This window comes from Carassius carassius, chromosome 39, assembly GCF_963082965.1.
Source record: "Carassius carassius chromosome 39, fCarCar2.1, whole genome shotgun sequence".
Lineage (NCBI taxonomy): Eukaryota > Metazoa > Chordata > Actinopteri > Cypriniformes > Cyprinidae > Carassius > Carassius carassius.
Genome location: NC_081793.1, coordinates 19,541,546 through 19,778,397, shown reverse-complemented (window position 1 = coordinate 19,778,397; position 236,852 = coordinate 19,541,546). Strand labels below are relative to the sequence as shown.

The following is a 236,852-nucleotide window of genomic DNA, read 5'->3' as shown; positions in this document are numbered from 1 at the left end:
ATTTGCTGCTCAAGAATAATTTCTTATTATTATCAATGTTGAAAACAGTTGTGCTACCTAATATTTTTGTGGAAACTGTGATACACTGCCATTCAAATGTTTGCAATAAGTAAGATAAAAAAATAATAATAATAATACTTTTTCTTTAAGCAAGGGTGCAATAAACTATATATTCTATGTTTTCTTTTTTGTATGTTCCATGTTAACTTCCAAGGCCAGTTTAAATAGCTTTGTAGCTTATGGTTTCTTCATTAAAAATAAAAATCATGTGGATGAAGGATGAACTAGAGAGAGAAAATGGTCAACTAAAATCTTCAACTTTTTCAAAAGCCCTGACAGTGTCGTGTCAGTGTGCATCATTCAGGCAGGCCTGATCATTCTCTGAGCTGGAGGGGGCTTTAAAATAACACATCCAGACACTGCGAGCAAGCTAAAATGCCTCGACAAATGCTCCACATGTCTTAAATTTGACTTTGAGAGATTCCCCTGAGCATCAGTTGTGGTATCAAAAGGTCAGTTTCAATATCCCGTGGGTTAATAGAAAGCTGGGTAAACATGAGAGCCCAACAAAGTGTTAGAAACACACAGGGCACTGGTCTGGGGACAAATTGATGCTACTCTTTCAGTAATGTCTGATACTACATCTGGTGCTTCTGAGCCATAGTCTGGAGAGCTATTATTAATGCAACTGTGCCCTGCTAAGATGTAATTAATGCGATTGCTTCTGCTCTTACTGCAGGTGGTCTTTTTGGATGCAGCAATTAAGCCCGTATACTGCTGTGTCCTTGTACATGACCCACAAACCCTGCAAGGAAAACTGCAAATATTTCTCCCACAATATTGCTCAAAGGTTGCCAAATCTTTCCATTCTAATCGGATTCTGTCTTCAGTTTATGTTAAGTGGATGTCCATGCATCAGTATTCATAAGAAGGTCAATTAGGACGACATAATTATTACTGGGATGTACTGAAACAACATTAAGTCAGAGTATATTTGATAGCGGTCTCTCTTAGACAAATACATTTTTTTTAAGGAAAGCATAACTAATGGTTATGCATAAGCATAATGGTTGCACACTTGCATACACACAGTTTTTTTTATGGAAAATATTGCTCAAGTTATCAGTTATTATTGCATTCACCACAATAAACAATGGATGTCATCATTGTCTTGTAGACACATTTTTATGGACTATTGTTTAATATCAGATATTATTCCTTTAAATTAGTATTTTTCTCCTTTCAGTTGTGTAGTGTTTGCCTTGATTATGGTTTTTAGACATGTTACTGCATAATTTAGCCATTTCTTGTTAAAATGAAAGAAAACCCACAGATAGAATGCTTTGCAATGTCAAAATTCACCACCCTTGTAAGAATAATATACAAAGTATTTATGATTTATTTTATAGAAAAAAAAACCACTCGTTCACCCAAATCTCTAGTTACTAAATCTAAAGCAACAGTAAGGGTGGCAAAGCTTAGCGAAGGGCCAGTTATTTTTTCCTAAAAAAATTAAACAAAAAAAGAGCGGAAAAAACTCTCCTATGAAAAAAGAAGGAAAGGAGAGAGAGCTGCTTTCTGATGTAATAAAGTATGTAAAAACAGATGGTCTGAAAATGCAATAAATTGGATGATTGCGCAATTTAAACCATGGCCAAAGGGGACGCTTCGCACACTCACATTGATTTTCCCTTGACTTCTTTTCCTGCTTGATGCTGAGCTAATAACATTTTCAATAACCTAACTATATTCCTGCTACTAAACATAACCCTGAAACCTCAATAAATAAATAAATAATAATAAAAAATAATTTCTGATTTCCTAAAGAAACATTATTTTGTATGTTTCTTTAGCCATTTCTTCACTGAGATTGTTGGATTAGGTTATTTCAGGTGTATGTCTTTTATTGTAGAGCATAATGATCCTTTGTTTTGAGAGTGCTCTCAAGTTCTACTTTTAGCCACATCTTCTACAATAACACAGAAACTAATTGGGACAAAAGTCGTCTGGTAGCCAGTAATATCAGCAGCCCTTTCCCTACTGGTCTTAACTAGACTACTGTCTACAAAGTGAAATAAACTAAGGAAAGCAAACTGGCTTTGACATAAACCAGGCATCAGGAGAATGTGGCCTAAAACATTTTAGCAAATGCACAGTAAGATAAATTCCCAGTTGAAGCTGAGCATTTATTCTGTAGGCTCTCGAGTGGCTCTGGAGCTGAGCGCAGATGAAGCATTCATCAGGATGGCGATTTTTTAGCGCAGAAGCACAGAATCAGCAGCCCACAGGGAATAGAAAGCTCAGGAGTATGTGGTCAGCTGGAATCAAAATGATGGGCTCCAGCTGGTGCTCACACACCTGCAAGTTATACAGTATATATATATATATATATATATATATAGCATATATGTGTGTGTGTGTGTGTGTGTGTGTTTACACTGTACATACATAGTAGGTGTAACAAGGAGTCAGAGGCGTTCGGATCCATATGCAGCATTTATTAAACAGAATGGTCATACAGGCAGAGATCAGGAATGGCGTCAGGTGTGTCAGGGATAACCAGAATCGTAATCAGAAACAAGCAGGGATCGGGACAGGCAGCAGAGAATCAGAGTCGGAATAAACAGTCCAAAGGTCAAAACACAGGAATAATAAACACAGGGAAAATGCTCGGAAATGTCAGACTGGCTAAACAAGACTTTGCAGTGAGTGAGAGTGAGTGTGCTGCTTTTATGTGTGTGTGTAAATGAGGTGAAGGTGTGGCAAGGAAATTGGCTGATGAATGAGGTGCAGGTGTGGCAGGGTGATTGTGATGCAGTGACTCATGGGTAATGTAGTTCGGGTGTGGTGCAACAGTTTGAGAGGTGCTAGTGTCCAAGTGACAACTGGTGGTGAATGGGTGGAATGGTCCTGACTGGAGTGCCCTCTACTGAAGCTCATGGGCACTCCATCTAATGATCGTGACAGTAGGGGATCTCCACGATACTTCGGAAAAAAAAATGCCCCTCAGAAGTAGAATGGGGGACATAGAAAGAAACAGGAAGAAATGCAGAGCGCTAAAGTACAAGTCATAGATGGGTTCAAAGAGTTTAAATTGGTGACATAACCCAGCACTGCGAGTTTAATTCCTGCTACTGGTTCCTCCATCATCCCTTCCCCCTCTCCACTTGACCAGCTCATCCAAAGAGAGGTGACATCCTAGTTATAGGAATGTAGTGGGTCCGGGTTTGGACAGCTGAGGGCAGTTTGGGAACAGAGAGAGGCAGAGGGACAGCTTCCTGGTGGGATCAAGCTTAATTAAGTCTGGAACAACAACTAAAGCCCTGTGGCTTTCATGAAGCTGAAACCCCAGCAATCAGCAAGCATGCTCCACTCCCGTCATCCTAACAGTGGCAGGTCTGTAACGCAGAGCACCACCAAGTCCACACAAAGAAACAGAGCTAACAGGCTTAAGATCAACATCTTGCAGTTCAAAAACTACACCTAAAATTAAGGCTTCTTAAAAAAAAATTTAAAACTTACTTTTGGCCTGTATTGCACGTTTTAGACAGAATGTGAGTCTGGGCCATTAGTGAGATACTTTCTGCAGGTTACATCATTAAGCCAGTAGGTTTTGAGAAATGAGTGTCTTGAATCAAGTGAGTCATTGAATCATTTACTTAACTGCTTCTTAAAAGACCTTTTCCATAAGAGCTTCACAGAACAGTGCCATTACCTTACATCACAAATTCAGTTTATTCTAAGATCTAATTGACTGTGTCGAAGCTATGTGCAGGAATGATTCATACTATTTATCCAGCAAATGCAACTCTGACTAAATCTGAGTGACTGAGCAGGACACAAAGAAAGCCTAGCAGTGAGCAGGACAGCAATTATGATGTGTCATTCTGCTGAAGTAAAGTGATTGTGTTTCCGTGTCTCTGAAGTAAAGTCATGACAAACAGAGTAGGTTCTATTGCAGCAGATCTCTGAGTGATCTGTCCTCCATCCTGCTCACCCGATCAAAATGGAAGAATCAGAATCTGACAGCCACTTAAAGCAATGATAAGAGACATATCTTACAGGGACTTGGATGACCTGAATTTGGACAGCGAAAATTAGAGCAAACCTCATTTGCAATCCTCAGTCTAATCAGTCTTGAAATATCTCACTAGAAGTTATAATTTAGTATCATAATTAAAAATTATTTTTCTTGCATTTTTAACACATTAAAGGAACAGTTAGGGTGAATAAATGATGACAGAATTCGAATTTTTGGATGACCTATACTTTTAAGATACACACTGAACCATCATCAGTTTGTTTTTCCATCTCTGTTGGGAAAGAAAACAGTGGTATCATATCACTGCTCTGATTGAAGCCCAAAGAAAAGCACGCCTTGAGAGTTTCCTACTCGCTGGATGTTGTTAGAAGCAGTTTACTTTTCAGATTCTCACTTGATTTCAGCTGACAGCTTTAACTGGGCTTCCCTAGGGGCCGACAATGATCTTGGGTCAGAGAGATGGAGATACAGAGAGAAAGAGGGAATGCACCTCAAATATATAATTAAACAATGGGGAGGATAATGAGAATCACATCAAAAAGATGTGCCAGTTAGTGTTTAATCGTTTTTTTCTTTTGAATAGTGGAGAATGGAGCTAGTTGTCACACTTTTTACTTCTGTGATTATTTCTCAGGGTTTGTTTTTCAAATTACATATTTTAAAGTCCTGGCTGAAAAAATAATGCAATATTTCCACAATTAAAAATACAGTCAATTTAACACAGATCAACCTTTTGAGACAACATGCCATAATAGCAGAGCATGTTGTCACAGTATATATGTTGTAAGCTGGTAAAATATAACCTGCTATTAAATAGCTTATCAGAGGCAATTTTTTTTCTTTTTTGCTTGTGCATGCTGTTTCATGAATTGTTTCATTTACATTTATGCATTTAGCAGACACTTTTATCCAAAGTAACTTACAGTGCATTCAGGCTATACTTTTTTATCTTTTTACCATTACCTTATTCCATAGTTTTACAGATGTCTGATGTTGTAATTGAACTCCAGTGACCTCAGTGATTAAAATGAAATGACTGGACACCTGGGAAAAGGATTGCTGGTCTTAAAAGTTTAAAGTGAACTCTATTACTTCAGGCTATAGGGGTCGTATAGGGACATGGCAAGAAAAACATGGACTTGCACTTGAAAGTACTATAGACAGCAATGTGAAGGGCACTTCACCAAAATGTAACCGTCTGAAATCAACCTCAAAAGTTAAACACACTTCAAGCCAAAAAGTCAGTTACAGAAATCTTATGACCAAAACCCACCAAACCTATAAACAGAACTATTCTGCATCTACTTCAGTTTAAGTTGCAGTTTTTGACATTTAGATTTAATTCAAAGAGAAGACTGCACCATTTGAGGAAAAGCACCATTCTTGAGAACAACTATAACTATAAAACACTATGTAATTAATAAGTAATTGTAAGTAATACTGGCACTCATCCACTCAAACCTCTCTAGCAGAGATAGAAAAGCAAGTCTCAGACTCAGACTGAAGTCCGCCTTAAATCACAAAAGCTACACTTTTCAAGAACAATTTCTTAGATCCACAATTTTTTGAACACATGCTGTAATTGTAGCACAGTGGAGGCTATGACTGTGGCTCATTGTAGCAATAGTCCGATTCTTTAAATAGACTCAGCACAACAAATCATCTGCAGTGGTTGCGGGGAATCTGTAATTGAAGTCCAGAAACCATTCGAACTGTCAAAGCAAGAATAATAATAAGAAACATGCAGTGGGCGTATACATCTCGCATGATGATAATATGAAAGGAAGAGCATCCAACAGCAAGAGGACAAAATGCAAATAAAACACCAGTCTAATAGGCTTTGTTTCTTCTCTGTGTCCTTTCTTGAACTCAGAAAAGAAGGTAATTGCTTTAAACCCTTCGGTTGTCTTCAAGTCATTTTATAAGTCCACAAAAAATGCACAATAAATACCACATTGCTTTTTCAATTTGAAACAGACCTTGGAGGAATATCTGAAAAAATTGCGAGAAATTATGCAATGTCGAAAGCAAAATTATCCAGACAAAGGGAGACCTTTCACCAAGACTGTCTCCCAAACAAACATATTGAAATTCTATTTTAATACACTTCAGAACCAGAAAAAAAGCAAATCGTCCTCATTTTCATTCTAATCAGCTGTAGTTTAGAACAAAGGGGAGTAATAATTACAATAATTCATTACCAAACATTATGTTGAATGCTGACGCAATATAATAATGTGAATATGAATCAAAGTTTGATGACAAGTGTAGGCCTAATGTTTATCAACACACGGTCTTAATCTTTATTGTATAGCTTAATTTGTAATAACATATTTTTATATTAAGTCCTATGATGCTGCACGTAACATTACTAGTTTAACTCACATGTAGTTGTCAGATTTGATATAGGCTAGGCTGTGCAACAAAAAAAAAAACTGTTTCAGGACAGGTGTGGATGACATCTCATCAAGTTTAAAGGTAGGTTCATTCTCAGCAGAATGAAACACGTGTCAAATAGACTAACCTCTTTTGAGTACGAATGAATAAGAAATTTGTCCTCGCAAATAGCTAATGCCTTTGAAAAAACTACATAAAAACTGGTTACCTCTTGTTGACATGATGCAGAATGATAAGTTGTATTTTCCTCCTGAAATGATGGTGGTGGTCGTGTCAAAAAAAGTTCCCCGACTTCAGATGAGCAGAAAGTGTGCGAGTTCTGTGTCCACGAGCAGCGGAGCAGCTCTGACGCTCAGCATCAGTGATCGCTACAAAGCGAGAGAATAACGGGAAGCAGTGCTTACACGATGGGCGTGTCCTGCACGATAGACTGACTGCTACGGTATGTGGTTACAGTTACCGCTGAAGCACTTATATTTTGATTCCTGCTTTAATAGTTACTACTGTTTTTCTGACTTTAACAGATTGTGATGTTGCTTTTTAAGTTTTTAGCCTATATATTATCTTTCAGACCCTTTCTTTTCGAAGATTCAAGACGCACTTGATCGGTTAATATTAAATTTAAATTAAAAAAATATATATATTTAATTTAATTTAAAATTAATTAATTAATATGTAGCCTACCATTTAAAATGACCCATCCAAAAATGTATTAATAAACATAATTAGCTATAATATATAAGTATAAATATATAAGTATAAATAAGCCTTCCGTTAGTAGCCTACGACGAAAGCAAAGGCGTGTAATTGTTTATTCTAATATGCTACTTTAGTAGTACTTATTAATAATACTTATTCTCACTGTCTTTGTCACAAACAAACATCCGACACATTGATTGTTTTGGTTTAGCCTATCCTATGTCTAAATACTTCTTCAGTAATATGTCGCCATCATGTGGTTTAATATTTTACTGTGAACTTGTAGCCTCGACGTCTTGCACTTGGATAAGCTTCATCGATGAATGAATATTTAATATTATTTAATTGATAAACTTTTATGCCGGCATATTTGCTTATACGAATATTTAAAATGTTTAGATAACGAGGAAGCAGCAAATTATTATATAAACATGGCCCAGCTGATCTAGATTCAGCTTTCGCATTTCAGTTACAGTTAAGTTTTGCAGGCGGCTATGGGAAACTGATCACAGACCTGCATTTGTGAGCTGAGCATGTAATCGTTAGGCAGAGTAAATTAAGTGAGATATATAATTCCTATCTGAGATCATAAATAAAATACTTGTGTAAGTTGGAGGCATGACAGCAGAATATTCATCGCAACTGCTTATCAGAACTCACATTTGACTCAAACAAACGTGCTGATAGCTGTCACTCTTGAAAGAACTACAAGTACCGACCTACACGCCAATGAGCTTTAAAATATATATATATATATATATACATTGCTTTAATAAGATCTAAATTAGACTATGGGAGTATTGCGTATGGGTCAGCAGCAAAGACAACATTAGCTGAATTGGATATTGTGCAAGCGTGTGCCTTAAGAATATGTTTAGGGGCAATTAAAACTTCTCCAGTATGTGCACTTCAGGTGGAGGGAGGTGAAATGCCATTGTGGCTTCGACGGAAACAACTGACTGCAAACTATTGGATAAATCTTCGAGGGCATGAGGATAGTCATCCAACAAAAAAGGTATTACAAAAGTGTTGGGAAAAGGAGAGAAGAAAGAAAGAAAGTTTTGGCTGGACAGCTGATTTAATTGCAAAAGAAATGGAAGTGTATAATAAAAGATTTGCTAATACTGTGTTATGGCCTGTTAAGCCATTTTGGACATTGGAAATTCCGAAGGTTGATCTAGAGCTTTTAGTAATTAAAGGTTGTAACAGAAATATAGATATAATCAATGAATATTTTAAATATAAGAACAAGTATAAGGACAATACGGAGATTTATACAGATGGGTCAAAGGACCTACAAACAGATGCGACAGGGTCTGCGGTATACATCCCTAAATATGAGATAGGAATTAGCAAAAGAACATCTGACAGCATAAATGTTTATGCAGTTGAATTATGTGCTATACTTGTTGCATTAGAATGGATTGAACAATGCAGGGATATTAACATTCTAGTATGCAGTGACTCAGTATCAGCTCTTATGAGTATGAAGACTGGAAAAGCTAGTAGTCATCAAGAAATATTATATGAAATCTTGTTTTTAAATTCAAGGGTATGTAGACAAGGGAAAAATATAACATATATGTGGATACCAGCACATGTGGGCATACAGGGAAATGAGAAAGTTGATAAATTGGCAAAAAAGGCAACAAAAAAAGAACATGTTGACATGGAAATTAAATTGTCAAAATCAGAAGGGAAGAGTCTAGTGTGGAAAAAGATAATGGAAATATGGCAACATCAATGGGATCATGAAAGTAAAGGAAGACAACTATACATGATTCAAAATAAAGTAGGCAGTATAAGAGAGATGTCAAATAGAAGGACAGAACAAGTGGTAATAACAAGACTTAGGATTGGGCATTGTAAGTTAAGTGGAACTCTTCATATGTTAGGAAAACATCCCACAGGCCAATGCGATGAATGCCAAGAGGAAGAAACAGTTAGTCACATTTTTATGTCATGCAGGAAATTTATAAAAGAAAGACAAGAGTTGAAATATAGTTTACAAGAAATTGGTATAGGACAGTACAATTTAAAAAGTATATTAGGATGTGGAAAGAGTGAGCAAGGAAAGAAATATTTGTTTTATTTTTTAAAGAGGACTGGACTGGAAAAAAGAATATAATAAAAAAGTGACATGATAATAGACAACAGATGGCAGTAATGTAACATATTGGATACCAACTGCCTTAAAAACCCAAGGAAGAAGAAGAAGAAGAAATGAGGTCATCATCTCGCGCCGCGATAGCAATAAGCATGGCTATTCAGAACAGTTCACTATCCAAATTGCAGTCTTGTAATGGTATATTTGCCATTTATAAGAAACAGGGACCCACCTCCGCAGATGTGTTAAACACTCTGAAGAGAGCGCTTTTAAAGGGTAGGCGCGTATTTAATTTTTGTTTTGTTATCTTGTGATTCATTCTTTGCAGTTGATTTCAGTCCTCTGCATTGGGGGGTTGAGATAATAACTAATAAAATAATTATCAGAGTACGTTTTATTGTGTAACTAGTTTATCCTTACACAGAGGCAGGTGTTGCAAATCCTAATCCTCGCAAAAGGAACAAGCAACCTTTAAAAATTGGCCATGGTGGCACCCTGGACAGCAATGCTTCTGGTGTGCTTGGTAATTATAATCAAGTATCTTCTTCTACTGTGAAAAATTATGTAAACAAAAATATTAGAGTTAGATACATTACACTCGTTTTGAATAATAAAATGTTCTATTCATGCAAATGGTGCAAACAGACCCCTCTCTAAAGACATCCAGAACTGAAAAGAAAAAAAAAACTCATTTTGAGCAAACAGCTTTTTAATTATAATCTTGTAACTGAAATCTACAAATGCAAATAAGTATGAAAGAAAACATGTCAATTATGGGATTTTGCTTCCATAACAAAGCATGAAAAAATTATGGTTTTGCCTGTAAAATTAAAAATATGATATAATATAAATTATTGAAAGAATATGACTAATGTTTTGCAGTAGTTGGAATTGGTGAAGGAACGAAGATGCTCACCACAATGCTTGCAGGATCAAAGGTAAGTATTTTCTGGGTCACATCATGTTTGTGTCTTTCTACATTTGTCATTCTCAAATTTGAGTACTGTAACATTAAATTCTATGGTCTTTTCATAGAAATACAGAGCTATTGGAGAGTTAGGCAAAGCAACTGATACTCTTGACGTCACAGGAAATGTTGTTGAAGAAAAAAGTTATGGTGAGATTCATGGTTTTGTGGCTGTGCTTGTGATGGGGGCATAGATATCTTACAGAAATAAGTCTATAAAGATTGATGCTTGTTTTTCCCAGATCACATCACAAAAGAGGTTTTTGAGGAGAAGCTGAAGCAGTTTACGGGTGAAATTATGCAGGTTCCACCTCTGTAAGTCAGTTTGTTCTGTTTGATACACAATACATTCTTCATAAACGTCTAAATGAATTAGGTTTCTTGATGTCATAGACGTTCTGATATTTGCATTTATAGATATTCAGCACTGAAGAAGGATGGCAAGCGCATGTCTGTCCTGCTCAAGCAAGGTCAAGAGGTTGAGGCTAAACCTGCACGTCCAGTTACAGTGTACAGTCTCTCTTTACAAGACTTCAGCCCGCCGTATTTCACCATAGGTTTGTCATTTTTATGCCATATTTGGAAAGAAATAAGATATGATAAATATGAATAAATGTTAAATGTGATTTCTTGTACAACTACTACATGAAGAGAGTTAAAGAAATAGTCAACAATTTTAATTTGCTGAAAATGTACTCACCCTCAGGTAATTCAAGATGTAGATGAGTTTGTTTCTTCGTCAGAACACATTTGGAGAAATTTGCTCACCAATGGTTCCTCTGGAGTGAATGGGTGCTTTTATCAGCTGATGGCAGCCATTCACTGCGGATGATTCATCGGTGAGCAAGCGATGAAATGCATACTCTAGTCTACATCTTGGATGTAAATTCAACAGATTTTGGGTGCACTAGCTTAGAAAAAAACATATTTTATAAAAACATTATGTCAGGCTGAACAGCATTTCAATGTACTTTTGTATTCACAGATGTTGAGTGTGGAGGTGGGTTTTATGTGAGAAGCTTGGTTGATGATCTTGCAAAAGGTAGCAGTCTATAGAGATATTTATTTCTTTTAATATTACCCTCAAACATTAACATTTTATTTACTTGACATAATAATCTGATTTTCCCTGCTGTACCCTCACAGCTCTATCATCCTGTGCTCACATCAAGGAACTCAGTCGGACCAAGCAGGGTCAGTTCACACTGGAAGAGCATGCATTGAAGGAGGATCGCTGGACTTTGACAGATATCTCACAGGCTCTGCAGCCTTGCCCAAAGCCATCAGGGCAACAGAAGAATGCCAAGAAAGCAAAATCAAAGCATATGCCCACCCCATCTGAATCTAAGGGTGACAATGGAAATACAAACAATTAAAGGCCTGTCTGATGAACAAATTACATTCTCACTGAAAGAACTGTAGGAAACTGCAGTGTTATTGTGACAAAACATGACTTGGCACTGTTATTATTTGTGTAAGCCCAAACGTGCTGTAGGTAGTGGGCTTTTGTGTTCTTTGTTTTTTTTGTTTTTTTTTAATTAAACATTGACAGGCTATTAAAGTTGATTATAAATTATTAATGCATTTTGATTTCACTTAATGATAAAGAAAAAATATGCTTGAAAATATAATTATTTTGGTTTGTTAATAAATACAGTACCTATTTCATTTAATTTCTATGCTCCAGATCCAGTAAATCTTCTAGTCTTTTACGTGTTATTTGATGTTAGTTACAAACCTTAAAAACTGAAAATAGAAGCAATACGTGACATGGGCATTTTGTGCTTCTGAAAAAATTATCCTTAATGCCTAACAAGACTGCATTTATTTGTTTAAAAAAATACATTGTAATATTATTCCTGTGGTGGCCATGCTGAATTTTCTGCAGCCATTACTCCAGTCTTCAGTGTGTCTCGTGATCCTTCAGAAATCATCCTAATATGCTGATTTGTGTTACATTTTGTTCTCTCCTCATTTAAATTTTTCAAGATTCTTAGATGAATAAATGTTTAAAGGAATAGCATTTTTAAAAATAAAGTATTTTTATAACAATGTAAAAATCTTTTGATCAATTTAATGTATTCTTGGTGAAGAAAAATTTTAATTAGTATTCCCCCAAATTTGGAATGGTAGTGCAGTTTTTAAAATATTAATGTATTTCTATGCATTTTAAGGGTTAAGGTTTTAAAACAAATGTCTCAAAAGATAAACCAAATATAAACCCATTAAAAATATGCAATTACAATATGGTTTCAGATGGCACAGAAAAACCTAATTATACAATGAGATTTATATAAAGTAGTATTAGCATTCTCTTACTGAATTGAAGATTCATTGTTTTTAAGTGCTTTGTACTAATCCCTCTTAGTCAGAGATTAAGATCACATTCAGCTTCTCTGCTCTCAGACTCTGCGTTCACCCATACTTTAATGGCATTAAAAGCAAAGAAAGAAATCACGTGAAATATAAAGCCCACCTCCTTACTTGGCTACTTTTATTTAGAGGGAAGAGGCAGTGCAGATATCTGCACTGGCGTCGATAAATTGATCATATCTTTTTTCACTTTCAGCTCACAATATAATTTTTTACAGTATAGCAAGAGTAGATGTCATGCATACCACTTCAAGTGCTCTAACTGTACAGTTATAATATATTGTTAAATGTTTACCATCTGGGGGCACTATAGGTGCTTTGGCGTCATGAAGGATTTATGGCATGCCTGAAGTTCAGAGGAATGAATCGTAAATCACCTGTGATTTACACATAACAATATATGTTTATCCTGCAGGTCACTGCTGTTGCATCACTGGGCAGTTATGCTGCATGTACTTTCTGACAGGCTGGGGCATGCATGTGCAGTTACTGTGGTGCTCAGTTAGAGTTGCAGTTGCCTGAGGCTTTGATTCTTTCGTTCCTGAAGGTCTGAGGAGAAAGTGTCATGTTCCCTAGAGGGCTAGGAAAGAATGTAGCTCTAAGTGAGACAGGAATGTTCATTGACTGAAATATTGTGTAAATGCGAAAGTTGAAAACCTCTGCCAGTGCTGAATACTGCATGAATTAAATTAACAATACATTTGTGATACAAGAGTTAATTGACATTATTTTAACTTTAAATATGCTCTTTAGCATGGACACATTTGAGCCAAACAGCTCTGTTCCTAAGGTCAGCGCTATAATGCGGTGCTGTTATTCATCTTTATTGCCTGACTGAATGGGGCTGTTGTGATGGAAATGATTTAAAAAGGGAAGTCTGTGAGGTGTGAGAATCATCACAAAGTCCAGTAATTGTCCATGTGGAATATCAAATTCCCAAATGAATTGAGTGTTTTATTACCTCCTGTAAAACAACTGGCAGATTTATTATTATCTATTTAAAATAAATGCTGTTCTCTTGTGAACTTTCTATGCATCTGTGCAAGAGAACTGCAGTACACTGTTTTCAACTGTGATAATAATATGACATATAACCTGAGCACCAAATCAGCATATTAGAATGATTTCTGAATGATCATGTGACACTGAAAACTAGAGTAATGGCAGCTGAAAATGTAACTTTGCAATCACAAAAATAAATGACAATTTTAAATATATTAAAGTAGAAAAACTGTTATTTTATATAATAATAATATTTCACAAAATCACTATTTTTACTCCATTTTGATTCAAACAGATACATCCTTGGTGAGAATGAGAGGCTTATTTGAAACCCATTAAAAAATCTTAACAACCCCAAATTATGTTTGCTTATATTAACAGAACGACACACGTGGTGCATAAATGTTTGACACTAATAAAAGAACCCAAACAGCAGGGCATCATAAAGAACATTAGTTTTAATTAAGTTGGCAGCACATAGTGTATTATTTACTGAGATGCACCTCTACGTTTAGAAGAGAGACACAGAGTTCATTTTTGAAATGGAGGCTGAATGTGTGATGGGAATCTGGGCCATTAAACCTTGAAAGTCAGTGAAACTATATACATACATTACTACACTCAATATAATGTATGGAGCATGCTGGACTGTATTTTGAAATTGTTACATTGGAGGTAAAGTGAATATCCTTTAATGAGAATATACTGTTCATGTACATTCTGTACTGAGTGTAATGTAGGTAGCATGCTGGAATGTGAATCGTTACATTGTAAGTAAAATGAATAATCTTATATAGACTAATCTTAAATTCTAGAAAAGCGATTTGGCTGCAACATAATTGTTAAATATGGCTCACACTATACAAAACGATTCCCTAGTTGGGAAATAAAAAATGTGCTAAAAAAAACTAATAGCGATAGGAAGTAGCCTACTGTGTGCAATGGATATTCCAGCAACGCGCATGCTGGTCTCTGTCTCTTTAAAGATGTCCTGTTCCCATTGCGCATGCGCGGCATCTCTGTTGAGTTTGCTCCAACCTGAGGAGCAAGCTTCCCGTACTATGGGAGCTTAAACGGTGGTCGAGGGGGCCGAAATTCACACACTGAGAGGGTTTCAGCGCACCGGGACGAAGAGGATATATACCAACACCGAGGGTCGACGCATTCGTTAAGGAGTTTATTACGTTGAGCCTGAAAAACAGCGAGAAAATATGCGGATAACGGATAGTTGCTCAGGTTTTCCAAATCCCTCAGCGCAGCGGACAACAGCAGAAACAACAACCGTGTTACTGACCGCTGCTGTTAAAAAGGATGCTTTTTACTCCGAAACCTTCTCCGTGTAGCGTTTTTTCCCCCCGTGGCATATGAACATTTAGCAACGAAAAGCTCAAGGTTTAAAAGCTTTAAATCACACCAGCAGTGTATTTGGACAGTCAGCTGAATGTTTACACTTTAAAATGGCTGCGGACGGGATCAGAATAAGACCGTTGAATAATGTGATGCTTTAAAGCTGGAAATATCTCGTCACATGATTTATGGTAATGCTCTGGAAGGAGAGATTTTTTTCAGTGTTATGGGGAATTATTTTCCAGCTTTGTAACTGCAGGAGGTAACGTAGGAAATTCCTGCCCTTGTTCAGAAACAATGAGGCGAGAAAGATGATTTAATATGTCTGTGTTTATGCTCCTTTTATCATATCACACTCGGATCTGGAGTTTTTCCGTCAAACGACTGCCTGAATTTCCATGATCTGTAAGTGAACGGATCCCCCTGCTGTTTTAATTGAAATAATCTGGGCTCCAGTAAGCAGGAAAGAAAGGCCCTGAGTTACTGATACCCAATCACCAACAGCAGCAGCACCCATAAACCATGAATGCTGGGAAGAGGATGCTCAGACCTGAACTGTTTCTGGTCAGACACGACAGACAGAGACTGCAGGGCATGCAGAGATATTTCTGGCTGTGTGTGATGTTCTCCCTGGTGCTGATTTCAGACGGCTCTCCATCTAAACCCTGCGAGAAGAGCTGTCTGTCAGGCAGGTGTGTGAACGGATCTTGTGTCTGTGATCGTGGATGGGTTGGGGACCAGTGTCAACACTGCCAGGGAAGATTCAAGTGAGTATTTAAAAAGCAACTAAACCCCAAACCAAATTTTTTTAGTTAATGATCTGTAAGAATGGGTCTTTATTAGTGCTGTTCATTGATTTGAGTAACTTTTTTGACATTTGAGTATAAAGTGTTTTATTTCTACAATATATGGTGTAAAAACGTCTGAGTGCTGCCCTCTTCAGGTTGAACGGTGGCTACTGCAGTTGATTTTTCCTATTGGATGTTGCGGTGGCAAGTGACGTAAGCGGTGGCAGGTGACGTAAGCAGTTTCCAGCTCACCACGCCCCTTGGTACGAGCTACCACGCCCCTGGCAGTATAAAACCATCTTGTTCCGTCAAAATTACTGTAGTGAGTCAGGAGTTGGAATTGCGAGTATTGAAAACGACCTGGATGGAGTATTATAGCATCTATTTTGCATACCATTTAAATAGTTATTTATATTATTTCGTGTAGCCTATGTAGTTCATTAGCATAGTTGTTAGGTGTAATGTTAGTATTGTTAGAAGCATAGTTAGTTAGTAGCATAGTATTGCAACAGTTAGGAAAGCTTCAAATTAGCATATATTTATTTACAGTGGTCAGGATGGTACGTGCTGGTTGCAACAGCAAGGATGTATAGTTTTCCAGCAGAATTGAAAATTAGGCGCTGGAAGACCGCGAGTTCCCGCCTAGAGCGTGCAAATTGCATTTTACACGAGATTGCTTCTCCAACGCAATGGAGGTGGAAATGGGCTTCTCCACACAGCTCGCACTGAAAAGCGATGCGGTGCGGGAGTTAAGACCGCAGTTTGAGCCAACGGCTCGAATTAATATGGCTCAGGCCACAGACACCTCGACATCCTCCGCTTCAGGTGAAGGTGGGCGAGAAAAGTCCTCTACTTCAAATGAACGCTCTGTTGCAAAGCTACTTGCATCACTAGTCACTCTCCATTTTAGCGACTCTGGCAGCAGCTGTCAATTAATCCGTCACCGCGGGTCTCAGGTTCACGCCCCACCCTCGGTTCATCCCCTCTATCTTCGTCTTATCAGTTTAACTTATCAGTTAAACTGATAAGACGGACATTTATTCTTGAACGCTCCCTCCTCTCAGACTATTTTTGTGTGGCTAAAAATCTAGATTTCATTTCCACATTGAAATCTTTCTTGGTATACTCCTGGCAAATCCCATGAGTCCTGGCACAGTTTGGTTGAATTAAAGTTTTGTACTTTTAGCACAAAGACATTAAGGCCTTAAAAGATCTTCAATTAGAACAGAAAGTCTTAAATTCATAAAGTCATTGATACAATGTATATATTCCTCAGTATTTTGTCTTGTTTTCACATAAAAATGTTAACATACTTAAATCAGCAAATATTTCCTTGAGATGCATATTCTGAGAAATCAAGTGAGTTTGTTAAAATTAAGAAACTATGTCAGTGGGGCATTAAAACTTGTTTTAATTTAGAATCACGTTGATTTTCTGAACCCTTTGGCAGATATTTGATATTTAAAAAAAAAAAAACTCATTGTGTTACTTTCAATATATCTTAAAAGAGTTTATATTAGTGTTATTTAAATAATGTACAGACATGATCTTATGAGAGTGTTTTGACACATCTACTGTACTGATTGATTCTGTGGCTTTGTCTTCACAAAGGATGTCAAAGATACTGTGGGTAGGCATGATTTAGTTTTAAACTGTCTTAGTTTGACAGCTGTATGATAAATGAATGTCTTGAACAAAGCTCCTGCACTGTTTCTTAAAATAGCATCCCGCTCTCATCTGGTGTAGCAAAGATCTCACTCTCCATCTTAGAAGTAGCCAAAAGGATGCTATCGGCATTTATAAGTGCTGCCACTCAAAATAAACTTCAGCTTGACACCTCGACCTGTATAAAAATGCTGAAAGCCACAATAGCTGACTGAAAGGAAATGAACTCAGTTGATGTTTTGTTGCTCTCGCCCATTGTTGGGCCTTTCATGCTGGTCTAGGTGACCAGGAAGTCCTGAGTTATTATCGGAGCATTTCATACTGTGTGGTCACCCATTAGATACTCCACAAGATGCATGATCAAACAACAAAGGCTGTCACCCTCACTATAAATTGTGTCTGGTGGGCCACTTCATTGTTTTGGCCAGGGCTTGCTTGTGCAGATGCGTTTTTTTAAAAATGCAGAATTATTAATGACCTGTGTTAGGTTTCACACTCATAAGCAACAATCACAGTGCAAAAGGGTGCTTTAATAATGTAGATGGAGTCCAGTCTGTGTCTGCTAAAAGATAAAAATATAAGAAGGAAAGGGGCTGAAGTAGGCTTGGGCGGTAATACGGTAATATGGTATACCGCGGGATCTAAAAATAGCAACGGTATCAGTTTCAATACCGTCATACCGTCAATAAAAAAACAAAAAAACACTGCACTTATATAGGAGACAAGGATTAAATATTAAATATAATTTATTTAATGCCTAAAAATGCATATGCGTGGTTGTCATCGCGTGACAACGAGACGAGGAGAAAGAGAGAGAGGGGGAAAGATGGCGAGTTGCGCACCGAGTGACCTGGTCTCGAAAAAGAACACAACTTCTGCAGTTTGCCAGTATTTCGGGTTTCGACCGAACGAGAAGGGAGAGGCGGTAAATACGGATGAGGCTATTTGCAAATTATGCCCTCACGAAAAAAGATGACTCTGGGAATATGCTGCAAAAAAAAAAAAAGCCGATGCAATGGCAGGTCCTGTCGGCATCGGCAACGTATAGGACCGAGTCGGAGCTAACAGCCTACTGTTTGGAGCCAAGGAGACGAGGACCCACTTCATTCATGGAAAAATGCTGCCTGGTGTTTTCCCCAGATGTCGCGAGTGGCACGAAAGTACCTGTGCTTCAGGTTTTCAGCACCGCAGGTAAAGTTGTCGGTCCACAATGTGCCCTAGCGAAAAATCTTGACTAGATTGTATGCCACTTGCCATTCGTTCCTATTGACACTGTGTTTATTTTTTATTTATTTAATGGATTCAGGTATTTTTATTTGGATTTAATTAAAAACTTTTTTGTTAAGAAGACTGGAAAGAATAAGTTTTTATTTAGACCTATTGCTTTTCAATAATTTTTTATAATATATATATATATATATATATATATATATATATATATATATATATATATATATATATATATATATATATATATATATATATATATATATATGGATGTTTATTTTAATTCAACTCTGGTTGACTGTTGTGGGTCTATTTGCTCTTTTTTTTATAAGCTGCTCTTTGTTATAAAAAGTTGTTCGTGCAGTGTGATTTTTAAGGATGGGCGTTTTCCGCAAATATCACATTCAAATAATTTTGAGCTCACAAAAAACGAATATTAGAATATTCGTTTATTTAAATTAACTTTGAGACAGACGTTATTTTTCAGCAACATTTATTGTTTCTGTCATTTTTGAACAAGCTTACACACAATAAGCTTGAACATTAGCTACACATCGTGTTTTGTAGCTGAAAATCTTTAACAATGCGTGCAAACAAACAAAAGTACAGATTAAAAGCAAAAAAAATAAAAAATGAACAAAGAAAAAACGTAGGCTAAAGCATCCTGCAGCAATTAGGCCATTGACATTGTACAGAATTTAGCTTACACTTAACTTTGAAACTGTCAGCAAATCTTTTTTTTCTATTGTTTTACATGTTCTTGTTAAGAAATACGGGCATGTAAACATGATCGGGGGAAAGTCGGCTCCTTAGTCCGTTAACAATAAGGCCGGCCGCGAAGAAAACGCGCTCTGACGGCACAGACGTTGGCGGGACTCACAAATAATGGTGTGCTAAGCGAATAAGTTTTGTGAAGCACTTCGTGTTTTCGTTTCAACACTGAATGGGATCCTCATCTGGTGGAATACATGGCTCCAGCAAGAACTGTTCCCACTCGTCTCGGCTGGACTCTCTGTAATCATTGCTGAAGAACTGGCTCAGCCTTTTCCGACGAGTGGGCATTGCATCCTCCTCATCGTCGGTGGCAGCGGCTGCATCCGCACCACTCGCATCAAGGAAAATGTTCTGATAATGTTCAAAAAAGGGTTTTTTTCTTACTTCTCTCATGTTTTCATCGAGAAACCTGAGATGTTTTATGCCGAGGGTCTAGGGCAGACGCGAGAAGAGGAGTTTTCACTGCATTCTCCAAGTTAGCGGTGTTTATTCGTTGCTTGAGAGATGGCGCAACAATGTTCTTGAATTCGGTCACTTTCTGTGATTCTCCACGGCATATTTGAAGTACTGTAGAAGACCGCAGTTCTTATTCATTCGTTAATTATTTTTGCTTGCATACATATTCAAATATGCCGTGGAGAATCACAGAAAGTGACCGAATTAGGTTTTATTGTGGACTTTTTTCTTTCTTTTTTTATAGCAAGCAAAAATGTCAATTTGAATATCATTTTTATTTATGGAATAATTAGAGCAGAACGAATATTCAGATGTTCGACTATCCGTGCACAGTGATTTTATTGATTTGTGTGCGCGTCTCTGCACAAAAACTGTTCTGTATGTTTATGTTAATTTAATTCTGTTTGACTATTGCTATTTGTTGCTAATAAAAGTTGTTAATATTGTTGTGCATGCAATTTTGTTATTGTTTCAGTATTAGTGTTTGGTATTCAGTTTCTGAATGGTTTAGGCACAAGCCAACAGTTTGGTGATCCTGTCTCAGCCTTACGTCATCATTTTTTAATTATTCACGGTAATACCGTATACCGAGGTAAAATAGGGAGGAGGTTTGACGGTATCAAAATTTGGATACCGCCCAAGCCTAGGCTGAAGGTACTTTTTAATTTTCTAGTCACAGTTTAGGTGACCTGTCTTGTCAATATGAATCAGTCTTCTTTAAATTAAGTGAAATATTAGCCATGTTTTTGCATTACCAATTAGCAATGTCCAACCAATGGCAAGTTAATCTTCAAGCAGAGTCAGCCTTGGTGCTAAAAGTGAGTGCTTTGGAAATTTCTTAAGCAGTTACTTCATGATGTAGCCTAAACCTTGTTGCTCAGAGATGGGTTGGCTTTCTGTTGCTTTGTGTGGTTGTCACCTCCTGATGTAACTTCCTTTCTGTATACTGAAGTTCACACTTAAGATGAAGCTAGAGTAGATTACTTAGCAATTTAATTAAGATTTTGTCCATAAATTGTGTCCTATATATTGTCTGTGTAGTGTGTAATATATATATATATATATATATATATATATATATTTTTTTTTTTGTACTTTATAGCGGCATATTTATTAAAGGGGAATTTCTGTGAACATGAATTTTAGAATGTCAACCATACAAAATGCTTTCTTGAAATCAGTTGAGGAAAGTTGTTGTTTTTTGATTATTTATTGTAAAATGAAGCCAGCATACATGGCATGTGATAACTATAATCAGACCAGCGTTTACATAAAAAAAAGGGTGACATACAATATCTATGCACACCTAGAATACCAACTGCTCCCATTTATCTTTTGCTGTATTTTGTCTATTGAGTTATTATATAAGAAAGTTAGTAGCTTTTACCTACTCTTTGTTAGTTTGCATTGCATTAAGTATAACATGTTAACATATACAACTTTTGATTTAAAAAATGTCAGTGTAATTAAATTTCTCTATTAAATTTTTTTTATTAGATTATTAAACAGTAGAAAAACAGTAGAAAAATTGATAATTGCTAGTTTAAATTATCTAATGTAGTTATAACTAATGTTAACAAATGAAACCTTTTACCTTTATGCTAATTTTTATTAATGTTTTTCTTTTCTTTTTTTGCATTTTAGCCTTATAGTTCAATTATAATTTTCCTGCTGTGTGACAAATGCGTTTTTAAAAGTACAACTATTCCATTTAGTATCTTCATTAATCTAAAAACATAAAAGATGCATGCATAGTAATTATAAAAGAATTAGCTAAATCTTTTCCAATGGTTTTAGAATGAGTATAACATTTCACACCACAGGACTTGTCAGCTTCTCAAATGTGTGTCAACTGCCTTTGTGCAAATATCTATTTGAAATATGTCTGTGGTGTGTTCAGAAATATTGTGTGTTCTAGACTGCTGGGTAGTTGTTGTTTAACTGATTTGGTATTTGGGGTAAGCCAAGTCAGTCTACATGATCTGTGCTCTATTTTTAGGCTGATCTTTATGGATTACTATCTGAAGTGCAATGTAAGCTACATCATCTTCATCAAACAAACCTGACAGATGCTTGGCTTAGACCAGCTGCAAGGTACATTTACGTTTTGTGATCAGATGCTGGAAGGATTTCTTCAAGTGTTTGGAATTTTTTAAAGTCATTTGAATTAGTATGAATGCTGCCATCTGAACCTTGGAGCGCAGCATCTAACAAGAGGCTCCAGGGCTCCAGACAAAAATATTAGCTAGTTAAAGGGATAGTTCACCTAAAAATCAAAATTATGTCATTAATAACTCACCCTCATGTCGTTCCAAACCAATAAGCCCTTTCACACATACAGACTTTTCCGGAAAATAACCGGTAAATTGCCGTAAAGAGATCATGTGTGAACAGGATCTTTTCAAAAATACCGGTAAATTCGTTCCGGCAATTTACCGGTATGAGAAGTTGTAACATTACCAGTAAATTGCCAGAATTCTGCAGTGTGTGAATGCAGAAGGAAAATTACCGGTATGAGCACGTACGAGTTTAATAAAATAAAATAAAAATGTCATCCAACTGAAGCAACAGTGAAATTAAAGCGCTTCTCCTTATCCGGGCAGATGAAGAAATATGTCATCATCTGAGACAAAAACTGTTAGTGATGCAGTAACGTATGATAAAATAACTGTTAACTGTCTCCGAGAGGAATGCATTCACAGGACAAAGTCAGGTCATCAATAAACTGAAAAGATTGCGTCTTAATATAAAAATAAATAAAAATAAACGACCATCACAAACGAAGTAGTAGTGGAAGTATTTCTTGTTCCTATTATGACTTTTGTCAATCTATTTGGGCGTTCGGCTAATCCTGTAGCTCTAAACCAGTGGATCTCAACCCGCGGCACGTCATGAAATCACATGCGGCCCACCATGCCGAACACAATAAAAAAATTACAATAATAACTTTGTTTTACAACTTATTTTAGTTTTTACATAGGTAAAAACACATAGGGAACAAACGAGAAGTCGGAGCAGTGGAGAAGAGAAGAGTGCTGGACATTCGGCATCAACTTTCGGTTTGCCCCGCAACTCACTTCAGCCAGTCTTTTTTCCCAATTCTCCCAAAACAGCTTATACTACTTTTTCAGCTATTAAAATAGTTCAGTTTTGTATGTTTGGAGCAGTTTTTGATCGTTAAACAGGCCTATAAGTTTTGTTTTTAAAGCGGCCAGCACAGAGAGAGAGTTTACATAGCCTATGCTTAATGAGTTTAGCCTTCTGAAATCATCACGAATTGTCTAAAATAAAATCTAAAGATATAAAACAGATCAAGCATGTAACGATGTTTTAACGTTAAACCCAGATACATGTGCGCTATATCGAATATTTTGTGCGGAGAGTGCAAGATAAAGCACGCTTTTTTGGGACATATAGGTGCCAGCGCGATCATAATATAAAATAAAAAAATATAAAATAAAGAAAACAAACATGCTTTCTGCCGTCTCGTCTTGAACAGGAGAGCTTACAAAAATAAGCCGAAACTCAGCGAATACATGCCTCACAGAAATGATAAATATATATATAGAAAGCTTTAAATTACTACTTAACGAAATAATAATAATAATAAAAAAAAATCTCAATACAATTATAATCCGTATAGAAGGCGCGTCTAATGAGGAGATGATGAGCAACTTCATCCTTGGCACACAGACTCAGAAAACACTAGTTTATTAGTAAATAATTCAAATATATTTTTACTATTTCCCTCTGTCACATTCATGGTAATTACTTTTTCCGGTGCTTTGCGACATCTTTTGAACTCAATTTGAACGCAGAACTGTTCATCTGCGCTGACAGACTATTTGATATGAATTTGCATCAGCATAGATTTGTGAACGCAAGTTTTCTGCAGTGTCGTGCATCTTACAGACTGCAATTTACAATCGCAACTTCATTGTGCTATTAATCCTTACAAGCCGATTTCAATAGATTGGTCAGCTCCCGACAGCGTCGGGTGTTTTATTAATGGTGATTATTTAAACCAGTCATCTATTACGATGTCTCTCCATAACAAAAGCAGTTGCATGAATACTAAAGTTTGAAACAAAAATGAAACCATCAACAGAAATAACGAACACATATTACCCTCCATGTTTAAAAATACAAGCACAGCTGTTTAGAGGTTAATGACGTCACATAATTTACTGGTATTTTGGAATGGATGTGTGAATGGTGCTTTTCCGGAAAAAAGACGGAATGTTGTTGACTGTGTGAACAGCGCATTTTTGAATTTACCGGTAAAGTCGTTCTGGTAATTTTACGGCAATTTACTGGTATTACTGTGCGAAAGAGGCTAGTAAGACCTTCATTTATCTTCGGAACACAGTTTAAGATATTTTAGATTTAGTCCGAGAGCTCTCAGTCCGAGAGCTCTCTCCTCCATTGAAACTGTGTGTATGGTATACTGTCCATGTCCAGAAAGGTAAGAAAAACATCATCAAATTAGTCCATGTGACATCAGAGGGTCAGTTAGAATAGTTTGAAGCATCGAAAATACATTTTGGTCCAAAAATAGCAAAAACTACGACTGTATTCAGAATGGTTTTCTCTTCCGTGTCTGTTGTGAGAGAGAGTTCAAAACAAAGCAGTTTGTCATATACGGTTCGCGAACCAAGCATTCGATGTAACCGGATCTTCTTGAACCAGTTCACCAAATCGAACTGAATCGTTTTAAATTGTTTGCGTCCCCAATACACATTAATCCGCAAATGACTTAAGCTGTTAACTTTTTTAATGTGGCTGACACTTACTCTGAGTTCAAACAAACCAATATCCCAGAGTAATTCATTTACTCAAACAGTACACTGACTGAACTGCTGTGAAGAGAGAACTGAAGATGAACACCGAGCCGAGCCAGATAATGACTCGTTCACGAGTCAAGAACCGGTTGCATCGGTTTTCGGATCACCAGTAAGTTCTTTCGGACAATTTGATTTAATAAACCGGTTGAAGAAAACGGTTCATTGGTTCTTTTGCGCTCGACGTAATGGTGTCATTTGCGATGATTGCCCTTGATTCAAGCCTTAGGTTTACCTGGGCTCATAACATTAGCACAGAATCAGTTCAGAATCAATCACCAAAAGAATCAGTTCAGTTCAGACGCTCTGTGTGTCGGTCTGCTTCACGCTGAATCACACATGCGCAGTATCATCAGCTCCTCGATTCTCGAATCGGACACGTCTGACAGAAACGGTTCTTGACTCGTGAACGAGTCAGTCTTTTGTTTGTTATCTGGCTCGGCTCAGTGTTCATCAGATATCTTGTGATTGGCTATTAATTTCTAACTGCATCTGGCAGTGGTGGATCCTGTCATGGGAAATATAGGCGGCTACCTAGGGCGGAATTCCTCTCTTCAAAATACTTTATTTTTGATGGGTTCAATAGAGTTAGAGTTATCAATGACAAATGTTGAGAGCGCAGTAATGCAACACACAAATCTCACCACTCGCAAGCAGATTTCTCTCACACAAAACTGGACATGCGCTTTAAAAAAAAAAGTGTTCTCTTATTAATTGGTTCTGCTGTTGCTCGGATATTGCGTATGCATGCTCAGTCTTTGTCTTTGCATCACTGAAGACCAGAGGGCTTTTTTTTTTTTTTTAGCTGAAGTGTAGGCTTATCCCACTAAATGGAAGCTGATTATAGTCAGCCTTCTCTAGTCATTTATTTTATTATTTAATAGACCTACTTATTTGAGTTAAGTGCTTATTGTAAATATGCATTTATTAGATTAGCATATTTTATTTAGTTCATTTGCATTTTTTTGTGTTTGTATATAGTAATACAATAAAAGCGTATCAACTAGGCCTAGATCCAGAAATAAATCACTGTGGGTTCTTCTGAAATTAGTGTGGGTGCTCTTTTCTTAATCCACATTTTCAGATGTTTTGTCCAATTCATTGCTATAGTTATTACTTTGTCAATCAATGCTATGTCGAGAGTGAATCCCACATAAATATGTGGATGTCATTCCTGAAACTTTGCAACGTGTGTGTGGCCAAAAAAAAAAGGTCTTGCATTTTGAATGAATTAGAAAATTTGCAAAGAGCGTTTCCTTTGAAATCGCTAAAAACCTGTCACTTTTTGTTCATTGCGATCTCACAAAGTTCTTTTATGACCAATGAATCTCTCTACACTGCACAATCAATTTATTATTTACAGTGTGTTTATACACTCTGTATTTTATAATGAGAAGATTCGATTGTATAACTCAGCATGGAACAAAAACTGGTGTGTGGTGTAGCCTTTAGATATGAGACAAAACCAGCTTGTACTGTCATAAAGGATGATGAATGTGTTTTCATTTGAGTCCCTTTAAGTGTTTTTCTTCATGGAATATGTCCAATTTCTCACGTGGTAACATCTAATTTATTTAATTTTTATCAACCCAAAAATATTAACCTAAATAACCTTCATTAAGTGACAGTGATAAAATTAAATTTAAAGGTGCTGTATGTAAGATTTAGATTCTATTAAAGCATAAAAAATAGCATAATATGTTTTTAGATATTTAAGAAACATGCTAAGTTAAAATACTTGTTTATCTGAAAAACAATGCTACAGTCAGTTAATCTCCATTGTAAAATGCAAACTCATTGCCATAGTTCTGTATTTTAGATTTTTCGATGGAAAATATAAACATCTATTATTTATCATACTTAGAGGTTTTGATTCAGTGGAGTCAGCTGGTCCAAATAAAGTAGGATTCAAATTACTGATGACTAGTTTAAGCTGTTTAGAGTCTATTCTTTCTTTTGGGAGACTAACTTTATTTATCGTGCACTTTCGGGTTCACAACTTTGCAGATAAATTCAAATTTACATACAGCTACATTAAACACTATAGGGACACTTTAAGTCAAATGTGGTGGAATAATCACATATTTGTATGAGGCTGAGTAAATTTTCATTTCTGGCTGTACTATCCCTTTAAAAGGTAATACAGTGGATAGATGACACCACAACTTTTGAAATAAATGAACAAACCTGAATTGTTCAGCAGTCCTAACCTAGTGTCCTTGCCTCCACATCAGTCTGGCATTAAAAAACGGTTTTCCTGTTACACAACAGCTTAACAAACAAGCAGTGGGAGGTAACACGGCAGGTCCAGGAAGTGATCGAAAGATATCAGTGGACTCCTGTTCACGTGGCAGGAAGCGGGGCTTGAGTTAGCTGACGAGAAGGCCCCCTATTATTGGACTTTGCAAAGTGTCAACATTTGGGCTTGGCTGACTGCAGTGCTGAGTTTCACCTTTCAGACCCCCTTTACCTTCAGCACACAAGACTTTGTTTTTGTAGTATTGCAATGGCTGTTCTGCAGATCTTTATGTAACTCCCTTCCCATCTCTTTCTGAATGCCTGAGGCCAGCCTTTGAGCGAGGCTGAGTGAACCTTGTCCGGTGGCAGCTTCAAAGCCTCTGGGATAGGTATTAATCCTGGAGTTGGTGGATATTTTCTGTGGTACTGGGCTATAAAAGATTCATGAAAACCTGGTGAATATTTTAACTGTTGACTCACCTGCAGTTCCCTCTTCCCTCTTGCCAACATTCAGCCTGCGGGATGTCCTCCCCGGCACAGGAAGTGGTGCACCGTGATTACTGTTTTTAACTGCTCTTAAAATCTCAGTGTCTTATTATAGACATACAGAACACAGAGTGGAGAAATAGCATGGCTATTAAGGCTACGATTTAACTTACAGCAAAAATGTAAGTGCCAGGTTTTCAGCATTTGGTTTGTTGTCAGTCAGAAATGTTGTTTTGAAGAGATTCTTTACTTCAAGTGAGGAATGATTCACAGACTGATAGAAATGATTATAAAAGAAATACAGCCACAAAGATGACTTGTTTGCAGGCTGTTTTCATGCTGTGTGGTGCACAGATGAATCATTTATGAATTTAGGTTTTATTGAATTTACAGAATTTGGATATTATCAACAAGGTCATTGCTGTAAAAGTTTTTGAAATACCATAGAAATTTTGCGATGATGTTGCATTGATAATGGATCACACAAATAATAAAAAAAATTAAGTAATAACAGAAAAGTAAAAGATAAATTTATAGTGTCTAAAGCTAATTAGCTAAAGTAACGCTAAATATGTTCCGATTCAATTATCAGTCAAACAATTTTTTTTTTAAAGAAAACAAATGTCTGATTGTGATGTTCTCAGAACTGTTCAAAAGTTGTACCCTTTTTTAAATATTATTATTATTATTATTATTATTTAAATCGATTTCTGAAGGATCATGTGACACTCAGTATTTAAGTTAAATAAATTAGATTTCAAAATATATTAAAATAGAAAACATTTATTTTAAATTATAATAATATTTTACTGTATCTTTGATCAAAATAATGCAACCTTGGTGAGCATAAGGGACATCTTTCAAAATCATTAAACCTTTAAAATGGTAGTGTATATATTTTTATCATTAAGACTATTAATTATTAAGAAATGGTTATTGCTTCAAATGATAACTGCTTCAATAAGTTATTTTGATATTGACCCATGCCCCACTTTGCCTAGGATGTTTCCAAACTTTTGGAGGACACTGTGCTGACCTTATTTACATAACCAAATTAAGCCAAAAATCTGGATTCTAGAAACCTGCTTGTATTAATCATAATTTTGATGTGATTTAAAACCTTGTTTGGAATATCCACTCTAATGGAAAATTAGCTTGCAAGGCAAAAATGAGATTTTTAGGCTACCAGCCAAGATAGATGAGAAAATGTACCAGTCAGCTGGATTGTTGATGTGACACAGGAAGTTGAGAAAAGTCTAGCAAGAAACACATTTGTAGAGTGAGGAAGAGACAGATTTAAATATACACGTTAAAAGACATGAAGAGATAAATAAACAGGCAAAAGAACAGTAAGACTCAAGGACATTCTCTTGTGCGCTGTTGTCAGGGACATGAATGAGAATTAATGAGCTGATTCAATTACTGTGCAGAATTACAAAAAAAGCAACATGATAACTGGCAAAAAAGCGTGCATCTCTAATAGTTGCCATTGCCATTTTGTATTGCGCAAAAAAATTACAAACTTTACCTTTTAAAGGAATAGTTTACTCAAAAATGAAAATTTGCTGAAAATGTACTTGCCGATAATAACATTTCAGTAAACCACAATCCTCACGACGCCAGCCCAGAGAGGGTAATGTGCGGGTTGTCTCCAAAAATTTGATTGATGAGGGTCATAAAAGCCATCTGTTCTGGACACCTGTTTGTACACCCCCCTCCCCTCCCTGTACAGCCAGTGACCTTAATATGAACTTATGAACCCAAGGAGGAATTTCGGAGGGAGGGAGAGGTGTTGGGGAGCTATGTGCTTTTTTTAAACTCTGAAAAGGGGCGAAATCATGAAAATGGTGTAAGGGAAGATTTTATTAAGGTTTAAGTACACAATGCATTTCAAGAAAAAGGTTATAAACACATAGCAGCAATGGAAACAATGTAATGATAGTTTTCGTAGTTGGAAAAGTGCAAAAACGTTGTTAAAGTTGTTACAAATGAAATAAAACTAGGTTACTGGTTATTTATCTGAAACAACCAACCAAACGAGTCAAAACTATCAGATATGTTTTTGTTAAGCAATACGTGAAAAAGATGTGAGAGCTTGTAGCATTACAATTTAAAAATGGTGTTTTGTTACCAGTTAGAAAATAAAGAAAGAAAACTAGGTAATAGAGTTTTAGCATTTGTACCTTACCTCAAACTGAAAAAAAGAAACGAATGTAAAGCAGCGATACAAACCAGAAAAGTAGGAGTTTTGTCACGAGGTTAGAGAAAAGTTAAAACAAAAGAAAAAAGAGGTAGGCATTTACGCTGATCTCAAAGAAAATACATCGGACCCCGTCTTTAAAACACCAGCACAAGATACTTGTCAAAACTATGTTGTACTTTACCACTAACTAAAATTTTACTGACAAGAGTTAAACAAAAGAAAAAAAAAAAGATCTCACAGCAAAGTGTTACGATGTCTCCGGTAACGTTAGCTCGACTCAAACTAAAAAAAAAAAAAAAAAGAAGCTAACGTAAAGCAATGTTATAAACCAAGAAAGTAGGCGTTCGTCATGTCGGGTGAAAAGTTAAAACAAAAGAAAAAAAAAGGTAACTTAGGCATTTATGCTGATCTCAAAGAAAATACATCGGACCCGTCTTTAAAACACCAGCACAAGATACTTGTCAAAACTATGCTGTACTTTACCACTAACTACAATTTTTAAAATCTAGACTGTTAAACGAAAGAAAATAAAAAGATCCTCCGGCAGAGTTGCGAAGCCTTCCGCAAAACAACCTCCCGGCACCGATGAACAGTTAGAATGCGGCTTGGGAATGCTCCGGAAATAAACCACGCCTCCAGCGCTAGAGAAGGCCGGGCAGGAGGCGTGATAGCAGCATTAAATAGATTTAAATGTTACAATAATTAAACTAAGTAGTTTTTAATAAATAGACATCAGTCCTTAATTAGTGAAAACTTTATATCCGTTTAAACATATGGTCAATTTTTACTTTTTAAATGATGTAGGCCTATACGATTTTTATTTACTTTTAAGCTAGTCTTAAAAAATAAAAAAATAAAAAAAACATAGTTGAAAAAGCGTTATTTGTTTTTAATGTGTTAAGTTAATTACTTTAATCTATGACTAGTCTAAATCTAGACTATCTCCGTCGATATATCTTTTATTTTTGTCAAGCTTAATTTCTCAAGCTATGTCAATTAACACACACACACACACACACACACACACACACACACTTTCCTTCTGTCAAGCTTGTGTCGCGTTATCTAGTAAATAAACCAGACGTCATCTCAACCACCGAAACCCGAATGTGTCTGTGTGACTACAGGCGCCTACATATCAGTTAGACATCAAGCGGTTGTAAAAACATCTAACAGGTTTTGAAATGCTTGTAACTGGCTTGTGAAACTAACTAATTTCAAAGGGTGTTATATATATATATATATACAACCCGAATTCCGGAAAAGTTGGGACGTTTTTTAAATTTTAATAAAATGAAAACTAAAGGAATTTCAAATCACATGAGCCAATATTTTATTCACAATAGAACATAGATAACGCAGCAAATGTTTAAACTGAGAAATTCTACACTTTTATCCACTTAATTAGCTCATTTAAAATTTAATGCCTGCTACAGGTCTCAAAAAAGTTGGCACGGGGGCAACAAATGGCTAAAAAAGCAAGCAATTTTGAAAAGATTCAGCTGGGAGAACATCTAGTGATTAATTAAGTTAATTGATATCAGGTCTGTAACATGATTAGCTATAAAAGCTTTGTCTTAGAGAAGCAGAGTCTCTCAGAAGTAAAGATGGGCAGAGGCTCTCCAATCTGTGAAAGACTGCGTAAAAAAATTGTGGAAAACTTTAAAAACAATGTTCCTCAACGTCAAATTGCAAAGGCTTTGCAAATCTCATCATCTACAGTGCATAACATCATCAAAAGATTCAGAGAAACTGGAGAAATCTCTGTGCGTAAGGGACAAGGCCGGAGACCTTTATTGGATGCCCGTGGTCTTCGGGCTCTCAGACGACACTGCATCACTCATCGGCATGATTGTGTCAATGACATTACTAAATGGGCCCAGGAATACTTTCAGAAACCACTGTCGGTAAACAAAATCCGCCGTGCCATCAGCAGATGCCAACTAAAGCTCTATCATGCAAAAAGGAAGCCATATGTGAACATGGTCCAGAAGCGCCGTCGTGTCCTGTGGGCCAAGGCTCATTTAAAATGGACTATTTCAAAGTGGAATAGTGTTTTATGGTCAGACGAGTCCAAATTTGACATTCTTGTTTGAAATCACGGACGCCGTGTCCTCCGGGCTAAAGAGGAGGGAGACCTTCCAGCATGTTATCAGCGTTCAGTTCAAAAGCCAGCATCTCTGATGGTATAGGGGTGCATAAGTGCATACGGTATGGGCAGCTTGCATGTTTTGGAAGGCTCTGTGAATGCTGAAAGGTATATAAAGGTTTTAGAGCAACATTTGCTTCCTTCCAAACAACGTCTATTTCAGGGAAGGCCTTGTTTATTTCAGCAGGACAATGCATAACCACATACTGCAGCTATAACAACAGCATGGCTTCGTCGTAGAAGAGTCCGGGTGCTAACCTGGCCTGCCTGCAGTCCAGATCTTTCACCTATAGAGAACATTTGGCGCATCATTAAACGAAAAATACGTCAAAGACGACCACGAACTCTTCAGCAGCTGGAAATCTATATAAGGCAAGAATGGGACCAAATTCCAACAGCAAAACTCCAGCAACTCATAGCCTCAATGCCCAGACGTCTTCAAACTGTTTTGAAAAGAAAAGGAGATGCTACACCATGGTAAACATGCCCCGTCCCAACTATTTTGAGACCTGTAGCAGAAATCAAAATTGAAATGAGCTCATTTTGTGCATAAAATTGTAAACTTTCTCAGTTTAAACATTTGCTATGTTATCTATGTTCTATTGTGAATAAAATATTGGCTCATGTGATTTGAAAGTCTTTTAGTTTTCATTTTATTAAAATTTAAAAAACGTCCCAACTTTTCCGGAATTCGGGTTGTGTATATATATATATATATATATATATATATATATATATATATATATATATATATATATATAGGATTTTTATTTTAATTACATTTATTATTTTTATTCACAAGGTGATTTTTTAAACACTGATGCAAACATTAATGCACACAGGTCATACAAACAAGCGTAGTCTACCTTGCTTTTTTCAAGCCTCAATACACACACACACACTTTCCTTCTCCCATGCTTATTCTGTGAAACATTTCTATAGCCACATCTTTATTTAACAAAATCTAAAATGAGATCTGATTTATTGCTATATTAAATGCTTCTGTAAGTTGGAATCTTTCGTTGTCATATCTTTTACATTTTATTAAAATAGGTTCAACTGTTTCACAATATCACATGTAACACAAAGTCCAGACACATGTATTTCATCTTATAAATAATGACTGATTAAGTGCAATGTGTCCAACTTTATGGCGAGATCTTCCCTTCTATTCCCAAAAATTCTCCTTTCATTTCCAACTGTTCTTTGAATATTATATAAATGCCGTCCTTTATTCTAACCAACCCATTTAATTTGACACGTATCTTTTTATTTTTTATTTATTTTTTAATTAGACCTTTTATTTCTAATTTACTCATTGGAGTATTAAATACGATGTCTGACATTTTAATGCTTTTATCTGGTCCACTACTTTCATTACCTATATGTGTGGGTATCCATACAAAATAAATCTTTGTTTTTGCTTGTATTCTGAACAAACTCTGTAAAATACCTGATAAGATGACTTGTCTAGTAGAAGCTTCACCACTCTTTAAACTTGATAGTACTGAAAATGAGTCTGAGCATATGACTACTTTAGGTATATTCATGTGTTCAACCCCACTGAAGAGCCAAAAATATGACATTCATTTCTGTAGTATAAACAGACGGATGATTAGATGTTCTTTCTGGTATTCTATATATATGCTCTTTATTTTTAATCTAAACAAAAGACCTTGATGTTTTATTTTATTTTAATAAGCCACTCACAATTACTTTAGTAGCCTTAATCATTGAATATGTCTTTTATTTTGTTAATATTAACTTCTGGCACAAAATTCTAGATTCATAAATGTATGTTTTTCAAAATTCCCCCACGTTTAGAGGCGTTTAAAGAGGAATTTGTGCTGTATTTGGAGAAGTTAAAAGGAATGAAAAGTCCCAAAGCAAGACTTTTGTATTCTTCATTAGAGGACTTTGGTTTCTTAATGTGAAAATCTGTTACTCCCCACTACATTTTCTTTATCATTATATATATTTTTTTCTTAAGTGTTGTTTTATTTATTTTACATTTATTTTGTTTTTCATATTTTTGGCTCTTCAGTGGGGTTGAACACATTAATATACCTAAAGTAGTCATATGCTCAGACTTTTTGGAGACAACCCGCACATTACCCTCTCTCAGCCCATCAATGAATCTCTTGTGAAATGAAATGCTGCATATTTCTAATAAACAGTAACAGCTAAAAAGCTTTTTTTTGTGTCGTTGTGAATTACTGTTTTACTTTGTCTAGTTTTAACTCATCCTGACGGCACCCAGTCACTGCAGAGCATCTATTGGTTGGCATGTGATGTAATTTCAAAATTCTCCAAATCTGTTCTAATGAAGAAACAAACCAATCTACATCTTGTATAGCATTAGATGAGTTAAATTTTCTAAACTGTTATGTTTAGTATTATTGAATTCTAAGTATTGATGTATTTGTTTCCTCTGGTTCACTCTTAGATGCTTGTGCAACACCAGCTCAGTTCTTCTTTTTGTTCTCATCAAGAACTGCAAGACAGAAGGTCTTCGCAATGTCACTTAGATTGATTTCCTTGAAGAATTCGCCCTGAGGAGTGTTTGGCTATGCAAGCAGCAATAGTGTTTTCAATTAAAAGTGTGTCTGTGGAATATTGAGGTCATTGTTTAGAAGGATGCATTCCTTCAAGTCGCCATCTACAAACAATAGGGCTTGTCTGGTCAAACAATGCAGCCAGCTTGGTGTGGTTAAAGTGGCCCGCGACACAGACAGGCCTTGAGTGTTCCGTGATTATGCAATGCACTGTCACTCCATGGGCCCGATGGCTCCTTTGCAGTCTGGAGGGAGAGGACATTTGATTGGTTAGGCCTGTCTCATGAGCACATTTGCAGCAGTGAATCATTGTGGATCTGCTCCCACACAAGCCTGGGTCCATATGGCCACAAGTAACCACAGAATCCAGCTCCATCATTGTGCCTACTTGTACTGCAACTGCACTTCTCTGCAACACCTTCTGCATCTTTTTTTTATGTATGGCATTGTTCTGTTTGTCCCTCGGGCTTGGTTTGACGTGGTCCTCTGAAAGACGACTGTGATCTTATTTTACAGGTTGACTGAGCCGTCTGGGTACCTAACGGATGGCCCCATTAACTACAAGTACAAAACCAAGTGCACCTGGCTGATTGAGGGCTAGTAAGTGTTATTTCGTTTTTTTTTTCTCTTTCTCATCAAAGTTTTATTGTGCCCACACATCCCTCTTGCATAAGCCCTTTTTAATACACTTCAGCAGCCCTTTCAAGGGTGTTTTCTTCTGTTTTGGGTTACCAGAAAAGGCTTGGAGGAGCACATTCCACCTTGCACTCTTCAGACTTGGCAGAAATGCGTCTGCTGTAATATGTTCTCATAATGGATTATGCAGCCAGCATCACATTCTTAAGAATTATGTCATCACCTTTTTTTTGCAGCCCAAACGCAGTCCTGAGGTTACGATTTAACCATTTTGCGACCGAATGTAGCTGGGACCACATGTACGTCTATGACGGAGACTCGATTTATGCTCCCTTAGTAGCCGTCTTCAGGTGAGTGTGGTTTATAAAATAAAAATGTGGGTTTTGAACTTTCCGATGCCAAGCACCCCCACCAGTAAGATGATTCCCTTTGAGGGACTATTTCCTAAAAATGTATTTAATTCCAGGCATAAAGACCCATTTATACCGTGTGATAGAAATATTAAATGTAATATAAAATTATGTTTTTAAAAATACTGTAAATAATGTCTGTTTTTTATTGACTCTGAACTAATGCAAAAAAAACGATATTTAAAATGTTATCTTGAAATGTTTATTTTGTATTCATTTGACAGCGTATCTGGTTTTCTGTACGCAGTCAATCTTATATACACCGTTATTCAGCAAAGATGCATTAAATTAATCAAAAGTGATAGTAAAGACATTTATAATGTTGCAAAAATATTTCTGTTTCCAATAAACACAATTCTATTTATCATCAAAACTGAAAAACAAAAACAAAAATAATAAACAGCACAACTGTCATTACCAAATCAGTCTATTAGAATGATTTCTGAAGAATTATGTGAGTAATGGCTGCTGAAATTCAGCTTCGACATTGAAGGAATAAATTACATTATAAAATATATTCAAATAGAAATACATCAAACTTTTGAACGGTAGTAAATAAACCTGAAGATAAATGTGTTTTTAGATTTTATATGTAATGCATTTTTATGATAAATATCAAATAAATTATTGCATTAAATATATTCAATAAATGTTTTGAGTCAACATGTGAACCTAAAAATAGATTTTGTAAAATTGTTTACTTTTTAATTTTTTATCTGTGGACCCTTAACTCTCCCTTGTGGCCCTCTGAGCCCAGTTTGAAAAACCTTAGTCCTGGAGTCACACAGGAAAATTTCAGTTTGCTGCAGGACAAGTGGAAAAACAAGATATAATTTTCTAAGCAGCATTTTTTCCCCTGTAATTGTCCCACAGTGGTCTTATTGTCCCTGAAGTGAAAGGGAATGAGACTGTCCCTGAAGTGGAGACCAACTCAGGCTACGCACTTCTGCACTTTTTTAGCGACGCTGCCTACAACCTGACAGGATTTGAAATCTTCTACTCGTGAGTTAATGACTCTTAACATTAGCACTATTTTCAATGAAAAAAGCCTGCTGGTTCAGCCAGGTGTTAATACGATATGTCCATTTTTTTTTTTTTTTAGAATTTTATCTCCTGTGTGCATATTTTATTATCAGTGTTATCACAGGAATAGTCCTGTTCACTATATCATCCCCAATTTCAGGCTTCTCTGTAGAAAGTTCTTCTGGTTTGCTTTTTCTTGATCTCTCCCTTGACAGAATCAACTCATGCCCAAATAACTGCTCTGGCCACGGGAAGTGCACCTCGGGTAACTCGATAGCGAGCCGTGTATATTGTGAATGTGATAAGTACTGGAAGGGTGAGGCCTGTGACATCCCGTACTGCAGGAACAACTGTGGCAGCCCTGATCACGGCTACTGCGACCTCACCGGGGAAAAGCTCTGCGTGTGCAATGACAGCTGGCAAGGTACTACTCACTTCCGCTCTCATTTCATCCCCTTTCCTGTATTTTACAGGATGCTGTGAAAATCAGAGACCTTTTGTGTCTCGTGTTCTCAGCAGAGCATTGTGTCTCAGGTGGATTTGTTGTCAAGTGGGTTGTGTCCCCCTGGTGTTGATTCTCTAATAGTGCATCTGTCTCCTCTGCATCACTGCGGCATCCTCATCAGACACTGCCACAGTGTCACAAAGCGTGTTACACAGTTAAGCACAGTTAAGCCTGATGGAGGATTGACATCAGGGTGTTTTGATGTTAATTTAATGAGTGTTCCTGGCCAGCTTCTCACTAACCCTCACGTGAGGAGACACAGGAAATGACAGGTCAGAGAAAGTGTGATTGGTCATAGTAATGACCGAAGCTGTCAGAACCACTCTGTTTAAGTGATTTGTTCATAAATGGTAAACTTTAATGAGACGGATGTTACCTTAGATCAGGGTTTTACACAGTCAGACAAAAGTTTGGAATAAATAATAATTTGAAATATTTTTGAAAGAAGTCTCTCATGTTAAACGAGGCGGCATTTATTTGATCAAAAATACAGTTAACCCTCTGGAGTCTAAGGGTATTTTTGGGGCCTGGAGAAGTTTTGTCATGCCCTGACATTTGTGCTTTTTTCAGTTTCTTATAAATATCTAAATGGGTAAAGACTAATCTCACTGTAATCAGCACAAACTGGGCTGTAATAATATGTGAAATGCATGTATGTACATGATTGTGTTTTTGAGAAAAAAAATATTATGCGTGGTTAGTGAAAAACAAAAAATGTTAAAACGCTTGAATAAGGCAAAAAAACACATAAAGAACAATGGTTCCCGGGATTTTTGAGAACTGGAGCTTGTAGCCTAGAATTTTTCTTTCTAAATGATGTGAAAATCATCTTGTTTACTCACTCACAGAAAACAATATATTGATTTAAATTTTCTAAGACACTTTTTGTTGGTAAAAGTCATATGCGAGTAGGCGTCAACTACCATGAATATCATTGTGATTTACACCTGAGAAGACAAAGGCCTGCATAATGAGCTGCATAATGAGCCTTTCAGTCATCTGTGCCACTGTGAGTGAGGAGTTACGAGAGAGAATGTGAGAACAAAATAAATCTATATAATTTTATGTTTGTAGTTTATTAAGAATATATTTAATTATCCCACAACATAATTTAATATCCACTTGGGGGAGCAGTTGAACAGTTTATTAGAAACAATCAAAGCTGACTTTCAAACAAATTGTTTGGCATGTTTACTCCAGTCACACAATCCTTCAGAAATCCTTTTAACAATCTTATTTTCTACAAAAAAAACAAAAAAACATTTGTTGTTATTATTATCATCATTATTATTAATGTTGAAAAGAGCTGAGAATATTTTTCAATACAGTAATATTGTAAACATATTAGTATGATTTCTATAGGATTATGTGAAACTGATAACTGAAAATTCTGTAAAGCCATCAGAGGAACATCTGAAAATATATTCCAGTAGAAAACTTAAGTTATTTTAGTAAAAAAAAAAAATTTTTTAAGTCAAAATAAAACACATTTTATCTGCTTGTATGTCATGTGACCATTAATCAATACTAGAGAACCATAATAAACAGAAGAATATATTGTTAAATTATAGAAATATTAACTCAGAAATCTCAGGGGGTACTTCAAGTAAATATTTTATGTCAAACAAAAATGGTTGAGAGCTCCTGCCTTCTCCCTCTACAAGAGATTTACCTACCTACCTCTCTCTCTCTCTGTCTCTCTCTCTCTCTCTCTCTCTCTCTCTCTCTCTCTCTCTCTCTCTCTCTCTCTCCCAGGTCCAGACTGCTCACTAACCATGCCCTCCACCGAGTCTTACTGGATCATGCCCACAATGAAGCCTTTTGGAGCATCGCTGGGTAGAGCATCCCATAAGGCGGTGGTGCAGGAAAAGGTCATGTGGGTTGTTGGTGGCTACACCTTTAACTACAGCAACTTTCAGATGGTTCTAAAGTAAGTGATTATTCAGAGAGCTGTGTACAGTGTTACCTAAAAGGCTTATTTGCATATGTGCAAATGTGACAGTAGAACAGCAGGAATAATACTAATAATAAATCAATGTGAGCTGTGGTAGTAAAATAATTTGATTAATTTGACAGTTTGAGGGTAGAATCTGTCTTCCGACATTGTGGATTTGACATTTCAGTCAAAACTCGAAATGTGACTTGAAGAAAGTGCTAATTACAGGAACATTGGATAATTTGTGTAATTCTGAAGCCATCTCAGTCTGAACAATGTTTTTTTTCCACTTAAGCCATGTTAATGAACATTGAATTGTGTTAGGATATCAATTTTTTTTCTTTGCAGTTATAATTTGGAAAGTGGCATCTGGAACACTGTGCCCATCAGCAGCGGACCCCTGCCGAGACACGGACACTCCTTGGCACTAGATCGGGTAACATCACAGTTGAAATGTTACAAAAACATTTAGCAAGAATATTTTTTATTTATCTTTAAACTAAATAGCTGTAATCAGTGTCAGAATGAGCGAACAAGGCTATTTAGCTGATTACATGTTCTAGCTTTTGGTCTGTGTAAGAGTATCCTGCAATAGCACTTATTCTACTGTCTTCTCTACAATAAAGTAAAAACAACTTTCTCCACAGTGTATGTATGCAATCATCTGTAGAGATGTTTTAGTGGGTGTGCGCTTCAGGTGTAAAAAAACCTCTCTTGATTGTTTATTTGGATTTGTGCCTTTATTTAATGGCCAAAAAAGCATATCTTAAGCCTTCGACACACTGCATGATTTCAATCCTATAAGATAATTGCAAATCACACTGTGCGACATGGATCTGATAAACTTGGCTACGACATGCATGCAGACTGTATGATGATGACACCTAATCACTTGTAGGCTACGATGCACATTACTATATAGAAGAATAAAACGTCATCAGCATGTGCTAGTGGTAAACAAAAAGAACAAGATGACTCAGACTTTGAACGTTTAGTTTTTATATGTGCTAAGTGGAAGTGGCGAACGAGGAAGGGATAAGAGCTTGAAGTAAGCAGTTTTATGTTTTAGCGCTGTGTCTCGTTGATTTCATGTCACATTTTTATTGTCTGGTCAGTAAACGAGGGTTGTAGCAGCAAACCAACTGTGCGATGATCATGCTGAATTTCTGACACTGTCAGAAAATGATTATAGGCTATCTTTGGACCTCTTTCACTGTACGACATAGGACCACTGTTTAGGGGGCCATGATTGTTGTACGATGCCAATCGTTTGTCTGGGACAGTCGAAAATCATACAGTGTAAAATGTTTAACCACTGATCTGTAAAAGAGAACATATATGTATAATCAGTGGTCTTAACCCATTTTGCAGCTGTGTTTTTAGTAGATTGCACGTACCTGATTATCATGGGCTCTGTTTGTTTGCAACCCTATACTCATTCGCGCTGCTTCTGGTAGATTGCATTGCATCATTTTGGAAATGATCTAGCTTTGTCTGTGTTCTTTAATGTGTGCATAGTCAGTAGATCAACTGCAGAACTTTCCACTCCCATCTGTGCTTTTATGGTATAGCGCTCTCACGCTATTTGCCTTGTTTAGTAAATATGGCACATATTCACATGCATTAGCACGTTGATTTAAGCAAACATCAGTCTAGTATGTTGACCAGTACTTTTTTGAAACAGGCTATTAAATTAATTATAAATTATATAAAAAAAAAAAAAAGGGTTATTAAATTGTTTTTGTTTTTATCAGAATGAGATCTACATGTTTGGAGGCAAGTTGGAGATGGGTGCCAGTAACATAACAGATGAACTGTGGGTGTTTAACATACCCAAAATGACATGGTCACAGAAGTCCCCCAGTGTGCCAGCCCACGGCCAGATCTACGCTGTGGAAGGCCACTCCGCACATATAGTAGAGCTGGATAACGGTGATGTGGTGATGGTTGTCATCTTCGGCTACTCCTCCATCTACAGCTACATCAGCAATGTTCAGGAGTACAACATCCGTGAGTGACTGAGTAGTGTATTTGATTGGGATCGAAAAGAGCTGCAAGTACCCAAAAAAGTTGTAGAATGTATTTTAGTATTATTTATGTACTATCATAGTATTTAATCATATACTTTGTTTTCATTTTAATTTGTTTTTGTTATTTGTATTAGTTTCACATTTTTTGCTTTCATTTTTTAAAATGTATTTTGGTTTTAGGAATGTTAATACTTCAGATGAAACTTATTTCAGTTTTCAAGGAAATTCTTTTTTTTTTTTCATTGAATATTTATATTTAATTTCTGCTTTATTTCAATGAAAACTTATTTAAAAAATAGTTAATACAAATTAAAACGTTTTAATAATTTGTGTTTTGTTTTGTTTTGTTTTGTTGTTAATTAAAGACAGTATAGACAGATTTTAAGAGCAACTGTAAAACAAGTAGATCTGAATTTTTGGTCCAGTATATGGAGCTGTGGTTCTTTGCAAAGAGCTGTTACCAAATAATGCATCCAGAGGCTCTTTATCTCTGAGGCTTTTGGATAATCTGTACCTTTTTTAATCCCGTTAAACTCTTGGATCAGGGCATAATCTTTGTTCTCAAGTGATCTTACAAGTGTTGTGATCTCATTGGGATGAGGTAACTCATTGTTATTTCACTCATTATACTGAAGGATGCTTAATCATGTCAAATTCTCACAGACTGGTTATGGAGAGGCAAAGCAGGTTTTATATTTAAAGAAAATCTTAAACTTAAATGTGCACTTTTTAATTTTAAAGTAAATGATTTTATTTGTGTGTACAGGAACAAACACATGGCTGGTGCCAGAGACCAGAGGAGCGATCGCTCAGGGTGGGTACGGACACAGTAGCGTGTATGACAGCAGCAGCAAGAGTGTGTATGTGCACGGGGGCTACAAATCACTTCCAGCAAACAAATACGGCCTGGTGGATGATCTTTACCGCTATGAGGTTCTGACCCGCACATGGTAAGAGTGCACAGACTTATTCAAAAACATAAATTTGTCAGTTTTAGAGGAACAGTTAGTTTCATTTTTGGTGCAACAGTTTGATGTTTTTCTTGTGTGTTGCAGGACGATTCTTAGGGAAAGTGGTTACCCTCGTTACCTGCATTCGTCTGTGCTGCTGGGAGGAATGTTGCTCATCTTTGGAGGAAATACCCATAATGACACCTCTCTTAGCAATGGAGCCAAGTGCTTCTCTGCTGACTTCCTCGCCTATGACATTGGTTTGTGGTGGTACTTTACTGCACGTTTAATATACACTGCCATTAAAATGGTTTTAGGTCAGTAGGATTTTATGTTTTTTGTGAAAGACATTTCTAATGCTCTCCAAGGCTGCATTTATTTGATCAAAAATACAGTAAAAATAATATTGTGAAACATGACTACAATTACTTTTTTTTTCTATTTATATATTTGAAGATGCAATTCATTCATGTGATGGAAAAGCTAAATTTTCAGCAGCCATTACTGCTGTCTTCAATTATTAGTATTATTAATGCTGAAACTGTGCTGCTTAATATTGTTCTGGATTTTTGTCAGGATTCCTTGATGAATAGAAAGCTCAAAAGAACAGCATTTATTTTAAATCCACTTTTTTGTAACCATGTAAAAATCTTTACTGGCACTCCAACACGTACTCGTCCTTTGAATTACAGATGTCTAAGGTTGGTCGATCAAATTCTTTTTATTGTATTCTTGTTTATCAGCCTCCTGGGATTTTGGGTCCTTTTCTGAGCGACTTTACTGACTTTTTATCCTCTATCATTAAGTTGAATAGAGTTATTATTGTCGGTGATTTTAATATTCATGTGGATAATGCTGCATGTAATACTGTTTTAAATTTTTTAAATTTAATGGATACTTTTAATTTTGTTCAACATGTCTCTGATCCTACACATGATAAAGGACACTTACTTGATTTAGTGTTTTCTCATGGTTTAAATATTGACGATGTGTGTACAGAGGATGTCTATGTTAGTGATCATAAATGTGTTTTATTTAATCTTGCGTGTAACGAAAATCCACTGCCGATCAAGCGGGTGTCTTGTTCTCGCATGATTACCCAAGTTGCTGTTGAGAATTTCTCGACCGCTTTAAATTCCAACATTGACAGTTCTGTACAGTCGTTTAATGATCACTGCACTTTGTTACTGGATAAAGTGGCTCCATTTAGGAATCGGCATATTCCCGTGGTTAATACTTCTCCATGGATAAATGATGCCATTCGCAGTCTCAGACGTGTGTGTAGGAAGACTGAACGTTTGTGGAAATCTACGAGGCTCCAGGTTCATCGTCTGTATTTTAAAGAGTTACTGTCTGATTTACATGAGATGATCAAGGTGGCCAGAGCCCTGTATTTTAAAAATTAGATTTTAACTTGTAAAAGGAATCCTAAGACTTTGTTTGACACGATTAATTGTCTTGTGTCTCCTGTTACATCATCTGTACCTGTTTTTTCTAATGATGATTGTAATAATTTTTTGTCTCATTTTGTGGGTAAGGTTATGGCTGTTAGGGCTAGCATTTTACCATCAGCTATCCCCTCTGTAATTATCACAGAGCGGCCCTCAATTTTAAGCTCTTTTCAGTCAATATCCTTTAATGATCAAATAAAGATAGTTTGTATGATGAAACCTTCTCAAAGTCCGGCGGATATTTTGCCTGCTTCTGTGGTCATGGAAACTATTACATCCATTGGTCCATGTTTGGTCTCAATTGTCAACCTTTCGTTAAAGTTCGGCCAGGTCCCTAGGGGTTTTAAACACGCTGTTTGTTGTTCAACCGCTCTTGAAAAAGTGTAATCTTGATGTTACATCGTTGAACAACTATAGGCCTATCTCTAAGTTGCCCTTCATTTCTAAAATCCTGGAAAAGGTTGTGGCAATGCAGTTGAATGATATTTTGGATACTCATAATATTTATGACAAATTTCAATCAGGCTTTCGCAAAAATCATTCTACTGAAACCGCCTTACTCAGGGTATCAAATGACATTTTGATGGCCACAGATGCGGGGGAATGTTCCGTGTTGGTTATGTTAGATCTTAGCGCAGCGTTTGACACGGTGGATCACTGCACTCTGATTAATAGATTACGCTGTTTAGTAGGTATTTCGGGTTCGGCTCTGGATTGGTTTTCAACTTATCTGTCCGATAGGTCTTTTTCGGTATCTGTTGGATCCTTTATGTCCGATTCTGTACTTTTGTGCTGTGGTGTGCCACAAGGTTCTGTGCTGCGCCCTTTGTTGTGTAACTTGTATATGCTTCCTCTTGGACAGATTATTAATAGTTTTAAAATAATATCTTATCATTTATATGCAAATGACATTCAGTTATTTATTTCGTTTAGACCTGATAGTCTAGATAAACTGTCAGTTCTACAGGATTGTTTAGTCTCCATTAATAAATGGATGGCAAACATTTTTTTGCAACTGAATAAGGATAAAACTGAAATGATGATCTTTGCTCCTGACAATATTATACCTAGGATTAAGCAGGTTTTGGGGGTTTCAGCCACTTCAGATTGTAGTGAAATAAGAAATCTAGGTGTCTTTCTGGATAGAGCCATATGTTTTAACAGTCATATAAAATCTGTTGTTCGCTCATGTTTTTTCCATCTTAGGAACATTGCTCAGATTAGATCGGTGGTCTCAAGAAAAGAGATGGAGATGCTTGTTCATGCCTTCATCTCGTCACGTTTGGACTATTGCAATGTTCTGTATACTTATATCTTCTATGGAGCGACTACAAGACTGCAAGGCTGTTGACTGGTACCAGTAAGTGGTCTCATATAAGACCAGTTCTCAAGGACCTTCATTGGCTCCCAGTTGAAATAAGAGTGCAGTTTAAAATTTTAGTTATCACTTATAGAGCCTTGCATGGTCAGGCACCTCTCTATATTCAGGATCTTTTACATAAACATTCACCGGGTCGGCTCTTACGGTCTTCTGGTCTGGACCTTTTAATTGTCCCTAGAACACGTCTTAAGACTAAAGGTGATAGTGCTTTTTGTACTGTGGCACCGAGGCTTTGGAACTCACTTCCATTAGCACTGAGAACTATGGGTTCTGTCAATTCTTTTAAAAAACACCTGAAGATGCATCTTTTTGTACTCGCTTTTATTTAACAGCAGTGGTTACTTGTCATTTCATGTTTGTGAAGAGTGTTTCTGTGTGTTGTGTTATGGTAGATTTATTGTATGCATGTTTGATCCTTTTTATTAACAGATTGTAAAGCACTTTGTGACTTCTTGTCTGTGAAAGGTGCTATATAAATACATTTTACTTACTTTTTTTTTTACTTTTGATCAATTTAATGAATCCTTGCAGAAAAAACAACAACAACAAAAAAACAACTTACTGACCCCAAACTTTGGAAATGGTAGTGTGCAGTTGTCAGCATTTCCACATGGAAAACCTAAATAAATTTCAGAAGAATAGACACAGAAATTAATACAATCCAAAAAGTTTTTTTTTTTTTCAATTAAATGGTTGAAACAGTACACAAGATAAAAAAAATTTAAAAAATTTGGTCAGAATTGTTTATTTTCTGCTTAATTTTTATCTTTTAGCGTGTGATGAGTGGAAGGTCCTTCCCAAACCAAACTTGCACAGAGACGTGAATCGCTTTGGACATACAGCAGTAACCAGTAATGGGTGAGAAATCTGAATAAACACACTCACAAAATATTGTTGTACTGTATATTCAAATGTCTTCATCTTCTTCTCCTTCTAGGTCCATGTATGTGTTTGGCGGTTTCTCCGGTGTCCTTCTGAATGATGTACTAATCTACAGGCCACCCAGCTGTGAGGCTTTCCTGGGGCAGGAGCGCTGTGAAGCCGCAGGCCCTGGTGTGCGTTGCGTTTGGAAAGGGGGCCGCTGCATGTCCTGGGAGCCCAGCTTCACTAACAGAGCTACACCTGCTCCATTCTGCCCTGCCAAAGCTGGTAGGTATCTGGAAGAGGCTTAAAGACTCCCCTGCCACCCTCCACTGAAACATTTCCCCCATGCCAAAGCCAAGAAATCAGTTGTTCTTGTGTGTACTGATCTGAGCCCTCAGGTTTGTCTGCTACATTGTGCAGTGGCTGTGTTAATGAGAGAGCAATGAAGGGGGCACAAGCTGTCTGAAGCAGACACAGAGGAGAGTTTCCCACAGCCCTTCTTTGCTCTGTTTGATCTTTTGCCACCTGTCAGAACACAACCAATCACACAAAACCAGCCAAAATGTAGTCTTTGAGAGTGAGTGTGGACCTCTAGCCAATGGAATATTTGGCTTCATTTAGTTTGATTTGAAATCCAAACCTGAGGTCTCTCATGCCTGAGAGGTGCATGCTGGGATAATCGCTGGCAGCGATGGCCTTGTCTATGGTGCATAAGTGTTTCAGTGTATTCTTCACTGCTGTTTGCCACTGTTGAATCTCAAGTGTCACAGAAAAAAAAACTGCAGTCTGAATGAAATGGAATGAAATAAAAAAGACTATGTACTATTAATGAACATATTACTCTTATGATCCAGTTAATCAATCAGTCAAAATGTCTTGATATGAATCATTCACTGATTAAAGTCAAAATGAGGCAAGGACTGTTTTATCTTCAGGTTGGTGAAATGTTTTAGTAAAGCTTTTAGTTTGGTATATTTTTATTAATTTTATTTGTAAATAAGTATTCAAATAAATGTTAATTTAAAACAAACTATAAATTTAATATCATTATCATTCAAGTCTAGAGAGATGGTGTGTGTGTTTGTATTTGTTTTTCTTGTGAACACTTATTTAACTACAGTACATCTTTTCATATAATGATCCTTTTACTAAGTGAGTGTTTAATGACTGCTTCTGATGCCATAATTCATTAGAAGGATTCAAACTCGTAGATTTGCTGTAGATTCAGCAGCTGTGCAAAAAATGTTGCTGTGGTGTGTGTGAAAGAGTAGAGAGGGGAAACAAATGTTTCTGTAGTGAAGTAAGGACATGGAGACGCTCGTTATTATTGAATAAAGGATTGTCAAAAGAAAGAGACGAAAAACAGAGGCCTCTTTGATTCTTTACGCAAGTCACACTGTTTGAAGTCTTGCGATTAGAAGTAAATAGGGAATGGAAGATGTTTGAAGTGTTAAATGTTTGTCTTCTACTTTGGTTAAAGGTCTGTGAGAGTTGGTTGTGGAAGAGCTTAGATCTCTCACTAGATTACCGTAATGTTTGTCTCACAACTGTTGGATATTAATACTTAGAGTGCCATTTATCTTTGGACTAGACTTTTTTGCTCTTCATCTCTGCCTTGCGTTTCTACTTGTCTCTTTTTTGATCTGTCTCTGCTCTAGCCACGGTGGATGAGAGATGTTACCGTTTCTCAGACTGCACCAGCTGTACTGCCAACACTAATGGATGTCAGTGGTGCGACAGCAAGAAATGCATCTCCGCTCTCAGTAACTGCAGTGCTGTAAGTTGGCGTGCAGAGGGCAACATTGTCACACTACACAATTCTATGCACTAGTATTCCTGCGCTTGTTGATATCTCTTTTGACAATTTTTTTTTTTAACTAGACTGTAAAGAATTTCACCAAATGTCCAATCAGAAATGAGCAGATTTGCAGTAAGATGGCCAACTGCAAGAGCTGCTCCCTCAACCTCAGCTGCCAATGGGATCCTCAACAGCAGGAATGCCACACCCTTCCTGGTAAGAACGACGGAGGATGATAGAAGAGATATTTACATAGCACAGATGTATTGGGTACACTTTAGATTGATTTTATTCAGTGAGCTTGCCGTAGTGCATTCTGCATTTATATATTAGCCAAAAGAAGCTATCTCACCTTTTGGAACAGCATTTGTGAAGGGAGTGTGCCTATGTTACCTTAAAATGCTGTCTAGACAGGAAAATGTTGTCTAGACAGCCTGTGTTCACCAGAAGCTCTTTCTTCCACTATCTCTGTTTTGTAATTTAACTTTAGAGCTTATTTAATTAGTTTTGTACATGAATTTGTAGGTGTCTGTGGTCTTTTTAAACCTGAGATTCACAACACCTTTTGTCTTCTTTGTAAATTGTACATTTTTGAAATGATTTAGTCTGATTGTGCTTGGCATTTTCCACTGTGGACATCTGGCCACTTTGCTTGAATTAGCTATCGGCACTTTTAGAGCTTCACTTGGTTCTAAAGAGTCATTTTCATTATGTTAAGAGCTCTCCTGCTGTCTCTGAAGTACAGAGAAATGGAAAAAAAATATATGAGGCTTGAGAAAAAGCTACTAATTCCTGTACATCACATTTACTATGTAGCCCAGCTGTGTGGAGATGGCTGGAGCAATGTCGGGGAGGCCTGTCTGCAGATCAACTCCAGCAGGGAGAGCTATGACAATGCTCAGCACTACTGCAAGAACCTGGAGGGAAACATCGCCTCGCTTACCACAGTAAAGCAGGTGGACTTTGTGCTGGAAGAACTGCAGAAGTACCAGCAGATAGGGAAGGTTTGTGTCTGCTCATATTTACACTTCCAGTCAGAAGGTTGGATCCACACTCTCATTCTCACTCATTTTAGAATAGTAGTTAAGTTATCAAAAGTATGAAATTACACAAATGAGAGCTTGATAATTATGCAGTGGCCTAAAAAAACCAAGAAAAATGAAAGTGATCTTATATTTTAGCTTCTTCATAGTAGCCACACTTTGACTAGACTACAGCTCTGAAAAACTTGTTCATCATTCTCTCAACCGTTTCCATCTGGAATGACTTTTAAACTCTATTTAAGGATTTCCAATGTATGTTGACCAACTCAACCAATTTTTTTTTAAATGTTAGTTTAGTAAAGAAATTTGTACATACATACAATCCTAGTAAAAAAAAAAGAAGAGGTTTTATGAGATCAAGTTTTATGAGGTTAAGTGCGTCCAAACTTTTCACTATCATAAAATAATATTGTTAAATATTATTATTGTGTTAAACAACTCTGTCTATTTCAATATTTTAATTTCAATTCTAATTTAGTTTTGTGATGACAAAGCATTTTCACTTTCAGCAGCCTTTACTCAAGTTTCAGTGTCACATGATGATAACTTCAGAAATCATTTTAATATTCGGATTTGGTGCTTAAGAAACTTTTCTTATTATTTTTGAAAACTAATGTGCTGCTTATTTTTTTGCAGAAACCATGATGTTTGTTTCTCATAATTCATTAAATAGAAAGTTCAAAAGCAGGATTTAATTACGGTAGAAATTTTTGACATTACAAATGTCTTACTGTCACTTTTGATCCATTTTTAAAGTATCCTTGCAGAATAAAAATATTAATTCAGGGTTTCCGCGGGGCATTAAAAAGCATTAAAAGTCCTTAAATGGATTTTGCAAAAATTAAGGCCTTAAAAGGCATTAAAAAGCATTAAATTTGATTCCTACAGGCATTACATTTTTTTATAGTTTTGAAGAGAATTTTATATCAATTTCTTTGAATATAGCCTTCATAATTAATAATTTTATTTGCTTTCGGTTTGGTAATTGGTTTCGGCCGGAGCAAAACTGCCGTGATACGGAGGTGACGCGGGCGGCGGGCAGAGGTGGAAAGAGTACAAAAATATTATACTCAAGTAAAAGTACCATTACATTAATGAAATTTTACTTAAGTACAAGTAAAAGTACCAGTCTAAAAATCAACTCAAGTAAAAGTAAAAAGTAGCTCATTTAAAATTTACTCAGAGTAAAAATTACTTAGTTACATTTTAACAGTGGGAGGGAGTCAAAAATGGGACAGGCCAAGGGTGTCAAACTCAGTTCCTGGAGGGCCACAGTCCTGCACAGTTTAGATCTAACCCTAATTAAACACACCTGATCCAGCTAATCTAATCATTTAGGTTTATTTGAAAACTACAGGATATGTGTGCTGGAGCAGGGTTAGAACTAAACTCTGCAGGGCTACGACCCTCCAGGAACTGAGTTTGACACCCCTGGGATAGGTCTTTTAATCTCAAACTAGTTGTTTTTAATTAAAGGAATCAGTTATTTAGAATAATAAAACATTTGGGCTGTTACCAGGCAAATCATTATCAACAAACTCATCTTTTAATGCAGAGGAAATGCAGAAGATTCATTGGAAGTGGCATTTAGATGTATTACACTGTTTAGTGCAGGACAAGAATGCATTTAACCTGCAGTTACAAATGCATGAATAATGTTTTGATATACAAGACATAAAATGTTGAATACTTATTTGAAATGATAAGAAATTAATTATTAAAAAAAAATCAAAAGATACTTTAAATGTCAAATTAAAATGGCCAGTATGTGTCAGCAAGTCACTATTAATAAGTAAGTCATTGCGATTGAACCGAATCATTTAAACGGTTGATTCATTCAGGAATGAAACACTGTCACGTTGCTCAGAGACGCAAAACTGTGCTTTGGTGGCTGTGTTTGGAATTATCTTCTGTTGTAGAAATAGAGCTAAAAAAGGCAATATGGTGTCTGAACGCAAGTCTCTTATTTAACTTGTTTACTGAACTGTTATATATATATATATGTATGTATATATTCATGATGATTTTTGGTGGAAAAGACGGCATTCTTTGTGTGATTTTGATTTGATATATGAAATTATATAAATATGTGAATTTTCTGCCCCTATATCTTAAATTTTGTGATCATTCTAAATGCATTTTAGGAGACTGAATCACACAGTGAAAGAACGCACTATAAATGCGCGCGCACATCATTAAAACAAAAAACATGATATTATCGCAGATGATATATATATCACACTCCTCACCACTGTCTTTTTGGCTAATTTGTGCAAAACCTCTTGCTAAAATGTCAAAGCTTCATTTTAACCACCAATGCAACGATGCAATTATTTAGCTTACCTCTACATTCTTGCGAAGGGTTGATGTCTTGTCGAGATTTTATAAGCTGCTAGTTTGGTCTTCCTAGGCAAGTACAGCTTACACTGCATAATATAGCATACATATGGCCAGGGGTTCACTTCATTTCCTTCGAGTTCAACTTCAGAATATGACGGGGTTTCGTTTTCAGCGGTGTCTGCACCACTAACGCCTGTTTTGTCCGTCTGCATCTTTCTTGTGATTTTAGCGCCAGTTTGCCCTCCTGCCCATTATTTACTGCCGTAGTTTCCAGGGAGCGATTTATTTATTTATTTATTTATTTATTTACTCAGTAATTAATGTGTTTTAAAATGTAGCGAAGTACAATACTTTAAACAAAATATACTTAAGTAAAAGTAAAATTACAGATTTTAAAAATTACTTTAAAAAGTATTAGTACACAAAAAAGCTACTCAATTACAGTAACGCGAGTAAATGTAATTCGTTACTTTCCACCTCTGGCGGCGGGCATTTTGTACAGTGGTGGACGAGGTCTGAGGAAAAATGGGAAAGTGCAAATTCCAACTGAAGTGGCTGGAAAACGAAAATTTCAAGACATGGTTGCAGCCTGTTAGTGGTAAAAATGATGAAGGATTTTGCGGTGTTTGCAGAAAAGCATTTAAGTTGGGGACAATGGGAATTGGCGCCGTAAAATCCCATATGCAGTGTGACGGCAACAAATCCGCGGTAAGAGCAAAACAGCAAACTACTATGTCTAGTTACTTTGGCATGACCGACAAATCTAAAAGTAATAACGTTACGACGACAACTGATGCGGTCACCACCGTTTGTGGAGCAGCTAACATTACCACAGCAAAATCGAGCGATATTCGATCAACGTTTGGCTCGAATGCGACTTTGCAGGCAGAGGTGCTCTGGTGTCTGAACACAGCTGTCCATCTTCTCCGAGAGGCTTCTCCGTAAACAAGGAAGTAGAGAAATGCAACATAAAAGAAGAAACTGTTGAGGCCCAGAGACTTGTCTGTGACCAAGTGCATGCTTTAGGGGGGGTTCTCAAAGTGTCCCTCACAAAGGAACTACTGCATTCTGTAGCCTCAGCCAGGACCAGATACAGGATCTACCTTGATGAGGAGAGGAGGAAGAGAGAGGGTGCCATGCGTGGACTAAAGAGAAAAGCTTTGGAAGATGAGTTGGAAGAACTGAAAAAGAAAAAGGGGGTGTTGACGGTCATGTGCGCCAGCCTTCAGAAGGACGCCGATCAACTAGCTGAGCAGGCCGAAAACAAATCGAAAACGCTCCTGGCTGAAATGATAACAAAATCTAATACTCTAAGGAGGAGATTCAAGGAAAAGTGCTGTGAATTGAAAAATGTTGAGTCAGAGTTGGAACTAAAATCGACTGAATTAAGGCACATTCCTTAATAAACTTATTTACACAGTAAATGAATGTGCAATTTCTATAGCTCTTGCTTACATGTATGTACTTTGAATACATAAAGTTCCAGCATTTAAAAAGTTGAGCTTATTGAAGAGCTGTTTTTGTGATGATAAAATTATAAATACAATAATTCTCTTTTTGCTAATTTTGAAATATCTCCAAATAATTTGACAATTAATTAAGCTGCCTCCTGAGCCATTTCTAATTCAGTTCTGAGTTATATAATTTCATGATTGCATCCTCATCAAACTGGATGGTTGCAATTAATAATTTGCGACATGTCTATTTAAAATAAAACGATTATATCCGTATATAAAATATCGGTGTTAAGTCATGGGTCGTGTATGGCATTAAAAATTTTAAAAATGGCATTAAAAAGGCATTAAAAAGGCATTAAATTTAATTTGAAGATACCTGCAGAAACCCTGTAATTCCTTAAAACAAATTGAGTGGCCGTGAACACTTGGATTCTAATAATCATGATCGACTCACCCGCTGTTCAAAATGTAATCATTGCGTTTGTCCTGCAGAAACTGTCCCCCTGGGTTGGCCTGAGGAAGATCAACGTGTCATACTGGGGCTGGGAGGACATGTCTTCATTTACTAACACCTCTCTGCAGTGGCTACCCGGTGAGCCCAATGATTCAGGCTTCTGTGCTTACCTCGAGAAAGCTCAGATCTCTGGCCTCAGGGCGAATCCCTGCACTGCCAACACAGACGGCCTCATCTGTGAGAAACCAGTTGGTGAGTCTCTGATTCATTCTTCTATTCCCTTTTATTCTTAGTGAACGCTTGGAAATAAGCCAATGAGATACATAACCATTCCATTTTCAGTAACTTCATACATATTTACTCCCTTACAGTGAGCCCGAACCAGAACGCCCGCCCATGTAAGACGCCCTGCTCCCTGCGCACCTCTTGTGAGAACTGCACCAGCCAGGCCATGGAGTGCATGTGGTGTGGAAGCACCAAACGCTGCGTGGACTCTAATGCCTACGTCATCTCCTTTCCCTACGGCCAGTGTCTGGAGTGGCAGACGGGAGACTGCGTGTGTGAGTGTCCTCATTTACATATTGTGGCCATCACTGCTTATAAGCTGCCCCAGAGAGAATCTGTGGTGTTTTTTTACATTTTCAGCACTGAAATTAACTTATTGCAGTGATGGAGAATGTGTAGAACTTGGTAACTTTATACTGTTCAGAAGCTTGAGGTCTGAAGTTTTTTTTTCCATTTTTTTTTTTTTTTGAAAGAAATAATACATTTACCCAGCAAGGATGCAAGAAATTGAGCAAGGGTGACTAAAGACATTTATAATATTACAAAAGATTTATTTTTCAAATAAAAGCCATTCTTTTGACCTTTTCTAATCGTTAAAGGATATAATGAACGTATAAGGCACCACAACTGTTTTCAACAATAAAACATGTTTCTTGAGCACCAAATCACTTGAGTATTGGCTGCTGAAAAATTAGGTGGGTCATCACATGAATAAATGTAATTTAAAATATATTAAATTAGAAAACTTATTAAATTTAGCTGATTTACATTTTTAAGCAAATTTATGCAGCCTCGATGATCACAAGAGACTTCTTTCAAAAACATTTAAAAAAAGTCTTACAGACCTCAAACAATTTTCAGTAGTGTTTATTTATGAATATTTATATGTAGAATGTTTAATAAGGATTCCTTGTTGTTTTTCTTAATAGGAATACTTTTGAACTTGGAAATTATTGTAGGGGTATGACATTTTGTTCATTGAAATGAAACCTTGAATTACAAGAGCTGTTCGCTCAAGAAACCCCTTAGCCTCGTTTCTTGGAAGGGTTTCAACGTGAGGATACCGTTTTCAGTGATGAGAAAGTTGCTCTGTGGAGCCTTTCAGAGAAAGATTCAACCAATCAGTGGCTGTCAGCGGCCTGGGTGGCGTGGGTTCTCCATCTCTATCAGATCTGTTGTTTTATTCCATTAGCTGAACTGCTTGGCCTCTGATCCGCCTGTAATGTGCAATTAGTGTTCCAATTTGTCTGCCTAAGCATTCCCTCTTCCCTCTTGGCTGCTCAAGAATGGGTTCTCTCTTAAGGCACACGTCGGAATGCTAAGTGATAAAAACATTGAGAAAACTACATCATTTGGCATGAACTTTCCTCAGGGAATATTACAAAAGAGGCCTTGACATCCCTCAAATACCTTAATGTTCCTGATTTATCACTTTGCTTGATGTGTAGTTCACCTTTACATTCGGTGTGTTTGAAATGCAGCTTGTTTGCTGACAATGTATTTGTTACACAGCTGTGGGCATATCCTGTGTTACGCCATCTTTGTCCTCCAGACTAAAGGCTTCAAGTGCTCATAATGTTTTAATATAGTCAGTGAGGTAAGTGTACAGGGGACACACCGACACTCTCCAACTGTAGTCTGTTTTTATGACAGGTCTAGACTTATTGATAGAACTTCCATTATGCTCAGTCTGATGGTAAATGAATTAAAAGCTCTCTGCCAGAAGGAGGTGGTACTGCACATCTGTATGGCTCAGGAATCCTTTTTGTCACCAAAATGTATCTCTCTGTCCGAGATGGTTACTTAACGTTTCAACGTTTCACCATAAGCCTCGGCCTGTGTCAGTACCATTTTTAAAGATCTGTTTCTGCTTCTGCTAGGTTTTTTCCCCTCTATGTTTTTTTTTCTTTTTCTTCGTTCAGGGTGCCTTGTTTCTGTCTGAGCTTGGTTGGATGAGTTTGATTCACACTTGTGAAGGTGTGCGTTTTTTTAAGGTGGCAATGATTTGTACTGGCATGTGGGTAGTTTGTGTGTGTCGACCCCCATATTGTAACGGTCTGATAAATTCGATCTTAAATCTGGCAGCTGCTGCCACTGCTTGGGTGGACTAAAGGTCATTTGTTTACAGTCGGTTTGTACCATGTCCTTGTCGATTGGTAACCAAATCTGTTTATAGAAGAAAGTCACACAGGTTTGGAATGACTTGAGTGTGAGTATATAATAACAGAATTTTAATTTATGGTGAACTGTTCCTTTAAAAACTGCTTTGATTGTGAAACGCTGTTGTTTTTTTGACAAGTGGCTGTAGGGGAGGGGTTAAAATCTAAGAAAGCTTTATGTTGTCACCTGAAAAGTAAAATTGTTTCAGAGGCAGGGCCAGATATAAATTTTAATGAATGATTATGAAGGCAGATTTTTTCTTCTTCTTCATAATAGTATTGATCACTGAATTGTACACTGTAAGACCAGTAAGGGGGCTACAGTTTTGATTTCATGTGATTTCAAAACCAGTGATATTTGCTAGCTGAAGTGGCAATGACGTCTATTGATTTTCAGGGTGCCAATCAATTTATGTTTGTAAACACTTGGGCCTTCACTATTTTCAATCGGAAGCAATGTATTTTTATTCCCAGAGTTGTCTCATCTGTTTTCCATGGCTAATCCGTCTAGACATCTCCTCACCCCTAAACAAAATATTTTAATTGCATGCCGAATCAAATAATATGGTGCTGAGAATCTGTCAGCTCCGGCAGCTGAGAATCGATGAACTCCTGCCAGCATAATGACTAACATTGTGCTTTTTCACTGTTCTTGCTGCCATCATGTTGACCCTGAACACACTCCGTCTGTAAAGCTTATTGTTGTGAGGACTGAGATCCTAAGAGATGTGATTTGGTTGCCGGGGAGGTGGATCAAACCGAAAGAGGATGATGCATATGACTCTGATGTGCTTTTTGGGGAGAGTGGACTTTCTGGTAGTATTTGAGAGCATATTACTCAGACAGTGGAGTGATATATGCCCCATGAGAGCTTGAAAGTATCATTTTAAGCATGCCTTTGTTGTTTCTCAATGTTTATTTCTCAAAATCTGCTGGCTTTTTCCTCTTTGGCCTCTCATCTCTTTCTTTTGTCATTGCAGCTCAGAACTGCTCTGGTTTGCGTACATGTGGTCTGTGTCTGGAGCAGCCTGACTGTGGCTGGTGTGGGGACCCCAGTAACACCGGCCGAGGGCAGTGCATAGAGGGTTCATATCGTGGACCCATGAAGAGCAACTCCAGACACAGTCAAGACATGGTGCTGGAGACGGGGCTCTGCCCAAAAGAACGGGGCTTTGAATGGGCCTTCATTCAGTGCCCTGGTGAGAACCACCCACGTTCAGACAATCACATGCACACTAAATTTGTTACACCAGGGGGATTTTAAACTGTGAGCCGGGGACCCCCTGGGGTGATCTGAAAAAAATATATATAAAAACGATGGGGGAAAGAAATACTATATGGGCTTTCTTAGTATTTACATATATATTTACATATGTACATTTAAGAAATTAAAGAACTATGTTTAAGGTGATAGTAAATTATAAGTGATAAATTTACTGTTTTAAGCCTGATCAGAAGTAGTGAGAATAACTGTCATAATTTTATCCCAGCAGTAGTTTTTAACAGTAATAAAAAAGCTAACTTTATATTATACCGTATATAAAGAAATTATTACTTTTATACAGTAAGGATGATTCAAATTGATCCAAAGTATCCGTTTCATTTAGTTTTCTTTACTGTATCACTCTTAATATTTTTCCACAATATAGATGGGATTTTAAATATGAAAATGTATAGCTGCTTTCATGTTTTAGGAGAGGGATCCCTCACTAGGGGATCATTGTATTTGAGGGTTTTTGGCATCAGAAGTTTGAATATCCTTAAGTTTTCAATTCTTTAGTTTATATAATAATAATATATAAACATATATAATATATAATATAATAACATTGTGAGTCATCTCTGACCATCAAAATTTATAAAAAAAATTCAAAACTAAAAACCAACTTTTATTTCCCAGCATGCCAGTGCAATGGCCACAGCACGTGTGTGAATGGCAGCGTGTGCGAGCAGTGTCGTAACCTCACCACTGGCCTCCACTGCGAAACATGCTTGGCCGGGTACCATGGAGACCCAACCAATGGCGGAAAGTGCCAAGGTGAGAATATTTGCACCTGATACTAACGGGGCATTTTGATAAACCATTTGGCTTAGTAATGGAGATAAGAGCAAACTGGGAAATGAATAGTGAGGTCATAGAGGTGGTTGCACTGCCAGAGGCGAGGGGTAAGATCACACATTGACATGCACTCACATGTTTTCTCTTTTACCGTGGAGATGTCGGTTTACAGCACTGGCCTATGATTCCAGGTGAAACAGAATATATTGTCATAGACTGTTATGTTCACAAATATGGTACTTCTACCCCACCAAGAGTTTAATACTAAGAGCTAGTGATCACAAAACATGTGTTAGTTTAAAGATTATAAAAGTGCAGTCCTTAGAGGTCTTATGTTTATTTACAGCATATTTTTGTATGTAAATGGCTTTGTTGTTTTCCTCAATGTTTTTGTGAAATCTTGCCCAAGGCCACTTTTGCTTTAATACTTGATGGAACATCAGTTCTAAAACTAGACACTATCATATGTCCCATGTTCTTTAGAAATATGATATTCATATTCTTTCTTGAAAGCAGACCAGCTCACAAAAGATGTTCATATGCACATCAGCAATAGATCTTTGAAATACGACCTACAGGATGCTGGGATTTAGAGACATAGAATTGGTCCCTATACATGCTGTCATGCTTGTTTAGCACAGCGGACAAAAGCCTGTCAGAACCCAGTGATCTGCAGCCGTGTTAGTGCAGCGTAAAGAGCGTGTGTAGAATTAAAGCTTATTTTAGAAATAATTATAGTCAACTGCTCAAAAAAAGGAAAATGGATTTCAGTACAGATAAAAGACTGTGGCGCTTAAAGCTAATGTTTTTGCCCATAGCAAAAATCTTCTGAACGCCATTTAACCTGTTTTGAGTTTCAGAACTGATGATCTTGAAGTGAGTCATATAATAAGAAATTACATTTTCCTCATGCTTTGAAATAGAAGTTAATTGAAACTCATAATTCAAAACTTTCTCACTAGTCTAAAAAGACCAATTTCATCCAGAATTTCATTCAGATTCTTCAAATACATTAACACAACAACTCCCACATAAATGCCAGTAATGCCAATGTGGACATTAGACAGTATTATTCACAAGTGCAGGGTAAGTATGAGAAATGTTCATAAAAGTCTTTTAAATGTTTTGTAAGATGTTTTTGAAAGAAGTGATTTAAATTCAAAAACATTAAAACATCTCACTGACCCCAAACTTTTGAACGGTAGTCTGTGAGATAAAACAAATCCAAAAATATATATTTCATATAATATAAACAATATATTTGCATGTAAATTTATAAAAATTACATTTAAATGTGTAAATCTGTTATTTAATAAATCCTTTTCAAACTATTGTTATTTTGTTTTTACATTTTGTAATATGTAGTACTAAATTCAGAGGTTTTAGTTTTTGCTTTGCCAGGATTATTTACTAGTTTTATTTTTAAGTGCACATAGAATGAAGAGAATTTACCATTATGTTTGTTCATTTGCCGCTCTATGGTTAAGCTCTGTAATTTATTATTTTGATTTCCATCATTGATGTTGCCTAGGGACAGTAACGTGATTTTCTTATTTTATCTAATGCAGCAAAGCTCCCTTCTCTGTGAGCAAAACCTGAGAATAGAAAGGGACCACCTTATAAGCCTATCTCACTGTTTTTGTCAGCCTGTTTGACCTGAAGTATAGATCCAACAGATGTACTGAAAACTGAAGATACTGAATTGAATTTGAATGTTTGAGTCAATAAAGTCGTTTGTATTTTTATTTATTTTTAGATAAAAAGAGCTCATTCCTTATTGAAATCAACCTTTTTTCTTTAAATTGCAGTTTTCATTAATTAAATTATAAATAATTTAAGCCTTTGTGTTCGTAGATCAGTTTTGTACTTCTATGTGTTTCTGTTCCCACACAATGTTTTTTCTGCCTTTCCTTCCCCCTTCTGTTAATTCTAATCTCTCTCTATATATATATCCCCCAACCCCACCCCCCCCTCCGATTTTTGTCCGCTTCCCCCAAACTTTTTATTTTTCAGCCTGTAAATGTAATGGCCATGCCAGCGTGTGCCAGGTGCTGACGGGCAAGTGCTTTTGCACCACCAAGGGTATCAAAGGTGACCAATGCCAGCTGTAAGTACCTCTACTGCATACAAACATTTACTTATTTTTATAACTATACTTTTATTTGAAAACATTTTATATATGAATATATATATATATATATATATATATAGAATAAATACTAATTTACGAAATACATTAATATACTTATTCAGTAAATAATATATATTTTTATTGCAATTTATTTATTTTAACCCCAATTGACATTGTCCCTGAATATTTCCAAAGTATAGTTAATAGCTACACACCACTTAAATCATTAAAGAGTTAGTTCACCCAAAAATGAAAATTAGCCTGCGTTTTATTCACCCTCAAAGCATCCTAGGTGTATGTGACTTTCTTCTTTCAGACGAATTGAACCGGAGTTATATTAAAAATTGTCCTTGCGCCTCCAAGCCGTTCAGTGGGGATACGCAAGTGATGTTGTCAACAGTTCAGAAGATTTATTAAGTGTGTGCATCCATAATAATACGTACCTCACACAGCTCCTGGGAGAGAATAAAGAAGTGACATGACATACAGCCAAGTATGGTGACCCAAACTCGGAATTCTTGCTCTGCTTTTAAGTGCACACACACACACACACTGTGAACACACACCCAGAGCAGTGGGCAGCCATTTATGCTGCGGCGCCCGGGGAGCAGTTGGGGGTTCGGTGCTTGCTCAAGGGCACCTAAGTCATGGTATTGAAGGTGGAGAGAGAACTGTACATGCACTCCCCCAACCTACAATCCCTGCCGACCCGAGACTCGAACTCGAATCAATGCATTTTTGTAAGATAAATATCCATATCTTTCGAGAGACAATAACTTTATACACTGTGCACTCTCAATTTTAAAACTTTGCAGGGTGTTTTCATTCACTTAGAGCCGTGTTACACTCTGCATGAAAGGTAATTTTCAGAAATCCATAATAGGGGCACTTTAACTCTCCTGCATTCCATTTAGCTTGACTCTGTGTCCTCACAATTTTGGCTAAAGCTGACCTGCAGATGCAGCATATTTTGTCTGCGTGTGTGCACTAATGGAGGTGGAAGCGAGGTGTGGGAGTGTGCTGGCGTGTGTTTGCGATTATTAGAGAGACCATTCCTCTTTGAGAATAATGAAACTCAAGCATTTCACTCACTGCATTGTTATATGTGCATGCAGAAATTCTAAAGAGTGGGTTGACCAGTCATGCTTATTTAGGAGACGTGGGTGCGAACTGAATTTCCCACTCAGATACTTCAGTCACAGAAACAGAAGCTGGTGAGCAGCTTGAAATCTGGGCTGCTATGTTGCATTCAGAGCTACAGCAGAGGATGGTAGCTCTTTTATTGTGCTCTCAAAAGAGCAAATGTGTTGTTATAGGCTGACATGTAACTCTGGGATATGAAGAGCTTATACTTGATCATTTAACAGTGTTTTATGGCAGGGAACAGGAAACTGTGTCCATTGTCGCTGTAGATCTCTTTTCACTTTATATTTTTTGGCACCACAGTGAATTTTCATTATAAACAAAGCAACAGCTGTACACCATAGTCAGGAGAAGGTATCGTAGAAAGCATTGTTTACATATTTTTTTACTTCACTGGTTCCATTGTTAATACCATAACTGATTGATGTTCGGTTCCATTCGGTTTCCATTAATGTTTCTTGCACAATGTTTCTTCTGTGTGAAAATGCTCTGGCAGTATACTGTGCACTGCAACATCAAATGCAGTATTCCCAGTATTGTTCAATTCCCAAACGACTGAATCTTAAGAACTGTTTAAGTGAACTAAAAGCATAGTGTGACAAGTGTAGTCCCAATTCCTGTACTAGGGACTTTAATGAATTGGATCTTTTCAGTAAATCAAAAACATAGAAAGTGACTAGTGATGTTTTGAATCCTGAACAAATGACTCATGCGTTTGCTCATTTTTGAAAATCATAAATATAGAGTGTGACTGGTGTATCCAGATTCCTGAACGAGTGACTCTTATTAGGTAATAGTTCCTTTTAGTGGATCAAAAAACATAGTGTGTGACCAGTGTAGTTTAATTCCTTAACAAGTGACAAGTCATGACTTCACTCCCTCACACACACTTTTGCTATTAGTTATAGTGTGAGTGTGCGTGCGGGTAGATGCTTTTTTAATTTTGTGTAACCCAATCAGGCCAAGCCCGGTCCATTGATAATGTATGCAAGCGTGTCTTCATCACAAGAACAAATGAGTGCTCAGGAACAGTTGAGATGGCTGTTACCGCTTCCTGTTTATTCCTCTCCTTCACACTCTGTCTCTCTCTCATTACTCAAGAGCGTTCATAACGAGGTCCGTAATGAAGCACCGGGACCTTTTTTTTCACGCACAAATACTATCACACTCAAAATGATTGATAAAGGTGCTGTATGTAGGACCGAGTGGTTGAACTAGGTATTGCAGTCCAAATTTTAAATATTGGGGAGGTTTATTTTTCACTCGGCCCTCCTCCTCAGTCTTGAAACAGGAATGAGCGCACTTGATGATGAATACAATTAAATACACTGTGTTTTCCGCCAACTGGCAACCTGGAGTGCCAAAATACAACTGGGTAAACTGGAAGTGGGCGGGTGTTTCACAAACCAAAACAAAGATTGACATTCCTGCCCGGAACACACATTTTCAAAGGAGAATAACTGACTGTAGCATTGTTTTTAAGATAAACAAGTATGTTAACTTAGCATGTTTCTTAAATATCTGCAAACATATTATGGTATTTGTATGCTTTAGTAGAGTCAAAGACTTACATACAGCACCTTTAAAGACCTAATGTGGTGCAGTGATTGCTCGCTGACCCCCTTTTAGTGCGCTGACATTGTGAAAGAGTAATTCAAAGTTTCCTTTCACAGTCCTGAGCGGGACTTCAGAGCATAGAGAACACGTCACTCTCCTTTGCGATCAGACGGCAGCTCAGCAAGAGATATTTGAAAAGATACACATGACTAAAGAAAGAAAATTGATACAGTTTGAAGCAAAAACATGCTTGATTACTGTAGAGTCAATCATCATCATGATAGAGTGAAATGGAGTGTGTTGTGTGTGTTGCGGCACTCCAGGTGTGACCCAAATGGGGATCAAATGATGGCACTAGAGAGAGAGAGAGTGCATTAAAGCATGCACAGCATGTCTGTGCGCTCTCACTGGAGATTAAATTAAGATACTGAGAGTAAGAGTGCATTATGTTTCACCGCCCTCAAGGTGTTCATTGTGTGTATGTTGGCATGAAGGTTGGAAACCTCTCCTTCTGATTTGCAGTGTATGGGTGAGAGAGAATAGTCATTTTTGAAATGCCATCCAGATTAAAGGCTAGGGTACTGATACGTAAAGGTTTTAAAATGCCTGTGGTGCAGTTTCTCCTGTGTCCTCTGTACCGTGGTAAAAGTGTACTCGAAAAATGTATGTATGCTTCGGCTCCTTGTGATAAAGGTGGATCCCTGCAAGCTAAGGGCAAATAGTTTTACAGTATGAGATGGAGGTCTGAGTATATGTGACTGTGAGAATGATGTACTTTAGAAGGTGTACTTAAAAGGTAAACGTGTTTTTTTTTTTTTATCACATGACTGGGTGTCGATCCAGATTACCAGATTTAATTTGTTTCACAAATCAGAATTGCTCCCAAATAAATAAACTGATAAATAAGTGGGTCATAGGTACGGAAGCCCATTTCAGCCATGTAAGAAAAAAAAAATGATGCTTTGATAAATCATAATTATAAAAAAAAACTCTCTTTATGAGAAAAGTCAAAATTAAGTCATACTAATTATGTAATATAAAAAAAAAAATTGAAAATAAAAACAGAGACAAAAAACATCAGACATAAATTGATATTATATAAGATAAAAGTTGATTTTCTTTTTTTTTTATCATAATTATGAGATAAAGTGCTGCAGTTATGAGTTGCTTAGTCATAATTATAAGGGAAAAAGTCATCAACAACTTTTGTCATAATTATGGCTTTTAATGTGGTAATTATGACACTTTTTAATGTGCTTAAATTTGACTTTTTATCATAATTTTGATTTACCAAACTACTTGTTAAAAAGCACAAAACTTTTACCAGAATGAGCTAAAAGTTACAGGATTTGTTTGTGAATCAGATTGTTTGTTTTTGCATTTAACTTGTGAGGAGTATGGAAACCTTTTTATTTATGATTTTGTGCATATTTTATTCATCACATACAACACAAACACTAAAGCCACATTTGGCTGGACTGCACAATTGTAATTAATTTGCATACTTAAAGTATTTTTCTGGCTGTAATGCATGTGAACTAGGAGCACTGTTTTAGATGAGCTCCAAAGTAACTAGAGCAGAGCCCGGCATTCTGCATTAACTAAAACTCTTTCACAGTTTAATTTACTTGTTAAAAGCAGCTTTAATGATTAATCACATTTGCACTTCAGATATGTTTATAAGACAATGGTGTGAATTGAAAGTGAATTCCCAGTGTAGAAGTGGCGAAATTGTAGTTGGGAGAGGGAGGAAGTGAGAGAGCTGTGCTCTCAAATGAATGCAGACTCTAATTGGACCATCAGTTCCTGGCTCAGAAAAGCAACAGGATGTGTAATCTGCTTAGGCTTGTGGAGAGTTGGGCCAACAGTGTTGTGGTAATTGTTTAGAATGTTTGAGATTGAGGTAAAGGAAGCTTTGGGCTGTCTCCTGGCACTCTCTAATGAAGCTGAGGAAATAAAGGACTCCGACAACAGAGTGGAATTACATAATCTGTAGTACGGAAAGGGACAAAGATACCGAAGTTGCCACACAAATTAAAGACACTTTACACAACAATGCTCTGTGTGCATTCATTTGTAAAATTCATTTATTTATTAATTTGTTTTATTCATGTCTTATTGCAGTTGAACAGACAAATACATTCAGAAGTATGTGAAAATACCCCACATAGCAAGTGTCATCAAAAACAGTCATTATGTCTTAAGTGAACATAAACAGCTGAGAAAGAAATTGTGTATATATATCATATTGGATTCATGCATCGTCTCTTAAAGTGACCTCATTTACCAGCTGTTGTCGGTGTCCTTAATGTTAATTAAGTATGAATGTATATTTAATTTATACAGTTAAGAATATGCAATGATAATATGCACTTGATTATTCATTTCTGTAATCTGTACTTGAACACATTCAAACCTAAAGCAATCTTTAATGTTTTTCTTATTTTTATTTGTGCGGTTGCTTGTGAATTGTTCATTTGTTCTTATTTACTAACTGTTACGAACTTTATATTTTTTAGGCTAGTAGTTTTTGCTGTGGTATTGGAATCAAGAATTATCAAATTTAACTGGTGTCAAAAATGTTGGTATCATATAAGTTTATTTATTAGAATACAAGATAACAGGGGTCAAAAGTAACTATAAAAACAACTATTTTAATATCATTTTCAGGACCAGTGAAAATGTTGGTAGAGCAAGTAAAAATTGAACCACTGGCCTGACCGAGCCAGTAAAAAACAAACCCTTATCGCTGAGCCCTGGTAGGGCAGGGACTTGGTTCAATGCATCAGTTTTTGATTGTTTTCTGAGATGTGGGCATTACAGATTGAATGATTGGAGAAGTCCTGCATACGCCACCAGAGAGATGTCTGGTAATGATATTTTGATGAAACTTGTGTGGATGAATTGTTTAAATTAAGACTTATAAATATAAAGAGGGTATGGATAGTGTACATTTTTAGTTAATGCAATCATATGAAAAAAAAAACATATTTACAAAATTAGGTATGTGGTTGGTTGTCTAGTTGGTCATTAGTAAGGAAATGTATGTTTATATGCACGTGTACATGGACATGCCAAAAAAAAAAAAAAAAAAACCCAGATAAACAGACACATGTACAGATAAAAACAACTATTAAAATGACCTCTGCTAAAAATATTAAACCCTTAAAAAAATCCTAGCAAATTAAACTTAGCAAAACATATTGATCTTTTCCTTTTTTATTCTATTTATTTGTTTCTTTTTCAATTAACAACCTTTTTGTTTTCTTTATTCAGAGTCCATTTATTTTTAATGTTTAATAATTATTGACAATTGCATGTTCAGATTAGTGTGTCAGATGTTGCATTGTCTCGTTACTGAAGCACTTCATCTAAATAGTTGTTTTCACTCTGCAGTTGTGACTCAGAAAACCGTTACCTTGGCAACCCCCTCCGAGGAACCTGTTACTGTGAGTATGCTCTATTTGAGAAAACCTGTTGTACCTTGAAAATCCATCTGACTGCAGACACTTTAAAACTCAGAGGCTGGCTGCCATTTAATGAAATTAGACTCGGGGTGCTTAAGATGCTGGGAAACCTGGACGAAAATGACCATGGGCTGATGCACAATCACTCAACAAGATAAAATAAGTGGGTGAGACATTCTGATTTGGCAGAAATCAAAAAGTAGAGTTAGATCTCTTGAACATCAGATCTGCAGCAAATCATGTTGAAGTCTGATTGTGTGCATGGCTTAAATGCACCGCACTAGGGGGCAGTCTTGTATATCAGAAACAGCGTTTTCTCTGGGTATACATCTGTGTTCCTTTCTAACACCTTTTTTTTTTTTTTTTTTGCAAATTACTATTAGCAGTCATCATGGAGTCTGAAAATGCTAAATGCAGTTAGTAGCATTTAGGACATCAAATTTCACTCAGTTTGCAAATCCTTCCAGCATTATCCCCATTGTCATCAATCAGGATTAAATAAAGCCTTCAATTTATCAATCAATTTCCATCCACTCCATTCGCTCTGTGTCTGTTAGATGAGGCGATTGTACTCGCAGACTTCCTGCCCAATTGCCATTTAAATTAAAACTGTATCACCCGCCCATATTTTCTCAAATAGTGTCCTGCAGGGGAAAATGTTGCTGGGGAGTGGGCCGTTGGCGATGATATAAGACTGTTGAGAATGTCAAACCCTGTCAGAGTGAGTAAGGGAATGATTCAAACTAATTAAAGACACAAGAGCAGAAGTTTGGTAGGCAAGGTTTGACTTGTGCATTTCCGGAGACAGCACTAGCAAGTAGCAAGGGTGCTCAGTGTGTTCTGCCAGTGTTACTTGACTCACCATCAAAGATTGATCCTGTTAAAATAGACTTCTGACCCAGTAAGACTTCTTGGTCATGCTAAATTTTCTCAGATTGGTTTACACTCTCACTCTGCCCAACCCTCCATGTATTCCCAGTGTAACTGCAGTGGGGAGTGTCTTTAATGAGCAGAATGGAGTTCTTTGCTTTGGTTTCGGTTGCGTTGTACTGTTGAAATGGAAATTTAATGATCCCATTTTATCATTACAGTGTTCTACCTTAGTTGATTCAGTAGATTCAAATTCATTTGTCTACTCTAGGACACTTGATTCAATGCACAAGAGATCAAATTTGTTCTTGTTGCTGTAAGATGCGACCACAAGCCATTTTTGCACATTGTTTGTTACCATTTATAGACATTTCAAATAAAAAAATAATAATAAAATAAATAAAATAATATTATTCAGCAAAGATTAAATAAATTGATCAAAGTGACAGTAAAATATTCTTAATGTTCATAAAAGAATCCTGAAAAAAATCATCACTATTTCCATAGAACTATTATGAAACACAATAGTTTTTAATATATATTGTTTTAATATAAGACATGTTTCTTTAGCATTGCATATTTAACATTTGACATAACATTTTCCTTTTAAAAATCACAGTATTTGTGGTTTCACTGTATTTTTGATCAAATAAATGCAACTTTGGTAAGGATAAGAAAATTAAACCGCTGTCATCATTTAGCTACTCTTATGTCATTTTCAAACCTTTATGAATTTCAGTTTTCTGTTGAATATAAAATAAGATATTTTGAGAAGATAATCAATGTTAACCAAAACTGTTTGGTTACCAACATTCTTAAAATTATCTTCATTTAATTTCTACAGAAGAAAGTCAGTTATACAGGTTTGGAACAACATGAGGGTGAGTAAATGATTACAGAAATTTCATTTTTGCTCAGGCTATCCCTTTAGATGTGTGTTTGAGAGAATGAATTCCAAATTGTAGCAAAAGTCAGTCAGGAGAATGATCACAAAATTTGTGCACATAGTCTATGTTTAGTTTTTTAACATCTTACACATTAGTTGAGAACATGACAGAGAACACAAAACAAAGTTTTTGATGCATGCGGGATGACAAGCTTATCTCTTGGCCTAAAATGTTATATTCCAAGTTTTTTATTTTCTCGTTTAATAACTTAAAACTTTATGGCTGGCATCCCTCTCAGAACAGCTGTCTGACTCATGAAACTCACTGACATTCACTTTCGTGCTTCATCGTTGAAAACAAATCCAGCATAAATCATCATAATAGTTTAAGAGCAAGCTGTGGGATGGTTAAAGTTTTGTCACCTATAGATAGTTGCATCTCAAACTAATTTTAAAAGTGACACCGTTCCTTCTGGAAGGATGATTTAAAGGAAAGAAAAGACTGATGCTCATAGTAGTTGATTTGCAGATCAACACAATTCAGTGTCTGAAAGTTACATGATCTTTCAAGTAAAAATATAGGAAATTGGTGAATCTATGTTGCTTCCATGTCACATATGAATTGATTCAAAGCTTATAAAGACATCTTTTGAGTTGATGGGGAGTGAAATAGATGTTTACAATGCCATATTGTGTTTCACGCAAACAGCTGTTCTCTGGGAGATGCCTGTGGCAGCATTCAGTCATTTAACAGCCCAGGAGTTAAGAAAACAATCAAGACATTTTTTTTTTGTCTTTGAAATGATGCTTTAAACAGATGCTAAAACCTTGAAAAAGGAGTAACTTAATGCACCTTAGGATCTTCCTTAGAAAATTGTTAAAAATTTTGAATTTATTGTTCAGACTTAAACTTTTAAACATTTAGTTCTAGTTAAATATAACACGTTATATTTTAACACACGTTTATGTAACTTATAAGCGTAGATTTCAAACACTTGTTGTCATCTTAAAAACAATTAAACTTAACCAGAGTGCATGCCTATTAAAGCATTGACACACTCAGAAAGGAGGTATTAATTTAGTGCAATTAAAGTGACTGATGATTCATGTAGCTCTTCAATGTAGCCCTCTTAATGTAGGAGTGAATGTGTACCACTTTTTCGTGATGTTCTTTAAATGAAAACATTCAACGATTAATATGACAGGGAATTGCAAAGTGTGGTTCTTGATAGTGTAAAATGTGATGATTAACAATAGGGTTTTGATCTGAACAGATAACTTGCTGATTGATTACCAGTTCACCTTCAGTCTGCTTCAAGAAGATGACCAGCACTACACTGCCATTAACTTCATGGCCACTCCTGAACAGGTCAGCCACAGTCTTCCTTTTTGAGAGCAGAAGCAGCTGAATGGTTTGACCACCTTGTGATGATCACAGAGAAGTCTTCTGTTCACCAATTAGACAACATACATTTCATAAAAGGCATAGTTCACTCTCAAATGAAACATTTATCCCCCTCATCTTGTCTTTCAAAACATTTATTGTGACTTTCCTAGGTGAGATTTACCCCCAAAAGAGAGAGATTTACTTGTTTTTCCATTTTCCAATGTATTTTGTGTTGAAGTAATTTTAACTTTACACCTACATTGCCGTATGGAAGTCATACCAAAAATAATTATTTTGCAGACATCAGCTTTGTTTTATCTTTCCATTTTGTAGACCAGCAAGAACTTGGACATGTCAATCAATGCATCAAACAATTTCAATCTGAACATCACTTGGTCAGTGGGGTCAACAGGTACTGATTTCTCTTTCCTAAAGATTACTCTTTAGTCAATTATTTGCCTTTGTTTTGTTGTATAATAATAGTTATTGCTTTTGTAGTTGTGAACTAACATATTTGTTGAGCAGATCTTCTTTTTTACATTCATGCATTCAAAAACAGGTTGACAGTACGAGGATGCAGTGTCTCAAGACACATTTATTTAAAAGAACTTAACTATTTTTAACTTAACATAGCATTTCAAAAACATGCTCAAAAAAATGGAAATGTAATGCCCCCATAGGCGTCGATTTCGGGGGGGACGGGGGGGACGCGTCCCCCCCAGATTTTGTCATGAGTCATTTTGTACCCACCACTTTTTTTTTTTTTTTTTTTAAACCTCGAGTTCAATTTAGCCGTTCTGCTGCTGCGCTGGCTACACGCTTTTCTGTTCATTAAAACTGCAACAACTGTAATATTGGGATACGTTCTAGGTTGGGGGAGGGGGAGGGGGAGGGGGAGTCATCGTGTCACTGTTATTATTTTCTATCGCGCTTCTTTTTTTTTAAAGAATGTTTTTCAAATGAGTTGACAGTTTGGAATGGACAGTGAACGAGCGGGAACGAGGCTACCTAGTCTTTGCTGGGATTGGCCAGAATTTCTGGCGAATGTATCATAGACGAGCAAGTCATTTAGCCTTCATACAATATCACAAGGTTGCATCCTAGTGCCATGGACTATAACATATCAAAGTGATAACCTGTAGAACAAATGGATGTTGTTGTACACACAGCATGGGTCTGCAGACCATTGACACAAAGGTAAGACGCGATAACTTATGTTTATTAAGATTTGCTGGTATTATGGCTAGGTCTTGTGCATTTGCACACAAGGGATCGGCTGTTTTAATTCTTCTCTTGCAATTAATGTTACGTTAGACTTCCTTAGCCACCAACTTAATTAGCTAGTTACGGTTTGCGTTCATCTGCAAGTATTGGGGGAGATGATTGTTGAGTAGTCAGTATCTTGTTTAATTATTGCTTGAATCTATTGCTGAATTCTGGAATAGTTGTGATGATGATGATGATGATGACGATGAGGAATGGATCAAGTTTTAGTCAAAATGCCTGATGTAGATTGGATGGATGCATGTTGTTGTGAATTGAGAGCAGTCAGATCATGGTGTGATAGTCAATAGTGTTCATCTGTGCTACACTATTTTTGCTTTTTCAATCTTGATAAAATTTGTAGTGCTTAAGTTGTGTTGTGTGTAGATATGGTAAATTGTACTGGGAATTAAATCAAATTATTACATGGCTTGGTTGAATTCCACTGTAGAATGAAGTCTGTTATTTCTTGATAATAACACCGTTGCCATGAAAAACAGAGCGTTGCTATGGACGCGGCAGGATTCTAATCGTAGAGACGGAACTATTTTCTTTAGCGGAAGCAATACAATCGTGTTTAAATCAATAAACTCTTTTTTAAATCAATATTTTGTGTCAAATTATTGATTTATTTGGTGGGTAGCCATGTAATAAGCGGGATAATGTAGAGCGAAGCTCGATTTTGGGTTAGATTTTTTTCCCCGTTTTCAGTGGTTATAACAAAGCAACATGAAAGAGAAATTTGGTAATCATTGTTTAGGTACATTAAACCACGTCATGGCCATGTCATATTGTCAACATGGTACTTATATGATGATATGAAGCAGATTAGTGGGTCATATATCATATGTCTAATGCTTTGTACGGCTTTCTTCTTCATAAAACGAGTCGGACATCATCACATTTTTGTATACATTTTTATTTATTTACATTAATAAGATACAGGACGTCTTTCAAAACATGACCTGCGCGAAAGAGAAAAAAAAATGCATCATTGTACCCAGCACTTCTGAAAATGCACTTCTGAATGCGTCTCTGTCCCCACCACATTTCAAACCAAACTGACGCCCATGAATGCCCCTTTCCATAATTGCAAGCTTCATCTTTAAAAGGCAGTTAATAATGTCCTTTGTTTAACCATCAGTTCAAACCCAAAAGGGGAACAGACAGACAGACACTCTAATATAACATATATAAAAATATAATTTTAATAATGTTTCACAATTTTACCATATTTTACATACAATTATACCGTATTAAAAATGCAGCCTTGGTAAGAATACAAGACCAAAAAAAATCTTACCATCCGTAACGTTTTGAATGTTGGCGTAAACAAGTCAACATTGCTAATCAGTTAGGTGATCCTAGTTGACCGTAGTGATGCATTCTGTGTTAGCATAATGCCATAATGTGTCTGACACACAGATGCTAATGCTTTCCTTGTTTGACAGCAGTGTGTTCCTAAGTGTGTTGGGTATTTTACCATAGACAGACACTCAAGGATGTGGCCATTATTCTCTATTGTTTATTTGTTAATTCACCTTTTCGTCCAAATAGTCACCAGCCAATTTTTTTTTTTTTTTAATGAGATTTTGACATTCACGCTCCTTTTTAACAGGTTCACTCCTCTCCTTCTCGACCTCCCGGCTCCCCTCAATTAATATTTGGAGTGGTGTCTTTCTGTTTAAAGACACTCTCCCCAGAGAAGGGCTTCTAACAATAGTCTAGCATGTGGCTCTGAATTCTAGGGCTGTGGCGTCTTCAGGAGCACTGAACGATTTCAATTAAGATAAACATTGCCACATGGTGGCATTTGGGTTGTCATTTTGAGGGCTTTGTTTCATAGTGCTGGTTTGGAATGATGATTGGTGGGACTTAGGTGTTACAGTCATGGACTTCAGAAAAGTTTAAAAAGTCCTGATAAAATAGGACAAAGGCTGCTTTTCTTTTTAGCTCCTCAAAGTCTTTTTGTGTTAAATTATGGTTCTATACCATGTTTAAAATAGATAATGAAATTGTCACACTGAGAGGTTGATTTAAAACTCATTTTCTCCATAAATAAAAAACATCAACAAATGGCTAAACCAGTGTATGCGGTCAGCCTTGTTGATTACTATTGTAATTCATTGCATTTGGATTGCTCTCAATCACCCTTATTTAATAGCTCAGAAAGCATTAAGTGGCGGTCACACTACATTTTAAGCATGCATAATTTTTCAGACCGAACAATAAATATAGAAAAGATTTGATGTCTTGCTCCTGTTTTGAATAAGTATTTAGAAACCAATATGTAGAGGTCACTCTGTGACCCTTTATGGTCAATTCCTTAATTAAGGGAAGTTTTGAGGTGCATTATATTCCATTTTTGATTGCCTCCTATATAACTGAATTAATCTCATTCTTTTCTCTTTACAGCTGGGACCATCTCTGGGGAAGAGATCCCCATCATGTCCAAAACTAACATCAAGGAGTACAGAGACAGTTTCTCTTGTGAGAAATTCAGTTTTCACAGTAATCCTAACATCACTTTCTATGTATACATCAGCAACTTCTCATGGCCAATCAAAATACAGGTGAGGACACGTTTTGACTTGTTTGGCTTCTACTGAATACACTTTAGGAGTCATTGTTCACATGTTTCAGTATGTTAAGCAGTTTTTTTTTAGTTTTGGGTAAAGCAGGAAACTTCCATCTCCATTGTGAAATCCACAAAACAAATGTTTTTGAAAAGATCCAATGCTCCTTGATATGGATATCAATTATTCAGTTATGCGCTGGGATAAGTTTGCATCTTATGGTCCATAAAATTGAATCAGCTCTTAAGTGGCAATGTGTTACATTACCAGATGCCTAGATGACGGACATAAAATGACATTGTTGGAGTAATGTGCAGACCCATGCTATCTGTCATGGAAAAACATTTATGTTGAATATCCACTGGGGTACATTACTCTTAATATGAACGATGTTTGCAGTCTTTACTGCCTGCAATCAAACAGTAGAAGAGATATACCTGTGATTGCACAGGTAGTTTGATTTTAGATGGAAGAAAAATATCTTCTCTATATCTGCGTCCATTTAAATCCTATAGCATGAATGCATTAAATTTATCAAGAGTGACAGAAAAAGTATTTAGAATTAGATTATAATGATCACTTTCTATTCTTTCAAGTACAAAAAAAAATCAAGAACTTTACAGAAATATTAAGCAGAACAACCCTTTTTTTGTTTGTGTGTTAAATTATTAGACATTTTTAGAATGATTTCTAAAGGATCATGTGATGCCGACTAGTGGAGTTATGGCTTCTGAAAATTCAGCATTGCCATCACAGGAATGGATTACATTTTACAATATTTTAAAATAGAAATCTGTTATTTTAAATTGTAATAATATTTCACGTTATTACTAAAATATTTTCAAATAAATGCAGACTTGGTGAGCATAAGAGACTTTTTTCAAAAGCATAAAAAAACGTATCATCCCCAAACTTTTGAATGATAGTGTGGCATGAATGACCAGAAAAACTGTAGCAGTTTGAGACCATTGATAATTGAGGTTTATGCGTGTGCTGGAAGCTTTAGGAAATGTGCTGCAATAGAGTCTTATCCACCCTGACAGTCCCCTCCCTTTCTCTGTTTTTCTGAACACTGCTCTGAGCATGCCACCCAAGGCTCCATGACATCAGCACTGCATTATATGGTTGTGTGACTGGCTCTTATCAAGATCCTCAGCTTTGTGGACCAGACGTAGATGTGATCTGGCACTATGAACTCGCACCTCAGCTGTGACTCGGGTTTTAACAACATGATATTCCAGTGTGAAATGTAATCGCTTAGACTTGTTAGACTTGGACACTGTCACAGAACATATGTAACTTAACCATTACCTTACATTTTGCTGTTCTTAGATTCTAAAGAAGTGATGTAGAAGTAATTATATTTTTCTTTTTCTTTTTTTTTTTTTTAGCTTTTTTTATTATAGTTTATTTTTAAATTATTATAGTATATAGTATTTTGAATTAGCTTTTCTTTTTTCTTTTATTCTTTTCTTTTTTTGTGTATGTTTTTCAGTTTTACTATTTTTTTGTTTTGATTCAGCTTGTTTTTACAGTTAACATTTGAGTAATTTTTGTACATAAACTTGTTTTATTACCGTTGTGCAAGGCAACCAATATTTTTACTTATGTATACATTTACAATATCAGAAACAAAATCAGAAGGAGCTTTATAGCCAAGTATGTTTGCTCATACAAGGAATTTGTTCTGGTGACAGAAGGGTTGGAGCTATTATTGATTTGGGTTGGAGCTAAACCGAAGTTGCGCATCCCTGGTGTTGAGGGAGAAGAGCAGTGGGGAGAGCACATACCCCTGGAGTGCTGGGATGATTGTATTGAAAGCCGAGGTGAAGTCCACAAACAGGATCCTCACATTAGTCCCTGGTTTGTCCAGATGCTGTAGGATATAATGCAGTCCAATGTTGACTACATCATCCACAGACCTGTTTGCACGATAAATAAACTACAGGGGTCCAGTAAGGTTCTAGTGATGTCTAGTTACTTCATGACCACAGATGTTAGGGTAACAGGACTTTAATCATTAAGTCCTGGGATTTTGGGTTTCTTTGGAATGGTGATGATGGTGGAGCATTTGAAGCAGGAAGGGTCTTCGCACAGCTATAGAAGATCTGTGAAAAGATCACAGGTTTTCATACAGGCTGGTGAAACACCGTCTGGGCCTGGTGCTTTTCTATCTGGTCAAAGTGGATGTGGGGTGTGAGACTGGGAGTTTCAAAATCTGCAGTTAAACTCATTCAGGTCTTCAGCAAGTTGTTGTTGCGCCACAGTACTGGGCGATAGTGTCTTGTAGTTTGTGATGTCTCTCAGGCCTTTCCAAACTGAATCATGATTGTTTGCTGAAAACTGTTTTTCCAGCTTTTTAGAGTAGCTCCTCTTAGCCACTCCGATCTCCTTTGTCAGTGTGCTCCTGGCCTTGTAAAAGATTCTGCCCCTGTAAGCATCCTCTTTGGCCTGATCATGGTTTGTCGTTGTTGTTGTATGTTATATAAATCCTGGTAGGAATGCACATATCCTCAGAGAAACCGATGTATGATTCTGCAGTCTCTGTGAGTTTGTCCATATCGGTGGCAGCAGCTTTAAAAACATGCCAATCAGCGCTCTGCTTCATTAGTCCACCTTTTACAGTCCTTATTACAGGTTTAACTGATTTCAGTGTCTGCCTGCAGGTTGGTATAAGATGAACCATACAGTGTTCAGAGAGCCACAAGGCTGCCTGTGGGACAGAGTGATATATGCATTATAGATTTAATACCAATGAACAATCAGCTAGTAATAATAGCAAAAACTATTCTGACTGAATAGTGATTCGGATTATCTTTTATCAAAGGATCTTTTATCACCCTGTTATTATTTTACAAAAAGTACAGCTGATTGCATATTGTCCCACCACAGAATATTACTTGTACATTAAATAAAAAGAACATTGTTATGTAATTTACAGAGAGATAGACGCGGATGTCTCTGGTAGTTGGTGCACACTGGGAAATGTCTGCTCCCCCGTCCCCTGATGTCTTTCCCTAAAAGACCAGTCTCTGAAGTAAAAAAATAACCATCTATATTGGTAATAAAATGTATTACACAAAATATGATAAACACTTAGAAGCTAGTGAAGCTATTTATTAAAAAATTTACCACAATAAAGAAAGATTTAATTTGGTCGTTATCCATATGGTTTATAAAGATAACCACCACAATTCCTCTCAACCTTTCTGCCGTTCATTATCGTTCGCCAGCTGTGCACCGAGACACTCAGATACAGCATGTCAATTGTTGTTGGGACTAACTCCAACAGCGAGAATACACCTAATATTGATCTGCATTCATTCATCTGTTCCTCTATCACGTATAATATTAGTTCTTCTGAAAGGTTCATTTATTTACGTTGGTCTTGCAGACCTTCATCTCAGTTGAGCTGTGTTCAACACTAATAGTTTTCTACTAGATTTCCCAAAAGCAGAGTCAGTTATTTACCATGGTGATGCATCATTAAATCCAATGGACCCCCGTGACAGTGAGCTTGCGCTCCTCTGATGTTTATGATCAGAAAGTGTGATCAGCATTTATTAGCTTACTGAGGAAATCGGGACTGTGAAACTATGCACATATGGAGCACTCGACCCCTTCTGAAAGCATCAGATATTAGATATGAAGAATTGAAGTGCTCTCGTTGTGCAGGAAACCCAATATGACAAAACATTACTGCTGTCTCGCTGTCTCATGGGTCGGTGTGAGGTCAGCCACTATGAACAATATAAATAATCCATTTCAGGCATGTATGTGGAAGCTTTTTACTTTAATGTTACAATCCATAAATAAAACAGTTCTGTGAACAAAGTTAAATTCACCATAAATTAAGCCTTTCGAACAAAAAATAATTTATTGGAATGGATTTGTTGTAGTGCTGTTGTGTAATTTTTAATTAACTTTGTTATGGTTCACAGATGCAAATGCTAAGGTCTGAACAAAATTTGAACTAAGGTTGTCTGCAACCGCTTACAAACCACCGTTCAGTCTATGCTACTCTGTTCACACTGCTTTTCAATTCATTATCCAAAAAGTAATAATAATTAATAATTACTGTGGCGATGCTGATTATTATATCTATTATTACATGTACATGAAAATATAAATATATTTCATATAAAACAATTTATATTCAATTTGTATACCACACAAATTATAAACTTTGCGTATATATTATTATTATTATTATTATGATTATTACATGTATTAAAATACATACAATTTTAAAATTTTATTTTAAAATAATTTGATATATTAAAACATTATTATGTAATATAATCATCATTATATTTATAACTTTTTGGGGTATAAATAAAGATACATATTATTATCACCATCATCATAGTACATGACTTTAGGTTTGGACACATATTTCTTAATGAAGGTAGAACACAGAGCTGCTTGATGGTCCCACAGTAGTTTCCTCTCTCCAGATCTCAGATGCTTTGTTAGTGGTTATTCATTCCTTGGCATGATGAGCAATTCCTACCAATTTATATAATGATATAATGAATGAAAATATGAATGATTCTTTCAGCTGGAGGATCTACTCATTTATATTCACATTCAAGTTATTGGTTGATATTGTTTTTTGTCTTTTAATGTGCATAATAAAGATAATTTATTGTATTAAAGCTCAGATTGGACTCTGAAAGCTGATGTAGGGTGGAATAGGTTGATATGAAATTTTCTAAAAGTTAGAAATGGTTGCAGCATAATGAATGCGCTGGAGAGTCAAAAACATATTGATGGTATAGATCAACAAGCTAAAAGCTAAAAATATCCTGTTTTTGTCACTATACAGACCTGTTTGTCAAGTGCAATTATAACACACTCATAAATGTAAAAATAGTTACTGAATTGTTACTGAGTTTTGTTAATGCAAATACTTGAATTTTCTGTTCAGGTATGCAGTACCAAGAATTATTTTATATGTGTACTATATGTTTGCATGTGATTTATAATGTCTGAATGACCTTATTTAGTAGAGTTTATGCCCTGCCCATGTGGTGCTTTAAAGCATTATTTGTGGCACAACAAGGTATGGTCTCACTGGGAGCAGTGGCTTAACAGGGCACATGTGTGGGCTGCACAACTGCTCTTTTCAATCGCAGCATCTTGCTTGCTTGTCTTCGGGGACAAAAATGTTTCGGCCCTAATTGAGTGTTAAAGCTTTCTCCAGCTCTGTCTTTAGCCCCAGCCGTGTTCCTGTGACAACGGCTTAATGAAATGAATGGGCTTTCCAAAGGACCTGTCCTGCTCTGCTGTTGTTGCATTATTCATCTGGTGAGTCAGGGTGACTTACATATTCGTACATTTAGACCATTAATCCGTTTATTTTTGCTGGGTATTTATCCAAGTAGTTATTTTCCTTGCCTTATGGGCAGTGTTGGGGAGTAACTAGTTACATGTAACGGCGTTACGTAATTTAATTACAAAATAAATGTAACAGTAATCAGTTACAGTTACTAAGAAAAAATGAGTAATTAAATTACAGTTACTTATGAAAATTGTAACGATTACAAAGAGGATTACATTTTGAATATTTACACACATCCACATACAGCTTATACTTTCCCAAATTGCACTAAGACATATGGCCCATAATCTCCGAGACGCGGAAAACACATTCGTAGAATCGAGTCATAAAAATGGAATTCAGCCTATAACGCGGACGCAATATGCCACATTTTGGACGAATAAATCAAAAGTAGGTCAGTACACTTGAATCAAAACCCGATATGGACTGATGTCTGTGAATATTAAGCCGCAAAAAGACTGAATATGAATCCTGCACGTTCTGCGTGTCTGTGGAAATCAGGCGCTGACTGGACATCGGGAGAACCGGGACTATTCCCGGTGGCCTGGCAGACGATTTGGCCTTCTACTTTAATATTGTTATTGTATAATTGCAGGCCGAATATACTAAAGCGATTATTTCCGAATCCGCCATTCGATAATTAAATTTCTAATAAATCATCAATCGGTTAGTCGTGACTGGCAATGGTTGGGCTCGCGCCTCGCGCGCTCTCCGCGCCTCCGCCGAACGGTTTGGATCAGACTTCGAGTAATCAATGCGAGAGAGAGACCGGAGTGAACTGTGTAAGCGCACAGCTGGAGCAGAGAAGCGACACATCTGTTCAGGGTTTCAGGTGCAGGTCAGTTTCATCTGTAAAGATGCTAATGTAGTTTTGTCTTTGTTTACTTAGTCAAGCAGCAGCACATTGCTCGCAATCACTCAAAATACTGTATAAACAACGTCATTATTATCTTTTGTAATGTTACAGTAGTAAGTTAGCAGACAAATCATCATATTCTATCATAGGTTTAGGGGGAGCTAGTGGATACAAAAACACAACCCTTAGGAAAATTAATATAGCCTATGGTATGGCACTAACCGTGGTTTAATTATGGAATTTGTAGTAAAAATAAATACAAGTGGTAATTCATTTGCCAAAAAAACAAAATTGCACTTACAAAACATGGTAAAAGTCAAATAAAAATCTTCAGTATTAAAGTCATGAGAGAGATGGTTGGATAATGGAAGTGAATGTGCAGTTCAGGAGAGAACTCTTGATTACGTTGCAAGTCCCCCAACCTATGGATTCAAATCTTTTTGATGTCAGGTCCAAAAAAAAAAATAGGGTTGTCCATGTTTCAGAATGGGTTGTGGGTGTATGAGTGTGAGATTTCCCAGCCTATTTTTTTCCCAGTCCGCCCCTCATGGAAATTAATCTCTAGAACAGTCACTTCATGAGCATTTTTTACTTATTTTGAGAAACTATCATCATATCATATACAAAGAGACAGCAGTGTTTCAAAAAGACACCAATGTTTCAGGAGTTTAAAACATCATAGACTTAACGAGTTTGATTGGCCAGAATAATATCTCAGGAGCGGCGTAAGCAGCACAAAACATTTCCTGGTCCCACTTTATATTAGTTGTCTTTTAACTACTGTGTATGTACATCCACAAAAAGAATTGTTAAGTACAGTGTACATTTATGTTCATATTGTATTGCAAAACATGTTTGCTGCTATTGAGGTGGATTGCAGTTTAGGTTAAAGACTGGTTTATGATATGGTTAGGTTTAAGGGTGTGATTAGGGTTAGGTTCAACGGTGTAGTTCTAGATGTATCTAAAGTCATTAATTACTGATGTAATTACAGGCAAATATCTTTTTATCAAATATCAAATATCAAACCCTGTATCAAATTGTTCATTTAAATGTTAGTACATAGTAGTTAAAATCACTTAATATACAGTGGGCCACATATTCTTAAGGCCCTGATATACTTTAAGCGACATCATAGAGTAAACTGGTATGACGTTATTTCAAATCAGACCAAATCAAAATTTGTTTTGGGAGTTCTTTTCACCGATAAGCGAAGAACGAAAAAGAACTTTGCCGTAACTACATTGTGGCCTTCACTCTCTCCATTAGGGAATGCAAATCTAATCCAGATCACTGGTCATTTTAAAATAGCCCAAAAAGGGACAGTAGTTCACTCAAAAAAATTAAACTTTTATCATCATGTACTCCCCTTATGCTGTTCCCAACTTGTATGACTTTGTGTTGCGGAACACATGAAGATGAATAAATGATGACATAATTTTTGGGTGAAATATAATTTAAATCCCTGTGTGCAAAAATGCAGCCAATTTGAATTTTCAATTACAGACTGTTATCCAAAAGTGTCATTTTGTCTCTTCCTAACCATGTTGAGCTACACCTGTCCATTTAAGTAAAACACAATCCCAGAAGGCAGACATTTGGCATGTGTGTAATGCCTGAAGGATGTCAGCTCAGGTAACCATGAACAGCCATTATTGCCTCCATTTAACAATTAGAGGGGATGAGGAAAAAGAAAAAAATGTGATGGCCCCTCAAGCTAAAAAAAAAAATTGTTGACATTATCTCTTGTGAAGGACCCTAGCCGCAAGCAAAGGTCTTCATCATCTTTTCCTGTAAAGAGCTGTTCTTTGGTAACCTGTCACCCCATCATTTATCTCACTTTTGCTTTTGTCCCCTCACAGATTGCCTTCTCTCAGCACAACAGCATTATGGACCTGGTGCAGTTCTTTGTGACGTTTTTCAGGTGAGTGCTTGTGCCGCCTTGGTTCTCTCCACCATTTCAGAGGTGTGATGTAACACAGAAGTTGATTGTGACGGCATCTTTCAGCTGTTCAGCCAGTCTCATGTCTCATTCCTTTTCCGTTTGGATTAATGAGTCAGTTCTGAGAGAACTCTTTAGGCCAAGAGGAAATGAGACCTACCTTTTTCCTTTCACTACCATATATGTCCAAAGTCCTAAATGATCTGATGCAATAAACTGTTTTGATGGGGATGGTTTCAGATTGGCTAGAATTAAAAAAATTGAATAATGCTCTTATCTAGTAAAGCGATCATTTTCTAAAACCACAAATCCAGTAGTTTTACTTTTAAGGTATAGCTCACCTAGACATGAAAATCATTTATTTACAATCATGCCATTCCAAATAATTCCAAATTCCTATATGCCAGCTGCTTTTTACTGTACAATTACAGTTTATGGAGATGTAAGATTTCAGTCTTCAAAAAAGCCTTACAAGTATCATAAAAATAGTTCATATGACTTGTACAGTATATTCCAAGCCTTGAAGAAATGTGATACCTAAGCAGGGTAAAATTTAAGTTCACTGAAGGTCTTTTTGGCTCTATGGAATAATGTCCAATTTGGCAACAAATACTTGAGTCAAATAATTTCAATACATTTTATGATCCAGTTAAAAAAAAATGGTTAAAATGTTGTTTTGTCTCATGGAGTAGATGAAAATGTTTTCATCTTGTCAAAAGTTGTATGGACCTCATTTAGAGTGTTTGCATCTGTTGAGATTCTGATATTTTGAATACTTTTTTGATTCATTCACAAAACTGGTTTAAATGTTTTCTTAACTTATGGAGGGAAAGATTACATTTCAGTTTGGTCCTCATATAAAGCTGTCATGTGACTTCAGAAAACTCAGAATATAGTTTACAAGTCCTATGAACCACTGGTGCTTTTGTGTCTTTTTTTTTGCTTAAAATTTTAATTGCATACAACCAGCACTTCTCTGGAAAAAATGCAACCATCATTTTTCTTTTGAGTAGCACAGCAGAAATAAATTCATATGGGAATGGAACAAATTGAGAGTGAGTAAACAATGACATCTTTTTTTGGTTTTGGCTGCACAATATGAGACAAAACACAAATGAAAATGAACTGTTGGGGTTGTAAACAACTTGCTAACAGGCAATGCTTCATGCTAAACTGCTCTGCCCTTTCATCTCTATGAGGTGTCATTGCCACAAGGTATGTCTGTCATCCTGATTTGTTCATTTCTATACTATTTCTTGAATTGTCTTTAAATGCACACCTGTTCCCATTATGTCTTATTAGATTTGGTTATAAAGGGTGTCTTTCTCTTTCCGAATGGTCAGTCTCTTGGTGTAGCCACTGCACCCTCTGGTGCTTGTCCTGGATTTAGATCATTGTTCTGGATTAGACAGCCCCTCTGGAAGCTGTTGTCAAATGCTGATGCACTCCGACACTGGGTCAACTTGTGCTCCAAACAGTCATGTTATTCAGCTTGCATGTTTCTGACTGCCTGGGCAATCAATTTAACTAGTTAACTTTAAGCTGGCCTTAGTGTGTGTGTAATCACAAACACTGGCAGCACAAGCACACTGGCTTTAATCCGTTAATTCAAATTAGGAAATGTTTGGAATAGAAGCTTGGCATTTCATTCTAGCAGTTCACTTTGAGTCTGCTAAATTCAAACCTACCTTCAGAATCACCTTCAAAAGCGTCCATTCACTAACATCTTTTATTCAAATATAAGCAAAGAAAGGACGCACACATCATGCAGTGTTCCTGTAGCTCAAGTGGTAGAACATTGCATTACCAAGCGCAAGGTTGGGGGTTCGAATCCCAGGGAACACATGTTAGGAGAGAATGGTTAGCATTGAATGCATTGTAAGTCGCTTTGGATAAAAGCGTCTGCTAAATGCATACACTTAAATTTAATTTATACAGGAAATTGTGCTGCCTTCAGTGCACCTTCCCTAAACGTCTGGAAGCAATAGGTGAGAAGCATACAGTTGATTTAAAATGCTTCAATGAATGCGTAGTTAGAAGATTGCTTGTTTTACCCTGTTAATTGCTGTGGAAAATGTGCCATGACAAGGTACAACTGTCAAATAGGATAAACTTTTAAACAATGATTTTTCTTTCTTTAAAGCAGTCGTCCATAGTAGTGTTTACCCCCACATACACTTCCATACCACACATATATATATATATACAGTGCCCTCCATAAGTTTTGGAACAGTAAAGACAATATTGCTTTTTCTGCTGTGGAGTCAAGACAGTTGCAAATATGATTAAAAGATGTATATGCGACAAAACTGCACAATGTCACATTTTATTATTAGGTCTTTCGACACACGTTTTACCAAATAAAAAGGACAGCACTTTTAGAGTTCATCCCACTATTTGATGTGAGCATAAGTATCAGTTGAATTTAAGGCAGATGTAAAAGATTAAAAACTAATATTTAGTTGCAGATTCCTTGCATGCAATCAGAGTCTGCAACCCATAGACATCACCAGACTCTTGGTCTTATGCTTTAAAATGCTTTTCCCCAGCCTTTAATTCAGCCAATTCCAACTATTGCTTGTATTGGGGAGTTTCCGTCTGTGGTCTCCTCTTCAGCTGGTGAAATTTATGTTAAATCGGATTTAAATCTGGAGATTGATTTGGGCAATCTAAGACTTTACATTTCTTTGCCCTGATAAAGTCCTCGGCTTCCTCGTCTTCATCCTGGTTTGTGTGTGTCATCATCGAATGCAAGACTTACGCCTGTTTCACATATAATCCCTCTGCAGTGCATATGCAGTCCGTGTGCGTTACGTATGTGGTGCTGAAGTAGCACGGACTCATTGTGCTTTCACACAGGATGCGTTTGCATGCGTACGTAGATGCGTACAGGCATCTTTCCTTCAGAAAATGCTACTCTTTCAAAAACAAACAAATGTAGAGGGATCGTTGTATGGGAGGCAGTGTAGGCAGGATCTACTGCTGTCAATTAAGTGTTTTCCTCCAATGAGCATTTTCCTGATTGCACCAATGTGGTTTGAACTTTATTTCCACTGAGCGAGATTACAGCTGAAATCAACACTAGCCTCAGGCAGATTCTGTTTCATTACCAGTACAGCTAGAGAGATGGGATGACAGGGTATATCTCTCCTCACATCTGCCCCTGAGTTATGAACTGCATCACTGAAATACAACAAATTAAAAGTGGAAATAGACAAAAACTTCCATAGATGCTGCCTAACCTACAAACCTTATGTATGACTTTCCTTATAGTATAATATTTATAGTTATAATATATATATATATATATATATATATATATAATTTTATTTATTTTTTTATTTTTTTAAATGACCCTCTCTGTAAACAGGGCTCTGCAGGGGTGTGTAAAAATGTACCACTGATTAAGAATCTGTCAGTGTGAAACCTGAAATTAGAGTGGTTAATGTGAGCAATAGCGAAATGCATTTCCACCCTGTGAATGGCTTTTTAACAGTCTCTTTGTTAAATTCAAGATAATGCATTTGGTTCTATTCCTGCAATCCATTTGCTTTTATTTAATATCTAGCACATGCTCAGTCTTCAGGGTTCGATAAGAGTACTTCCCCTCCCAGGTTTGCCGTAACTGTCTCTTTTTATCCATGTAGATTGGTTCGTTCAGATGAGATAGAGATGTGCCTCTTGATGTCAGCATCTGTGAAATCACCTAAAACGTCCTTCAAATGATTTCGTTTCCCAGACATTTGCTCATTTACACGGAGCTTAGTGAGTCAGCAAACTGTAATGCGGAGTTATTTGACAACAAGTTTGACTAAACATTCATTCTAAGTGGGGTGTCATGCCATACGATCATCCTTAAGATCCTACTCTCCCTGTAATGAAAAAATGGTTGCTCAAATGGCAGAAAATTAATTCACCAGGAAGGTGACTGTAACATTTTTGTCTCATATGGTAATGTTGATGTCAGTAGTCCATTATGAGACCTAAGCAAAGTCATCTGGCCTAAGGGAAATGTTTTTCAACTTCATTGCATTTATTGTATCTCGTAGTTCCTTTTCTGGTAGCTGTCCATTGCAATATCTGACTTTATATTTTGTATTCTGTTATTTAAAATCTTTTCAATGTTGCATAGCATGTGGACTGTACCGGAAAAAGAAGAAGAGTTGTTTATGCAGATGAGAATAGCACTTGCATTTTGCCCTAAAACTTCTAAAGTTACACCTGAAATGGGTTCAGTAGAGGCTGCTTATCAACCTAATTGCTGCTCATTATATAAATAAAAATTTAGTGCAAAGTTTAATTGTCAATTTGTTGCTCTAGATCTTTTCTGCTCCTGCAAGTGGAGAATAATAAAAAATAAAATAAAAAGTCGTTGGAGTGGTTTATTTGTTGGATAAGCGCAAACGAGTGTTTAACTTAGGATACACCTTTTTATCATTGTTTAGCAGTTGGCTTTTAAATTCTTTCTCCCACAGCTCATTCCAGACCTTTCATACCATCCTCTGCTTTAAATGTTCCCGGTTGCCGCCTTTATTTTGTCACTTTTTTTACTCAAGCCGCCACATGTACCACCACACGAGGGATGAGAACCTTTAATTGCTTTATTTTTCGTATAAATTCGTATTCCAGGTGGAAACGCGGAGGGGATTAAGTCCTGTTTACTGCCTGCAATGCACCGGATGAAAGGCTTCGATCTGAAGGGGGATTTCTCACGCACTGCTTCTTAATCGAGCCATTCAAGTTTCCCTCTACTCCATTCGTCTACAATTTGCCATTATCTTCAAACGAACCCATGATGCTGTGCATTTGAAAGCATTAAAAGGATTTCATCATTCTTTTTTTTTTTTTTTTTTTTTCATCTGTGCAAACTGTGAATTAATTTCACATGGAGGTGTTTATGAATAATCACATATCTCCATAAATACAGTCAGCAAATATAATTTCCCTACAATTTATGACTTCGCTGTCGGCGAAGTTTTAAGATTCGCCTTTTGAAGTACATCGCCAGGCAGAAACACTTGACTGAAAAGATCAGATTTCTCAGCTTGACCATTTGAAGGCCTTCTGCAAGTTTCAGAAATGTGTTGACATTTATCTTTGTCCATTTATTTTAATCTTTTGAAGTGGGATTATATTTTATTGCGTCTAGATGCACTGTAAAATATTTAACAAGATGCAAAGCAATGGTTTAAAGACAAGTTGTTTTTTTATGTTATCCAAAACCGTAATTTCGTCAACTCAAACACCTAATGTTCTTTGGAACCATGAGTGGTGGCTATTAATTAACAATATGGAATATTATAAAACCAAACTACAATAAAACCTGAAGTAATAAATCATGATAACTACTAATCACATGGGTATCATTGATGTACCTTAATGAATAAATCCCAACTTGCTAGCAAACTGTTTCCCAGCGACCACAACCCCAGATGGTGGGGATACATGGTTTTGCATAATTCTGTTATTTTACAAATAAATACATTTTTATTTTATTTATTTTTTTGGAACGTGGATGCAAATGAGACATTTACTCATAACAAATAATTAATCTTACATCAATACATCAATTAAATATCAATCAAAAGTCTCAAAACACTAAAACTTCAAAAGTTCCAGCAATGAATTGTAATTAGATAAATCCCTGATAGTTGCACAGATAGCTATTGCATTAGCTGACACATTTCTTTATATATATATATAGAGAGAGAGAGAGAGGAAAATTCTACATCATTTAATCTTTCCATCCCTTCTTTTCTTCATCCTACAGCTGTTTTCTGTCGCTGTTACTAGTAGCTGCAGTGGTGTGGAAGATCAAACAGACCTGTTGGGCCTCCAGGCGACGAGAGGTATGTCATAATACAGAAAAGAAAATATACAGTAACCATACTAAGGACAATGCATACTTTGTCAGAGTCATGGTAATTTAAAAATAGCCAAATATCTGCTGATGAATTCACTTGTTTTAATATGTCGTATCATGTATTGAATGACTTTACACTTTGGTAAATCTGTTCTCCCTTTTTGTTTTGTGGGTTTTCCTTCCCGTGGAATTTGATTAGATGCTCTGAGAAGTACATATAAAGCCTTGTCAGCCACATGAAACAGCTCTGCAGAGTCCAATACTTACAAACATGCCCATCTTCTTAATTAGGGGCCCTCATAAGCCAATTAGCTCTGACAAGAGTTATCTAATGCAGTTCAGAGCAGACTGAACGATAAGCACAGCAGATGTCTGCACATCGAGGAGAGAGATGACATACTTTTACTATTTCTCCTGCCTTCATTTTATTGTGGCAGAATTACAGGCGATCAAAGGCGTTTAAGGGTCTAGGTTTTGGATAATGAGTCAATTTGCTACCTGGTAACCCCCAAAGGTTACTATAAGATATTCCTGAGAGTGATTAGCCAATGTTGAGGTGTTCAAAATGCATTTATTTCACTTTAGTGAACAGAATTGCCATTGATAATCAGGAAGGTTGATCTCTTTTGCTACTGTCCTAATTGATGAATGGAAATAAACAAGAGTTATGATAGCGGCAATCCAAAAGCTATATTCATCTGAAGAATTAAATCCAACAACGCGTGATGGGGGCAGATGGGCTTCCACCATTAGCATTCAGCTCACTGCAGAGCTGCACTCCTCAGGTTCAGATTATCTGTTTTCTTTCTGCCCTCAAGAGCTCTCAAAAAAGCTTTTATCTTTTAATTTAAAATGATTGAAAAGTTTGAGGAGGCACTCCAGAAAAAGAATTACTTCTGAAAAATGTAATTTCTCCTTCCTTTTTGTCTTGATCAAGAAGGAGACTGAATGATGTGCACCTCATTTTGGCACCAGTCATTTGACAAGGTCATGTTTTTGGCAGCATGAGGTGGAGACAGATGAAACTAAGGGATTTTTCAGAGCTTTTCCTTTGCATTCAGAGGCATGCAAGTAATGATAATTTATTGCTGTTTTAAAGTGCAACTTTCCATTTGTATGATCGTAAACGAAAAAGCTGTCCTGCCCTGCGCCCTCTTTAAAGACATGAGTTGAAAGCAGAGGACATGTTTATAACTTCCATTATGCAAATGTTCTCCACTACACTGATTTTGGCTGAGAGATCAAACAAGGGAATGTCTAAAAAGCACCAGTGCTCAACACAAATCACAGTGCTTGCCTTTGATTTCCTTCAATGTGTCGTTTTCCAGAAAATTCTAGAGAACGTCTCATTGTCATCTGCCTGGATATTTGCTCAGTTGCATTTGCCTTATTTTGGATTTAGCTTTAGCTCTAAAGGCTCTTACGTTTAAGTGCAATGCTTGAAAATCTGGTTAAAATCATCCAATTAGTGCTTAACCTCATGCATCATGCGATTATTTGATCTCTCAAACTAAATTTATTGTATTTAAGAGATTAGAGTATGCAATCTCTGTCTCTCTCTCTCTTTCTCACACAGAGAAAGAGAGACAATAAAGTGTTTTTGTTTTTGCTTATCAGGATTCTTTGATATTGGTGTTAATATTTCTCAAAAGCATTTTTCTATTGATGGATGGATTTACCGGTTTCTTTGCAGGAAAATCTCCAGCATTTTGGTTGCTATACTGTAAACTTGAACTGTCTTGTCCCTTAGCAGTGTTTTTTATCTGGCCAAACTTCTGATCTGACTTCATAGAGTACAGATTTAAGATGCTCAAAGCTACAACCTTCCAGCAGAAGATGGTTTGGCCATTGCTTTCAAAGAGAAATTGGCCTTGTGAAACCACATACTGTTAGATAGCGGTATGACGATTTCAGAACAAAACTTAGAATGACAGATCTGAAAAATGTATCCTAGCTTATGTTTAGTGGAGGAAAAAATGTGTTCCATGTCTCTGATTTGATTAATCACGGTGATGGTATGGCGTGTGTGTATGTTTAGCCCTGATGTTAAGTGATAATGCTGAGCAGGTGCATTAGAGGACCGTTTGTCTGATGTCGGAGGGCTTGATAATTGTGTTTTGCATTTACCGCAGTGGAATATTACATAGGTAGAGTCACTTATTCCATTGTCTTCTGGACCTGTGTGTAGGTTTGCATTTGTGTAGGTGATTATCATTTCTGTCGGTGTGTGAAATTCCAGAAATATCCCTTAATTTTTCATGTTTCATTGAGGGTGCAGCAGTCATAGCTCTTTGCCTCAGATTATTGATGTACTGCATGATACAACAGATCAATCTTGTTGATCTTTGTGGATGAACCTTTTTTGAGAATGACAGATCAACAGCCTGGTTTCTAGAAATTAGACAGTGGAAGGGAAGACTATGAAAAGTGCTATTAAAAAGTCTTAACTCTGCTCTCCAGAGAGAAACACAAACAGGTTTGGCTATGGGCATTGCACTTGTCCGTCCTCATGTTTTATGATTCGTCTTATTGGAGAAAAAAAAAAAAAACTCTCCCACTGTTTGGACCAGTGACTGCAAACCCCATGCTGAAATGAAAAATTAAATGAACAAGATGTAACAGGGGTGATTAAGAATAATGAAACCATGCCATCCTGAGTTATTGAATTTTATTTAACATGCAGTCTCATCCAATTCAGTTCTGAGTGCCTGAAGAGGAGCGAATATATTCATAATGAAGGTTACATGCCTCTGCTGTGCTCTATCACACATTCATTTTGGCAATAGGAGGTTTTAATCGATTTAGACAAAACTCCAAATGGATAGTTGCTCAGTGGGAAGATAGTTGCTCAGTGTCTGTTGACTTTTGTCTTACCCAACCTGTTTAAACAAAGCTGATTTGTTAACAAGATTATTTCTAATGCAGGACAGGCATAACACTGGGACAAAGCATACTTTGTACTAGAAACTGTGTCTTGCGCACAGGTGCGAGAGTGGCTCTGTACCATTTCAGAAGGACAAATGACAAATGTCTGCACTAACTGTCAGTGTAGAGCAGGAGGAATGACTTTTGTCTTACAGCATACACAAAAACACTGTTTAATTGAACAGTATTGCTTTAAATGCACGTCCTTGTCGCAATACGGTTGTTTTTAATGCAGTTATATTTGTTTCCAGGTTTGCAGTAGTGGTGAGGCTTAAAGGGATAGTTCACCCAAAAATTTAAATTCTGTCATCATTTACTCACCCTCATGTCGTTGCAAACATGTATGAGGTGCTTTTTTATATTGAACCTAAAAGAAGATATTTTGAGGATTGCTGGTAATCAAACAGTTGGTGGTTGCCATTGACTTCCATAGTATTTTTTTCCTACTATGGAAGTCGATGGGAACCACCAACTGTTTGATGGGATGTAATGAATGTAGGGACTTTTTTCCTGACTGTTTTCTTCAAGAGATGAGATCAATAATGAGTGAATGCTTTTGGATAGAATTCAGGGTGGTGCAATTTTCTGTCAAAAGCAAAAGTTACAAATGCAGCCTGACCATCACGGATAACATTTCTAGAATATTTGTGTGCAACATTTGGAGAAATATTGTAGGGGGGGGGGGGCTTATCGCTATCACCTTAGTTTGAGAAAAGATGCAGTATCAAGTGCTGATGATATTACTATACTTCTACCTTCATTTTGACTTTTTCATTATTTTCTTCCACTTTACTGTACTTGTATATCATGTCTATATAGAATGTAGGCATTATATATTCGTATAAGAATGAAATGAAATTAAACAATATTTTGTGTAGATGATATTAAAAATATATTTTTCTAGTTTTGTTAGTATTTGTTATATTTACTTCTTTTTTGAATACTTGTCAAGACATGTTAGGAACTGTATTCAGTAGGTCCAAAGGTCAATTTGATTTGATCATCATTCCAGGTTACAAATGCAACCAGTGTAGGAGAAAGCAAGCAGTGTGACCACCAACAGATAGTAACTATATTGCAAAAATACATTGCAATAATATTAAACAATTAATAAATAATATAATACAACAGATAATAATGTATTTAACATTAATTTTAAACATTACATTATTAATTCTTAACTAACAGATAGTATTGTTGTTATTTTATGTGAGATTTTACATATAAAAGCCATCCATACCGTTTTGTTTAAATGCTAAATGATGAGCACTGTCATGTTAAATAATATAATTTGTGACTCTGGTGGCCTTGTAGTGATGGTTGATAGCTCTATCTATTTTAGGCTGCTATCGACAGGAAAATTAATATACTCCGTATAATATTCCAGGCCTGCTGAGAACATGCATTGGTTTTTCTGGGAGTATCCATTATTATGAAAAATGAAGAAGTTATGATAAAACTTTTTATCTCTGCATCAAGGCCATGTGTTATAAAGAATGTTTCTCTTTCAAGGGCATCAGTAAACTTCAGGCAAATAGAACAAAGAATTGTATTCTTTTTAATATTAATTAAAGATCAGCCCCAGTATAAAACCATTCTGGCTGGCTTACAGCCCAAGATGTGGGTTTAAGAATGAATAGTAATAATAAGTGACAGTGAAACTGAGCTTTTGGTCTGCAGGGTAACAGCTGTACCCTATCTAATGTTGAATTTTCAATGTTTTTTTTTTTTTTTTTTGTGATAATCATTCATTAATGATTATTTAGTGGGTTATATATATGAATCATGTCAATGATAAAACAGTTGGCTTTAAACTATTGATATCTTTAAAAGCTAGATGTCCTCAACTCTGCTGTAATTAAACAGATCCTTATTACTTAGTTTGATGAATGAGGTACAATCTTGTGTGACACAAATTGGTCAAGATAAGAACACATTATGCAGAGAGGGAGAGAGAGGGAGCTCGATGGAATCGGGGACAGCACGGATGCGTCAGCTCCTTCTCCAGTCTTGCAGAAAAGCAGCTCTGATCTGTCTGAAAAAAAAAGGTTTCAGCCCATAATGAGAGCCTTGAAAACAACAAGCATTAGTGACTCGCAGAAGCTCTGCTTCCATTTCATTCATCACACACTCAAAAGGGAACTGTTAGTCTATGACAAATACTCGCCCTCACTTATCAAGTTCAGCTGTGGGACTCTCCCAGAGTTTCTTAAATCACAAGTTCACACAAACCGATGTCTGCAAATGATACACGCATTGCTCAGAGAGATGCAGTAGTGTGCTCTGAAGTGATGGATCGATGCAGAGTCTGAAGTAGAACTGTTCACTTGGCAATTTCAAAGCAAAGGCTTGCGTATCAGTGATCTGGAAATGAATCCCAAATATTTGTTCAGTGTTAAGTTAAATATTATGTTCACTTTGTCCAGTCAAAGAGGGTCATGCTCCCTTTCCTCTAGCCTGTTGTCTGTAACTATTGTTACATTTTGCAGCATTCAGTACTGAATGTTTGTGGTAAATTGAGTCTTTCCCTGTTAAAAAATAAATAAATCAGATTTAGGTCACACAAGAAAACAAAAATAGTATTAGTAGTGTTACATCCTTGCTTCTACTGTGCGAATGAGGCATTTTAAGACCTATAATATGATGCAACTTGTTGCAATTCTTTTGTTATATTATTCAGTTTGTTAGGGTGTTCTGTGTTTGGTATTTAAGTTTGTAACTTTAGTTTAATGTGATCTAGTGATATGGTTTATTGTAATGATTAAAATGACTGATAAAATAAGAAATCACACTATTTGTACTGTAAATAGTAGGAATGGTATGCAAAATATATGACAGAAACTGCCAGTGGATGTGACTGGCGTTTGAAGGCAGGCTAGTGGCAAATCTGGGCATGAAAACCAATAAGAAGGCAGGGGATCTGTATGGTATTGAGGGGCTGGGTGACTTAAATACTTAAAGTAAAAGTATTGACTGCAGCCATGATAATATTGGACTGATATGATCATATTATCTGGACCAGGTTAGAACTCTGGCTGCAGTGTTTTAAACAAACTGCAGCTTATTTATGGAAACAATCGGGCATCCAGCCAGAAGTGCATTACAATAATCAGGTTTCAAAGTTATGAATGCATGAGCTAACATTTCTGCGTCTAGAAAGAATATTCTATAACTCGTGTTTCTGAGGTGGAAAAAGGCAGTGAGGTGCTCAATAGGTAACACCCCTTGCAGAAAGCCAAATTTCTTTAAGGGAGGTTTAAACTTTCAGTTTGAAGGTTCATGTCCTAGAGAGAGGGAGGAGTTAATAATATTTAACAAAGGTTCAGAAACTGCAGGATGCATCATCAAGATATACGGCAACAGTTGGTTGCAATTTTCTTTCTAATGTTCTTTATCTTTTCGGTGAGAAAAGTAATTGCTGCTGTTCTGCAGTGGGTTATCAGATTCAAGAAATGCCTGGTTCCTAGTTAATCTGGCCACTGTGCTAAACCGATACCTGTGATTATGCTGGTAATTTTCTGATAGCATATAACATTCAGAAAATATTCAGATTTTGTTTTTCTCCCATTTGCATTTCTTTTTCTTAGTGTCTTTCTTAAAAGAGGCTGTTATACTATGTTTTATATATATATATATATATATATATATATATATATATATATATATATATATATATATATATATATTAGAGGTGGGCATAGATACATTTTTTTAATCTAGATTAATCTCACTGTAATCTTGGAATTAATATAGATTAAAATGGCTCATTTGAATTCTGCCAAAGGCATTCAGAATATGTGTGCTACCCAAATAAAATAATGACTAAAAGTAAGACTTTTAGAACGGGTTTCTAAAGCCAGATGGTGCATTAGACCAGAGGCTGTTTCCTGTTTCCAAAATGGTTTCCGTTGGGAAGCTTCTTAAAAAAAAAGAAAATTCCCTGAAGCAAACCCGGCGGCTTCAGCTGCATCCATGTTAGCACGTCATGTTTGATGTGGTAATTTCTAGGGCTTGGGCATCGTGACGTCATTACTTGGCGTGGCCGCCATGTTGATGGCCTCCTTTACTGCTACTCGGACTACTGCGCAGTGTTTAGACATACTCCCTCTCATCCGTGTGTCTTAATTTGATTAATTAAAAATCTATTTTAACCATGGTAAACCGTTGCTGTATTCTGGGGTGTAACAGCGCAACATATAATCGCCTTGGGGAAAATAAAATGAGAATGGGTTAACTTTCCACCGCTTTCCTGCTTGGAGGCGCGACCACGGAGACCATAACATCTGAATATTTATATAGCTTAAGTCAACATTGAACATTGAAAATGAGGGAAATTTCCCGGGTTACTCATCCAAAATACGGGAAATTTCAACATTCATCTTTCTGTTGCTATCCCTCTGCTGACAGCAGAAATCCGTACTACAAAACTGCTGCATTAACTAACGTTAAGCGATTTGTGAAGCTAGGTTTGACATGCTTTTGCTTACAGATTGGCATGAAATCGTGCTCTCACAACAACCACGCTGTTATCTTAAAAAGCCCAACATCACGCTAAGGTTGCTTTCAAGTACAACCCGAATTCCGGAAAAGTTGGGACGTTTTTTAAATTTTAATAAAATGAAAACTAAAGGAATTTCAAATCACATGAGCCAATATTTTATTCACAATAGAACATAGATAACGTAGCAAATGTTTAAACTGAGAAATTTTACACTTTTATCCACTTAATTAGCTCATTTAAAATTTAATGCCTGCTACAGGTCTCAAAAAAGTTGGCACGGGGGCAACAAATGGCTAAAAAGCAAGCAGTTTTGAAAAATTCAGCTGGGAGAACATCTAGTGATTAATTAAGTTAATTGATATCAGGTCTGTAACATGATTAGCTATAAAAGCTTTGTCTTAGAGAAGCAGAGTCTCTCAGAAGTAAAGATGGGCAGAGGCTCTCCAATCTGTGAAAGACTGCGTAAAAAAATTGTGGAAAACTTTAAAAACAATGTTCCTCAACGTCAAATTGCAAAGGCTTTGCAAATCTCATCATCTACAGTGCATAACATCATCAAAAGATTCAGAGAAACTGGAGAAATCTCTGTGCGTAAGGGACAAGGCCGGAGACCTTTATTGGATGCCCGTGGTCTTCGGGCTCTCAGACGACACTGCATCACTCATCGGCATGATTGTGTCAATGACATTACTAAATGGGCCCAGGAATACTTTCAGAAACCACTGTCGGTAAACACAATCCGCCGTGCCATCAGCAGATGCCAACTAAAGCTCTATCATGCAAAAAGGAAGCCATATGTGAACATGGTCCAGAAGCGCCGTCGTGTCCTGTGGGCCAAGGCTCATTTAAAATGGACTATTTCAAAGTGGAATAGTGTTTTATGGTCAGACGAGTCCAAATTTGACATTCTTGTTGGAAATCACGGACGCCGTGTCCTCCGGGCTAAAGAGGAGGGAGACCTTCCAGCATGTTATCAGCGTTCAGTTCAAAAGCCAGCATCTCTGATGGTATGGGGGTGCATAAGTGCATACGGTATGGGCAGCTTGCATGTTTTGGAAGGCTCTGTGAATGCTGAAAGGTATATAAAGGTTTTAGAGCAACATATGCTTCCCTCCAAACAACGTCTATTTCAGGGAAGGCCTTGTTTATTTCAGCAGGACAATGCAAAACCACATACTGCAGCTATAACAACAGCATGGCTTCGTCGTAGAAGAGTCCGGGTGCTAACCTGGCCTGCCTGCAGTCCAGATCTTTCACCTATAGAGAACATTTGGCGCATCATTAAACGAAAAATACATCAAAGACGACCACGAACTCTTCAGCAGCTGGAAATCTATATAAGGCAAGAATGGGACCAAATTCCAACAGCAAAACTCCAGCAACTCATAGCCTCAATGCCCTGACGTCTTCAAACTGTTTTGAAAAGAAAAGGAGATGCTACACCATGGTAAACATGCCCCGTCCCAACTATTTTGAGACCTGTAGCAGAAATCAAAATTGAAATGAGCTCATTTTGTGCATAAAATTGTAAACTTTCTCAGTTTAAACATTTGCTATGTTATCTATGTTCTATTGTGAATAAAATATTGGCTCATGTGATTTGAAAGTCTTTTAGTTTTCATTTTATTAAAATTTAAAAAACGTCCCAACTTTTCCGGAATTCGGGTTGTAGGCAAAACGATGCTTTGGAAACATCTGTTCACTGGAAGGGCAAGGAGTAGCAACAGGACAACAACACAGAGACTTGACAGGTCTGATGGAGGGGCTAACGGGATATTTTACAGGAAAATACTAAAACGGGAAAAGAGCGGGAAAAGAGCTCAAATACGTGAGAACCCCGGAAAAAAACGGGAGGGTTGACAGCTACTAACTACATTTTTGAAACACATAGTTAAAAGTCCATGTGTGAATGGTTGTTAGCACTAACGGTTACTAAACTAGCAGCTTGGTAGAGCGCAGCTTACCTTTGTCCGGATTACTGTACTGTTTGCCGGCTTTATGATCTGCAGCTCCTAAACCCATCCGTTTGTGAACCACACATGAGACTCCAGTGACTTGTAGCTTCGGAATTATTCTGAAGTGTAGGCGCTCACAAAACAAACAAGGTAGCCGAGGATATCTGTAATGCAAAAGTGTGGCAGCAAGTCATCGTCGGTACTCCACTCTTTGTTGGAAATTTCATATGGATCCAAACCGTTAATAGTGCCGATTTTATCCACATACTGGTCTCTGGCATCCCTATTTAGCGTATCCTTATAAATCCCACAACCTTTCCGCGATTTTAACATCTTTTTTCTTTCTCCCAACTCTGCTTCTTCTCGTTCAACTTGCTGTATGTTTACATTCGCGAGGCCATCAAAATGGCCGCCACATCCCAGAATGCAATGCGGTGCCCAAGTTCTGTAGACATACACACAGGTTCGAAGACTCGTTCTCGCCATAGACAGTAAAAGAAATGGACACAGCGACCCCATTGGATTCAACGGAGACAAGTGAAGTCAATTAGAAGCACTTACTTCCTGGGGGTCGGGCGTACTGCGCAGACTCAAACTGAGCTTGATAACGTAGATGTCACGTGACCAACCTGTAAGTCTTCTAATCGCTGTGCCAAGAGAAATCTGAATCACCCACCGAATCTCGCTGAGAAGGCGAGCGTGAACGGGAGCAAATTTTGGTAAGTATTCTGATTAATTATCTCCCTTGACTTCATGCCTCCACATCCACCCGATTGCCTCATAGACAGTAAAAGATTGCCTGCGAGCTTCTCCTCCTGTCCATACGGTAATTTCTCTACTGTGCGACAGAGAGTCACTAGTTATGACTCAATTGTTAGCCTATTTTTTACAAAAACTGCTTCTACGGGCCCATAACGTAAGATACAAGGTAATGGAGCCTTTTATACATTTTCGTGTTTCTTTAGAAATAATTAATGGACAAATGGAGTCTTTAAACGCCTCAGATGTAAAGTTATTCACTGTCAAAGTGGCGCCAAAATGAATGGGAGTCAATGGAATGCTAACAGCAGGTGGGGGTCCACTAGCCAATGGCGGCGCCCAGGGGTGCTTAAAAAATTATGAAACCCTGCCCCCCTGGATCTCGCCCCCTACAGTGCAATTCGGGTAGGCATACATCCGTGCTAATATATCAAGGTGAGAGTCATCATAGCTCGCCTAATATAGACCCAACTCTCAACCCAACTTTGATAATTGATTAACAGTAATATTTTTTTTATCCCCCAATAAGAGTCCCGTTAACGCAGCACGTTAACACCGATAATATATAAATATATATATATATATAGTACAATTAAATAATTTATTTAAGCCCGCTCAGAATGAACAACCAGTGAGCTAATGACTATAATTGAATGCCCCTTATCTTCATACTTGGTAACACTAACAGATCAATGTCAAATTCAGTTCCAAGCCAATGGGTGACATGTCCTTTGAGCAGTCAATCAGAACGTTTTTATGGAATAACCAGTGAAGCCAATTTCATAATCCATGTTCTGAAGAGCTAATGGGGTCATTGATGTTCCTCCGGAAGAACTGGACCAGATGGGTCAGTGTAGAAGTGATTCTGAGCGGATTACCTTCTTTATACCTTAAACATGAGCAAGTCCTCAGGGGAAATAATAACAGGCTATGATGACTTTTGAGGATCGAGTTGTTTTTGTAAGATCAGTGGGCACATTTATATCTTGCAGTATACTTGGACAAATAATTTTTACTAAGTTTTGTTTTTCCAAGTGAGAAAACTTTTCTTTCGGTGTCATTTGGGCAAATTTGCCTGCTTGGTTCAAGACCTAAATTCCAGTTCTGATCAGCTGTTATTAATTAGCTGGTTTATAAATTGCTTAATTTACATAATTTCTACAATGAATAATTTGTTACAATTTTAGATGGTGTTTGCAAATTAGGCACAGACATGTCTTTGCGAGTCAGAATTAATTTCCTCCTCGTGCCAGTTTTTTTCCTAGGTCTCAAACGTCCACACGTGATGTTGATTGAGTACATGATTTCAATTAATAGTTAACATAATTACTTAATTGCATTTTACTGTTATATAGAATATAAGAGTTGTTTTGGATAAGCTAAGCATCGCATTTTGAATTTGACAGTGAATTATATTCTTCATATTTTAGGCAAGGTCAAACTATCTGAACACTTAATTTATATAAAACTGTTAAAACTACTAGTTCCTATTTTTTTTAACTCTAACTTTTAAACTAACTGGTAAAACTGAAAATCTTTTTTGATTGTTTTTTTTTTTTTTTTTTAATTATTTTTAGCAGACATCATTAAAAAAGGAAGAGCGTGGATAGCCTGGTCAACAGTTAAAGGAGGACCAGGCATTGACCCTCTTGATTCTAGTTTGAACATGTCCTTATGAATATTTACAAAACTTATTCCTTATTCAATTTCTTTGCTGAGGTCAGTGTAGGGAACATTTAAGATTGTTTTAATTCTATTCTAAAATATATACATCTTTCCATAAGTTATTCTTTATTTTTTTATGAGGAGAATATCTAGAGAATACCTCAACCATAATTTTATACTTATTCATTGGTGATTTATTAATGCCTGATTTAATTAATTAATAAATATTTGCATTTGTATATATTTTTATATTATAACTATATTGCAGTAAAATAAATATAAATTCATTTAATTAGGTGTCTTAAAAACCTCAGCCTTAACTGTGAACGGTGGTCATCTTATATTTCTGAAGTTTTTCATCAGGGCTGTATGGGATTTTCATTTTCAGGAATGGAGACTCAATCCATTACATTTTGGACCAAAATGGCTTTGAGAGTTTTAGCCCTTGTATAATATCTAACAGGAAAGTCCTAATGCTGTAAAGCAGGGATTTCAGCAGGGTTTAACATGAAGCCTACAGTAAAATCAATGAACAATCAATCTCAATTTCACATCAGTGAGGTTTTCACAGTACTACCCTTGGGCAAGGTTTTAAGAGCATTTCAAAGAATAATAATATAAGTTTGACCTTAACTCTAGTCTAAGACCCAGTTAGTTTTTGTGTGTGCATTTTTCCATGTTGAGCTTGGTTTATACGACGAAGTAAACCGTTGCAATTATAAGGTATTGTAGGTAAGGTATTATTAAAATCCAGGTTTTGTCACGCAACAGAACTGCAAATGTACCCTAGTTGGAAAGGGCAGCTGCATCCTCGAGGCTGCAGGACATGGATGCATCTATGTATATCTCAGTGATGGACTGGCTTTGTCTTGCATAATTGTCATGGAGATGCCACTGATTTAGTAAAGGCAGTGTGCCTGATGAGTAATAGCAGGTGATGGAGAGAGATGGATAAATTGCAGATGGTGCTTTTTGGCTGTCAACAAAGCCAGGCTGTTTTCTGAGAGAAGATCTATTAGCACAAATGAAAATCATGCCACAACTCTCTCCCTTCCTGCCATGCTCTCTCACGCCATCTCACTTTTGCTCTCTCCCTGTCATGCTTTGTCATTTTATTTTCTCAGTCCCCCTCCTCATGTTTGCTCGCTTTTTTTCTCACGCATTCATGCCCAAACAAATGCTAATCGAAGGGGATGAAAGAAAGCAAATAGCTTCAAATCAATATTTAAATGAAGATAAAATTAATGGACTTATAAATATGTGGAAGCTTCACCCTGGTTTCTCCCATTCACTCCCATTCTGGTGCAAATGTCATCTTTGATGAGAGCGCAGCTTCATGATAATATCAACCAGCTCGACTGGCAGAATTGACAGCTTGTATTTAGGCCCTTTTTATCCTGCACTTTTGTGAATAAAATCGATGCTTAAAAAAAAAATCATAATTCTGTAACACTTTTTTATTTTAATTTACAGTTTGCTCTCATTCAGCTTTTATTTTTATTATTATTAATCAGAAAATTTTTGCTTTGTTTACAATGTTACCTCATTAAGTTAATCCAAGAAAGATAAACATTCTGCATTTTCTTGGCACTAAACTTGCTCTGTTTAATGTATTTTTAATGACCTGTGAATGAGTTATCATAAAAGTGACAGCATAAGTGTAATATAGAGATCGTAGAAATAAAGGAAGCTGCAAGGGAAAAAAACAATTTTTCTTGTCATTCCTCTCTGCATTAGATTATATAGCACAGGATGGATGTCCAGGAGTTAAATTGTTTACCTGGAATTTGCACACCACTACAAATTGGACTCACGGTATAGGGAATACCAACTGATTTGAAGGCCGATTTATTTTTTATTTTTTTCTTATTTCTCTTCTAGACGATGGAAGAGGCAACCGTTTAGCCGAATATATTTAAAGACAGTTCACTTAACTTTTCAACTATCTTACCTCTCCAGTATCTCTGCTTTCATCCACATGCACATTTAATTCCATGGGTTAGTGACACTCATGTTTTGCAGAGATGATCAGATCGTATTGTCAAGAGAAGCCATGATGTGAGTAGTGTGCTCAGCTTTGAAAATTTCATTATAAATGTGGTCGCGGTGGGATCAGCCATAACAGTCCACAAGTGGTGATTAATAGAAAAGATAATGAGTGATTAATTACCGTGGTGCCATAAGGGCCCTTTAGAGTGGAAGTCATTGAAGAGACCTCTTTGTGTCAGTGCCGAATAGACACCCCCACAGAGACAGTGCTGTTGGCCTGATATGAGCGCCATCAAGGACGTGACCACCTTCTTGCGTTTTATGTTTGTCATGGACAATGAAAGAAGTTTGTTCTGTGATTTCTGAGGTTGAGCTGACTTTCAGAAATTCATAAAAAACACTGAGATATCTGTTTGGTGGCATGATGTTATTGGCCCAATTATCGTCTTTTAAAACCCTTTAAAGAATTTACTAATCTGAATGGCTTTCTAGTAGACTGTTTATGCATTTGGCAGGTGCTTTTATCTGAATTCAATTCAATTCAAGTTTATTTGTATAGCGCTTTTTACAATACAAATCGTTACAAAGCAACTTTACAGAAAATTGTTGCTACAATATTTAGTAATAGCTTATAAGTGTTGACTGTCAGTTTGTGCACGTATGACAGGATTTTTAGAAAAATTAATACAAGACGTAGTCAGCCAGACGATGAACATTATTAATATTATTAATCATTAATAATTATTATATGTTGCAGTCACACATGTAGCAATATTTGTTAGTTCTGTTTGTTGATTCAGGGTTAGCATCATCTGAGGTCCTCTGAGGGTCAGCATCATCTCTTCTCAGGTGTTCTGGATCCAGACTGGAGCTTGTGTAAATCCTAGTTACATAGATATAAATCCTAAACATAGAAACAAATAAAGACATCATTAGCATAGCTGCTGATCCAACAAAGTAAAATTAATTAGTTTAACCCAAGCTAAATAATAAGAATGTGCATTTGATCAGATGCAACTACACTCACAATTTAAGATACATTATTTGAATGTTTGGCGAAAGAGATGCGTTTTTTATTCTAGATTTAAACAGGGAGAGTGTGTCTGAACCCCGAACATTATCAGGAAGGCTATTCCAGAGTTTTGGAGGCAAATGTGAAAAAACTCTACCTCCTTTAGTGGACTTTGCTATTCTAGGAACTACCAAAAGTCCAGGGTTTTGTGACCTTAGGGAGCGTGATGGATTGTAACATGGTAGAAGGTTAGTTAGGTATGCAGGAGCTAAACCATTTAGGGCCTTATAGGTAAGTAATGATAATTTGTAACTGATACGGAACTTAATAGGTAGCCAGTGCAGAGACTGTAAAATTGGGGTAATATGATCATATTTTCTTGACCTGGTAAGGACTCTAGCTGCTGCATTTTGGACTACCTGTAGCTTGTTTATCGAAGAAGCAGGACAACCACCTAGAAGTGCATTACAATAGTCCAGTCTAGAGGTCATAAATGCATGAACTAGCTTTTCTGCATCAGAAACCGATAACATGTTTCGTAGCTTGGCAATGTTTCTAAGATGGAAGAATGCAGTTTTTGTAAAATGGGAAATATGATTTTCAAAAGATAAGTTGCTGTCTAATATAACACCCAGATTTTTGACTGTAGAGGAAGTAACAGTACACCCGTCTAGTTGCAGATTGTAATCTACAAGATTATGTGTACTGTTTTTTGGTCCAATAATTAATATCTCTGTCTTATTGGTCATCCAATCTTTTACATTTTTAACACACTCTGTTAGCTTAGATAATTTAGAAGTTTCATCTGGTCTCGTTGAGATATATAGCTGAGTATCATCAGCATAACAGTGGAAGCTAATTCCGTATTTTCTAATAATATTACCAAGGGGCAACATGTACAGTATATTGAAAATAGAAGGGTACCTAGGACGGATCCTTGTGGCACTCCATATTTTACTGGTGATAAATGAGATGACTCCCCATTTAAATAAACAAAATGGTAGCGATTGGACAGGTAGGATCTAAACCATCTTAGAGCCTGCCCTTGAATACCTGTATAGTTTTGTAATCAATCTATGAGTATGTCATGATCTATGGTGTCGAACGCAGCACTAAGATCAAGTAAAACTAGAAATGAGATGCAGCCTTGATTTGACGCAAGAAGCAGGTCACTTGTAATTTTAACAAGTGCAGTTTCTGTGCTATGGTGGGGCCTAAAACCTGACTGAAATTCTCCATACAGATCATTTTTGTGCAGGAAGGTGCTCAATTGAGCAGACACAACTTTTTCTAAAATTTTAGACATAAATGGAAGATTTGAAATAGGCCTATAATTTGCCAGTTCACTAGGATATAGTTTTGGTTTCTTAATAAGAGGCTTAATAACCGCCAGCTTGAATGGTTTTGGGACGTGACCTAAAGATAATGATGAGTTAATAATATTGAGAAGCTGTTCTTCTATTACAGGGAACAACTCTTTCAGTAATTTAGTGGGTACAGGATCTAATAAACATGTTGTTGGTTTAGATACAGTGATAAGTTTATTTAGCTCTTCCTGTCCTATATTTGTAAAGCACTGCAGTTTATCTCTGAAGCAGCTTAAATTGCATTTAAGGTATTTTTGCTTTCAGTGGTATTTGAATCCATGACCTTGTCATTGTTAGTGTTGTGTTTCCACAGTTTGAGCTTCAGGAAAGCTTATCCATATAATCTTGTTTTTAATTGCCAAATTACAGTATCATTTATTGTAGATGCTTATTCAGCATCACTGTCTTTTAATGAGTTCTAAAGATCTGTTGCAGTAGTTGAAGATTTATAATCTTGAAAGAATTCATTGATCAATTAAACTCTGTAATGCAGGGCTCCAAACAAAAAAATCGAGTAAGGAGCCATTTGCTCCTACAAGAAAAAAATGTCGGTGCCAAATTATTATTTTTTAGGTGCCACAGAACAAACATGTTTTATTTATTTGATTATTATTATTTTTACATTTTAACGTTTCAACCATACTGCCGTGTTTGTCTCATCTTTTCTTGACTTTATCAGCATTTTAATTCATCTTGTAGATGACCTGGGAACTAAGGTTAAGGTTAAACTTAAAGTGGGAATTAAATGTCTTTTCAAACTTTAAATATACAGTCACAAATTGTTTATTACACAGAATCTGTACCAATATCTGGACCATAAGCATCACTTGGCCACTGAGTGTAGTTTGGGCTCCTCCTCAATGCTGTCAATGTTGTAAATGTTGACATACACTCTTAAAAATAAAGGTGCGTCACGATGCCATAGAAGAACCTTTTTTGTCTAAATGGTTTCATAAAGAACCTTTAAAATCTGAAGAACCTTTACGTTTCACAAAAGGTCCTTTGTGGCGAAATAAGTTTCTTCAGATTATAAAAAGTTGAGAAAGAGATGGTTCTTTAAAGAACCTTTGACTGAATAGTTCTGTGGAGAACATTTTAAGCACCTTTATTTTATATAAGAGTGCATGTCTTTCACACTTTCATTCTGTTTTTCTTAATTAATACAATGCAATTTTATAGGAGTTGAATCATGTTGTGTCTACAACAGGTTAAGTAAAAATATTCAAATGCAATAGCGCATAAATATAGCAAAATGCTCCTCTTTGTAGTTATTTTTCTAGCTGACTGATGAGCTAATGGACACCAAATAGTTATTCTGAGGTAAATGTAGCCTGTATTACGTTGCAATGTTTACAATCTTTACACGTTTTCTACAGTTTGAAACACTGAATTAGCTTTTACATTAGACATTTCAGTAAGTTTTACTGTAGGCTCTCTTATAAAATAGCCTACCTTTTGATGTTATTTCATGTTGTAAAGAGACAGATTAAATGGCTTACTTGCAGGGATTAAATTATTAAATTTTCATTTTATATATATATATATATATATATATATATATATATATATATATATATATATATATATATATATATATATATATATACTGTCCCTGTTTAAATCAAGATTAAAAACGCATCTCTTTCGCCAAGCATTCAAATTTTGATATATATATGTATGAAGAGTTTGGTTCCAAAACACGATAAACGCCATTTATTTCTTGTCGTTATCGAAAGCCAATTTTTATTTTTACGCAAATTGCGATATTCACAATTTGTTATTAGGTCATGTGTTCTCCCTTTTTTCCAAACCGCAACGAGCACCAGTCTCCCTTTTTTGCAGAACGCAATATATATGCTCTTTTGGAAGTTGAATGTAAGGGAAATGTCATTTTGGAATTTCTGTGGTCTAATGTGATGTTGTTCATGTTCTTGTTCATGGTGAAATTTTCTTTTATTGCTGTAATTAATTTATAGCATTAACAAGATGAACTGTTGAATTCATTTAGGAAGCGATGACTATTGGATGTATTTTTAGTCCTTTGCCTGTATACAAGTATTGATTATGATATAATCAGGATTTGACCAAGTTCAGAGGTCATATGTGGATCAACTTACTATATTGTGTATTTTCACCCGTTTCAATATGAAAAATAATTTCATATTGATTCAGTGGATTTATTGCATTTGGAGAAAGAAAAGTATCATGGATTTATTGCATTTTGGGGAAAAATATTCACATTCAGTGAACTGCGAACAAGTGCACGTGCCAGAAGGGAGCGCGAGATTCAGTGAACTGCGAACTGCGATTCAGTGAATTGCGAACAGGTGCGCGTGCCAGAAGGGAGTGCGAGTGCATGGAAATATTAACACGAAGGGCCTTGCATCACCAGTGCAGATCACCATCAGAAGCTGAAAGCACGCCTGGCCTCGGCGATTTACCTGACTGAATTTGGTAAGTGATGGTTTCAATAATTAAGTTATTTTTATAAAGTTAAGTTACCCATGAGCTCTGTTGACATAGACTTAGCTAACGTTAACTACAGCTTGATGAATTGAGTCATTGAACAAAGCAGGAGAGAACGCAACGTTAGCCAGCTAGCTAAAGCTCTGGTTGAAAATTATTAGCTACCGCTACCTTCTATCAATAAGCAGACCTGCTAACCTGTATGCAATTTGCATAGCGGATACGCATTTTTACTTCAAAGCAGGCTGGTACGATTTGTCACTCTAAACTATGCAAAAACCTGGTTACACCTCTGTGCACGCGCAGTCCTCAAATCAAGCAACAGCAAAAGAAGAAGAGTTCGACCAATCATAGCGCTAGGTTCTTCCCCCAAATAGCAAGTGGGGATGATTGACAGATGCATAAAGTCTATTATTGAAAAGAGACTGAAAATCGACACCAATAAAGATTCCTGCTCGATCCCCCTTCCACTCCGTCCATTTGACTGATGAATAGTAGGCTACAGTAATCGTAATAATAATTAGTAATCATTTTTGACTCATGGCTGAAGTTAAGTTTCTCCAGCTCTCACCAGGTTGGCAAAAAAAGCATCTGAAAATGCATCAGATTGATGCTATGGAATATTAAAATTTTTCTTCTGGGGGAGTGTGTCCCCAGACCCCCCCTAGAGGGGTAATATCCTTCTCACCTTTTTCACCTCTTACCACTTTCTTGGTAATGAAAACACATTTTTATTCAAATTAATCCAAATGGATTTATTGCGTTTTGGAACCAAATTGGTATATTTAATTACCTTTTTAGAGGGCATTTTCCCCCTAAACTCATAAATACTTAATCTTTCATTTTAGATTCTTACAACGAAGACATAAAATCTTGTTAAGAAGAAACCATTGAATTAATGACTATGAACGCGAATTTTAACAATATTGCTAATATGACAGCTGACAGCTTTACCTGTTGTAGTTTGTTCAACTTGTACATGAAATAGACGCTTCTTTTCTACACTTCTCTCTCTCGCGCGCTGCACAGCAGCTGCATTTATCAGGTGTGTGTAAGTGCTGCTGTGCGGCAGAGATGACGACTGTTTAAAACTTTTGTTTCCACCAAAACTTTGATGCGCATAGTCTGTTTAATTTGTGAACATAGTAAATGATGCGATCAGGAAAAAAGGCATTACATGCTCATTTTTATAACATATAAATACATAGGCCTAGTCACCAATGGCGACCTTAACAAAAACTGAACTCGCAATTTAATATTTTTGGTTGTAAATGCAACCATTTTAGTTGCAGTTTGGAGCCCTATAATGGTACATGCTGCCATTGTTAAAAGATTAGTTAGCTTGTGGAAAGCTTACAGAAGACTTATAGTACACAGTGTTCATAGAAATTGACTGTTCACTTCAGTTCATTGAGTGCAAAGCTTCTTAGTTTGCCTGCTTTTAACCATCAGTCACTTATGAGTGCTATAATCAAGACACTTAAAGGCATGTTTTTTTGTGTGTGAATTATATATAAAGTGAAGTACTGCTATTTAACACAGTTTTTTTTTAATTACATAAACTTTTGTTTTTGTTTTTCTTTAAGATAACCATTTATCATGTTCCTTCTGGTTTGAGAAAAAAAAGTTTCCAATTATTATGGGAAATATTTTTAAAGAAAACATGGAATTGTCTTGAACATTTTTCTAAAATTTTTTAACTCATATTTAATTACTTTTATTTAGCTTTTATTACTTAAAAGTTTTTGGGTTTACAAGTTGCTTATATGAAGTCCCCATTCATGCATGTGTGGACACTAACATGTTTGTCAGGACTTGAACATGGTACAGAATTGCTGTGAAACCAGGAAAGTGACTCCCTCAGGAGTTGTCTCTTGTTAGTTTAACACAGCACGCTTTTGTGCGTCACAAATCCAATAGCAATCAGACTTGTCCTTGGTACCCCAATCAGCCCGCATTTAGATATTGATTCGACTGTCGGTGTGGACCACTCCATGTTTTGTGTGTGTGCTTTAACTACTGATTATCCAGAAATGATAGAGGCATCACCTGCGACTTGTCCATCGCTCTGAAGTGAGAGAAGCTGATTTGGAGTGTTCTTTTAAGTACAGCGTCTTTCAAAGTTTGTCTCCATGGCAGAAGGTTGCATTTTCTACCTATCTGATGAGGTGTTGTTCATAATTTTTTCTATGTTATTGTTGATAATGAAATGAAATGAGACATTTAAGCAGGGTTTTGAGATCTTATTAAGATGCATATTGAATGTTATACTGAAAAAGTATTTTAATTGTTCCTTGAGGAATTCTCTTATATGGAAGAAACCAGCATAGTCCCGTGTGATTGAATGTTCCACTATATTGATCTTTTCTACCAATGTCACACCTGCAAATGCTCATGAATGCTTACTCTCTTTCATTCGCTGACATATACACAGTCTGATTACAGATGAGAAGTTTGTTTTTATAAATGTATAGATTTGACCTTCAGAAGTACTTCTGACTTGGGCCATCTCATCTCCTCCTGTATGCACAAGTAAGGAATGTTGTGCACCATGTGCACATGATAGATAAACTGTGTCTATCATAGAGGCAAAATAAGCAGTGTACCATCGGTTATGGATGGGATTTTGTATGAAGGTTGTGAATTCTGCTTTTTTATGACAACCAGCCAGTCAGTGGAGTGGAGAAATTACAGGGAATGCATCATTAATTAAACTCCTCCACTGGAATACTGATGCTCACACAATCAATGGCAAAATAATTGCTTGTCATGGATGTTGTGGCAAGAGAAATTTACTTCCAGTCTTCACAGACATTTGATTAGCCAATTTTTATATATATATATATATATATTTATATGGAACAAATGAATTATTCAACCACTTGTTTCTAGTGCTGTCAATGGCCTCTTTCGTTCCCTTTCTGTCTCTTTCTATCATTCTATGCTTCATTCTGTTTTGCATGTTCTCCTCTTCTCTTTTCATAATCTTTTTACTTCCTGTTTGTCTTAAACATCAGTATCCCTGCATTCTGCCTCAGTGTATCTCAGGGTGCTTTTTGGTTTTTCTGTTTTCAAAACAAAATCAGTCACTGATCTTTCTGTGAGTCGTGTCATTTATGCTATCAGTCATCACTTGTAATCTTACATCTGTGATTTTGGCAGAAAACTGACTTCTTATAGTCCTTTGAAATTATGAAGTTTATGTACAGATATTTACTAATGTATCATACTTTTTTCCCCTCCTTCTTTCAATTCTTACTCTTTCTGCTACAGCAACTGATGAGGGAAAGGCAGCAGATGGCCAGTCGTCCTTTTGCCTCAGTTGCGGTGACACTGGATGTGGGCGGCACTCAAGTTGAACTGCTTCAGGGTGGAATCGAGGTTAGTTTGACCTTTGAACCTTGAATCTGTTCGATTTTACTTGGCTAACATTACTTGATGAAAGGTTAGCCAATATACAGTATCAAATATTCACTATATTTAGAAAATGATTTTCAAGACAGTATATATACACCAGTGTTTACGGATCTGAAATAACCTTTTTCTAAACTACAGTTTTTCCAGTCAGCTACTATTTCTATTTAAAAATTAAAACAAGTCATAATTGTTCATGTAAAATTTAAAAATCTTATTAAAATAATCTAGGCATGTTTTCATCACTGTATGTATGTGTGTGTGTATATAAATATATACCTTTATAATTAACTTAATGAGGTTTCCAATGTAAACGATGAGCAATACCAGGCAGAGACCGTTCTGTTCTAATTTAAGTGCATTGCCATTCATAGCTGTTACACAACAGACACACACACAGACCTGTGAGAGCTGATGTACCTGCTACCCAGCAGAGACGTTAAAAACACATGACCAGCAGCACTTGATGTGCCTCTCCAGAATCCATTAGTGTGGAGTGGTGCTCAGTGGGCTGTTGGAGGACATGCCACAAATGAAGAGAGCAGAAAACAACATACTCATCGATCCTCCAGCTGAACGCTGTTCAACATGGATCTTTTTAAACAAACTTTAGCTTCACTCTTACAGACACACAGCTCTCATTTGTGGGCACATCAGCCTTGTGATAATAGCAACTTAAGTTCTGTAAAATTGCATCCACAAGAGAACTGTTGAGAATTGTAGTTTTTGCTAATAGAAGTTGTTTTGATAATCAACATTTTTGCTTCAGATGATACAGTACCTCATATCTTGTTATTTTTAACGCTGTATGGTGAGAGAGTCTGTTGGCTCAAAGCTCCTCATTTTACTAAATGCATCCTCACAACATGTCGTTCCTTTTCTAAAATACTGTTGTTTCATCACTTTTTAAGTTCTGTCAGCTTTGTAGTGGAAACAGAGAGATCTTTTGTGAATGGATTCCCTGCTGTTCACTTCTCAGCCTCAAAGGTTTAATTTCGACCAGTGCATATCTCCCAAGCAGTTGCCACTAACGCACAGGCTCACCTCAAGAGACCCGTTATGAGTCGCCACCTTTCTGGAGCTCATTCCCTCAAAGCTTTGATTGCAATAACATTTTAAGTTTGTATTAAAAATTAGCCAGGGACTATTTTAATGAAACACAATCAAACCCAAAAGCAAATTCTTAGTAGTGGATAAAAAGTTTCCGCGATATTGTCCACTGTGGATTCCAGAGCTTTTCTTCTACATGTTTCTCTACTGAGCAAATGTTTCTGTTTATTACTTTTATATTTTGGAGGCATCTTGGTATGAAATCCTTAAGCATAGAGTAAGTTTTAATCTTGTAGCATATGCGTCCCCTCATGTTGTTCTTCCCCAGCATTCATCATGTGCTTGGTGATCAACACTGACACTTCTTGGAGTCTGTTGATGCAGATCCAGATGTTGGCCCCACTTTGCTGGGATCTGGCAGCAGCTGAAGGTGAAAGGAGGGAAATGAGAGCAATTCAGTTCAATAAAGGTTAATGAGACAGCATCTGGTGTTGTTGAATTGTTTAGCATAACCTGCTAATAAAAAAGAGAGGACAATCCAGACGGTTCAGCACAGTAATATGTGCCTGTAGCCCAACTTCTGTCTGTAGTTATCGCAGATTAGCTCACCCAAGACAGATGTTAATATAAGGTTTAACCAAGACTTGTTTGAGTCATTTCTGTACAGTAGCTGTGAAGTTTATAGGCCTGTTGTAGTATGGATTTGATCTCTAACTTCAGTACTGCATGTCTAAACACGTGCTAACCACTAAGCATCAAATATCAGAAAGCCTTAACATGATAGTTTACCCAATAATTCATGATATAATAATGTATATAATAAGTATATAATAATGAAAGCCAGTGTCGGTTTGGACACCATTGACTTTCTATTAAAATATTCTTCATTTTGTTTTCTGCAGAAGAAAGTAAGTCATACAGTTTTGTATTGACAGAGGGGTGAGTGAATATTAAAAGAATTAAAATTTTGAGAGAATTGATAGAATTTTGAATATTGATAGAATTAAATATTTTGCAAGATCATTTATAGCAAAAGTGAAAAGATGATGGATAGACAAGAAGGGAATGGGATTGGGACATACCTAGTGGTGTAACAGTACACAGAATTGACAGATCGGTTTGTACCATGGCTCTATCTTCAAATAAAAGTCTGTTATGCATGCTGCATCCGGCTGCTGTTTGCACTGTAGATTATTGTGCTGTTGTAAATGGGGAAAATGTTTAGCAAAAAGTATATGCACTCAGCAGTCTGTGAAGTTTAACGGAGACTCTCTTAATGTCAGGATGAGCCTTTTTTGAAAACTGGAAATGCATGACTTTCTAACATCTAAAGATAAAGACACAACTGTAAGAATGTAATTTATGCACTGTGGAAAATGTGTCTCTAATGCATTAAACAGCACATGCATCTGACAGGAGGGCAAGCCGCTTTAAACTATATGCTTATGAATTTGTTTGAAGTGCTTAATATAAATTGGATTGCGCTGTTTTCCAACAGTTTCTAAATACGTTTGACACACACAGAAGTTGTGTAAAAGTGGATAAAATAACATGGCATTCATTTGGTATACATCCGTGCAGAACCGAAAGAGCCATACCAACATTTTTTTCAATAAAAATATGTGTACTGTTACACCCCCAGACAAAACATAGGCAATATTGAACCTGCCTGCTCACTGTCCCGCACGATTTTTGCAATATACATGACGAAAATGCTTCTTCTGTAATCTCTACATGGTCAGTTTGCATCTGCCACAGGTCATGGTTAGGCCACTCTGGCTTTGCATTAGGCCAGACTGGTCTGGTTTATGTTGGGCTCTACTGGACTGGAGAAAAAAATTGTTGTGCATCGAGGTCAGCAGAAGTGCGTTATAAGGCCAATGTGAGGCTGGCCATTTTAAAATGGTGCAGATGACACAGATGCTGCTCTGCCATCACGACCAGCGCACAACATATGGGCCCGTTAACAGTTTTAGAGTATGATGGATGGAGGCTGTCACCAGGCAACAAAGAGAGGGCTGTTTAAATTATACTGTGTACATAGCCGTTTTTGTGTTTAAGAGTGCTCAATAGTTAGCTCTTATATACAGACCGGTGCTGTATGCTCCCTGTCACTGTGAATACGGCTGTTAGCCATGCAAATGAGATGCTCTGTCAGCCATTAAAAGCTGGAGAAACACATAGATGAAGAGGACTGTCCTGTTGCTTTATGACCTTGTTTGCATTTCCATTTTCATTCTCTGCTGCTTAATACTCACAGCAGCAGTAGCTTATCGGCTGCATCTTTGGCAGCAGATATTGTGACATATGAAGTGACATTCAGCCAAGTATGGTGACCCATACTCAGAATTTGTGCTCTGCATTTAACCCATCCGAAATGCACACACACAGAGCAGTGAACACACACACACACTGTGAGCACACACCCGGAGCAGTGGGCAGCCATTTATGCTGCGGCGCCCGGGGAGCAGTTGGGGGTTCGATGCCTTGCTCAAGGGCACCTAAGTCGTGGTATTGAGGGTGGAGAGAGAACTGTACATGCACTCCCCCCACCCACAATTCCTGCCGGCCCGGGACTCGATCTCACAACCTTTCGATTGGGAGTCCGACTCTCTAACCATTAGGCCACGACTTCCCCATATTTTTAAACGTGTAAAGAGAAGAGAGGAAATTAAAGTTGGATGGAACAAAGACACCAAAATAATGAAACAAGGGATAGAATGCAGTCATAAGAATACTAGAAATTCACCAGTCGGCCACATTGAGAGATACAAGGTGGAAAACCAGTAAATTAACTATATAAAGACAAAGCGAGACATGAAGACATGGCCCATAAAGTGTCTCTCATCAGCCTGTTTGTCTCCCTGTCTAATTTGCATGTGGCTCAATGGCGCTGAGTTGTTTCATCAGGTTAGTCAATGCAGTAGAGTGGGATGGAGTTGGCCCTCAATTAGTTGTAAACCTGCAGGGTTTGTACGAGACATCTGTTTTATATCTTTTTATAGTCTTTCATGTTTTTTACCAAGACAAAATATTCAAGTCTGTCATAAGCATTCAGTTTTCTGGATTTGACCCTCATTTTCATAGTCATAGGTGAGTGTTTTTAAATAAGATTTTTATTTTTTTGGCTTATTCATGAGCAGGGCTATTGATGTGGATGAATAAGTAAAGTAAATATTATAAATGCCTTTACTGTCACTTTTTTGATCAATTTATTGTGTCCTTGACTGTTGAATAAAAATCTTATTGACCCCATTTTTTTGAGCTTTTGTAAATGCAATATTTATAATACTTGCACATAGTCTATAGTATAGTGACTAAAAGGTAAAGTCCAATCACTCATAAAAGTAAAAGCTCTTCTCAAAATGGGCCAGTATTTAAGGTTGTATTCATGTCTGTTGTGCAAACTGCATGAGTTATGAATTTATGAAAACCTTTTAAATGACCTTTTCCAGTGCATTATTGCAGCATGTGTGCTGTAATGTAATCCGCTGTAATCTTGTTTTTCTAACTAACCTTAGCTGAGCTTGCGAGTAGGACTCTAAAAAGGGTTGTTATTCATTAGCTGTGTCATAGCATTGCTTTCTAAATGGCCTGCAATTGGATTACTCTAATCTGTATGGTGCAAAGCTAATGTGAATGTGACAAATATCACTGAATCTGAAACCATAAGTGCATGAAAATGGATTTGTCTGATTGTTTGAAGTTGTTGGGTGGAATGAAGTTCTTGTTAGGTGGTTTTATATGGTTTATACATTTGAATACATTGTCCCCACAAACTCAAAGCAGATTAATGAGAACGTTTTAGGGTCTTTTTGTGTCAGGTATTATGTGATGGATGTTTTATAGGCATTCTATAAATAGGATTCATCTTTGATGGATTGCTTTTGTTGTATAAAGGAGTAGTTTTGAGCCTTGTGGTTGTGTATTGATTTATTTTATACACTAAATTATATTTGATAAAAAAAGAATAATAATTAATCAAGCAATATTTAATTAATATTTTTTAGGTATAAAAGACATAGGCTATATACTATAGAAAACATTTTAAAAGATGAACCCTAGATTTACTACACTACACTAACAGAACAAACATTAAAATGTTACAAAGCAGTGAACATGATGTTTTTTTTCTTGCTTGCATGTTTGGGTGTGAAATTGAAATGGATCTTTAATACCAAGCTCAGACAATAGCACTGGCCTGAAATGGGTGTGCAAGTATAGGGTTGAAATTGGAGAGAAGTAATTAAGTGTTATATTTAGCAGTAATCACTTACTGTAATTGGTGTGTTTTGGTAGAAATAATGAGGTTTTCTCTATCATTCAAAAGCAATAGGATTCATCCGTGTATAATGGTTAGTGTGAAGGGTCTTGAGGCCACTGTCAAAATATTGTGGTTAGTTCTGTCTATCACTTATTATAAATATGGTGCTCTGTGGTGGATTAGAGACTAGACCCCTATAGTCTGGCTAGCAGAGCAAATGATTGTATCGACAACCATCTTTATGGTTATTTTTTTTTCCATGGTGTAAACTTAACCTTGTCCTTAAGATCTTAGGCCTTTAGTAAGGGAAGGATATATCTCTACAGACTACAGACTGATTTTGATGAAGAAATAACATGCAGTGTTTAGGAGAGAGAGAAAATCGAGAAAAAACAATGATATTCTTCACACGGTGGAATCAAGGAGCTAGAAGAGAAGCTAGACGCCCCCTGCCACCCCTGTCACTCAGAAACAATGGCTTTGAACTTTTTAAGTGCAACACAAGTGGCCTCTTTTCCTCTCAAAGAGACAGATTTTGCTCTGATAACAGCCTCTGTCCGCTGGGCTTGACGGACATCACTGTCAGTGCAAGCTTAATTTGACCTTTCACAAGCCCCTCCACGCCTATGCCTTGATGTTCCATGAGTTCTCTCACAAAATGAGAGAAAGCGATACACTTGGGCATTCTTTCATTTAAGAACAGAATACATTCTCTATGATTTTATTAGGCAATACAAAAAATTGCCTTGCCAAAAAGGTTATGCTTTTGTGCATTTGCATTGATGCATATATTTGTGCATTTGTTCCCCACTTTCTTGCTGTGTGGTTTGGGTCATTGTCATGTTGAAAGGTAAACCTTCCCATTGACAACTTTCTGGCATACTGTAGGGCATCAGCTATTCCTCTACAGTTTGATGGAATTTTGCCCCATCCGTTTTTCATTCTATCCTGACAAGTGCTCCAGTCCCTTCTGCAGAGAAACATCCCCATAACAGGACATTACCACTTCCATACTTTACTGTAGGAATGCTGTTATTTGGAGGGTGAGCTGTATTTGACCCAGGGAGGGTCTGTGTTGTACCAAATACCTAATACTTTACTGTGCTTCTAGGCATTGATAAAGCCATTTAAATGTTTTTGTATCCATCTCCTGACTTGTGCCTGTATTGTTAATTGAAAATGAAAAATAGATATAGGCAGATTTTGATGGTCTGTTTGGTTGTGTGATACGATGCAATAGGACACACCCACACACACACACACACACACACACACACACACACACACACACACACACACACGCACACACAAAACATTTTAATGATTTGCATATCAGTCCAAAGCCACAGAGAGCTCAATTAAATGTCTTTTGTGTGCTTCAATAATTGCCATAATTATATAGAGGTGGGAAAGGGCCAGATTTGTATTAAATATTCCTGCTTTAGAGCAATGTACCTTAGGGTAACTTTGTTGTTTTGACAGCTGGCACTAAATTCATAGACTCGATTAGCACCAGAAAATAATAGTTGGCGTCTGTTCACTTTTTTTTTTTTATATTAAAGCTTCATTTTGTGGAGAGCCATCGGCTGCCAAAGTCTATGTTCCAGCATCACGTTCTTGAAAGAGCTCTTGAAGAGGCACTCTCTTTAAATGGTGAATAAAGCCACTCTACAGCTGAGTCAGAGTGTGTGTGGAAGGCCAGAGATGAGGGTATTAATGAGCTTAGGGAATCTTAAAGACAATATCCCACACACACAACATCACACGTGTTGAGTTTCAGGGAGATGATTTGTTACTGAGATTATCAGGATGTGGATTTTCCTTTTCTGTCGACATACGAGAGACATCCTACAATCTCGGCTCACACTGAGTAATGTGACATTTGTGACTGATGGTGATGTGTTCAGGAGGAGGCTTGTTATAGATAACACATTTCCTCTCCTCTGATCTCCGCACAGGGACCGCCCAAGCCAGTTGCCGTGGAACCCTGTTCAGGGGGTAAAGCTGCAGTGCTCACAGTGCTAATGAGCCTCCCAAGAGTGGCATCTGGTGTTCCTCCACCCGGCCAGTCAGGTCAGTAATTTTGAAAGCTGTCCCCACTTTTATGTACCTTGTCTTACAAGGAGCCTTTCTAAAACAGTAGGGCATGGTCTTTTTGGATAAAAGTATCTGCCAAATGCATAAATGTAAATGTATAAGCATCTGGTACATTACTATATCATGGTGCACCTCCTTATTTTGCTCGCAGATTATAGGAAAATTAAGCTAGGAGCATTGTGCACACTCAAAATACTTATTATAATAATTTTTATCACAGGAAGTCAGTTGTTCTAAAATTCTTCTTAAGGATGTACCAGTATTAAAAATCAGGCCAACACCCATAAGACTATAATTATTTTGGTGCTGTTGCTAATATCCCAATTCTTAACCTAAATTATTTTGGCTAAAAAAAAACAAAAAAAAAACTCTAATGCTAATTATTAATATGATTTTGGAGATTTGTTAAATATTAACAGTGGTAATAAATGATTAAATTATAATTAAATTAAATTGTTAAATTACCAGTGTTACTAGCATTACAGCAATGAATTGTATAATTTTATTAAATTATAATATAATTAATTATTAAATTATTAGTGTGGAAGATTATCCTTTTAGTGAGCATTACAACAAAGGTTATCTAAGTTTACAAATTGAGAAAATATCAAATATCGAACTATACCGATATAGTAAACAAAAATCTCTGATTTCCACAGAAGACTGATATTGTACTGATATATTGTGTATCCCAATTATTTCTATATGTTTTTTGGTGGTTTATCCTCCAAGTATGCATGGTAGGTTTATCCCTAGCATAAAATTTTACTGAAATGTAAAACTCTGACATCTTACAGGCAGCTTCTCAGTTAATGTTTTACGCCAAATTAACATGCCTGCTGCTCACTTATTATGTTGCAGTCTGGTTTTTTCCCTGTGTGGGAATTATTCTCATGCAAGAAGTCAGAGAAGTTTTCAAATGTCCAGGTCATATCCGCTGTGAGTCTGAATGTCTCCTGTCTATATCTTGAATAAAAAAGATCCAGTCTGTTAAAGCTTATTGGACCAAGAAAATCTGAGGAGATATTGCACCTCTCATTGTTCTTGACTCTTAGACAAAGGATTGTCTTGTAACAAACAAACACACCTCTACCAATATACAAACAAACAAAAACAAAAAATCGATTCAATGATGGTGTCCAGTTTCTGTATTTTTTCCCTCATCTTTTTCATTCACCTTCACCTGACAACACTTTTTCAGAGAGCTTGTACTGACATCTCACCCGCGCATATATTTAGACAGAGGTACTTTAAAAGCCATGTCAGCTGGAGGTCTGTCTCATAGAACTCTGTCTGGCTTTGAGAACTGCAGAGTGATAAGATTGGACTAAGAATAAAAACCTTTTACCCCCTCCTCTTCTCAGCAGGGCTGTCAGTCAACATGCTGCTTTATGGGACCTTGTCCCTTTAAGCTTGACTTCCTCCCCAGGAACTTGACTGATCTGGAGAAGAAAAAACAATAACTTTTGTTTCAGTAAAGCTTCTCTAATAGCTTCTCTTTTGTTTGACATGCACAAAATAGAGGCAACATATAACAGCACATACACACTAAAAAATGTTGGGTTAAAAATAACCCAACCTGTAACCCAACTATGTGTTGGTATAGCGCCTTCCCATCTATGGGTTATTTCAATCCAACCCATAGGGTTAAATCCTGTTGGGTTAAAAGTTACCCAACAGTTGAGTTAATTATTTATATTAATTAACATCAGTATTTTTATTAAAAAATACTTAACACAACCATATTTTGAAACTACTTTTGTTGTAAATTACAGATTTTATTTTAATATGCAAATAACACATTTACAAATATATTTTTAAATATTTTATTTAAATGTACAAGAATGTGTAAAAATACAACTGAAATTTTCAAGATGTACAAATGTGTCAATTCATATTCATATCAAAACACACAAATTTGCAAATAGAGTTCACAGCTGTGGCCTAATGGTTAGAGAGTTGGACCTGTAACCCGAAAGTCGCAGGTTTGAGTCTCGGTGCTGGCAGGAGTTGTAGGTGGAGGGAGTGAATGAACAGCGCTCTCTTCCTCCCTCAATACCCATGGCTGAAGTGCCCTTGAGCAAGGCACTGAACCCCCAGTTGCTCCCCGGGCGCTGGATCTATAGTTGCCCACTGCTCCGGGGGTGTGTTCACTTCTCACTGCTTTGTGTGTGCACTTGGATGGGTTAAATGCAGAGCACCAATTCTGAGTATGGGTTACCACACTTGGCAAATGTTACGACTTTCAAATAAAATTAACATAACATATTATAATAAAACAAAAATAATCATGAAATCAATATACTAGCTGCTGAACCTACTGATGATCAATAAAATAAAGTTTTTTACTGATTAATAAATACAAAGTTTTTGAGGAGACAGTGTGCAGAAGAAACTATTAAAGACTGTGTGTTCCAAAAACTCTCAAATATGAGCAGAGGGCTTTGGGTAGTAGATGTCATATACAAAGAAATGTTTGAAACACAGATCGACTGCTTGTAGTATCATCTCCTGTTCCATCGCCTGCCTGTTTAAAATAATAAAAACTTGGGAGAAGTTTTCCTTGTCACCAAGCCACCAGGACATGTGGATTCTGGATTGTCTTGTGATTCAAGTACAGCACTAATTAGTGCCAACCTTAAAAGAATTACAAAAAAAAGTTCAGTTAACATGCATTGTGATGATATTTCATTGATACACTCACTTTACAAATTAGTGAATTTAAATGAGTTAAAAGCTATAGCGAATTTAAATTAGTTAAAGTTATAATTCACCCAAAAATGTAAATTCTGTCATCCTTTTTTTTTTTTTTAGTATTTTCTTGGAACGATTTGTATTGAACAACGTGTGTCTTATACAAAATAAATAAAGGTGACTTGACTACACAGGGCACTGTAATTTTAAGTTTTGCTTTTACTTACAGGTTGAATGTCAAGGAAGGACCGCTTCATTTCCGTGTATGATGTGCACACCATTTTTCCATTTGTGTGGTATGGTGCAGATGGCAGAAAGGGTTTTAAAGACCATTTCTGCACGAAGGCCTTTAAATGACAAAAGTACAGAGAAAGCACAAATAAATAAAAAAATAAGCTTAGTTTAAATTTTAACAGTCTTTGTGGGGATCTACTATCATTTGCATTTGCAAGAGATGGACTAAACCAGTTTTCACTCCCTCCAGAAAATTTGTGTCAATATTTGCGGGTAATGTGAGTAAATTTTACCACCCTTTACCCTTTAACTAATTTGGACTTGTAGGAAGGAACAAAAGTACACTGTAAATGGAAGGAAGCTTTGTTGGACGGAATGCGGCAATACACTTATTTCACCTCATTTGTCTTTTTTTCATAATATTTGGAAGTCATAGGTCTAAGTAAAATTGAAAACTTATGTATCATTAATTTAAATAGGTTACTTACCTTGAAATGTTTCAGTTAACAGGCAGAAATTCTATTGTTGCAATTTTTCCTTCACGAAAAAGTCAATTGTCTAAAACATAAGTATAAACACATTTAGTACAATACATTTAAAAAACATGTCAATCAATCTAGCTTCATAAGATACATTGCTGTAATTATAGGGTATTCTAATAGATGCATAACAATATTCAATATGAATAAACCATTAAAACACTTTTACTGTGCAATTAATTAGTGCTGGTGCACTAAGAAGAATATGGCTTCACATATGGCAGACACATTACTTAATGTTATAACAGTTATATACATCATACGATTATATTAACAGTTACTTACCTTTCATAATCATGCAGGCTGCTGCTGGAGTCACTGACTGGACCGTTACAATTTGAACGGAGTGAAGTGGGAAACATATTAAACCCAACAGTTGGGATATAACTAAAAATAACCCAACGACGGAAAAAAAATGACCCAACAAATTTTAAGATAACCCAACACATTGACCCAATGTGTGTAACCCAATGGTTAGGTTAAAAAAACAACCCAACGTTTTTTACTGTGTAACAACAACTGATATGCACAAAAAGAGTATTTTTGTGAAATCTAAAGAAAGTTGGATCTGTCGAGACTGAGCTTTGTTGTAATTTCATCGCACTGAAAACTTTAGAGTGGCTGCTTGCTGGGCTGTTGAAGTTCATCATGAGCACTTTTGGAGAGAGTTACATCAGATATAGAGAGAGAAATAAAAGGAGAGAGAGACTGAGGTGTAAAAATGCACTTTATCGTCAAAGAGCTTTGTTTTGGTTAATCTTTTTGGAAGTTTCACAGCAGGATGGATGTTTAGGTATTTGTCTGCTAGGATTAAGCGGTGTATCACCTGATCCTGAGAATGAAAACATGGTAACCCCTTTATATATATATATATATATATATATATATATATATATATATATATATATATATAAATATAACTGAAACAGCCTCTCACTCGACCTAGCGCTGGGACATGATAATGAACTCAGACAACAGACAGCTGCTGATCACTTCTAACCATATTGATTATATTCACAGATCCTAGGAGTTTTCCATGGTACTGAAGGTCTTTCTCGTTTTGCGCATGGCTAACAAAATCAACTGGATGTTTGCTCATTACATGCATGTGTGATCAAATAAGTGACTTCTTTCCCTTCTCATTGGGATTTCAGTAGGAAAACATCCATGACTGGCTTTATATAACACTAAATCATTTTGTTGAAGCATAATAAAGAAAAAATGTGGATATATGTGCTTGTAGTTTTTCTTAATGTTTGGGTTTTTTAAATCTAAAATTCAAGAATTTCTGAAGCCATTTTCGCAGCTCAGCAAGTTAGCAAACTTTTGTATTCTAAAATCCTCACAATCTGACCCGATTTCCTGTTTTTTTTTCCTTTGTTTTTTTTTTATCTAGCAGCATTTATTTTATTTTATTTTTTTATTTTACTGACCTACCTTTACTTACTCATGTCCGAGCCTTTTTGACCTGAATTGTGATCAGTTAAAGTTCATGCAAAACCGGCTCTAAAAGCACGCCAGTAGTAGGCGTACACTGCACACTTTCCCAGAACTGTTCTGTTGACAGACGTGTAGTTTTCACATTCCTCCCTGAGGCCCAGGTGTGATGGGTAATAAATCGATGTAGGGCAGTGTGTAACTGTCTGAGGCTCAGGTTGTTCTTGGATGTAAATCCTCTTTGCCTGAACGCTTGAAGCTCCGGCTTCACACTGGTGTGCTGAATTCAATTCCTTTTGCCCTGGCCTGTCTGAAGTAATGAATTGTTCCCCTCTGATAATTGTATTGCTTCAATATCAGGGAGGGAGCAGTGCCAGACTAGCACAGAAGTGGCCGTTGTGTTTGCAGGATGATTTGTGAGATGCTGCTTTGAAAAATGGCTTTGGGGTTGCGGCCATGGTTTTGACCACAACAGTCCGTGACAGAATCCTGGCGCGAAACATAGGGTGCTGGGAGTCTAGCTCACTTCAAACCCCCATCCCCATCCTAGAATGAGAGAAAGTGGCTACAGAATAAAAAAAAAAGTGATGCTTCTTGAAACCAGTGACCTTGACATTGAACAAGGAGTAGTTTCCAAATTTTCCAAGGCTCTTCTTTATGCATAAGTGTCAAAAATCGGTCTTTAAAAATGAACGAACTGATAGTTGTTCTTTTGAAAGAGAACGCTTTAAGTTACCATTGTCCCTTTTTTAAATAACTTTGCTTTGACATGCAAATTAACAGTTTTTGCTTTTGAACGCTCTCTGCGACTCTCTGACCCTGAGCTTGTTTGTTCTGTGTTGTCTGCAGGTATAGCCATCGCCAGCGCTCTTATCGACACGCCCCAGCAGAAGCCCATGGACTTCAAAGAGAAAAGCCAAGGCTGGAAGAACCGCAAAGCTCTGCCTCCCGCTCACCAGGGCACCTGTGTTTGAATCGTCTGAGGCCTCGGCGGGCTGTCCTTTACCACATCGACCTCCTCTCTTGTGCTGCTTCAGGCAGACGGAGGCCTAGAGCAGCCCCATGTGAGGGGGGTGACAGAGTGCCCTATATTTCCACTGAACATACACTTTATCTCTCCACATCAGTTGAAAATAGATCTCCTCCATTTCAAACGACCTTGTTTTCACCATCTGCTCAAGCTCAAACATTACAAGCTCGACTTCATCTGAACAAATCGACAGGCTGCTTTTTGATTCAGTTGTGCCCTTTCCCTACAGTGATTTCTGTCTTCTCAAGGCCTTCTGAACATTGAGGGTCTCTCTAATGGTCTCCCATCAGCTGTACACCAAGCACAGATGTGCCTCTAGCATAGTTTGTACATTATGGACCAGAGTGTCTTTCTAAGCCAGAAGTAGCGTTCTGGTAGTCTCGGGATGGTTGCCAGTTTTGTGTACGGGTTGCTCACCTATTTCTATTCTCGCCAACTAGACTTCTGTTTTCCTAAAAAATTTTTAACTATTTTGACATTTTATTTAAGAGATGGACTATACAGTAGAAATGTTTACCATGGCGTGGAAGCTATCTGTTGTGTAAGCTAATGACGTTCTGCTGCTGATAGTCTCATGCTTGGTAAACTTGTGTTAGGAGTGGATCACATCTGTTTTTAGCTAGATAGGTTTCACACATTTAATTCTTGCGCTCTTCTTGTGAAGACTTTGCATGGACCACTCACACTATGCTTGAAAATTTGAAACAGTTTTTGGGTTACGTGTCACACGAAGAACTTCTTCATGTCTTGAAATATTGCACATGTTAGCTGCGCCATAATGTAGAGGAGACAGCTGGTGCGGGTGAAACCGAGTGTCAGTCGTAAATCACAGAGATAAGTCATACTATAGGATGAAATCGTGTCTCGCTGAACTGACAAACCTGGAGAATTTACTTCAGCAGATGCATCACAACGGGTGTATAGTATTGTTAAGGAAATGCTAGGGAACTTATTTTTATTGTCATTTTGCAGCGGTACAGATTTAAATGAACAGTGACTCATAACTTTGCAGTAATGCTTCATTTCTTTATAAGGAACTTTTGTATTCTTAAGTTTCACATATTGTGAACGTCAACAGAGGACGATTTTGAGGAGACCAGCAGGTGAGGGTGTATTTAGACTGTTTCTACATTCAAGGATTGAAGTCTTAAAGCAGTGAGAGCTTTCTGAGAGCAGGTTTACCAGGACTCACCATACAACTGGATCTGAATCTTCTGAAATCCTCAGCCTTGCTCTACCTGATTAACGCATCGTTAGGACCGAGCCTGAGCCCTTCGTGGGTAAAACAGGATGTCCAGGTGACTGTGTTTTCCTCTGTGGCAACAGCAAAAAGTGTACAGCAATCCTTATCATCACTCGTTTGCTTTAGATGGATTTGAACATTTGAATCTGTGAATTGCTCTGTTTCTCGTCATGTAGCTACTTCAATGTTTTTGTTTGTATTTTGCATTTTGCTGGTAATAAAGGATATTAAAAGGTCAATAAGTATTTTAGGTCCACCCTCTGTACATGACGTTAATGAGAAATAATCATGTCTTTTACAATGTTGAACTGTTTTTGTATCTAATTGATTCCTGTGTAATACCTCTGATTTGATTAATTGACAAGTTACTCATGTAACTAACTCTGTTCATGTTGGTGTCTGTTTTTTTAGGGATAGATGTAAACAGAAGCTGCTTATCTAGATTATTCTGGGCATTTAGAACTTACTTTTCAGGTCACGCTGTGTAATTTAGTTTTGGAGCTATTTTGTAGATTCACACAGGAATTCTACAGACTGATTACACAGGAATCATCTCACTGTACCTGAGAGGAAAAAAAAGACAGATTCATTCATCCCTCAGTGCATATCATTAATCTTCATTGTATTTTACAGGTGAATGGAAAAATAAAACACTTGAATATTCATAAGTCCTTGGATCATTCCAGCACATGTGAATACACAGAGCTCGTCTCAAGGCTTTAAAGGGCTGATCTGATCTGTGCCTGTTATCCACAAAGCAAATATCTGTGTTCTGTAATACAGTTTTAGTGGCCTATTATTTTACCACAGTCAAGGGGTGTTAGTCAGCGATGTGTAATTGATTGCCTAAAACCCACAGCTTTGAGTGCCTTTGCTTTTATAAAATGGTAACATCAGCAATATGAAAAAAATGCCAATGTTCAATTGATACAATTCATCCATCAAGCAGTTCATTAACCTAACTAGGGTTTTTTTTTGCCATTGCCAAGCAACATAACAATCATAGAGAGAGAAGCTTGGTGAATTAATACAAAATTGTATTAATAACCTGTCACACAGTGTGTGTGTATTGAAATAGTTCTGATCTTGGATTCTGTCTGGACACTGCCACATTACAGATCTGATAACATCCTCAAGATAGTAGCTATTATGATGCAAAACACCTTATAGTCATATCACTGCATGGCTCCCATAATGTATTATTTTTGTTGTATTGCAACGTTCCATTATTCTAAGCAGTGGTAAGGCGCCACCTGTTTGCATAATAATATACATTTTTTTTATTAACTGATATGTTGATATATTCACAATATAGCACCATTGTTGAAATTAACTAATACTATTAAAACAGTTTTTGGTATTCAGATTAAAAAAAATATAAGATGAAAAAAAAAAAACCAACAACTTGAAATTAGAAAATGTAGAAAATTAGAAATGTTGCCTTGAAAATTGATAAAAATACGTTTAAGTAATTTATTATTATTATTAATAAACCTAACTATTGAACATTGGTGTATTATCATAGGGGTTTTGCCACCACTAAGTATTAGGATCCAATTTTTGTCATCAAATCAATCCAAAAATCAGCCTGTAAAGATGATGCACAACCCCTTGTGACTTGTTTTATATTGCTACAGTCTAAAAAATGGTTCATCCAATCCAATTTTAAAGCCATAATAGTCTGATAATATTACATTTTTATCCCAAGTTAGGGTTGATGCATGATGTCCAATGCATATTCTAGATCCCTGAAGGGTGTTTCATATACACCTTTCTTCCATCCGCCTCACTGTGACAGTCACCAGACCTGGCTAGTCAGTTGACATAGATGGAATGAGCTGTCACAGCTGACTAATGCCCATAAAGACACTCAGAGGAGATGTATGGATAACTCTGCAGATCTGCGCGTGTATGTGTGTTTTTCCAGCCTGCTGATGGGAGACAGCCGTAGCATCACACCATGTATCAAAGGCAGTGATGGATAAGCCTGTCTTGTTTTTGCATTTCCATGTCAAAGCGTTCCTCGCTGTCTTCTGGAAACCATTCAATACCAAGCCTACTCATTAGTCTTTGGTCAACGCTGCTTGAACTCATGATAACATTTGAATTTGTGATCAGCTGCAATCAATGTTGAAGTGATGACAGCATGGGGACTGTTAAAAGAAATATAAAATTACCCAAGCATCCATTTTCCTCCGGACTCCTCCCTTTGTCTATTTTTTTACCTGATCCCATATTTTGATGCGCACTTGAGACATGCCATTTCCGTATAGATGAATCTGTCATGATCAGTCGTATCAGTCAATGGGTTGGGGAGTCATGGAGTGTGTATCCGGTGCGGCCGTATATCTCTGGGTGTGTCAGTGGACGAGTGCTCTGAGAGATGCCTTGTACCTTTATTGCTTTTAGTTGACAGGAAATGCCCAGCGTAAATCAAGGTGGCTGGCAGTAACATTAAGAGATATTAATGAGAGTGTGGCCTGTTGGTAATACAGGAGGTGAGAGCGAATCAGTGATGCTTATGGATAAATCACTTTATTTTATGTGGAAATAGTTTTAATTTATTTCATTTATATGTGAATATATATAAGCATAGTGCTAAAATAAAATGTTCCAAATAAAATACTGGTTCAGTCTGTGGCATGCCTTAACTTGTTACACAAAATAATCTCTAATATTGTAAACAACATACTGTAAAAATGAAGTAAATAATTAAGTAATAATAATAGTGAGCACATTATCTGTAACTTTTATAATCTGCAGATTATAGAGTGCTGCATGGGTGATGAATTTTTGTAGGCCATTGCATTTTAGCACTACATGTTTGATCGCCTATATGAAGGTTTTTTTAATTTATTTTTTTAATGGTCTAAAATATTTTTTTGGTTAAATGCCTGAAATAAAGTGGATAACATGTTTAAGATATTTTCATGCTCTATTCTATGATTTACAAGTAATACACCCTTCTGATTTAAAAAAATCTTTTACTTGTCTTGTAAAAGGTGGATGGTGATAAGTGGATAAAAGGGGCTAGATTAAAAAGCATAATGCCAAACAGGTAAACTCATCTATACGCTACTGTTTTTGCAGCCTCGTCATTAAATTTTTTAAAAGTTTATAATCACACTCTCTCTTTTTTTTTTTTTTCTGTAAGAGATAAACAGATAAATCCCACAGGATTTACATTGGTAAACTCATCATACACCTAGAACAGCCGTCTCTCTTAAGATTTAGACAACTTTATAGAATTTAATAATTGGAAAGTTTTGCCCCATATAGACTTATACATTGTGACTTATTTTATCAATTCATACTAACTTCCGTGTTGGCCTACAAAAATACACCATCGCTGCACCAATGTGCTCATTTAAACGTATATAGCACAGTGTTAAAGCCTAGTAGGTTTAGAGCTGTGCAGTGTCCTATGAAATGACACTTTTCTCTGTGATTTTCTTGAGAGTTTGGGTTTCACATAGTTCCTTCAGAAGTACATTTTGCCCATGGTCAAATATGAAGACATGCAGATGATAATTTTCCTTGGATTTCAATTTTTTTTTTCTTAGGAAAACTGTTTTACTTCTGAGGAACAGGGTGGCATGTGTGTGTGACTATTGTTCCCCTTTGTTTTCTTGTGGCTACTTTCAAGGCCATTTTATTTGAACTTTTGAAATATTCAGCCAACACAAACCCTTTATGAAATTGCATGTCACAAATCCTGCTGACCCTGCAGAAGACATGAATGCTCCCTGTGAATTATCTCACTCATGGCATTATTTCCCTTCTGATGTCAGTTGATTTTTTTTCTTGCTTGATTGCAAGCAGAAATTAGACAGACCTGGTCCTTGTCTTTCTGAATTCAAGACCCCTTTAAAGAAAGCTGGGCATATGGCACTGAAGACCATGCAGAAACCAGACATTACGCCTAATTGCTGTTGGTAATAACAAAGAGCCTCCTATCTTCAGCTCTATCTTCTTCTATGAGTCACGTCCCTGTCTCATCTCGGTGTCCCTTTGCCAACTTCCATCCTCACTTTGCTTTCAAGCTATGAAAAATAACCCATGAATAATCGTCATGTACAGCATGTTGAGTGCATGCTGGGCGTAGGTCGACCCTTTCACCTCTCCACCCTCACATATGAAATATTTGACAAATGGTCTTAAGACTATAATTCTCATTTTAGAGGTCAGAGTTCAGAGATCACAAGTGACAAGCACATATGTCTTAGGAAACGACATATAATCCATTTAAAAACAAGTTAGGTATGGCCACACTTGGAGTTCTTGACTGACCTTTCTCCCCTATGTATCCATCTGTCTTTGCTAGTCCCTTTGTCTGATGTTAAGCAGTCAAAATATAGAATAAAATAATAATTTGAACCAAGATGCAGTAGCTGTTGTAAAGAATGTGAATAACAATTTGAAAAATAGGTATTCACCTGTGTTAAAATTCTGTTTAAATAAATCAACTTTATTTTGTCTTAATAAGTGAAACACAAAATACTGAAATTAGTTGGTTACATGCTAAAATTTAATATAGGCATAACAACATCAAGACTTACAGTATGAAAAACTAATGGCATTCCTTTTTTGCTAAGTATTACATTTCACAGTGTTATTAAATGCTTTATATTTATGTTATCAAATACTTCTGTAGCTTTGAAGGAAATCAATAACAAACAGCACCTGAAACCCTGACATTTACCTCAAATGAGATAAAAAGTACAGTCGTAAGTTTAGCAGTGTCACTTTTGTGGAATAGTAAAAAGAATTTTAAAATGATGTTCTCTTAAAAAAAAAAAAAGAGCAATATCAGCAGGCGCCAAAGTCAAGGGTGAGGAATTAGATGCGAGTCCTGTCTGAGAGCAGACAGTACACACTGATTACATTGTTCTGCATCTTCTGTGGCTCTCACAATTATTTTAGTCTTTCGCTGAGGTTTTGCATGTGGGTGTGCTTGTTTTGTACAAAGGAGGTATTCTAAAGTATTTTTAATCAGTCAAACAGACCAGACACCCAGCTCATAAAATCATGTTCATTTATTTGATACGGTATCATTTTTCATTCCTGCTTCACAGCTCATATTGTGCTTGATGGAAATCTGCTATGCTCTGCAATTACAATGGCGCATTGTGATCTCTTTCTTTCAAACAGACTCCACACTGATGCTTCGCTTGAGTAATTATTAAAACTCACCTCTCAGCTTTCCTTGTTTCCTACCATGCAAATTTCTCATAAATTCACTTTTTTTTTTTCCAATGTGGCACCGCTAATAAATCCTCTACCAGTCTTTTGGAAAACATGTTCAATCATCATGTCTGAAGCAGTGGCTGGTGTCAAGAAACACCACGTCCTAGTACAGCATGTTGAGTGAGTTTCTAGGTGAGCTGGGTTGCGTCCTTGTGTGTTATTGTCCTGGGGAGAGTGGACTGATGTGATCCGACTGACAATCATGTCCCCGTTATCACTTAATCCTGCCTGCTAGGAGTCAAACTGAGGTAACAGTTGAAGCTATAGCACGTATGAGGACAGCCAGGTAACCGGTGATTCAAACACAACACTGGCTTCTACACCTCTTCTGTTAGTTAATGCATTAAGTATCATAAACTGCCAATGAACATTTTTTACAGCATTTATTAATCTAGATTAATTCAAATTACTAAAACTGTTGATTGTCAATTTGTGTTTTTTCACAATACATCAATTTCATTTAAATCGCAATTCATATGACTCCAGTCTGTCAATTAATGCCTACTGTATGTGTTTGTAAGAAACAAATTTTAAACTGTTGATTCTGGCCACAATATGAGTCCATCATTCATAATAACGCTTCCTGCAGTGAAAAAGTCCATCTCCTGCTGTCCTCTCACATGCACCAATGTATTTATTCAGAACTGCTTTCACTTGTAACAACTGCTTGGTCTGTGCATATTTCTCTCCTGATTCAGACGAGTCTTTTTCACTGGAGAAAGCAAGATTTTAGATAAAGGACTTTTAGTTAAAATCATCTAAATAATGGATGGATGCAGTTTTCACTTCACGAGACGTTGATTGGTGAACTGGAGTCGTGTTGATTAGTTGTTGACTTATTGTGATGGTTCTTATCAGCTGTTTGGATTCTCGTTCTGATGGCACCCATTCACTGCAGAGGATACTTTGGTGAGCAAGGGATGTAAATGCTACATTTCTCCAAATCTGTTCTGATGAAGAAACAAACTCATCTACATCTTGGATGGCCTGAGGGTGAGTAAATGTTCAGCAAATGTACATTTTTGGTGAACTATTTCTTTAACAATAGAAAAGACTAATAAATGATGTAAAAGCACTGCAGTACTGCTAGAAAGTTGTAAGTTGTTACTACTAACACATATTCTGTCTTGCAGCTCCTTTTTGTCACAAAAACATTTGAGTTTGATTTTTTTTTTTACGACTGTTAAGCTGGTTAGTGACTTTTGAGTCATCAGACAAACTGACAGGACCTTACTAAACCACAAGAGCTTTTTATGTTCATCTGTCAAGTTTAATGTTGTAAAGTGTATACCGGTAACTATTTTCCAAATGTTTTTGAAAAGAATCTGCTTTCTCACAAAGGCTGCATTTTTTATATATATATATATCAAAAACTTTTTCTCATGTATCTGAAGCAAAAAAAAAAAAAAACATACGTTAAAAGTCTTCTTTAGTTTGTTTAATGTACGTTTTTCTTTGCTCTTGCATGTCTTACAGCCTTCTTCTATGTACCTATATATTTATATTTCTTTTTACAGCTAGCCAGTACAACAACAATTCAAAAAAAAAATAATTCGAAAGCACTTCTTTCGAATGAGCAGAAGATAACTTTTTACTGAATGTACATACAGCACATTTTACATATACTGGACCCTCATAGTTACTTATTTCATCTAAACTTGTCATATTTTACACAACAGAGGTGATACACCATCCGAAAAGGTTTGCTAGATTACAAATAAACTTTGAGAAGCATAATATGCTCATTGTAAACAAAGATGGTATTTACAAGTAAATATCCAGGATGAATAGCACATACCAAAACTGCACAAAATAAGCAAATCGATGCGAAGCTTTCATCTTTATGATGGTTTTTCGAATTAAAACAGATGTGACATTTACAAATGTAAAAAAAAAAGCTGCCTGTGTTTTGACGTGATAAAGTGTCATGTCTACCCTGATGTATGGTTCCCTTACCATATCATCTAAGCTGAAGCATTGCAAAAAGTCACTACCACTTTGTGGCAGAATGGAGCTTGTAGGTCCTAATAAGGGACAGGAGCAGCAGGTTTTGATGATAAGCCTTAAAAAGAATTCTGTGCACTGCTTCACACTGTTTGAGTACAAGCTGGAGTTTGCAGGCTTTCCTGTGGCATCGGCTCAGAGAAAATAAATGATCATCTGCAGCACCTTAGTATGCAGAAGCTGCGTCAATCTTTCACTGTCAGAAGTGGTTCTTGCATCTCCATGCATCTCTGTATTATCAATTAGATCTCGCTGAGATGGTAGAAAAAATTTCCACATATAAGAGTCCAGGCGACACCTGTTTGCAGAACGTTTTTCGCAATAGAAGGAATCCTAGATGACCTTCCACTGATGTTCAAATATGTCCATGACAAAGAAATGCAAGTGGACCAAGAATAGTTTCATCAGACCAAAACACCACAGCGCGCACAGAACCACTTGCGGGAAAAACTCAAAAATACAACATTTTTGTATGGTACAGAGGCGGCAGCAGTGGGTCTGATCGGTGAACGGCTATAATGTCTGTGGGGCTGTGAGATGCCCAAACTGAAGAACTGAGACCAGAGACAGCAGCAGCACAGTCCGGTCCACCAAGCAGGCAGCACTAGTTGAGCTCCGAGCTATTGCATTGAAACTACTGGGGTCATTCAGGTGTGGATCCTGTGGAGAAAGGTCATGTTTTTATATTGTTAGTCATTCTGATCTTGTTGAGGTAATGCAGTTTTCTGGTTGTTTGTCTCATAGTTGTTTAAGCCTAAAAAGCTTTAAACTGTCACAGTTTAGACAATTTGTGCTTTATTGAAATGTTTTTGTTGTGTTTTTTCATAACACGAATAATATGAAAGCTCATTTCCACTTTAGAGTAAAAAAATTAAAATAAAAAGCTATTTGTTGCTTTTTTTCTTGTACGTAATTATGTCTTTATATCTTACAAATGCATCTTTACAGCTCATTTGCAAATTTTCATGATTTTAATTCTCAATTCAGGCTATCTCTCTTTTGTGACAGGTCTGAAAGAAGAAAGTCATACACCTAAGATGACTTGAGGGTGAGTAAATCATGGGGTAACTTTCATATTTGGGTGAACAATCCTTTTAATGTGCCTTAAAATCATAATGATCATCTGAATTTTTTTTAAATAAGAAAAAAAACTTCAGTTGAGATGCTCCCTTAAATTTGTAAATATAACCAAATTTGCTGTATAAGTAAATTAAACTTAAATTATATTAAACTAACTCAAAATCAATGAGTTGAATCTAGTATAACTTAAATTAAATTGGAACTTACGGAGCCCCACACATGGCATGCAGGAAAAAATAGTAGGCTAAAATGTGTGCACAATTTACTATTTCATTCCCTCAATTTGCTAAATTGTACACACGATTTATCAATCGAGAGAACAAATTAGTAAATTGTTCACACTATTTAGCAAATTGAGGGAATGAAATGGTAATCCATGTGCATGTTTTAGTATATCAATGGGACAAATTAGTAAATCGTGTGCATGATTTATTCATTTTTTCTTTCATGTCATGTGCGGGGCTCCATAGAAAATGATATTTATATATATATATATATATATATATATATATATTTATATATATATATATATATATATATATATTTATATATATATATATATTTATATATATATATGTGTGTGTGTGTGTGTGTGTGTGTGTATATATACATATATATATATATATATATATATATACATATATATATACACATATATATATATATATATATATATATATATATATATATATATATATATATATATATATATATATATATATCAGTTAAAAGTAATGAAAAAAACCTATGTTTACTACTTTTACAGTGGGATGCAACAACAAGACACGTTGCAACGTTTAACAACGTCCACTGATGCATGACTACATAGGCAAAATGTATAGAATGCATCTTGAGTGAACAGCTTCTTATTCATTGGAAAGTCCTAGGTGTGTAGAAATGTATGGTTCTTACCACACAAAGAACATCCAGAGTAACATTACTTTTCAATTTCTGAGCCTATAAAGAAAGAGAGAAAGAGGCCAGCTGAAATACAGGTTGAAAAGTAAATTATTTGCAAGAAGCTCTTCAAGGTTTTGTGGTATAAACCATTTCTCACACTGAAGCATTTCCATCCAGCAAACTTTTAGACTGAGTCCAGTGCGATCTAAGAAGTCAAGCACAGCTACAATAAAGCACTGTAATTCATCACGGCAAATAGAGGTAATATAGTATTGGCCTCAAAGAGAGGTCTTCTGAGTTGTAATGTTATGATAATGAGACCCACAGCCCACACATAAACACCACACATACACAGCGCTCTGGCCAAGAGCTCTCTCTAAGGGCTTGCTTCTTCTTAAATCAATGTGCTGTGTGTGTGTGTGTGTGTGTGTGTGTGTGTGTGTGTGTGTGTGTGTGTGTGTGTGTGTGTGTGTGTGTGTGTGTGCGTGTGTGCAGGATGCCAGTGTGTCTGCATTAATATGTGACACACCAATACATTTTAATACCCAGTTACACGATACTCTGCTGTTATGCAGTCCCCCCCCCCCCCCCCCCCATACACACAGTTGGTTTGTTGGAACGATAAAAGGATTCCTCAGAGAATCTGGAATTTAATAAAGGTGCCGCACAATGGAGAGAGAATGGAGCTAATTTTCGCGAAAAGCATTGTGGGATAGAATGATTAATAACCTTCCTGGAAGTCTATCTGACAATAGAAACTCTGTCTACTAATAAATCATACTATTGTTATTACTCCAATATGATTAATTTTTGTGCTGTATCTGCGAGTTATCGAAGAAAATAACTGAAGAAAATGCTTCAGAGAGCTAAAATATGATTTTCGTTGTTGTTTTTCCATAAACAATTACAATCATCCTTAGGGATAAAATTAGGTGGATCTTTATATAAGACCATTAACTATGTTTAACTAATATTAAACATTAACAACTCAGCATCTAATTGTGTGAAGAATTTATTGGGTCAAAAACAAAAAAGCCCAGATGAATGCATTTTTCATGCCTATATACACATTGGCTTTTTAATTTCTGGTCTTATAAAATAAATGCTTCACACAACTGGAGACTTGAGTGTGTGTTGTTTCAGTAATCATTTCAGTATTCTTTTATTATTTTTGTGCATGTGTGTTTTCTCTGAGGATTTGTCCTTATAATTTTGGTGTTGATTTTCTCTTTTTAAGTCAAGATAGCAATTTTCTATTTAAAAATAAAATAAAAATCATACATTTATTTAATGAAAATAAAAGATTTAGTTTTAATTCGGTGAAAGAAAACAGTTAAAATAACAAAAAATGATGGTGCTTTTAAGGGTGAAGCTTGCACTTGCCCCATAGACATGCATCATTTTCCTTTCTTTTTTTTTCTTTATAACAACAGATGAGTTACAAATTATGGTTTAGTCGACGGCTTATGCTCCGCAGCATATATTTAACATGGAATATTCCTCTGAAGATGTGTATCTGTGTGTATGCCAATCGCTTTAGAGGCTGCGTGTCTTGAAGTTAGATTTGCAGATGATTGGTGAAGATATGTCTCCCTCAGAGAGATTGTAATGGGTGGGTATATCCTGCTTAAGGGTCTTCTTCATGTTAATGTGCCAGCCAATTAGCTCTGACATGACAGCTCTGGCAGTTTGATGCATCTCATTTCTAACCAGAGGCCCTATGTGTGTGTTATCACTGCAAAAGCCCACACCCATCAATCAAAAGTGAAGCCTCATCTCACTCTGAGGCTCGGAAAATGAAAGCCATCGTATGCCATGGCTCGGAAAATGAAAGCCATCGTTTGGCCTGAAAACACCCAAACAAGCTGCCGGCTGTTTGTAAAGTTGACGTAAGCTGTGCATCTTTAACCATCTGTGTGGGCCAACAGCAACATGTGTGTCTGACTGACAGCTGTCATTCACCTTTGGAGATAGTCAATATGGTGGTTTTAAAGGCGATTAGATAAAACAGATTATGTGTCTAGGTGACATTTCACTGCACTTTTCTAATCAACATTAAAGATTTATTTCTGGTAACTTTCAAATAATTTCTTTAAATACAACACGCTGTTTGCTTTCAGTACCTGCAGACTTCCACAGAAGCTGTAGAGATGGTCCGCATTACTGTCCAGGTCACTGGTGAGTGCTGGGTCATCCAGTGCGTTGGATGTCCTGTCCCGTCCTCTCTGTGGAGTGTAAGGGGCAGGTGGAGTGGACATGATGGGTGGTTGGGGTTGCCACACACCAACATCTGTGCCATTACCAAATGCCTGGATGGCATTGCCTGCATCATGCAGAAATAAAGAGAGAAAAAAAAATTTAATCATGGTAGTGCAAAATTCAGTATATAAGAATTGGCTACATAGAATTGGAATTTTAATTGATTCAGCCATGCCTCAAGGAAGGAAGTTGAATTGGAATTTAAATTGGAAATGATAGGGAGAGGAAATTGAAATCATCAATTGAAACTGATTGTATATGTTTATTCACTGATATATAGTATAGTATATATATATAAAATTCCCCTCAAAGTAACACTCATTATTGTCAAAATAATTAACACAGATTGGATAAATTTTTAGTTTTGCCATAGAGAGTTACAAAACGTCGACTGCTGTGGACCATTTCAGATCAAGATTAGTTTTGAAGATTTTTTATTATTGAAATGTATATTACAATTTTGTAGTCTGTTTGCCACCTAAATTTACATTCTGGTACAGTGGTATTTTAATATAATTTTATACTATTATAGCATTTATTCAGATTTTGAAATAGTGTGTATATAAAAAAATTCAGTTTTCATTTTATTTTAGTTTCATTAAAAAAAAAAATCAATTGACAAAAACATATTGTAATAGTTTTAGTCAATAATAACAACACTGTTCTGGAGCTTAATTTTCAAAAGGCATTCTCAGATCAACACAGTTTAAAATACAGTTGACACTGATATGTCACTATTGAATTTGTGGCCTATTTTGATATTAAGAGCTTCTCTCTTCATCTCTTATTACTAAAGCAGATGAACTCTGATAAAGAGGCACTTAGCCTCTGTGTTTAAGTGCAGTAAGTCCTTCACTTACTTACTAAGTTTCTGGGGTCTTTCCGTTGATAAAACAGGGGAGGCCATTAAGATTCAACAGTCTTTTTTGAATTACTTTATTCTCAAGAGCACTTTTGACTTCAGAGTCTGTTATTTACCTCTTGCCACAGAAAGCTAAAGGGCAAGTGAGGATTATTGATGGGTACTCAGGTAAAGAATAAGCCGCATGTGTATTAATAAGTACCATCTACTGAAAGAGAATAGGGTAGGCTGACCTTATTATTGAGTGAGCATTGAATTTCCTCTAAAGCTGTGCAAGCTCATTCTGTTTCTTAAGGGTTAAAGACTAATAAAGTCACATTTTCCATTATTGTATTATTGCATTGCTCTCATAAGATAAGGATGCATATTCCAGGAATAATTCTGGATAGATTATATAGATTTAAAGGCTTAAAGACAAATTAGAATAACAAAGTGCAATAAACAGTCAAATTGTTTGTGCTACAAAATTATTGGTACTGCAGTACCAAGTTAAAAACCTGTCAACTCACTACTAAATGAACATAAACAAAACTGATTTATATCAGTATAAGTGATGTGCACATTAGGTCTAAATGCATTCTAATAGACCTGCTACTGTCTATAATGTCAGTAATAGGCCCACCGTCATATACAAATAATGGTATATGTTCATTACAAACAAGAAAGAGCTAAGAAAACATATTCTCTTAGAACTGATTCTGTCTCATGCTGTTTGAACTACTTGTTGGACAGTCTTTTCACTTTCCTTTCACCTCTCTCTCTATAGGTAAATGCAATTGATGAGAATGTGTCAGTTATGAGGTGTGGATGTGGCGTGACTTGTGTTGGTACTGCTATTCCATCCGGGCTGTCATCCTAAAGGCCATTGTCTCATGTAGACAAATCCTCCCTCTCATCTGCTCCCTGTCTATCTCCCTGCATCTGGTTCATCTAAATGGATGTTTTTGAATAACTCCCTGACAAAATATTGCACGCTTTCCCTACTCTTCCAGGACCATGGACACCTGAGTAATGCTTTATTGCCTTTTTATGTCAATCCCCTCTCTCAGCTGGCCCATTTAAGAGGGATTTCTCTGTCTCTCGGCCTTCAAACTGCTCTGAACCACACAGCAACACAAATCGCAGAGATCAGATTTACTGGTGCATACTGTGAATGATCACAAAGACGCAAACAGAGCAGAATTCAGCTTTAGAGTCAATCTTGATGGGCAAATTCTGTCAGCGCAGAATGCCATGTGACCAGTGATATAGAGTAGCACAACAGCAGCTGTGAATGAAGTCTACTCACGGAGACACCGGTTGTTGGTGAAGAACTCTGTGAACTTGTCACACTCTGCTTTTCCGTTTCCACTGTTGCTGCAGTCACACCAAGGTGACACACTGATGCCAGGGGCACGAAGGTAGTTCGGAGTCATCACCGTACCTGTGTCACACATAGCAAGGAGCAAAGTTCAAAGGTCATGTATGTTGAAAACAAGGACGTTTATAAAATGAGATTCTAACAAGAGAGTTGCTGTGTCTCAAAACCTAGCAAGAAGCCATTAGCATCAGACAGCATCAGGGATCATTAGGGTATAAAACATTCTTTAACATCACATTAAGCAGATCTGTAGTCCATGTACAATCATAAGTGAAATACGCAGTGGACACTTAAAAGTATGTGAAAGTCATTAAATACAAAATATTAGGTCAAGTGGCATTTACAAATTAATATCGCCTTTTGCACTCTTTTTCTCAGGACTACCTTTACGGTTCTCAGCATGTTTGCTATGACTTTCATCATTATCATTATTATCCCTACTACTATTCAACAGGGCTGGGGTCAGTGATTTTTTTTTAAAGTAAATACTTTTATTCAGTAACGATGCATTCAATTGATCAAAAGTGACAGTAAACTCATTTATGATGTTACAAAAGATTTCTATGTCAAATAAACGCTTGAAATTTCTATGCATAAAATAAGTTGACATTTGCCATCGTACAACCATGTTTTTCTGTACATTTACCATGGTAGTATCTTTGAAATTAGCTTTTTTATTCATGGCACTCTACGGACCTACAGTAGGTTAATGATATGATACACGTCCAAAAGCCATAGCTCATGAATTTCAGTACCATGGTATAAAGTACCCTATAGTGTACTGTACTGCAAAAAAATCTTTTGGCAAGGTATGGCACACCAAATTTATTGGCTTGAGTTAACTCACCAATAAGACCTGAGTATGCCAGCAGACAATTGGCATAGTTTTCTTTTAGACATCCAGAAATTGAGCGCGCCTCAGTTTGACAGTTGGTAAGGAAGTCAGCTAAACGAGATCTGAAAAAAATTAAGCAGGATGAACAAGAATCCACACGACACATCTCCTCATTAAACCGACTCGCATTGCAAGTGACAGTCCGGCAGTCTTATAACTATAGTCATCTCTTCTCAGACATCATCCAACCCACAGGATAAATAATTAACTAGCTGAAAAGTACAGTGAGCATTCCAACACTTTCCTCCTTACTTTGTGACACATAACACAAGGTGTCTTTTATCATACCTGCAGATGTAGTTGGTCTTGCAGGAGGCTTGTAAGGAGAGACAGTTGGGTTTTTCCTTGTCCTCGTAGGAGCAGGCAGGCACGATGGTCTGACGTCTGCGCTCGGAGCAAGCCGTGTGATCCCCAGAGGGGCAGGAGCAGAAAAGCATGCCATAGCTATGCTTCGGTGGCACCTTGTCGAAGAACTGCCGCAGGGCCTTGTGGCACTTGCGCTTGTTACACACCTCAGTAGTTGAGACTCTACTGGTGCAGGGGCTGATGTAGAAGGAGCGGTACTTCTTACACGTGTCATTCAGGTTGCAGGCCTTGGCGGCGTTCAGGCAGTTGTTGTCCTTCGTAAAGGCCGCCTCACCTATGCAAGCAGACATTTAGAGGTAGAGTTAGGAACTCTACTGGCTGATTTTACTGATGCAAGTGCTGTAAATGTCAAAAAACACTTGCTGAGAGTGGGGCAACTGTTGACCTTTGAGGATTCTCTGTAAACTTCCTCTGGCTGAGGTCATCTCGTAGGGCATTCACAGGAACTAGAGGCCACATGTCAGCCAGTATGTGGTCTGTGCGAGAGTAACTATACTAACTGATATATTTAGTAAAATTACAGAAATCCAAGTATATTTGAAGATGAAGTGCATAAAATACAGTACGTTCTCCTGTCCCAGCTCGGTTTGGAGAGACAATTGTAAATAAGCCATTACAATGAAAGGTGTCAACACTTTGTTTCTGTTGCACTTCCAAAGTTTTACTTATGTTTGTATGAGCTTCCACATACAGCAACAGTGGCTCAACCAATGGTGTGAGTTTGTATCTGTTTGACCAGCTAATGGCAGAGTGTTTTTGGAAACTTTACACACACTATCATTCAAAGTTTTGGCTCAGTAAGATTTTGTAATGTTTATGAAATAGGTTTATTATTCTCACCAAGGCTGCATTTATTTGATCAAAAACAGAGTAAAGCAAGAAGTAGTATTACAATTTAAATTAACTGTTTTCTATTGTAACATATTTTAAATTGTAATTTATTCTTTTGATGGCAAAGCTAAACTTTTATCAGCCATTACTCCAGTCTTCAGCGTCAAATGATAAATCAAAAAACATTTTAATATGGTGTTCAAGAAAAATTTTGGAAATAACTTTTTTTTCAAAACTTTACTGTCACTTTTGGACAATTTAATGTATCATTGACTTATACATATAAAAAAAAAACTGACTCCAAACATTTATGTATTACTAAATATTTCTATTTCATTTGTTCATTCTCAACACCAGTTCATTGTGTCTGAAAATAAAAATCGCTTGAAGGCTATTTTTCTCATTTATTTACAGATCCCACACAAAATGCCCCAAGCATACCTAGACTCAATTTCCAGCCCTTTTTCATGAATTTCCCACCAAGAATTGACATCAACTCGGTTTAAAAATACTTTTTTATTTGTGTAACGTTTGAATCTTTTGCCTGAAGATCATCTGTCAGCTGCTTGTACTGTCACACTTTTCCTTTTGTTTCCCTCCTCTCGATCTTCACAGCATTTGCGTCTCTTGAACAAACAACCTCAGGTGGATGTTTGGCTTTCACAACCCTGAAAACTCTGTTTGCCTTTCCTCTCTCTTTTCTAAGCTGTCTTTTGGTTTTAATACACATTACTATTAGAACACACAGACTGTCAGACTATTTCAGAGCCATGCAAAAAGAAAGAACGTTAGCATGTACTGAATACTGTGCTGAGCATTATCAAAAATAGCTTTAATGATAAAAGATGACATAATAATAATGATCATCTGAATGTGGATTATACTGTCAAGTTTATGACTATCCAATGGTCAATGGTCAGTTATAATGTTTGGCAATATTTATATTTAATATATATTTGTATAATATAAATTATATGATAAAAAACTGACCGATCAGAATCAAGTATTCAGTGAGCCATGTAATAAGTGAGGATATTCTACTTTACCTAATGATGACTCAATCTTCTCTTGGCTTTCCGCTTCAGTAACTCAACTCGCATGTGCATGGAACGCTGCATTTTGCAATTATATGTTTTGATGAGGAATTTGTGCTTATTGTGGGCTTTCACGAGATGACTAGATATGTTTAAACTTGAAAGCAGCCTCGATCCTTGAGGTTAATCACCTATTATCTATTACGAAAACCATTGCTTATGTTTGACAAGCACATTGATATGAGGCTCACAATGGATCCTCACAATGGATCCTCTGCAGGTAATGGGTGCCGTCAGATTATGACGCCTGATTAAAACATCATCATAATCTACTAGAGTCCAGTCCATAAATAAACATCTTCCAAAGTGAAAAGCTGCATGTTTGTAAGAAACAAAATATAATCAAGGCATTTTAACTTTAAACCATCACTTCTGGTCTTCTCTCCTGATTTAGATGACTTTTTCACTGAAAATTATAAATATATTATAAATAGAGGACTCTCTATTTATGCCTTTATGATGAATTTTTTTCTTACAAACACACAGCTTTTCATGTCACAATACATTAACTGATTGTGGATTATTGTGAAGTTTTTATCAGTCTGACTTCTCATTCTAGCGGCACCCATTCACTGCAGAGAATCCATTATTGAGCAAGTGATACAGTGCTAAAGATCTCCAAATTTGTTATGATGAAGTCAAATTCATCTTAGATGGTCTGGAGATGAGTAAATTCCCAGTACATGTTCATTATTTAGGTGACCTATTCCTTTAATAATTTAAAGACCGTAATGCCATGTTGTATTTTGTTAGTGCTGTGATTGTGTTTATAATGACCTCAGCTTACATCCACCATTGTCTTTTGTGTCTTGCCATGTGATCTTCAGAGAACTCCAGTGTAACATGAAATAACAAGCAACAGTGCTTGTGTGTGTTGATGTGGATGTGGCCTCATGCTCAAGCGGAGCGCTCTTTTGTTTATTGCTCTTTGGGGCGCAGGCATAATAAGTGAGCTCTTCGGTCGCTTCCTTAAGTGGCCTGAGAGATTGGGAGTGCTGTAGACACAGAAAGTGCTGATGGCAGAGACCTGGAGCTTTTCTGGCGGATGCTTAATAATCTCACAGCTTTCCTCCAACTGTTCCAATCCAATAAAACACATGCCACTGTATCAAATCAAATCATATGAGGACTCGACCTCCATAATTGAGCTCTCTCTCTCTCTTCCTCTGTGTCTGCCGCTGTCTCTTTCTGCCCATCTCTCCCATCTTCACATTCTTGCCTTAGTCTTACCTTTTAGATCTGTCTTCCTTTTTATTCACCCAACTTTAATTTTCATTCTTCTTTCCTAATTCTTTTCTTTTTCATTCCTTTCATCCTTTTCTCATATATTCTTTTGTTTTTCCTACATCCCTTCTCTTTTTTTCATGTACTTATTTTTTCCCTTCTTATTCTTTTTCTTTCTTGCTTTTCCTTTCTTCCTAACTTCCTTCTCTTTTCTCATTTTTTATTTATTTTTTCTTCCTTTCTTCAATCCATCCTTCCTTCCTGGCTTTGTTTCTTTTTGCTTCCTTCCATCCTTCCTAACATATTTTGTCCCTGTCTCTCGTTTGTTTTAGTTTTCTAACTGTTCAAATTTAGCAAAATACTAAAATTCGCAATCAGAAGTTAGCTATTTTACTACAACATTTCTCATTAAGGCAAGGCAAGTTTATTTATATAGCACATTTCGTACACAATGGTAATTCAAAGTGCTATACATAAAAGAAAGTAAAATAATAATGAAGAAAAATAATAACAAGAATAAAACAAGCAATTTTAAAACTTTTAAAATGATTACAAAATGTACTTATTTAAAATGAATTTAAAACAGTTAGAAAATGATTTTACATAAAAAACAAACAAAAAAAAAAACAGTGAAAATATAGTGCAATCAGTTCGGACATTGCACAGTGCTCATTCAATAAATGCACAGCTAAACAGATGAGTTTTAAGTCTAGATTTAAATGTGACTAGTGTTTTAGCACATCTGATCTCTTCTGGAAGCTGATTCCAACTGTGGCCGGCATAGTAACAAAAGGCGGACTCCCCTTGTTTTGTGTGAACCCTTGGTATTTCTACCTGACTCAATCCTAGTGATCTAAGTGGTCTGTTAGGATTATATTCAGTGAGCATATCTGAAATATATTTCGGTCCTAGGTCATTTAGTGACTTGAACAAGGCATGAACAAGTTTCTCCAAGTCTTGACTGGAAACAAAACATCTAATTCTTGCAATGTTTTTTAAATGATAGTATGCTGATTTAGTTACTGCTTTGACATGACTACTGAAACTAAGGTCTGTCTCCAGAATCACACCAAGATTCCTGACTTGATTTTTAGTTGTTTAACCCCTAGAGTCAAGGATGCATTCACCTTGAACACTTCATCTTTGTTCTAGCCAGGTTAGGCTAGGTAAATCTGGGTATCATCAGCATAGCTGTGATAGGCAATTTGGTTCTTTCTCATTATTTGACTTAATGGGAGCATATACAGGCTAAACAAGAGCGGTGCAAGAATTGACCCTTGTGGGACTCCGCATGTCATGGACGTCCACTTAGACTTATGCTCTCCTATACTCACATAATAGCCTCTCCCTTCTAAGTATGACCTGAACCATTTGAGTACCATCCCAGAAAGCCCGACCCAGTTTTCCAGTCTCTCTAGTAGTATGTTATGATCGACAATGTCAAACGCAGCACTGAGATCTAGCAATACCAGCACCGATATTTTGCCAGAGTCACAATTTAAGCGAATATAATTTATTATCTTAATGAGTGCTATCTCTGTGCTGTGATTCAGTCGAAAACCAGATTAAAAACTGTCCAGGTATCTATTTGAATTTAAGTATTTGTTCATCTGATTAAAAACTACCTTTTCTATAATTTTGCCTATAAAAGGAAGATTAGATATTGGTCTAAAATTGCTCAAAATGGTGTTCTCAATATTGCTCTTTTTCAGGAGGGGCTTAACAACTGCAGTTTTTAAGGAGTTTGGAAATGTCCCAGAAAGAAGTGAGGCGTTCACCACCTCTAAAAGATCTGTTTCTAAGCAGTTAAGCACACTTTTGAAAAAAGATGTGGGAAGTGTGTCAAGATAGCAGGTAGATGATTTTAGGTGCTGCACTATGTCTTCCAGAATTTTGCTATCAGTTGCTGCAAAAACAGACATAGTATCTTTTTGATATTGTGGCATAATCTGTCTGACCTCTGCATTACTTGAGGATGTGCTAATCGCCTTCCTGATATTGATGATCTTCTCAGAAAAGAAGGATGCAAACTCATTGCATTAGTTGTCTGAGAGCATTTCACTGGGAATCTGACTTGGGGGGTTTGTCAGTCTCTCAACAGTGGCAAAAAGAGTACGAGTGTTATTTAAGTTACTGTTTATAAGGTTTGAGAATAAATTCTGTCTAGCTGTGGCTAGTTTCACATTAAAAGCATGAAGGCTGTCTTTATAGATGCTATAGTGAATTTCAAGTTTTGTCTTCCGCCACATCCGCTCTTCTTTTCTGCATTGTCTTTTCATAGTCTGAACTGCTGTTGATCTTCTCCAAACTGATTTCTGTCTGTTTGTTTTCTTACTGACTATGATTGGAGCAATATCATCAATAACATTCTTAACTTTTGAGTTAAATGAATCAAGGAGAATATCAACAGAGTCTGCAGAAATGCTTGGTGTTAAAGATATAGCCTCCATAAATAGTACACTTGTGTTCTCGTTAATGCATCTCCTTCTGACAGAGACCGATCTAGATTCAGTTGTAGCAGACATCAAAATATCAAAGTAAATACAGAAGTGATCAGATAGTGCTATGTCCTTAATAACAATGGATGAAATGTTTAGACCCCTACTGATTATTAAGTCTAGAGCGTGTCCACCTTTGTGTGTGTTGCATTGCAGCTGTCTTCAAGCCATGTTTCATTTAGAAACATAAAACCCAGATTGTTTGTGGTTATAAAGTCATTGATTAGAAATGATTTATTTTTTAGTGAGCGAATCTTTAAAGATGCTAACTTGATGGCTGTGCTTAGTGTCTTTACTTACTATCTTAGTTTGATGCATAATAGGCCGCAGATTAGATGAGTTTGCCTTTCGGCTTGAGAAGGCCTTAGATTTTCTATCACGTGATAAAACTGAAATAGAGAAAGCTACAGGCACACTGGGTTCCTGCTTGTTCTGTAGGCATTTGTGAATGTTGCTGTTATTATAGCGGGGACCCGACACATATCACTGAGAGCTGCTATCAGTTGTTTTTGGTTCACCTTCAGCAGAAAGAGGGTTTGGGCCCTGGCGTTGAGGTAGTGCTCGAAGAGCTCTCGCAGAAGCAGGAACCACAGGCTTTGGTGGTTGTGGGGCCCGCCGTTTTTTTTGTTGATATCTGCGGGCTTGCAGCAAATGAGTGAGAGAGTTTAGTCTCAGCATACACCAATTCCTCCATTTTCTGTGAAAAGCACAGAAGTGGAGATGCCTGAGAAAGGGATAATATGTCTGGTGAGATGGGCTGTGTCTCTGGTGTTTCCGGTGGCTGTGATATGTTGTCCTGGCTTCCCTGGCTGTTTTCCAGAAAGTCATCCATGGGTGCTAAGTCTTGTAGCTGTTTTGATACATCACAGTCAATCTGTGAGGAGCTCTGTGGGCAGGGCTCAGCCGGGATAGTGTCTATCAGCAGTGCTTGTTTTAACTGCATGGTGTTATCAGTGTCCTTGTGGGATATGTCAACCACATGATGACTCGGACCCGGTGTGTGTGTGCTGAATGGATTGACACACTCTGCTGAAGGATGACGGAGGGAAAAGTAGATATTGTCCTTAAACACTCTAGCACCAAGTTTGTTTTGGTGGAGGCCATCCGGTTTAAACAATTGTCTATGGCCCCAGAAAAATTTAAGTTGTCAATGAAATTCACTCCTTTTATATTACAAGATCTTTGTAGCCATGTGTTTAGCCCAAGCATCCGTGAAAACATATTTGTTCCCCTTGCTGGGAGTGGTCCACTGATGAACGACTGAACTTTGAGTCTTCGAAGTGTTTCAAAGAGTTCACTGAAGTCCTTCTTAAGGAGTTCTGACTGCTCTTTCCGAATATCATTCTTCCCCACATGGATGATGATTCGATTTGCAGTCTTGTGCTTCATCAGAATGTTCTGAAGTTCCTTGTTCACATCAGAGATCGTTGCTTGAGGAAGGCAGCATGTTGTTGTAGTCCTGCTACGGATGTTTCTGATAACAGAGTCACCCACTATCAGAGTCCTTGGCTCGGCTGCGCTCTGAGCTGAATGCCACTGTCTGTTAGTAGTGGTGTTAGCTGCTGGTTGATCCAATAGATGTTTAATCACATTTGGGGTTTCCTCACCCACATTCATTAATTAATTAGTATTTATGTTGAAATGGTTTTGTTAACGAGAAACTCGTGACAATCTGATGTCTCGTGTTCCTTTGGGTCTCGCTCCCTGTTTGTGCCATCGATTAGTGTGGTGATCAGTTTCGGCTTGTTCCTCTACACTTGGTATAAACTGTTTAGATTCAGAAGTTTCATGGGACTCACCGGCTGTATGCTGAGAGGGTCCATGACGACGGTCTGCTAAGTGTTCCGTCTGTTTTGGAAGTCCAGCAAGTAACTTTGTTTCAAGAATCACAATCCTTTGTAGAAGTTTGCAGCAGTTCATGCAACAAGTAGATCCAACAGGAGGCATTTTTTCTCTCTTCTGTTTGAATGTATAGGCAGTTGTTTTCCCGTCTCCGGAATGTAAGCTGGTGGCAGTGGGAGGCAAAGTTTTCTTTTTGTAGTATTATTCCAGTCCCAAAGAGTTTTTAGTTTTAGCGTTTGTGCCAAAAATCTGTTGTTTGAGCACTGTGCTGATCTGCTGATGTAGAAATCTTAGAAATAAGAAGCAAAGCGCAGAGCAGTAAGCTAGAACGTCCGAACGGTAGCAAAGCCGGAAGCAATATTAGGACTTATTCCAAGACTAAATGATCAAATCTATTTTTTTTGTGCTTTATTCCTAATGTATGTCAACAGCTCATCTCATTTGTTTCTTTATTTTACAAGATACTTAATAACGAGACACTTAATTTAATACTTAAATGAAACATGAACTGAAAACTGTGCCTCCTGGGCTGTGAAAGAGCAATAAAATGTATCTTTGGGTAATTTGGTGTATATGGTGATTCTTTTTAGAAATGAAGCTAATGAGCTGATTGGACCAGAACTTTCTATCAATTAATGAAAGTGCCCTCGTAGCAGAATGAGAGTTTGTTACAAGAGAAAACCGCTAGTTATAAGCTTTGTGTAAAGGACTACGCTGAAACTGCTGTCTAGGGACATTTAATGGCCCTCTGAAGTGATGCCTGCCACTGGCTGACCTCTGGATCTTGCTTTAGGGATTTCCCCAGTCCAGTTGATATTTGAAAATATCCAGTGGATGTGGAGTCGATTGATTTATTGATGAGTGTCTTGTACCCAAAAGAAATGATGAACGCACTGATCCGTGTATGTTTACAGAGCAGATCCATCTGGAACTGATGCAGCTCTGCTCAAAAAGGCCGGCAGTTTCAGGCATCGATCAAACGACTGGCGAGGTGAAATGTTTTTTTTTTTGCTGTTGTAGTCTCAAAATTAGTATTTATGTTGAAATGGTTTTGTTAACGTTTGAAATCATTGTATGGTGTACTGGTAATCTAATGGGTAGTTTACACTTGAGATTGTGAACTGCTGACCCCTAATAGGCTGATGTTATGGACACTTTAGCCAGTTCCCGACAGTGCTGGCATATTAATATGACCACAAATAATTAGGATTTGGGGGTCCAGTGGTGTATTTGATACTTCAGAGGTGCAGTGAAATTCCAGCAACTTCTTGGAGATTTACCCTACTGGGGAGCTGCTATTGTGACAGTGAGAATGGAGGGAGTCACATGACTGCTGGATGTTTGACTATGTGTGTTTTGAAAGTGAGAGACGGAAAGCTTTTAAAGCCTGAGACTGTGTGCTAAGAGAGTAAATGATGACTAGGGACTATATATGTGTGTGTGGCTGTGCATGTCCAACCGCCAGACAATTAAATCAACGTAAAATCTCATGAGTTGAATGAATAAAGTGTATAGTGTTGATGGCTTTCAATCCAGAAGAAAAATCAATGTCTAATAAGACATACAACTGATATTTAATGTTTTACCATCAACAACTGCCAAGTAATTTCCCTCTGGGGCTCTGCCTTCAATTTACATACATTAGCAGTAAAACATACAAGCCACTATTTATTAATCTGTGAGAAACAGAGCCAAGACTGCGCCATTAATAAATTGAGAATGAAATAATGATGCATGAGGGGTGTAAAATGAACACTCTCTGAGTGCCAAATGCATGTCAGATTGCCTTCGACAGTTAAATAATATGGAGAAACTCGTCAGTTTGCCAGACATGATTTAACCTGAATTCAAAGAATGATCATCTGACCTTGACAGATGTGAGATTTTCCAGTCAAAGACACATATAGCTGTTGCAACTATCATGTCCTGTAACAATTTTTATCTCCAAAGGATTATCTAGGATGCTTAAAGTGACAAAGACATGTGCTGTTATACACATGCAAGTGAAAATCACTTAATAATACCACTGTCATAGGGACAACATTAGTTTGATAAAATAATAACAGAATTTGTATTCATATTAATAGTAGTAGTAGTATAAATAGTAATAGTAGTAGTAAAAATGCAAAGTCATTTTTATTTTAATGTGAGAGAGTCAAATCAAAGAAAAAAACGAAATACTACAGGGACAAAAATATTTAACAGTAATAATAATAATAATGAGGATGATGCAAAATACTTTATTATTATTATTAAGTATTTATTATTAAGTATATTCATATTTCATTATGACTGGTATTTTATGCTATTTTTAGTTTAAAAAATAAATTTGTTATAAAACACCATTGACAATGTATTATTTCAAGTCTTGTAAAATAAATTCTCAAGTCGTCTGTTGTTGGGAGGTAAATTCATTTTAGACCCTGCATTCATCCTCTCTTTGTCCACTGACAAACATTACAATATAGTCAAAAGCAGCACAGTAACACTCAAGCGTGTTCCAAATCAGACTTGTTTGGACATGAACATAGATGTTTTTCCTGAAAAAGAACTTGAATGGCTAAGGAGAAAAGGAGCTAAAGTTGGCCGCAGGTATATAATATGTGATAAATCCACTGATGAATGCAGGCACGGTCTTAAAAGAGAGCAACCTCCCCCTCCCATTCACATTCCCACAATATTGGACTCAGGAAATTGTAACTAAAGGCTTCATACATCACAAACATTGAAGCACACATCCACAGCGGGGGACCAGTCTTTATAGGGACTGACAGCATAGAACTATCAACTCAGCCTATTAGAATAAAGGATTTCCTCTTTCTCTCCCTAGGCTTCTCTCCAAAATCCACTCCAAAAGATTTGTATTATATATGTTTGACAGCCAATACAATCTCAGGCTATTCAGTCTTTACTCTTCTCCTGTGTGTAGTTGTTTGAGTCTTTCTGTGTGTGTGTGTGTCATTGTATGTCCTTAATCTAAGTGGTGACAGATGACGTGACTTTAGGTGACCTGAAATGCTACGGTCACGCAAGCTCACACAGTACTGCAGTGCAAGCACTTTATGATCAGTAAAAAAAAAAACATAGGCAGCAGTGTCGTTTACAGATACTGCATCAGATATCAACAGCATTTGATTTGAAAATATGAACAGTTGTGCTGTAATATACAGCACATTGCTTTTGACCTGTTTAATGATGTGAAGTTAATAACGCTAACCTTTTGTTATGACAAGGTCAATGACATACAGATACAGCTTTATGAATTATGACCTCTCAGCCCGTCACGTTTCAGAACTTATGATGCAGATCATGTCTTTTCATACATTAATGCAACAAAGGACTGATATTTATTCAACTGATTTGCTCAATAGAAAACTAAATTGTATTTTTGGGGGGAATAGTGAGTGTGGATTTGAAAACTAATTTATTTCTTTGATCGATTGAGAATTGAAAGTCCGTTGCATTTGTTACCTTGCTTAAACTTCTACATATTACAGAATAGCTTTAACCGGGATTTTGAATAGTTTAAATTCTATTCTTTTAATTCTATTCACCAAAAAGAGATTTAGGTTCATTCACCAATTAATTGGTTGACTCTTTAAGTAAAATTATTACACCATTGGTGGCTTAATTTGGTGTATTATAAGTATTTGTTCAACAACTGTTCATGACTGAAACACTATAAACTACACTAATTTAAAATACAGATTTAAATAAAGGATTTTTGGTAACACTTGAACCCTGTATTTATAATACACTATAAGGGTATTCTTAAGGCGTTATAATTAATGAATAATGCATTATAAAAAACCTTATAATATGTTTTATCATCTCATAAATATTCATAAGAACAGTTTTAATGTATTATAATTGTATTCATTATTGAAGTTCCTACTCAAGACTGACTTGACTGAATGCTTGCTAAGAATAGGTTTATTTATTTTATGTAAATGTATTTTATTTATAAAACTTTATATTGCACTGTTAGTGGCCATTTACGCAGAAACCATTTTTGCTTTGATAAACATGAGACAGGCATTGGTATGGAGTAAAAAAAAAGTTTAAATATGTTATGCAATGCATGTCTCTGTAAAACTGAACTTCTTTTAACTTGAGAACCATGTTTTTAGAATGGCATGTCTTGCACGAGTCATTGCAAAATATGCAAGCACAATAATCAAATACATCTGTCTAATAAGTTTACATATAGAAAACCAATGGAAAAGTAAAAAGCAATGGAAAAATGCATTCGGTGTAAACAGCTTCTTAAGGTCATTAATTGTCTCCTTTCCTTTTTGAAGAATCAAGAAATTTAGTCAGGAATAAGCTTTTTGAATCAATTCTGAAAACCTGGAATTGGAATACTTTTTAATGCAACTCTTTTATGTTGCTCCAGTGTGTTTTGAATTTTAGGCTTCTTTTATGAATTTTCCTCCTTTTTTGTCACACTTGACAGAGTTATTGATGCTGAATGATTTGTAATCAAGCATCCAGGCATTTGTAATTACCAATGCTTGAGCTGTACATAAAACAGCATGCACACGCTTTAAATGCCATTTTTGCCTCCAAGCCAACATATTTTTTATAGTGTGAGATGAAAGGGATTTGTGTGTTTCTCGATATTTACATGCTCATCTCATAGCAGAGCTTTATCTAATGTGAAAAAATGTCTAGTTCTATACAAAAATGAAACCGTTTTCCTTCTTCAGGCTGTTCAGCAGTTGGTTGGGATTCATGAACCGTACTGCTCTGGCATCCATGTCAATGATGTGAAATGAGATTGGAAATCAAATTGCACTTCCAAACAATAACTGCTGACAAGGCCATTTTTCACATTTTATAACCTCTTCCTCTCTTCTAGGCTTTTTGTGATTCATGCCAATACCCACTGAAGGTTTGAATTGATTTTCTTAAAACAGATTATGGCAATTACGCATATGAATTTTATCACGCTGAATGTTTAAAACAATGACAGGATTTACTGTCTTTATGGAGACAGTAAGTAAAACACATCCAGAAATAAATTAGCCAGACAATAAAGGCATTTTAAAAATATATGTAATAACATTGAAAAGTATTTTAATTTAGTATCCATCAGATTCCTTTATAATTGCCCCATTACTTCTTTCAATAGACTCTCTGTCTGTTTCACATTCAGTCAAACTATTTCTCTGGATGAGCTGTGTGACTGAATACAACCAAATTTATGCAACTCATGAAAGGAAGTAGACCGTCTTGCATGAGAAGATGTGGACTCTCAGCTCTCAATGCATTTCAGTTCTCTTAGAAGACAGGGCCACATGGGACTTATTACTACATTCTGGACCTGCCCAAAGGTGTGAATAATTCAGATGGCTGGGGCAACTTTAGCTCTGCATGTGAGAGAAAATGGACACCATTGTATCTCCATCTCTCCTTCCTGTGAGACCGCAGTGCACTGCATCAGAAGGCCATCAGAAACAGGGATGTGTACTTCATTTCCAGATAACAGGTCTGTTTGACTTGAATGATGAAATATGAGGTGACCTAAACCAATGATACTGTACATTTGCCCTTCTTTAGGACAGTATAGCAGCAATTACACACACACACACACACACACACACACACACACAAATACACTATTGTTGAAAGGTTTGAGGCCAGTAATATACTGTGTATATATATATATATATATATATATATATATATATATTTGTTTTTTTTTTGTTTTTTTATTAATAATGCATTATTTAGCAATGATGCATTAAATTAATCTCAAATGACAGTAAAGACGTTTGCATTTCGCCATAAATATTAGCAAAAGAAATAATCATGATCCTTAAAGAATCATGGGATTTTCACAGTTTTCATAACAATTTTAAGCAGCGCAACTTTTATAATAATAAAATAACAGAAATGTTTCTTGAGATCCAAATAATTATTTTTCATTCTTTATTTTACAACACATTTTAAATGGTAACTATTTACAATAAAGGCCAAGATCCGCTCAGAATCATAAGATAAGAAAAAATTTGAATGATTTCTGAAGGATCATGGGACACTGAAGACTGGATTGCATCACAGGATTAATTTTGTGATAATATTTCACAGTATTACAGTTTTTCTGATAAAACAGATACAGCTTTAGTGAGCATAAGTTACTTCTTTCAAAATATAAAAAAATATGTCATCAACACTTTTTGAACAGTAGTGTGTGTGTGTGTGTGTGTGTGTGTGTGTGTGTGTGTGTGTGTGTGTGTGTGTGTGTGTGTGTGTGTCTCAAATGCTATACATGCTAAACCAAATGGCTCATTTTGACATAACATATGATTGTGAGTAGCTTGCATAGTATAGTGACACAAATTTATACTGTAGCTTTTTGTGAACACTCTATTATTGACAAGCTTGCAGACAAAAGATGGGACATGAGAAAATCAATTAACAAGGCAAGGAACGTCATTCATCCTTATAAACTGATAGGAGTGGCTGATAACAAAACATTTTATTTTCCAGCCTTCATTATGATCTTTGGTTCCACACATTTATTTGACCCAAAAATGACTTTCTTTTTTCTGTAGAACACAAAAGTTATTTTGAAGAATGTTCAAAACCATACAAGTAGGTTCCAGACATAAGTAGATATGTTTCACAAAATGTTCCACAGAAGTAAAATCCACGCTGGTTCGGAATGACATTTCATTTTTGGGTGAACTATCCCTTTCATTTTCCATGCAGTTCAACTATTTATTAATCCAGCAGTGGCTGCTGTTCTCTTTGTCTTCATTGCTTCAGCTCCTCACTGATCAGGTGGCACAACTCTCGCTCTACAGTGACAGTATGATCATTCTTTGTCTCTCATGACCGCTTCTTTATTGATTTATGGAAAGGACCATTTTAATTCAAACACTGCTAGGCGAATAAATCACAGTGGTTATTTGGTCTAAATATCTCATGATTAATGGCACAATAAATATGTTTCTTTTGCCATAGCACTGAAAGACGAAGAAAGTGCCATATGATCTACAGTATGCCCATTAATGTTTTAGACATATAAAAACCTAGTGTACATAAAAGGGTAGTTCACCAAAAAATGACAATTCTGTCATCATTTACTCATGTTGTTTCACAACTTGTTTCGTTAAATCCACAAAAACAATTTTCCTCATAAAGAAAGAAGGTCATATGGATTTGGAACGACATACAGGTAAGTAAATCATGACAGAGTGCTCATTTTTGAGTAAACAATCCCTTTAACTGTGGAAAACCTAATAAGCTTTATAACCTACACTGAGATGCCTGCCTACTGGCAATCACTGTACAATTCAGTTCAATTCTGCCTGACCCTTTTGGCTACCTTTTCACTAAACAGGGCATGTCTTTGCTCTTTCATATGGCAGATTTTTGCCCCTCCCTTTTTCTCATGATCCCATAGCTCAAGGGGATCTGTTACTAAAGCCCCAAACCCACAAAAGCTATGTAGAGGTTGTACCATCAAATAAAACAGAAAGTGCCTGTACAGCAGATTGCATATAGATGCATCCTGGACAAAGATTCTGCAGTTCCAACAATACCCATTTAACTGAGGCATCAAGTCCGTAAACCCAGCTTCTTATAAACATGACGCAAAACGTGTGTGATTATTCGATCTGTTTTGACTGCTATTACCTCATGATGCATCTTCATGGAGAATTTTACGTTTGTTAGAGTTTAAAATGCTAAGTTGGAGGGTAAACTGTCTTGCTCAGCAATTATTAGCCGTTTAATGCGGCCATTCATATTGATCTCAGTTATGTTTCTGACAGGAAGTGTAACCTGAACACATTTACTGAAACATTGGCGTTTTTGCATTAGAGCCCAGGACAGCTACAATTAGATGAGCAGGCATTTCTGTTAGGGCTATGAAAAGAGTTTGAGAAAGCTGATACTCTGTTGGCTATGTTTTTGTCTATTAGCTCGGGTTCATGTTTCCCTCAAGGATATTCAGCGCTGACAATCTTGTGCAGGTCTCTGCCATAGAGTCTAAGTCAACTCTCAAGTCTCTCACTAAGTCAACTCGTTTGACACAAGTTGAAACTATTCTATTAAAACTATTCTAGTTATTAGAAATGTATTTTAATGTTTCTTATTTGTAAGGCACTTTTGGATTAAAATGTCTTCTAAAGCATGGGTATCAAACTGGGAAGCTCGTCAAAAGTTCCAAAAAAAGTCACTATAAATAAATTTGGCATAGAAACATATTTTCATGCTAGTAAATTTCATCAGCAGCTACATAGAAATACATCAAATTAAACATTACATTTTTAAGTCTGAAATAGTATTTTCTTGTACAAACATACTGCAAAAACGTATGTTGCAAAGAAAGAATTTAATAATTTAGCTTTCTAAAGAATGGCCAGAAATGAATCACAGTTACTTTTCTGTATCGACAGCCATAGTTTTATTTTTTTCTTCAGGTCTATACACATAATTGTATATATAACAGTATAAATGGCTACTGTTCTAAGACAATTTTTGTCAAGTTAAAATTTTGTCAATAGCCTTTAGTTTATCATTTTTTGTTTTAATAAAAAAAATATAGATATATATTATTATTTTATTAATCTTACATCATAATAATATTTAAAAAACTATAAACCCTACTTATCACAAATTGCTTGTGATGTTTCTCATTTGTAAGTTACTTTGAATAAAAACATCTGCTACTGTACACGACTAAATGTAAATATAATCACTTTCCAAGAAAAACAGAATTCAGAAACAGAAACACATACATGAAAAAAGAGTAATAAAATGAAAAACAACATACATAATGTCAGAGATTAATAAAATACAGGAAGAAAGTGTCTAATGAAATAAAGGTAAAACAAATCAAACAAACAAAGGAAGCTACTGTCCCATACCTTAGATGACATCTTAGTAACCTCTCCTAGCCTATACCTTCACATCACTTGAGGTTTAATAATGGAGATCAGACATTGTGTATTTGGTTCCAGTGCAGAATAGTTTGAATTTTTTATCTGGTGGATCGCTCCAAACAAACAATATCTAAATGAAAAAGGACAGCCATTGCTGTTTTGAAAGGAAATTAGGAGGAAACCAAGAACTAATAAGTTTTCTTTGCAGCTGTTAACCCTGAGAAGAACATATGTTTTTGGTTTAAAAGCAGGGTTACTGAAGAGTCATCATTTAGAAGGAATAGACAAGGATCAGGATCAAGCTTCAGTTCCAAAAGTTGTGATAAAATAGCAGAGACATTGACCCCAAAAATTGAAGATCGGGGGACATTTCCATAATACATTTAAAAAACATCATATATAAAAAAAAAAACACTGTTATATTTGTCGTACACAGGGTAAGAAATAAGTTTCATCCTACATAATTCAATTTTTTAATTTTCAAAGATGTATAATATATTGAACTACATTTTAGTTTATCAGCTTTTGAGCAGGATTTCAGGACAAGGTTATTGGATTATAGGCAGATTATAACAAGACTGCAGATTTTGGAATGTCCTTAGCCCTGACTCATCATAGATATTCTCTAAAGTGTTAATGCCTCTATCTGAGTCAAGTCACTTTTTCTATGTCAAGTCCAAGGGATTAATTGTAACTAAATGCTGGCTCAGATTGCCTCAACATTTCTAATACTCTGAAGGCAATCTGCTATGCATGTATTTATAGCCTGTAAACATAACTGTCATGCTCACTCAGCCCGATAACCACTGTCAGGGTTAACACATTGATCCAACAATACCTAACGACCGTTGGAATTTGGAGCTGGTTGGCACTGTGAGAACGAGCCTCAGACTTTAGTATCCATTTCTGCTGTGAACAGCCTGAAAACACCCACACAAGGTGTTGTATAGAGATGTCTCACTGAGAGTAAGAGATTAGGGTCAGTTATTATTGGGGTCCTGTGTGTGGGCTGATTCAGTGGTTCATGAAAGTAAATAGAAAAGCACTTAATGGACAGGACACACAATGAACACTAACCAACCAAAGATTGTTGGGCATATTAAGTGTAACCGTCAGAGTATTCGCTGTCCTGTTGAAGTTTGTCCCTCTGCAGCTACGGTAGTCCTCTGACGTCACCCAGCTAGCCGTGAGTGGCTAAACAACTCATTTGCGTCTAGGTCAGTTTCTATATCTATGTTGGGCTTAGAGAGATTCTCTGGTGTTCAGATACATTTTGTTACTGCTTGGGTATGTGGTTTTCCTGTGCAACGAAGGTATGGTAAATGTTTATATGATGTAGCAAGCTAAGCATTTATATTGTATCTAATACTGGGCTATTGGAAAATAGGTGTTTGACTGATTGCCAGATGCTTCCGGGTAATCGTGCTGTGTATTACTGAAGGTATTATTTGTGCATTTTACTGATAATCATAACGTGGGTGTCATTGCTGGGACATGCATTTTAATGAGCACATTTGCGCACAGGTCTTGGGCAATGCACCTGCCAGGTAGCTGTACCGCAACTAAGCAGCAACATTAAGAAGGTAAATGTTTGTTTATTGTGTTACGGGTAGATCCAGTGTGTTAGGACTAAAAGCATTGAACACATGTAAAAGGAGTCTGATTGTGTTGCCCTGACGTAATGCATGACTGTGTTTTATTGTCAACTCTTAATATAAATGTATTTGATGAATATGCTGTGTGTAACAACTGTTATGTAGGATTGTGAAGACTGGCGCAAAGGGCTGTTTTTCCGCTGTGTCAGTTCGTATGTCTACATTGAGGTAAAAGAAAATAATGTTTTTATGAAATGTTTGCGATGCTACAGGACTATTTGTGCATTGTGTATATCAAGCACTAATTTTAATGATTTTGTGTTTGTAGACAGATTGCTCCTGCTGCTTTGCCTTGCCCAAATTAAGTTTTATAGATATCTTTTCTTTTCTTTTTTATTGTGGTTATTTTGCTGTAGCCTCCGTCTACATATCTGTCCGACTGATATGGTATTGGCTGTACTAGTGGTGTATAGTTTTACATTCTCTATCCACTCTGGTAGTGATAACTTTCTTGTAATTTTCTTCCTTTTTCTAGAGTACTAGAGTAGCTGCTCATAAGAGAGGTTCCTGGTTCCGTCCTCGCGCACTGCACCACGTATTGTAGTGGTAATCTGCACTTCACAATATTGATTGAATCATTAACTTGTAGTGGTTGTGCCTGCCTGTGTGTGTGTGCGTGTGTGTGTGTGTGTGTGTGTGTGCACGTGATCGTGGGCTACAGTATCCAGAGCACGGGCGGTGAACGTCACGCGTATCCCGGACAGGTAACCTGCCTTGACAGTGAATCAGTATTTTCTAATTAAATTGTTAATCGTATTGTCTCTTGTAACAGCCAATACCAGGTCTAGTCTCTCGTTTTAATACTGTGCCTCCAGTATGACGATGTGACTCTTGTATTATACTATTGTACAATAAAGTTTTGTTATTATTTTTATATTGAAAGCACGTCTCTGTTCAGTTCATCTTTGGTGTATTGCTACGAACCTGCTTGCCTTCGACCACCGCCGCCTCAGCCGGACAATTCTGCCAACCCAGCTTCCCACGAACGGTTGATTTATCTGCCTAGGGAATGGAAGTGTCCTGTATTTCGGGGTAGGGTGGGTATTGACATTGTTGAGTGGGTGGAAGAGGTGGAGGTTTGTGCGCGTACTAGACATTTGGGTGCACTTGACAAAGCTTACTTTATGTTTGATCATCTGGATGGGGAGGCTAAAGATGAGATTCGCTATAGGCCAAGGGCAGATCGGGAAAACCCGGAAAGGATTGCAAATATTCTCAAAGAACTTTATGGGTGTTCCCAGTCTTATGTTGCCTTACAAGAAAGTTTTTTTTTCTAGAAAACAATTAGATGGTGAATCTTTACAAGAATACTCACATGCTCTCTTTTCTTTGATGGATAAAGTTAAACAGGTCTCCCCTGACTCAGTACCCCAGTTTGACATGCTGCTCCGTGACCAGTTTGCAGAGCACGTTATTGACTCGGATCTTCGCAGGGAATTGAAGAGACTTGTCCGTCAGACCCCAGGGATGTCCATGCTGGAAGTGCGTGCTGCTGCCATCCGGTGGGAGTGTGAGGGCAGGCCCAGTGACTTTAATAGGGGTAGGAGTCATTCAGTTCCCTCTCTTTGTGCTCTGCAGTACTCCAAAACTCAGCCAGGCAGAGCCTCATTGCCCGTTAGTATGGCAAGTTCAGAAATGGCAGAGCTGCGCTCCATGTTGCTGAAGCAACAAGAACAGATCAACCACTTAACTAGTGCCTTAACTACTTTACAGGGAGTAGCTCGCCCAGCCTACCCCAGTCACCCCCCTCTAGTTAGTCGGCCGTCAACTGTCATTTGTAGGCGATGCTTAAAGCCTGGTCACTACGCTCGAGAGTGTAACAATGAGAGAGTAGTAGCTCCTAATCGCATCCCCCAGGCCCAAGCTCAGGCTAATGTTGTCTCAGTTTCTCAGTCGGAAAACTAGCTCCCTTCAGTGTGCAGAGCCACACGCTGAGAGGGGATGGTAGCGGCTCTCAGAATCAGGACAATTTTAGCCACCCTGTAACCTCCCTTGTCGCTCAGTGCCCGAAGGTAGCTGTGAGAGTAGGGGGAGTAGTTGTCAGTTGTCTTTTAGACACAGGGTCTATGGTATCTACCTTGGTGGAGAGTTTCTTTGTGCAACATTTCAAGGATAAACTTCAACAGTGTAATTGGTTGCAGCTTCGGGCTGCAAATGGTCTAGACATACCCTATATCGGGTATGCTGAGCTAACAGTTGAAGTATTAGGGAAGGTAATCCCCCAAAGAGGTTGGCTAGTGGTTAAAGATCCCCCAGGTCAGCCAACCCCTCCACTTGTGCCGGGTGTGCTTGGAATGAATGTTATTCAAGAATGTTATGCTGAACTGTTTGGCCAACATGGTTCTTCTTTGTTTGATCTCCCACCGGTAGTTCATGCTTCACTCCCATGGCGGCACGCCTTGCAGCATTGTCATCGGGTCCAGCTCAGCTCTCTCCCACCCAAAATGGGTGTAGCTAAAGTTAGAGGTAGAAGGCCCATTCATATACCAGGAGGCACTGTAAAATTGGTGGCAGCCACCTGCTCCCCTCACTTTTGTGATGCTCCTGCTGTCCTGTTGGAACCGACTAGCGGCTCTTTACCTAGTGGTCTCCTAGTTTCGCCTGCGCTAGTGCGCGTAGAGCAAGGTACAGCTTTTATCCCTGTAGTCAATGTGGGGTTTACACGTGCTATATTATACCCCCGCCAGTCACTAGGGTTACTGGTTCACGCTACTGTTGAGGGCCTTCCTGTGGGCATTTCTGAAGACCAACCGGAAATAGAGGCTGTTGTGGCTAGCATGCAGGTTCCTAATGGGGAAGTCAGGCCTAAGTCAGTGAGGGAGCAGATACAGGCCCTTGATTTGTCAGTGCTAGTGGAGGCTGAGCAAGAACAGATAAGGGCATTCTTGTTAAAACATGAGTCAGTGTTCTCTGCTTTTGAGGGTGACCTTGGCTGTACTAATCTTATCTCTCATGATATAACTCTGCTAGATGACCAACCAGTTAGGCAACGTTACAGGCGTCTCCCCCCTTCTGATTATGATGCTGTTAAGGCCCACCTGCTACAGTTACTAGACAGCCAGGTCATACGAGAAAGTAGTAGCCCCTATGCCTCTCCCATTGTGATTGTGCGGAAGAAATGTGGTGGCCTGCGTATGTGTGTTGATTACAGACAGCTCAACAGCAGGACCAGAAAGGATGCCTTCCCCCTCCCCCGCATCGAGGAGTCTTTGGATGCACTATCGGGGGCTCAGTGGTTCTCCACGCTGGACCTGGCTAGCGGGTATAACCAGGTACCTGTGACCGAACAAGACCGTCCAAAGACTGCCTTTTGTACGCCTTTTGGGTTATTTGAATTTAACCGTATGGCCTTTGGACTGTGTAACGCTCCAAGCACTTTTCAACGACTGATGGAGAGAATGTTTGGAGCACAGCATTGCCAGTCCCTTTTACTATATCTGGACGATATAATTGTTTTTTCTTCTAGTGTCGAAGATCATATACACCGTCTGGATCTAGTGTTGAGCCGTCTACGGAAAGAAGGTCTGAAAGCAAAGCTGGAGAAATGCTGTTTTTTCCAGAAGGAAGTCCAGTATCTGGGCCACCTTGTCTCCCGCGAAGGTGTATCCACTGACCCAGCCAAGGTGTCCGCAGTGGCTAAGTGGCCCCGTCCCACCACCGTGTCCGACTTGAGGTCTTTCCTTGGTTTTGCGGGTTATTACAGGCGATTTGTGGAGGGCTTTTCCAAGCTGGCAGCTCCTTTAAACCACCTGGGGGCACAGCTTGGCGGTATTAAGACCCGGAAGGGCCAAGGGCCACGGCTTGATGGAGTGTGGACAGATGTCTGTGAGAACAGCTTCCAGGCCTTGAAGCAGAGGTTGGTGAGTGCCCCCACTTTGGCGTTCGCTGATTTTAACTTACCTTTTATTCTAGAGGTGGATGCTAGCCACATTGGTCTCGGAGCAGTTCTCTCGCAGGAGCAGCAAGGAAAGATCCGGCCAATCGCCTATGCTAGTCGTAGTCTCAGTCCATCAGAAAAGAACTACAGTTCAATGAAGCTGGAGTTCCTTGGAATGAAGTGGGCCATGACCGACAAGTTTCGGGAATATCTGTGGGGCCAACAATGCACTGTTTGGACGGACAATAATCCCCTGAGCCATCTGGGGACTGCCAAGCTGGGAGCGACTGAACAGCGGTGGGAGGCCGAGCTGGCTGCTTTCAATTACATCATCCGTTATAGGCCTGGTCGTACTAACAGGAATGCAGATGCCCTCTCCCGACAACCTGCAGCACCACTGGGACAGACCATAGAGTCCTCCACACTAGGGACAGCTATACCAGTTCTTGTACAAACGACCAGATGTCAAGATCCGCCACTGGCAATCCAGATGGCTGTCTCGGCCTTCCCCTCCCGCACCCTCGAGGAGTTAAGAAGGTTACAAGCAGCAGACCCCACTATCGGGGCCTTTCTGCCATTTTGGTTGGCACAGGGTCTGCCCGACCCGACAGTGCGTAGGAAATTGCCGGGCCCTATCCGTGTGCTGCTGCAACAATGGGACCGTGTTGTGGGAGCCGATGGACTGCTCTATCGCCGAACATTCCTTCCAGATGGGGGTGAAGAGGTGCGTCAGCTCTTGTTGCCTGCATGCCTAAAGGAGGAAGTCCTACAGCAGCTCCACAACGACCATGGCCACCAGGGAGTTGAACGTACCACAGAGCTGATAAGATTGCGGTGCTATTGGCCAGGAATGGGGGAAGATATAAAGCAGTGGTGTCAGAACTGCGAGCGGTGTACCCTTGCGAAGTCTTCGCAACTCCGACCCCATGCACCCATGGGGCACCTCCTGGCATCTCGTCCAAACCAGATATTGGCTGTGGATTTCACCTTCCTGGAGCCTGCAATGGATGGTAGAGAGCAAGTGTTGATCATGACGGATGTTTTTACTAAATTCACACAGGCCGTGCCCACTAGGGACCAGAAGGCAACAACTGTGGCCAATGTGCTCATCCGGGAGTGGTTCTTTCGTTTTGGGGTCCCAGCTCGCCTACATTCTGATCAGGGACGCAGCTTTGAGAATGCCATCATCTACCAGTTGTGTGCCCTGTACGGTATCCAGAAGACCCGGACCACCCCTTATCACCCTCAGGGCAACGGCCAGTGTGAGCGTTTCAACCGCACGATGCACGATCTGCTCCGTACTCTGCCCATGGATTTGAAGCGCCGCTGGCCAGAGCACCTACCCCAATTAGTGTTTAGTTACAACACTGCTGTTCATCAGACAACTGGCGACTCACCGTATTACCTTATGTTCGGGCAAGACCCCCAGTTACCGGTGGACTTCCTGCTTGGCAGGGTACAAGAGCCTGGACACGGGCATGTGTGTGAATGGGTCCAAGAGCACCAGCGGCGCCTTAATGTGGCCTTCCAGAATGCCAAGGAGCGTATGCAAGCTGCTGCTTCCAAGAGAAAAGAACGGCATGACCAGAAAATCCGGAGTGAGCCACTGGTAGAAGGACAGCACGTCTACATCAGAGACCATACAACGAGGGGCCGTTCGAAGATCCAAGATGCCTGGGGCGCCACAATACATCAGGTCATCCGTGCACCCCCACTTGGTGGGGTGGTATATTCCGTGGCCCCAACACAGGACCTAAGCAAAGTACGACAAGTACATCGAACCATGCTAAAGCCTGCCCACTTGGATCAGGACCCACAAACACCCAACAGGCCGGTGGAACTGCAGGGGGAAACAAGCCAGTCAGCAGATGGTGACACCCCTGGTCGATGGGTTCTTGTCCGCTCTCGGGAAGAGGTTCCACCTATCCAGCTTGCCACCACTCTTCCAGTGGATGCCCCCAGGCTGGCTTTGCCTGATTCCCCGCATGTCGCCCCCATCACGGGCGAGACACTAGCTGGCTCAGTGGCACCCCGGAGAACAGCTCGGACTACTGCTGGAAGACACGCCAACCTACACCACCTCCCAGTGCCAGTGGTGAGTAGGGCAGATGGGGCTACTAACTCTCAAGTACTTGGGTCTAGCGGTAAAGTGACAACGGTTTTCCGTCCTTGGTATTAGGTTACCCCCTTGCATTTTGTTTATCTTGTATTCTTTTTATTAAAGAAAGGCAGAGTTATGACCTATTGAGCTTATCGGCGGGACGCCGATAACAAATCGGGGGGGTAGAGTGTAACCGTCAGAGTATTCGCTGTCCTGTTGAAGTTTGTCCCTCTGCAGCTACGGTAGTCCTCTGACGTCACCCAGCTAGCCGTGAGTGGCTAAACAACTCATTTGCGTCTAGGTCAGTTTCTATAAAATAGTCTGCACTGTTGGGCTTAGAGAGATTCTCTGGTGTTCAGATACATTTTGTTACTGCTTGGGTATGTGGTTTTCCTGTGCAACGAAGGTATGGTAAATGTTTATATGATGTAGCAAGCTAAGCATTTATATTGTATCTAATACTGGGCTATTGGAAAATAGGTGTTTGACTGATTGCCAGATGCTTCCGGGTTATCGTGCTGTGTATTACTGAAGGTATTATTTGTGCATTTTACTGATAATCATAACGTGGGTGTCATTGCTGGGACATGCATTTTAATGAGCACATTTGCGCACAGGTCTTGGGCAATGCACCTGCCAGGTAGCTGTACCGCAACTAAGCAGCAACATTAAGAAGGTAAATGTTTGTTTATTGTGTTACGGGTAGATCCAGTGTGTTAGGACTAAAAGCATTGAACACATGTAAAAGGAGTCTGATTGTGTTGCCCTGACGTAATGCATGACTGTGTTTTATTGTCAACTCTTAATATAAATGTATTTGATGAATATGCTGTGTGTAACAACTGTTATGTAGGATTGTGAAGACTGGCGCAAAGGGCTGTTTTTCCGCTGTGTCAGTTCGTATGTCTACATTGAGGTAAAAGAAAATAATGTTTTTATGAAATGTTTGCGATGCTACAGGACTATTTGTGCATTGTGTATATCAAGCACTAATTTTAATGATTTTGTGTTTGTAGACAGATTGCTCCTGCTGCTTTGCCTTGCCCAAATTAAGTTTTATAGATATCTTTTCTTTTCTTTTTTATTGTGGTTATTTTGCTGTAGCCTCCGTCTACATATCTGTCCGACTGATATGGTATTGGCTGTACTAGTGGTGTATAGTTTTACATTCTCTATCCACTCTGGTAGTGATAACTTTCTTGTAATTTTCTTCCTTTTTCTAGAGTACTAGAGTAGCTGCTCATAAGAGAGGTTCCTGGTTCCGTCCTCGCGCACTGCACCACGTATTGTAGTGGTAATCTGCACTTCACAATATTGATTGAATCATTGGCTTGTAGTGGTTGTGCCTGCCTGTGTGTGTGTGTGCGTGTGTGTGTGTGTGTGTGTGCACGTGATCGTGGGCTACAGTATCCAGAGCACGGGCGGTGAACGTCACGCGTATCCCGGACAGGTAACCTGCCTTGACAGTGAATCAGTATTTTCTAATTAAATTGTTAATCGTATTGTCTCTTGTAACAGCCAATACCAGGTCTAGTCTCTCGTTTTAATACTGTGCCTCCAGTATGACGATGTGACTCTTGTATTATACTATTGTACAATAAAGTTTTGTTATTATTTTTATATTGAAAGCACGTCTCTGTTCAGTTCATCTTTGGTGTATTGCTACGAACCTGCTTGCCTTCGATTAGATAATTAGCAGTTAAGGTGCAAAGTATATCCTGGTGTGAGAGGCACCAGGTGGCGTAGTCAAGAACCTTTAAATCTAGATCTGGTCAAAGATATATCGGGTCACATAAGCACTGCTCAAGTTACTTCCTATCTCTCTCTCTCTCCAAACTATTGTGTTAAACAATGGGTTTGCTGCTAGTTTTGGTTGATGCAGTTCATCATTTAAATATAGAGGATTTTCTGCCGTTGCTCAATCTGGACAATGCACCACCTCAAGAACGGAAATGTCTCTCCATCTGGGTTATGTAGAGGACTGGCACAGCGGCTCTGGGTCTCTCAACCAAATCAGTTTTTATTGAAGCTGCTCTGGCAGCGGCCATAAACATCCTGCTCACTCCTGTATAGCCCAGCTGTGAATTATTACTAGGGGTTGCTGGGACATGCCAAAACCGTTGCACCCCTTTCCACTATTTTTTGCTTTAGATATATGCAAAATAAATAAAGAGGCTTGCTGTGAGATTAATATTCACTTGTGTTGTGTCCAAATATGAAAATAATTAGAATGAATGTCTCTCTCTTCCTGGCGATGTACAACACCTGTGGCTTGCTGTTAGATACACATACGCAATTGACACACATGCACAGATGCACAGCAAAACAAAAGCAAGCCTGTGATGTTCATTTTGTGAAAATGCTCAAATAGTACCAGACTACTGATTAAAGAATTAACAGCTGTTTAAACTGGAATATTTCAGTTTTTTTTTTTTTCATTCTGCATCTTTAACCGTATTGATTAATGCTTCAGGAAAGAACAAGGCTGCAATCTCAGAAGCTGTGCTTTATTGATTTGAAGTGGACCGAGAGGGAACGTAAGGGGAGGCTGTCTCACATGTAATGCCCACATGTTCCTTAAGGACCAACAGTATATTCATATTTAATCCAAACCTAATGCAAACCAAACCACAGACACTTTTTCTATGCCAAACCATAGTGAGCTGCATCACAAGCTGTTAAAATAGGTAAACACCTTAAATATGATGGTTTCTAAGCTTTTAAAATACCTTGTTTCAGGCAGATTTTTCACAATGCACTGCAATTAGTTAATATTTGTGTGTGTGTGTGTATGTATATGTACATATACAAAACTGAAAAGAATGTCTATGTAAATGCTTTTTCATTTAAGAGTTATGTGTGCGGTGTATTTTATGCTTATATTTTGTTGTTAGCTTGGCATCATGATGTCTAATGACACTCAAATCAATTGCTAGTTGAGTGTGGAGTGGTATTTGTGTACTGCAAGGAGGTACCATCTACGTAGAGTGTTCCGAATCGGACACTTATGAGTTTCCATGAGGGTAAGAACGCTGTCCGTGTAGGCAGCTGGCAGTGAGGCAACTCACTAGGTTTTGAAACAGAGCTACTGTCTGTCACCATGTAGATTTACTGCAGAACTTCTACAGTCAAGCACAGCTCAGATTGAGAGATTCAGTCAGTGTTATCTTCAACGCCAGCAGACCTCACTATAGCTGAACAGGGGAGGAACAGCGCCATCTACAGGACATGACTAAACCGTCTCCATCATGCAGCACTTGTTCTGTTAGTCCTCTACAGGAATGCATTAGACATTGACACTTTTCCAAGGACATCATTGAAACCTGTTCACTCAAAACTCTAACATCCATTACAAAGCTTTCATAAATGATGCAGGCGGGTCATTCATAAGCCACCAGATATTTCAATTTAAATTCATTCATACTACAGAAACTTTTATCCATATAACCAAATGAGCATATCTCAAGAACACACACATAAACCTGAGACATATCAATATATATTAAGCACATTAAGTATACAGACAGCAAAAAGCTTTTAAATGATTTGTGTGAACTGATAGATAGGTGTGAGGTGGATATATGTTATCATAAGACTTACCTGATATTATTGGAGCCAGACGAAAAATATCAGACAAACGGCTGTTGACAGGCTCATATGGCGAGTCCTCTAGCAAGTCATTGGCTGGAAGATAAACACCAGTAAGAAATAGTAAATTTGCAAAAACCCAAACTGTTACATTTATCATTATTAGAACCAGCACTTTTGAACTTTTGTTTTAGGTTATAAAAGCTCTAGCATTTCCAAAAGTGGTCTACAAGGCATGATCATTTCTCATATTGGATCGTGTTCATCCTGGATCTGCTCACCCTGTAAACTTTGGTATATACTCCAGAAGATGCGCAGACAGTTCTTCTCTTTCTTCATTCCTCTCCTACACTTGCAGTCGTACAGAGGACTTTGCTTCATGGACTCTATGGCGCTCCTGCACTCGTCCTGCGCCTCGGGTTCAGCCAGCATGCTGAAGTTACCGGCTCTCCCGGCCACACACTGTCTCATGGTTCGGTACTTAGTGCTGCAGCCATACTTCGCCAAACACTGTTCATGAGCCCTAACGCAGTCCAGCCGAACAGACCGAGACTGTGTGATCGCATCTGCCTTTGAGAAGTGCATTAAATCTGTGCAGGGAAAAGACAAAATTACACATGCAAATAAAGACAGAGGGGCGAAATTGCCTGGCACATCATTACCACGATTTTCTAATGTTCATTGTTCAGGTGATAGCACATACCTTGTTACTTTAGTGTACCCAATTCAAACAAATAGAGACAACTTACATGATAAAAGACAAAACACTCAAAAATGTATTTTATTTCATAGTAATTCCTGCTACATATACAATATTTCAAGTAATAATTAGAATTAAGAAATAAAATAATATGAACAATCATAATTATAAAAAAATGTATGCATGCTGAATTGCATATTTGTCTATTGTAGGCTAGTTGATACAGATGTAACGCGCAAACAAATACTGGAACACATGCATCTCAACTTACCAAGAACAGGCAACATTATCCAAAAAGTTGCGAATATCATCGTCGCTTTATTCGGATCCATTCAGAGAGCAGAGAAACTGGTTAAACACGATATAGAACAATTTCCACAATAAATCCATTGGGCGCCAGCTGCGCACTGGTGAGGAACAAGTGATCAGACATCATATACACATCCGGACAGACTCCAACAAGCGCTCAGTGCTGCTCTGATGGACACACCCCACGAGAACAGAGTAAAAAAACAATATTGAGAGTTCCGATATTACGATAAAAACACTAATATCACGACACTGCGTTGTATTCAACCTTTTGATATCTTCTTTATTATCTTCAGCAATCGTTCAAAACAACAGGTTGTCTTAAAAAAAATAGGCTATGAACATAAATTAACATTCCAAAATTATTCAAAGTGCATGTCAGTCCACATCAACTGTCAAAGTGTGCTGTTGCTTGTTCAGTTTTCCGACAATATGTGTAAGGTCGAAGTACGCGCACTATGTGTGAAGCTACTGCGCATGTGCTGGGATCTTTTGGCTCAAGTGGACAGTAAATATTCGCTGATTAGGCTCCATTAAGCACTTTACTTAATAAGAATTATCCAAAGACTATCCAAGCATAAATGGAATACACTTTGCGATTCATATCTGACATATTGTGCTAATCATTCAATGTCGAGTTTTTTTTTTTTTCGGTGTTTTTTTCTTTCCCATTAGGTACCACTTAAAGTTGAGGTTCTTCTCGCGGACACATTTTTTCTAGTTTCTAGACGTTGTGAACAAAATATTAAACATTTTGTGAGTTTATATATATATATATATATATATATATATATATATATATATATATATATAACGTGATAAATAATATTTATGGTTACTGTAAACACGGATAGGCTACAGACAATAATTAAGTCGCGGATGCTTTAGTTCACTTCAGGTGAACTCGTCTGTTTAGTGCACTCTAACCAGGCTTAACTTGCAATCTAAGTTTTGAAGATACTCAAATGTTTTCTACAAATGTTGTTGAAACAGCCTATACATACTTGTGTGTAAAAGAATACACACTTTCAAGAGCACCATCAGCCTTTTTGACCTTCTCAGTTTGTGTCCAGTTGAGAGCACGTTTGACGTCAATACAGTTTGCTTACAGTTCATAATGAAGCAATGACATTTAAGCTTATCGTATATCAAAAAACCTTTAAAGACGTTTTTATTTCTTACTGGGTTGTATGGAGGCATTCAGAGCACGAGCGCCACCTGTTTACTGAAGAATAGTATGACAGCTGCCCTTTCAAATCAATGCAGTAGAAGGAAATGCATGAATACAATTACACTGTTAGCTGCATTTAGAATAAATTAGAAAAATGATCATATATTTTTTTCAATGTATAAAATGTCTCAAAATGGACTAAACAACGAAATCATATTAAATGTTGTAATAAATAAACAAGTAAAACAAAGACATAACTTACATTTGCCATGTTGCCCTTGTTTCTTCATCCCCTTGTGACTGTATTAGCCTAATTCGTCTAATAATTTATTTTTATTTCTTTGATTGATCCATAAATGTTAATCCAATCATGTTTCCTTTGTGTATAACGTATCCCGATGGCTCTTCACTTGTTAACAAGCTTCATTCCACTGAAATCAAACCAAGATCGATTTCCTCTCTTAAATGAAATTTGTAAAAACATGAAGAATTAATTACACAAAACCAAAATCATTGGCTAGCAATTACTTGACGTGATAAACCAGTCAGACTAAGATTGCGTATGCATACTGATCTAGAAACTCAATACAAAATCAATACTCACCTTTAGGTTGTGTACAAAAGACTAAGCATCTAGGAAATGAGGTCTGGTGGATTTATTGTCAGTTAATCTAAGATATTGCCGGATACCAATGGATAATACGAATAACAGCATCACACAAATGTTGCACCATTGATCCAGTTGTGCTTTTGCAGACAATTAACTTTGTTTGATAAATCCATCTGAGAGACAGGAAACACATAGCTAAAACATTTCCTGGATGGATTTTGCTGACTCTAATTGACAATTCTTTTACATTCCGTTACCTTAATCTGTGTAACTATTACATTGACAAATAAATTCCTAAAGTTCTACAGTGAGACAAATTTGGTGTAGAAATCTTCACTCAGAAATTAAAATAAATAACTGCAAAGACATAGCAACGTCATATTTTAAAGTAGAAAGACAGATATAGAATTTTCTTCTAAAATATATTCCAATAATCTTTGTTTTAATTCAACTTAGATTTTTTTTCACCAAAAACCATTCTGGAAACAAAAAAATGTCAGCTAGGTTTATATAGTTCAAGTTGAGTCTATCAATTTGTTATGTAAGAATAGTGTAACTCCTATACGTCAAGGTGCTTATTAAGGTGTTAGTTTACGTGTTCATGTGAAAAGCACAGATTACATATACATATATATATATATATATATATATATATATATATATATATATATATATATATATATAGTATATATTAGTTTCGACACCAAGTAAAAACACTTGATGTGTAGATAAATTACTGATTGTAGTCATTTAGACGTATGGATGGCAGAGGGCATGTTTGTTTGTATATATGCACTGTGCATATGCTTTTGTCCATATGTGTATTCACATATAAAAGCAGTCTCATCAAATAGAGTGCTGTAGCGCATCTCCATTTAGCTTTTGTTAAAAGGAAATCAATGAGAGATATGTGGTCGGAAGTCTGTAAATTCTCTGTGGCCTTTTCAGTCATTTAGATGGGGAGAGGTTTGTTCTGTTTCTACCCCACAAATCTTAACCCTCATTGGTTTGAGAGAGTAAGAATAAGGATAGCTGTAAAACTTAACCCCCAGAACAATTCTTAAGAATGGCTCTCATTCATCACACTTAGAAACACACACAGCATGAGGGTAAGCAATATTCTGGGGCAATCGATTGAGAGTAATTTGATCCAAGTCATCTGTACAGCTAATTGATTGCTTGTTTCAAAAGTTATATTGGTGTGTAAGTGCATCCGGTCCATGTAGATGCCATTACAAGGTTGATCCTCCTTAAAATATATTAATTAGTAGAGAAAAGAAATGGCATTCATTTTCCCCTTTGGATGGCAAATGTGTTTTGTACAAACATTTGTCTTTGAACAGCTATAGGATGTAATTAAGTCACGTTTGAGAAACAGTAATTGCTAACTTTGATGGTTCCCTTTGATAACTTGATCAAAGAAAAGAAAATTGCCTCAGTTTCAGCCTGCCAGCTAATAGACTTGTACTGAAGGACTTTGGAAACTGCAGACATCACTGTGTCGGGTTTGATTCAGAGCACACAGTTGATCAAAACCGACTGAATATGACCAAGGAAGAGCTGCAGTGCATTTTTGCATTTTGTTCCTGTTAAAAAACGGAAGAAAAAATAATACCCGCACACTGAAATTACAGCTCCAAAATGTATTTATCAAAAAGCACAACGATTTCGACCAGTCAGGTCTTCTTTAGGAAAAGTTCCTGTTCAAAAATCCATTCAAATGACTTAATAACATTCAACACGTTTTATTCGAGAGTACTTCTCTACAAATTGAACACTGACCAAAATGAAAGAATTACACATTTCATTTACAAACTCCGGGCACTACAGACATTTCTCACAAGTGGATTCCTCCAATTTACTCTCTTTAAGTGGGTGAGTAAGTGAAGTGCTGATGAGGTTGTTGATGTCTGGACAGATTCTCTCACTCGTTTTGGCCTGCTGCACATTTCTTTGACAATTGCCCCTCTTGTCTGCTTGCTCAATTTGATATGATGTCCTGATCTTAGTTTCTGGATTTTTTCCTCAATTTGTTCCAATTGATTTCACAGTGCTTAAGTAGTAGCAGTCTTTATCACTCTGATAAAAAGGTACAAAGCTGACACTGGGGTGCTACCACAAGATACAAAAGCTGAAAAGGAACAACATTGCATCTTAATTCCCCCCAAAGTTACAAAGTAGCCTACTTTGATTACTGTCTTCTCTTTTTCATTGAAAAGGAAAAAAAACAAACAGCTGTAACAACACAAATGGAGGATGGATAAAATAGTGCCAGAAACTAAAAATATATTTGTATTTCTGCTTATTTATCATAATTAGATCTAGTTAACTGCTGTATTACCCATAATCATAATTTGATTAGGCCAAATTCCAAGAGGAAATAGGAGTTGCGCTCCCTCTAGTGGTTTGACATTACAACAACATAACATTAAGAGTGGACAAAAAATGATTAAAATAATTTTGAACTAATTAAAATAGGTAAATATGTCTAAGTCTATGAAATGATCTTACTGCTGTAGAATGAATACAACCCAATCTATTCAAATAAACATGTAAATAAATAAATTAATACAAATTAAAATACAAATATATTTACACATTGTTGGGATGTTTAAAAGGCTTGCCAGTAGATGGCAATGTTGTACAGTTTGTCATGAATCACGCATGACGTAGCAAACTAAACTGCAAAGACATTTGCTGTCTGTGCTCCATTTTGAAGATTTATTCCACACTTGGAGCACACTTTTATTAGTCAGCAGTTTAGCCATTTGTATTTCGATGGAATTAATTTAATAATATAGATATATTAGAAAAACAGACAACTATAGTAAATAATGCGAACTAAATGTACTAATAGTTTTAACAATTAAATACATTTCTTTAGTGGTTGTGGTGTTGTTACATGCTATATAGATAATACTGATTGTCATGGTGATAACATGATACAGCACCTTAAATCTTTTAGGCTATCCATGCAGTATAAAATGTTATTTAGACTGTATTTCGTGGTACGTGATAAAGAATATTAAGGTGCATGTCTGAAACATGGTATTATTATTGTACCATGTCTAAAAAACACAGTAATACCATGATACTCTCTCTCTCTCTTTTAGTGTAGTTTGTGAGCAGGTCATACAGTCTGAGGCGTCTGTGAAAATGCAATTTCTCTGTCTAGTTTCATTGCTTGTGCTTTCGTTTAGGAAAAAATCCAGGATTAATTTACAGCTCGAGTGACACAAGCCCTGAGTTTTGAAACCAGCTTTAACAGACACTGCAAAGGTCGGTAAAACATCAATCCTAACATAAGTATTTTGCTCATTGGGCCATTGAAAAATGTGCTGTTTGCAATCTAGACCGGGTCCAGCTAAACTGGGATAGTGCACCGTTAAGAGGCCTCCCCAGGCTTCACAAGCTCTACATAGCCACTGGACGGCCTTGCCCTTGTTTTCTGGGAAATTGACACAAATGCATGTAATGCAAACTGCTACTAACCAAGAGTCTGTTAAGATTTTTTGGCAACATTGTAATTATTTATATGACATTTCTGCCCCACTTTCTAGAACAACTGCTGATTGACACTGTATGCTTTAATTGCCTCCTTATCCACTACAAGTTATTCTGCTCCAGGCTGCGTGAACAAGAAAGGGGAAATCTGAAATTCCTTGGAGGAATGGCACCATTAATAACAACTTGTTTCAAGACCGACTGGCAGTCATTTTCTATTAATAAGTTTGTGTTACTCAAATGTTGTTGCTTATGTTCATGCAGTTATTAAGTTGAAAGTTGGAAGTGACAATGCCCACTAAGGAACAATGCTTATTCAAGTTTGTTTTAAACTGAAGTTAGAATACTACACTTGACTGATTGTTGTGCCCACCCCTGGTACCCTTAATACTCTGATTTGAATTCTGCCAACATGGCTAATTACCTCTGACATGATTATAATGTGACATGCAAGGGCAAGTAAAGGCAGATCTTTATTTTTCCTTACTCTGCCTTCCAGAGCATTGAGGGGTGGCTTCGTATTGCTGCTTGTCACCTAACTTGGCAACCGCAAGCATCAATTTGATGAGGCTGTAAATGTGACCAAATGGAGAAAGAGAGGGCTTTTGAAAGAGTTGCTGCTGATGCACTCATTTCTGGTGCAGGTCTTTTATGCATCCATCCTAAGCGAGTGCAAATATAGAGATTTCACAGCAGACCCTGGTCATTTCTTTTGACATGCTGTGTACTTAAATCTTCAGAGCGGGTGAAAATGTTAAGGTAATATCACACTTGTAATATCACACTTGTGTCCTTGACTGACTTCAAAAGGGAATATACTGTATTTCAGCAGCTCAGGGAATCCAAAAATAAAATGCACAAAACATTATTGTCATCACTCAATGTGCGTTTGGCCTGTGTGCGGTGACTTGTGTTTGTTTGCCTTTAAAAGCAGGCAATTGTGTGCTCGGCAATCACGTGACTGACTACAAAAGCACATGAACAGGGCTTCTGCATCAGAATTTGATGATATATATTATTGATCTGTTGTTTGGAATAGTCAGTGTTAAGTCTCTTGTGCTCATAAAGGGTGCATTTTTTTTTTGGTCAAAAATACAGTAAAAACAGAAATATTGTGAAATATTATTACAATTTCAAATTAATATATTTTAAAATGCAATCTATTCCTAGGAAGAAAAGGCAGAATTTTTTAGAAACCATTACTCTAATCACCTGATCTTTCATAAATTATTCTAATATGCTGATTTGGTGCACAGTCATTATCAATTATTAATAGTGATCAATTATTAGCAATGGTTCTTATTATTATCTATGTAGATAATAGTAATAAGAGTTAATAACCGTTTTTGCTGCTTAATATTTTTGTGAAAATTATTTGATGAATAGAAAGTGCAATTAACAGAAATATTAAAAAGTTTTGGAAAATTATTAATGTCTTTACTGCCCCTTTTGATTAATTTAATGCATCTTTCCTGGATAAAAACACCAAATCTGCTAATTATTTCTGAAGGATCATGTGACACTGAAAAACGGGAGTAATGACTGCTGAAAATTCAGCTTTGCCATCACAGGAATACATTTAATTTAATTTACCAACATTCTTCAAAATATCTTCTTCTATGTACAGCAGAAGAAATAAATTCATACAGGTTTGTAATAACTTGAGTAGTATTAATAAAATGTGCAATCTTTAAATATTTCAAAGACCTTCCAACAAAGTTCCCTGTCAAGGGAACTTCGAACTGCGTCCTCTGAGGGGACACTATGGGGAACACCTCGTCGTGACCCGTGTCTGAAGCATACTTTGAAAAACGCCAACGTGTTGGCCGGCGACAGCCTCTGACTTCATTACCAGCACGTGCATCTGAAAAACGACCAAAACGGTAAGAGCGATCTATCATTGTTATCATGGCATCCACTAGCAAGGCATTTAAACAGTGTGTGCATCCATGTTAGCGTTATTTGACACCTGATGACACACACAGTCTTTGCGCCTCTTGTTTGGGCGAAGAGAACGCGCGCGATGTCCTTGAGGGGGCAATCTGCGTGCACTGCTAGTGTTTTTCTGTGAAAAAGCTCCGCTCTCGTTTGTCTCTCTTTTCGCTGAAAGAGGGACAGCCATCTGGTCCCCGTGGCTCAGGTCCCACCGTTGCCGAGGCACGGAGGAGAATGGGTTCGTGGGGATCACAGGTGGATCTCGCTGAGGAGTGTAGAGAGGGATTTTTCCTTTCACACTCTCCGGCGGCAAACGATAGTGAACTTCAGGAGGAAGATGTGTTGTCATTAACCCTTTCTGATACTGAAGTTAGTGCTCTGCTGGGTTCTACCCAGCAGAGCGAGGTCGCCTCGATGAGTGTTATTTGTCTGACCATAGCCCTCCAGCCCAGGTGAGCCATCCATTCTTGCCTGACTTACATGCGGAAGTCGACAAGGAATGGAAGAGGCCGTTTTCCTCTCGCATCCATCGGTTTCAGCATACGAGTTATGCTAATATCGAGGGCATGCACGAAAACGGCTATGAGAGGATGCCCCCTGTAGAAGAGACGCTGGCTAGCTATCTCTCTGTGGGGGAAACATCCTCTCTTAAATCTCCCTCTTTGCCATCTAAGCCCCTCCAGGATACATCCCGCTTAAATGGTAAATCATACGCAGCAGCAGGTCAGGCTGTGGCTTCATTGCATACAATGGCAGTGCTTCAGGCTTACCAGGCTGACCTGCTGAAGGACCTGGATACAGGCGAGGGCCTTTCAGCTGACCAGGTAGCCGAGCTGCGCCGCACCACAGACATCTCTCTCCGGGCTACCGAGCAGGCCGCCTCCGCCATGGGTAAGTCTATGGTGGTAACGGAGAGACATCTGTGGGTGAACCTGGCAGACATCGGGAGGGAAGAAAGGGGGTTTCTTCTCGATGCTCCGGTCTCGCCTTCTGAGCTTTTCGTTATCTCCGTCGAGATGGTGGTCGAAAAGTTCAGGGAGGCAAGGGCGCGCTCAGCTTCCTTTAAATCCTTCATTCCACGAAGGTCCAGGTCCGAGCCCGAACAACAAAGGGGTCCTGGCCCATCTCGATCTGAGGATCGAAGACCCGCGTGTCGGAGGCAAACGCTCTGCGGTTGTCCATCCCACACCCCCTCCCAAGGAGCCTGGCTGGTCATCAGAACTGGCACAGCACTGCAGGGAATTTCATGGATGTCCGGCCAGGTCACCCTGAGGGGCCGCCTGGCCGCTTGGCGCATCCGGGGAGGTGGTAGTTACGGAAGTCTTCTGTATGTACTGCCTCAGGTGATGCTCCCCTCGCTTGAGGGTTGGAGCCTGCCTCTCCCGTGTGATCCAGCGCCTCTGCGATGCTTAGGAACCTTTCTGTACACACGCTAAGACTGTGTACTTTCTCAAAACCACATGGTGGTCAGTGTGCACGTGAACACTTTGCGCACTGTCTGAAATCCACGTAAGTGGTAAGTGTGCACGCAAGACTCTGCGCACTTTCTGTAATCCACGTAAGTGGTAAGTGTGCACGCAAGATTTTGCGCACTTTCTGAAATCCTGTACGGTAGGGGTTACGCGCTCCGCTTCGTTCCCTTTCTTAAGATGATTAGCCCTGAGTTCCATGGGCTTCATTCAACCAGTGTGTATTTGTTATACACCTCAAGCATCGCTTCCCTCAACATGAGGGGTTGTGTGGACGTACTGTGGTTATCAGCAAGTAGGCCTCACCAGGCCTCCCTGGAGTTGAGTTCCAAATTACTTTCAGTTTCCACTTAAGGTGGTTATCTGGTAACAGGTAGTAGGCCTCTCTAAGCCTCTCTGTAGGTGAACTCCCACATATTGTGGTTATCAGGTAGTAGGCTTCACCAGGCCTCTCTGAAGCTGAGCTCCCACATACTGTGGTTGTCAGGTAGTAGGCCTCACCAGGCCTCCCTGGAGGTTTAGCTCCCACATACTGTGCGTTTCCATTAAATAGCATGGTTTTTCAGGTAGTAGGCCCCTCCAGGCCTCTCTGTAAGCGAGCTCCCATGTTTTGTGGTTGTCAGGTAGTAGGCCTCACCAGGCCTCCCTGGAGTTGAGTTCCAGATTACTTTCAGTTTCCACTTAAGGTGGTTATCTGGTAACAGGTAGTAGGCCTCTCTGTAGGTGAACACCCACATATAGTGGTAGTTTAGCAGTGCTCCCCTTTTCCAAAGGAAAAGGGTCGCCTATGAGCGTGCTACTCTGAGCTAGGAGCCCTCCTCTCATAGGAGACTGAATTCTCTGTTTTTTCAACAGAGCGCTCCAGTACTACATACTGTTTTTGAGATGCACTGTGAGAGCAGACATCCTGCTGAGGCAGGGGCTGAGGTTCGGGGAATGGCACTTCGCACCAAGGTGTTGAAGTTGAGTTGGAGAGGTTGGCCAGACTTGGGTGGATCGGTTTTGCGGCTCGAGAGAGCATCGCACTATCCCCTCTGGCTTCCTCTGACTCATCCAGCTCCATTGGGGCTGGACGCCATGGTACAGACGTGGCCGAGGCTTCATCTGTACATTCCTTCCTCCAATTGCTCTGCTCCCGGGCCATTCCATCTACGAGCTGCTCTTTCAGAGTGCCACGAGATCCCCTCCTTAGAACAGTATTTGTAAATCAATGTTATGGTAAGTGTGCACGTGAAGTCTTTGCACACTTTCTGAAATCCACACTGTGGTAAGTTCGCAAATCCTACATGGCGAGGGCTTCGCGCGACTGCTTCGTGCCCTTTCTTGAGTCGGGTAAAGCCCCGTTCATCTTGGGCGCCACTCCACCCAGGTATCCTCTGATGCCTATCTAGAACAGGGCGTTGCTACTAGAGTACTGTTGAGACAGCTCTTTCGGCAAGTTTTTTGCAAAAGCTAGCAGTAGCCCCTGTGTGACAGGCAAGACTTGGTAGAAGAAAGTGCTAGGTTCTTAGCCGTATCCCTTTAAAGGAATCTTTTGTGATTCCAAGCCTTCAGCTCTACCCCGGGCCAAGGCCCTACAGGTAAGTTGGGTATGTAGCTTAGGCCTTTGGCCATAAGGGATAATGTCATAGACAGCCGTCAAACTGTCCCAGGGGCGACTCCCGGTGAAATGGTAGAGTTGGTACTTAGTGTTTGCCATGATTCTGGCCTGCACTCCCCTCAGCATGGCGGCGTGGGTATACTGTTCCCCATAGTGTCCCCTCAGAGGACGCAGTTCGAAGTTCCCTTGACAGGGAACATCTCAGGTTACGAATGTAACCATGGTTCCCTGAGAGGGAACGAGACACTGTGTCCTCTAGCTCCCTGCCATGCTTCGGACGCAAGCTTCACGAAGAAGATAAGTGACGGGTCCTACGGGCGCGTATTTATAGTCGCACTGGTAGTGACGCCAGAGGCTGTAGCCGGCCAACATGTTGGCGCTTTTCAAAGTATGCTTCAGACACGGGTCACGACGAGGTGTTCCCCATAGTGTCCCCTCAAAGGACGCAGTGTCTCGTTCCCTCTCAGGGAACCATGGTTACATTCGTAACCTGAGACTTTTTATTTTATTTGTGATTTAAGTGAATAGTGGAACAACTTCATTATTTAATTGTGTAAATACTAATTGAAATGGGTACTTGCAGCATATTTTTTTTACAATTTATTACTCCCACTGAAGCATCCCCCCAAACTTGTAATTGTCCCTTTTCACCCCTCCTGAGTTTCCATTCCTGTGTGATGCATCCAACATCCATGCACCTCCCCTGCTGACTATTGCCACCTGCCAATAAACCAGTGCCTGATTGGCACTTGAAATTAAAAATAAATAATGAAAAGGAAAAGTGGTTGTCAACTTTGTCTGCAAACACTCATCTGTACCTGCCAACAGCTGTAAGACAACAGTGGACTACAGGGGTTCAGCGTGAATGTCAATTGGTTTTTACTTGGAATTTCATCACTCGCAAATGTCAGAGACACAGACGTTTCTGTCACTAGATATTGTGGCCAAAGTTGGCTCTATCATGCGGGGACCCTCTCCTGTGCAGCTCAATGCCATTCAGCTCATTGTCTCTGTCTGAGGGGCCCTTCACTTAGGGAATAATGTTGCCTCTTAGTAGGGAGCCAACAGTAAGTGCCATGTGGGAGTTGTCACGACCCAAATTTGATTTTTCAGTAAACTTGGCATGTATTTTTCACAAGGCATGCAAACTTCAATGGACTCCATCTCACGATTAAGGAACAGAGGTAGCTGGTGCCCAACAGAGCGATGAATCCTCCTAAACATGCCCCTTCTTTGTTTATGATCAAAGGATAGAGAAGCAAAAGTTCAGGGAGGGGGAGTTGAAGCATGATGTCTGAGGTTAAATTAGTTGAAACCTTTCGGTTTATGCCCTTTCTATTTAGCCAGATACTGGCAGGCTTGTGTTCCTGCGAGCTGTAACTATGCAAAACATGTCAATGACTTCTGTTTCTGCAGCCTTACTGTGACAGCGGGGAAAGAGGTGAGAGCATCACTATGGAAACCCAATGTGGGCTTGAGTGCAAGTCAAAAACATTTATTGTCAGTGTAGCTTTCAGTGCTTTCATTGGTCTCGCCATTCTCAGTCCAAGAAAGGACCAAACCTACACAGTGGGAATTCAACAAGCTTTACACAGGCATAATAAAAAAAATTATTTTAATCTTTTTTTAATTTATTTTAATTTATTTTAAATTGTATTTTATTTTTTCATTTTAAAATCTATTAAGGTCATAAGTTAATTCAACTACTGTGGAAAAAGGTGCTTTTGAATATGCTTTTTATTTATTTTTTTAGTCCCCCATGCGTAGGACAATGGTGACACCAGCATAGCAGTATTAAATTTTGTATCTGAAAAGAGAGAATTGTGTAAGATAAGTTTGTTTAGTAAATAATCTACATTTGCCAGATAATATTTTGGCATCATCAGGGTAAAATTATATCCCCCCAAACATTATGCATTATTAGGATATTTAATAGTTATATAAAGCCTATTTCTAAACTTCCATCTAGCAAACTACTCTTTTAATTCAGTCATATGGCTAAATAAAGGGATGACAGTATACTACAGTATATGCACATAATTCAGTCGCTAACATGCCGGACCTCTTGCATGAGCAAGCTGGATTTGTTTAGTTTCCAAAGAAAAAGTTGTTTAGTTTCCAAAGAAAAAGTGTGGACGCTGTATAAAGACTGCCCAGCTGTATGCTGTTACTGTGTTGGAGAGATTCAATGAGATACAACATCCCTATTGCGCAAATATATAGGAACTTGTTTATTTCTTTAAACTATTTGCTTAGAAATTTAGTTTTTAGTAGAAGAACGGATGGCAATCACTTTGTCAGAATTTTTTTTTAAAATTCCTTACAAAGTTCAGCCCATGAAATTGGCAACTCGGATTAATTATTGAATTAATCGTGGTAAATAAAACCTTAGGCCTATGAAGATGTGTGGCAATTAAATCAGTAAAATACCTTGATCTAGCATGTATTATGCATTGCTACATAGTCATGTGTTAGGCAACCTTTAAGTAGGCTACTTAGCCTATGTTTGTGTTATAATTCTTATTTATCTTATTTTAATTTGTTAGTATGTAATTGCTACATAATTGTAATTGTCAATACAAAAAATAAGCAATTGTGTTTCGACTTTAAAGGGATACTCCATCCCAAAATGAAAATTTTGTCATTACTCACTTATAACCATGTTGTTCCCAACCTGTAAAAGCTTCGTTCATCTTCGGAACACAATTTTTAAGATATTTTGGATGAAAACAGGGAGGCTTGAAACTCTCCCATAGACTGCCAAAAAAATAACAGTGTCAAGGTCCAGGAAAGTATGAAAAGCATTGTCAGAATAGTCCATCTGCCATCAGTGATTCAACTATAACATTATGAAGTGACAAGAATTCTTTTTGTACACGAAGAAAACTAAAATAATGACTTTATTCAACAATTCCTCTAGTCTATGTCTCTCCAAGTCGGCGTTGCACCATTTTGGCAATTCTGAGCTGTACACAGATAGCATACACTCTTCTGTATCAAACGTGTCACAAGGATATGTGTTTTTTTTTACATGTATTTATGCTTTGGTTTGAAATCAAGCAGCGCATCGGAGCAACGTGCCTGACAAAGAATAGCGTATGCCGTCTGCGTACAACTCAGAATTGCCAAAATTGGAAGTTTGAATAAAGAAATAAAATAAGTCCTCTGTGACATCTAAACATCTCAGCATAATAAAAGAATAATGCCAACATTAGTCACAACACTCACAGATGAGGTAGATCCTGAGCCCCCCGACCCCCTGCTATTTCCGCCAATGTGTTGGATTTGTTCTCTTTCACACACACATTACATTTGCAGCATAATGTAATTAGTCTTGTCTTGTGAGTTATGCTAGTCTGGTGCAATCAGTGTACAGAACTTTTATTTAAAGGATCTCATCAGCAGTACTTAATCACACTGCATTAATGCAATTCCTGCATTTAATGCAATTGATCCCAGAGCAAGCAATTGATTAGCAAAGTCAACAAATGGCATGCAACTGATTAGACAGTGAATGGGAAAGAAGAATAAGTCTGTACTAACAGTAAGAAGTCACAGGGAACCGAGAAGTAACCATTAGAACATAACTGTTGGTGATGCAGGAGAGTGTGGGCTTCAGAGATGAGTTATCAGTTCTCGCTACAATGAAGTAAGAACCTGAGGCAGGTATTTAAGTGGTTTGAGAGATGTGTTCAGGATCTAAAGGGGCCAGGGGTAACCCTTTTTTTGTCATCTGCAATCAGAAAGAGCATCTCTGAGTCCCCGTCAACTCTCAATAAGTGGGTTATGGTAGGGTACAGGGTATTTTGAGCCTCCTTGGCGTATCCTCCAAAGAGATGAATAATGTAAAATGGGCTGACTGTACTGCATACTAAGTTGTCAAAATCAGCCTCTCGCAGCTCTTTGGCTGCTGTGATGTGACAAGTTTGGTAAATGCTGTAAACCCCTCTTGAATTCTTAAAAATCTGAAAATACATGCAGAGTCGTTTTTATTTTAGTGTGACTTTCGGCTTAGTTTGAACTTTATGTTTGACTGCCGCGTGACCTAGTCGCTTTGGCATGTGTTTTTCAGGGGCCAGCTTAGTATTCGTGGCAATACCTCTGCTTCTTGAATTGAAACCGAGTGTGGTACCCGTCAAGCATTAAATCTTTACGGTCTGACTACGCCACCCCCTGATGATGGGCAGGAGGACCCACAAGTCTTCCCTTAATGTAGTGTAGCTAACTCTATTTTCCCCGCAAAGGGACAGTTGACAAGAGGCAGATAGATGCATTTCAAATTTATTACAATTTAGTACAAAAAGTGTGGAAAAGTTATTAAAATGGATCTTAAATACTGCTATACAATTGGTGGATTCTCCTCAGTCTAGGAAGATCGGATCAGCCAATGCGAAACCCCTGCTCAGGAGGACACTGGTGAGACAAAAAGAAACAGGAGACAGCAACCCAGCACCAGAAGCATGCAACACAGCAAGCACCACACATTCAAGACCTTCAGATACCACGACAAAAATCTCACACCGTGTTATGGTTATAAATACACCCCAAACCAATGTCTCTAACAATGTGGTCCTTTGGCAAGAAGGGGCAAAGCATCAGTGTGGATCCGGCCTTGTACAGGAATAGCCTAAGCAGAAGACATAGTTAGGGAGGAGAACCACCAGCATTAATAGCACCAGAAGTTAAGGAACAATGCTACTACAAGTAGGGCACATGGGTGGTAGGCGCAGAAGCAAAAATCACATCACACAATCACACAAACAAACCAACAAAACAATAAAAAATGCATATTAATCACAAGAAAACAGTGGCTGGCCTGGTCCCTTTTTGGAAATAGACAATCATGTTAGTTGCCAGCCTCATTAAACAGCATAGTCAACTCAAACATGGCTACAAAATATAGGCCTACTTTTCAGTATGCTCAACTGTCCCACAGCTTATTGACATATGAAGACAAAGGTGAACATTCCGTTGCTACAGACAGAAAAAGTATTTTAAAACATGTTCCAATGCAGATATAAAACACTCAATGTACATATTAAGGCATTTACCGATGCAGCCCAGCAGCTCAGGTCACAATGAGATGGATCACAACATATTTTAAAACTCCATGCAGAAGCCTGTGTCCTCCATGAAGAGTAGACACGCACTTCTAGAAATTACCCTGATAAAACGAAATAAATATAAAAATTCAAATGGCAGTGATTAATAATGCTCTACCATGACCAACAGTACCTACATGAAAAGGAAGCCCAACGTGCACAACAGTGTCCAGCACCAACACAAAGAGAATCTGCCTTGCAACCAGCAGACACTTATCACTTCCTAATTGGTCATGTGACTTTTCAAAACATCATGTGATCCTGGGTGTTGTGTGAACGTGATTCAGCTATGTTGTGTGCCTGCCTGTGTAGATCCCCACACTCACTCCTCCCAAAAGGTGTCGTCGCCCCCGACGATCAAACCTCAGCCCCATGGAATGCAGCAGCCCTTACCACCCCCACATTGGCACTGGATACTGTGGACCTAGGCAGATTGTGAGGATTCTTGTTTTTTCCAGCTGTTACCCGTCTGGTGCGTCTAAGACCTGGTGACCTGTTTTGAAGTTGGGGGTGCCCTTCATCGCTGTCATCATCATCATCATCATCGTCGTCCCAACCCTCATCCTCCTCCACAGGTACTTCTGCAACTTCACTGGGGGCCGTTGGTGGCGGATCTGGAGTGACAGCAGCTACTGGAGTAGGTGTTGCTGCTTCTATCCAGGTAAGGACATCTTTGTCACTGCAAGTTGAATAACCTTCTGGGTAAGTAGCTTTTGTGGATGGCTGAGGGACCTTTGGTACTGATGGTATAATATCCAACTTTGATGCTCTAATCTCTGTTCTGTGGACTTGCCGGACATTACCAGTTCCATCAGCCAATGTGAAAGTGTAGGGCCCACCAGGGCCAGTTGGTGTCCTGATGACTTTGTACAGTGCTGGTGACCAGACATCCTGGAGCTTGCGACGACCTTGGCAGCAGTGATCTTTAAAGTAGACCAATTGGCCATCTGTAAAACCCTTATCACACACCTGTCGATTGTGGTTTCGCTGCCGGTAATCTGCTGCCTCCATGTTCTTGCAGGCTAGTTCACGAGTTACCTGAAGCCGTTCCTGATGCCGTATGACCCATTCATCCAAAGAGCTTGTTTCGTCTGTGTCATTAGCCCCCAAGAGGAAATCTATAGGGAGTCGAGGTAGCACGCCAAACATCAACGAGTAAGGGGAATGACCAGTGGAGCGGTGGGTAGAAGTGTTGTATGCCCACACCAACTGAGAGATGTACTTTGGCCACGCCCGTTTCTTTTCCACAGTGCGCGATCGGAGGAGGTCATGGAGGGTCCTGTTAAATCGCTCACATTGGCCATTCCCTTGGGGATGGTATGCTGTTGTTCTAGACTTTTCAATCCCATATAGCTGACACAACTGTGCGATGAGTACACTCTCAAAGTTTCTCCCTTGGTCGGAATGTATTCGTTTAGGCACTCCGAAGCGGTTGAACCAGCAGTCAACTACGATCTTCGCCACTGTTCTGGCACTTTGGTCTTTGGTTGGGATTGCCTGGGTGTATTTTGAGAAAACATCGGTCATGACCAAGACATTTTCCGTCATCTGTTGCAGACTCAAGCAGGGTAAAGTCTATGGCAAGTACTTCTAATGGCTGACCTGCCAGCAGAACCCCCTGGTAAGTCTTGACTTTGGGCTGGACAGCTTTAGACAGCACACAGCGTTGGCAATTCTGACAGTACTTCTCAATTTCTACTCCCATCCCTGGCCAGTAACACAGTTGCCTCACCGGGTCAGTAGTTCGCCGTACTCCTTGATGTCCATGTTGGTCATGGAGACCCCGGAGAAGTTCCTGGTGAAGACACTGCGGCAGGAGTAGTTGGGTATATGGCTCTCCATGAGGGGCAGTTGTCTTCCGGTACAGTAGGCCGTCCTTCTCCAAGATCCCACTGCCGGAGGAGATGTTTAACATCCTTGGTGAGTTTGGTCCGCTGTTCCTTACTGGGAGGCCTTCCTAGTCTCCAAAGAGACAGAACATCTTTCAAAACAGGATCCACCCCCTGCAACATTGCCAGTTCAGCATTGGATCGACTTGGAAGGACTCCGATTTGGTGAGATATAGCTCCCTCAGACCTATCATGGATGAGGGGCTGGTAAGGTTCAACTCTCAGCTGGTCAGTCTCCAGATCTGTGGTCTCTGCCTGCATGCTGTACTGGTGAGAGAGAGAGTCAGCATTAGCATTATTTTTTCCTGGTCGTTAGTGTACAGTGAAGTCGAAAGCTGCCAACTGGGCAACCCATCTTTTTTCAGTAGCCCCCAACCTCAGGGTCTGAAAATGACTTAAAGGGTTATTAGTGTAAACCTTACATTTGCTGCCAAGCAAGTACTCTCTGAATTTTTCTGAAACTGCCCATTTTAATGCTAAGAACTCCAGCTTCATGGAGCTATAATTCTCCCTGTTTCGCTCCGAACCACGCAATGAGCGACTAGCATATGCCACCGGTCTCAATTTTCCCTCCTTCTCCTGAGAAAGGACTGCACCTAGCCCTTGGTGACTAGCGTCTATCTCCAAGACAAAGGGCTTTGTGAAATCAGCAAATGCCAAGATGGAGCACTTACAAACATGCTCTTCAACTCAGTGAAACTTCTCACATTTTTCAGTCCACATACTGGGAAGGACGGCAGCTGGCCTGGTCCTACACACCTTTGCAGTTTTAATTACATCTGCCACTAGTTGGTGAAGTGGGGCCGCTAACTGAGCAAACCCCTTAGTGAAGTGACGATAATAGCTGCAAAATTCAAGAAATGATCGGACTTCGGTCACATCACAAGGCCTCCTCCAGTTACTCACAGCAGACACCTTTTCTGGATCAGTGGCCACACCTTCTTTGGACACGCGATGTCCCAAGTACTGCACTTCCTTCCTGAAAAAGTGGCACTTACTCAGCTTTGCCTTAAGCCCTTTCTGTTGGAGTCGGTTAAGGACCATCTCCAGTCTCTGCAAGTGCTGGGCCACAGAAGAAGAAAAGATTAAGACATCATCCAGATATAAAAGAACTGAGTGAAAGCTCTGATCACCAAATATTCGCTCCATGAGCCTCTGAAACGTGCCGGGAGCGTTACATAGCCCAAATGGCATCATTTCAAATTCAAACAGGCCAAAAGGGGTACAGAATGCAGTTTTTGGCTTATCTCTCTCAGCAACAGCAACTTGATTATAGCCACTAGCCAAATCAAGAGTTGAGAACCACTGGGCCCCTGACAAGGCATCCAACGACTCCTCAATACGAGGTAATGGGTAGGCATCCTTTCTTGTCTTGGCGTTAAGCTGACGGTAATCGACACACATCCGTAGCTCTCCAGTTTTCTTTTGAACCAGGACAATGGGTGATGCGTAAGGGCTGCTACTCTCCCTGATCACTCTGCTGTCCAGAAGCTGTTTTATATGGTCCTTTACAGCCTGCCACTGTGTAGGGGGTATTCGCCTATATCTTTGTCGGACTGGGGCATCCTCTAAAAGAGGTATCTCATGTACAATCTCATCAGTGCAACCCAGATCTCCATCATATCTAGCAAAGACATCACTATACTTCTCTAACAGCTGTTTTGCTTGGCCCTCCTCTTCAGGTGAAAGCTCTGACCAGTGTAAAGCTTCAAGAACTTCTGAGATGGAGGCAGGTGGCCCCCCAGCAGTATGTATATTAACTAGGGCAACATCACCATTCTCCCCTTCAAACTTCAGCTCCTCTGCCTGAATGTCAACCACTGAGTGCAACATCCCCAGCACCTGCTTTGAGTGGACAGTAGCACCAGTGGCTCCTACATTTACTACAGGAAAATATGTCACACCATTGGAAACACTGAGTAACGACGGGGACAACAGCAAACCTGGGGCAAGATCGGAGCCTCCAGGTTCCAACAGCATTGTGGCAGGTGGTGTATGTGGGACTTTTGGGCAGGTGACCTTAATAAACTTAAGTGACCCAGCTGGGATGAATTCCCCACCCCTTTCTAGGACCCGCACCTGACCCTCATGAGTTAAATGGCACACATCTTGGTGGCGACAGTAGCGGAGTACAGACTCCTAACAGGCCTCTGCCTTAACAGCACCTAGAGAAGCAAATAATTCCTCATCCTGTTGTGCAAACAACTCCCTATAACACTGAGAAATGACATTCATTCCTAACAGCCCAGGAATGGAATGTTGTTGTAGTGTGCCAGGGGCATCCTTCACCACCAAAACCCCCCGTCCTGGAAAGGTTCTACCCAGTACCTGGATATCCATCTCTAAATATCCAACATAGGGGATATTTAAACCATTTGCAGCTTTTAATGCCAACCACCCACATGACTTGAAACAAGTTGCTCCCCAATGTTGAAATACTTCCTTAAAAAGGTACTCTGTGATTGTTGTCACCATAGAACCAGTGTCCAGAAGACACTTTACTTTTACACCCCCCATCTTTACCTCCACTACAGGACATTTACCTACAAGTGAGATTGACTCATTCGAAGAGAGCAAGACCTGATTAGAGGGACTAGGATTGTTTGTCACAGTGCTTGGATCAATATGATGCATACCTGACTGTCCTGTAATTGCAGGATTTTCCTCGGGCTGGACATTGGGTAAACTGGCTGTTCGCTGCCTCGGTCCCTGTCGACACTGACGGAGGACATGCCCAGGCTTACGACATCGGAGACAGATGGGTTGGCCTTCTGGGGTAAACTGGTAATCGGGGTTATGAGGACGAGAAGTAGGCTGGTTTAACACAGATTCTATCTTAGACAGACTCAGTAGTATTTTATTAATCTGTGACTGCTGTTGGTTAAGCTGTTCCTGCAAGACAGAAACTCCAAACCCTTTTCCCACCCCCACTGCATGACAAGCCCCTTCAACATTTAGATCCACCCCACAGTAGTGAAGCTCGGCTCGAGTTTGTCCAGAGGGGCCCTCACCCTCTTCCATCCAATTGCTTCATGACGTAGTGCTATAAAAGCAACAGCCGGATTTTGACGCACAATGTTCTTTAGCTCTCGTCTTAAGGAAACATCACGTACATGCTCCATGAACTAATCTCTAACTAACATATCTGGGTCTGTCAACCTATTAGGGTAAGCACGTTTGATTTCTTCAATTAGAGCCCACAAAGAGTGAGAAAATTCTTTTAAAGACTCCCCATCTTTCTGTTTTCTGTCAAAGAATTTTCTTTGCAGGCTGATGGAGGAGGAGGAACCATAAACTTCTTTTAAAATGTTTAAGATTGTATCCGGATTTTCCCGCTCGGCTAAAGAGCGGAATCTGATTTCAGCTTTTGCTTCTCCTTCCAAATGATCATAAAGGAAGAGGGCCTTCTCCATAGCGCTCATATTCCTATCCCTCATGCATGACTCAATATTTTCTATCCAATCATAAATCAATATATCAGATTTAGATTTCGAGCTGGAGAAGTGGGGGCACTTTCTCCCTATTTGAATATAAACAAAACGTTCTGGTCTAGGTTGTGGACCAGGAAAATTTGGTGAGCCCAAATCGCCACTGGGGGCTATCCCACCAGCAGTGGTGCCATTACCAGAGGTACCTGCGCTGGCACCTCTTCCTCTCTGAAGTTGTTCATTAGCCACTCGTAATCTCTGCACTTCTTCCCAAAGAGTCAAGAGTTCGTCAGGCACATGTTCCTCCACCTCACTCATCTTGCCAGTTTAACAGCCTCACTACCACAGAAGAGAAGATGGAACAATGTCAAAGACATGGAAAACAAAAAAAACTTCAGTTGAGAATTAGTAGTCACTGGCCGTTGATTCCCATCGTTTTTATTTTTGTCTTGGCCATCCACTTGTATTCTTCTGTTGTCCAGAGCCAGCCACTGTTTCGATTTTAACAAAATAAAAAAAATACACAACAAAACCATGTAGACAAAACAAAATATCAATGCCTCATTTAGATCCTGCCGACTACGCCATAAATGTGGTACCCGTCAAGCAGTAAATCTTTACGGTCTGACTACGCCACCCCCTGATGATGGGCAGGAGGACCCACAAGTCTTCCCTTAATGTAGTGTAGCTAACTCTATATTTTCCCCGCAAAGGGACAGTTGACAAGAGGCAGATAGATGCATTTCAAATTTATTACAATTTAGTACAAAAAGTGTGGAAAAGTTATTAAAATGGATCTTAAATACTGCTATACAATTGGTGGATTCTCCTCAGTCTAGGAAGATCAGATCAGCCAATGCGAAACCCCTGCTCAGGAGGACCCTGGTGAGACAAAGAAAAAACAAACAGGAGACAGCAACCCAGCACCAGAAGAAGCATGCAACACAGCAAGCACCACACATTCAAGATCTTCAGATAACACGACAAAAATCTCACACCGTGTTATGGTTATAAATACACCCCAAACCAATGTCTCTAACAATGTGGTCCCTTGGCAAGAAGGGGCAAAGCATCAGTGTGGATCCGGCCTTATGTACAGGAATAGCCTAAGCAGAAGACATAGTTAGGGAGGAGCATTGATAGCACCAGAAGTTAAGGAACAATGCTACTACAAGTAGGGCACATGGGTGGTAGGCCCAGAAGCAAAATCACATCACACAATCACACAAACAAACCAACAAAACAATAAAAAAAAAAGCATATTAATCACAAGAAAACAGTGGCTGGCCTGGTCCCTTTTTGGAAATAAACAATTATGTTAGTTGCCAGCCTCATTAAACAGCGTAGCATAGTCAACTCAAACATGGCTACAAAATATAGGCCTACTTTTCAGTATGCTCAACTGTCCCACAGCTCATTGACATATGAAGACAAAGGTGAACATTCCGTTGCTACAGACAGAAAAAGTATTTTAAAACATGTTCCAATGCAGATATAAAACACTCAATGTACATATTAAGGCATTTACCGATGCAGCCCAGCAGCTCAGGTCACAATGAGATGATCACAACATATTTTAAAACTCCATGCAGAAGCCTGTGTCCTCCATGAAGAGTAGACACGCACTTCTAGAAATTACCCTGATAAAACGAAATATATATAAAAATTCAAATGGCAGTGATTAATCATGCTCTACCATGACCAACAGTACCTACATGAAAAGGAAGCCCAACACGCACAACAGTGTCCAGCACCAACACAAAGAGAATCTGCCTTGCAACCAGCAGACACTTATCACTTCCTAATTGGTCATGTGACTTTTCAAAACATCATGTGATCCTGGGTGTTGTGTGAACGTGATGCAGCTATGTTGTGTGCATGCCTGTGTAGATCCCCACACGAGCAATGGCTTTTATTTGAGAATTAACCATGGACTGAGCTGGCCTTCATCACTTGCTTTAACACCATCCAGGGCTGAAATAACAAGGCTAGGGGGTGCATTTGACAACAGATGCATGCTTAAATGTGTCTCATAGAGAGTGAGAGGGCCAGACAGAAGGCTGAATAGCACAAGGTGACAGAACAAAGATGTCTCGCTGCACATTTTGTGCCAAGATGATTTACCCTTATGAAATTAGAAATTATGAGGTCAGATTTAACCCATGTGCATCCTTTTCATAAATGTTGTGTAGTGACAGAAACTGCAGTAGTGACGAAAATGACACATTGCTTCCTGTATTATCCTTTTGGCCATCAAGTCTTATATATCCAAAAATTGTCTGTGATTGATCAATAATGACATCATGGGTAGAATGTCATGCAAGCTAAAGTGAAGGGTTCCCTTCGAGTGACTGCCCGCAGCTTTGCTGTTGACTCAGAGCGTGACAACTTCCTGACCTCCCCACACATGTCACATTAGTGTCACCCCGCTGTCTTAGTTAGGAAGCCACAAGCATTCCGTTTGACTGTGATTGCATGACACAGGGTTTAATGAGCAAATTGGAAGGGTTATTGTCACCCTATGACTTTTTAATCTGGAGATGGGAAATTAGCATAATTTCAGAACGTGCCGTGTAACCTCTTTCACCTTAAATAGCCGTAGCTTTCTCCTTGTATTTGGTGTTAAATTGAGAGTGCATTGCTAACAGCTCATTAGCCTTTGCTGACATTATCTCACATAGGAGGGCCTTGAGCAAACAGGGTGCAATCAGGCGACATTCCCAAATACACAAAGCCACTGTAAATTTGACTGGCAGCCTGCAATGTGATATGAAAGAGCTGTCTCCAGAGCACACAGTCAGACTAATTTGTGGTAATTTAATAGAAAAGATCATATAGGTGTTGTGATTTGCATACTGTAAACATTAAAATGAGGACTGGTTTGCAAAAGTTGATGTGGCATGCAAACAAGAGAAAGATATTAAAGGACCCCTAGCTTTCTCTTCCTCTTCTCTAAAGCAGCGCAGCATGCTTTGCCCCCTTGGTGCAAACCTACAAAACATTTTTTTAAGTATATAAATAGCACTGGTTTAATAAATAGCTAAATAAATTGCAGCGATATATTGGCTGTTGAATAAGAAATGTCCAGTTTTCATTTCTGATCAACATTTGAAGTACTACGACACAATCTTGCACAAGATTGTGCTTATGATTGATGGGTATGGGTATGCTTATCTGTGCCTGGTATGAAAATGGTTTGGTTGCGAGTTGAGAGAAGTGTGAATGGTGCAATTAAGAGAAAAAATTAATCATGAGGGATGATGATCGATTTGGAAAAGCCCCCCCCCCCCCAGAACAGATCAGAACTGTTGGAACATTAATTAGAGCCCTTGTAAATGGTGTGTTGAACACTAGAGGAAAACATATTATAAATCAGCCATCCTCCATAATTTGGTTAGAAATGCTAGCAATTATAGCACATATGTGCACAATATGGAAATGTAACATCAATTAACTATTCAGTTGATGTGATTCACTCACCAAATTGAGTGAGAGAGTGTGTAATGTCAAAGGCAATCTGGACATCCTATTAATAGTGTTAATAGCTTGGAGCAGCTTGTTGTCTCCAGTATAAGCTCGAAAGACTGTAGTGTACTTCATCACTCAATCCTGCTCAAGTCATGGAGCCAGGGATGCATGAACAAGAAACAAGAACTGGCTGCTGCTGTCTTTCAGAGCTGTTGGGCATGGTAGGCGTGTGTATAATGTGCCTATAGTGTTTGTAGAGGGAAATCTGGACCCCTGAATTCTCATTTGAGCTAAAATATTGAGACTGCGCCAAGATCTGTTCCATGCTTGACATATCCTATTCACTTTGGATTTGATCAGATGTTCGGGAGACATTTTCAAAATGTTTAGTGACAATCTGGCTTTTTCATGAGACTTCTAACATCTGTTTGAATGTGTCTTTACATAATGCATCTGCTTGTCCACAGGGATTCCCCCCTCGCTCCCGTATTCCGGTTCTCGTTCAAGCTGTCAGACTTTCTGAACAATTCAATGCAAGTACATTTAAGGACACCACAAGTACGTGGGAGCAACTGTTTGTGGATCAGAAATGGGCTAGTTTGTTTGACTGCCAGCGTTTCTAGTTCTTTCTGTCTTATTGAAGTTTCTCTTAAAGTAAGTTTATGGTCTTTGTCTGCCTGTCTCTCTAGTCCAGGGTGTCCCAGGGGATTGAGTTGATGAAAAGCTTATAAATAATTATGTCATTAAAATGTAAAATTTTGCCTTATGGCTTAGTGTGGCTATGAAATCACTAAAGGCTGCAATTTATTGTGATGCACTGTGATCATTTACACACAAGCAGCTCATAATCCTGCATTTTCAGTTTGTCGGAGCAGTTCAGTTTGCATTGATTGTTGCTCAGCACACTCAGTCCACATGTTGCTTATAATGTGCATTTGGGAATCCAGTGTACGTAAGAATAACTTGAGAACTATGAGATTTGGGACATGAAGCATTTTTAAACCTGCTGTCAACAAAAAATTATTAATCTGGTTACAAAGTTATTACAATGGTAAAGTATTTCTGTCTTTTTATAATATTAAAATATTTTCATATGATATAGAATGGCAATGCATGACAAAATAATTGCAATATTACAAATCATGCAATCCTATACTGTAAATAGATTAGATTATTTGAAAATAAAAATAATAAAAGTAAAACACTAAAGATTAAATATTTCATGTTTACCTGAATGTCGTGTGACTATTAACCAACATCAGGGAACCCTGCAAATATCTTGTTAAATTACTGAAATAATAAAATTGCGGAGGTACATGAACATATTTTATGCCAAAGGGTTTCAGCTGGCAAAATAGTTTGGGTATCTCTGCTCTAGTCCATGTCAGTGTGAAGCCGATGTGGGAGCGTAAATGTCAAACATAAACAGTCGCCGAGTGTCTCTAGGTTGCTATTGTAAACAGCATTTACTGTAATAAGAGTTTACATTCAGAACACAAAGGAACCAGCCCCTTTACTACTGTAGAGCTACTAACAATAAAAAAACCCTGCAACCTTTGCATCCACCTTCTACTGATGAGGCAGCTAATGATGAAAGGGTAAATGTGCGCATGAATCACCAGCGGCAAGTGCGCATTATAGCATTACCCCGCTCTATCTTTCTGACTCTAGGGTATAATTATGTCAATCACCTTGCGGCTAATGAACACGGGTCTCATCTTAGAATTTCTCATCCCTGTGCTGATGATGTTTGTTTTGAGTGAGGATCTGTTTGACTGTTTGCTGTACCGGTGGAAGCGAGGATACACATTCAAGCATGTTTGTGACGAGAATAGTTGCTTTGCCATCGGGGATTGGGTAGGATCTATGGTGCTGTAACAGATGGCATAGAAAAGTAATGAGTGATGGGAAATGAGATTGCAGGAATTTCTAAGCGAATACCGTAGCAAAAACATTGCCATGTTTTTGTGCTTTTGTGTGGCTTTGTGCAAAGCAATGCTTTGCGTTGTGTGAAACGCATATGTGTGGGTGGGTGGCTGAGAGTGAGATATTGGGTCTTGCAGGGGGATCTGTACAAATGAGCTCCAGACACTCACAATTGACACTGCTATGTTTTGGTTGTAACTTAGCAACAACATATTTGGGGTTAAATGTCAAATAGAACATAAACGCACCTATCTTCCAGCTTTAAATCAGTCATTCTCCTGGCTGTAGTGGACTTAATATGTTCCCTCTTTTTTCCATTAGTACCGAAGTACATCTCTTATCCCATCCGCCCCATGATGGCGCATCACCTCCTCTGCACCCAGTGTGCCTCATCTTAGTACCCTCGCTAGTCTTTTTCCTGCTTGTATATCACCATAAATCTCACTCTTGGCAAAGGGAGAAGGCACGGGTCAGAAATCAGACTGAGAGAATCATGCCCAGAGGAGAGATGAAATGGAAAAAAAATCTTTCTATCCTTTCAGGCTCATCATGCACTTAGTGCTAGACTACTTCTCCCTCCAGGCTTTATCCCAGAGTAAGCGTCCTCAGATTTAATTTATGCCTGAAGACAGCATATTTTTTTAAAACCCTTTTCTATCTGAAAATTTACTGATAGAAGCATAAAGGCCTCCGTCACCGAAATCTTTTTGAGCCTTACAATTATTAGGTCGGCTTTGCTGAGGCTATCATTGCAGCATTAGGGATAAGCTGTTTGCTTGTTTATATAATATGGAGATCTAACAAAGAATTATAGAGTGGCGACACTACTGTGTCTTTTAGTGCAAGATTTTTGTGGAAAGGTAAGCAAATTGATTTTGCGAAAGTTGAAAATGCATTTTTTCGTCTGGTCAGTAGATAAAAAATGTGTTCAGAGGTGTCAGGGTTCACAGTGCGGGTATTAATCACTGTCAACTTCAGGATCTTGCTTCTGCCAAATGTCAGGTGGTGCCATTTTCAACATAAAATTTGTCAGGTGCCAAAAGTCTTATGTTACACTGGCCCCATGGAACACTTTGTAGAGCATCATTTCATAATGGAAAGGTAGAATTAATTTAATCCCTGGAGTTGTGTGAAGTGCCTTCCTGCTTCAAACGCTCCACCATAATCCTAATTCCAAAGAAACCCAAGATAACGGACTTAACGACTACAGACCTGTGGCTCTAACGTCTGTCGTCATGAAGTCGTTTGAAAAACTGGTTCTGGCTTATCTGAAGGACATCACTGGACCCTTACTGGACCCCCTGCAGTTTGCTTACCGAGCAAACAGGTCCGTGGATGATGCAATCAACATGGGATTGCACTTCATCCTGCAACATCTGGACAAAACAGGGACTTATGTGAAGATCCTGTTTGTGGACTTTAGTTCGGCTTTCAACACCATCATCCCAACAGTCCTTCAGACCAAAGCTCTCTGTTCCTAGCTCTATCTGTCAGTGGATCACCAGCTTTCTGACATATAGGCAACAGTTAGTGAGACTGGGGAAATTCATGTCAAACAGCTGCTCCACCAATACTGGTGCCCCTCAGGGATGTGTTCTCTCCCCTCTGCTCTTCTCCCTGTACACCAATGACTGCACCTCTAAAGACCCCTCTGTCAAGCTCCTGAAGTTTGCAGACGACACTACAGTCTTCGGCCTCACCCAGGACGGTGATGAGTCTGCTTACAGACAAGAGGTTGAGCAGCTGGCTGTCTGGTGCAGTCTTAACAACCTGGAGCTGAACACGCTCATAACAGTGGAGATGATCGTGGACTTTAGGAGAAATCCCCCTGCACTTTCCCCACTCACCATCATGAACAGCACTGTGACTGCAGTGGAGTCATTCAGATTCCTTGGAACCACCATCTCTCAGGACCTGAAGTGGGACAATCACATTGACTCCATTGTGAAAAAGGCAAAACAAAGGTTGTACTTCCTTCGCCAGCTGAGGAAGTTAAACCTGCCACAGGAGCTGCTGAAAAAGTTCTACTCAGCCATCATTGAGTCTGTACTGTGTACTTCAATAACTGTCTGGTTTGGTTCAGCAACAAAATCAGACATCAGAAGACTACAGAGAACTGTTCGGACTGCTGAAATATTATTGGTGCTCCCCTGCCCACCCTTCAAGAACTCTATACATCCAGAGTGAGGGAAAAGGGCTCAGAAAATCACTCTGGATCCCTCACATCCAAGTTACCCCATCTTTGAACTTTTGCCATCTGGCCGGCGCCTCAGAGCCGCAAATACCAGAACAGTCAGGCACAAAAACAGTTTCTTCCCCCAGGCAATCTACCTCATGAACAGTTAAATGTTCCCCACTTATGCTTATGCAATAAAAATGTGCAATATCCTTATATTTATTTGTTACCCCTCCATCCTAGTACATCCCTGCATCTTACTCAATCCTATTCCATTATAATTTATAGCAACATTGTTTATACAGTTATTTAATAGCCTAATTTTTATTTTTTTTTTTCTGTGTGTTGTTGTCTCTGTGTACTGGAAGCTTTTGTAATTAAAACAAATTCCTTGTATGCGCAAGCATACTTGGCAATAAAGCTCTTTCTGATTTTGATTCTGAAAGAGTGCAGTTATACTATTTGTGTTGAAGAAACCTAGATGCTAAGTTGCTGGTTTATGTGCATGTCACTGTGCTGCATTGATGCAGAGTTTTGCTAGGCTTAGGTTGTGGGTCACAAGCTGGGAGGCAATGGAGCCAAACACAGTCTGATAGCACTCCGCTCAAGTAACGCAGCCCCTTTATGCTGTCCCAACTGACATTAAGAGCTCAGGGTTCAGAGGAGGCCAGTTGTTACAGATCCTGAGCTCGCTCCCTGGAGGAAAACAATGAACCATACTGCCCTGAGGAGCACCTCGAGCCCCAGCCGACAGAGAGATAGAGAAGAGAGAGAATTGACACAGTGCCCAGAAGAAAATAATAGAGCTCACAGGTTGTGCTTTTATAGCTCAAGAGACATCTCTTGTATGTTTGTTACGCATCATCTTAGGTGGCTATATTAAATCTGCTTTCAATTAATACAAATCAGACAGCTAACATGATTAAAGTAACATTAGACCAGTTTTGGCATACAGTAAGTGTAAAGTGCTGTAAAGTGAACATGGATAGCACACTTTGGTAATGGAAGAATCTGATGAGAATTGATCTCTGACTTTTAATTTCAGACTTTGGTATCTTGACGGAACTGAGTTGAGATCTCCTTAAGCTCTGCACAGAGACATGATATATTGCTTGTATTTCACTCATCTGCAAAAAATGAGACTTTAAATAATGTCTCAGTTCTCTCTCTCTCTCTCTCTCTCTCGCTCTCTCTGTCTATTATAGTATATTAAATATTTACAGTAATAGTGCATGCTAATTTTACTTATTTTTACTTTTAGATTACCATTGCTGACATTTAATGTTATTTTAAATATTGAGATAAATGATATAGTGTTTTAATATTTTGAATTAGTTTGTGATTTTCCATTAAAAAATTTTGTTAATGTCAAGTATTTTTAGCCTAGCCTAGCGTGTATACATTTTAGTTAGTTATTTTAGTACATCAACTTAAACTAAATGAAAATGAGAAACGTTGCCATGGCAACCAGCTGAAATAAAATTTTTAAGTTTTTTTTTCAGGGTTTTTCTTAAGTAGCAGAAATGTTTTTATAGTTTTAATTTCTGTTAACTATAATAACCTGGTTTAACAAAATTATTATATGAAATCTTTAGAAAATCTCAAAATGAATGTTTCTTGTTCATACTGTACATTATAATGTTTTGATGACTTCATTTATTAGAATAATGATTTTACTTTTACATTGACGACTTGCCATTTATCTATTTTTCTGTCATGACATAAAAATAGTTACAGACTTATGGATATTGGCTGGAATTACTATTGTTGCAGTCCTAAAATATAAGTAACTTAAAACCAGTGCATTGTCATCAATAATTAGTATTTGTACTGAGTCAGACTATAGTCCTCTCCCATGCATATTCATCACTCTCTGTGAAGAGATGGCAGGCAAACACTGTCACACCAAGCGTTCTCTCATTTAACAGTCCCACATCATTGCAGACTCTGTCAGTCAGTGAGATGGACATCATGGCCTCTCATTAAAGAAGGGATCTCTCCCACTCATTTCCCGAGGCACAGTGGTTTCAAACTGATTTAGTCGGCTTGTTACATGTGTTATCACCATGGGGCTGAAGCTCAGTGATCACCAGGCCGATTTTGAAAATGCATGCATTTAATGGTGCATTTATGTAGCTAAAATTTATGTTGTTCTGAAGATTGAGTTGAAATTTTTTTTAAGCTCAAGTAGTTCCGGATTCATATTATCTGGGTGTCAGTTAACTCTTCCTTTTATTTTCTTTCTGTGTAAACCCAGTGGGCATTGTCTGTGAATTCCTAATAAAGTTCTCACTTTATTGGTGACGTAAATGTCGGCTGTGAAAATTAATTCTACAGCTGCTTCTCGTGCTACACGTCAAAATAGGCGGGAGATAAAGCTTTAAACCAACCAGGCAGTGTCCACTGATCTAGTCATTTATCACCATGAGGGATCATTTCATTTCATAGCTGCAGGAGGAGAGCAAGAAACATGGCGTCTTTCCAAAGGCTTTGCTTTTTCACACAGAAACCTTTTCTGTTGTCAAGCGATAAATGAACAGTATTACTGAACTTTTATATTTGCAAAGCATTTTGCAACCCGGGAGATGGATTTTTTTTGCACCTCTTTTAAGGGTTTTATAATCGATTAATGGCTTGAAGATCTGTAAATACCTGAAAACATATCTCCTGAGTGTCTCTGGGTGTATGTATGCTTTACGTGACCAATCTGTACTTATTTGACTAAGCAAATATTGCAACATGCTGCAGTGATAAAGATAAATGAAGACTGTCAATCAGAATGCTGTCTAACTGGTCATTTGTATCCTTGTTCCCCTGACTTGAATGTGATCCAGACAGAGAGAGGAGAGAGAGGGGTCATTACATTCAGCAGTGTTCATATGACTTAGCTTATCTCCGGCAGGCCTGCCATTGAGCTGCTGTGTGCTGTATATCTAAGAGAGAAATAAAGCGCACACACATCAAACGACTTCCTCTCTTGTGTCCTCACCTAAAGGATACAGGGCCAGTGTGGAGTATTAACCCAATTGTAAATGCAAATAGTGGAAATTATACAGAAGTACTACTGGAAAAAAGCCTTTTAGCCTGTTTGCCACTTTTATTAATACAAGAGAGCAAGAGTGAGCAGGATCAGGATTCAGACTTGCATTATTGAATGAGCAGCACTACTCAGGGGGTCAGGGTTTGGCTGGTTGGCTTTGGCAGCATTTTGTGCTCACCATTATGCAGGGAAAAAAACATTGCAAATTTTCATTGTTGTCCATTCAAAAGTAGTGTATCTTGACAATCAATTTTTTTTCTCGTAAAAATCACATATTTTATTATGTTACAGTAGATGTTGCACCAGTGCCGTTTTTGGTGGGTTCTTAAAAGCATGAAATGGATTTATGTAAACAAATTTATAATACCCAGGGAAAGCTAGCTATCTGTTAGCATTCCCATTCATCTCAAAAGCAGTTGCTTGCCTGCTGTAGGATTCGCCTGAAAGTACTAGCCAAACTGCTGCAAGGAGTTTTGGTGCAGTCAAATCATGTTGGAAAGAACACAATTTATAAGCTGTTAAAACTATTTACAATTAGACATGGAAGGTACTATAAATTCATAATTTAAGAGTTTCTGAGTCAGAGGTAGGGCTGGGTGATAAACCAGTAGACAGCGTAACCCGTTATAAATTGGACAACCAGTATATATTTTGGTTTATAATATCTATTTCAGTGATGTTACAATGTTGTGTTATCATGGAAGTTGATCTTTTTCATGCATTTTTAAGCCTTGCCAGTTTGAACTTTCCAGCGATTTAAAAAAGTTGAAGTGCAATAAGATGTTTAAACGAGATAAGGCCCCCAAAAATAAATAAAATAAAATAAAATTTGGTTCTTGCAGATAAAACTGAATAACCTTTAAATAAGAATCACTGTGTATTTAATTTGAGTGTTTCATTTTATATTTGATTATTTAATTTTTGTAGTATTTCTCACTTCTGTTAGATAAACCTACATAAAAAAAACAGTTTTCATTTTTCATTTCTATCTTTGTTAACTTTTTTTTATTTTTTTACTTATTTTATTATTGACCTTTTACTTGTCTTCAGTAAGCTTTTGCTTAGTTAACATTACTATTAGTTAGGCTAGTATTGTGTAGAATATATAATTCTGAAATGTCCTTGTCATCTAACATTTTTGTCTTATTTCATAAAAATGTATACTTTGATATAAGCCATTATTGTGAAAAATTATTCATATTTTGAGGTATGATTTTGGTCTTATGGCCCACTCCTACCTGGAGCTTTGCCAATTAGTGCCTAATGGGATGGGAGCAAATTGTTAAAGATCATAATATTTTGAAGTTATGAAAGTTAATCATACTATACACACTATGTTTGCATTATGTGTTGCGTTGATGACAGATAGTGATTACGCTTGCTAGTAAACATTGCTCATGTAGCTGATTTATGAGGAGACAGACTTGTGATGCAAAACTACGATCTCCCATTATTCTGTTTAGAAGCACGGAAATAAGAATATGTGGATTTTCTCTTCATTTTGCTGCATTAAAAAATGTTGCATTAAAAAGCTAATGGAGTGATCAGGCACATTGCACAAGGGACTGATGTTGCTTCATTAATCCTCTACGCATATCTTGGCAATAGAATCACAAATGGCTAGGAAATTTTTAGTTTACTCGCCAGTCTGAATTCTACTTCTAATAACAATATAAAACGCAGTAAGGGTTAATGAGCTGCTGGGTTCATGAATATTGCTCTAACTGATTTGCTGACATCAAAACAGGGATGATAATTGCACCAGCCAATGAAATTGCTGTTCGTGCATTAGTTCTTCCCACTACCGAAGAAACAGACAGTATCTTATGGTTATTCTTAAAAGCTGAATAATTCCAAATGAACTCTGTTATTCTGTGTTGTTATTTTGATTGGAAAATACAACACAGAAAAACGGTTACATGTAGCGTGTCAATTCTGCATGGTTATGTAAGACTCTCTCTCTCTCTCTCTCTCTCTCTCTCTCTCTCTCTCGCACTCTTTCTTTGCATGTGTGTGAGAAACAGTGCTCTCAGCAAAGTGACGGTGAGTCGTGTGCCTTCACACTAGAGTTTATGGTGCATCAGAAACAGGTACGCTGAACACCTATTGAGATATAGAACAGATTGCTTGATGGAGAGTGAAACTCTGAAGCGCTTAGTCAGGTTTTTACTTACATGTAGCCTCTAACACACACTCTCGCGAGTAAAATCTAACAATTTATTAGCCAATGGCTAATGTTAGGCATCATTTAGTTGCCTTGAGTGAAGATTTAGTCATATATGTGAGTGATTAATCGCACTGTAGAGGGTTGTTCATTCAACTTAGAAAATTGAAATAATCAGCAGGAAATGTTCAGCAAGGCTTATGGAAGTCTGACTTTAAGGTCAAGGATCTCATCCTGATCTCATGAGAAAATGTTTTTTTTTTTTTTTGGAAGTCGATGAATGGAGATTGCAAGCTCATGCATAGGCCACAGCCCTGACATGACGGCATATTTAATGGTTCATTATTGAGTTATTCTTTCTAATGCTAACTGGATATGAAACATGTACAGCTGATTTTGTGCAGAGCTGTATTGCCTGCAGTGTGCTCTACTCACTCTTCACTATAAAGCACAATTCAGTTAGAGTGTACAAACAATGCATTGTATCGATTCTGCAAACCATTATAAATCTCTTTTGTAATGGCCAGAACTAAGTGCTTTTTGATGAAGAATTCTAACATATGAATGTCCTTGATACCTCTTTCTTGTAAAAGATGGCCTATAGATTTTTTTTTTAAGTTGAAATTTTCAACAGTCACTGAAGAATCAATCCATTTTCCTTGGAAAATCAAAGCAGTCAAAAAGCTGATAAATCCATACACATGTATGGGTCTCAACGAATAAAGAGCTGGTTATGAATTTTCTCCTCTGCATGATGTAAAATCAGATGAAGCATAATTTGAGTCCTTGGGAATAAGACAGGTCCCTCTTCTAGCGACATAAATTGTTGACAGGTACGTTACATAATGTATGATTACATTATTCAATCTTGTACAAAAAGGACAGGGCCAGTGTTTGTTTTTGTTTTTTTCAGAATAAGGCCAAGTAAATATTGTCCTCAAGGCTCTTATTCCACATAAATGCTGCCCTTCAACTAGAAAGCCCTCATAAAATGTCTTCCATATCAGCTGGTTGTTGGGTGCCTGCATCAAATCGTTGAGGCCATCAGAGGTGAAGCCTGCAGGAGGCTTCTGTTTAAAGGACAGAATCGTGAGCACAAACCTAGCATTTTTCAGACCCCCCTCTTCCCTACAGTGCCAACCACTTTTTAGTACTGTATTGTCCATCATTGTCATTAAAGTATGAGTTTAAGAGAATTGTCTGCTCCTGTAGTTGCGTGATGTCTGTTTACAGTGACGGTTATATTTTGTTGTGATATTTGTTAGCAATGTTGCCAAATCATGTACAGTTGTGGCCAAAAATGTACTTTTCAGTACCTTCAGAATGTTAATTATTTTACCAAAATAAGAGTGATCATGAATAAGACATTTCACATAAAAGACGTTTACATATAGTCCACAAGAGAAAATAATAGTTGAATTTATTAAAATGAAAAATTTAAATATACTCGATTCTTAATACTGTGTTGTTAACCTGGATGATCCACAGCGTTTTTTTTTTTTTTTTTGTGATAGTTGTTCATGAGTTTCTTGTTTGTCCTGAACAGTTAAACTGCCTGATGTTCTTCAGAAAAATCCTTCAGGTCCCACAAATTCTTTTTCCAGCATCTTTTGTATATTTGACTGTATGATTTTGAGATCCATCTTTTCACACTGAGGACAACTGATGGACTTATATGCAACTATCACAAAAGGTTCAAATGGCCACTGATGCTTCAGAAGAAAACAATGCAATTCTGACTTTTTTTTCTCAGAATTATGAGATATAAATTTGCAATTGTGATTTATAAAGTCAGAATTAAGTTTCTCGCAATTCTGACTTTATTTCTAAGAACTGCAACTTTATATCATGCAATAATGACTTTATAACTTGAAACTGCAAGCTTATATCATGCAATTCTGAGAAAAAAACGCCAGATGTGTGAGTTTATATCTCATAATTCTGACTTTATAACTTGCAACTGCAAGTTTATCTCACAATTCTGAAAAAATAAAAACTCAGAAAAACACAATTGTGAGATGTCACAATTAACTTTTTTTGAATTTTTTTTTATTCAGTAGCAGAAACAGGCTTCCATAGTTAATGTAATGATTCGATTGATTCAACAAAAATTTGATTTTCTCATGATATTGTTAAACAAAATAAGATTGAAGGCGTTTCATTAGGTAATTGCTGCATGTTTCTTTGTGAAATTGAAATATAACAAAACTAAATTTAAATTTTAAAACAAACTTAAAATCAAACAAGTTACACAAATAAAATAAATATTTAAATTGAAGAAACTTTGTTTGTTCTTTACATTTGAAATGAGAGGATTTCAGTCATGATCCAAACAAAGATGCAGAATATGTGCAGTATTAGTAGTTTTTAATCTAAATTAGACTGTATAATTTCAAAATTTGAAGCTAAAACAGAATTGACTGACTTCAGTTTTGTGAAACTATACTACATAAAACCTATCTGAAACGGGCTGAATGAGACACAGGTTCACTCTCTGACAGCATGGGGCACTTATGAACAGCTATGATAAAGAGCTGCATTTATGAACACTACTTTAATATGCATTGTTCAGAGGCAAGATGAAAAGAAAATATCATAACTTTTCTAAAGAGAGTCAATTCCCCACAGACATACATTCAAATAAACTCCTACTCCAATTTTATCGCGATTTGTTTGGCATCTCAACCAATTTGAATCGTCCCATATTTTAATTGATTTTCCACCGGTTTTCGGTTAATTGTTACATCCCTAAAAGATAACTGCTTAATTATAGTCAAATCTTTTTTTTATGCACAGTTCTTGAGAATTGGCATGAGTATAATTTATACACTTTTTGCTATACTTTATAAATTATACAGCTGCATTTTCTGGTTTATTAAAATTAAAGTGGCAGTATTAGGCCCCATACCCTATTTATAGTGAAAACATTAGCATTAGACAATTGTGTCATACTTTAAAGTTGTCTGCCGCATACATTTATCCACTGACCCACAAAATGTCAGGACTGAGAGTGACAGATATAAGAACAAAATTATCAAATTAAATATGTAATGAGTTCAGTTGAGCACACAAGGTCAGGAAGAAAGATTGCTCCCTCAACTCACTGTCTAATGAGAATATATTTGTATGTTGAAAATTAGCAACTAGAAATGGTTGTTCAAATAATTTTTTTTTAACATTTCTAATCGCAACATTATGGTTGCTAGTTCAGTTTTTATTTTGAAACGTGAAATGTGAAAAAAAATACTATGGACACTTTGGTGTCCATAAGCTCATCAGTCAGATAGAAAAAAATAACTATAAAGAGGAGCATTTTGCTAAGCGCTATATTGCTTATTCATATTTTTACTTAACCTGTTGTCTACATGATAAGAAAGAATGCAAGGAGCTAAAGATAAAATTCAACACCTCCTATAAAGCTGCATGTTCCCAGGACATCTACAAGATGGATTAAAACGCAGAACAATGATACATAAACACATGACAGTATGACTGAAATGTTATTGTTAGAAAGATAAAAATAAAATATGTTTATTCTGTGCCACTTGAAAAAATAATTTGGTGCCTAATTTTGTTTCTAATAGGAGCCAATGGCTCCTTCATTTATTATATATTTTTACATTTGGAGCCCTGTTTTAGCAAGCAATTGTAACAATCACAATCTTCAATCACAAACAAGCTAGAATGATGACACCTATTTAGCATGCTCAGTAGAGTTTTCTCTCTGCCTGAGGAAAAGAAGAGTGATCGTATTATTTTCATTAAATTGTCAACAGAAAAATGAAGTGATTTTTTTATATGCTTCATATTTTTCTTTTAATATGTACAAATTTGATGCCTTTGAATTAAAACTAATAATTATTTTATCTCCAGGTTGTTGATTTAAACACCTGTGAGGTTGGAGCAACTGCAACAATGAAAGAAATAACATTGAAACATTTGATTAATGAGCATTGTTCATTTAATTTAATAATAATAATTGGTGGTAGTAATAACAGTAGTATATTGCTTTGAGGCATGCATTTATTTCAGATATAGTGGGTTAACAATATCTAAATAGCCTGAATGCAGCGTATTGGAAACAGATTTGTCCAGCAAGTCTTGCATAGATGAGCTGCCTCCACTCCCCTCAGCCATGAAAATGTATCATTAGAAAATGTTTCATTAGCTTAGAATGCAGTTTGAGGGCTTATTTCTCAGCATTTTCAGGTGAAAGCCCAGTGCATGGAATAAAACAATGTTTGATTAATCTTTTTATAGGTTATGGAGTGTATTTGTATGAAATTGCTACACCTTTTCAATGAGCTACAGTATTTTAGTATATCAAAGAGAGAGATTTTTTTTTAAACAGCCCTAGCCTACTGGTTCAGAATTGTATGAGAGGGATTTAGTTGCACTTTATGCTTGTTTGACCCTACTGGGAAACTCGATCCTGGGCTGGTAGCAGCCCAGTGCACAGTGCATGTAATTGATTTTCAGTTTTTTAAGTGTGAATTCTTCTGAAGAATCATAATTGCATAATTGAGGGAGTTGGACTCTTCCCTAGGTCGCATAAGTCTGCTGCTCAGCACATTTGCATTCTCAGTTGATTTAGTCATGCATAAATCTTCCTTTCTTTCTCTTCTAACAGCCCTCTCTCTCCATCCCTCCTGCTGACACTTTGCCAAAAGCCCAATAGCTTTTCCGTTTTAATGATTTGTGGATGTAGAACAAACGGTGACCTTATTTGATCCTTTGGAAACATACAGTATCACTGGGGTTGGGTGTTTACTCTATTTATGAGACTGAAGCTGTATTTGTCACATAGTAATCTATAATCCCATTAAACGTATCATGCCAATCATTCCCCTCTCCATGTGTCTGACTGATTCACAGGGAGCCCCTGGCCTGCGGATTGGAGCAGGGTGGTGTTTTGAAGAGCCCTGCTGTTGCTGTGCAACTGTGTGGTCTTGACCTGAAAAGATGGCAAAGGCTTTTCACTCCACCCTTGTGATCCTAGTGCCGCTCCTATCTGTCTTAGAGTAGCTGCATTCTTCACTGTGACCCCATCTGAGCCACAAACGATCAGCTCTCTATGTTTTAACTCTAAAACTTTTCAGAATCTCAGCTGTGCTGAAACGTTTTCTTGCTGACCTCCTATCTCCTCACTTCATCTTAAACACGTGTCATAAATTCCCTGGTGGCGATAATGCGATTTTGAATCTGAGATGGGTTGTTTTTCATTCCCACCCTGGATCAAAAATAAGATAAAGTGTGTAATTGCATAGTCATGTCCACTCTCTTATCTCCGGCCCCATGATCTCCGAGCAGAGGTGAAAGCTTCCCAGATTGATGGACGCAGAATAGAGCTCATTTATAGGTAATCCGCTAATAAGAATGAGCTGCGTTTCTGCCAAATGAAAACATTTGTGTTGATTGAATGAAATGTGCTTCCATTGTCTCCTCTTCATCACAGTGCTCTCAAAGTTGAAAGTGAAGTGACATTCAGCCAAGTATGGTGACCCATACTCAGAATTTGTGTTCTGCATTTAACCCATCCGAAATGCACACACACAGAGCAGTGAACACACACACACACTGTGAGCACACACCCGGAGCAGTGGGCAGCCATGTACATGCTGTACATGCACTCCCCCCACCCACAATTCCTGCTGGCCCGGGACTCGAACTCACAACCTTTCGATTGGGAGTCCAACTCTCTAACCATTAGGCCACGACTTCCCCACATAGCCAAAGAGCGGGCAAATCAAAGCATGGCACAATTTGCAAGTTCAACAACAACTCTTTACAGGAGGTATTTAGGCAAGTAAAACAGCTTCTCACTGGGTGCACTGCATTTAAAAAGAAAAAAAAGAAAGATAAAAAAGAAACTTATGTCTAACATATGATATTTCTTTATCCACAAGTTGACAGCTGTAGTTGCAGTCATGAATACCAGGTTCACTGTTAAGTTGTGAAGATAAAGAAATGGAAATTCTGGTGTAAAACACTCAGTTCATAGAAATGTTTGTTCTCATTTTGTTCATTAAATAACTTACAAAAGTAATTTGATAACTTTCTGTGATACGTATTTTAGAAAAAATTAGGATTTTAGAAAAAGTGTGAGTGAATCACCACGCTCGGTGCACACTACACATTACTGCACACTACAGATAGTTGATATGAAATGTCACTTCGACGCAGTGTTGCATCATCACTAAAGTTAACTTGTTAATTCTTGCCAGGGTTTAAACCATATAGCACTTGTGCACTCCCCTAGAGACAGTGTGCTCATGCACACTCAAAGCGCACACACATAACGCCGATTCACACATACTCTTGCATATATTTCTTGTGTTTAAACACGTCTATGACAGATTGTATTACTTTTCTGTGTAAAAAGAGAATCTCAATGATCAAAAAGAATTTCCAGTGAAAATGTGGATTTGATATCAAAATGGATGTGTTTGTGACAAACAGCTGCCTCTGTACTGTGCTGCTTCTGTACTGCTTATACTTGTGCATTTTCTGTACTTGTGGATTTTTTGATCATACATTTAGGTGAGAGAATTATGTATTTGAAAAAAAAATGTCAACCCCCCACCCCCCGCCCTTCTCATTTTCAAAAAAGAAATTCAGGCCCTGAATGAATGTCTGTAAAAATCCTGACTGAAGCATCACTATAAATAATTCTACATGATAAAAAGAAGGCTTCAAAAAGATCAGTATTAGTGACCTGTGTTGGCAGACAAAAAATCCTGAATAAATTTGAGCTTTTACTGTTTTTTTTTCATTACAATCTAGACGAGTCTCATTACAATTAGATGACTTTATGCCCTCAAAATATATCAAACTAATTTAAATTTAATTTTAATAAAAAAAAAAAATCATCATAGAACACGTTCAAATCTGTATATCTGTCAATATGTATGGATTGCTTTTTAAATGTGTTTTTAATTAGTTGAATTAATGGCGCAATATGTTTCTGCTCAACCTGGTCTCACAGAATTCCGTGAAATGTCCACGGGCCCTTAACTCAAAATCTGTGAAATCATCACGGAATTGCCCCAAATTCCGTGACGCGGCCACGGATATATCTCCAACGCAAGTCAATGACACTGACCTTCCGTGGTCCACACACGGATACCCGTTTCAATGACGGAGTACAGAACTCGCTCAACGGACGTGCTTTCTCATTTGGAAACGCAACATTTGAAGTATTTGTTTCTTTTCCAATGCCATAATGACGTTAACCAGACAGTTATTGTGGTTATTGCATTGTCCTGCCATCATAAAAATTCACTTTGATTCTGTTAGCCTAACTAAAATCTGAGATCACGGATAACTCTAACGCAAGTCAATGACACTCATCTTCCGTGGTCCACACACGGATGCAGTCTCACGGCAGTTCGTGATTTGGGCACGTAATTTAATCTATTTATTCGTGGCATGGACACGATTATTTCGTTATTTTCGTGATTGCAGCACGTTTTTTTAAACTAATGCATTTCAATTGGAGGCATCTTTCGTGCATCAGCACGATACTTTCTGATTAATTAATTTTTTTCCCCCACAGGACAACAGAAGAAACTCACTGAAACTTTTTTTTTTTAAATCGGAGCTTAACTTACTGTAACAAAACTGAGCAACATACTGTATTGCTGGTGACAAAAACACACATGAAAACTTTTTTGGCTGTAAAATGCGCAATGGTTCTTTTTTTAATTTTTTTTATTGATTTTTATTTTTTTCATAGGCCTAGGTTTTTTTTTAAATTACAGAATTCAATATCAAGTCCTTGACACATAACTGTAACACATTTTCACATTTAGAAACAATATAGTTTAAATAAAAAGAATAAATAAATAAACTAGCAGAGATCTTTTTTTTTTTTTTTTTTTTTACTTTAGACTCTAAAGTTTAAAGTTTTTATTAAGGTTATTGTAAAGGCTGCTTAAAAATGCTATTGCTGATGAGCCGCTGATCGCTGTCAGATTCTGCGATATGAATGTCCGCGTTGGATTGTGGCTAATGGGCTTAGAATGAGCCCCGCTCGGCCTGTGTTCTGGCTTACTGTAATATTTCACCGGTAATAAGACCGAAATAATATAATTAAAATAAAGAAATGAATCAATACAATGATAACATCTAAATAAATGTTGATAGATGTAGCCTTATAGTTTTAAAAATATCAATAAACAGCAAATCAACACAGCTTCGAAATAATAACCGAAAGAGACCTAAATAATAATAATACATAAATAATATACTACAGCGCCGCCACTCCCACCACGCGCATCACGCGCTTTGCGTCAACCCATTCACTCCCAAAGCGTCAAAAACTGAAGGCTGGTCAAGCGCCTCTAGCGTCACTGACATGAGATGTTTATCGCTATGAAATCACGTTCAAGAAGTCTCATTCAGCACACATCGCGATACTTGCCATCAGTTTACAAGAGCCGCAGGTGGGGTGAGTAGTAGTAAATATACTCTTTTAATGCCTGTTATAAAATGTATTCTGTCTTCTTTATTAATCAGATGAGCGCCTTATGTTTACTCTCTGTATTATATCGGTCATCCGAGGCTGTCTTTGAGTTTCATTGTGTTTAACTAAATGAACACAGCTGCTAACTGGGGTGATTAAACTCTATCTGTCACGTGACGTGCCATAGACCTGGGATCCGTTTTATATTCATTTCAGGTTCAAAGATGGAAGTTGTATTTGTAGTAAAATCATGGTAACCATGACACCTACAATAGTAGGTCAAACCCAGTAAACAAGACATTTACCATGTTTTTTACCACAGTAACTGTAGTTTTACTATGGTTTCGTGATAGCACAATAATCACCAAAATAATTATAGTTGTACCACTGTAATGATAGTGTTTAAATGTGCTTTTATATGACATATTTCACAGTAATCACATTTACTGTACCATGCTTGTAATACCTTTTTAATGTAAATAAAAAAAAAAAAAAACATTTTTCCCATCTTGCAGTTCATTCATATTAGTTTATATCTTAAATATTTTGCTCACAGATCACTATTAACATTCTGTATATAATTCTGTTTTATTTTCTCTCCCCTTGTATTTATTTTTTAGCTGAAAAGACGTAAAGGAAGCAGTCGTCCCAGTCGTGTTTGTGGAGAGGTATTCCTTCAGAAATGGAGAAGACAGAAAGCTGCAGAGGCAGGTTGGTCTGTGACTGTGATAGTTTGTTCCTTTTATCAAACATTCCTGCCGTTATCATTTGCACAGCATTTGTTGTTTCTTAAACTGTTGTACGGTCCAAATACCCACACTTGCCATCTTTGCACATTTTCTTTATTTGGCCCAAGTGAGCATGAAGATCCCAAGTGTGTGTCGATCTTAACATGACAAAGTTTGTTTCAACTTTGCATTTTAAAATAAACTTCTAAATGTTTTTCCAATAGTCCCTATTAAAGATGACAATTTAATTTGTGGTGCTTCTAATTAAGTGATAAAAAGAAGTTACAAATGATGTACAAAATAAATATACTTTTCTGTGCACCAAGAAAACGTGCAACACTTTGTTTTACTACTAAATTATTCTCAATATCTAATTATTATTATTAATATTTCACATACATTGGAAAGGTTTGCGTGACCTCCTGTGAGATCTCTGCAAAAAGTCTCACGATTAATTCCAAAACATGATGCATGATGGGATACACTAAGCGTTGTAAAGCGCTCCGGAGCAGTATTGGAGAGGTTTAGTTTGTGTTAAGGATGCTGCGCTTTGGCATTATTAAGACCGGGGACAGTATTGTGCATGCACTGTCACGTACACACACTCTCAAGGGACCTCAAGTGTGGGTATTTGGAAAGGGGAAAAGTCTTTAAAATGATCCCTAAATACAGTCGCACATCAAAGTCTTAATAATTCAGTAATTCAATTTAACACTTGTATGATATTGTACAAGCCCCTGGACAATCTTATCTGACACTGTCACAATATTGGAAAATCACACAGTCAGAAAGTTTATATTGTTCATTGGCTTCTCATTAAATTACTTCAAATAAGCCCCATCAGTTCATGTTCCCACTATACGTGATCTCCATGATTAGAAATTGCTATTAATGACTTGCTTTTATAAAATGGATGCATTTAACAATTAATTATACAGCATCTTTGCAGAGGATGCTTTCATGGTCTAAAAAAAACACAGTAATGTTGCATGTAAAGAAATAATATTTCCTTCCTTTCTGTCTTCCAGGATTGTTTGCAGATAACACTGTAGTTCTCCATCATGCACAAGGACTCACCTCTAAAACTCTTTATCCCCCCCCCCCCCCCACAGACAGAAATGGTTCCTGGATCAGTGACTTAAGACTTTGCAGTGGTTTGATTTTTGCAGAAGATGTAACTTTGTTTTAATTAAGCTTATAATGAATACATTGTGACCTTCCAGCAACCCATATACTGTACTGTATACAGAACCAGTGATGATAACAATAGTTAAAAATAGTATTTATCATATTGATAAAGCATTGTGTTCTCTTTTTCAAGCGTCATACAGTAAACTGTACTTCTGGTGCTTTTATCATAAAAAAAGCATCAGTTCTCATCGGGAGTTTTAGTAAAGGACATATTCATACACAGCCATCCCCTAGTTCCAGTCATGAAGTGAATGATGTTATTGTTAAAGGTATATTTCTGCATTTTTATGTAGCAGGTGTTTGTTTTCCTGAACACTTTATCTTTCTTCCATTGTTCGGACAATCAGTGTTTATTTGATGATGTGCTGATAGAGTTTTATAGATGATATTGCACACTTGACATGCATGACTTCATGATGTTATTTTGTGAGTTTGAAACATTTACATTGTGTTGTATCACTTTTTGGTCAATAGAATTTTTAAAGAGAATGTATCTTTTTCTGGTGTTCTCTGAAAGACATATACCGTATTTATACTGTTTTGTTTTTTAATAAAAGTATTTGCATACTGAAAATTGTTAACGTTTACAACATAACTGCCTTTTTATTCTTCATAATTTTATTCTTCAAAAACGAGCTTGGTGACAGTGCAGTAATATGCGCTCTTTGTCTTTAAATGAGTTTGACATAATAATAATACTGTAATAAATACTGGAAAATTCTTACAAAATTATGTATGTTCATTATGCTTTATTTCAGTTTTTATTCCTAGAGATCAATTGGTAAAGCAAGGCAAATCACAGAAACAAATGTGAATAATTTAATAACTTAATAATTTCACTCTTTACTTTTTATTAGTAAATGCACTTGTCTTTGGTCAGGAAAAAAATGTATCTTTTAAATTGAATGAAATGAATCTATTGGTTAGATAAGATACAACTGTGACTGTGCAGTTCTCATCACATGTGTAGTTGTAAATACACATGTGCACATCAATATTGCCTAATTTTTGTCAAGCTGAATAACAATAATTTCTGTATTTGCATTATTGTTGGAAGAAGGTGTAGACGTTAATAAAACACTATCTAATAGGTGGCAAATTTAATTTATTGTTAACCAATCTATCCCTTTAGCCGAAAAACGGAAGACAGCGCTCATGAATGACCATAAATGGTTAAGGAAGTGTGATGACGCTGCTCAGCTTTGATGCCATTGGCTGTGAATGTTCCTTGTCACCGCACCGCACTGATTTAATATATATCACGTGACACATTAAACTAGCATTTCTACTCGTGGAGATCACGTATAGTGGGAACATGAACTGATGGGGCTTATTTGAAGTAATTTAATGAGAAGCCAATGAACAATATAAACTTTCTGACTGTGTGATTTTCCAATATTGTGACAGTGTCAGATGAGATTGTCCAGGGGCTTGTACAATATCATACAAGTGTTAAATTGAATTAGTGAATTATTAAGACTTTGATGTGCGACTGTATTTAGGGATCATTTTAAAGACTTTTCCCCTTTCCAAATACCCACACTTGAGGTCCCTTGAGAGTGTGTGTACGTGACAGTGCATGCACAATACTGTCCCCGGTCTTAATAATGCCAAAGCGCAGCATCCTTAACACAAACTAAACCTCTCCAATACTGCTCCGGAGCGCTTTACAACACTTAGTGTATCCCATCATGCATCATGTTTTGGAATTAATCGTGAGACTTTTTGCAGAGATCTCACAGGAGGTCACGCAAACCTTTCCAATGTATGTGAAATATTAATAATAATAATTAGATATTGAGAATAATTTCTTGGTGCACAGAAAAGTATATTTATTTTGTACATCATTTGTAACTTCTTTTTATCACTTAATTAGAAGCACCACAAATTAAATTGTCATCTTTAATAGGGACTATTGGAAAAACATTTAGAAGTTTATTTTAAAATGCAAAGTTGAAACGAACTTTGTCATGTTAAGATCGACACACACTTGGGATCTTCATGCTCACTTGGGCCAAATAAAGAAAATGTGCAAAGATGGCAAGTGTGGGTATTTGGACCGTACAACAGTTTAAGAAACAACAAATGCTGTGCAAATGATAACAGCAGGAATGTTTGATAAAAGGAACAAACTATCACAGTCACAGACCAACCTGCCTCTGCAGCTTTCTGTCTTCTCCATTTCTGAAGGAATACCTCTCCACAAACACGACTGGGACGACTGCTTCCTTTACGTCTTTTCAGCTAAAAAATAAATACAAGGGGAGAGAAAATAAAACAGAATTATATACAGAATGTTAATAGTGATCTGTGAGCAAAATATTTAAGATATAAACTAATATGAATGAACTGCAAGATGGGAAAAATGTGTTTTTTTTTTTTTTTACATTAGAAAGGTATTACAAGCATGGTACAGTAAATGTGATTACTGTGAAATATGTCATATAAAAGCACATTTAAACACTATCATTACAGTGGTACAACTATAGTTATTTTGGTGATTATTGTGCTATCACGAAACCATAGTAAAACTACAGTTACTGTGGTAAAAAACATGGTAAATGTCTTGTTTACTGGGTTTGACCTACTATTGTAGGTGTCATGGTTACCATGATTTTACTACAAATACAACTTCCATCTTTGAACCTGAAATGAATATAAAACGGATCCCAGGTCTATGGCACGTCACGTGACAGAGTTTAATCACCCCAGTTAGCAGCTGTGTTCATTTAGTTAAACACAATGAAACTCAAAGACAGCCTCGGATGACCGATATAATACAGAGAGTAAACATAAGGCGCTCATCTGATTAATAAAGAAGACAGAATACATTTTATAACAGGCATTAAAAGAGCATATTTACTACTACTCACCCCACCTGCGGCTCTTGTAAACTGATGGCAAGTATCGCGATGTGTGCTGAATGAGACTTCTTGAACGTGATTTCATAGCGATAAACATCTCATGTCAGTGACGCTAGAGGCGCTTGACCAGCCTTCAGTTTTTGACGCTTTGGGAGTGAATGGGTTGACGCAAAGCGCGTGATGCGCGTGGTGGAAGTGGCGGTGCTGTAAATTAATTATGTATTATTATTATTTAGGTCTTTTTCGGTTATTATTTCGAAGCTGTGTTGATTTGCTGTTTATTGATATTTTTAAAACTATAAGGCTACATCTATCAACATTTATTTAGATGTTATCATTGTATTCATTCATTTCTTTATTTTAATTATATTATTTCGGTCTTATTACCGGTGAAATATTACAGTAAGCCAGAACACAGGCCGAGCGGGGCTCATTCTAAGCCCATTAGCCACAATCCAACGCGGACATTCATATCGCAGAATCTGACAGCGATCAGCGGCTCATCAGCAACAGCATTTTTAAGCAGCCTTTACAATAACCTTAATAAAAACTTTTAACTTTAGAGTCTAAAGTAAAAAAAAAAAAAAAAAAAAAAAAAAGATCTCTGCTAGATTATTTATTTATTTATTTATTTTTTCTTTTTATTTAAACTATATTGTTTCTAAATGTGAAAATGTGTTACAGTTATGTGTCAAGGACTTGATATTGATATCTGTAATTAAAAAAAAATCTAGGCCTATGAAAAAAATAAAAATCAATAAAAAAAGTAAAAAAAGAACCATTGTGCATTTTACAGCAAAAAAAGTTTTAATGTGTGTTTTTGTCACCAGCAATACAGTATGTTGCTCAGTTTTGTTACAGTAAGTTAAGCTCCGATTTAAAAAAAAAAAAGTTTCAGTAAGTTTCTTCTGTTGTCCTGTGGGGGAAAAAAATTAATTAATCAGAAAGTATCGTGCTGATGCACGAAAGATGCCTCCAATTGAAATGCATTAGTTTAAAAAAAACGTGCTGCAATCACGAAAATAACGAAATAAACGTGTCCATGCCACGAATAAATAGATTAAATTACGTGCCCAAATCACGAACTGCCGTGAGACTGCATCCGTGTGTGGGCCACGGAAGATGAGTGTCATTGACTTGCGTTAGAGTTATCCGTGATCTCAGCACAGACTCCGTGCTCGTATCACAGATTTTAGTTAGGCTAACAGAATCAAAGTGAATTTTTATGATGGCAGGACAATGCAATAACTACAATAACTGTCTGGTTAACGTCATTATGGCATTGGAAAAGAAACAAATACTTCAAATGTTGCGTTTCCAAATGAGAAAGCACGTCCGTTGAGCGAGTTCTGTACTCCGTCATTGAAACGGGTATCCGTGTGTGGACCACGGAAGGTCAGTGTCATTGACTTGCGTTGGAGATATATCCGTGGCCACGTCACGGAATTTGGGGCAATTCCGTGATGATTTCACGGATTTTGAGTTAAGGGCCCGTGGACATTTCACGGAATTCTGTGAGACCAGGTTGTTTCTGCTTTAAAAATAGCAGATATCACTATATCTATGTTATATATATTTTTTAGTTGTGTACTTACATTATCCCGAAAGTTTCCACGAACTTTCAAATCCAGAGAAAAATTATAGTTTAATTAGAAGACACGGCACGTTTCTTTATTTGTCTATGGCGTCATATAAACTTTGACCCCTCTAGTTTATCTAACTTCCTGCGGAACCGCCAAATACAAAGGTGAACAGAAGCAAAGACGAGACGAAGAAGAAAAAGTAGTAGCTACTTTTGATCGAGACTATTATATTTTATATTTATATTGTTTATATTCGTATTTAGACCTCAATCAATAACTTAGTTATGGATCATGATTATGCTTTGCCTGCACGTTCTGTGAAGCGCAAACGTACGGGTGAAATAAATGACCTGAGAAGGTTTTGGGACAAGAGAACAAAGACACGGGTAAATATTGGAGTTGCATTTCCAAGATAGAGAGAGCTTCGTGACAAGCTGAAACTACAGAGAGATGCTTGCATTCTAATAAACAGGTATGCATCCATTCAGCAAACTGTATCTATCCGTATATTTTGTGAAACGATGATGTCTTGTGTAAAACGCAGACGGACTAGCTCTCATGTAGAGTATAATGTAAATCTACATGTGTTCTATATCTAGCTGGATAAAGTAGCTTTTTTAACATATATTGTGTTTTATACATATATTACTACTAGCTAGATGGAATAATGATTTGATCGGGGACTGATAATTCATATATCTCTCCGTTCGAAAAGACGTGATTGTCAAAATACTAGGCTGCTGCTGCTGTAGGTGACATAGAGGGAGACCGCTGACAGACCAGGCTCTTGTCTTCATGACAACAATATCTATACTTCATGTTGAACATAAATATAAAGCCTACTGATAAAGGACACCGTCAACAGTATTGACGGCAAAATAGACAATGTTTGACAGGTGCAATATTTGAAAATCGATAATTATTTATTTATTTTTTAAATTACATTTATATCTGAATTTATGTCAACCTATAGACTTCAAACATCAAAATGTCATGAATTAATATGTATTTGTGTACAAATTTACATATGAACATATTTTCCTATTATATTTTGCCTGAAAACGCTTCCAACACGCGTGCGTGTTGCGTGAAAAATAGGCGTCGGTTCTATTTCTAGCAAGCACGCGTTTTCCGCGCGGCTCGAGCCGTGCCTGAGACGCGCGGCTCACGCAGGCAGTCTGCAAGCTCTAACCTATTAACATGGGAGCCGAATTAAAAACTGACACGCCACGCAGCTGAGACGCTTGCGCCACGCATCCAGTGTGTCGCCGGCCTCAGTTAAAATGAGTAAGGAATGTGGGGAGCGACAGAGCGCGTTTTCCAATGAACAACAACTCCCATGAGCCTACGCTCCTTCCCGACGTCATCAAAGTACGTCTTATGTTATTATTTTGATTGATGACCCCTGGTGGCCAAAAATTCCATACTGTGCGTTTAATAGAGATATTTTTGTTTTCACCAAGATGTATTGCCTCACAATATCCTCCTTTAGCTAGATCACATGACTAACGGTTGAAAATGTTTTTTGACAGCCGATGCCAATAACTTAGTGAGCAGGGTGGCCGATGGCATATGTATTGCTGATATGTGTGTGAGAGAGTATGTACTGTATGTATGTATTTACCATGCATGTAACATATTAACTTTCAATTTTAAAACTGCAGTCCGTAACTTTTTTTTTAGTTCAAAATTTACAAAATGTATATAATTAGCGAGTACACTATGAATCCATTTTCCAAACCATGTTTTTGGCTTGTCCTTAATCACTACAGTACACCTATAATAAGTGTTTATATTATGACTATTTAGACTGGTTCGGGAAGGTACCACTGAAGAGTAGGCCAGTATCTACATGATTCGCTATATACATAAACAGATGGAAGTAGCTCCGGCTAAAATGTTGTTCCGCAAGACCCACTGGTTGAGAAACACCGCTTTAAATGACAACTTCTTGATTCTGTAATTTTATTAAAGTATTTTCCCAAAAAATCAATATAAAATAAATAAATAATTAAAAAGTTAAAAAGAAAGTAAACATTGTAACCAACAGGGTAATTGCATTGGGAATCATATTTTTTCATCTTAAACAAATCTGCCAAACAGAAAAATTTATTGGGTTATGCCGATATTTGAAAAATGCTAAATATCGGCCTTGGCATTATATTGGTAAACCACTACACATGATCTAGTGATAAGATGGCCCTGTGTTGCTCTTAGCGTGTCCAATCAAGGGAAAGTGTCATATCTTTCTGATTTTTCTTTATTGATTATGATCATGGTAATAGACTACAATTCTGGGCCCCTGTCAAAACCATTTCTGGCAGCAGTGAGGAGGGAGTGATGGTCTACTGTATGTCCTGAAAAGTGAAGAGGTATTAAGCTTCTCTTTCGACTTGGCTACTTGATTGAAGACAGGATCAGAAGCTCTGGAAAACGCCATCTGTATCAGAGCCCTCTGATGTTTGATGTTGTAGGTCCACTGGGTTTTCATAAAAGAGGCTCCTCACCTACATTGTAACAAGTCCATCTGGGCTCATTCGTACAGCCCCAATCATTGGCATTTCACTCTAAAAAAACAGTTTTATTTAATCTTACATTTGAATTTCCAGGTTGTGTTTCCCATCAAAATTTCCTACCCTCTTGAATATAAATAGGCTTTTTATCTCATGCTCAATATAAATATAATGCTTTGGGTGTTATCTTCATGCTGTGGTAGATATCAATTAGGTGAACCAGGCATGTAATTGATTTTCACCCCGTTAACTCTGCATCGGTAACCTTTGACACAAGCTGTAGTCTGGCCTTTTTCAGCCCACTTTATTTTTTAAATGATGCACAGATTTACTTCCTTTTCTCTTCAACTTTAGTGTATTTTGAACTGTTTACTAGTGTCAGGGGGCAGCATGAAGTTTTCTTCTCCTTGCGAGTGTGAAAGTAATCTTGGAATGTGAGTTTCAATATGGCCACAGGGTCAGGAGATGGAGAGTTCAATGAAAACAGCCCTATGAAAAGACTGACAAAAAAAAAAAAAAAACCTTGAGTCTTCTTCCTGCTTTACGGCAGATCGCAAACTTATGAGTGGATTACTGACACTATATCTCTCAAATGGACCATTGACACTCTATCTACAATCTCTATTAGATGTTGAAAATCAGAGGTAAAAAACAATATAAATACTGTTCAGTTTCTTGCATAGACTGACCCGTTTTGTGTCTTTACACATCAACGTATCATCATGAGCCGCAGGGTTTAATTAAGTTTTGTTTGTGTATGTTTTTTGACTCTTAAAGCCGTAATTCCTATCCACTTACATTATACAGTACGACTGACAGTCTGCAATGGTTGGAGTTAAAAATCTCTTTTTGTGTTCTACTGAAGAAACAAAGTCACCTACATCTTGGATACCCTAGAGGTAAGCAGCTAAACATTACATATCATATAGATATCTGATCAGCGAAAATGCATGAAATGACCTAGTTTTAACAGGCCCTAAGACATAAAGCCCAAATGATCATCAATGATCCTAAGCAGATGCTACAGTATATAGAAACTTGGTACATTTCAAAATTTATCTATCTATCTATCTATCTATCTATCTATCTATCTATCTATCTATCTATCTATCTATCTATCTATCTATCTATCTATCGATGTCCGGTCTCGTTCGCGACAAGGTCTTACCTGTATGCTAACTCTAAGGACTAACTCTTCTTCTACTTACTTCTCTCCAGCGATTCTCCGAAGATCCAGATCCCCAGTGTGTGTGTGTGTGGTTCACCTTCCTCCTCTGACGTCTTCACCCAGCCTGCACGGATCCATCCCTCACTCCACCCTACACTACCTGCTCCTCTGCTTGTGTCTGTTCAATAAACCATTCTGTCTGTTACTCCTCAGCCTCCCGAGTGATCCATAACAGAAGACCGGACCCACACCGCCAGGCACAACATGAGCCTCACGGACCCCTTTCAAGATCTGGTTAATGAACTCCGAAGGACACTCATGGCTACAACTGGATCCCCAACACCAGCGAGCACTTCCGTCAACGATGCCAGCACTTCCTCACCTTCCGTTCATGCCAGTCCCATGACCCGGCCAGCGCCCTACTCTGGTGCGGTGGAGGAATTCAGAGGTTTCCTCCTACAATGCTCGCTGGTCCTGGAGATGCAACCGCACTTGTAAACCCACTGAGAGATCTAAGGTAGCCTTTGTAATTTCTCAACTGCAAGATAAAGCACTACTGTGGGCAGATTTAATATGGACTCAAAATAACCCAGTTATCCAGTCTTATTCCAGCTTCATTGACCATTTCCGTGAAGTTTTCGGCAGACCAGCTTGGGACTCTTCCATTGGTGAGAAGCTGTATAATCTCAAACAGGGGAAAATGTCTGTCAATGAATATGCCCTTCAGTTTAGGACTCCAGTGGATGGAACAAACAGGCTTTACTGACTACCTACCGTCAGGGATTGGAACCTCGCAACTCGTATGCAGTCGTGCCTCGAAGAGCACCAGGGCCAGGCGTATTCCTCTACGCCACTCTGCCGACCAGAGGCCGTCAGCTCCCCAGAACCCGCCAGTGAACCCATGCTACTAGACTCCTATCGTCTCTCTATGGGTGAACGACAAAGACGGCTGGACCAGAATCTGTGCCTCTACTGTGCAGCCCCGGGGCATGCCATCGCTTTATGCCCCGTCTGTCCTCCTCGTCCCATGATGAGAGCCATTCTCCCTTCAAGATACCAAATGAAACCACTGTTGTGACACTTACTGCCGCTGACATATCTCTTCCAGTTTCCGCCCTCCTCGATTCTGGGTCAGCCGGCAACTTCATCTCTGGTGCCCTCTGCCGTCAGCTCAAGCTCACTACCGCGGCAATGCCGTCAGGAGATGCGTGCGTCATAGTGTGGGTCCCATATCCCTCCAAACCGGACTACTCAATCACGAGGAAATCCATCTGCTGGTTCTGGAGGAATCCACCGCTGACGTCATTCTAGGGCGCCCGTGGTTAGAGCAGCACAACCCCGTAATCTCCTGGAAGACGGGCGAAGTCCTGAAGTGGGGCGACGCCTGTTTCAAGAGCTGCATCTCAGGTTGTCCAGTTCCAGCCACACCTTCCCCTGACCCTCTTCCAGTCTGTTCCACATCAATAGAGAGCCCAGTGGAAAACCAATCCATTGCCATCCCTCACTGCTACGCCCCCTTTAGTGATGTCTTCTGCCCCAAACGGGCCTCCAAGCTGCCTTCACACCGGCCGTGGGACTGTGCAATCGATCTGCTGCCAGGTGAACCAGTGCCTAAAGGAAGGATATACCCCCTATCCATTCCTGAGGAGAAGGCCATGGAGGAGTACATCAAGGAGGCGCTGGCTCAGGGTTATATTCGTCCATCGACCTCCCCTGCTGCTTCGAGTTTCTTCTTTGTGGAGAAAAAGGATGGAGGTTTAAGACCATGCATTGATTATCGGGCTCTCAACAATATAACAGTGAAGTTCAGGTACCCACTTCCCCTTGTCCCAGCTGCCTTGGAACATCTCCGTGGTGCGACTGTGTTCACCAAGTTGGACCTCCGCAGCACCTACAACCTCATCCGGATACGAGAGGGGGACGAGTGGGAGACCGCCTTCATAACCCCTACAGGCCACTATGAATACTGCGTGATGCCGTATGGACTTGTTAACGCCCCCTCCGTATTCCAGGACTTCATCCACGAGGTGCTCCAGGGGTTCCTCCACAAGTTTGTCCTAGTCTACATTGATGATATCCTCATCTACTCCCGGAGCCTGGCAGAACATCAACGCCACGTTGCGGAGGTCCTGCAACGCCTGAGGGCCTACCAACTGTATCTCAAGGCCGAAAAGTGCTCTTTCCATCAGCCCTCAGTGCAGTTCCTTGGATACAACATCAGCAGCAGTGGCATCCGGATGGACGAGGGGAAGGTAAATGCCATCAGAGATTGGCCCACTCCAACCACCATCAAGGAGTTACAGTGGTTCCTTGGCTTTGCCAACTTCTATAGACCGTTTATACAAAACTTCAGTACCATCACCAGCCCTCTCACCAGTCTCCTCCGTAACAAACCCAAATCTCTCTCCTGGACTCCTGCCGCCACAGAGGCCTTCCACATCCTTAAGGAGGCCTTTATGACCGCCCCACTCCTGGTCCATCCTGATCCCGACTGAACCCTTCCTCGTGGAAGTTGACGCCTCCACCCCGGAGTGGGAGCGGTCCTTTCTCAGCAGCAGTGGAATCCCTGTCGCCTCCACCCATGCGCCTTCTTCTCCCGGAAACTCAACCCGGCGGAGGTCAACTATGATATCGGCAACCGGGAACTGTTGGCCATCAAACTGGCCTTGGAAGAATGGAGGCATTGGTTGGAGGGAGCCAAACACCCCTTTCTGGTCCTAACAGATCATAAGAACTTAGAGTATCTTCGAGTGGCCAAAAAATTAAATCTGAGACAAGCCCGCTGGGCGTTATTCTTCACCCGCTTCCATTTCACCATCTCATACCGCCTAGGGGTGAAAAATGTGAAGGCTGACGCCCTCTCCAGGTGGTACGCCCCCGAAGAGAATCCCGAAATTCAGGAAAACATTCTTCCAGAAAGAGTCATCTTCTCTCCTATTACCTGGTCCGCTGAGACCCTTCCTCCTACCGAGCCTACCACCAACACCCCGCCGGGTTGCCCACCAGAACTTCAGTATATTCCCAGGACACGGCGCACTCCACTCATACACTCCGCTCACACATCGCTTGGCACTGGTCACCCGGGGGTCAATGAAACCCTCTCATTGCTGAAGGAATGCTTCTGGTGGCCCAACATGGCCTCGGATGTCAGGAGGTACGTGAATGGATGTACAAGCTGCGCCATATCCAAAAGCCCTTGCCATCTTCCATCAGGCAAGCTCCATCATCTGCCCGTTCCCAATCGCCCATGGTCACACCTAGGGGTGGACTTCATAACCGATCTTCCTCCTTTAGATAACAATACCTGCATTCTTGTCATAGTGGATAGATTTTCTAAATCCTAAGTCTAAGTCGTCTTCTTCCTTTGAAGGGTCTGCCCACGGCCATGGAAACGGCTGAACTGTTATTTAATCATGTCTTCAGGTACTTCGGCATCCCAGAGGATATCGCCTCGGACCGAGGCCCCCAGTTCATCTCCCAGGTATGGAAGGCTTTCTACTCACTCCTAGGTGTGGCCATCTGCCTGTCCTCCGGGTACCATCCCCAGTCAAATGGGCAGACGGAAAGGAAGGTTCACGAGATTGGACGCTTCCTCCGTACCTTCTGTCACGGCCACCAGAACTCCTGGAACCAGTTCCTTGGGTGGGCCGAGGAACTGGTTCCAAAACTCCCTTCGTCAACCTACCACTGGACTCACTCCATTCCAGTGCGTACTCGGCTACCAACCACCTCTATTCCCCTGGTCAGGTGAACCCTCGGATGTCCCCGCCATCGACTACTGGTTCCGGGAGAGCGAGAGGGTCTGGGACGAGGCACACCACCAACTCCAGCGGGCTTTACGCAGACGTAGAACGACAGCCGACCTTCGCCGATCAGAGGCCCCAACGTACCAACCTGGTCAGAAGGTCTGGCTGTCCACCCGGGAAATCTGCCTGCGTCTGCCCTGCCAAAAGCTAAGTACCAGATTCATTGGCCCATTCACCATCATCCAGCAGATCAATCCGGTCACGTACAAACTCCAGTTACCCCCTGAATACCGGATTCACCCCACATTCCATGTGTCTCTCCTTAAACCTCACCATCCTTCTGTCTGTCTGCACTGTCATGCAGTGAGTGACATCCTGGACTCCCGGCGGCGTGGTGGACAACTGGAATATCTAGTGGACTGGGAAGGATACGGTCCAGAGGAACGTTCCTGGGTCCCACGCAACGAAATCCTGGACACCTTCCACTCCAATCATCCTGACCGACCAGCTCCCAGGGGAAGAGGACGTCCACCACGTCGTCGGGGTCCTCGGCCCTCAGGAGCGGGCCGTGGGGACGGGGGTACTGTTACAAACACGCCAGGTTCCACCTCCACGCAATCACTACGCACGCCCTCACTGGAATACTAAGCACATCCACCTGATCCTCATCACCACCCAATCACCTCAGCACCATAAAAACCACACACACGCACTCAATCGATGTCCGGTCTCGTTCGCGACAAGGTCTTACCTGTATGCTAACTCTAAGGATTAACTCTTCTTCTACTTATCTCTCTCCAGCGATTCTCCGAAGATCCAGATCCCCAGTGTGCGTATGTGTGGTTCACCTTCCTCCTCTGACGTCTTCACCCAGCCTGCATGGATCCATCCCTCACTCCACCCTACACTACCTGCTCCTCTGCTTGTGTCTGTTCAATAAACCATTCTGTCTGTTACTCCTCAGCCTCCCGAGTGATCCGTAACACCTATCTAGTTAGCACAAAATAAATTTTGGAATGTGATTAACAAGATGGCCACAGGGTCAGGAGACTTGTGCAGACGATGGAGAGCTCCGCTATCATGATGAAAACAACCCTATTATAAGATTGACACAAAGAAAACAATGCTGATACGAACAACACTGGTTTACAAGCAATGTTCAGGGGTTGTATACAGGCCACTTTATTTGTATTTGCACTTCGGACAGCCGGAAGTATTTCTGAAAAGTTAAGCACAGTGGTATTGGTAAATAATAGCCTTTGTGCACCGCAGGAAGGGTCAACTATAAAGCAACAGCCAAAAGCTGGAGTTTTTATGACGCTGGGGATATCACATCATAAGGATTACTGAGAGCAGTGTTTCAGCTTGGATGAATTTAATGTGTTTTATCAGCCTTTTGGAAAACTGTTTATCAACTCTTGTTTTTCCCCATACAATTCTAAAATGCAGAAAATTAGATTTCACACAAGTTCTCACAACAGTGATTCCAGACGTGCAAACGTGATAACAGGCAAGAAAGTGCAGATAGTCTTTCTGATAAATGTGACAATCTGCGGCTCCCGTTCGATCACATCATGCATCAATGCGGAGGATACATACACATATAAACCTTATCCAGGTGAAGATCAATAAAAAGCCAATAAGCTTTATTAGTCTGCATACATTTCTAAGATGAAGACTATAAAAGAGAGAATCAAACCCGAGTGAAGAGGCCTGGGGAGAAAAGAGACAAGAGAGATAAATTTGCCTTTTGCCTCCAGTCTCTCTCTTCCTCTGCCTTAATTTGCTGTCATTATAACCTATTGGGGGTTTGCTCTTGGCAATAAAGAGAAAGAAGACAGACAATTTTGCTGTCAGCCCCCCAGCACAGTAATTTGATTTGTAGCGCCAGCAGATCGTGCACTGTAGACTGAGTCAGTGGTGCTCTGTGTTTCAAGGTTACTGTGGGAGGCCTGCTTAATCTCCAACGGAGAGCTGCATCTCATCTTACACTCTTCAAACGCTTGCATTTTGTCCTTCCAGTTTTGTTCTCCTCTTCTGCTCTCATGTTTACACACGCAATTCAACAGCGCTGTCCTGAGCGGCACTTGCCTTCTCACCTCCCTCTGAGATCTTCCAAATCACTTAAAAAAAGACTGACTGCTGCAAACAACACTACAGAAACTGACTTTAAACTGGCAGATAATGAACGCCAGGAACTCAGTGCTCATTTTGTACTTTGTAGTTACTGTTGAAAACACCAGCTTGTCTGTCTATTTAACTATCTGTCATTCTATCATTCTCCCTATCATTCTATAATTCTGTCATTCTATCTATCTATTGTTCTACCTTTCTATCTATCATTCTGTATCTTTCTGTCTATCTGTTGCTCTATTTTGTCTTTTGCTCTGGCATTCTATTTTGTCACTCTTTCCTTCTGTGTTTTTTATCTATCAGTCTGACTTTTGTTGCTTTTCTTTGTCAGGGGTTCAAGTGCATAGTGCTGAAACCCTATTGTACTTGTTAGAATGGCCAAGGATTGGCAATCTCCACGTAAAACTTATCAGGTAGACCAAACCGTAAGCCATAGAGACTTGTTACTTGGAGCAATGCGACTATTCACAAAACCTGGCACTAATCGGCCTGACAGGGGCGCTACAGAAATCCAAAGTAGCTACAAAATCCTTCATAAGTCCTAAACCATTATTTGCAGGCTCAAGTGCCTTATGTCTTTGGAATCCTTGGCTTACGCCAGACAAAATTTAGATGCATTTAGATGCACATTTTGCATGTCTCCTTAATCAAACACACCTGATTCAGGTCACCTGCTCATTAGTAGAGAGGCACAGACTTGAAATGGGTGTGTCAGACAAAGGAGACATGCAAAATGTGCGGTGTTGGGTGTCCTCCAGGAATGTGGTTGAGAACCACTGCTCTAGGCCAATAATGGTCAAAACAATGTTTAACTTTAATAGGCTAGTTATAACAGGGTCATTTTTAAAAGGAGGATGGGCAAATATACCCAAAAGACTATAAATCCTATTCAATTCAAAACTTTTTGAATCTAGGTGAGCACATGTGACAGAAGATTTTAAACAAGCATGCAAAGTTTTATGGAAATCTGACCATATGTGATGCTATTACATTCATAAAAAAATCTTAATTTTACTATGGTAAATTACCTGGATTTGCCAAAATAACTTTATTTAATCATTGATTTAGGTGGTTACAGACTTGCTAAATAATATGTAATGTCTTTTTTCATATGTGCTTAAATGCCTTAAAGTGCTTGAACCCTGATAATGGCTGCTTGCAGCTATATTTGTCTTTGTCTTTCTTCCTGTTGTTCTTATTTGTTCATTATCCATCATTCTTTGTCTTTTTAACTGTTCTGTCTTTCTATCTATTGGACTCTTTCTATCTATTGGTCTGTCTTTCTATCCATCATTCTGTCTTTCTTTTTATCAGTTGTTCTGGCTATCTATCATTTTGTCTTTCTGTCTACCTGTTTCTATCATTCTCTTGGTAAGGCTTTTAAACCTTCTTGATCTTTTAAATGCTTTTTGATATTTTTCAAAGCTTTCAGTCAAGCCCATATTCAGAGTTTGTTTTTGCAAACTTTATATTTCTATTGAAAATGTATGGTAACAGTATATGAATTTTATTGAATTTTAATTCATGTTAATTCTACTTCCATACATTCAAACAGAGCAGCTAGATGCACCGCAACTGAGCACAGGTGGCTTGCATGCATGACCCTGATACCCTCTCTGTATTAAATAGCTACTGTAGCAGTGAAAAGGGTAATGGTCTGTCACCCCAGAGGCTTGTGATTGCTAATGGAAGCAGGTGCTATAACTGTTTTTAGCTGTGTTACCAGGCCACACAGTCTGCACTGTGATATTGCAATTTTGCAAGACGAGCTGATATTTATCCAGAGTGCAGCTGAATCACATCTCAGCGCAATCATCAGCATGTTCAAGGAAGAACTTCCTTTGTGCAAAATGTCAAAGTGTGGGAGGATCAGCACGTGCACAATGCCATGCAGACACACACACACACACACACACACACACACACACACACACACACACACACACACACAGACACACACACACACACACACACACTCTCAAATCACATAGAAATGTCGCCCATCGTTCACCAGAGTTGCCTGAGAGACTCAATGAAAGAACGCGCAGACCACAGACAGGATTTTATGTTCAGGGGTTGCAGAAGGACATTGTGGCTTTATTCAAATTCCACAAAGACTCAGGCTTTTGAGCAATTCACAAAAAAGAGAGTGAATCATCTGTCGTCATGGCTTAAAGCTCAAGCTGGAAATAAATAAAACGCTTTTTTTTTTCTTTCTCTGTCCATAATTGCCTGACTGCAATCCTCAGTGTGAGCCAGGGAGTTTGTGTGAGTGTTGAACATGGTGGAAGGCCAGGTGAAGGTTGACTCGGTAGAGGTGAATGCAGCTTGGCTGAGGGGTCGGATGCAGTTTAGGCAACTCTGTGTGGTGGTGGTGGGAGGGGTGGGGGGGGCAATGATGAAGATGCCTAGATAAAGACTGTCTCCTGGTATGGCCGTTAATGTGAGTCATTACTCAGTGGCACTCCGCTCCTGTTCTCCTGTCTTATTTAGAAAATTACTTCTCGAGGCATGTGATGAAACTGCTAGGAGGACAAAAGGGATACCTCATGCAAAACAGCGTTGCTTTTTTTGAAAAACGAGTTGAGAAAGTAATTTGCACATTGACTCAAGGAATAAAACTTGTGGTTATTTCACAGCTGGTTATTTAACTTTTAACCTCTTTGTATAATGTAATAGTTTTGTAAGGTCTATACTTATCTAATGGAGGTCTGAGCATTGCACTTGTCTGATCAGACAAGAGTGAAAATCAATTACTTTTTCATTCTCCTTCCAAACTTGTTATCAATTTCAGAAGGGTGAACCGGTGTAGAACTCTGATGCTTATCCAAGGACATGTCCTTTAGTGTGTGCGTATTTGTGTGTTGCGTTTGTTTGTTAGTAAGTACACAAATGTGTAGAAAATGTGTATTTTATTTTGGTCTTGACACTGACAGGACAAAGAGCTGTGAAACTGAGAATAGGCTAAAGCAGCAGCATTTGATTACAGTTTTTTTCAAATTGCTAAACGACAGTGGGCACAACTGGAGTCACACGTGCAAAACTCTATCTACAGCGGACCAAACTCTAGTTCGTTTTTCATTGCTTGAACACAGTTTTCAAAACTCTACACACTCATCTCATGACTTTAACCACAACCTGAACAACACGGTGGATTTACAGCACTTTGTTCAAATGCTAACACACTGCTGTCAAAACTGTGAGCCACACATTCAAAACAGAATAGATTTCAGCCTTGTGCCTTTCAAACACTGCTGATTGCAATTTCAGGATTAGCCCCTCAATTATTTGTTCGAATTACAGTATGTACTTTTAGTTTCTACCTTTTTTTCTCATTACTGTAATTCCGTAAATTACTAGACTATTGAAAAAAAACTGCTAATTTTCATTTACCTTAAAGAATTATGTTCTAAAAATGTAAATAAATCATGTGAAAGAATGTCACTCCTTTCATTGAAGAAAATATGACTTCGTATGAAGTCACTGAAATAGTTAGTATTTTCTGTATTGGCGTTTGATGCTAGTGTTTTTCCTCTCAGTGTGTTCTGAGTGACAGTGTGTGTTATCTCAGTGAGGGTTGTGTGTAGAGTTTGGCTGCACTGAGCCTGTTTTGAGCCATGTGTTAAGAGTTGTGTTGCTTGGAATGAGTTTTGCAGGTGATGTGAACTGTTAAGCTCAGGTGACTGTTGGTAGTGCAGATTGTAGTTATAGTTTTGCACATGTAGCTCCAGTTGGGCTCACTGACATTCAGCAATCGATAAAAAACTGTAAAATGAAGCTAGACCTTTAAACCTTAAAGGTACAGTCAGTGCACTTTTTCCCTCTCATTATAAAAATTGTTTCACTCTATGAATAGTACTTTTTGAGACATGTTTAAAGTCATATTGGTAGCCTAAGAAATGTTTTATTACACGTGGATCACTTCATAGAGATCACATGACCAGTTTGTAATGCTGTTGTGGTTGTAGTAAATGCACACTACGAAGGAGTAGGATTAAAGGAATCTTTAATCAACAAACACACATAGACCATTAAAAAGAACATTAATCCAGGACAGAGAAGACACCAAAACTGAGGCCTTATAAGGAAGCGAACTAAGGAGCAAACGAGATGATTAATACAACACAGGTGATCATAATAAACGATGATTGGTCCGTGTAACGCTTTGCAGTGCTTTGTTCAATTTGCACTTGCCGATTGCGAAACGTTATTGGTAAACGGTTTGCCTGACCCTCCACCCCACCCGGTGGAACTGGTACGGTCCAACCGCGAGCAAAACAGAGAAATGGAAAATCAGAGCAATGAGTAATTTTTTATGTTTGTTCAAAAATCAGACTCGGACGCAACAACCCAAGATTGTAGAATAGAAAATTAAACTGAGAAACAATTATCCATTTGTGAATTATTCCAAAGAAATGGAAAATGAAAGTTTGAAACCAATTTTTCATTTTGTTAATTTTGATGCAAATTGAACAAAGCACTGCAAAGCGTTACACGGACCATGATTAACTAATAACTAGAACAGGAACTAAACCAAATTTAATCTTTTTAACTGAATGGGAATACTGAGAACGACATGTGACAGATATCACCCTCTCCCGGAAGGCAGGGGTGGGCTGTGGAGGCTGGTGCAGGACAGGAACAGTGTGGAGACAAGAAGAGCCAGGGAGTTTGGGGGTCCATGGTGGATCAGGGGACTCAGGAGGCCATGCCAGATCATCTGTCCTAAACAGCTTACAATATTTCAGACAAAAGCTGTCTCTCATTTCGGCCGCATATGTCATCAAGGATGTCTGACTTCAGAATGTTACCCATGTAAAGTTGACATCTATTTCTTGAGAGGCATAGTTTATTGTAATTTCCTTTTCACTTTAGAATGTAATGGGTAATTTTCTGAAATTACACATCCTTAATGAGATATGCAGCTGACAAATGCAGCCTCTGGAGGGCGCAGCTTTCAGAATGAGACACAGTAAAGGTGCTTCCTGTCTCTTGTTAATATTAAGTAATTGCAACAATCAACAGCTCTAAGCCGATGTAAAAGCTTATGCTGATCATATGATCACCGTTTTGTGTAATTCAACACTCAAGGTCTGCTTTTCCAGATAAAGATCCTCAAAAGTCAAGCATTGTTTACTTTTTTGCTTTAAAAGATAAATATTTAGGGGAAATATCCTCCGTGTCCTATAGTTCCCGACTACAAAACGATGACATCTGTACCATCTAGGGTGCCATATGGTTTAAATGACCCTCCAACAGAAAGGATGTTCACTAGAGAACAGGTCTCTACATGTACCTGCTTGCCAGGGGCGCAACTGTACATTTGCTGAGGGGTATGCAAGATCATGGTTGGCGCCCCCCCCCCCATCCCCCCTCCAACAACCAAAAAAGTATATGTGACACACTAACAACACAGACAATAACTATCTTTTATGCCTTTATTGAACAGAACTCATCAAAGCATTCTTAATGCTGTGAAAAAATTATGTGATCTTTGTGACTGTTGTTTTTACTAGGATGATGGACTACATTTGTGGACAACAAAAAAATAAATAAACTATGAGCTTTTCCTCATGGGGGTCAAAAACATGTCTTTGCAACTGTTACCAGGTACACACACACATAATTTAAATACAATTGAAAGAAATTCATAGACAAGTTATATCGCCTCTGGAGTCAATCCAACTATATTTTAAAATAGGCATGTGATGGTGCCAAAATATTTCCATCTATAACTATAAGCATACTTTTTTTTTGTCTAAACACTTTTCAAACTGCTTCAAAGTGTAACAAATATACAATTTAGAAAACAATTTAACTAATAAAAGTAAAATAAATGTAAAAGTACATAAAGTATATTTTAAAAACAGTTGATTACAATAGAAACCATACATTTTATATCACATCTAATTGCACTAATCCCCCCCACCCCCACCTTTTCTCTCTTTATCCTCCCCAATTACAGCACTTTGACATGCCTTGCTTTTGTACTTGCCCATTTTTCAAGAATTTCATCAAATGAAGTTGATCTTGCTAGGTTGTTTTCAATAGAGATGATTGCCAGGTGGGTCAAGCGATCATTGTTCATAGTTGAACGAAGGTATGATTTAATAAGTTTCAGTTTGCTGAAAGATCTTTCAGCAGAGGCAACTGTTAGTGGCATTGTTAGAAACACTCTTAAGGCTACTGTCAAATTTGGAAAGACCTTGTCTAGATTTTCCTGCAAAATAAAGCTCAGCTTGTCAATGGCTTTTTTGTGCCCTTTGAGAATTCGGCTTGCAGGGTAGATTTCCTGAATTATGTATCTTGAAATGTCACTTGATGTTAGTGCATACCTCGTTACAGATTCCTCCAGTTCATCTTTTGTCATGGTTTCCATCTTGATTAAAAAACTAAATTTGTCAGAGACATGGCCAATATTTTTAAACCTATCACCAAGCTCCTGGATAGCTGTGTCAACAATTACATTAAACACCCTACTCCTCAAATGCATCTCAGGGTCTTCATCATCACTGTAACTGTTGGTTTCATCATGGAATTTTTTTTGTTTGCGGAGGCGTTTTCTCCTGAACTCTGTGCTTGCATTCAATTCAGTTGCCATTCTGCGTGCTATGGACATGGATTTTTGAAATCCCTCCTCTCTGTACTGAACCAAGAACTCTTTCAGAGAATTGACCAGCATAATGGCTGTGTCCAAAGAAACATCTGCTGCTTGTAGTGCCTTGCTTACATGTGTGATCTCAGCCAAAATGTCATACCAAATTGACAAACACACAAGAAATTCCATGCGCACAATTTCTTCAGAGAGTGATTTAGCCTCTGATGCAATTTTACCATCTTTAGACACTTTTTCAAGCTTTTCCAAGGCATCAAGAGCTCCCCCAAGCTGAAAGCGCAAGGCTTTAACAGAATCCAGTTTTGCCTCCCACCTGGTGTCACTCAGTGGCTTCAGTGTAATTTCCAGAAATTCTTTTAGGATGTCCCATCTCTTGACTGATGAAGAGAAGATTGTATACAATCTCTGAAGAGTGCCAAAGAAAGTTAAACATTCTCTGTTAGAGGATGCTGCATCACACAAAAGCAGATTAAGGCTGTGGCTACAACAAGGAATGAATAATGCCTCTGGGTTTTTGTCTAGAATCAAAGCTTGGACCCCTTTCTTAATCCCGCTCATATTGGATCCATTGTCATAACTCTGTCCTCGACAATTCCTTAACTACAATCCTAAATTCTTCTCAATCACTTCAATCAGTTTCTCTGCTAGGCCCTGACCAGCTGTGTCCTTCACAGCAGTGAAACCAACAAATGATTCCTGCACACTTGCTTTTTTACCTTCATCTGTGTGGACATATCTTATTATAACAGAGGCCTGCTCCTGTTTCGAAATGTCAGGAGTGCAGTCAAATTCAACAGCAAAATATTTTGCTGCTTTAATGCGTGTACAGATTTTGCTGACAATGCATGCAGATATAGACTGCAAAAACTCATTTTGAGTACACCACGACAGGTAAGATGTTACTTTTTTGGAAGATGTTTCTCTTAGATGCTCTGCCATTGTAACATCATAACGTGCAAGCAGCTCAATTAAGCCAAGGAAATTGCCATTTTTAGCGTTCCCTAATTGTTCTTTCTTCCCTCTCAGGGGCAAGTTTCTTTCAGCTAAAAAAAGAATGCAGTCAATCACTCTTGTCAATACATTTTTCCAGCGGGACTTTTCTGCTGCAATCACCTTTTGTAATTCACTATCAATTGTTCTTCCTAACTGCAAACGAGTTGCCAATTCTTTCCAAGAAAGGTAAGCATCTATATGATGGTTACTTGTTTCATGATGCTGTAGGGTTTTTGATAGACATTGCCAGTTATTGTATCCCAACACAAGCCGTTTGTCACATGCTTTGACTCCACCAAATAATTTACATGCAAAGCAATATACTTTATTTGATTTCTTGGAATACAACAACCAGTCTTGCTCAACTCTCTCCCCATTTGATAATAAGCGATAACAATAAGCCTTAGAAAAGTGCATGTTACTCTTCTCCGATCTAGGATATGGCCCATCAGGACATTTCAAAGGCCCTTTCTCAGTCAATTTTTGCCTAAAAGTGTCAATAATTTGATGGGGTGCAGGCCAGTCTGATGGGTCCTCTGAGTAAGGTCTTTCCTCTGTTACCTCCTCTGTTGCATCTCTGCATTCTCCTGTTATATCTATCTCCTCTCCTCTGATGTCATTTTGAGGGTGTGGCTCTCCATCTTTCCATGCACTAGATTTTTACAAGACAAACCAATAACTAAGTCTACAACCCTAATCTGTAATGTTCTGTAATTCATAATATCCTGCATGGCCAGTCCTACCTGTTCTCTTGACCTGCTCTCGAGACATTTACTTTCTCTCTGTCCTCTTCATCTGCACGACTGAGAAAACAAAACCGATGTTTCACAAAATGTATACCTCTGCAATACCTTAATCTGCAATGATTCTTGATATTGTCATTTGTCATTGATAAGTCATAAAATCCTATGGTCCATTCCTACCTGTTCTCTTCACCTGCTCTGAACTCATTTTCTATCATTTCTCTGCTGTCCTCCCCATCTTCATGGCTGAGTAAATGGACCAGATATTTATTTAAAAAAATATATAAATATAATAATAATAATTAAAAAAAAACAATCCCAACAATGTAATGTTTCTTAATGTTGTTTAACGTGGTCATGACATGAGGAATCCAATTTTAGGTAATTGTGTAATGACAAGAGCATTTACATGTCTTTAGAAAGACAGATGCCTGCTTTTCACCCTTGGCCACACTCTCTAGCTCTCTCATTCATAAACAAACCTTTTTCAGTCAGAGACAGGGTGAAAAATGATATTATTTTACAATTTTATGAGTTTTTGGTGCACAAAAACTGTACTTGCATTAGAAGTGTAGCCTACCTCAGAGAACATATAAAAAGTATGTCATGACCAAACCAAACCTAAGTCAAAATATCTTGTGTGACAGTTCCTACCTGTTCTTGACTCATTTGTTTTCTCTCTGTGCTCTTCATCTTCATGGCTGAGTAAATGGACCAGATATTTCACAATATTTATGCCTTAAGTCTGAAATATACATTTAGTCAAAAAATCCTGTGTGGTCTATTCCTACCTGTTCTCTTGACCTGCTTTGCTATTCTCTTTCACCTGCTCTTCATTGTCCTCCTCTCCATCTTCCTTGCTGAGTAAATGTACCATTATGTTACTGTTATATACTACAATGCCAACTTTCAGTAGCCTATGAAACTACTTGCATATATACACAGTGAAATAGGCTAGTGGTTAAAAACTACCAAACATATATTTTTGTGATTAAAACATTAAAGTACTTTCATTTTTAATGAACAGCCATGTTCATGATTTTATTTCCTAATCAGTAAATTACAGATGTAATTTTATACACCGTTATTTTCAAAAGAAAAAAAAAAGAAAAAAAAAATTGTTCCAAATAAGCACCCCTCTCCGACCATCACAAGCATGTTTTTATTAAAATAGATCTGGATGAGGTAATTTACTCACAAACCGCATCTAATAGATAGTCAAACGTAGAGTAGAAAGTTCAAAATCAAATGAACAGACACAGCTTTAATGCCTGAGTGACAGCGGAGCATTTTATGGTCGCGCGTAGACCACAAAACTCACGAAAACAGCTCCGGTGGAAGACTGGTTGGATCTAATAGTTACCGAACCGAAGAGTGGTTCATATGACGTTACAGCCTGGTTGTCCAGTCCGGTTCCAGCAGGGCTTTGTCGATTTTATGTTTTATTATTGTGCAGCTTTAGCCCATAGAAAGCCGTGCATCCGTCCCTTGACATAATGGTCTTGTCCGCATTAACAGAGGATGAGACAAAAGGCCCACTAACTAGGTTGTGCTTGGTGATGAGAGGCTCAGCTATCATTTTTGACAGTCTCTTCCTTTTTCTGGAATTTAAATCAAACGCCCATTCACAAACATACCGCAACGGCTTTTTTTATTTATTGAGCAACGGGGATAGCTAATTAACTATGCCCTCACTAACAACAACGTTAAATGTTGATTAACTTCAAGACTTACAGTGATACAAATTATATTTTAAGCTTACCAATCTCTTTTTATCCACTTGGACATTGATGTCCTCATTTTAAGGCATTGTTTTTCATGTTGTTTTTTACGTTTTCTGTTCTGCGCCCCAGAACGCTTCCCTCCTCTGTCCATTTTTGACATGTGACTGTCTGTCACAGAGCAACGGCTCTTTTAAAGTATGTCGAGGATAGTCAGTTGATATCACTTTATATAATAAAATAAAAATTACTCATTACTAATTAATAATGCTAAACAAACATTATATTTTTAACAAACATTATTTTTTAATTATTTTAAACATTTTATTAAATATTTTCAAAGAAATGTTTTGGCACAATGGCGCCCCCCTCCCGTCTGGCGCCCCTATGCGCTGCATACACTGCATACCCCATTTTTGCGCCACTGCTGCTTGCATACATATTTTTGAAGCTGTATTAGTAAAGACTTCTCATAGAAGCAAGTTATTGTCCTACCAAGACAGATTCCCAAACTTTGCCACACTCCTTTGACATGAAATATTAAAAAAATGTAACAACATATTTTTATGTTCATGGTTCTCAGATGTTGGTTAATGGTCACGCGATATTCAAGCCTTTGACGTGTTTATTTGTTGTATTAATATATAGTATATATATATATATATATATTAATATTAATATTAGTTTTTTTTTTTTTTTTACCTTGGCCCAGTTTGGGAAACCTTATACTATTTTTTTTTTTTTTTTTTTTTTTTTTTTCATCAAGCACGGTGAGTAATGGCTTCTCCTATCATTGTTTCTTGCACCTCTTGCCACATGTATAGTTTATCTATCTCTGTCGCTGATGAGGGATTCACATGTGATAAATGCAGGGAAATAGTTAGGCTGACAGAGAAGATTTCAGAATTAGAGACACGCATCCAAACTTTAATTGAGGACAGTAAGAATGTTAGGGCTCTAGATACGGCTTTGGATGCGTCTAGCTCAGGGATTCCTGTACATTGTTCGGTTCCGGAAACAGAGCCCCAGCAGCAGGGCAACTGGGTGACGGTGAGGCAGCGTAGTCGTGGGTCAAAACACCGCTCTTCTGTTCCGATCAAAACATTAAACAGGTTCTCCCCACTCAGTGATGCACCCACTGAGAAACCTGATGAAAGTGCTCTAGTTATTGGTGATTCTATTGTACGGAACGTGAATATAGAGACACCAGCCACCATAGTCAAATGTTTACCGGGAGCCAGAGCGCCTGACATCTTGGCAAATTTAAAAGTGCTGGCTAATGCTAAACGTAAATACAGTAAGATTGTTATTCATGCCGGCGCTAATGATGTTCGACTTCGCCAGTCGGAGATCACTAAAAATAACATTAAAGAGGTGTGTGAACTTGCAAGCACGATGTCAGACACTGTAATATGCTCTGGTCCCCTCCCTGCTTACCGTGGTGATGAGATGCATAGCAGATTGTCATCACTCAATGGCTGGATGTCTAAGTGGTGCCCACAGAATAACATAGGTTTCATAGACAATTGGACGAGCTTTTGGGGCAGACCTGACCTGTTGAAAAGAGATGGTCTTCATCCCTCCTGGGGTGGCGCCACTCTTCTCTCTAGAAATATGGCAAATAGTCTTAGTGTTTATACTTGACTAACTGGGGCCCAGGTCAGGAAGCAGACAGACTGGCTAAACCGACCGTCTGCTAGCTGCCTCCCGTCACAGAGGTCAGTTAATTCTCAGCACATAGAGACTTTTTCACCTAGATATCACACTATAGAGACTGTGTCTGTTCCCCGAACTAGAAAATACAAAAAACGTCCAAACCAAGTTAAGATTAACAATTTAATTGAGGTTCAACAAATAAAAAACAGAAGCAATATGGATAAACAAATGATAAAGCTTGGCTTATTGAATATCAGATCCCTTTCTACGAAAACACTTTTTGTAAATAATATGATCACTGATCATAATATAGATGTACTCTGTTTGACAGAAACCTGGCTAAAACCTGATGATTACATTATTTTAAATGAGTCCACCCCCCAAGATTACTGTTATAAACATGAGCCACGTCTAAAAGGCAAAGGTGGAGGTCTTGCTTCAATTTATAACAACGTTTTCAGGATTTCTCAGAGGGCAGGCTTCAAGTATAACTCATTTGAAGTAATGGTACTTCATAAAACATTATCCAAAGAAACAAATGTTAATGATAAATCCCCTGTTATGTTTGTACTGGCTACTGTATACAGGCCACCAGGGCACCATACAGACTTTATTAAAGAGTTTGGTGATTTTACATCC

General features: G+C 38.0%; 3 protein-coding genes across 3 annotated transcripts; 2 read left to right on the top strand and 1 right to left on the bottom strand.

Moving 5' to 3' along the window:
• The first annotated feature begins 9,371 nt into the window (after nucleotides 1–9,371).
• LOC132121087 (pseudouridylate synthase TRUB1-like) lies at nucleotides 9,372–11,885 on the top strand. The gene is made up of 8 exons (XM_059530268.1): nucleotides 9,372–9,521; nucleotides 9,670–9,768; nucleotides 10,128–10,183; nucleotides 10,281–10,362; nucleotides 10,455–10,527; nucleotides 10,630–10,769; nucleotides 11,198–11,254; nucleotides 11,359–11,885. Exons 1-8 carry the CDS (start codon nucleotides 9,398–9,400, stop codon nucleotides 11,586–11,588), a joined length of 861 nt encoding a protein of 286 aa, XP_059386251.1. The 5' UTR covers nucleotides 9,372–9,397; the 3' UTR covers nucleotides 11,589–11,885.
• Nucleotides 11,886–14,609: 2,724 nt separating this feature from the next.
• Nucleotides 14,610–123,691, top strand: atrnl1b (attractin-like 1b). The gene is made up of 29 exons (XM_059531095.1): nucleotides 14,610–15,701; nucleotides 34,833–34,916; nucleotides 35,189–35,302; nucleotides 36,236–36,364; nucleotides 36,601–36,809; nucleotides 38,646–38,820; nucleotides 39,175–39,262; nucleotides 40,581–40,836; nucleotides 41,623–41,806; nucleotides 41,912–42,066; nucleotides 45,412–45,496; nucleotides 45,576–45,787; nucleotides 47,161–47,279; nucleotides 47,384–47,516; nucleotides 48,117–48,304; nucleotides 52,633–52,846; nucleotides 52,966–53,154; nucleotides 56,019–56,237; nucleotides 56,939–57,076; nucleotides 59,111–59,204; nucleotides 65,325–65,377; nucleotides 68,426–68,520; nucleotides 68,872–68,950; nucleotides 72,217–72,374; nucleotides 80,440–80,501; nucleotides 86,290–86,368; nucleotides 108,295–108,402; nucleotides 115,708–115,822; nucleotides 121,600–123,691. The coding sequence occupies exons 1-29, from the start codon at nucleotides 15,457–15,459 to the stop codon at nucleotides 121,722–121,724; spliced, it is 4,104 nt and encodes a 1,367-aa protein (XP_059387078.1). The 5' UTR covers nucleotides 14,610–15,456; the 3' UTR covers nucleotides 121,725–123,691.
• Nucleotides 123,692–129,730: 6,039 nt separating this feature from the next.
• Nucleotides 129,731–166,935, bottom strand: gfra1b (gdnf family receptor alpha 1b). Its single transcript, XM_059531094.1, has 9 exons — nucleotides 166,575–166,935; nucleotides 165,885–166,193; nucleotides 165,616–165,699; nucleotides 137,919–138,270; nucleotides 137,583–137,692; nucleotides 136,664–136,798; nucleotides 134,378–134,577; nucleotides 132,267–132,311; nucleotides 129,731–130,934 (listed from the first exon to the last, which is right to left on the bottom strand). The coding sequence occupies exons 1-9, from the start codon at nucleotides 166,633–166,635 to the stop codon at nucleotides 130,788–130,790; spliced, it is 1,443 nt and encodes a 480-aa protein (XP_059387077.1). The 5' UTR covers nucleotides 166,636–166,935; the 3' UTR covers nucleotides 129,731–130,787.
• Nucleotides 166,936–236,852: the final 69,917 nt, after the last annotated feature.

Bases quoted from the DNA above. Each gene is read 5' to 3' on its own strand.
- LOC132121087 (XM_059530268.1), top strand. From the start codon at position 9,398: ATGGCTATTCAGAACAGTTCACTATCCAAATTGCAGTCTTGTAATGGT. The intron at 10,363-10,454 runs GTGAGATTCATG...TGTTTTTCCCAG, and splicing joins TGTTGAAGAAAAAAGTTATG to ATCACATCACAAAAGAGGTT. The intron at 10,528-10,629 runs GTAAGTCAGTTT...TTGCATTTATAG, and splicing joins ATTATGCAGGTTCCACCTCT to ATATTCAGCACTGAAGAAGG.
- atrnl1b (XM_059531095.1), top strand. From the start codon at position 15,457: ATGAATGCTGGGAAGAGGATGCTCAGACCTGAACTGTTTCTGGTCAGA. The intron at 42,067-45,411 runs GTTTGTGGTGGT...TTTATCTTTTAG, and splicing joins CTTCCTCGCCTATGACATTG to CGTGTGATGAGTGGAAGGTC. The intron at 52,847-52,965 runs GTGAGTCTCTGA...ACTCCCTTACAG, and splicing joins CATCTGTGAGAAACCAGTTG to TGAGCCCGAACCAGAACGCC.
- gfra1b (XM_059531094.1), bottom strand. From the start codon at position 166,635: ATGGATCCGAATAAAGCGACGATGATATTCGCAACTTTTTGGATAATG. The intron at 134,578-136,663 runs GTGAGTAGACTT...TGCATGATGCAG, and splicing joins CACCAACAACCGGTGTCTCC to GCAATGCCATCCAGGCATTT. The intron at 132,312-134,377 runs GTACTGAAAGCA...CTTTCTTTATAG, and splicing joins GCTTCTGTGGAAGTCTGCAG to GCTCAGAAATTGAAAAGTAA.